This window comes from Stegodyphus dumicola, chromosome 12 (genome assembly GCF_044657685.1).
Source record: "Stegodyphus dumicola isolate Sdum_Otavi_A_Nest chromosome 12, ASM4465768v1".
NCBI classification, from domain to species: Eukaryota; Metazoa; Arthropoda; class Arachnida; order Araneae; family Eresidae; genus Stegodyphus; species Stegodyphus dumicola.
Genome location: NC_140779.1, coordinates 67084791 through 67373148, shown reverse-complemented (window position 1 = coordinate 67373148; position 288358 = coordinate 67084791). Strand labels below are relative to the sequence as shown.

Here is a 288358-nt window from a genome sequence, read left to right as displayed (position 1 = left end):
GCTTCTAGACTAAATTCTACTTTTACATAACATGCAAGTATTTACATACATTTACAAAAGTTTAATACATATGCTTTTTACAATTTACCATAAAATGAATAAGAGAAAATAAATTTTTACTTTACTCATTCTTCGCCAAGCTGGCGGCACTGGAACTAAAATTCTTATTAGTACAAGAATACGAAGTTATTTTTATCTCCGGCCAAATTTTGGCTTTAACATAACAGAATTAGTCTTTCGACCAACAGAAAATGCTTGTTTTTAGCTTTTACACTTAAAGAAAATAATAAAGTTTTATATAAATAAATATGTTTATTTATATATAATATATAAATAAATATGTTTTACTTTATTTAGCTTTTGCCTTAGCTAAATAAAGTAAAACAAAACTAAGTCTCAACCGAGACATATTGACTTTCGTCAAAACATAGAACTTCGTACTTATGCATAACATTTCGGAACAAAAGAGAAAAAAAAATTTATAGAAGGTTTTAACTTATCTTTGAGTTTTTGATGCTTGAAATTCCGTCATCCGTTTTTGACAAAATTGATCCCAAGTTAGAGGTGTCATGGATGTCAATCTTCTCCTTATTGATCTCCGATTGTCGTCCCCGTTGTTCTTTCTTTTGCGTCCTCTACATGCTGGCCTCTTGACGGAGTAATCGTCTGGTTGTTGGCCTTTGCGTTTCTGCCTGGGACGGCTGGTCTTGACGTCCTCCGGTCTGGAGTCCTTCTTGAATTTCTTCTGTTCGTCGTATTTTTGTGCCTCCTGTTGGCGTTTCAGTTTCCGGAACGGCGGCCTTGCTGGCACCTGACTCTGTGGCCGTGTGCGCGTTCTCCTTGATGTGTAATTTCTCCTGCCATCTTTTGTAGGTGGTGTTTTCGTCTTTACCACGGTTTCTTTACCCGGTTCATCTGTATTTTTGTTTTTCTTAAACGCCGGAGTTTGAAAATCCTTTTTTCTTTTTGATACCGACGTCCGGGTTGTAGAAGTGGTAGGTCTCTCTTCAGTTCTCCGTTTCTTGGGTGGTGGAATAGTTGTTGCAGTCTCTGGCCCTTCTATTTCGTTTAGACTTGAGTCCTGCAAGAAACTTTTAAGGATTTCAAAATCATTTGGATTATAGTATTTTTTCACCTGGTCGGGACTTGCTTTACAGATTTCCCCTCTCTCGTTTTTAAGATATAAGACTACTCCTTTGATTTCCTGAATTACATAGGGGCCTTCAAACTCTGGAGCTAGCTTTGCCATAAAATTGTCTGGGGCACTTGATAAAGAAAATTTCTGTTTCAATACTTTATCCCCAACTTTAAAATCTGCTTCACGGCGTTTTCTATCATAATAAATTTTCTGCCTATTTCTTGCCGTATCCGAGGTTTTAAGCGCCTGATCAATTAGCTTTTGCACGTCCTTTTGTCTAAATTCATTTTCTGCCTATTTCTTGCCGTATCCGAGGTTTTAAGCGCCTGATCAATTAGCTTTTGCACGTCCTTTTGTCTAAATTCCTGCTCTCTTTGTTGCACAAAGAATAATTTATCTAAAGGCGTAATTAACTTTCTGCCTAAAAATAATTCTGCTGTAGTTTTTCCCGTAGTATCATGATGTGCCGTTCTTAAAGCATAAGCTAATTCATTTATGTAGCCATCCCAGCGCTTGTGATGTGTGCTAACGTAACTGCGAATTATTTTTACAATGTTTTTATTAACTCTTTCTGCTATGTTAGCCTGTGGTCTATACGGAACCATTTTGATATGGCGTATATCAAGTCCATTGCATATGTTTTCAAATATTTGACTAATGAATTGTTTTCCGTTATCGCTAATGACTTTTATCGGTGCACCGTATTTTAAAATGTATCTGTGTCAGAATGCATCTGCGACTGTTTTGGCTGACGCGCGTTTAAGTGGAACAATTTCTATCCATTTTGAAAAATGATCTACTATTACTAAAAGAAAACGATTTTTATTTAACTCGCTCTGGGGGAAGGGACCAAGGAGATCTATGCCTAAAATTTCATTCGGAAATGTAGCGCGAATGCCATTTAAGTACCCGGCCGGGCTGTAATTAATATCATTTATTAACTGACATTGATTGCAGGACCTGACATACGCCGTTACTATTTTGTATAATTGCGGGAAATATACCGCCTCGCGTACCCTTTTTATAGTCTTTCTGACCCCGAGGTGGCCCGCTGTTTTTTTTTCGTGCAACTCCTTCAAAATGCTTAATCGAAGCGAGGCTGGGATGACAGGCTTATACTCAAGATTTTCGTTTGTTGTTTTCGTATAGAATAATAAAATATCTATTATTTCATAGTTTTTTGCTCTATTTCTTATCGCATCGATATCTGTATGCTCAAAGCCTTCGGGGTCTTTCAAATAAGCATAGATATTTCCAAATTCAGGATCAGCTTTCAGTTCAGTAATAACCGTATCTCTAGAATCTAAAATTTTTGAAGTCAACACAGCGCATTTAAGTTCATTACCTTCATCGTCCAGTTTTATACGAGAAAGTGCGTCAGCTACATTGTTTTCCTTACCCGGTTTATATTTATTGTGATATTATATTCTTGGAGTTTTAAAGCCCATCTTATTAACCTGGGCGTTAGGTTTTTTTCCGAGTAAAGTCTACCAACAGCCGCATGATCCGAAAAGACTGTTACTGGCGATTTGCCGAAATAAACTCGAAATTTGTGTACAGCCATTAATACGGCTAATGTTTCTCTTTCTGTAGCTGTATAATTCCTTTGTGTTTGACTCAATGTTTTACTAAAAAATGCCAGCGGATGGTTATTTTGCATAAGAACCACACCCACCGCATAGTCTGATGCATCTGCCGCAATTTCCAGGTTTTCGCCCCCCTCAGGGAATTTTAAAACAGGGGCATTAATAAGCGCTTCTTTTAATCTTTCAAAAGCTGTGTTAGCTTCAGCTGTCCACGTAAATTTACTCTTTTTTCTTTTGATTACTAAGAGTGGTTCAACAATATTAGCGAAATCTTTTATGAAAGATCGATAGTAAGAACATAGTCCAAGGAAAGACGAAAGTTTCTTGGCGGTGTTGGGCGGTGGGAAATTCTTAATAGCTTTTATTTTTGAATCTTGCGTTTCTATACCCTTTTGCGAAATTTTATAACCGAGATATTTAAGTTCTTTAGTTGCGAACTTGCATTTTGAGGCGTTAATTGTAAGACCGGCCTCTTTTAATAATTTAAAAACTTGTTCGAGGTCATTAATGTGTTGTTCCAACGTACTACTCGTTATAATTATATCATCTAGATAAATTAAAGTTGATTTTCCTAGGACAGGCTTTAGAACAATGTCCATAGCTCTCTGAAATGTTGATGGGGCCCCACACAACCCAAAAGGCATGCGTAAAAACGCATAAGTGCCCGATTTTGTTATAAACGCGGTTTTATGTATATCTTCGGGTCTCATAGCTATTTGATAGTAGCCAGACGTTAAGTCCAAAGTAGACATATATCTCGTCGATTTGATCTGTCTAATGATCTCGTCTATAACCGGCAAAGGGTAAACTGGAAATTTAGTTATGCTATTTAGTTTTCTATAATCGATAGCAAACCTCCAAGCCCTTTTATCCGAAGGAGGAAACTCGTTCTTTTTCCTACATAGTACGACTGGACTCGCGTATTCACTATTTATGGGCGTTATTATTTTATTCTTTAACATCTCCTGAATATGTTCTTCGATGATTACGCCTTTTTGTTTGTCATAGCGGTAAGGTTTAGTCCTACAAGGTTTTTCGGCATTTAATTGAATCTTGTGAGTCACGATCTGACAGTTTCCCGGTTTTTCTGAAAACAAATGAGAAAAATTACTCACCACTTGCTGTATTGCTTTACTTTCCTGGTCATTCAAATGGCTAAGGTCCAATTCAGGTGTCTCCACCGGTTCCACCACCCTCTGGTCCATCTCCAGCACCACGGAACTATCTTGAAAATTTAATTTGGCCCTCGCGGCCCTTAAAAAGTCCATACCTAAAATAAGAGAGTGTTGGAGGTGTTTCACCACAAAAATTAATACTTTGAGATTTTCCTCTTTTACCTGTATGTTTAAGGATACTTTCCCGATGCAGTGACATGTTTTTCCTTGCGCCGCTATAATTTCCGTATTTCTGGTTTTAAAGAGTCGTATCCTATAAAAATTCTTTTTGAAGAACTTTTCACTCATGAAATTTCCTTCTGCTCCTGTATCGATGAGGGCTTCTACTGGTACATCGCCAACCAGGACTTGTATAATTGGTAGCTGTGAGTTTTTTACGATGACTGTATTTAGATTTCTATTTGAGGGTTTTTCTAAAACTTCCGGGGTCTGGACCCTCCCTTTCACAGGCCCCTCTAGTCGTTTAAACTTTCCTTTCAATCTGTGCCTTCTGGGTACGCGGATGCTTATTTTCAAATTTTCTTTTTGGGCCTTGACCTTCGAGTTTCGATGCGTTAGCTTGATATTTCTTTCCCCCATATGAGCGATTTCCATTTCTTGTTTCCTCCTTCCTTCTGGTACTTTGAGAATATGTTTCCCCTCTCGCTCTTTCCGCGATTCTGCGATTTTGAAACTTCACCGCCAATTCGAAAAGTTCCTGCAATGTGGTTGGGTTTCTAATTTCAAAGTAGTCTTGGACAGCGGGTAACAATCTTGGTAATATTATTTCAATAATCTCCGCATCGGGTTTCTTGCCATACAGCATATCCGTTAGCTTGATTTTTCGTAAAATAAAGTCCGTCAATTGTGCTGTATCCCGTTGATAGAAACTATATAGCTCGGCTTCCAGCCGTGCGCGATCTTTCACTATGGGGAAGGCCTTTACTAACGATTTTTTGAAATTTTCAAATGTATACGTCGGGCTTCCAAATTCACCTAGTAGAAATTTTCCTATATTTTTCCACCATAGCGCGGCCTGTCCTCTTAGTGCTGATGTGGCAATAGCAACTTTTTGTCTTTCAGGCACAGGATAGAGCTGAAAGTGGTTTTCTATACCTTCTAAAAATACGGACACCGAATTTTTTTCCGTCGAAATAGACGTTTGGCTTGATTGATGCTCTCAAAGTCTGGACCAGGTATCCAAATCCTTCTAACTGCGTTGTCATCTCTTGTTGTTGTCCAGCGGCTTCCATCCAGTTTTCGGCCATTTCAGTTCGATAAGTGTTCGGGCGCCAATATAACGTTGCGCGCCTCTAACTAGCACGCAACCAAGAGGTGACTGTGAAAACTTGTATAAACCACAGAGTCTTATAAAGGGTTTAAGTCCCTTTTTATTCAACGTACTAAATTACAATTGCGTCCTCTTGACGCTTACAAACTGTGCCAACTAGGCAGTCAAAATAAAAATAATAACCTGAAAAGAAAATAAAGACAAGATTCTAACTACGAGGCTCTCTAAAATAACTAACTCACCGCGTTTTACAATACGGCTGCTAATTCAGCAGACTTGAAGCTCACTGGAACAATTGCAACTACTTCCCGCCAAGCACATAGGCCGCAACGCGGGGTTCTTCAATTCTCGATTTCTACCTCCGCGCTCGCTAAGTAAGAATAACTCTCTCACCGAACTCGTTTCCTTCTATTTAAATCATACTACTTCCGCTGATAATTTGAATGCTTGCGCCTTCTACTCAAATTTACATATTCTGGCATTGGCAGTTCCAGGGGAAAGTAAGGCTTGACAGGAAAGATAGTTTAAATTTAAAATAAATGTTAGTTAAAATAACTATAAACCCTACAGGGTTTTCCCCATCTGACTCAGATTTTTCTCTGTCTTTCAACACGGGATTCAATTTTGGACAATAATGATAAAACGCGTCACTTATGATTCAATGTGATCTTAATAATAGTTTCTTTCTGGCTGCCACTGATTTAAATCTCATTATAGTTTTGAATTGCAAAAAAATAAGTGCAATTTAGGATTTACCAAGCAAGTAGTACAAGAAGCAGTAGAATTCTTTCAAAGGTATCAAATCTTACCATCATCCAAAAAATATGTTAATGGCCACGAATGGCGCTTTATTTAACAGCACAGATTCAGTAGCGGTATACCATTAAGACCTTTCTTTCCGAATACCCATTCGGAAAGAAACATGGTTCGAGGGTTCAACCATTTCCTTTGTGCCTGCACTAAGATTCCTTTACAGCTGACGGAGAGAATTAACTAGTATTAGATGAGGAAAAGAAGAATATGAGGGACAAAATAAAGAATGTTGGAAAAGCCAACCTCATTGTCAAGACTCATGAGAGGTCTTTCTTAAAAACGTAAAAAGCATGCAGGGTGAATAACCCCCGTGCAATGGTTCTTTGGAGGGATTTGCAAGGAAACTAACTATCGCTTATGTAAGCGATGAAAGATTGAAGAAGGTTCTGGAATGTACTCGGAGACTCATAGAAAGCTGAAAAACCGACGAATCAAGAGTTTCTACTTCGAACATTTCAAAAGCAATCATAACTTTGTAGATCCGGACACCGGAACATCGAGTAATTGTGGAGTTGGGCTAAATGGCAGAATAAAAGGCAACGTGAGATAGCGCGACACCTCTTAGATTCTGACATGGCTGAATTCTTGCGGCAGCGTCTTCACAAAGGGGAAAAATTATTTTATGTGTTGCGTGCATTCTAGATTTTATGCAGTCAAAATGATTGGCGACCGTGAGGTGTGGCGGAGTTTTTCTAACTTTTGTGGTCGTACGAATTTTCCGTAAGCACCGTGTTTCTAGCTTGACCCTTCACTATTCGTTTTAATGAATTGTAGCTGAAGATGTTTCGCCTTCTTGTTATTTTGTTGTTTCTAACACATTACTTTATTATGCCTTTCAATGAATTATTTCTCAAGATACATCGACTCCGGATTTCATCATGAATTTCAATGAAATGTTGCTGAAGATTATATGATTTTACTTGATAGGACATGAAGCAAATTATCGCTATGTTTAAAGTAACTACAGGCTATTTAGGCGTTTTTAACTCAACATTTCATTATATTTTTCAATGAATTATTGCTAATTATAAGATATTTTGCTTTCCTGCTGTTTTAGTATTCCTAATTCATCATTTCATCATAACTTTCAATGAAACGTTGCTGAAGATATTTTAGTCAAAACTCAGCATTTCGTTATCTATTTTTAACGAATTGTTTCTAATGATACATCACATTGTCTGCCGTAATGGTGCTTCAACGTCGGTACGTCACTATGCTTTTCAGTGAATTTGCTGCTGAAGATGTTTCGATTTAGGATTTCATCGTACCCTTCAATGAACTGTTGTTAAAGACGTTTCGCTTTAATTGCTGCTTTTTTTCCTAGTTTCCTTCTTTTTCATGTCTTGCACTTTCTGACCTTTTGGTGTTTCCAACTCGTCACTCCACTATGCCTTTGAATGAATTGTTGCTGAATATATTTCGTTTTCCTTACCGCACTTTTTAAAATATCCCTTTCTATTAAATGTTGATTACCACACCACAGATATTCACTAGAGGATTATTTTTCATTCCTCACTTACGTATTCGAAACATATCAAACGTTCACCTCTAAACTTGAATTTGCAGTAATTTATCAATTTTGCCTAAACTGCAAGTGCAAGAACAATGTTACCATTCGACCATAAAGGACGTGTTCGCTAAAATAATCATTTGAACATTCAGACCCTATTAATAACGGTTGCCTTCTTTAAAGCATTTTTATTTACACTTTAATTTACGCAGGCTTTTGGATAGAGCCATGAAGGAGTTGGAGGCATGATAAGACGAACTTAAGTAAAACTTATCTGTTAGGCGATGCGCAGAAAAATTATTCTGTGCATAATCTGTAATAAATGGTGTAAAAAACTTCAAATAAATACAATAAAGTACTAAGATGCAAATGCTTGGGAAAACTACAAGGTAACATTTTGCACAGTCAGAAAGAAAAAGTCATAAAACAAATAATAATCACCGCTAATCCTCAAAGTATTCACCATCGGCATCCTGTGGCCTTTTGCCAACGAGTGGCTAGTTGTGCGATGCCATCGCAGTAAAACTCAGGAGTCTTGGACTGGCCGGATTTTAAAGGATTTCCCACGAAGATGGTTGTCCAGAGAATGGAAAAGGTGGTAGTCTGTTGGCGTGAGTTCTGAGGAGTGTGGTGGATTAACCAATGCTAGATCTTGCAGCAGTTGGAACTTGCTAGTACTTGCAGCAGTTGGAACTTGCTAGTACTTGCAGCAGTTGAAACGTGTGCATCACTGCCTGATGTACACGTTCCAACTGCTGCAAGTACAGGCCTGCCGTGATAGTTGGCCCACTGGCAGGAGCTTATAAAGCACCACTTGGCGAGTAGTCCACTAGATACAGAGCATGATCTTGTGTGAGTGGAGAGAAGGTCTCGCAGTGTGAGGCACAGGGTCTCGTGGTGATAATCAATGTCTGGAACGCCTGGGTGTGTCATACTGGACCCACGTTTCATCGCTGGTGAGTACCCTACCAAATATAGATGCAGTGCGGTGACGAGTAAGCAATGACAAACAGGCAGAGACATGCTGTTGCTTGTTTTAATCGGACAGTGAGGGTGGAGTAGCCACTTGCTCAGCTTGCATGCCTTTTGTATGCGGTGTAAATGGAGTCTGATCATTTCATCAGATACCTGGAAGTATGCATCACATGTTTGGCTACTGTCACTCTCTATGGCTGTTTTCAGGGCCTCATCGTCCAGCGCTCGTGGCCGACCGCTGCATAGTGCATCACGAAGCGACATATCCCCCGACATGAACTTCTGAAACACGGCATCTTCCCAAAGGCCGGACAAATTCGGCGACTTGATTCTGTTCTTGACAGACCCACTTACTTTAAAATCTTACAACAAATAACTCCGAACAAGCGCCTTTGACGCGTCCATTTCAATCAGTCGCTGTGAGAGTTATGTACCGACGCAATGCTCCTTTTATACTCTTTTTCAATGTCCGGACTCCCGTCCTAAATACTTCATCGCCCAGTCTGGCGATTATTTTTATTTTGAAGTTCACTCTTCCAATGTCATATCAGAAACGGCAAGAACTTTTTTGGTTACCTTGTATTAGTTAGATACATTGAAGTTGAGTTATAATTAGAATATTATATAATCTTAAGATATAATTCGATGCATTATATTGTTACAAATTATGTACTTAGACAGATAATTTTAGCAGAATTGTAAGTAAAAAAAAAATTCTTTGGAAGGGGGTTTATGCAGCGCGAGACAAATTTTAAGAGAAAGCTATGTCGGAAAAATAAGAATACAGGGGAACGTGCATTTAGCATTGCGTAAATGTGTATCTTGATAATTTGTATTCATTGAGTAAATGGGTATCGCGGTAATTTATATGTAATTGACCACTATATTAGCTGTAACCGTAATTCCACCCTCGTATTGCTATCTAGTAATTTCGAAAAGCAGAAAGTACTAGAAATTTCTCGCGGGCGTTTGAAAACTATTTAAGGTCGAAGAGAGAGCATCTCTCTCAGTTGCTTAGTTACTGTTGTTGCGAGTTGTTTAGTTCCGCGTGAACTGAAATATCTAAGTTAGCTTTGTCTTTAGAAGCGCTTTGCATTGCGTTGTATTTAAAGAATTTAGGAGTTTGAACTGCGTGATACTGTGAACACTTGTATGAATATCTCTGAGGAAAATTCCAGAGGTCTGATATACTTCTTTTGATAAGAATAAATGTTATTAACTTATTATCCGACTTGTGCATTCAATCTATTACGAGCCCGTACGTACGCAATAATATATTAGATGTTAAGAACTACGAATATCTTGTTTAAATTTTTCAGCTAGTTAACCATAGTTTTCGAAATGAAAATAAATCAAAGATATTATGCGACGCTGAATAGCAAAACCTTGGAGAAATGATAACTTGCGTGGTCACATAGAGGGTAAATTAAATGTTAAACATTTTAGAAAAACGAAACATGCTTGGATGATATATGTCCTGCTAAACCTAATGCAACGAAGACTGAGAATGAAAAGTCTAAATTATAGACTTTTAAAAAAATCAAAACTGGTTAAAATAATAAACAATTAAGTGTAATAATTCTAATTAGATTTTTTATGTGCATATACCATTTCTACATTACATAGTTAAATATGGAAAGAATATATAAGCGCATTAAATAAGTTAGTTGAAAGAGAATGTAACGAGAAGTGAACTATTTCATGCAATAGACGTCTTGCATTCTTTATTCTTCCCTACGTCCGGATGCAAAGAATATTACTTCTGAGATATTTCCATTTACGTTTTTCCAATAAGCAAACCGTTTTGCGGAAGATTATAGTGCTTACGAGAAATTTTATTTCAAGCACTTGCTTCCAGGAAGTGCTGTCTTCGATTTCTTGTGGGCTTGCATTTCTTCTGCTTAATTTCTTCTCTGCGAACTGTTTTCGTTGAGGACAATAATGTCTGGAAGAATTTTTATAAGCATTCTTTGTTTTACGAATTATTATGAGAACTGTTCGTATGGAGAAAGTGTGTTGCGCTATAAATCTAGATGTAAATAGGAAAACAATGATGGCTACATTGTTGATGGCTACAATGATGGCTACATTGATGTTGGATGTAATTATACAAAAGTGGCGAATATCCGAATCTGGCAACATTTTAAATATGAAAGAGGACAAAAAGCTGTTGATATATTTTAGATGGGCATAATTTAGATGATGAAGGAGTTATAACTTTAAGGCTAAAATTTTATTTTCAGGCATTTGGATTAAATACTGAAGGAATCTGACAGTAGATAATTGGCGAACAACATAGTGTCTATAATTACATACTTTTGGTACAGATGAATTTAATTTACTTACCCTACCCGATGAATTTCATTACTAAATTTTTGTTATCGCTATAAGACATACTTTATTACACGAGAAAAGGTAACTAAGCTATAGAATCATTGGTATATCGTTACAAAATCGTTAGTATATATTTCGACTTTCGAAATGAATTTAAAATTAAATTTAATAGCAGTTATACCACCAGTCTCTATGCTTATTATAGAATACCATAACTTTTAAAGAATATACGGAGAGTTTTAACTTGCTAGTAGCGAACATAATTATTTTAAATTTAAAAGAATTTCGCTATTTTTTCAATTCATCCAGATAATACAGAATTATCAATCCCTGATAATCTGAAATATATGAGTAATAAGCATTATGAGCATTTTATGTAGAAGAAGCCTAGTACTAACAAATAATATCAAAGCCTTGGGATCAAAATATTTTGACTAAGTTCAACACTTTTTTATGTAAGTCCACCTTTTTCAAGGATGTGTATAAATTTACATATTGTTATATAAAATGATGTAAAATATAATTACTTTATAAAAGTTCAGAAGTTCTGATGCGATCGAAAAGATTTTTAAAGGCTGAATGATTGATCAAAAGAATTTTTCTGAAATGGTCGAAAACCTTCATCTCATTCAAACGTTTCAAAGTTTACCAAGAAGGTAGAGAGATATTTCTTACGTGAGAACGGAGGGAGGACACGCATTGTACAGTCAAACCTTATGCGGGTCTCTAACTCCACACCCTAAGTGATAATTTCGATTATAATAATGATTCAGTAATAATTTCGAACATGCAGCTTTAGTTTCGGACTAGCAGTCGGTTCACAAGTGGCAGAGTGGTTAAGACCGCCGAATACTGAGAATTTGACCTGTATTGGATTCCAGGCGAGGCTATAACTGGCAGGCTACATAGTTGGATTTTGAGATATTTTTCATGAACGACATGAATATTAGCTAGTTTCCTTTAAAAATTCCACAACGAACTTATCCCTCTCCTTAGGCAAGTAGCCCTTGTGTACTTTGCCATATCCAAATAACCTAATATAACCGGGGGCTTACGCAACATAAAAATTCCATTGTTAAATTTGGTTATAGGAATATTGCCAGAATCACATAGATTCATACGTATGAAAAAGAAGTAAAATTTGTTATTAATGATATCAAAAGCGATATTTTTCATTGTATAAAAGAGCATGGGTAATAGAAACAAAAATTAATATTCTGCATATTTATAATATTCTGCATTGTTTAAGATCGTATTTTATTTGAATTTGCACTGTAAAAAAGCGATATCTAAAAAAATACTTTTTAGCAACAATGATACCCTGTTTATAGAAGCAATTTAAAATTGAAATAAATGTAAACCACTAAGACGTAACTTAGATCGAAACATAGAATAATGCCGCAGAAAGCAATAGGCCATATCTGCAGAGTTATAGCTATTCCGGCATCTTTCGTTGGCGCGTTCTCAATACTTTATGGTGCTAGTTGAAGAGCGCAGAAAGCTGGCGTTATACATAGACCTTTGATATTTTCAGTGACATAAAGAATTGGATAGCGATGTAAAAAACTGGGTAGTGACTTAAATAACTGGGAGTAGAATACGTAAGTTTACACGTGCATGTTTGCGGAGCTGTGAATGTTTAGGGGATATAAGGGCACGAAGGGTTTTCGGTAATTTGTGTGCTCCATACCCTTTCAGAACATTCGCTGTGTTTTAAGTGTGATAATAATTGATAAATTTCATAAGGTATCAGTTAAATGAGTAGTCGCGAATATATGAATGGTGAAATGAGATGGAGAACTGCCTGCAGAATTAGGTGGTGGTGTGGCGTATTTAATTATGGCAAAGCACACTAGGGCTATCTGCCTAAGGGAAGGGATGCCTTCGTGGAGGACTTTCTAAGGGAAACTGGCTCGTATACACGTTACACATGGGGAAAACCACCCATGCAGCCAGCCCGTTCGCGGGATTCGAACCTCGGACCCACGGGGACCCGCGGGATTCGAACCTCGGAACACCCATGCAGCCAGCCCGTTCGCGGGATTCGAACCTCGGACCGAACTACCAGTGTTTAGCGACTTTACCTCTCGGCCGCTGGTGGGCCTTCCTACAGAATTAGATGCAGGTCAATCACAAGCCCACGTGGCTGCAGGGGGAGCTACGTGAGCTTCTGATACACAGTAACACCAGTGTCGTCTGTAATTTGTGAAAACGTTTCAGGACCCTGTATCCGTATCGAGAACACTTGGCCAACTCCAACGAAGATCTGCAACAAAAAATAAGGATCTGGCCCTTTCAACGCGGTGACTTACGACAGTTACAGATTCACGGTTCTCACATGAGCTGTATGTTGAAATTGGAATCTGAGTTTCCCGGTCTACGGTTGCCCAAAATTTCATAAGACAGGGCTACGTTGAAAATCCGCTGTTTGAGTCCCGCTCACAGTAGCGCACAAAACAGCATGTTTAGCATCCATACCTTTCCCGGGATTCGAACTCCGGGCTTTCGGTACTGCAGTAGATTGTCTAACCACTTACTTTCTGGGCGGCTTCAAAATAATTAAAATAATTAATTGGGAGTCTAATATCTCCAGAAAAGGTATTCCTAATACTATTATTAATCAATGAAAAATATTTATAATAACAGCGATGGTTTTGCAAATGACCTTACTTTATTAATTAAAATGCTTGACAGAATTTCACATAATTTCATAAAAAAACTGTTAACTAATTTACACTTGTCGATCTAAAAATTATTTCCTTTACCAAACTGCTGTTTTTCTTGATAGGCTATATCTAAATCATTATGACGCTATAGCTTGGATGTTCTTAACATTGTTGAATTATGCATTCTTGTCAAAATTCTTATAAAATGTTTTAATTCAGATTAGACTGTGTAATAATTATCTATCTCTTTTATCAACAAAATGGTCCTGCTTCAGCTTTCAAGTCTGATGAAAGCCCGCTTCAATGAGTGTTATATGTTGTAACATTTGACAACATTTTTCTTTTTTTGCCTTTATTGTCTTTTAATTTATCTATGTATTATAACTTTTTTACTAAATTCCTCTTTTGTATTTTCTAAGATTACTCATAACTTTGCTCACACTTTACTAGACCCTTCCCTAACTTCATCATAATTATTTACCTTCTTCGAAATTTTAAAATTTTTAATTTAAAATTTTCAATTTTAAAATTTTTAATTTATTTTATTTTGATACTAAACTCTTTAACTTATTTCCGTTCATTGAAATAAACGAACTAATCCTTCACTTAATTTTAGCAACAGCATAATTAGTAACAAGTCGAATACAATTTTTCTTTTTATAACTTTTGTTGCTTTTTGTTTTGTAACTTTTATTTGTTGTTTTCGTAGAGATTTTTAGAACTAACTCCTCTTTCCATTTTTTATTTTTTATTTTCAAATCAAATTTTTATTTATTTATTTATTTTTCTTAGGTTGGATTAATTCTGTTTTGCAAGTCTTTTGGACTAGGTCCGCTTTTAAACTGAAAAATAATATTATTAGATTTTATAGCCTTTTTACTTGTTTATGATTCTGATACTATAATTTTGCTTAAGTGGTGCTTTGCGTGGTTTTGCTTTGTTTTTGCTTTGTGTGGTTTCAAAATTTGCATATGTTTTTATTTTTTCATGCACTGGATTGCTTATATTTACATATTTTTTCTTAAAATAGGTCTTTTTACATAGTACTTACTACCTAGCTTTTTAATTTACAAATAATAAATATATCTGCTCAAAATAATATTCTTATCCTTTTTAAAATTTGCTTATGTTTTTGACACTATAATTTTGCAATTTGTTTCATTCCTTACTCCGGCTTGTAAAGGTTAGACTAATAAACACACAGATTACTTTGTTTTTCAAACGCGATTATTTTAAGTTTTAAACTTTAATTTGTTCGAAAAAAGGCTGATTTACTTATTTCTTTAATCCCCTGATGCTGATGCAGTGATAGACGTAACTTTCCCATTTTAGTTTTGGTTTTAGCATGCTGAGCCTCTTTCTTTTGCCGTTTGCCCCTATGCTTCTGATTTTTGGTTTTTGTATATGATTTATTTCAAATTGAATATGGGATGAATTTTAAACGTATTATTTACTTTAATTTATTTTGCGTTATTACCACCACTTGTTGCTGCATTTAGCGTCCAGGTAGATTAGCTTTTTGTTTTGCATTTTTTTTATTATATATATGTATATATTATTTTAAATATAATACATTTTACTTCACCTTTTCTGAAGAGATTATCTCACTATTGATATATATATATATATATATATATAATAACATTTCAAAATTAATTGTTTTCTTTTTAAGTTTCATTAATTTAATGGTTTTTCTTTTTAAATTTACAATTTTTATTTATTTTTCTCATTTTGCATTTTTATTGGCATTTTTAATCACTGTTTTATATACACATATAGTTGCGTTTTTCTTCTGACACCAGTTGTAGTTGTTACGTTATTTTCTTCCTTCGGTACGTTCGTTACGGGTTCGTGAGGATTTGTAGTGAATTACGACGACACTACTTGATGCAGTATCGAAACACACTTTATTTACCAATATCAATCAGAACAGCCCCAAAACACTTTTACAGTCTGAGGGATACAACAGGCAGTAGTTCATAATGTATGCTGTAATCTGATTCATAAAAAACACACACATACACACACACACACAGACTTATTTGCCTTAAATTAGTTTTGCTTCAGAAACAATGAAAACAAATAAATTCATATGTAGAAATATTCTTAATGCAATAGTAAAATAAATCCTACAGTAAAATGCTCAACGGCACAAATACATACATATATACATATATATTATTGAAATTAAACAGGAATACTCTCGAGACTCTCCACGCTACAACTCGCGATGCACTCGACGACACACAGAGCACAGCTGCGGACTCTTCGGTTCAGTCGTTCCCGGAGCTTAACACACTCTCTCGACGATGCATTAACCGCGATATACTAAGAGATTCTTTCGATGCACTAGACGACCCACTCGGCACTCGCTGGCCGGCTGTCAACTCGATCGTCTCCGCACGGAATAACTAGATGAGACACACTCTAACTGACTGCGGACCAGCAGGGTTTATATAGCTTTCGGCTTGTGTTCGAGAACATTCTGCGCTAAACGGGTAAGAATTTGTTCCAAAAGGTTCTCCATCCGTCCATAGCATATCGCCAGTTTTGCCGCCAAATGTCACCAAATGGACAATTTCTCGCCAAATGTGGCAACCCTGCCTTCCCTTGCCATTTTATGGCAACCCTAAAACTGCTTTGCGGGAAAGCCATCTTACCGCGCCTATATATATATATGTATTAATTATGATATGTTATATATATATATATATATATATATATAATAACATATCATAATTAACAGCATATGATAACGTTACACAATTAATTGGTTTCCTTTCAAGATTCATTCATTAATTATTTTTTTATAGTTTGAAATTTTTATTTACTTTTCGCATTTTGCATTTTTAACATATTTATTGGCATTTCTAATCACTCTTTCATTGGTATTTTAAATCACTATCTGATGTTAAGCTTTCTGTTTTATTAGTACTATTTTTGTTATTGCAACGTGTTCAAAAAATTAACTTCCGAAAAATACTGGCATTGAAAACTTGTCAAATTATTATGTCTGTAATGAGATTGATGGGCCTCTCCTGTTTAATACAAATCACGAGATCTGTTTTCACTTCCTTGACTATCTTAGTAATTCAGAAGAAATTAGATACATAATCTTCCTGTATAGACGAAATACTGTCAGACGACATGTCTGCGAGGGAGACTTATTCGGAGATATGTTTGCTCATATAGATCAACTTTAAGACGATTATATAAAATTCCAGACGATTTTGATCTTCTGAGGAAGTCATCTTAAAGAAATGGACAACTAGTATTACTGTTTATCGATTTATGTTACGGATTTACCCTATTCAAGATTTTTGATATTTTACAGCAAAATACTGAAGCAGAAGTACAGTGTATTGGTTTATTAATTTAATTACATTAATAAAATTAGGAATTAATTGCAAAGATAGGAAAGGAAAGAAGTTTAGGAAAACATTTATCATCTGTTTAATTTTCTGAAATCTATGAGTGAATGATATATAGTGGTTCATATTTGTTTTCGGACGCACGCGGAATTCAGTTTTATTTGCAAACACCAGTTTTTAGCTAAGCGATTTCGTTTTTCTTTCATATATACCATGTAGCACTGATAATCTTACTTAATCCTACTTGTTTCGAAAAATGTTATTGAAAACATTTCTGGTTAAAAAAATATTCAAAATGTTCTTAGAATGAGTTCACATAAGTAAAGTAACGGAGCCCCCAATACTTCCTTTTGGATATCCTTTAGCTAAAATTACACTTTTCATGCGATTTGGAAAAACTTCAACTCAAAATTTGGTGTTATATTCTATTTTGTTTCATGCGTTGGTAAAAATTGCTTTTAGTAGAACGTTCGAAGAATTATCATATTTCCTTACTCTTTTCTCAAAGTCACTGTATACATATTCGACACGATTTAACCCGGAGAATATGGAGAAGTTTTGATAACTTTGGGATAGTTGTATAATAATCAATAAGTCAGCATTTAGTGCTGAATGTTTAAAATCCTTATTCTGGTAAAAAGTGAGTATATTTTGCATTCCAAGTGTTTTTGTAAATGCTTTCAGGTTTTCATTCAGATTACTTATATATTGATACTGACCTATATTATTTCCCATAGAAACTAAATTTCGCATCCCAGACAGAGCGAGACATCCCTAAACGATTTACTCTCCCCCCATGGTTAAAAGTAGACAACAGTATTTTCGAATTCAATCTTTCAATTGGCTTTTGCCACGCAGTAATTTGTCCATCGAACTTTCTTTCTACCGACGGCCAGGCAGCCGATCCACTGGGGCAGTTAGTATAACGGTCAAGTGTCCCCGTTAGCGTAATTAACTTTGTTACAATGTTCTAGGCATATGTTTGGCGGAGGGGCAAGTTAAATGTTATCAGTCCCTTTCAAAAGTCCACAAAACATCTGAGTGTGTTTCTTGCAAGACGAGTGTTTTTACAAGTGCTGAGAGGTGCAGAAAAGAGTGCTGGACGAGTCAGAGGTTCAGGGAGGGAACAGTGGTGCAATGCGGGTAAGGAGAGCAATTTCAGTGTCCACACGTACGAACCTAGAAATGGATAGATAGGACTTAAATATTATTATTCTTCCACAGCATGGCCAATTAATGAATTCTGTAGATAATTACAATACATGTAGAGTTAAGATGTTTGGTATGAAGGTAAGGTAAAAGTAGGAAGTTTTCTTGCAGATGTTTTCATATTTTAATTAAGAACATTGATGTATTTTTACTGATACGCATTATTTTCTGTAAACACTAAATTTCTCATAATAGACCCAACCAAACTTCCTGAAATTATTATGAATCTACCTCCGTACTTTTATTTTGTCAATTCAACTCTTCATTCGACTTTCGCCACACAATAATTTGCCAACGGGACCGAAATATATACAACAATGACCCTTTTGCATACATAGCATTGTTCCAAATGATAAACCATTGTTTACTGTGGATTTTGCAAATGCCAGGTTTATTTTTCCTTTTATTTTTGTAGAAATACTTTAATTAATTAGTCTTGTAGATTGCCCATTGTAACCATCTGCTCTAGTAATGGATTGCCCATTGTATCCATCTCTCTTTTAAGGCACCTTGTAGCCTTAAAATTTAAATTTTAATGCAAACCATTCGTCTACAGATTTCACAGCACTAATATTTTGAGTTTTATTTGATTTTTTTATGAAGTATATCTTTAATTCCTTGGAGTTCGCCTAGAAAGGGATCCAGATTTCCATGCGTTTCAAACAGTTCCACGAAACGTCCATAATTTTATAACATCAAAGTTAGATGAAAGCTTTACATCAAGTTTTTTTTGGATGCTTTGAATACTTTTCCAATTTTTAAAAATATGAATTATTAAATTTCTAACATAGTTTATCATAATTTATAGTGTCTTGTAATGTTTACTTCACGTATGTAATTCTTAACATATATTTTACTATAATTTATAAATATAAACGATAATTCTTTTGGCGTTTTTTCATTTAGAACAAAACATTATGACAAGAAACATCTCATAAGAACATCTCAACAGAAATTTTAATTTCCAAATTATTACGTGAGTTATTGACTAACACTGTAAGGATCTTAAGTTTTACTAACGTTTATTTTATTTTAAATCTTTACTATCACTTCTTATTTTCTACTTCCGGCCAGAATTATAAGCGTGAAGGATTTTATGCAAAGTTGTCTGGCGAACGCCAAGTATTTAAGTGTGGCCTTTTTGCCAAGCAGGAGAGAGGAAGCAGTGAGTTCGAAGCAGGCCGCTTACCTTAGAAGTTACGCAGTTGCTATTTGCCTTCCAGGCCAGAGGTTTTAATCCTCTTGATAAATTAAACGTATTGTAGTGTTCACAGTCTCTGTGCTACATACGCTTCCTGTTATTATAAGGCCAATCTTATTCTAAAGATAAATTAGAGTTTAGTTTTATTTTCATACCTTTTACGTTAGACCCCGAGTGGAGGGTCATTGTATTCCGAAGTACGGAAGTCATTGTATATAAAGAAAAATAAAGGGTCTTGTATACCCTTCGTCTGTATCCTGTCTACTTACTACAATTAGTGAACATAGCTTTAGTAAGCTCTCTGTTCCTAGTCAGGTCATTGTATGTTTCCGAAGAAGGTTAGAAGAAACATTGAACCTGATAGTGGCGCCCGACGAAGAATAACCATGGCCGAATTTCAAGAAGAACCTGTGCTGCCTGCAGAAACGGCTCAGAATCCAGAAATGCCAGCTGCCGCTCTGGAAGGATTTGGGTACATCGTCCAGACCATGCGCGCTTCGATGAAACCAGAAGCAACGTTTAATGGAAACTCACAGGTAACCAGTTTTTTGGAAAAATTGGATGACCACTTCATGCTCTACCCCGTGCACGAGTTTCAAAAAGTTACCTTAGCTACCAGCGCTTTGAGGGGCCAAGCGCTTAACTGGTTCAAATGTATCGGCAGAAGTCTCTTGGGTCAAGCAGGAAGTCCCACCTATACTTACGAAAATTTCAAGACTGCCCTACTAAAAGCCTTCCCTGTTGTAAGGGATCGTGCGAAATTAGAAACAGAACTTTTCAGTATATATCAACAAAGAATGGAAAACCTCTCGAGCTTTATTTTAAGAAAAATTCACGTTTTCAAGCTCTTGTATGGAAACCGTCCGGATCCTGAAATAATTCAAGTGATTTTGCCGAGGTTACTACCCCAAGTGCAAGACTTTATTGAATTACGAAATCCGACTACACTGGAAAAGTTATTTGAGCTAGCAATGCAGTTTGAAAGTAGAAGAACGGCGGACGTCGAAAGAAGACGCCAATATCAACAGCGAAACCAATTTGGTACGCCAAGACTACAGCAAACTCAAGCACATGGCTACGGAGAAAAAGCGAATCAGTGGGCAAGGAAACCCGAGCATTCAAAAACAGCCGGCGAACGTCGACAGTTCAATAGCAACCCAGAAAAAAAGTCTCAAGGCCAGTGGAGAAAGAAGGAAAGCACCGAAAGAAAAAATAATTTAAACTCAAACGGATTTCTGCTGACGAGAGGGTGCGGAAATCCGAAGGCCACGAAAACCCCTCTTCCTACAAGTTAAATACAGTAATGGTGAAAAATTTAACTCTTCCGAAGATTGAAGTCTTGGTAAATAATATCCCGGCCACCGCACTCCTGGATACCGGCGCGCAGTGTTCCTGTGTGGCAGAAGTCTTTTTTAGAAAGTATTTTCGCAAATACCGCATATATAATGCGGATAATACAACAGTATTAGCGGCGCAAGGAGAACAATGTAAGTGCGTAGGTAAAGTACCTTTGTACATCCGTATCAAGGACGAACAAGTAAAGGTGATGTTTTTTATAGTAAAGAATTTGCAAGCAAATTTAATCCTAGGAATAGACTTTCTTTCAGACGCACAAGCTACACTGGATTTTAATGCAGCGTCCCTTAAGCTGACGATGAAACCAGTGCGTGTAGAAAAGGTTGAACCGCCAAGGTTAAATCTTGACCACCTGCCTAATGACGAGCAAGATAGAATCCGACAAGTGGTAAGTGAATTTGCTTCCTTATTTAGTGATATTCCAGGATTTACTCAGGTTACTAACCATAGTATTGACACCGGAGATGCATTGCCGGTTCGTCAAAAACCATACCGGTATGATAAGAATAAGGAAAAAATTATAGAATGGCATATTACCGATATGCTACGTAAAAAGATCATAACGCCTATCTCAAGTAGTTATGCTAGTCCGGTGGTTTTATGTAAGAAAAATAATGATTATCCTTTGGAGCATCCAAAAAGGTGGAGATTCGCTATTGATTACCGTAAATTAAATTCCATAACGAAATATCCGGTATATCCGTTACCGATCATAGAAGAAATTTTAAGGAACATAAAATCAACCAAATTTATGACGACTTTAGACTTAACGAATGGTTATTTTCAAATAGGGGTCAGGCCTGAGGACGTGCCTAAGACTGCTTTTATAACCAAGTCTGGCACTTATGCATTTTTGCGTATGCCGTTTGGCCTTTCAGGCGCCCCAGCAACATTTCAGCGATGCATGGACATTGTGTTAAGACCTGTTCTTGGAAAGTCCACATTTATCTATTTAGACGATATCATTATTACTAGTGATAATCTCGACCAACATATACAGGATTTAAGACAGGTGTTTTCTTTATTAAATGAGGCCGGTCTAAAAGTTAATGTCGAAAAGTGCAAATTTGCAGCCCCTGAATTAAAATATTTAGGTTACAAAATATCGCAAAAAGGGATCGAGACAGATGAATCAAAAATAATCGCTGTACAAAAGTATCCGACTCCAAACACGGCAAAGAAGCTCTCTTCTTTTCTAGGACTTTGTTCATATTATAGGTCCTTTATAAAAGATTTTGCGGCTATCGCTGAGCCATTGTTAAAATTAAAAAGGAAAAAGGCAAGATTCTCGTGGACGGCTGAAGCCAATAGTGCTTTCGAAAAATTAAAACAAGCATTAACGCAAGCCCCTGTGTTGAAATTTCCTGAAAAGGATGAAAATTTAGAAATTTCAGCGGATGCTTCGGATTATGCGGTAGGAGCGGTACTTTCGCAAAATCAGCAGCCCGTGGCATTTTTTAGCCGAACTTTAAATCAAACACAAAGAAACTATTCCGCGACCGAGAGAGAGGCACTTGCAGTTCTGTTAGCAGGGCAAAAGTTCCGAGTCTATTTTGGAAAGGCGCCGATAACAGTATATTCTGATCATGCGGCGGTAACTAGATTGTACTCAGGGAAATATTTATCCCCAAGGTTAATAAGATGGGCACTCAAGCTGCAAGAATATAATCTGGTAATCAAGCATACCCCCGGGAAGGAAAATATCGTAGCAGATGCCCTATCACGAATTAAATTAGACGAACAGGGTAATACCGTAAAAGTTGCAATGCTGACAGCGTGTACAATAAATTCCCGAGAAACTGTAATAACCGAACTGGGTAAGGATCCTGAGTTTGGAAGTATTTATGAGTATTTGAAGGATCCTGAAAATTTTAGCCACCAAGATATTGTGGCGATAAGAAATAGGGCGGCCCATTACGAACTAATAGATGGTCTATTATTCTACACAAAAACTACGAATTCCAACAACGAATTTCGACCTGTTATCCCAGCTAGTCTTAGATTAAATATCCTGCAAGAGCTCCATGACAGCCCTTTAGCTTCTCATGCTGGTATTCGAAAAACTATCCAACGCGTACGCGAGGCAGTGTACTTTCCTGAACTGCAAAAGTTAACAAGGGCGTATGTCCAGTCCTGCCCAACATGTCAAGCCGTTAATTATATTAATTTCCGCCCGGCCGGGTTTCTAAATAGTATTAAATCCGAATTTCCAAATGAAATAATCGGCATCGATTTATTGGGCCCTTTCCCAAAAAGTCAGTGAAACAAAAGTCGCTATCTCCTTGTTATGGTTGATCATTTTAGTAAATGGACCGAAATTGTTCCCTTAAAACGAACCTCTGCGAAATTAGTTACTGATTCTATTTTAAATAAATATATTTTAAAATACGGGGCGCCCCTAAAAGTTATATCGGATAATGGTCCTCAATTTGTAAGTAATATATTTGAAGACATGTGCCAAAAACTGGGCATACGTCATTTAAAAATGGTCCCGTATCGGCCGCAATCAAATATAGCGGAACGGGTCAACAGAAATATAGTGAAAATTATCCGTAGTTATGTTAAAAATTTTCATAAAAGCTGGGATAACTATGTCAATGAATTTGCTTTCGCCCTTAGGACCGCAAAACATGATACAACGGGCAAAACTCCTGCTGAGTTATTTCTAGGCAGAAAGGTTATAACACCGTTAGATAAACTATTTTATGTGCAACAAAGAGCCCCAGAATTTAAAATGAGTGATATAGAAAAACTAATAAAAGAAGCAAAAAAGAATACGGAAGTAGCACAAAGAAAACAGAAGTTATACTATGATCTGAAACGACGGGGAGTAACTTATAAAGTAGGGGATGAAGTTTTAAAAATCAAGCATTCACTTTCTTCAGCACCAGAAGATAAAACTGCCAAATTTTTTCCACGCTTTGAAGGACCATATATTATAGAAAAAATAACTCACGCTGTTGTAGTGTTAAAGGCAAGAAATGGTGAAACCTGTTCCGCAAATATTGATCAAATTAAACCCTACTTCGATCGTAATAAAATGAAAATCTTTTCAGATCTTTTGCAGGATCCGGTACGGCAGACACCGCAGGTACAAGTTCCAGAGGTGGGAAAACGACAAGTACAAGGGCAAGCCAATGAGAGACAGAAGCAAGTGAAAAGAAAATTGCCCCGCGGAAAAACTGAAGGTAAAAAGAAAAAGAAGCCGTTCCACCGTCCAGAAAACAGAGTGCACGAACACCCCCAGAATGAAGAAGGGAGAAGGACGACGTATGTGGAAAGGACCGGGAGAAAGGACGGCAACTATAACCCGGCTGTGAAACGGAAGATTGACTCATCCGACAGAACTCTCCGCAGCAAAAGTCGCCGAACTGCGGAAGGGCCATCAGCGGCGGAGGAAAAAGTACAAGAAAAATTTGAACGGCCAACAACGAGGTCCAAGCAGGATCACGACAGAAGTTTCCCGGTTCCACCAAGACCAGCTGCCTTCAAACGGCCAAGACCACAAGCAGAGCACAAAAGGAAGGTGTTCAAGGGTGGCCGTACTGGTGAAAAACGGAAGCTTCCAGAGGAAAGCACTGAAGGGCGAGCCCGTACAAGAAGGAGGATCAACCAAGCTACTATCAGCTATACCTTTAAAGACTGGGCCCAGAAAAGGATGTCTGAATATTACAAAGATAAGTAAAATTTTATGTTACTTTACAAACTTAAGTTAATCTTTCATTCTTACTGCAAGTGGCAGATTTCAAGAAGTTTTACCTCATGCGAGGTCTACCTTTATCGCCAAAAGGGCGAGAAATGAGTTGTGACCGATTTTCTTATTATGTTTTTCAATTACTAGCGCGTAAAACTAAAGTTGATGTATAATAGCGTTGTGTAAAGACTTAAATATTGTAAAAAGTTATTGTATAAATTTTATTTAAAACATTCTAGCAAGAAAGAAGTTTTAGTCTGAAAGACTTTTTGAAATGTAGTATTATTTCAATGTAGAAAGAATTGGCACTTGCTTTGAAAAGAATAGAAGTTAACAATGTACTACTAATGTATGTTTTCAAATGTGTAAAATTAACGGCATGTTGATATGTTCTTGTATACATGTGAACTGTTATTTTGAATGTTAAGAAATACCGTGATATGGTAAGAGTGAAAGTAATGTTAAAAATTTGTTATTCGTGTGACTGTAAAGATTAAATCATGGTGAATATGTGTTAAAGGTTGAATGATGTAGTTAGGCTCTCTGACGCTACACTTTAGAGTTAGCCACTTTCAGAATAGTACCTCAGGGTTTAGAGTTGAAAGTAGGGTGTGTTAAGAGGTCTCGTATGTTGAATTTTAACACGTTAGTGTTTTGATTGCAGGAGGAAGTGTGGCACACGTAGACAGAAACACATACGTGTTTGGTGTTCTTTTACAACACATGTCAGAGAGCACGGGGAGAGATAATTAAAATAGTCATGAATGAAATAAGAATGTTAAGAGAAGTATATTCTATATGTTAATTGCAATGTCATTCTGTAACATTTCATTAAACTAGTTTTCCTTCCAGATCTCTGGAAGGAACCAGAATTAAATAAAGCTCCTGTTTAGATGCAGTACAGATGAAAAAAAAAAAAAAAAAGATTGTTGTATATCCCGGGAGCTGCTATTGTAACAAATTTCTTTCTTTTAAATTTTCTAGTTTCTAGCTAAGTTATGATTGTAAAAGGTTGGCCTCGCGTTAGTTTTTAGAGCTAAAAGTTTTCAACAAGGTCGTTTTAGACCTCAGTTTCAAACAAATTAACTCTGGCGGGAAGTATGTAAGGATCTTAAGTTTTACTAACGTTTATTTTATTTTAAATCTTTACTATCACTTCTTATTTTCTACTTCCGGCCAGAATTATAAGCGTGAAGGATTTTATGCAAAGTTGTCTGGCGAACGCCAAGTATTTAAGTGTGGCCTTTTTGCCAAGCAGGAGAGAGGAAGCAGTGAGTTCGAAGCAGGCCGCTTACCTTAGAAGTTACGCAGTTGCTATTTGCCTTCCAGGCCAGAGGTTTTAATCCTCTTGATAAATTAAACGTATTGTAGTGTTCACAGTCTCTGTGCTACATACGCTTCCTGTTATTATAAGGCCAATCTTATTCTAAAGATAAATTAGAGTTTAGTTTTATTTATATACCTTTTACGTTAGACCCCGAGTGGAGGGTCATTGTATTCCGAAGTACGGAAGTCATTGTATATAAAGAAAAATAAAGGGTCTTGTATACCCTTCGTCTGTATCCTGTCTACTTACTACAATTAGTGAACATAGCTTTAGTAAGCTCTCTGTTCCTAGTCAGGTCATTGTATGTTTCCGAAGAAGGTTAGAAGAAACATTGAACCTGATAACACTTTTGAACAAATGTTTTATTACAAGGAATATTTTCAACAAGCAAGGCTTGGATTAGAGAAAGTAATAATATATTAAAAAATGGATTCTGTGTTTTAATAATTAGTATAAGGTCTATAAATACGTTTCAATAACAGAAGTGTCTACTGTATTAAAGTATGAAAAATAATTTTTTACGTAAAGGATAAATATTACAATTATTTTTCATTATAAACTTATTTAGTAATTAAAAAACAATTAATGCTTTGTAGAGTTCGACTTTCTGTGGTAGCACAAACTACAAGTATCAAACTCCTAACTGACTTCGAGCGAATTATCACGGTGAAGAGGTAACAGAGTCTTGGAAAGGTTTAAACAACCGTTTTATTAAAATAGAACTTAAACATAAACGCCCTTCGCAAGCTTGAGAGAATCGACCACCACTTGTCGCAATAACAGTCAAATTCAAATTTAAAACTAAGCCTAGAAGTCAAAGACAACAAAATTAATTTTAACCCTAAGTTGGCTCAGAACTTCTCATAGACCTAACAATTAAATGCCGCCAGAAACATTGTTAAGCTGATGAATTATTATCTTATCAGAGGTGGCGAAAACCTAGTAACGTGGTCTTTAGAGGCAGAAAACACGCTCTGTCTTACAATCGAAAACCCTCGACTTAAATACTCTAACTTATTTACATTTCTGGTGAGGATACAGATAGGAGAAATTCCATTAAATGTCCAAATCATAATAACTGGTTAATTAAAATAATAACAACCCTACAGCTATAAGGTATTTCTTCCGCCTTCTTTTCATGCCTTCGTGGTGTGGTGGTCTGCACCCTGGGTGCGTATTCCAGAGGTCCGCGGTTCGATTCCCGGCGAAGGCAGTTGCTCATTTTTCGTCTTTCCTGCATCCAAAAATACCTAATGTCTCTACAGTGGCGCCCGAATTAAAAGGGTGTTGGATGATGATTGTCCACACCCAGGATTTGGCGATTGGGTCCTTTAAAAACCCCAGTTGCCCTTTAAAAGGGGGAGTATATAAGGTATTTCGCCCGTCTCCTTGGCAGGCCTTCGTGATGTGGTGGTCTGCACGCTGAGCGCGTATTCCAGAGGTTCGTGGTTCGATTCCCGGCGAAGGCGTTGCTAATTTTTCATCTTCCTTGCCTGCTTCCAAAAAAAATCCAAATGTCTCTACACAGCTGATTGAAGTATTCACCCAATGAAACTATCCTGCTATTGGGAATGCAACGTGCTAACTTCCTTCGTGTTAAGACTCCAGCAGCATCTTCAGTAAATTTCATTCGTATTACTAATGTTAATGCTTTTACTTTCTATTTTTACAGACATCTTAATTTAAAACTAACATAACGCGTCAGAATCTAAAAATCGTTTTATATGCACTGAACTGGCAAATTAAAAATGCAACTAATTGCAAAACTTCAGAAAGAAAAATGAATTTCTTTTGTGCTGCTCGACCATTGATTTTTTTTTTATATATTACCTGTTGAGCAGACAACAAATAAAAATAATTAATATATACAGTTTTAGAATCAGATGAATAATGAATGCTGTGTAATAATTACCTGATCTAGCTTAAAGGATAAATTAACTCACGCTGAGAAAAAATAGATTGATGATTTAGAAATGATAAACTGTTTTTGCAGAAAACCAAATTCCTGTTACAGTAACAACTGATAGTGAAAATTCTTGCTTCATTTTAGTAAACAGAATATGATTTGATAACAAGATCATATATTTTGATGTTAGCTTTAACACATATTTGATGATGTCTTTCAAATTAGGGCGGGATCAACTTAGGGAATAATTTTGTATTTATCAATACTAATATCTATTTACGTTCCCGGATATATCAATCTCAGTAAATCTCAGTCTCTGTTATCTTAATCAGTCTTTGTTATAGTTCTTTGTTATTGAATAATGAAGAATCTGTATGTATGTGTGTTTTACCTTGGGATTGTGGAAAAATGGTAGCACCTACAGCCGCAAAATTTCGAACACACCTAGCCCTCCACCCGCATGTCTAAAGTCGAATTTTAAAATATTTTTATTTATTTCATATTTTCGCGATTTGATGAGCATTTGATTAACAAACTCAGCAATTAAAAAGAAGTGTGCTGTTACTGCTGGAAATAAAACATTTTAACCTTCCGTGGGGTAGTGTTTTGCCATTCGAGAACGTGTGAGAAGTTTACTTTTAAAATTTAATGAAAAAAATTCGGATGCCTAAACATAAAGTGTTGCAACTTCCAGAAATGAAAACGCTTTTATATTTAACACGGCCAAGTGTTGCCATTCGACAAAGCGTAAGGTATTTAACATCCAAATTTTATCTATCTATTATTAATTAACAGGTTAAGTGATTTGAAAGCAATAAATGAAGTTCTTAATAATAGTTTTAATTTTTCTAATGCCTTATCGTAAGTAATTGATACAGAATTTTTAAATTTTTTTAACTTGTCATATTTAAAAACAAATCCTTTTTCTAGTTGTTAGCTTTCAATCCGAAGACTTCAGACGTAGTTATCTTACGTAGCTGCATTAGTGCTAATAATTCATATGGAAATTCTACAGTAAGCATTATGGTAAATCTGTCTAGTTTATTCTATACCCTGTACTAACACCGCTTTAATGTGCTTAAGCTAATTTTTTGACTTTCTTTTGTCTCAATTAGAAAAAGACTTACAAAGGATTGTTGCATATATAGAAAGAAAATTAACGAATTTTACAACAGAAATAATGTATATGATGATTGTAACAAAACAATCATTGCTTTCCTTATCATAGATTTCTTCAATGAAAACTAAAGCAAAAAGAAAAAAGAAAAAAATAGAAAATGATATGAAAAATCTTAAAGGTTTCAGATTTTATATTACGTCCAAAGGGACGTTTTTCTAACGTTTTGTGTGTTGTCATTATTTATTAAATATCATGTTCTTCGCACTTAAATCATAAAATTAACTTCAGCAATAATATCACAAAATATTTAAAAGAGCATATCTTTAGAATTTCCGATACATAGTCTCGCGCGGCGGAGATAAAATGCTTCTTTTTCCGTACAGTGTTGCCACTTCTGGCTTTGAAATGGTCCAGTTTCTTAATCCAAAACTCATAAATGTTTTACTAAATATGAAAATGCGAGAAACATACATACATTTATGCAGATTCTTCATTATTTAACTGCTTTAAATATAATACAAGGCTCTAATATTTAGTGGCAACAGTTTAAAAAGTAATTCGTCTTTTATAGTGAATGCCAAAACGAAATTAATAGCTCTTCTGGACAAATTTCCCATTTGGACCAATAAATGTTAAATAATGAGATGCTTAATGGAAAATAATGAAGCTTTCATATATTACTTCCAAAAGGACCTCTTTTAGCTACACATCTATGCACATTTCGAGAGCATTTGGGGCTAAAATTATTTAAAAACAGCATAGCTTTAGAATTTCCGATAGACAGTCTCGCGTGCTGAAGATAAAAATATTTTATTTCACACAGTGTGTTGCCACTGGTCTCTTTGAAATTGTTGAGTTTATTAATGAAAAATTCGTCAAAGTTTAAAAAATATTAAAAGACAATGAAACATATTCGAAATTACAAATTCGGCTTAGGGTGGAGAATTACGTTATTCAAAATTCGATGGCTCTAGATATCGTTGATTTTTTACAATGCGAGAAACATATATACATTCACACAGATTCTTCATTATTTAATTTTTTTAGATATAATACAGAGGGATAATTTTTGGTGGCAACAATCTGAAAAGTGATACAACCGTTTATAATGATTCGACGCAAAATGCCGTTTGGAGACTAATAGTCATTCTTGGGCTAATAATCGATGTTGCAAGTAATATCAGTACAGCCATTATGTATTGAAATGTAGAATAGCATACAAATAATACCCTAGCTGTAGTTCAGAAGATATGAAACAAAGCAATAAGTAGATTCACATTCCGTATTTAACTGTTAAAGAATAAGATGCACTTGTGCATTGAAAAACAAATCGCTTAAAGGCACATTTCTCTCTATCTATATCTGGAATGTAATTTATTGCTTCAAGACAAAATATGGTACTTTACGACATATATCTAACTACATTCCAGGCGTTTTCGGAGCAATTGGAAAAAAGAAGTTGTCACATTGAAGAAATGACACGGGTTGAAGTATTCATTTCAGCTCACTGTGTAATCTTTGTTCCATCTAGAAAATCTAGAATCTTTGAACAGAAAAGATTAATTAAATTAGTATAATAAAAAAGATATCATTTCGGTTTATTATTAATATCATTAAATATTTTTATGAAATTATACGAGCAATGAAATTAAATTAACTGTACTTATTAAAATCATTATATGTTTTATAGTAATTATTTTAGACGGTTAGCTGCGCAAAAACTGGAGATTAATTAAAATTGATTTTCTTAAGGAGGAGTTCTTATCAGAATGTTCTCTGTAATTTGATCGGCATGTAAGCAACATAAATAAAGAATGATTTTTTAGTTTTTTTTTAAATTTACAGTTGCATAGTAAATATCTTAAAATTAACTAAATGAAATTTTTAAAGTTATTTTTATTAATGTGTTTTTTATTCATGAAGTTAATTATCGTCGTAGATTTAAGAAAGAAACAAAAAAACTTCGAAGAAACTGCCTTTTTTAGAGAGCATACTTTGTCTGAGATGATATCTCATAATATCGGTTTTTAAACAGGATGTTTGTATTATGCATTACAAAAAATTACGTTATGAGTTATTTTTACAAGTGGAAATTTCAGACAGATTTAATTTTGCTTCATATTTCATTGAAGCCTTTCTCATCTATTGCAAGTTATTTTCTCAAGTTTAATGACATTAATTCCAGCCTAGTTCATTCTAACATTTTTAAAATCTATTATTTTAGATTTTGTGTCCCCCAGAAAAATGGAGCTGCATTCGTTTCTTCTTTATCATGATTACTGCATCTTCCCACCTTTGCAAAAACGTTTTGCTCCTGAAGAAGAGATATCTATGTCTGATAAACTTTGAAACTGACAAAATTTTGTTCAGCAATATGCAACAATCTAAGGTTGCTTTTTGTCTAACTTGACATTTGTTCAAGTGTTTCGTTAACTGACATGGATTTGTCAGTTTATTTCAATAATACAAGAATGACGACACATAAGAAAAAATGTTTTTACAAAATTATCACACTGCTTAAATCAGCACTGATGAAATTTCAGAGATAAAAACTACATACTTAATGCCATTATTTCATAATAAAAAGAAACATTTCGTATGTTTCACATTCTGTTCACACATACGAAATTTGGAACGTCATTCGTTCAAGAAAAAAAATTTAAGTCCTTTAAAATAAAATAACGCAGCCAGTTTTATATGGCAAATAAATAAAAAAAAAGAAAAGAAAAAAAGAAAGAAAGAAAGAAAGAAAACCGAAAACCTCCGAAATTTTTGATTTTATTCTGAAAGCAAGTTTTATTTATTTGTTTTGGATAAGTATAGGCGTCTCAAAAGTATGTGTATGGAGACATCTCGAAAGCAGTAAAGCTAGAAAATGATATGTTTCCTACCGCATATGAGAGAAAAGAATTTTTTTTTATCATTTTGAAGCTGTTGCTATTTCAGTAAGCGTAAAATGTAAGACGCTTAACATGCCAGAATCTAAAGAAGCTGCTTATACAGATGTTTGTACGTAGAATTTGCGTAGAGTACGTTCAACATAGGACTGATTTCGGCTCACATTCAAGTCCAACTTAAGCCAACTGAATGCCCGTTATTCGGTCGGGGTTTGAATCTGGGCTAATGGAGATGATTGAATGTGTGTTTTCATGATGTAGCCCTATGTGTAACGGGAATACGAGAAAGCTTCTCTTAAAAATTTCTCCATGAAGGCATCCTTTCTGTAGGAAAATAGGCTTTGCATGCTGGGACTTATACAATTAACTGAACAATTTTCGCCTGTTGATCTATCGGGATATACTTTACTTGCTTCTGTTTTCTTTGCCGCTAGTAGTGGACATTGACGTTTTATTATGAAAAATATTTTTTAAAACGTAAATATTCACATTTCAGTTAAAAAATCAATTTTATAAAAATTACGAAATCCAAAGTTTTATAATTCCTCCGATACTTATGTTAATAAAAATTTTACACTCGTTATAAAAAAATAAATTATAAAATAGATATTTTTCACATTTTGTAGTCAGTCTAATTTTTTTCACCATTGCACCCATAAAAATATTGTTATAGTCTGAAAGAATGTGATTAGCTATAGAAAGTTTATTGATTTTTCTTTCTGACATAATAATTCGTGCTTTCTTAAATTCGGTTGAAGTTTGTAAAACGGCATTGAGAGAGAATGCTTTAAATTTGTCTTGAATTAAAATTCGAGGCAAGATGTTTAAAAGTGTGAGCAAGGATTGCTATTAATATGATAGAAAATAATTTGGAAATAAAACTTCAAAGAATCCGAGCAATTATGCCCAAATTTTGTGCATGCAAAGTATCAGAAATTATTGCATTGGGGAATTTTTTTATAATTGGTTCTTAGATTTGAAAAAATACGTTAATTTTTGGAAGACAAGTAGAGAGACGTGGGCTAGGAAGCTTTGGCACATATGATGCACACTAATATACTTAGTTGATATTATTCAGTATGAAATACATCTGAATAACTTCTTATATCCAAGTCACCACTGACTTCTAGAGTAAATGTTCTCTGTAAACTCAGAATCACAATTCATAAAACATTGCTAAAATCCTCATTCAGCATAGTCAAAGTCTTGACAAGGTCTCTTTAATAATCAAAGGTCACGAATGCCCATATTCCGAAGTAACTTTATAAATTGCGCTATAAATTTTGATATTTCACAGAGATTTTTGGCTGGGCCTAGCGACAACAGAATGCTCCACCTATTGAGTACAAATGCTGATAATCATATAACAGGCGGTACAGCAACTCAACTGCTGGTAAGTAATTAAGTAACGGATTAATTTTTCAATTCCATTGTAAACGAAATGGAGCTTTTGAAATCCAGCTTCAAGATATTTTAAGCTTCTTCGGCTTGAAAGTTAGTCAAAATTATTTAATTTCATAGACTCCTGTCTAGAAATATTCAGGAGAACAATGAAAAATTCCAAAATGTTAATTAGAGTGAAAAGTATTATTAGAAAATGTGATAAAATCTGGTACGGTACACCTTTGACGAAATTGGGGTTGAGTCATTAATACATGACGCTTAAGGGCAAAGTTGAGTTACCCAAACTTAATTTTCTATGGAAAAGACGTGTTAGGTATAATTCAGACTAAAAAGGTATGCGTAATTAAAACAAACCTAAATATTATTGTAATTTAAAGGAAAAACGTAAGCTGAATGTTAATATAAAGATTTCCATTACTATTTTTACCTGACACACCTTTTTTTTAAAGTTTGTAATTTTCGCTTAGGACAATACATCACATGCTTAACTCTTTAAAAGTATTATGGTAAGGAATGTACAGTTTTTCAATGTCTCTTATAAAATGTTCTCTTCCTTCTTCGTTTGGTTCAAGCTCCATTGCAATATCAGGCAGTTCGTGTTAGTCGTTTCTAACAATTCGTTCAACTTAAAGATAAAGGCAACTTTAAAGTTAAAGAGATTTTAACTTCTTCATTATCACTGTTTTCAATGTCAGTGGGTGTGATAAAACCATCCAGTTTTTCTTTCGTCATTTCTTGATTAATTCTTTGAATTCTACTTCCTCTATATTTGAAATTCCTTCGCTCCCATTGCTTTTGCAATGTGTACAATTTTTTTCTGCCTTCATTTCAGTCAATGAAATCTTTTAAAAAATTTTGATAATTTTTAGCCAGAACTGACACAAACACGCATTCAATATTGATGAACGAGCGCCAACTGCGTATGAATGGAATTTTAGATTTTGCAAATCAAATGTAAAAATAAAGATATAGCATATAAGCGAAATAACTTTCTTCAAATCCTAGCTCTGCAAGGGTTTACCGTATTTACAATATCTAATGCTCCATTAAACAAATATTTCGAAACCTTATATTGATAAAATTGCATTTTAAATTATCGAATCATTTAACAAAAAGCATACTGTCTTTAAATGTGGTGTCTGAAATTTTAAGATATCTGTAGCATTAAATTTTAAGAAATTTTATCTAAATGAAAAGTCTGTAGCGAGAATTTGCGTGAAAAAAAGAATTTAATCTTTGGAATAACGTACGAGACGCATTTATGCGATTCGTAATTAATACTGAAACCTCCGTTGTAGGACTATTAAACAGTGTTTAGTTTTAATTATCAAAACTTATTTATTTATATACACGAAAGATATTACGAGGGCAAGATCAGTCCAAAGTTCCAAGTAAATAACTTCATACAAAATTATACTTTCCCCATGTCACACAGATTATTGGGTACTTCCTTATTATAACGGCCTTTAAAATTTAATCACTAATCAACCGAGATGCAACACGTAGCGAAGTATAAAAACACGCGGCGATATTTCGGTGAGATATCTCTGTTGATCAGCAAATCAATCTTGGGGGTCGCTATAATAAGGAAATATCGATTTTTGCTGCCATCTGTCAAGTAAAGCTGCAAACATCTATAGGTATTTTGATTAAAAGTTCAAATTAATGAAATTAGTGATAACTGCTGTTACTAAAGAAGCGAAATAAATATTACAAGTCTTTGTAAATTTGATTTAAAAAAATAAAATATTTCAAACCTACATTTGCCTGTTGCTACCAATTTGTGCTGGGTGTGGTAGTGTGGTGGTGGTGTATTTAATTATGGCAAAGCACACTAGGGCTATCTGCTTAAGAGGAGGGATGCCTTCGTGGAGGACTTTCTAAGGGAAACTGCCTCGCATACACGTTACACATGGGGAAACCACGAAAACGCCCATGCAGATTCGAACCTCGGACCGAACTACCAGTGTTCAGCGACTTTACCGCTCGGCCGCTGGTGGGCCGTTTGTGCTGGGAAAAATTGTGCAAGGGCAATTGAATTTTTATCAGCAGTAGGGTTTTACAAATTAAGAGAAACACACTACTACTAGAAGCAAGAAAGACTCAGCACTAATTTATTTTATAAGAATTCAGGCTACAAAGCAGACGATAATTGAAACTGTTAGAATTTATATTATCGTTGTCAATTTTGAAGAGACAATCACTTACTTTTTATCTTAAAACCAGTGTAATGATCTTCAACATATGCAACATTACACTGGTGTGCAAAAATTAAAGACGAGACGGTTTTTTCAATATAACTTTGTACAAAAGCTTTCCAAATCAACACATTTAATAGCGTAAGATCCTCAATACGTAAGGACATGAGTAATGTAAGCAACACTTACTAAAAGAGAAATCAGAGGGATAAAAAGAAGCTTTATTGAAAAAGAAGCAGGGAGCGCAATGCGACTGAAGGCAGAAACATCCTTGTGATGGGTGTCCAGCAAGAAACATCCGGTCTTTAATAGGGGATATGATCTCCCCTGACTGCTAGGCAGGTTTCACAGCGTCTGCCCATGCTGAGAATGAGGGTGTCAATGAGTTGTTGAGGCATAGCTGCTTCGTCTTGCAGCGCCAATCGAAGCTCCGGAATCGTTACTGGTGGTAAGGTACGAGCTGCCAAGCGTCTGCCTAGAAAATCCCATACATGCTCGATGGGATTGAGATCCGGAGATCGTGCCGGCCAATCCATACGTTCAATATCCTCGCTCTCTAAGATCTGTTCGGCAGCTACTGTGCGATGACAGGGTGCATTGTCGTCCATGAAAAGGAACTGCGGACCCATAGCGCCTCTAAAAAGACGCACATATGGAAGAAGAATCTCTTTACAATAACGGGTCCCGTTGACTGAACCTGCGTCGAAGATGTGAAGGTCTGTACGACTACCAAGCATGAAGTCTCCACAAACGAGAACACCGCCACCTCCATACCTGTCCCTTTCAATGATGTTCGAAGGATGATTGCGGCTTCCCCGCTCTCTCCAGATGAGTATGCGATGAGAATCGCTACTCAGACTGAATCTGCTCTCATCTGTAAAGAGTACTTGTCCCCATTTATTGTCTCTCCAATTCCGGTGTTCCCGGCACCACAGAGAACGCCTTCTCCGATGGGCAGGCGTTAGAGGTACACACCGTACAGGGCGTCGAGCAAACAGACCACCACCGTGCTGTCTTCTGGCCACGGTAAACCGCGATATCGGTCGTCCAGTCGCCTGTGTCGTGTGTCTAGCGATTTCTCCCGCTGTCTGCCGCCTGTTTCTTCTGGCCTGTAAGGCAATATACCGGTCATCTGCGGGTGTGGTTCCTTGTGGACAACCACTACTAAACCCCCGGATAGCTGTTCCTGTAGTTTGAAATTGTCTCCAAAGTCGTGAAACGATGCTGTCAGCAATTCCGAACTCTGCAGCCACACTTGTCACACTGCGGCCTTCCTCCAACTTCCCAATGATTCGACCTCGGGTAAAAGCATCCAGATGTCGTCTAACAGATTGATTATTCGCCATTTCTCGCTGAGGCAGCAACACGGTGTGATTTTAACTGCTATACGGCGTGCAATCTCTTTGCCAGAAATACTGATCTTACACCGACAACATGCTTTATACTACTCAGACACTCCCCCATTACGTCTACCTGCATATCTGCGCATGTGCATCACCTTACTTAATCTTCTGATTAGTCTTTCTGTCCGCTCTGCCTCTTCGTTCAGCTGATATGCTAATTTTTCGACTTCGTCCTTAATTTTTGCACAGCAGTGTATATTACTTCCTTGTACGAAGTAAAAAGGAAGTATTGTAATCGCGAAAAGTTTCAGGAAGCATATTTCAACGAAAATATCCATTTTGACAGATATCGAATGCAATTTAACGATGTTTTTGCGTGATATCTGTACGTAAGGACAGAATAAAATACTCTTTTCCTTCAAAAAAATTATAAAACTGCTTTAAAATTAATTCTGAAGAGAATTTTTCATGGCGTCTGTACGAACGTATGTACGTACGTACGTACGTATCTCGCATAACTCAAAAACGAGTAGCCCCAGAACGTTGAAATTTTGTAAGCGTATATATTTTGGTTTCAATCGGCCGCACCAAACGTATATAAATATATTTATATATATATCCATTCTGTTACCCGTCTCAGTGATCTCAGTTTCTTTACTCTTATATAGGTGTAAATTGTACATTTTTTGCTTAAAAAATGCTTGAATTATGTTGTTTTTATCTTCCGGTTAAGGGTTTTATGCCTTTAGTAAATCTCTATGCAATATTTTTAGAATTTCCAACAATTTTAAATTTGTTTAAGTGCCGCTAAGCCTAATCCTTTTCTTGATGGCGGCCATTGTTTGTTTACATTTGAAACAGCAGACTAGTGGATTTATTGCCAATCTAGAGAAACGTAGCTTCGCAACAACAAAGATAACGCCTTCATTTATTATTGCCAATTAAATCATGCTTAATTCTTTCTGGAATTTTTTCGAGGAAGTAAGTGTTTAAGATTTACTTCGTAATTTTTAATACAAATATTTTGAGTTTTTATGTATTTTTGCCTTCTTGCGAAGTGAGAACTGAATTAATTGAATGAGAAATACTCAATCGTCTGTGAAAAACTGTTTTTTTTTTTTTTTTTTTGTTTTGTTTGCTTAATTTCTTTTGTACATCGTTCTAGCTTTATTATATTATTCGAATAGAACATGTGGCAACGATTATATAATTCTATTCTTTAAATGATGTAAATTTTGTGCATTATGAGTTATAATATGAACGAAATATATTACTGTTAAGTGAATCTAGCGCCAGAGTGTCGCTATGGTAAACAAATACTAGAGTGAATTTTAAAAAATGCATTTATTCTATTGTGTGGTTTATCCGCTATCGGCGAAGTAGATTTAATTCCATACAATAAGTTTAAATGAAATGCAAGAAAAAATGCATATAATTTAATATTCCGTACAAGGAAGTCATGTGGTGTACACATCAGATTTTTTTTAAATAAGACATCGATTTTTTTAAAGCAAAAATATTAACTTCTGTTGCCACAAAATTCCTCCAAAGAATTATTTTTAGCTTAAACCGGCTGTTAGTCCCGAAATGTGATTTTGTGTGGTCCACTGTAAATGAGCTGTTTCACTTTTCATTCGAGTTTGTTGCAATTAGAAAAAAAGGTTAAGATATTATTCTTTCATACTTGTTCTGCTACTTATAAACAAACTAAAGCAATAAATGCAGTTCTTAAAATTGCTATATTTTAACTTATTAATCTGATTGATTTAAGGGGACTCGGTACCTTTTGAATGATTTTTTTTTTATTTAAGAATTTTCATCTACTTTTTATGAATAAGATTAAGTGGTTTTATGAGACAAAATGGTCTTAAGCTGAAAATAAAATTTTGCAATTAATTTTTGTTTAATTAAAATTTAAGAAAAATTCAACAACTAAAAATTCTTTTTTCTTCCGCAATTTTCAATATTTTTGCTTCAAATTTTTATTGTATTTATAATAGTGTTCTTAATAACTTTACGGATCGATTTTGCAATTAATGAATTAGTTTCTGAGGAAACAAAATAAAAAGCATATTTTTATATAAAAACTTTAAAAAAATATGATTTCAGCGACATTTCAACTGTCAATAATTTTTCTTTTCACTATTTTTCAAAACCCAACCTTAATTCCATTTATTATATAATTTTAAACAAGCAGTAAAATTATTAAATAATTTGGTCCATATCTGAACAAGTTTTAGGACTTTAAGTAAAACGATATATTGAAAAATTGCAAACTGAGAAAACTTAGTTTAAAGAATTTAAACTGTCTGAATGGTCATTAAATCATGTCAAATTGCTCAAAAATTTTATTACTGAATTTTAATACATATGTATATAAAATAAAACTTATTACTCCTTAATTGATTAATATGGACATAAATTACAAGCTTTTGTTTAAAACCATATCTGGCTAGAAAAATTGCAAAAAAAAAAAAAAAAAAAAAAAAAAAAAATCATAAAATGCAAGTAGAATTTTTCTTCATCTGTTTTTGTTTTTTAAAACACGCTCAAAACATTTTAATGCATGAATTAATTATAATATATTTTCTAAAACGCTTATAATCATTATTAATAATATTAATTTGTCATTTTATTCCTTTTTTTTAAAAAGCGAAATTTGAAATTTTAACAGACATAAAATGTTTTATTTAAAACCACTCAACAGCTTATGTGATTTCTTCTCTTATTTTAGCCATATTTTCTCGTATATAAATTGCATTTTAAATTAAGTTAAGTGCATTTTAATTAATGTTTGTTCCAGCACAATTTCAATAATGCTACAATCAGAAACCTGATCATTTTCATTACACCACCTCTTTCTGTTCGTGTCTAATCACAGATAATTTAAATTTTTGAATAAGCATAGCAAAGTTGACTGATAATACACATAAAATTATTTGCTGAGCTCAGTACAAATATATAAACTTGCCAGTTGAAAGGTGAAAAAAAATTTTTTTCCAACTTTAATTTACATTTAAATAAATCAGTATATACACAGAGTTTTTTATAGTTGGAGTCATATTTAATTACACTCCTTTTCATTTACACTGATTTTTAGTAAGTAACTGAAAAACAATTAAGAAATAAAAAAATAAACACTGAGGGGGTGTGGCATTTAAAGGGGTGTGAAAATTTTTAAAAACCTTTCTATAGCATTTATTATCATCCGAGCATTTCAAAATTTCTCTTTAGTGTAGTAAGGGTATTAAGGTACTTTTCAAGAAAAATATTGAAAAATCGGTAATTTCATTGATTTTGGGGTACCGAGTCCCCTTAAATAAAAATGCATTTAATTCATGATATACCTATTTAAAAACATTAATTTTTTTTAATATTTCTTTACTTTTAAATCTGATTGATCTAAATGAAAATGTATTTAATTCACGGTTCATCTAATTAAAAATATTAAATATTTTTATAGAATTACATTACATACTTTTTTACTTTTAAAATATACAGATGATATAGAATGCTTCTGTATTATTCTAAATACATATTCATCTAATATACTACAAAATTTTTCGTTATTTCATCTGCGCCAGATCTATCTCTGTTGATGAACCATATAAAACTATAAAAGAGCCTTTTTGGACGAACGTTATAATCCCTTTTAGATTTTAATTTTCTACTTTTAATTTTTATTATACGTATTATTATTTCTAAACATTTAAATTTTAATACCTGAACATTCCTTCATTCATTGGCAGAAAATTTTAAACATTTTTTATTTCATATTATTATTGTAATTTATTGCACTGGAACCTTTTTAAGTGTAAAATACACATGTCAAATTTTACTAAAACTTTGCTATAGTTTATACGTGCTGTCTTGGAGAGTTTCACTTGGAGCAAGTTTTTGAAAAATTATTCAAAATTAACAAGAAATAGTTTCAGAAGTGTAATTTTCGTAGACAACTTTTTTAATTTTCCTCTCCTTTCTTTTTGTAAGCAAAATGCATTAGGGTTATTTTCTGACGATTTTTTTAACTATTATAAAAATACATCTATTAGGACGGTTTAAAACAGCTCTTTACAGATTATTGTGTTACTTTGTATCAGTTTCCTTCTATGTATTAATCTTCGTTATGCAAATACCTTTACCACATTTGACGCTGCTGTATGACGCAGACGGTATTTTGCGGGAAATTCTGTTTGCAATTAATGAACTTCTGGGATATCCGGCGGATCATCTTTCCATTGGCTGCCCACGTCACTCGAAGTTCATCAACTGCACGACTAGACGTGAGGCCCAATCACGAGGCAGCTGGTTTTCTCCTTGAGTCAACACCCTAGAGAACGCTAGCAGGCGTTTTCCGATAGGGGCGCATGCGGGTCACGTGGGAGAGGAGAAGTGATCGAGATAGACTGATTCTAGGAATTTAGCTGATTTACAGAAAATTATAAAACAATTATTGGATCGACATGGCACAGAATTTAAAATAACTTTGATTTAAGTAAAACACTTTGCACTTTTGTAGTAAGTGCTATCCTTTTCAGTACTCGTAACAAGTGCAACTTGAAAACACTACTAAAACTGGAGACCTACATATGATAATGTTTAGTGTCCTAATTTGTACTGAACATACGTTTTTTGTTTTGGTAAAACTATAATTCACATATACATAATTATGACCATTTTCCAAGCTTCAGCAGTAAATATTAACTGAATAGGATACTTTATTAATATTATTTTGTAAGGGTTAAACGTAATTCACACTTGCATTAAACACTCGTTTAATTTTTGTTTGCTACAGATGAATTATTATCCTCAACGCAGCTTAGTTTGATGTCTGGAGCATTAATGAAAGCACTAGAATGTAATCCATACTAGAAGTTTATTTGCATTAGTGCTTCTAGATACAAACTTTAAATAATAATAATAAAAAAGTAATCGTCACTCTTTTCAGAGTTTGGAAATATAAAACAAATTCACTGCGTTAACAAAGTTTTATGATTAATTTCATTCTAACAAATTTCACGAAGTTTGCCAAAACATAATTCGCGCATTTATGACTAAAACATCTCATAAAATATTTTTTTTTCCAATGGCGGGCACTTACCTACAATGGCACTGGCCCCTCCTAAGTGGCCACTTAGCCTAAGGCTAGACGTGCTGGCCATTTTATTGTGGAGGCACCTAATAGGCGACCTCTGTTACCTCTCCTATGAAGGGACAGACAATTTAACATTCAATGCTTTCTCCGGGATTCGAACCCGGGCCCTTTAGTATCACAGTCAGGCTTCCCTAACCACTATATCATCTGGGCGGCTTCCATAAACTATCGTATGGCTGTGGACAGACAGAATTTTTTGCTTTGATTCCAAAACCATCTGTTGTCATGAATGAGAGAGCTGCATAAAATTTTCTTGTAAATCGCGAAAAATAGCCATGAAGACCTTTGAAATGCTGCATAAAGTATGAGCGGATCAAGCATGAGTACTATTCAGAGATTTCTGTTGGTACGAAGCATTTCATGATGGATGCGAAGATGCTGATGATGAAAGCGAAAATGGTCTCTCTTAGCAATATTAGACGAATGAGAACATCGAAAAAGTTCGAGAACTGTTGCTGAAAAATCGTCTCTTGTCCCTCAGAATTATATCTGCTGATGAAATTAATATAAATAAAGATAATGTTTGGAAATTTATCATGAAATAGCCTGAAAAAAAAATTAAAATGATTCTCATTCGATCCTTAACGTAGTGACTGCAGAAAAGAATGACGATAAAATTTCTGTATGTTCTGATTTGATCCAAATGGTAAAAAATTAATCTTGGTTTTTTTTCAAACGAATTAAAATTAAAGAGAAAAACATGGTCCTTTGCTTTCGATCCTGAAGTAAACAGCAGTCACGTGCTTGGGTCGCAGAACACTGTTACAGAAACTTCAATGAAAAAAAATTAAGTAATGACTATGTGAGTGAAACGTTTCAGGCTGGAGAAAAGGCTATTTCATAATGATTATTGTTCTTAAGTGATAGTCGCAAAAAGTTTCAAAGGTCTAAATGCGTATTTGCAAGATCCATCTATTTGTTACTGATAGATTATAAATATCTACTTTCAGATACTTATACTACTACAGTTTTCAGATAGTACGTAATAATACTTAATGCTCTAATCAAGGAAAACACTTGTTTTGCGTTTATGTTATTTGAGTTAACCTCATAAATGGTGAATGCATTTAAACAGTTTTATTCCTTTGCTGAAAAGCGAAATGAGTGTTTCTGCATTTAAAGCAAGAAACAAAAGCTCATTATTCAATACAGTCAATTCATTTTCATGAATCCCATGACTGGGGCCATTAATTACAGTGTATTTTATCATTCGATGGGCGTTTTACACATTTTTTTTTGTGTTATCTGTTAATTTCTTCCATTCCATTTTATTTTCAGCTACACGTTTCATGATTGTGAAACTCTTGTTAATAAATCAATTACTTTTTTTCATGAGTGCTATTTTTCTCATACATACAATCCTTTTCAGATTTCGTGAAATGTTTAAATAAAATTTGATCGCTATAAATTTGTAAACTAAGCTAACTTATTATTAATTACATCGTTAGCAACATTCAAAATAACTTATCAATAAAGTGACACTGATAAAAATATTTTAATTTTCTTACGGAATCGATTTCAATATTTCACGCTGAAGATCCTTAAACGCTGCACATTTAATAAATAAGTTATAGGGTTGGCAAGAAAGTAATTTCGTTTTTTTAGTGGGAAATAGAACTAAATTTTTTATTTATAAAAAATGAGCTTAAATCAGTCAAATATCATTCATTCTGTTCGATGACCTTTTGCCATCTTTCTGGTAACTACATGATTCCGCGCTCATAGAATTTCTAGGCTTTATGAGAAACTCAACCAAGCGGAATTTGAGGTTATCATTATAACTGAAATTTTTACCATTTAAGAACTTCATAAACTTCGAAATAAATGATAATCCGATGGTACAAGGTAGGGGTTATTTGGAGGATGCAACACCACTTTCGCAACCAAGCTCCAGTAATTTCATACGTATTGCTAAAGATGCGCGAGGCCTTTCATTGTCGTGGTGGAACACGATTCCGTTGCCATTTGCCAATTCTGGTCTTTTCTCTTTGATTGCTTCTTCCAGTTTCATAAATTTCTGCTTTAAAGATATGAGTTGATTTTTAGTTGCTTGGAAGCGGCTCAAAATGCACAACACATTTCTAATCCTATCAAACTGACAGGATAATCTTTTTTTGAAGCAATTTAACTTTCGATATGACTTGTGCTAATTCATTATGCTTGGACCATGATCTTTTTTCCATTAATGTTATTGTAGACGATCCATGTTTCATCAAGAGTGATAATTTGTTTAAAAAAATGTTGAACTGCATTATGTTCGAAATGTGCATGGTAAATATTGATTCGTTGTGGATTTTCTCAATTTATGAGAAACCCAAATATTGAGCTCCTTAACGAATCCAAGACATATGATTTTCAGTTGTTGTGTGTGATATATTTAACCATTTTTTCGCAGTCTCTCGCATAGTCATATGACGATTCGATATTTCAGAAGGTCGGCCAGAACGTTGGTCAAGTGAAAATTCTCCAGAACGAAGATTTTTAAACCACTTCTGACACATGCAATCAACACCATAAACTTGGCATACCTCTTTGTGATCCTGAGCAGCTTTCTTACTTTGTGAAAATAAAAAAAAACAAAATTTCCATAGAAACCTAAACGCGTTAGCTACCAAATCTCATAAGAAAAAAATTAGGATTGACTGAAGAGTAATAAAATGAGCATAACTCTATCTTTCGTGCAAACCGAAATTACTTTCTTGACTTTTATGGAATGATTATAATATGATAGGGTCTAAAAATTAATGCATATTGCTTCTACATGTCACCTAGAAACAACATACATTCATTTTAAGACAGAATGATATGTGTAAAACAGATTTCTTTCAAAAGTTTTTGGTGTTGATCAAGGATGAATAAATAGGAGCTGACAAGAACACGTGAAAACTTATAGAGACCATTAGGTTTTACTGGAGCAGGACACATCAAAAATTAACTGCGTCCTCCCGAGAATACTAATCCAGGATCTTCTAACTGCTAGCTAGACGAACATGCCACTAACACAAAGACGGGATACACTGGAGAATACGGTAGAGTCGAACTGCATTATAACGAACTCTAGAATCTAACGAAAGAATATATTGGCCCATCCAATTCCCTACATTTTAATGCTATTTTATACTGTTATACAGAACCTTAAGAGCATGAAAATCTGATGTAATAAACTGTATGGGTAGCTTCAATTGAATTTTTTTCTTTTTCTTTTTCATGTTTTCTCCAAATTTCTAGAAGATCGCTAACCGTTAAAATCATCCATGTTTAAATATTAGGATCCGTATTCCATCTTCTGCGTTATTTTTATTGTAACTTCACATCCACCTTTCTCTGTGTTCTAAACAAAGGCTATGTGAGACAGGTATAATACCTAACTCTAGGAGTACGAGGATACAATAAGCATATCTTAGGTCGTGATATAGTATATTACCATTGAACCAAAAAAACGTGAACGGGTTCTATGATTTCATTCAAATTGTTTGACTGAGCTGTCTGATAGAACTCTCTACAAGAGTGATGTTGTTATAGGAATTTTGAAAATTTCGCTAATCATAGAAAAAGGAATTAATCTCATGAGCTTGCGGTTTTACAGTTAATTCTATTTTTAGGGAATGAAACGTTTTAATTCTTGTCAACTTGTTTTGTTTGAGAATAAACGCTCTGAAAGTTTTATTCTCCGAACAGGGATTTATCACGGTTTAAGATTTTTACACGACGTTAAGATACTCTTTATAAAAGTTATTGAATCTTTGTGTTGCAGCCATACGTATCTTGAAGATAACGATTGAGTTCTCCCTGGACATTTTATAAGGCATGCAAGTGACGAAATTGTCTTCATTTTTCATACTTATTCAGCAAAGCAAAACTTTCATATATTCTTTGAGCAATGATTTTATTTCTATGTTAAAAATTCATCCACGTGACAAGCTGTAGATGTAAGGATTCTGCATTGAAGATAAGGTGAATATTATTCGTAAAATACAAAATGGATGTAGCAAAATTGATAATTGCCAGAAATACGGTTTATTCAAATCTATAGTTGAAAGCCTAAGAAAGAAATCGACTCTATGACTTCTGCTCATGGGAAAAATTTGTATACAAGGAAAATATTGAGAAATGTCAAACCTAGCGATAATGAAGAAATATAGCTGCAATGGTTTGCCTTTCAAAAAGCCGTAATCTGCCAGTATCTGACAAACGCTTCAGACGAATAAATAAATACCATACAACTTCAGACGAATAAATAAATACCAAAAATTTTCGAGAGAATGGAAAAGAGAGAACAGCAAATTTAATATCTGCCCATGATAATAGTTGCAATTAAATCTTAATAAGAGTTTTCTTAAATTAAATTTCTTATTCACATATGTAAGTAAATCTGACTATTTTAATAAGTTTTTTTCGTTGTTCTGTGTTCAGTTTTTGTATATTTTTGTGAGATAATGCATTTTCCTAATGGAATCGTATATAACGAATGAAACGTTTGGTACATAGAAGTTCGTTGTAGTGGGGATCATCTGTAATTCCTTGATTTCCTTTTCCTAAAAGGTTATTGGAGAAAGACACAAGACCTCTTTGATGAAATCCACAAATTGTCACCCGTCACAATTTTGTTCCTGTAAAATTATTTAAACCATTAGGTTTTTCAAAACCAAGAAACACGAGGAAAGATTTGGGCTTTCGTCAGGATTGGAACCAAGATTTTCTGTTAACATGGTAAGTTAATCACTTACACTATAAAAGCGCGCATGGAGAAGGACGATAATTCATTACACCCAAAGTATAAGTGACTGTGATATAAATAATCCAAGTGGTGACAAGTTGTCATCCAACCAGGTTTAGTTTGGCTGCCACTGTAGAAACTGCTAGTCATTTCGAACTAGAAATCATGAAATGTCCAACCATGAAAGCTATCACTAAAAATCATCATGAGAGCCCATGCCATGATTCGAACCCTGAGCTTTACAAAAGTCAGCTTCACGTTCTAAACTATATACATGCTGAGAAAATACGTGAAGGGATGCGGCAGCTCCTTACAAACTGATCTTGGTTCATAATTTGTAAGTAAGCATTATATGTTGTTTTGAAAGTTAGCTTCGTTCATCTCCAGGCATGCGTTGACATGATGCCTCAAGTTTTTGCAATTAGATGGCAAAACCACGCCATAAAAGTTTCATTCTCATAAATAATATCTATACAAAAGTCTTCGAGTCACCCTTATAGAATGTTATACAAAAGTCCATAAAAATATGGCCCAATTTTCTATAGATCAGGCCAAAGATTATCAACACAATCCTATGAAATTTTAGTTATAGCGTTTATAGGGTTAAGTATAAATATTCTGAAGAGATATATGCATATATTCTAAAGAGATATGGGTAGATATTCCACAGGAATTTCTGGAGCGATTCTATAAAATTTCTGAGTTTCTGAGGATCCCACGTATAAATCTTATATAATATATACAAAACAACTAATAGAACTCTATTGAAAATATCAGATCCAGTTTTACCATAATTCTAAAGAATTCTAAACGCATTTTCTTGCTTTAATTTTCAATAAAATGTCCTGTAGGAACGTTTGAGTAATTAAAAGCATTATAAAATCAACAAAAGTATTTTTATGGTTCAAAAAGAATGAATTAAATCTTCATTTTTGAATTGAATGCTTTTAATTTAAATTTCAAAATTATCTACGGCAAAGAGAGAGGGAATAAGCAGATGGTCATTTTTTAAAAAAAATAAGTATCTAATTGATTTAAAAAAATAAAAATAAATGCATTTTACATTAAGTTACATTTAAGTTTAACTAAAATTCTGAAACCATTTCTTTTACTAAGGGTACATGTACAACAATTAAAAGCATGCATTTCAGAAATTAAAATTTTATACAATTAACAGCATAAATTTAATACTTCAATTAATTTCATGATTTAAATTGATTTTATGCTGTTAAAATATTTTATTTTGTATTATATGAGCAGTACTGTGCAAAGAACTGCACAAAATGTTGTATAAATTAAAAGGATAAAAATATTAGACTTAAAAAAAGGGGGCACAAATTTTTATTAAAAATGATTCAACATTTATGCATAAAAAATGTTTATTTTTGCTCTTCTGTACCTATGTAGTACATAAGAGCCCAAAAAGTGTGCTTTGATTAGAGTTTGAAAACTTTGCTGATTTCTACAGAATACCATCTACAAAAACGTTATAAAATTTATACATAAATTTGCAACGCAACATTTTTAACCAAAATCTGTTCTGTGTAAGCTTTATGAAATTTCTATAGAATTTCAAAAAGAAGTATTCCTATAAAGGATTAGCTATAAACTTCTATAAGAATCTCTGTAGAGTACTATTAGCCTCTATAGAAACGTTTCGTAAGAGATGTTACACTAAAGTTCTACCAATATTTAGAATGGTATTATACGTTATAGAAGTGTAACATGTAGGCATAATTCAGAAGGTTTTTGTAGAAATTTGCAAATTTTTTTATAAAATGCTCTTTAAACATTATATGAGAGTATTATTAACACTGATTTTTGACGTTTAGAACTAGATTTAAAAAGTTTGTTTTGGTTTGCTTGATTACGGCAAAGCACGCGAGAGCTATCTGCCTAAGGGAAGGGACGACTTCGTGGAGGTCTTTCTAAGGGAAACTGGCTATTATTCACGTTAGCTATGGGTAAAGCCTGGAAAACGCTTATGCAGCCAACCCATTCACCGGAATTTAAACCCATGTCAAATTACACCGGTGCTCAACAACTTTAACGCTCTTTACAGAATGCTCTATACACATTTCATGAGAGTGCCGTGAATATCAGTATTTGACGCACTTTTGCACATTATAGAACTGACATGATTAAGAATGTTTTCGTACTCTGTATGAATGTTTCTTATAAAACATTTTTGCGAGTACCATGTTCGTGAAACACTTGCATTGAGCGTTCTCTGAACGCTCCTGCGCACGTTGGGTTCTGTATCTTGTTACGAAAACCTCTTTTCTCAGGGTTACTTGTAAAATAATCTAATTGATTGTTTGGAGCTATAAAACTGTGACTATCATTGATAGACACTATTTGCAGGAAATTTTGCAGTCGTAAGACAAATTTCTTTATTTTCTACGTCGACCTTTAGAAACGGGAAACACATTACTTTGTCTTGTTGGAAGTAATATCGTATCTATTCCTCATCGTCTAGATGCTGCACAATTTTTGTAGAAATCGGTTTCTAATCCTTCGCTAGGTTTAATTGATGGTGATCACATCACTCACATGACTTGAATATAATATGATACGTAATATTTAACATGAGGTTTTGTTCAACATATTGAACACTGGACTGATGAAAAAAATGAACTTAGAGCCGCTTAAAAAGATATACATTGAATTAAACGTATAATGAAAGGGACGAAAGATGTAGCAGTCTCTGGTTTTCCGTAAGTTTTTCTTTCATTGCGATAGTTGCTGGTAATCTGCCAAGTTTCTAACTTTGCGTAAGGAAATAATGGTAAGCGAAAATATATTAAATTAAACTCCTGTCTTATGAATTTACTCGTAATGTTTAGAAAAAAAAACAAAAGGTATGATAAAATTATCTATTTATTATCAGGGAATAAATTATAAAATGAATATGTTCCAAAGCGATTATGTAAGAGAATTAAATAAATGTCATTTATACAAATTTCGGATACCGAAAATAACACATTTATTTCAAACAGGTGTAGCAGATTTGTTTGTGTTAACCTTGTAGAATCATTAGGTTAATTGGAAGCAGAAAAGATGAAAAATATGCAACCGCCTTCGCCGGGAATCAAACCACGGACCTCTGGAATACCGGACCAGCGTGCTACCGTTACACTACGAAGGCACGCTGGAAAGCGGGAGAAATACCTTATATACTCCCTTTTTTAAAGGGCGACTAGGGTTTAGGGGGACCTAGTCGCCAAATCCTGGGTGTGGAGAATCATCATCCACAACCCTTTTAGTTCGGGCGCCACTGTAGAGACATTAGGTATTTTTTTGGAAGCAGAAAAGAGGAAAAATAGCGAACGCCTTCGCCGGGAATCGAACCACGGACCTCTGGAATACCGGCCCAGCGTGCAGAACCACTACACCACGAAGGACGCTAGGAAAGTGGGAGAAATACCTTATGACCCAACTTAAATTAGTGACTTAGTTGCTGATAGAAAGTCGAACTCGCATAGCATTTCAACAGAATTAAAAACACCCAAGGTTTTTAGAATGAAATAACGGTGTTAAATGACCTTATAGGTAAATAACAAAGACTTTTGGAAACTTTTGTCAATTTTTACGAGGTTCAGTTATATTAGATAAATGCTCGTGAAATTGCACAATTTTTGTATGTGATCGACCTTCTTTAATTTAACAATATTAAATTTTTTATTTCCCCCCAAAACAGTCTTTTTTGAAAAACATATTCACATTTAGCTTTGTATTAAAGAAACTGAAGACATCAATGTCATGTTAAATTACTTTACTGAAATTCCAATCAACATATTAAGAAATCTTGTAGAGATAATTAGCTATTGTGTAACAGGAAATATAAAAACACACTGCAAATTCTAACTTTGTAGCCGAACTACTGAACTCTTAGTCGCAGGTTCAACAAAATATTGCTGTGCTGTGACTTATCTCACTTGTTTGACAGTAACATCAGAACAAACCCACGAAATTCATCACGTCAAGGAAAACAAAATTGCGCCTGTCATTGGCAAGCGCAGGAAAAATAGGTTTGAGACCATACGGCTCCTCTCCGTTCCGCCGCAACTTTAATAGGAGTACCCCGGGGAAAGTTTCTGAAGGTCTTTCTCTACCATAGCCTCTCGAGAGGACTTTCTGCATATATTTAGAATGTCCCCATATCGCAAAGACACTATACATTTACAAATATCCATGCCTTCTCGGAGATTCGAACCCTGGCCCTTCACTACCGCAGTAAGCTGCCCTAACTGCTATGCCCTCTGGGTGGCAGTTGAATGAAATGCCCACTTACCACACGAAAGCGCGCGTAGAAATGTGATAATCCTTGTATTCCTCCTCACTTGAAAGATGACTGAGAGAACCACAAACCTAGTCTACTAAATACAGGTGATCAGCAGTTATAATCTACCCCATTTTAGTTCGGGCTTATTGTAGGTTTATTCGAAACAGAAAATATGAAGCATCTATGCTACCGTCAGGGAAATTCAAATAAAATATCTTTCAAAGGACACTTATATAATTTTTTTTCCACACTTTCAGTTATATTTCGATGAATTTTTATATATTTAAAATTTACTTATTTTTAATAGTCTGCCATACTGAAGAGGAAATGTTGACATACCCCAGCTGTACATTAAAGAGCGTGATAGTTCTAGAAGTAATATTCCAAAAATATAAGAAGAACTGAAAGCTGAAATCAAATAAACATGCCAAGAAATCTGCTACCATCGTGAAATGCAATGAACAGAAAAGTTATGAAAATATAAGATCCATATCGAATTAAAGGAAACATATCAAATGCTAAAATGGAATTGGATTGGTAAACGTAAATATTTTGGAATGATTTGAAATTTACGAAATCGTGCACCTTTTTTTATCTGAAAAGAATGATAAAAAGAAATTTTGATACAGATACCAATATCTGATATAACTAAAATGATACTGTTTTGACGAAACGAGAAGGGTGAAAGATGTTTCTAAATATTGGAAGATACATTCACTTAAAAAATCAAATATAAAGCAGAATATCACGTTTCAGTTGTATAGCACATGTTTTTAGAATTCTCAGTAGTGCTTTTGAAAATGACGTTACACTGAAATAATATTTACTCAAAGAAATGATAGACATCAGCATTCAATAGACTTTTATACTTTAGACCTTTAAGGTACATTTTTAGAAGCTTTTAAGGTATATGATGATTGTAATTAGCCCTTTATATAGATGTTGTTTTCATTTTGCCATGAAATTGATCTGCTGAAAGTATAGGATGATGCTACTAGTTCTTAGGAAATTAGATATTTCTATTAACTTCTAAATTATAAGTAGATGGCTTATCAATGAAGAAAAGAAAATGATTTGTAAACATTATTTTAGAACTTTTTAGAAGTAAAACGTTTACGTGTATTGATATTAATTATGCAATTCACAAAAAGAATTTTGTTATATTATTTATAATAATTGCTTAAATGTAATTCATCTTAACTGCAGTGTTGCTCTGAGTTTCCTGCATGTTCACTGTTGCAACATGAAAATTGTATGTTAATAGTAAAATTCTAAACCTATATATAGATCGCAGGAGCCAATATATTTTCCTTTTTCAGCTTTATTTGAAAATGAATTTAATTAGATGATAACAATGGCGCAAAAATTATTTTATAAAGGTGGGATAATTTTATGATAATCTTTTTAGGAAAAAACGAAATGGTGATTAATATTTTTAATATAATTTTCAACAAAACTTTTTTTTATTATAATGCATGGGGCAAATGAAAGCCTTTACGCATTGTAAATGATTAATAATTAGACACGACTTTATTCTTGTTACGAAAATTAGACACGACTTTATTCTTGTTACGAAAATTAGACACGACTTTATTCTTGTTACGAAAATGATATTTTCGTAATAATTTGTGCATCATATTTCAGATAATAATAATTACAAACACCTTTACATAAGTTTGTATCTGAGAAATTTGGTAAATCAAGAAAACGTGTATTCGCATATTAAAGTATCAGTCCTTCTGAAATAAATTAATAAGTTGCTTAACTAGAAATGAATCATACAAAAACTCTAAATATTCGCAAATGAACATTTTTGAAAGTACCAAAGATTCCGCTAAAGTGGAAATCTTTGGTACTTTCAAAAATGTAAGCATATAATGTAAGAAGAAAAAAGCATATTAAAATATGCCCCGAGAAACGATGCCACTTATAAAATAAGATTCAAAGAATTCCGAAGGAAAGTTATCAATTTCGATAGACTACAGAAAACTCTTTTCTGTTATTTATTTAACCATTTATGAGCTGCAATGCCTAAACACTAATATGATATAACGACAAAGATTGTTTATAGGAAAAATATCATAAAACTTTAAAATTTTAAATAATCGTTAGTCAAAATGTTTATTCTGTCAAATTATAAATTCTATTATTTTTTTTCTTTTCAGAATTCCTTGCATTTTCATTTCTGAGCTTGTTGGCGAATATCTGTATTGTTTTGCTCTTTGGATTTCTGATAAATATCGATTTTGTAATAGCAATCAAAAGAATCGATTTTGTGATATAAAATTCAAGGCAGAGAACAACATATAATGGCTGTTTGTTTTTTCAAAGCCGATGTATTTTATTACAATATCCGATAATTCAGGAAACTGTGTACAGAAGATGAATATTAATAACACGCGACATAGAAATAATTATTTTTACCTTATTAATCGGAATGTGATCGAAAGCAGAGTACTGATCGCAGTGTATCATTGGCTTTCAAATGTCTTTTTATGATGATTCCAGTTTATTTGATTTGGCGTAAAACATTGCGATGCTAAAAGAAACTTTACTATTCATCGCGAATTGCTGGATTGAGTAGTGTATAGTAACTGAATGGTCATTTATTTCTAATACTGCTTTTAGTTTTAGACGGCGAGGAAAACTTCTAGGCTCTTGTTGTTGGAAATCATCAAAAAATTTCATTTTGCTTAAATTCTACCAATCGAAATTGAAATAATTAAAATTTTATACTGATAATGGTAGACATGGGTGAAACGTTTCAGTTATGTATGCTATTCTTCTAAGCATTAGTCTAATTGTTTTTCCTGAGATGTTCAAATGTTTTGACTAAAAGGAAGAAAGAAAAACGTAAACGAATTCTTTATAAAGGTAAAATGTCTCCTTATTTTATTTAAAAAATCAGATGATTTGTAAAGTTGGAGATCTGGCATGTATGATGTCTTTTATAGCATCAACATAATTTCTATATTCCCAAAACACTATTCAAATTACAGAATCTGATATGCAGAGAACTGATGACAATTTTTATAAATGAATTTTATTTTGATGTTTAGACTTGTTGAATGTATCATAATAGTTTCTATTCCTTTAAATGTAAGGGGCTCACCAGCGGCCGAGCGGTAAAGACGCTGAACACTGGTAGTTCGGTCTGAGGTTCGAATCCCGCAAACGGGCTGGCTGCATGGGTGTTTTCGTGGTTTTCCCCATGTGTAACGTGTATACGAGCCAGTTTCCCTTAGAAAGTCCTCCACGAAAGGCATTCCTCCCTTTAGGCAGATAGCCCTCGTGTGCTTTGCCATAACTAAATAATCCAATTCAATCATCCTTTAAATGTAACTAATAGGTAACGCAAAATCCACTGTTATCGGTAACGATAAGCACTAGAGAAATAAATTTTGTAGGTAGAAACATTGGACCTTTGGTTATTTGCAGCACGTTTTTCAGGATCGAAATGAAGCAGCTAGGTTTTATCACACAAGATGATATCATGAACGTATTCTGGAAAATTCCAAAAGAAACTTTGCAGAAAATCTTCATACACATTGTTTCTGATTTGCATCAGTTCCTATATCAACAGCCAGGGAATTCCTCAAGTACAAAATATTCCGTATCCTAATCTTTGGACACAGCCTTAACATAGATCCTTTTTCTATATTTGTGTGCTTTATGATCTCAATCGCAAGATCCATCTATTATTTTTGGATGAGTTCCTCTATAACTCATGTGTTTTCGTATCTTGTAATGATGGATGGTCTACCTAACATGGTTAGCCTATGGTATTGAAATCCCCTGAAAAATTCTGAAACCATTAATACTTACTTCCTATTTATTAAACTGCTTTCATCAACTGGCAACAACTTAATATAAATTTCACTATCACTGGATTATCACTGGATTTACAGTGGAATTTCATCATTGCATGTTAGCGTAGTAGGGTCTCACACTGATCATTCAAAGTGGCCTTTTTGCAACAATAAGAAATATTAATAATTAAATATAAATTAGGTGGTAAAGGATTACTGCTTCTACCTACAAAATTACTTATATCTAGTGCTTACCGTGAACAAGCTACAGTGGATTGTTCGTTACCTTTCGACCAATCTAAGATTAATAATCTTTTTGTTTATAACATAATGTATAATTTTTAAAGACTAGCAACCGAAATTTTAGATGATTCTATGCTTGGCATGATGCTTTGGCCAAAAATCCTATCCATTGTCTACAAAATGTTTTTTTTCCTCGTGAAAAGTGAAAAAAAGCAAAGCTACATTTGATGAAGTGTGAATTTGTTTATTAATTCGTGAATAAAAAAAGAATTTGCTTTGAAAATTATAAAGAATAAAATTTTACAAAAGGCCTGGAAAAACAGAGGAAATTTTTCTAAGGAATTTTATGGTAGTGGCAATGTTTAGGTATAAGGATAAACTTAGAGTGCATAAAAATGTAGATTTAGAGATAAAACTAAATTTTGACTGTTATCAGACCAAAGTCTTAGGATTAAATATATCTTCGTGATAATTTTACGAATATATTGCACGTTAATGATAAAAAAAAAGAGCTTCTGCTTCATAGTTATAAGATCTTCAGTAGTACATCATGATTAGTGATCTAATTCTTAAAACAGGTTACAATAGAATGTACCTTTCATATTATTTATTTATTTATTGCAAGTAGAAAAGCGTCAAATAATACTTGATCTTTTGAAGACTTGTAAGAAAAACGTTTTTCTGAGCGACCTAAATTTGGCACTGATAATTATAGCCAAAAATTAGAAGACATTTTATTTGTTTCGCAAATTTAAAAATAACGTTCGTTTAATTTTTTTATGTCTAAAGTGCATTTTTATATCCTAATAATACAATTTATTTATTATGCAAATATCATCACTGAGGGGTTACGTATCATAAGGTTTTTCCTTGAGTTACCTCCAAAATATAATAGATAGAAGAAAATAGAAGCATTTTAAAGTGAAATAACATTTACCTTTTAAAAAATAAAAATGTGTATAATTCTTTCTGTTTAGCTCTACAATATTTCACCAAACTACAACTATTTTAAATGAACTATGTAGAAAAAAATCTATAGAACACTGAAAATGAATAGAGGACAAAATGCATTGCAGCTTCTTACAAATTACTTTAAAGATGAACAGCAAAATTGAAAAAAAAATTTCAGAAAGAGTTAGAAGTTTCCCAAAGAAATATTTAATACTAATATATGCAAATAATGTGCCTAAGCATGAAAGTATGCTTTCTAAATAACTTTGAGAGAAAAAACAATGTTCTCCGAAAATTAAGAGAGAGGTCATTTTTGTCTGGCAAAAAGTATCAAGGCGAAATTAGTTTAATTTAAGTGACAGAATAATTTGGCTCACACTGTTGAATAACAAAGTATATTCTCCAAGTCTTATAAAAGGTCCTGTTTTAAAAGAAAATACATATCGAAAAGCGTATGCATTTTGCCAAATTTTTTAAACCCTAGGACCCTGAAAAATCGAAGAAACAATCCAGAAATATACGCCACAAACGATGAAACAAAAATAAACATATTTGGAATGGACACAAAGGAATTTATTCACTGACCTCAAGGTTAGGAATATAATCCTATATACACAAGAAAAGCTATTGAAAGGGGAGTGGCAGTCTTATATTGTTTGATTGTTTTTCATAATACGGCGTTACCCTAATGTTTCTTATAGTTGATTTCAAGACTAAAGAGGTGTATTTGAGTATCTCGGAAAATACACTGTTACAGTGGGCAGAAGAGAAAATGCTAGTAAAATAAGGCTATGAACAGAATACTGTAACAAAGAATTCAACAAAGCTGGCAAAAATTTGGTTCTAACGAAACGGAATTGATATTCTGCCATGGCCCTATCAATTACGGGATCTAAATCCATTAAAGAACTTGGCATGAAATGTCAAGAATTCATGCCTAGGCATGACATGAAAACTAAACTAAAAAACTAATCCTCCCCCATCGAAATTGAAGAAGATTTTGTAGAATTGTGCAAGATGAATTGAATGGTATTCTATTCCTGTTCAAAAATCTCAAAAAGTATTTGACTCCATGTCAACAGAATAAATGCAGTTCTTAAACACAAAGGTTTGGAAACTAAATATTAATAACGAAGTTAGAAATTCACTAATAAATAAAGATTTTTTTTCTAAATAACTAGGTGGTTGTATTATTTTTTTCAAAGCATTTTTGGAACAGTTCAGTAAAAAATATTGTGATATAAGAACAGTCCAAGAACAGGTGGTGATACTTTCAGAATCAATAAATTACATCATTAATGTTTGAAAAATACACATTAACCATGAATTAAAAATATTAAACGGACTTAATAAATAAAATAAATAAATAAAAATTAGAAAATAAATAAATAAAAGGTGTTTTTATTTTTTTGGGGGGGGCATAGCTGTAAGTACGTCAAATTGGAACTTTCTTGGTAATAGGATATTTTATAAAAATACATTGAACACTGGAAGCGCTTGATAAAAATAAAATTTTTGATTATTCCCCTTAGAGCACAAATGTAGAAAAAAACCTATTCCTTACATTTTAATAAGATGAAACCCAAGAGTTATAATCTCTTTACACGCAACATCACTAGATGATATATATTTTATAAATACCATCAGTGGGCAAGTTACGAGTAACAATACCCGAAATGAAATCATTGATTTTAAAAATGACAAACATTTATTTCGCAGCCCGTTTTCGTTCTCCGGGGTCTTAAATTATGTCACTAATTATCTTTCATAAATATATCAGCAAAGTTTGCATCTAAAAATGTTGTAGAATACTTTATTTCCATTTTCCAAACCAACTCTCCATGTTTTGCAGACGGAATTTATTTTGCACCGTTAATTTTTCTTTCTTCTTACAGATGAAAAGAAATTAAGTCTGAAAGAATGCAACGTGGAAACATTAGAAGTTGTACTGAAACGTCGGAATGATGTTATGGTGAATGGTCTCTGAACTGAATGGAAGAAAGGTTTTGCGTGACAAGTCACTGGAAAAGCAAAGACTGAAGACCCATATTCTAAAAGCGGGATTTCATATCTCGATATACGAATCTTAAGCCTAGTCGTAGGGCTTGTGATTTGATTTAAAGTTCTAAGTTTATAACTTTTGGGATTGGTTTAAATTGTTTATTAGACTATGTGTTTCATTGTTTGTATTTCGCAGCAAAAAAATAATCTAATTTTAGCTACAAATGTCTTTAAAACTTTTATTGGCTCGGGGATTGCTACTATTTTGCAACGATCGGGTCGTTTGAGTGACTTGATCGAGTTAAAAATCAGATTCTGTAATTTCGCACTTATACAAGAACACTGTTGTCTACTTCTAGCTTGTTTGTAAATAGTGATAATGTAAAGTGCATAATTATTGCACTTTCGAAAGATCTCTGGCATAATCTTGTAGACGTCAGATAAACAACAATTTTTACACAGGGCTTTGTAAGACGTCGAACTCCCTCTGAAAATACATATGTATGAGAAATGCATTTTGCAGGAACACATCCCTTCTGAAACAGAATCTGAAAAACGCATACTATTAAATTACCCACTTAGAAGCGCTAGCGCCCACAGTATAATTTCTTCAAGATCGAATTCTCATAGTGGTATTATAGTAGCCCTAGTCATCAAAGCCACTGAATACTGGTATTTCGACTTGAGTTCAAACCCAAACAAATGGTTAGTTGAATGGTTGATTTCCGTGGTTTTCTTTTAGCTTCCTAAGGCAGATAGCTGTTGTGTGCTTTGGTATAATCAAATAACCATTAACTTAAAGATATGCTATATTAGAAATTATCTGAAGCCGGCGCTGACTGATAAGAGTACTTTTAGTGACAATTATTCTTAAATTCACTAATAGTGGATGAGTTAAACTCTATTCTGTCTTTCCTGGTTGTTTAAACAAGCCATTCTGACTAAAAAGTTAAAGCAAATTCAGTGGCATGCGGTATAATGTAATAGTAGGAGGTTAAAAATCTTAAAGCGACTGTGTCTTCTGAATGAGCATGATTTGTTGTATTATAGGTTGTTGTTGTATTATAGAGCATGATTTGTTGTCTTTGTGTATTCTTCTGGAGCATACATTCTTAAACTCTATGTCGAAGACTAAGTAGCGAAGTCTCGCTATGGCTTTAAGAATGAATACCTCAGATGAAATGTTTAAGCAACCTTTTTTTTTTTATTTAAATCCAAATTAAAACAGATGCACGAATTTCGTGCTCACAAATCACCAACACTCGAGGCTACGTAACAGAAAATAAGAATCTAACAATTCAATAGCAAATTAAGATAATCTAATGACTGGCTCCTTAGCTTACCTAAATTGACTGCACACAGCAAAGCCGAGCCGAGAAATATCAATATAAACTGAAAGGTGTCGAACACCGAACCGGAGAACTAATCTTAAACTCGCAGCATAAACATCGGAACTAACTCCGCTACTCCTCTGCCGAATTCTTGAAACGCAGCTTAAATACTGCTTCTTAAGCACATTTAAAATTTACATCAACGTCATATAAAATTTACATTCCGGCAGGAAATTGAAATCTGGAGAAACAGGAAAGTCAAACTAAAATCAACTGGTTAGAATAAAGTAAAACGTCATATTATTTGTGAACGGATAATATTAGTTAGTTAGTATGCCGTAATAAATATTTTATGAATTTCGAGATAGTGCTCCGAAAAGGTGTTAGGTTGATTAGATTTAGGTTAAATAATGTTTAGCTCTAGGTTATTAATCTCGTGGAAAAAATTCAAATTATTGCGTATTCTAGTAACTTGAACCTTGGAGACTGTGGCATCTTGTTATTTTGTATTCACGACAAATCATTTATTTTTGTTTGCGTTATCATTTTAGTTGTAACCGCCAAGAAGTTTATAAATAAATCTTTATTTACTTTCAGTTTGGTTTGTGTTTTATTGGAAGTTAAATAGTTGTTAAGAGCGATAACTCATCATCAAGTTAAGATAACTTTGTGTGCGATTTTAAATTACTTGTGATTTCTTCACAGAAAATGCAATTCGAATGCTCGGAACAAGACGTCTATTATTTAAATACCAGCTGAAATCGAGATATATGTAATATTAACGAATACATTGTCAAAATAAATTTGATTATAGCTTTTATTTCAATCAGGACAAAACTCTTCGCCATCTCTTCGCCATCACATTCTCTATGCACAAAAAACCTAAAGTTACAGACAGTATTAAATATTTCGGAGCAGAGAACACCTGCAGTTGCATGTAAGGGTACTTATGTCTCAACTGGAATTCGAACTACTAATCTTTGTACTGAATGTTAGAAGTGCTAACCACTCTCGACACGAGAATGGTAATGTAATAAATTCTTATATTATGCATCAAATAAAAGGTGACTGGAGATTGCCAAGAGATCAAGTTGACCAAATATATTCGAATCGCAGATTATTAGCTCTTAGATAGACATGATAACCGCCTATATCAAGAGAAAATGCTGAAAGGAAATGTTACAATTCTTTAAAAACATATATCCTTAATGCATTAATTACGCTTTGCTCTAAGAAACAGAGCTGGTACTTGTATTAACGCTTTATTATTGTGGATTATCTCACCTTTGTAGAAGCTAGAACTCACTTCATAAAATGGCTGAATAATTTCTGTCTAGAAGAATACATAAACAATAGTTCAAATGAATGATTAATTTAATTTTAATTAAGATTACAGAAGAAAGGATTACTTAGGTAGAAAACGAATATTTTACAATATAGAGAAGATTTCTCATTTTAATATACTGTCATACTAAACCAAATTTAATGAAACTCTGTCATCTGTTTACCTTACAACTTCTGCTAACACATCTTCCTTTTATCGCTACATCGTCTGTTTTTTTCCCTAAACAGTTCCATCCAATGGTATTCAGCGCCATCTGTTTGTCGTGTTAGATGACAACCCCCGTTATTAATGCTTCAGTTCTTTTAAAAATTCTTTCCTTCAAAAAAGTATTAATTTTTTATAGAAATTTGCATTTTATTTGGTTTTTATAAAAACTGGACATGTTTTATTTGCTTTATCTTCAATGGTTTTAATTTGAGTAACTTTCTGTGACTTCTGTGTCTCTCTCTCGAACTGTTAAATATCTCCCAGTTTAATCGGCTCTTTTACGATTTCATCTCAAAAAGTGGAGAATATTGAGAGGATATTCGAATCACATTTAGTTACCGCAATAGTCTTAGAATCTATATTTTTCTTCAGAAGGTCATTTTACAAGAAATTTTCTAAAGGATATTTTGATGAAATTTCCCAATTTTCCTGAAACGCATTTAATTACCTATTCATCCATTAACATTTATTTTTATCACTGCAATTTAATTGGTCTTTGAAAAAAGACCTAAAAACTCACTATAAATAAATCATCATCTCACGTCGGTTGCAGACAGCCATAAAACTTACCTCCGGGAAGTTGTTTTTTCACTTTTAAATTCTAACTAGTATAGTTACTTATTCAAAAAATGCATATTAAATTCCTGCATCCCTGTTTTGCTTGTTTTAGAAATGGTTTTAAAAGAGCTTAAACAATTCTACTAATTATTTTAAGCGCTTTTATTATTTTTAAAGCAAACTGACTGTAACTATGAAAGTAATATTTGTTTAATTATAAGCCATAACCATGACAAGTAATTTCGTGTGAGGTTCAGTGAAACAAAATCAAAGAAGATTTTTTTTTTACGTTTTATCTACAGAAATGCTTTTAACTCTACTACAATTCATTTTAATTTTATCCTAATTATACTTGTGTTTGGTTTCGAATCCGTGTTAACTGCATTTCTCTGTAAAATGATTGCCTAACTCAAATCAATCAAAATCATCTGAAAGGAAATTTTCAGTGTACCGTCTTAGGGTTTTTTAACCTTTAACTCATATTTAACCCACTATCCAATTAGTTTAGATGTATTGTCGCTTTTGCATTTCGTCAGATCTTAGCAGGATGCAAATTAGATACATGTTTATAAGAATAATGTTCTTGAATGTTATATAGAGAAAGAGTTTTGGTAGTGAGAATAACCATTTTGCTATTTCTTTGTCCAGAGAATTACTTTAGATTCGCGTTAGCTTTCGATCTCAAATTAAATTAAAATACGTCGATGTATGATAGGATTTTACACATGTGAATATCCAGTATTAAATTAATTTCAGTTTTAACTTACAATATGAATGCTTCAAGTGGCGGGGATTACTCCTACTTCGTTCATTTGTTCAGTTCAAAGATTCTAATGAAAAGATTTGTTTAGCCTTCTTGTTAGTTTTTAAATAAATGAATGTTTAAATAAATGAATATAAGAATAATGTTCTTGAATGTTATATAGAGAAAGAGTTTTGGTAGTGAGAATAACCATTTTGCTATTTCTTTGTCCAGAGAATTACTTTAGATTCGCGTTAGCTTTCGATCTCAAATTAAATTAAAATACGTCGATGTATGATAGGATTTTACACATGTGAATATCCAGTATTAAATTAATTTCAGTTTTAACTTACAATATGAATGCTTCAAGTGGCGGGGATTACTCCTACTTCGTTCATTTGTTCAGTTCAAAGATTCTAATGAAAAGATTTGTTTAGCCTTCTTGTTAGTTTTTAAATAAATGCATATTTTACTATTTTTTAGAATCGAAAACACAATTATTGTAACTGTGGTTACAAGCAGCTACTAAGTTCATTAAAACAACTGAAATAACATGAACGTAATATTGAAATGCCAGCTGGAAATACATAGGGTTCCATCGTTTTTAAATCATTCTCTTCTTAAGTATACACACAAATCTAAGTGCTTGAAATATTGCAATACTGTTTGAACACTCTCCAAAATTCTTTAGCCATTATGTCTTAGTGCATTGTCATGGTAAAATACCTAAGTTCATATGAGTTAAAAATAATATAGAATAGGAATTTATGTCTCATTTTGACTGAACTAAAAGATAATTTAAAAAACCAAGTTAATTTTTAATGAACTAAATATCCCACAAATAAGGTTACGTTTCTCTCCGCAACGTTCATCCTAGCAAAAGTAGTAAAATTTACGTTATTAAGAATATGATTATCGTCTTTGTCTTCTAATTTCACCAGCAGAATATAAAATAAAATGATCGTGTAATATTTCATGACATCGTAATGTGTTACAAATTATACGAAATGGAAATATAAATCCATTCATCAATGCAGAGCTTTTAGCCATAGACAACATATATTTAGGAAGTCTTTTTGAAATGAGTTTTTATGAGATGAAGTCGCAAAAAAATTCATTAACATGTTTAAGGTGAAATACTTGTTCATTTACATTGCGTACATTACACCGAGTTCATAACCATATTTTTAAAAGAATAGATTAAATAATAAGTTATCGCGAAAAATGAAACTCAGAATATTTTTTAAAATAATGTCACTTTTTTATTTATCCTAATCTTATTAAAATATATAAACATGAAAATATTGATAGAGAATAGGATCGATTGAAGATTATACAAGCATAGAAAAAAAAAAGGTTAAAATTTCGTAGTAATTGGGAATAAAAGATTTGAAATTATTAGGTGTTTTCTACGTTCTTACCTCATGCCTTTGTTGCATAATTGTAAGCATACTCGACAAGTAATCAAGAGGTCCAGGTTCGAGTCCCTGCGAGGGCAATGCACATTTTTCACATCACCTGGTTCAAAACACCTGAAGACGCTATACGTGGAATCCGAACTAAAAGGCGGTGGATGATAATTAGTTACCACTGGGATATGAAGACTGGGTCCCCTTAAAAGCCGTCTTTTAAAAGGGATAGTAGAGACGGTATTTTCTCCAACCTTTCCACATGCCTTCTTGGTGTTATTGGAAGCATACTTGGCGTGTGTTCGAGAGGTCCAGGATTCAAGTCCTGGCGAGGGATTGCACACTTTTCACGTCTTCTGCTTCAAAATAGCCTAATGACTCTACGAAATTAAAATTTACTACAGGGGTCAAAGATTCTTTAATTTAATAACATTAGTCAAAGCTACATTGTACTTCCCATATTCATAAATAGAAACTAAAATAATATTTATATCAGTCACAATGAATAAGGTAAAATAAGAACTTAACTACAAACTCCCTTACTGAATGACCGCTTACAAAAGAAATATAGAATTTTGATCAACGACAGACTTCATATCTTTTAATGTTAATTAATTTAGAAAATTTGCTAAGGATAATGAATAAATACATAAAGTATTTTACATTTACGTAAGCATAAATTTAATTAGAATGTTAAAATATGAAATATCTATGAACAAAAATTACTTACCTAAAATGGTATTCCTTGCATATATGTTATGTTTATCAGATGCATGTTAATCAGTTTTGCTAATGGAGATCCTCTGCAAGATTTGGCTCAAACAGTATTTTTCAGGCGGAGCTTTGCATGTTTCTAGGTATTTCATGTTATAATATGTAAGAGATACTACAATTTTAAATATATTTTCACTAAAAGTATTTACATATATACAAAATTCATAACAATTTCATTGAGAATGATTGAGTTCAGTGCAGATCTCAATCAGGTTCAATCATATTTGAATCTAGTAATTGTGCAGGTGGGAAAGATGCGTAATGTTATCTTCATGATCTTCAGACCGTAACTGAATGATCTTATTTTGGTGAAAAGAGGAATTTTAACCGTAAGAGATGAAACTATCCATACAGAATAGTACTTACGTTATTTCAATTGATACCTTTACTTAAAATGATTGTATAGTGACTACAATTTATTATTCCTTGAAATTAGTTTATTGGTCTTTTGCAAATCATACGATTGCGCAAAGCAAAACTAAACCACTACAGTGTATTACTATAGGAAGCAGAGAGTTTGGTTCTTAGGTTTGCCAGTATTCTCCATCCATCCATCCGTCTTGAAGTGGGGAATAATATAAAAGCTGTCATCAGAATAAAGTTTGTATTTCAGTCATTTCCCATCCACGTTTTGCACTCCTGGCTCCTTTGTAATCTGCCTCCCTTTTGCAATTATTTGTGAAGATAGAGCAGCTCTTCCATGCACATTCTGCATATGAAAATCCCTTTGTGCTATGTATGTCGAAAATGTTTTCTGTGGATGCATATTATTCTCAGCAGTCACATTGTTTCAGTAACATTTCTTTTTGACATAATAATACTGTTTAATGTTATCCTGTCTCTGTAAGTTTATCACTCTTATAACTATGTTCGCAGACGATTTTGCATATTTAATGCTGTAATAACTTGAGACATGGTACCTATCGATACTCCCAATCCAACAATAAAATGAGGATCATTAGAGTCATTCATTTGTCTTCATTGCGAATTAAAGCTTATAAAGTATAAATGAAAATTTCAAGTTTTTAAACAACCTTGGAAGTACACGTAAAATACGCATACACAAATTAAGGTGGCTGCGTTCACAGTTTACAATGTAATCGATTAGAAGAAAAATTAAATGTTTTAAGCAAAGTGTTTCTATTATTTTAGAAAATTCTGTGTATGTTTATGATGGTAACATTCACAAAATGAACTAAAGATGTAGAGTCATTAGGCTAATTGGAAGCAGAAAAGATGAAAAATATGCAACCGCCTTCGTCGGGAATTGAACCACGGATCTCTAGAATACCGGGACAGCGTGCTACCGTTACACCACGAAGGCACGCTAGGCAAGTGGGAGAAATACCTTATATACTCCACTTCTTAAAGGGAGACTAGGGTTTAGGGGGACCTAGTCGTCAAATCCTGGGTGTGGAGAATCATCATCCACAACCCTTTTAGTTCGGGTGCCACTGTAGAGACATTAGGTATTTTTTTGGAAGCAGAAAAGAGGAAAAACAGCGAACGCCTTCGCCGGGAATCGAACCACGTACCTCTGGAATACCGGCCCAGCGTGCTACCGTTACAACACGAAGGCACGCTACGGTGTGGGAGAAATACCTTATAAAGAGAGCTAAAATGCTAATATAAACTAAGGGATTATTTTGAAAGAATGATGACAAAATGGAATTCGTGTTTCAAGATATGACGCCTTTAATCCAGTTTCTTTGTAATAAACCTAGTTCTTTGATTTTAAGAAGGCATCTTCACTAGGCTTGAGTATTTTTGAAGAATTCCATCCTACATTAATCCATTCAAGAATATATATGAGCAGAGAAGTCATGGCAATTTACCCGACTTTTTATGTTCATTGTTTCACGGTAGTTTACAATGCATTTGAAATCCTGCACTTCAAGAATGTGGTTGGTTCACGAAGCAAGAGATAGTGAATCTCTCATGATAAAATTTGAAGCTACCTATTGTAATATCAAATATTTTTTTCTTGTAGGCTGTTTATTTAGTTATCTTCCGTCTAAGAGTAACTAGCAACAATGATTAGAAGAGAGGGCGTGGAGACTGTAAGAATCAGATAGGTTTATTTAGGTTTAGTTGAGGTAAAATGCCATTTTCTTCCGGAAATAATGTTTTTATCACCGGGTAGACCTGGTTGCATTGCAGTTTAGCATACATCCTAGCAGTTTCTATTCTTCTTAGGGTTGAAACAGAGTTTGAAATGGCTTTCCTAACAATGATAGTTTCATGCGTAGCAGATGATTTGAGACTATACGGATGGCATGCTTCTTAAGCTGTTACACAAAGATAGATGAACTTCTTATCGAAAGGAGTTTTAAAGATAATTCATTTCAACTGACGAAATGATATTCTTTAACATATCCGTCTTTCACATATCCGCCCGAAACAGATGAACTCAGTTTTGTATATTATGTGCTTTCCCACACTCGCCAATAAGTTACAATTTATTATTTAGGTGTTTCAACCTTCTTGAATCGTTTTCGTTAAGCATGTACTTGATACATGATTGAATTATCCTCAAACACAGGGATACTATTAATATCAATGCTTTCACTAACTATTGATTTCAACCATAATAAACCTTTAGCAAAGGCTATAATCTCAGATTCCGCCGAGCATACAGCTATACAATTTTATTTTCTACTGCACCATAATAAAGAATGACCATTTAATATGATAACATAACCAGAATCTGATTTTCTATCATACGAGTTTACCGCCTCTTCCCCTCCAGTCTGAATCTACATGCATATTTAAATGAGAAATCTTACACTTTGAATACAAACTTTCACTTTATCTATTCCTTTAAGATAGCCAAGAATTCGCTTAAGAGCACACTATGCAGATTCAATAACAGTAGGATTTTCATGCAACTGATTTAAACATTTCACTGCATATAAAATATCTGGTCTACTACTTATGTAAGTTAAGTATAATAATGACCTAACTACTTCTTGATACGTTTTTTTATAAGTAGAAACTTTTTTGAAATAAATGGCATAGATAGATTTTTCTATCGGATTAAAACATAGTGCGCTATTCAACATTTTGAACTTTGCCAACAAATACAAGGTGTAGGATTTCTGATATTACTTTCTGATACTTTGTTTGCATTCTTAGAAATTCAAAAACTGTTCTAAATTTGGAGCGCTTGAATTCTTTAGTTGATAACTAAATAATTACATTAAGTTCAAGATTAATTGATATAGCGATTAGTATGTTATCACGTAAAAAGTAACAATTACCTTCGAACCACACGTTTGGCGAGTAAAAATAAAAAGCTCCCGCTTTAGTTGCTTGAAACCTAATTTTAATAAGAGAAACTTTTATACCAATGTGGAGATGCCTATTTCAATCCATATAAACGCTGTTTATAGTTTCACTTTCTATCGCTGTGGTTATCATAACTTTTGGTTGATCCATATTATTAACATCTTTCAAATCATCATTTAAAAATGCAGTTTTCATATATAAGACAAACACATTTCAATTTTGTTCTAAAATAATCATCAGAATGAGCCTTAAAGAGGCTGTAGAGACATTAGGTTATTTCGAAGCAGAAGACATGAAAAATGTGCAATACCCACGCCGGGACCCAAACCACGGACCTCTCAAATACGTGCCGAATGTGCTGGCCATTACACCACATAGGCATGCTAAGAAGGCAAGAGAAATACTTTATATACTCCCCCTATTAAAGAGCGGCTGGGATTAGGGGACCCAATTGCCAAATCTAGTGGTGAAGAATCATTATCCACAAGCGTTTTAGTTCGGGCGTTACTGTAGAGTCATTAGAAGATTTTTGGAAGCAGGAGAGATGAAAAATGGGCAATACCGTTGCCAGGACTCGAACCATGGACCTGTCGAATGTGCTTACCACTACACCATGAACGCATGCTAAGAAAGTGAGAGAACTATCCTATAACGCATACTAAATGTAAGTATGAATAAGTATTATTATAGTCAATACCTTCTTGTTACATGAAGCCAAGAAACACCAGTTGAGCTTCAGACTTGCCGTCTCGTTTTTGTCGTAAATGCCACTTACATGAAACTGATCTTTTCCTGGGTGGTAATTCTTAAAGACCACAAATATAATAAGGGAATAGTCAAAACGAAAATCAGTTGTGGCCTCATGTAGATTAGCGCAGCTCAACTTAGAGCACTCCCGGAGTGCAGCCCTGCAATTTAAAATAGATCTTGATAAAACAACAAACAGTATGTCAAAAGCTCGTATTCAGTAAAAAAAACCCGCAAAAAATGCCATTTTAAACAAAGACACAATTTTAAAGCTCGAAGTACACACTTCGAAGGCCATGACAGTAATCAGAATAGATGGCACACAGCCGTTCCTTCTAATGTCGGTGTATTGTCCACCACAAGATGATCTGGACTCCATACGCTATAACATGCGAAAGATATTAAACAATAACAAAAACCTGCCGGTGATAATCTTTGGGGACTTCAACACAAAACACGTGGTGTGAGGTTCACCCCAAACAGATCCGAGAAGGATCCGGACGGGAAACGTCATTGCAGCGACAAATCTCTCACTAATAAAGGACAACAACAGCCTCCCAAGTTTTGCAGGAGCAAGGATCAGTTCATGGATCGACCTCAAATTAGCAAAAGGATTACACAGCATTTAAATCACAAACCGAGAAGTCGACACAAGAGAAACGTTGAGTGATCACAGGGAAATAAACGTTGAAATTAATGTAGCCTTCGAAATCCCTCACCAGAGATTAAAAATGAGGATCGAGAACACAGAATAGCCTAAATTTCGAAAACATATTGCTAACCTAAATATTCAGAATTATAATCTAAATATCAAGAAGAGATTAACAATGCAAAATAAAATTTCAGAAATATACGGTTCTTGTATAAAAAGCAGTATGTATGTTCTTGTATAAAAAGCTTACAGAAGCTTATAACAGCATGAATTCATGGTGTAGCAACTCTCTCACGCAGGAAGGAAACCAATTAAAACGGCTTTAGAAGAACGTTCAAAATGCTAGAGATCAAGACAGAAAAAATAAAAGACTAATTTACAATAAAACCGCAGAGGCATGTAAAAGGCATAACTTCTATGCTAAATTAATGGCATGGGAAAACTATTGGGACAGCGTTGACAAATAAAATCTCCCTTCAACAGATGTTATGATATAGCAAAACGAAAAGCTTATAAACCATTGTATGTAAAATAAACGAGAATTTTAATTGAACAGATACGGGGGAAGAAACTTTAAAATATATTATGAGCGCTTACTTTCTCCAAGACAACACAGAAGATGACACAGAGGAACATAGTGCAATACGACATATGGCAAACGCACTTCCTAACTCAGAAAATGATCTTCCAATCATAATAGATAATGTTATAAGATATTTCTCCCACCATCTTAGCATGACTTCGTGGTATAGTGGTCAGCACGCTCGGTGCATATTCGAGAGGTCCATGGTTCGACTCCCGGAGAAGAAGTTGCTCATTTTTCACATCTCCTGCTTTGAAATAGCCTAATGACTTACAATGTAACATTAATATTTAAGGCCACGAAAATAGCAAAGAGGTCCCCGGGTTAAGATGAAAGTTCGGTTGATATGGTAGAAAAGCTATTTATAGACAATCCGAACCTAATGTGCAACTCAATAAATGCTTAGAAAATGGATACTTCCTGAGGGTATGGAAGGTAATTTCGTTCTGTTCTACAAAGAAGAGAAAAACAAAGCATCACCAAGCGCATACAGATCCATGTTTTGTCGCCATGGGGGGAAAGTCATGGATAAAGTAATAGCAAAATGGGTTAACTCACTCCTTATTCTCCAGTAAAACTCTCAATCGAAATGCATATCCCAATCTCGTCCCAAATAAAAGTACTATAGAAGTTTCACTAGATGTGGCGTAAGCATTTAATAATCTCTGGTTTCAAGGCCTTTGCTGAGATTTAATCAAATTAATTACCCAAAGAACTTATATAAACTAATCCAAAGTTATGTGAACAACAGAATTAATCAATACAAAAGAGACTTTTCTGAATTATTTTATCCGAAATGCCATCGCAGACCCCTAAATTGTATTAAATTCTCTACGTATTCTAAATAAAGCAACAAGGCATTTATCTTTAACCATAAGGCTGATCTTTGGAGCCCCTGTTAACTGAAAGGCCCTCCCGATTCGTCTTTAGCAGCATGTCTTATTAAGCCCACCAGAGTAATTAGCACCCTTCTCTTCCCGCCGAACACGGAATGAGATAACCGAATATTACGAAATGTGGATTCAGACACCACTTACCGGCAATGAGACCAGTGAAAACAAGTCACAGTTGCTTTAAAGTAACAGGAGTGAACTATACAGCTTGTTGTTTTTTCTCCGTGCAATGAAGACAGAACTTCATCATTTAACACCGACATCAGGAGTGAATAAGCTTTCTTGCCTTTAACTACTTCATAATCTTTCCTTAAAAGTGGCTCTATTCCTGAAAACTGGTCAAGTTTTTTGGCGGTGAAGAATGCTTCAACACGCTGACTCCAAGTAGAATAATTTGTTCCATCAAACAGAGTCACATCATACTGGTTTTTTTCACTTGTCATTGCTCATGCAAACTAACTTTTGGGAAATACAAGTATTTGCGTATCCAACTTAAACAGCTTGCTTATTGGGAGAAGAACCACACTCTGCTTTTGTGAGATAAATAGCTTCAGAGTTTCTGTTGCACCGAAAATAAAGGTTTATTTAGATATCACGGGAACAAATTCAATTAAACGCAAAAACACAAATACAATCTTTGACAGAAATTATAGCTACTAAGCTTATTTGAAACATACTATATAGTTCACGTAGCTACAGTGAATGTAGACACTGGCAGTCTATAAAATATACAAAAGAATAAACTGCACTAAGTGCATCTTAATTTGTACATGCGTAGCTCAATCCACCAATCAATATTAGTTAAAATCACGGCTCTGGAGGTGAGCAAGACATGCTTTACATACAACTTTAAAACTTTGAAATCATAGTATTAACATAAAAACTACTGAGTGTACGATTATATTCCGTAACAAAAATAAAAAAAAGCTGAACACATCCCGCTTGAAACTATGAAATTCCCTCTTTCGTTGGGAATCCCTGGTCTATATAGTTAATGGCATGTACCGTAGTCTAGGAAAGACCATATAATTTTGAGGTTATTGATGATGATATTCTAAACAGGCGAGCATTACCAGATTTTCCACTCTCATAATTTATAAAGTCGGCCATCTTACACAAATCACAAAAACAGCACTATTCCTGTAGCTTAGTTTAGAATTAATTTAGCTATTAATTTAGAAGTCAAACAACAAATTATATTAAAGTTATATTTTCAAATTATAATGCCGACTTTTGTTGCATGACTTCTAAATTAATACTTGTTCAATGTGTTTAATACGTACGAGTAGATAGTGAAATGGACTTGCAGGCATGGCCATTGATTCAACATAGTTTTATTTCGTAATAACGCGAATTGATAAGCATAAACATGTTCACATTGTAGGTATGTTCACATTTATTTTAACTAACATTTATTTTAAGTTTAAACTACCAGAGTATGTAAATTTTAGTAGAACGCGCAAGGATTCAAATTGTCAGCGGAAGTAATCTGAGTTCAATAGAAGGGAAACGAGTTCGAAAGTGTACTTTCTTGCTTCACGAGCGTGGAGGTGGCTAGTTAGAAATTGAAGAACCACGCGTTTCGGCCTGTGTGCTTGCCTCGGCAGATTGTTAATCTTTCAACGCAATATTCAGAAGTTTGCTGAATTATCAGCGGTATCCTAGAACGCGGTGAGGTTAGTTACGTTTAGAGAGCCTCGTAGTTAGTCACTTGTTATTATTCTTTTTTGAGTTTCTTATTTTTATTTTACCGCCGGGTCGGCGTAGTTTGTGAGCGTCAAGAGCACGCATCTGTAATTTCTAATGTTGAATAAAAAGGAATTTAAACCCTTCTCAAGACTTTGGATACTTTCCAGTTCATAGCAGTCACCACTATTGTTGCGTGCAGGTTGGAAGCGCACAACATTACAACATATCATTATTATGGGCATCATATGCACAGGAAAAGTCTGTATAGCTTACATCTCTTTAGGCAAAGGGTGAAACGGAGCAGCAAATTATGCATGGCTAGCAGCAGCAAGGGGAAGCAGAGAAAAGGGGTCAATCAGCAAAGTACAAAATATATAGCAAAACGTTTATTTGATCTTATTTGATGAGAAACTTTCGCAGTGCAACGTGATTACGTAAGACAGCATGAAATGGATTAACTTGGAAAGACTCAGTTCATGAACTTATTATAAACAATTTCTACTTTTAGGGCAGATAGAAAACGTTCCAAATGAAAAGGACTATTGCCAAAGTTATTAGTTTTCTTTCATACTTGCATACATATAAATATTTTTATGATCTATTCATAAAGGACATTTATTGCTCTAACTGTTGACCTTATGACAACATTTGAACTTCACTAACAGTCAAACTTAATTTATACACGGTTCTATCTTCCCTTTGATTCTCGCCACATGTATTCACTCGGACTGGAAATTTATACAAATAAAGAGCACGCGAAATAGAATTTAAAAGATCGATATAGTACAACTTATGACAAGTGCAGAAAAAGCCAAGATATAAAGTTAAAACTATTGTTGTTTTGAAAGACGCATGATTTATCAGATAACGTAGAGAATTTTTTTATGCTGTTCGAAATAACTAAGACTTTATAGTGATTAGCTGGTGGGAAAATTAGGTATCATGGTTGAAGAGTTGGATTCTGGTAATTGAAATATTCGAAGGCAAGAAGCCAAAGTTCTCATGGAAAAGTAATGAACCCTTTTAATTGAATACTTTCAGTTTAGTAGTAACTCACCAAGAGTAAACAAATAAAATTCTGTTGAATTTTAAATCTCTGTTTGTGTGCAAGTTAATGATTGCTAGGATAATAATTCGCCAATAGGAAAGACAGATATCTCTGCGAGAAGATTGCCATAGTTTAAGAATGGTTTAAATAGCAGAACTATACTACTATCTACAATGTACCTCAAGACATAATTAATGCTCAGGTCAAATATTAGATGTCTAAAATATTATCTGTATTTGGAATTGAAATAAAATCCTCCCCAGTGGTTAAACATGTGGTGGAAGAGAAAACTAGTGGAAGAGAAATATTTTAAGCAGTTTAATTTGGTATATAGATTGCTCTTAGATTCTCAGAATTAGAAAGGCTGACTAATGAACGGAAATTCACAAAAGAAATCTATGTTTTCAATTATTTGGTTTTCAATTACTGCAGGAAGCATTCGAGATTCTTTTTAAAGTACTTTGTATCAAGTCTAAAAATAACGAAAAGCTCCAGCGTATGAATAATCGCTAATGATATCGGTTTATTTAAGAAAGCTGAATTGTTCTGAGTATAAATAGAAAGTAGTCAGAACGTTTCAAAGTCGAATTTCGTATCCACTCTGTTAACCAAACGAAGCCCTTGATAGGAGAAGTAGCCAATTAGAGGACACAATTAGAGGAAGATACAGAGTTTCATAAAAGTGATGGAACAATTTAATTTTCAGAAAAGATAAGACGATTTGATTATGGAAACGCATGCTAAAGCCATCTACTTAAAAGGAGAGAGACTTTTATAATGGAGCTTCCATGGAAAGCTAGCTCTTATTGATGTTATACATGAATAAAACCACAAAACGCCCCATGCAACCAGCCCGTTCCTCAGGGCTTGAACCAAGGTCGAATAACAAGTGTTCAGTTGTCTTATATATGCTTGGTGTTTAGTGGGCCTGTTTCAAAAGAAATTTAAAAAATGATAAATTCGTAAAATTGAAATTATAGATTGTGGTTTCCTATATGCTTACTTCTCCTTCTTTAACGGTAAACACGCCCCCAGTTGCAGAGTACTAAAGTTGTTGAACACTGATAGTTTGATATGGGGGGGATTTCAGGAAAACAGAGCGGCTGCTTTGGCTTTGCAATATCCATATAAAGCAAAAAGTAAACACGTTTCTCAAGAAAGAAAAATTAGATAATCAACTGTTTTACATAAATAAGTTTTTTAGTTGGATGCAATACGTAACATCTAAAATATTCATCAGCTTTCCTGAGCTTTTAAATAAAAATTTCTCTGAATTTGTGTTATTTTCGCTTTTGTATTACAATAACTGCTGAAATAAAGCAAACGCAACTGGACTGTCTCAAATCATTTTTAAATTTGTAACAAGAAAAGAAAAATGTACTCGAAAAGTTGTTGAAATTATTAATTTTAAGTAAACATTTTCATATAATAAAATGTTATTCAAAGTATGACGTAATACACAATGAAAGTAAATCTGAATGACCACAAAAGGTGTCCTGCTTAATACAACTGAATATTATAAAAAAATATTACAATAATTGAAGTCCGCGTATTCTCCAGGCTGGCAGTTTAATTCAATTAAACACCTAGATTCAATTAAACACCTGTTATTGAAATAATAATTTAATACATTATTATTAATAAATAACAATTTAAATATTATTAGTTTTAATAAAAAATAAATAATAATTTAATATAGCATTGTTTAATAGTCCAAGGTAGGGTATATAGATCAAGTAACAAAGAGAAAAAACTTGTTAAAGAACATAAAACATCAGTGACAGAACATGCAGTGCCATTCTTGATTGTTGAAATTCTATGAAAAATAAGAGTTTTGAATACCGTAAGAATATAATATTTGGTGAAAACAGTTACTATGACATCTTTAATTAGAACTGACACTTTTTAGCATGCAGAAAATTCAGTAGAACTTCCGCTATCCCAGCTCTGACTATACGAATAGCTTTCAGAATTTCCGAAATTTGCAGAATCAACTGCAGAAGAGAAGGGGAGAAAAGAAAAGAAGCTCAAGAAAAATAAAGGGAAGAGACAAGTGAAGATGAGGATGATGTGTCACTTGAGGCATTAAGAAACATTCTTTTGCAAATTCCTCGATATTCAGAAGTTAATGGTGAGGATACAGCAGAATGGATGGTGTGTGAGTCGTCAGACACTAATTCTAAGTGATGAACTTATTGAAAGTGTGAGAGAAGAAAGTGTCAAGGTAGAAGATGACCTTGATGGTCGAAGTTGAAGCAGACGCGGGACCATCAACTTGTTTGCCGGCCTTGAAACAACCATGTTTTGCCGGCCTTGAAACTGCGCTGAAGTGGATGGAGCGTCAGCCTAAGTGTGACCACATGCAACTTCTCATTGTCAAGCGGACGCGCAATTTGGCTGCCGAAAAACGGATGAAGACAGTCACACAGCTTACTGTAAACGAGATGTTCAACAAGCAATGACGTTCAGTACTTGCACGTACTGTACGGAAAGCTATATAACATGCACGTAAAAGTGTTGCCTTTCCATTTTTATTAATTAAATCTCCTTTTCTTTAAAAATAGTTATTTACTTCCTGTTTCAACATACAGTAAGTACATACAATAATTAATTAAAGTGTACGTAGACCCTTTCTTCGGAAGAAATCCAATTATTCGAATTTCTGATTATCCAGATGTTGTCCGGTCCCAATTGATTCGGATAATTGGAGTTTTACTGTACTAAGCAAAATTTGAAAAATAGATATAGTTTCAACAATAGAATACCAAAAAGGAATTAGGATTTATACAGCAAAATGCAGGCATTCAAACAAAATAACCTTCAAAAATACTGGTATAATATATCAGTACAAATATATACTGTTATATGCATGAATATTTTATGATGAAAGCTAAAATCAATAGTACAAAGACGTAAAGTGCACAGTAATTCCAAATTATACTAAGATAATAGTCCTGAACATTCTGTAATAATAGCTAGTGTTTAAATATCCTTAAGTGCTCAGAGTTGTAAGGATTATGTTAATTTAGCTAACAGTTAAATTTTGAGTTAAATTACTGTCCTATCTCTTCTTAATTTCAAGCTTACAACTTCCGACAAGAACGTATTTTTAGAATCGCGTTTGAATTCAAATGAGGATAAGTATTTAAATGTGAAGTTTTACTGACTTCGTTAGAGAGCCAGTGATTCTCTTTAACGAATGTGTTCTTTTTTACTCTCTCTCTTAAGCTATTACTACGCTCGGCCGTACTTTAGGCCCTTGATAGCTTCGCCGTTAGTTAGCGTTAAGGAGCCAACTCTGTTAGAATCTTGATAGCTTCGGTTATATATTTTTAGTATAGTTAAGTTTTAGTTCTTAGTTTCCTAAGTGCAAGCCCGAGTAGAGGCTTTATTGTGACTCCAAGAAAGGAGTCATCTGTTACTTGTAGAATCATTAGGATTGTTTCGAAGCAAAGAATACAAAAAAATTAGCAATGCTCTTCCTGGGATTCGAACTCTAGACCTTCCATTACTGCACAAATGCCAGCCGGACATACTTCCAATTATATCACGAAGCTCCTCAGTAAGGACAGAAAAAATATCTTACAACCTTTAAGCTCAGTTTTTCATGCTTATTACATTGCGTGATTGTTTAAAATTTATGAAGGTGAGTGCTTTATAATTATAATTATTTTTAACCTTTCTAAAAAATTTTTAAAAACTATGAAAAGTAATGTTTTACATTATTGTTATTATTATTATTATTATTGAACATTCTTCGAGTAAATGCTTTAAAGTTTGGAAATGTTTACATGGCAGTAATTATTATGACATATTTTTAGAATAGTTATTTAAATGTTATGTAAGATATCATATTTTATTCTTACTGTATTTTCTCTCAATATACTTTTGGAAATATCTAGATGTAAGCAGTTTATATTACAGTTGCTACTTGATATTTCTGAATTTCAAAACGATTACTAATAAAATATATCTTCTTTGAATAGCATGATACGATGTCTACTATACAGGACAGAACAGGAAACCACGAAATAAGCAGCTGCGCCTTCATAAAGACTTATCAGCTTAATGTCTACTATACAGAAGTTTTACTTTTGGTTATAAATATCAATATTGTAATAATCCGTATACCTCAAATGTTTTCTTTTAAAAAAATTAATGAAGCCGCGATTGGAGGCCAAGGTAATGAAGCCCATTTTTTTTAAACATATAATAATAAATAAAGAGTAAAATGTTGACTAAAAAGAGTTAGAAAAGTAATTTGAATTATAAAGTATATAATTACAGAACTTTATTAATAATTGTAAAATGAAGAAAGAATCGAGCGCGATGTTAACTGAGGTTTATTATTAAATACAAATTTGTGCATATAACTAGAAAGCAAAATGTAGGAGTAAAGAAACTGAAATTACTATGCGAATTAAACTTTATCATTAAAACATTTCTTTCGCATGGGAACCAATTTTGCATCATTCAGTACCGAAACTAGAAATGCAACTGATTTACCAAAACTGTCACATCGAAAATTCAGATCTTCCAACCACGAGCCACAAATAGTTACTCTAACTTAGTTATTCCCATTTAAGTGTTTCATCAACAAGTTACCGAGTTCATCATTTCCGACTTAATAACATCATCTCCAAAATCCCAAACCTTACGCTCGCTGCAGCAACAACACGTGGGGGATCGGAATATCTTCTCTCCCCCTCTTTCAATTTCCACCCACCCACGACCGAACCGAAGCTCCGGCGAAAATGCTCCAAAAGTTTACTTTCCACAAAGCACTACTACTGCGTTTCCACCCGCGTTACAGTTGACTCTTCCTATCCCTGTGCGACCCTCACGGATCGATAGCTTACACCGTCATTAAAGCGCGTGCTGCGACGGTGCGCATGCGCCGCCTGAATAGTTCTCCAGCACTCTCGGGCTCTACTAGTCTCTCAAAGTTCACGAAACATACAGCTGCCGTTAGAAGAGAGGGATTCACCTCCCCCTTGTTCATAGTCATCATCAGACGATTCCCTGAAGTTTGGGTTTTGCCACATATTAGGTTACGAGGCGGGAAAAAAACCACCAGGCGCTGATGACCAGAGACTTTCGAGGAGAAGATCTTCAGTTCAGTTTCTTTCCTTAAAGTATGATGTTCTACGCCGCTGTTGCCACTTCCTCCTTTTGAAACTCTATCGCTCTTTCTCCCATTGTTCACAGGTAGGTGAAGTATCATAGTTCTTGAAAAGTATCGCGAAGTGCATAATTGCTTTAAGAAAGTTTCTGCACTTGGTTTTTTTTGCATTTCTGAAAATATCTGACATTTTTTAAACGTGTGGGCTAGAAAAGAACTAGTTTTTAGTAATGGAATGCGCGTATATGAAACGGAATAACGTTTTGCAAGTTAGTTAGTTGAACTGTTTAATGTCTAAAATTTTTTACTATGTAAGAAATGCGCAATCAAAGTTGTTATGTAAGTAAATTTTGAAAATTATGGCTTTAATTTTATCACTTAATAATAAACTTCAAAGTTAACTACTATTCTAAAGAAAATTTAGCTTTAAAGAGTTATGTAACAGCTATAAGGTCATTATAACTTAGACAATATGCCTATGATTTTCGTTAGTATCATTCTAAATTTGCAAGTATGTCCAAAAACCGATTTTATATGGCTGATTGGAAATTACGAGTTATAAAATAATGATACATATCTTAAATTCCTATAGAAGAAAAGTTAAAAATTATCTATATAATATAATATCTATTTGAATTTTTTTTCTTAGTTTTGTGGTCGTTCAATATAATCTATAATTCTGTTATCATTTAATATAATATAATATGCAAAATTTCAGTTATGTGTTCTTAATATTTAAAGTAATGCATTAAATTAATATTTGGGTTCCTTTTCTTTTTACTCGTTAATTATTTTATTTTAACACAAAAATTATTGCTTAAACTTTAATATATACGATTTAAATGTTTTTCATTATACTCACAAATGAATATTAATCTTGTAGTTATGACTTGCAAATAACCGGAATTTATGTAGATGAAATTAAATTTTAATTGCAATTTTTTTTTTATTATCATTATTTAAAATGCCAGTTTCATTATATTCAATAGTGTTCGTTAAATTTCTTTAGATTTCTTAACATTTAAGACTTAAATATATGTTTACAAATATTTCACAAGTAAGTTTAAATTAAAAAGATATGAAAGATTTAGGTCTCCGAAGAATAAATATGCAAAAGCTAATATAAAATAAGTATTCTTTTATCGCAAGAGAACACTTACTGTAAAGTTTGTTTCCTGCTCTTTACCATAACTCTGCAGTAAAAGTTACCGATAAAGTGATCATCTTCGCCAATCGCAGCACTAACTTGGCGATCTGGCGCTCGATTGTGCATCTTCTTTTCTGAGCCGTTAGGAAATTTCTGCAATTCACACTCTTTATAATGCCAATGATAAGCAAAGTTACTATGATAAGAAGCTCTTCTTACTGTAGAAAGGATTATAGATCGTTATCATAATACTTGTTTTAAGTTTTTATGGTGTATTGTAAATTAGGAGCTACAACTTCTGGAAGTAAATGCTTTGATGGAGAAAGAATTACAAATAAATACGGCAATATCCCCCCAGCAATAATATTTTAAATTTAAAAAATGTATAAATTATATAGAAATTATAACTTCTTCGTAATGCGAATGTATTAGTATTTCAAGAGTTAAGATACACAACTAACTTAAAGTTAACTTTTTGTATCATTTAGAAAGATTTTACAACTTATATAAATTACCAAAGTTATTTTCCCATTTGGCTGAAATCCAAATTCTGTAGCTTTAGTAATAAGTATAGTGAAATTTTGGCAACTTTAATGGGCTTTAATAAACAATATACGTTTACTTTTAAGTTTCCATAAGCATAATAGTCGTTTCATATTTTGCTGAATAGTCAAAACATAGTTTGATTCCTTTTAGAAAGAATATATTTAAATATTTTGAGACATTTCATCATAAACTTTCTAATTAATAAGTGTAGTAATTAACGTTTCAAGTGAATAATTTAGAGTAAGTATTACAATAGAATAAATATTTGTTTTATCTGATTACTAATCTGCTTGTTTTCAGTTCATGTACAATTAAAAAAACTTTCTTTTTTAAATTCCTACTATATCTTGTTCAAATTTTCAATCTTTAATAAAATAATTTTTATTCATACACTCAAATTCAAATACATTTTTTAAACTTGTAATGGATGATAATTGATGTTAATACGATTTTTCACATATTAAAAATTTTTTTAATTAAAAAACATTTAATTAATTTTTTTTTAATTTCTAAATTTTTTTTATATTTTTAAAATTTAATTGTTGACCTAAGTACATAACTTTTTTATTTAATTAATTATTTTTCAATAATTAATAAAATACTTTTTATTCATCCACTCAAGTTCAAATGCATTTTTTTTAAAACTTGTAGTGGGTGACACTTGATGTTAATACAGTTCTTTCACATAATATAAATTTTTAATGAATTTTTTTTTAATTTTTATTTATTTATTTATTTATTTATTTATTTATTTTTTCATTTTTTAAATTTTTCTTTGTTGACGTAAGTCGGAATTGACTTTTTTTTGTATTACTTGTGATCATAGTAGCTTTAATTTTGTCTTCAGAGAGTACTCCATCTTAAAGTGCACGAAGCTGGTTTGCCTGCAACAAGTGCCTGGTAAATTTAGTGCTGATAAATATGCAAAAATTGTTATTTTGTTTTCCAGTGAGTTCGAATCATGTGATTACGGGAAATTATTAGTTACATATAATCAGTCTAAGAAGATAATAAATTACTTTTAACAGCGCAATTAAATTGACAGTTTTGTTTTGCATAGCTGAATTACGTCTTGAAGACACAACTAATATACGTTTTATGCAAAATTTAATTTAACTTTTTCTAACATTATCTGCCAAAAATTAAGAGTTTTAAATTTTAACCACCTATCTTAATAATGGCAAAGGGTCTGAAGCAGAATTCTGAGACACAGACCAAGTGCATTGAGAGTTCACTTAGCTGGAACACATCCCACTCGCAAAGAAGAAAATATAAGGAAAAAACACAATGTTAAATCAAATTTATTAGAAGCTCGTTTCATAACGGTATGATATACAGTCTAAACATTTCGGAAGAAAACAAATTTTTAGTACAATTTATTAATTTCTTCACATGATATAAAAGGGCCAATTACCACGGATCACTTTGAAGTTACCATGTAACCGGAAAACTAGTTCTTCATAAAGGGGATTCGATGCTTGGAGCTGATTGATTGCTGAAAACGAAAAACTTACAATTTTGGGGAGAAAAAGGAAAACAAAATCATGTGTCTTTCTTTCAATGGTTAAGCAGGTAGAAAAATTATTTGAAACAGTTGTTCGTCCGAAAGATATGATAAGTGGTAGTGAGTTTGGGTAAAACTAGTTATGCTTCAAGATGCCAGTTATTTAGCCATTGTAGTTTTTAAAGAGGCAATTTTAAGGTTATTTGGAATTCTATCTTATTAATTTTTGGTTTTATGGAAACAATTATTATTATGAGAATTAGACCACAAATTATAATATTAACTCCTCGAGTAAAAAAATATAACATGATGGGTATATCTGAATTTAAAATTGCATTTTATCTATAAAGGTGCATCTTGAAATGCATTTAACATACACAAAGTTAATATATGCTTAAAATTACCATTTTAAATATATTTCTAAAATTATATTTTAAACATATTCCGAGATATGAATAAAATATTTTGACTTAATGTAAATGTTTTGGATTTAAGATTGGATTTATTTACTTATAATAACAACATTTATCAATGAAGCAAAAACCTAAAGCTTATCTTTAAAAGCGTTTGTTCTCTCTCCTTTCATTTAGCTGTTTTTTTTCCTGAAAACAACTAAACAGGTATATAAAACTATGTTCATGACTGTGCTTTTTTGTAGTTGTTAATGATATTTTTCTTATGCTGGAGAAAAAAGAATTAATACTAACTTCTTAATGTAATTTTAATTAAATAAAAATATTTCAATAATCTACTCTTTCTGAAATGAAAGATTAACAGAAAACTAATCATTATGCATCAACGTGCACAGAAAAAAAATTAGTTAGAAAATTACAACTTTTTGCTTTGAATCTGAATTTATAATTGCACTCCATATTTTGAATAATTTATTCTCTATTTTATTTATCTTGTTTAGGTATTCATTTTTTTCATAACACAAATTTTAGTACATTACTATTATTTTATTAAGTTGTTGTTAAGTCTTAGGGAAAAAAAAAAAGAAAATCTCATAATTTTTATTCTTCAAATATTAATGATTACTTTTCAAAAATTATTCAGTTGTACAGTATCAAAACACGTAAACATTTTTAAAGATTATAGCAATTTTTTCTAATAAAAGAAAATATTTCATTATAGTGTTTCATTTATTTGAAAAACAATTATTTTATAAAAACAATTATTAACACAGCCATATATAAGAGTTCATTTAACGCCTTCTATAATAATAATATTTTTTGTGTAGCTTTCATAATACAGCAACTTAAACGTTTTAATCATTTCCTGCACTATTAAGTATTTTCTCCCTCCTTTCCGCCTCCTTCGTGCTGTTAACTAGAAGCACATCCAACGCGTAATCGGGAGGTTCAGAGTTCGAATTCCGGCAAGAGCACTGCCGCTTTCTTCAGTTTCCCGACATCAGAAAACTATAAAAAGACCCTACAAGTGACGCCCAAACTAAAAGGATGTGGACAATTCCATCACTACCAGGATTTGATAATTGGGTTCCCTCATTCTCAATCCCCCTTTCAAAGGGAGCTGTATATAAGGTATTTTCTCCCTCTTCCTGCGTGTCTTCGTGGTATAGTTGGGACTACGTCCGATGCGTATTTGAGAGGTTAGAAGCCCGGCGAGAACATTGCATATTTCATAAGTTTCCTGACATCGAAAGATTCTAAAAGGCATACTCGTATTCTAAAAGGCTTGTTTTGGCTTTAACTTCAGAGTTTTTATATTTTTCTGCTTCGGTCCATTTTTTAAACTTTATTCTTATACTTGATTTAATTTTATCTATGAATATCTATGTTATGAAAATCAGATAAATTAAAGGAAATTAATTTTATTTATATAATATTATTAATTTAAAGGTGTACATATATTAATTTAATTTATACATTTATATATAGTTTAATGTTAAATTAAAAGCAAATCTAAATATACTATTCAGGTATAGCAAAATAGAAACAAAAGGAATTAGTATAGAATATTGCAAATAATCACTGCAAAAGTTTTATAAAAATGGAATACTTTTAAAAATCAAATAATTTTATGGAAAAAATAAAACTGAGATCTATGTCGGGCACAAAAAAGCTGAAGAAAATCTAAATTCCATCAAATATTGCAAACAGCTCTTTCAAAAAACTAGAAATTTTTTTTAAAAAAACAAAAGTTTCTTAAAACTTTAAAAATTGGACAAATGAATTTTACAAAAGCTAAGTACTTTTAAGCTAAGTACTTTTCTTCCAGCTTTCGGAAGTGGGTTACTGATATGCAATTTAATCTGTTTTTTTTTTCCCAAATAAAATTTCTATCGTACAGCAGTTAGCTCAGAAACAAGTAAAATTTCTTTTACATTTCTCAGGACACCAACAATGCTTCTGATAAAGATATCGAGGAAAATGTAAAATCAATTTATTTATGTTTTTTGGAAACAAGCGCTTTTGATTTAAACATTTTAAAAAAATATTTAAATAATTTTTCGCTTTTTCTTCAAGTTTAATTTTAGCTAAGCTTTGCTATATATAAGTAGCTTTTGGAAACACTTGTTGGTTTTTATTTCAATTTTGACACAATATTATTCAGTTTTTAAAGATATTTTAGCTTCTATCAAATTTTTGCAGTGATTGTTTGCCTTGTTTTGCACTAATTCCTTTTGCTTCTACTTTAGTATATCTGAATAATGATATTTGAATTTGCTGTTAATTTAAATTTTAAATTATTATCAATCATTAAATTACTTACATTATTATCATTAAATTATTTCAGCATTCAGTGCGTGACTTATCTTCCGGATATAGTTTTAAGAGAGTTTATAATTTTTATTTCATTACATGTATGTATCATAATTTTAGTAATGCTACATTCTATCGATGAAACCAAATGGGTAAATAAAAGAAAATACAAATAAAAAATTTAAATCAAACCAAAAACAAAGAAAAAAACTGAAAGCTTTCAGATTTTACATTACATTCAAAGGGGCGTTTTATCAACCATTTTTTGAGTTACTTTATTTATTAAAGATCATTTTTTTCGCACTTAAACTATAAAGTTCAGTTTAGCAGCAATATAAAAAAATAATTTTAAAATGAGCATATTTTTATAATTTCCGAATACACATTCTCGCGGCCTGGAAATAAAAAATGTTTTTTTTTCGTACAGTGTTGCCATTGGTCGTTTAAAAATCCTTGAGTTTGTTAATCAGAAATTCCTTAAAATTTTACAAAATATGAAATAGATAATAAAATAAATTCCAGATTCAAAATTTGGGCTTCCAGATGCCCATATTCGGGTGGAAACGTTCGTTATTCAAAACTGGATGGCTCTAGGTATCGTCGTTTTATTAAAATGCCAGAAACATACATACATTTATGCAGATTGTTCATTATTAAATTTCTTTAAATATAATACAGGGCTCTAGTATTTGGTGGCAACAGTTGGAAAATTTAATAGTTTATAGTAAATCAATGCAAAATGTCTAAACGAAATTTATAGTCCTTTGGGGCCACTCGGAACTAATAAAACTACCTTTTTGTGTATTTTCTACAAAATTTGCAAAAGAACATGATGTTATTAAGTTGTAAAGGAAGCACAATAATGAGAAATATTTCTCTCTAATACCAGCAGAAAACGATTCAGCTAAAATCGCTGAAGACTAATAAATTATGAGAAATATTTCGTTTAATAATTACAGAGATAATTTTATAACTACATATTTTGTGTTCCACAGCTAAAGATTTTAGAGTCTTTTATTAATCAGAAAATCTTTTTTATATATATTCGACTGATATCAATTAATTCATGACTGCACTAAGAAATGAAAATTACTTTTTAATATGCCCTGATTGAATAAAATATTTTTATCTATTGTTCTTTATTTAAGAGGTACTATAATTAATAAGGATCTGTAAATTTTTATGTTAATGCTTGAACTTAACTATTATGCTTCGTAATTAATTTCATTTGTAATCACTTGATAGGGAATTTATTTTATAGCCCCAGAAAAAAATTATTTGCGGGAAAATCATCTTTGTCGTTGGTAACTAATAAATTTGTTTCATAAATTCATAATTCGTGTTGACATGTTGTCGGTTTTATTTATAGCAAGTAACAAGTTTTTGTTTTGATGTTATTGCATAAAAGATTATTTTAATCCTATGAGGATATTGAAAATGGCGTTTGGTGTAAGAAATGGCGTTAGCTTAGTCTTTCTAAAGTAATTTCGACATTTATTTTTACTACGTTATGCTGCCATCGTTTATCATGTACTTCATTTAGAAAATATTTACACTGTGCGAAAGATAAAAATATTTTATTTTGTTTTCTCGCAGGCTTTTAAGTAGCCAGTTTTAAGAAAAGTAGGTCTTTAATTTATCTTTAATAATTAATAAATCTATAATTTCTCTACAAATTGATTGATTGAAAAGTAATAAATGGACTTTTTAGTAATCAAAATCATAACAACAATATAGATGTGAAAAAAGAGGCCAAGTTCGGCAGAAACGACGTTCGGTGTACTCGGTGTCATCGTCAAAAGAGTTGAACGGATGGCAAGTTCCATAGCAGTTCCTTTAATCATAACTGTAGAAATGCGCAACGTTCTTCATTTCATTCAAAAACAGTTCATTAATCGGATTTCTAACTTAGAAACGTTTAATTGTCAATAAATTACGTTAAAAAATTTGACTTCTCCAATTAGAAATTAACTGGCCAAGTTAGAAATTTCATATCAAAGAACGTAATCAACTGTTTTTTAAATGAATTGAATAAAGTTGTACGTTCCTACAGCTATGATTCAAATGAACTGCTATGGAACTCGCCGTCCGTTACATCTTAACTGTTTTGTCGGTGACACTAACTAAAACGAATGTCGTTTCTCTCGATCTTGGTCCCGTTTTCACATTTATATTTTTGTTATGATATCATTAGTTTTTGAAAAGCTAGATTAAAGGATATGTTCTTATTTAAACGCTTAAAAACCGTCTAAATAAGTTCTGTTTCTTGCGTTTATGCTGCACTGGTTCCTTTTTACGAAAATGAAATAAAAAAATTATAAAATTTTATTAATGAAAAAGCTTTTAAACCAGGGCTTCTTAAACTTTTTCAGACGCGACCCCTTTTTAGAACTGAGATTTTTTTTTCTCTACCCCAGGACCCCACAATATTTACGTAAATTTTGTGGGAATCCATAAGCATTGTGCAAATCTGACACACATGAGTGAAATTGTCAATCAATCTTTTCACTTGTACAGTAATATACTATTGCAGTTTTAGATCATTAACTTTAATTTCTAACTTTAAGATATAGAACAATGTGAAAATTTTAAATAAGTAACAGATGAACTGACATCCCCACTTTCAAAGCAATTAAAATGAACGTTTATATCATAAAAAATGCGTCGAAAAGGTTTTCGTTTTTTTTTTTTCTTTGTCTGTATTGTCTTATCTTTATCTATTTTCACATACACACTATGAGGGGTGGAAAGTCGCTCGGAATGGTTCGTGTAAGTTACTCATGGCCTGTGTCTAGCTGTTTTTTCCCGTCTGTTCCGAGCTTGGCTGACACACTACCGTGTGTCTAAATCTTTTTTTTATTAAAATTTGCAGCATTTTTGAAATTAATAATATATTTTTCTAACGGCACGCCGATGCAGAATCGCATAGAGTTTCATAAATGAATAAATAGCTGTAAAAGTTAAGTTGAATTAAATCAGCAAATGCTTATTTAGACAGCTCTTTAATTATAATCACTATATGCAGAAAAATGAAATTGAAACAAATTATTTTAAACATTATGCTTTCCGTATGAATAATACTGAATTATTCTTTTCCATTTTTATTCTACACAAATTAAGCATATGAATGCCCATTCGTAAAATCAAAAATTATTAAAAGAATCATTTTTTTTAAATTCTCATAAAGAGAAAAATTACTTGAACTATATAAAAGACTCGAAATGTAGAAATATTGAATTAAATTTTACTCATTAATATTGCAGCTTTCTTTCCTAATTCCTTTTGCTTCGCTTTTGTCACCTAAATATTAAATAATTAAAACAAATAGCATAAAACAAAGAGGCTTCTAATAGTGAATAATGTTTATTAATAGTAAATAACTTATTACTGCTCCTTTTCTTTCACCTAAATATTCTGACATATTCTGATAAAAAAAAAACTTCTATGATTTTACTTCTCTGTTACTATGCCACGCTTTAAAATAATGCTATGCAAAACGAGCGAGAAGGAAGCCTTGAAGCACAAAGAAAAAAGACAAATCCACAAGAGGAGCGGTTATATCTTCTGAGTGACTACCGTTACAGTAATCACCTCTCATGAAAACGAATCACGTAAGAGTTTAAGAGAGATCTTGGAGTGGTTTACAAACAGTGCTTCCTTTTGTCAAATAGAGCTAAGGAAATTAGAAACGGAAGAAAGTGCCGCCTCTCCTTCAGATACAAATCTTCATGAAAATAGTAAGATATAAAAAAGTACATATATATGCTAAATAGAATTTAAAAAAGTAGAATAAAAAGGCTTCTTTGAGCTTTTGTACGAACTATAAAACCGTCATTTTTTAATGCTGGCGTGTGCCGAGTAAACCTTTGCTTAAATATTTCCATACATATATGTTACAGACAAAATAATGAATGAGGCATTATACATAATGTAGAGCATTATATGGGTATGTGCAGGTAACCCTTTCAGAATATAACTCTCATGAAATGTAAAAATAATTATGCTTGATGTTCAATCACAGTAATAAATTATAGAATATTCGATGTTCTACTTGACGTTACCGACATAACGCAAAATGCTTTTTTAATTACTTTTTCGTATTCAGATGTAAATATTATATCGCGGTATAAATTTTAGAGATTATTATCTCGAACTTTAGGGAATAATTCTGAAAGCTGATAATATTAAATAAATACACAAATTTCAAATTTTGTCTTTTATTCTTACTTTCACTATGATTGATAAATTACTTCCCGTACTTAAATGTACTATGTTGTAGCCTTTCATTAAGACGACCACCTTTGAAAAACACTAAATATGTAGCTCTTGATACTGATCATGATACTTTTTTACGCGAACCACCTCCAGTGAGGCCCAGAATCAACTGAAAACTTGGCTGGTCATCTTAGAGAGGTTTTGCGATGATGGTCTTTAAGACGCTCCCTCAGGAGACTAAGGTCATCTGGAACAGTGAGGGGTCATCTTAGAAAACGTTCATTATGTAATATTACGCTTATATGGTTATGAGCTTATATGGTTATATGGTTCTATCTTAACAACCACTTCCCTAAGGCGACCATCTCTGAATGTGACCAGTATTTCAAAAACAGCAAGTAAACACCGGTATTAAACAGGGCCTTCCTAAGAAGACTATCCCCGTTCTCCTTTTAAGTCTACTGTCTATATCCGTCTCCAACCTGGGTGGTCTTTCAGACATATTTATACAACCATTGCATGACTAATTAACAAGAAAGAACTAAATAATCGTTTTACAAATTCTAGTGTAAATCCTTGGATGGGAAAAATTTCACATAGAATATGGTACTAAGCAGTGAAATTTTTAAAAAATTATGTGTGTAAATCGTTAAGCGCGAATTTTGTTTTAAATTTAGTGACGTATTTTGCAAGGTTTTTTTCCGTGGAAAAAATTATTACATGATTTAATATGTGTGTGTATGTGTGAAGTGAATAATTAAGGGAATTCAAAAGAAAAATAAAATACTTACAACCATATACTAAAAGCTGCACCGCTTGAGTAAAGAGTAAATAAAGTAAAGAGAGATTCAAATAAAATTATTTTAGGCGATGCAAACTCTAAAAATATCCAGGATAATAAAAAAAAGAATCCTCAAGCTGAAACAAACTAAAAATAAGATAGCCAGCAAAAAATTAACACACAGGATACTTCTTATCAAAAGAGTTAGGAAAGGTGAAAAAAAACAAACATTTTTCTCACTTATTGAATTAGTTATTTTAGGGATGCCATTTTCTTTCTTTCTTTCTTTCTTTTTTTTTTTTTTAATTTTTCCTTTCACATTTAGAGTTTGGTTCTTTACTCATCAATAGGGGCACTGCAAATTAATATTAATTAATTTTTATTTTCACTATATAGCACATATAAAATAATTGCATTAAAAATAATACATTAACATTTTTACCTTTCTGTATCGTTTACATGCATTTTTCTAATAATGGCTCATTTATTTTGTCTTTAAGCATTTACAATCTTTAAAGATTTTATTTATATATGTATGTAAGTAATGTAAAATTTTCATTTTAATTTAGAATAATTTTTAAAAATACTTTTTTTAATTTGATTGTTTTTGCTCGAAACATATTTACAATTAAGTTTTCTGAAGTGTATGATTCGAAAATTAATTATAAAGTATTTTCTCCCTCCTTTTCGCGTAATTGGAAGCATACTCGACGCATATTCGAAAGGTCCAGGGTTCGAGTCCCAGCGAGAGCACAGCACATTTTCCCCCTCCAATGCTTCAGAATGACTGTCTATGATTCTTAAATAATATACGAATTTACGTACTAGCCAACGTGACAGTGAAATAACTTATCCAAGATATTTGTAATGATTTTTAACCAGTAACATTAGAGAGACGTTCCTCAATCGCGACTCAAGTTAATAGGTTAATCACTTTTTAACCTATTATATTAATATAATGTTTTTCCTTTTAACTCTGCTTTCAATATTTAGTCTTGAGTTTCTATTTGTATGCTAACTGTATTATAACAACAACATAAAACTTATATTTGATAAATTTTATATGGGCGCACCTGTTCCGTTGACTAGCAGTAATAAATTATGGAATATCCAATGTTCTACTTGACGTTACCGACATAACGCAAAATACTTTCTTAATTACGTTTTTCGTATTCAAATGTAAATATTATATCGCGGTATAAATTTTAGAGATTATTATCTCGAATTTTAGGGAATAATTCTGAATTACGAGTATGTAATTCATTTTCAGGGAAAAGAGGAGCGGTAAATTTTGATTATCCTCCTAGTGCTCCTTGACGATGATCAATAGCGTAACAAAATTAGTTTTCCTTTTTTCAGTGTTCCTTCTTGCATTTGCTTGGAATTGGAATTTTTGTACTTATTTTTTTGCCAATTAATGATTCATTTACTTGCTTTTCACGAGGTATAAATTGTTAAACAACCTCTTCATAATTATTTCTTAAGTGTATCACAATTAATTAAGAGTATCATGATATCAGAAATAACTTTAAATATTTGCATTGATTTTCAATTAAATTACCATTTTAAAATTTTGTTGCGAGTATATACCAACTTGCAGCTAGCAAATTTAAAGGGATTTTTGTTTAATAACCTTTCTCAGAAATACATAATGAAGTTTGTTTTTGCCGAATCTATTGCAAAAATTACTATCCCAAATAATCAACTTAAAACAAAGCTATAACCGGGGAAATGAGTGGGAATACAGTGATAGCATATGATGCTTGATGGATGAACTTAAAGAAATGTTTAACGGACTTTTTACTCGACTTGCTTATATCTTCTTTAACGCCATTTATAACTTAGTTTCTTCCTTTCTTACTATGTTTATTCATCCATTATTTAAAATATGCCATTTTAATTTGGAATACCTATTTTATTTATATAACCAGATAACTTTTTCACCAGCTTAAACTGCATTCAAATATTTGAAAATTACTAACAATATTTTTCTGTTAATTGCAATATGAATTAATCGTCTTCCTTGCGTTTTTAACGGCTCTTGGACAGGTTACCAGGAATGTTGTTCTCAATATTATCTTGGTCAACCGGGAGGTAAAAGTAGTACTATGAAAACATCAATAACAATTAAAATAAATCCGCAGAAGGAAAGCAGAATACCATTGATTATTAATTATTTGCATTAAATATAGAACACAGCCTGTATCATCAACAGTTGATAACTTAGACTGTAATATATATAATGCATAAAATAATATTTATATAATTCTAATGCAATAGTTTTTCTAAATTTTCTCTTTGCTTTCGTCACCGCAAAAGTTACCAAGCGTATGACAAAAAAATTACTTTTAATAGGAATATTTCCCCTAATGCCAGGAGATAGGAGATACACTGGATTCACAGCGTTTGTTTGGCATAAAAAAATAAGAGACTCAGCATCATCGCTAACACTATGTCCATATTATGTGCACCTGCCCTGTTTGGAAGATAGAAGCCAAATCACACAGGAAAAGTCTATAAGCTTTTCAGATGAGGTATTTAGTATAATCCTTAACGTCTCGTCTTATTCGTTTTTGCTACCAAGAGATTCATGATGACCTCAAACTTGAAATGCTACATGGCTTTATCTTAACGATTGCATAAAACTTCTTTCTGTCAGTGGACAAATCCCAGCGTAAGCGAATGTGTAATGTAAGTAATTATGGCGCTAGCAAAAGCAGCAAAGGCAAAATACCAAGAATACGTTTTCACACTAAAGGCATGACAAATGCCAACACAACGCTCTGACCGGCGTATTAAACGTTAATAACTTTTACAATGTTCCTTTGCAGAAGAACGGAATTATCCCGAGCAAGTAAATGTGTTCTCACCAGCGCAGGAGCTTGTGCATTATTCAGGAATGATGGCGAATTTAAATCAGTAAGCACTTCAAAATTTACTTAAATATATATAACTAAAAAATTTCCTTTTTATTAATTTTGATTTTTTACAGTTAAAAATTTGATATAACTTCAACAACTAGTTTTACAAAAACTGACTTCGTGTTCATGTTATGGCAATAGTGAAAACGAAGCGAAATACATGTATCTGCATTTAGTTCATGATAGTTTACTTTTGCTTTCATTATTGCTTCTTTCATCTACATAATCAGAAGAAAAAAGAACGATAATAAAAAATTCAAATTTTGAAGCTGTTAATCTAAATACAAGCAACCTGGCACAGTGCAACTTTAAAAAACATTCGAAAATTAGAATCGAAAATACTTTTGCTTAGTTTGTTTCGAATGAGATATTTTGTCCGTCTCCATTTTTATTCAAATCAAAGCAACTTTCAAATTTCAGCAATGACGCAGCACAATTTAAGTATAAATAATCTAAAACCTTCCTCGAAGGAGATGAAATAGATACCTCTACTTTAATCAAAATTTCTGAATCAGGAATAGCACACACAGAACATGATACTAGCAAAGAAGTGAAATATTATTTCCTTCTCCCGATGCAAATACTGTGTACTATTTTTTTTTCAATTCTTTTTTAATTTTCTCTTTTGTGAAAATTTTCATTCAAATACTAATTTTAGAAAGGAAGATTCTTATCGCTTTTGATTTCTTCCGGAAAAAACATTATTCCTAGTAGAAGAAACCTTTATTATTTGATGCATAGCTGACTGCAGGAAAGTTCTTAGATTGGAAAATTGACTGGTAAAATGTTAGTTCATCTTCATCGTAGGAAGACTGAAAATATTTCAACACTAGATTTTGAATCGAATACATTTTAACTGTTCCTCAGGAAAGAAATCATTATTTTATTATGATAAATGTATTCATATGTGGCTATTTCTAATTCAAGAAAACTATATACTTCTGAATACATAACATAATATTCGTTTTAAGCAATATTTTCAGTTTGAAGCTGCATTAACAAGCGACTAATTTTAAGCAGACTAACAAAATATTATCTTTAAAAAAATACCAGATTTTTCTGGAAAAATTTTAACTAATTCAAAAGCACTTTATTATCTTGAATTAAGTAGCTTTGTTTATTGCTTACAGCTTTCATTTATTATTCAGATCCTACAAAATCCTCCTCCAAACAGAAGACTTCGAAATATAGTTATTTTAAAACAGGGAACTCCCAGAGGATATAGCATGTTTAAAGAGGGCCCGTTTGCCAAATAGCTTTATAATTCTTACTGACAAATAATACAGGATTTTCTTTAATTTTACTGAAACCTTTGCATGCAGTTTTCTTTAAAAGACAGTAAGTTTTATTGCATTTACATATTTTAATTTACCGCTGAGTACCGTCGTTATCATACGCAATTTCTTCTTCAGCTCCTTATGAATTCCTTCACATTAGTCGGAGATCATGGTCAAAGCAACTAAAATACGAATAACTGCGAAATGTCTAGAGCTTCCGCAGTCATCTCTTTGCCGAAGATAATAAAAACAAATGATACCAGCTTTCTAGTCTCTGGAGAAGTGACCAACATCAACGAAAATGCAAAGCCACAACACACTTTAATGTTTGGAAATGCCGGGAGATGGGCATCATCTTCCTGGATCTAATAGACGAATACATAGGGAACATCGTACGCCCGCTCCCTGTGTTTCCCTCATCTCCAAAAACCATTTTGTCCCGTCCGCGGCGGAAATTATTCACGGCAGTAACGCGGGAGAATTCTCCTCGAGGCGCTGAATAGTTTAGCAAAACTTTTGGACAACAATGTTTCCAGCTGAAAGATATTTTAACCCCCTCTTCTCTCCCAAACACTGTATTATATAAAACCCGAACTCATTCTGGTCGGGGTCCGTTTTAATGCTTTCCACGCAGCCTCCAGGCGGCACTGTCCTAGCCTTCTTGCCCTCCCCCTTCTTCCCCAATTTCACTCAACCAATTGGCAATCGCCAACTGGTACACAATGTTTCTCCTCCCGTCTCTACAACCTGGATGGAAAAAATACACCGCCGTCTCACAAGCCCGTAGCGAAAAAGAAATATACGTAAAAGGGAGAGGGTGGATAAATAATCGATTCAAAGGGATCAACTACATATTTAAAAAAATCACAAAACTCTGGAACACAACTCTTAAGTACACTCTTCTGTTTCTTTTTTAGTATATCACAGACCAATTAAATAGTTCTATTTAATTATCCAAAACCTTTATTTTTTAATGAAGCAAACAACTGAAAAATCTAATGTCGTGTGGAAAAACAACATGATCTTACTTTGATCGGATTTTTATTTTTTTTCCTTAAGGAGGGAAAAAAATACCATTTTCGGATGCTAATGCATTTAATTGCTATGATTCTCATTTGAAGATTTAGTTTTGTTGCGTCAAAGTCTGCTAATATCTTTAACAATAATGATTACTTTTTAAATTTATTTGAAGGAAGCAGACAGATTCGTGTTTTCGTAAACAGCAAATTGCATTATTCAGAACAAAATTTTTAGCTTCGATCTAATCCTTGCTTTCAAATACCTTTAATTTTTATTTTAAGGACTTTTTATAATTTTCAAAGAAGCATATTGAAAGCTGATTTTCATTAAATATTTGCGATATATTCAACTGAAAAACAGTTTTAAATGCATAAAAGTAAGTGCTCGATTTTTTAAACAATACCATGAATTCATGTTCAGCGAAAACTACATTATATCAAAAATGAAAGCTTTATGTAAAATGCTTTATTAACTTTCTACGGCTATACTGCCATCTGACTGTTGTAACTCTGTAATTCATATGAAATAATAATTAATTATAATTTTAACTGTTGATTTTTTAAATTTCTTTGTACTTCTGTAATTCATATGAAATAATAAATAATTATAATTTTAATTGTTGATTTTTTTAATTTCTTTGTTGTTCTGTAATTCATATGAAATATTAATTATAATTTTAACTTATTAATTATTTTTTAATTTCTTGGAGAGTTTCTTCGTGTTTTTTTAATTTGATTTTGGGGTATCTGTTCTTTTTATCTGTTTTATATTTTTAAATTTTTAGTTATAAAATTAAACATTTTTAATTCTATTGAAATTTTTAATACATCATCTATATCATTTCATTCGAAAATGTTTATGAGTCATATTTGGGAGAGCTTTTGATTTATGTTGTAGAGTCAGGAATTTTGGATGCTGAAAACATGAAAATGAGCGCCGACTGTGCTACTGTTACACTACGACGGCTAGAAAGCGGGAGAAATAGCCTTTTCATGTTTTACAGCAATAAACATATTACTGCATTTAAAAGCTAAAAATACCTGAATTCTTATATCGACAAATTTCTGTTTTCGACAAAACTCTGGTCCCTATCCGGCGAATCAACAAGACAGCTGAAATGATTTTTTTTAAATTAATGCCGTACTATTTTTTAATATTGTGATTTAAAAATGGCAAGAATAAATTCACGGGGCTATTTTAATAATCGCTTCAAAAAGGCTTCCTCCGCAACCTGTACTAAGAGGTTGTATTTGATTAAATGAATTCCCCATTAAATTATTAAAGCAAGTTAATTAATAAAATAAGTGCATTAAAATGTCTAAGATTTGCTCTGTATATTTTACGTTTTATATATCTTAAAGTTCAAAATAAGAAATCAAAAAAGCGTTAATGAAGTAAAAACGAAAATTGATAAAATTAAGAAATGATTTTATCAAAAAAATAACTACTTCGTTTGAGAATATTAATTTTGAGAAAGATTATTAATTTTATTGGTGTTACACAACAATACGAAGCGAAAGTCAATATCTATAAATATTCGTCTAAAGCACATTCTATTAGCTTAAAATCATCGAAATTTCAATTTTATATTATTATTAAAGATACTTTTAAGTATTTAAATTAAAATTTATTTTAAAGAAACAGTGTATATATAGTATATACACTTTAATCTTTAATTAATGTAGTGGTAATACCTAAACAAACATGAAATTTTTATTCCTTTGTTTTCTTTCTAAGATATAATATGTATACCAAAATATTATAAGTTCAGGTAAGTCATTAGGTATTTAGAAATGAAACAGTTTAAAATTCTCTTATATTATTCTGATAGGTATCGTAATCCGCCATCATTATCGATATCAGTCTGTCCATGTATCGCCTGCAAAACTTTAGTTCTTCTTTTGAAATGCACTGAGCAAAATTTTAGTCAGAGAATGAATATCATTTTTCATATCATCAACGTTTTAAAATTCTGTTTCAATAAGTACAAAAGATATCTGAACGAATGACAGTCAGAAGGAGTCATTTCAGTAGGGGTACGGTAAATCTTTTCACTTAGCTGCTTATTCTTTTTCATAGATATTGACTCCGTGAGGCTTATTATGATATTACAAGGTATCACATTTGCTGTTGAACAATGCTAATCGTTTTTCAATAATATCTGCTGCATCTTGTCCAGCTATAATCATGCATGGAAATAATTATTTTTCTATATCAAGCGTTTCAAAAATACTAACCGCGGCTTCCTTCATTGAATCATTGTTGCTAGACCTTTACCTTTAATGAAGACCTTTTTTATTTTGGATAGGTATACATATCATAATTTTCATAAAGAGGATTTTTTAAAATGAGAGGGAATTTTTTTGAATCCCTCTTTTTATGCAAACTGTTGTAACCTAAAACATTAAATGATTTAAAGAATCTATAATAGTTCAGCTATGCTAAAGACTGCTTGTTTGTTAGTTTAATAAGTTATGGCAAAGCTCATGAAGCCTACTTATCTTTAGACTAAATGCCCTCATGAAGGACTTTCTAAGAGAAGTTGGCTTGTATTTACATTATAGAGGAAGCCATAAAAACGTCACGCTATTTGTCAGGATCCGAACCCAAATCAGGCTGCCCATATTCAGTTGCCATATCTGGTGGACTTCTGGTGAGCCTAAAAGAAAAGGTTCATAATTCTAACTGTAAGATTGATTAAGATATACTCTGCGAAATAGTCACCGAAAATTTCTTAGCCACCTTGAAGAATGCCATAAATCTTCCAACAATATTTAATGCATGTTTATTAATTTTTATATACCAACTAGCCGCTACTCGACCAGCCTTCGTCTGGCTTTTAAATGTATCGAAAAAATGCCTAAAGGGAACACCAAACATTAAATTTAAAATCTGAACAGAATTTTCTACTCTGCAGAATAACGTTTGTCAAAAGGAAAAAAAATCAATAAAATGCATGAAACATTAAATCAACATTACAATGAAATAATATCCCCTAATACAATATTAATGAAATAAGAAATATCCCCTAATACAAATATTAATTACACTAATAAATAAATTAACCAACTTCAAGTTACCTTCTCTCGACAAACGTTTAATATCCAAGAGAAACATTAAATTTAAAAACTGCACAGAATTATAGCCCTCATTTTTCCGAGTTGCAACAATACTGATATCAGCAACAATGGTAGCAGTGATATATCAGCGACAATGGCTATGTGTCATTTCTGCTGATATAATGAAACAGAATTATCGATTTGATGCGATTTCATCAAAAAACATAAAATATAAACAAATCTCTTTCGAATTTTGAAAAACATCGCTTCGAGGTGTACTGGCTCTTGTCTAGAGGCACCTATGTACCAAATTTCATAGCCCTGGGCCTATTAGCTTACGCGCAGCACGAACTAAAGAAACACATACGCACACGCACACACACACACTTCATTTTATTATATGTAGAGATTACATACTTTATCTAATGAAAGTATGAATCTAGCAGCAACAATTCAGAAGATAAACAGTAGTCGATGTTTTTGAAACTTCCCATATTTGCTGCATTTTAATTATGTCTTCCTTTCAATCTTTTATGGATACAGAGAAAATAAATCATAGCCTCTCTAACAGGAATCCTAAAGGTAGTCCCAAAAGGTAGCATTTTTAGGGTTAAGATTAGTTTTGAGTTTCAATTAGAAGAGATATACCTTTGAATTCATCTCAAAATAGTACACAATATCTATCTTCGATTCCAAATTATATGCGTTTGAAAACTTTTGTAAGTAACCATTTGTAACTCTTATATCTTATATTGGTATTTCTTTATTTGTGGAAAACAACTCTTTCAACAATATTCTATTTTGGATCAAATTTCTAAGCACTTCAAACTTCTGTTGTAATACTACTATTGTTTATCAATAAAGGTGCTTCAAAAAGGTCAAAACCATCTTCGTCTGAATATTTAAACTAGAGCTTAAATTAATACACCTTTAAAGCTTTCTGTTATATGCCACATTATTTGTATTTCTTTATAGCTGCTGTATTTAATATATAAATCGAATCAAGTGGTATATAATATCAAATGTACTCATTTAAAGGCTGAAACCTTAATATTATTTAGGCATAAGTATAATTAAATTTAAGTAAGAAAATAAGTAATTTTTGAACGCACACCCAATCCAATTGGTACAACAATAAAATAAAGTTTTATATATAACACAGCTCAAGCTGAAATTAAAAGACAGTTATTCCTTGTAATCTCATTACTTACTGATATTTATGCTTTATTGTTATGCGAGTTATACATCGTTATAAGTTATTAGAATTTTTCCGTCAATATTTGCGAAGACTTCAGACATCTTTACTCTTACAAATTCAATAAATCTTCCTAAAAAGATTGCTGAATATATTCTTTCATTTTCTTATCCATTAAAAGAAGGTTAGGATGCCGCCAATAATTTCGTTACGTTCTTTAAGTGAATTGAAAGTTAAAAGCGCATTTTTAAGCAGAGTTTTCTTATTCTCTGCGTAAACTTAATCCAGCAAATGCAATATTTTATATCAAGGGAATTTCTAAATCTGGTTGATACAAGAATACGTAAATTTTATTTTCAGCTCATTAAAATGCCTTTAAAATTTTACTGTTTTAAACTCGTTTCGCATCATTTCTAAATAGACAAGACTATTCACTTTAAGCAAATAAAAATAATCTAAAACTGCTGCAGTATAAAATGATATTATTTATTTTTTAAATCTGGGTTTTTAAAAAAAAGCAATTATGCTTTATAAAGTCAGCATTTACTAAATAAATTTATTCCAAATTTATTTTAGATTTGAAAACTTTTACGGAATGATAGAAAAAGCATAGCAAATATAATCACTAAGGAATGTCAGATATATAAAGAAACAAATCAATGAATTGTTAGCAAAAACTATTCTAAGAAAGGAAACGAAATTTTTTGTATTAAATTTATCGACATATTTTATAGAAGTAATAATATTCGAAAATGAATCATTGAAATGAATGCCTGAAGCAAAATTATTGTATATGAATATATAAAAAATTTTAAACCGCCTTTATTGGAATCATTATCCAACTTTTCTAAAACTAAATAGCGAAATCCATTTCTGAACTATTATTTAGCTAATAGAACACAATAATAAGGATAAAATTGTAATAATAATGATAATAATAGCAATCTTATGTTAAGACAAATTTCATTATCATTCTTTTACAACCTTTTTCATGAATGATATTCGGAAAAAACATTTTATAATAAGAAACGCTAACTATTAGATGAGACTACAACTTAATTTAAATTAAATTATTTGACGTCCTGGAACGCTTCTCACTTTTTTAAATGAAATTTTAAATGACACTGAACACGTGTAGCATATATACAGCAAAAGCATGCATTTCAGTTTAAATTCTCATAATTAACAAATTTATACTAATTTGTGAATTTTGGGGCCCACCAGCGGCCGAGCGGTAAAGTCGCTGAACACTGGTAGTTCGGTCCGAGGTTCAAATCCCGCGAACGGGCTGGCTGCATGGCGTTTTCGTGGTTTTCCCCATGTGTAACGTGTATACGAGCCAGTTTCCCTTAGAAAGTCCTCCACGAAGGCATCGCTTCCCTTAGGCAGATAGCCCTCGTGTGCTTTCCCATAATTAAATACACCACCATATTGTGAATTTTGGTTTTCCGTAGGAGAGACCATCTTCTAGAGGTGATCTTCGTTTATGTTCTCCGAAACAGTGGGCACTTTCAGAGAGGATCATCTTGAAAAACGAATTAGTACCACAAAATGATTTATTGTTGTATTACGTGTTAGCGCTGTTTATGGCAGATTTCGTATAGCTTAAAATAGATATTAAAGTATCGGTTACATCTTGCCGTTTTAAAATGAATTCATATATGTCAAAATAGCAAGATTATTTTTGCAAACACTGCAAAGGTTATTCATGAAGATCTACTTTCTTCAAAAACCCAAATAATCTACAACAATATCCACAACAAAATTTAATTTTTGCAAAAACAAGAGATGCTTGAGATAACTCTTTGGAAATGCATAAAGCTTATTTCTAGCTTCAGTCTGAAGTATACTTTTACTCTGTTCAGAGCATACGTCTCCAGCATCTCCGCAAAATTTGCTGCTTAATGAGTACTCATGTATCTAAAAATCAATATTTAATTGCAGACTATAATTATGCCGATAAAAGGTGCTTAAAATAAATAGACAGATAGCCCCTGATTTACAATATTTCGACTTAAAGTTGGCGAAAAAAAGATAGGCATTTGTTGCAAACAATATATCGACATATGAATTTTGATCTTTTTCAATATACATACAATACGATACGTGAAGCATAGCGCATATACGAAGAGGGTATAGTACAGTTATTTTTACTGTAGATAATTTTGTCATACAAAGTAGAAGAAATCAACTGTATAATCGAAACTTGATATCTCCTGGAAGAATATTTCATTCGTTAAAACCTGAGTAAACCTTGATGCCTCGGTGCATTCCTTTTACTAGTTATTCTCAAGTCATAGAGCTGAAAGAAATTGTTTGATATTGTATCTCTTTAACCGTATAATAATTCGGCTATATGGTTTATTGCACACATTTTACGGAGTTTAGCTTCTGTGTCGTTTTTTCTCCTATCAATAACATTCGCAATTTCATACTTAAAAGCTCTATTTCGGATACGAACTCCTGGAGTATATACAGTATTCCTCGTCAATTTAGTTTAATATATATTGGTGAAACTAAGCCAGCTTTGAAATTTTGCACTAAGGAGCATGAGACATATGTTAAGTAAAAATAAATATAAATCCTCTATTGGCCAATATTGTCAATTCTACCACTTCTTTGCCTCCAGCTTTTATAGAAATATTTTACTATTGTTTTTTCTGGCAATAAATGGCGCCAATAAGCTTTGCTTTTCTGTTTATTGTTATCGTATGAGCACAGGCTTCGTACTCGTCCTTTCTATGATTGTAGCGAACGATGAAGATTCTTTTGAAACGTTCGAAACTAGTCCTTCAAATGTATGAATTTTACACTGATTCTTGTTGATTCAGTATCTCTTCTTCCTTCTTCGACACGTTATTTCAGTTAAAATTAGTTAATATTTAATTAAACTCCATTACAAATATCTTATTGTCTTGTATTTTTAGCTGTTTTTACCAGTGGCGTATATTTATATAAAGATAATGATTTTCAGTTTCAGTGTATTTACTGAGTAAATAAAGAGACTATTACAAAACTATTATTTGTATTAAGCAATTGTGCTTAGCTATAGGCTAATTAAAGTCTTTAAGCTTCTTTAAAATCACACACGTATCAAATCATCTAAGATTATGTCACGCAACATTCTACAAATAACGAGGCATATCATGTGTTGCAATATACCATTAGTGACAAATGCAGAAATACTTCGCCAGCAAAGGTCATACGATCATAAGAAATAAAATCTTGGAACAAAAACGTTTTAACAATGGATGGATTTTCCAAAGACCTAATCAATATAATGCGGTACATCCTTTACAAATGTAACTGATAAAAAGGTGAAAGTATATTACGGATTGAGGCAAACAGGGAAGCACGATTCTTTGAGCCAGATGATATTAAACAAGACGAGTTCACTCGAATTTATGACAAATGTCAGCTCTTGTTGAGAAATGGATGTAAAGCAAACAGCGGAAGAGAAGAAACAACACAAAGAGGTACAGACTTATTCTTCAGATTCCAATTTACCGTTTGAAGGTGTTGGGGCTGCAGTGGATGTGAAACTCCTTTGCAAAAATCTTTTGTCACTAAATAGAAGGGAACTAGTTTTTTCCTTCATGTTTCGAGAACTATTACCGTTGTGTTAAGTACACTAACAGGGCATTTAACATCTCTTTGACCTGCCAAGTACTGCCTTTTCAACCAACACCGTGCCATTATTTTAATTTCTGCTTGGCTTGATAAATAGATAGTTCTCAGATTTTGTTGTTCGATGTGGCGTAAGGCCTTTTACATATTTTTCAAATTATAACTTTCGTAAGCTGAGAGATTAAAAACACTAAATGTACTTTCTAACAACTTACATCTTCATAATAATTGTAAAAAATATCTAACCGATAAAATTTACATGAGATAACATATTATTAATAATTATGAATCTTTTCACATTATTGTAGTTATTAAAATGTCTTTTTACTGCCCCGTTACTTATGAAGATACAGAATAGTTGTTTGTTTTTAATAAAAAATCTTTTTATCTAAAAAGAGCGTTAAGGCGATAATAGCTCTTCTTTGGCTGGTTTCGTGTTTGATGTAGATTGTGTATGTGTATAGGATAGCTAGAAAATTATTTTTTAGATGTTGATTTGGAAACATAGGTTATTAATTAATTAGAAAAGTTTTTTCTAGGTGTTGATTTGGAAACTTAGGTTATTAATTTCTCTGATAGCACAACTGCTCTATTACATAATGGCATAAAAATTAATAAAATGTGTTGCCATCATAAACTATGAAAACATTCCAAAGAAAATACATTGAACCAACCGATTTTTTTCATCGGGATAACCAGTGTACCTTAATATAGAAGGAAACACAAAAATAAAAGATCATAGGTAGGGGAATTTCGATTAAATTTTATTTTCGTTTCCCAGGAGTGATATGAGAGGAATGCAGAAAGGGAAATTTTCCTTCTATTAGAAATAGAAGAATAATTCTCTTCTCTTCTATTAGAAATAGAAGTGAATTATTCTTCTATTAATAGTAGAAGTGAATTCTATTTCTACATATTTTATATTTTTCTTGTATGAAAGTCTACTATTCAATTTTCTAAAATTTTCTGTTATATTCTATTAGGAGTTAATAATAAACCATTAAAAGCTATGCATGCAGTTAATGTTATTAGAACATATTTTAACACCAGTATTAATGGCATATATTTTAGTAAATATATTGATATTAAATGTAATTACACTAAATAAAAATGCATTTTAATCGCACTACTTAAAAAGTGTACAGTTACATTTTGAAAGATAGATCAAAGATCGTAAATGACATAACAATCTGAATGAGTATTTAATGAAACAAGACGATGGTCTGAAGGGTAATGCAGTATAAAACGAAATAATAGAAAGATTACAACACACACGCTCTAGAGTCAAAATGGTTTAAATTCAAGAGACATGTCCGATTAAACCAAATTTTAAAAACCTCAAATCAATATTTTTTTTTCAGTACACATGTTTAGAAAAGTGGGCAAATTAAATTTATTTTTAATTTTTATTACTTTGTATGAAAATAGGCCAAAGTCAGTTGTATCCGAAACGGTAGAAGACTATAAGAATATTAATTGTTTCATTTATTTTCATACCAAGTATCTTAACATGCCAATAACATTTCAATTAGTCACATATCTTCGACTTATAACGGTAATCCTGAATTGATTCCATGTTTTTGATAATTCCATAATTGATCCAAAGAAAAAACCTTTCAAAAAGAAGATTTCAGTAACTTTTCAGAAGAAAAAAACATCTTATTTCTTCGATTTCTCTTTTTTAAACTATTATCAGGAAAGAGGGTCTTTTACATATTTAATAATTTCTTAGAAACGTATAAAAAAGTAGCTTTTGTTTATTTTAGTAGGAGATCTTGAAATCTAACTATCGGCGGCGATATGAAGTATAAAAATAGAAATCTAAGTTTTATCACCTTTAAAAAACAAACGATAGAATTTAGATGACAAAGATTAAAGCTTTGCATCTTTAAGTAATTGCGCTGAAATGCAGCAAACATTATTACAGGAAATAATATTAACCTGAATTCAAGGTAAGTGAGGATATTAACAGGATATCAGTGAGGATATTTAAAATGTACGCATGCTAAAACCAAAAATTATTGGATATTCGGATTTAACGATATGAATAAAATGAAATTATATGTAACTTATTTTAATATTTTTTATCAAATATAGGTATTCGCATTTTTTCATAATCGTATAACAAATCAGACTTTAATAAATTAGCCATTATTAACGCTTCAAAGGAAGTGATTTCTCTATCCGAGTTTCGTATTTTGAAGAAAGAAATTACTGCCACTCATCTTCTGGGAAATAGTTGCTGCAAGTCTTGGAAAGTACTCTCGGGGAAAGAGTGTAGAACCAAATCTTAAAAAATAATTCTTTTCTTTATTAAATAAATCAAAAGGTCCCCAGGTAGAGTTAATTTAGAATGGAATAATGCCATAGCATTTTTCTTTTTCTATCGCCGTTATTGTACTGCTGTTTTTAACAGATCGCTTTTAAATATATATGGTTTTATGTAATTCCCGGGAATTAAAACTTAAACTAGTACACCAATTGTAGCTACTTAGCTTGAAACATCCTTGGGTGTTAAACTGGAATTTCAATGCAAAAATCAAATTGCTCTTTCCTTTTCTTTTTCTTTTTTAAGTACCTTAAAGGAAGCCTTGTGAAGTAATTATTATTTTCAGTTTGTGGATTCAGTTCCTGAACGTACTGCCACTTGAAAGAAATATTTGTTGCAAGCCTTGTGCATAATCTATGTAGGGGCATAAATGCGCAGCTACGTCTTGAATAATTAAGTCTTATATTTATGAAATAAGAATTCGAGCTTACGATGAAATAATATCAGAGCAAATTTTTTGCCACCATTCGGCTTTTATGATTTGAGCAAGTCATTTTAAACATAGGAGTTTTTGTACAGCATCTTTAATTTACGGAAAATTAATACTTAAACTAATAGGTGTATCATAAATGCTTTAATTAAAATTGCTTCAGGTATTAAATCTAAATATTCTGCTTCGAGAGCAGATTATAATTTCTTTTTAACATTCTGATTTTTATATTTTCCAGTTTTTTAAATATTTTAAAAACTTTGAAACATTAATGGTAAACGTTTTGAGGTGTTATGCTACGTGGAGACTTGTGCACTAATTCAATAAGGAAAAGAATTAATTTTACAAGACGGTGTTGTGCATTTATCTCATTGCAACGAATCCTGAAATAATAATAATAATAATAATAATCTCAATATTTTCTATTTTGCTAGGACATGAAATCCGGGAGCTGGAAACAATAAACATCAGAAAAAGGCTTCATACGACGAGTTGGGGAGGGGCAGAAACTGGGAAAAAAAGCAAAAATTAGTATTTTAATTTATAACGGCTAAACGTTCACGAGTATGGTTTAAAAACTGTTCGAAAAGTACAGTACATAATTCTTGTTTAAACTATAAAAATAAAGCACCAAAACTGTCGAATTAAAAAAAATTATATAACCTTTGGTGAAAAGAATGACATTGTTCAAAAGAATAAATTGCATTTGTTGATTGGATAAGGTTGCTATTGTAATTGGAATAGTAAATTCTTTTATGCCCTACTAGACAGATAAGGAGTTATCGCTACGTCTTAAACAATTCGAGCAGAAGAAGATTCATATAACTTGTTTTATTTTAGTCTTAAATTAAATTTAAAGACAATTTGTGCTACAGACGAAATCTCACAGCTAGTGGGTACAACAACAGACAATTAATTTCAAACGTTGATAATACAGTCTAAGACTACACATTAAATAGACTAGAAATAACCTAGCTCAGATATTTTACCAGCGCATATCTGAAACAGCGGCTAGCGAGAATGTTAAAGCCGGAATATCAATTTTAAGCGGTGCTGTCGAAAAATACTGTCAGCAAGGTGTGATTGCCAGAAGCTCTCTGAACTAAAGGACCAAAACCCTCAGCTTAAATACACACGAAACTAATTTGCATTCTGGAAAGGAGAAGTTATAGTAAAGACTTCATTCATAATAACTGATTAATTAATTTATTATTATTATTTATTTTTATTACTTAACAATTGTAATGAAAATTTATCACGTTATTATCAATAGCCCATTTTAATAAAGACCTGAAGTTTAGTGTACTGTAACGTAAATATAATGTTTAAGTGCAGCATAATATTATTGTAAACATGAGGAAAAACGAGAGACAGAGAGTGAAAGGGAACTATTTTATGCATCGATTTTAAATTTTTATTTAGATGGTTGTTAATAAGTTTCCTATGCTTAATATTTATAAAACAAAAGTTTAAATACTACTGCTTAAAAATTTGATTGCTTTCAAATACGTCAATATCTGAATGTGTAGCCGAATTTTATATTACTTATGTTTGACTATTATTAGTTAAAACATTTTGTGGTAGATGTTATTATTTTTGACAAGCAATAAGTTCGTGTCCTATCAAAATAGAAAGCTATTAATTGAAACACATAAAAAATATGTTTATATTGCATGTTAATGATTGCCAGTCAATGAAATGTAAAATTTTTAAATGTACTTTAAAAATCTAATACCTTCTTAATAAGCTTGTTTGCAAAAAATTTTAATTGTGATACCCTTTGATAGAGACGGGTTTCTTCACACCTTAGTACGTTGCTAATCAGATCCAAATTTTGCTGTGTTTTGTCATTCTTTGAAACATTAAACAAAGAGGAGAATTTGAAATCCCACTTTTCTTTTTTTCTTTTAGATTAAAATTTCTTTCAAATACAAAATTAGAATACAAATACAAAAATAAGATTGCCATTTTTTTTTAAATTCTATTACATTGTCGAAATGCTGAGATAATTTTTTTTTCTGCAAAACTTGTAGTATAAAAACATTTTATTCATCTGTTATATTATGCATCTATTAAGATGAGAGAATTTTAAAAAGAAATCATTGAAATCTAAAGAATTTCAAGATGGTAATGAATAAATTAATTAATCTTCTAATTAAATTATATCTAGAATTCTTTATTTATTAACTTTATTTTTTTTCTTTGACATGAATACCTGATTGTAATGTTTAAAGGTATCATCAAAGAGTAAATGCAATGCTGTTCGAGAGAACCAACACTATTTTAAATTTTGCACAAAAATAAAGCCGTTGTAATATTTTCAGCAGATGTAAACGAACCATTCAAATAGATCATTCAACCGCCGGTAATTGAATGTAGGAACGATAACATTTTCTATGAAAATAATATATATGGATACATTTTAAAAAGCTGTGAATAAATACTCTAAAATTCTTGCTTAAAAATTGACAAGATTTTTTTCTTAATTAAAATACTTTCAATTATTAAAATCACACGCAAAACAAACGTTCTGATGTTTTGGTTAATTAAAATTCTCGATCAAAAGTTAATCTGCTCTGCTAATAAAATTAAATTTCTGTTCTTCTTTTCAGCAGAGAAATATTCATTTAATACAGAAAATTATTGTCATAGAAAGACGATTTAATTTTTAGAGAGATATTTTTTTCATTAACTGATTGTCAGATTTAATTTAAGAAGCAAAGTCAAAAAAATTTGAGAAATATTAAATATTTTCTGGCATTAGAATTTTTTTATAATTACTGCTAAAATTCAAATATTTAGAAAAAGCATTAGTTGGACGTTTTATAAATTGCATGTATTTGGTATCACATAAATTAAATTAGTTATTAAACGTAATTATAATTATTTATTAGCAAGAGGCTTAGTTCCTTTAAGTCACTTGATGAAATAATTACAGATGATTAAATTTGAAAAATAAGATAAAAATCTTATGCTTTTTCGAATGATAAACACTACAAGAACTGACTATGCAATAAGCATTGATTTAATAATAAGCCTTGAAAAAAATTAATTAAAGATTTATGTTTTGTGAGCGGAAACACTTGCCAAGGCGTGCGGATGATAAATGTATGGTTGCGTAACGTAAAACGAAAGTCAAAAACAGACTTTATTAACGATGTTTCCAATATTAAAATTATAAGCATAAACGGAAATTTTGAAGGTTATTTTATTCTGTGTTAAAAAATTAGACTGTCAAAACTATTTAGAGCTAAAATGAGTCATTTTTGTTTATGACAAAATAAATCGCCTGATTATAATTTATTTGAAAATTAAATGTTATTCAAATTTTTTCTGTTGCAATTAGTTTTTATAACCGGGATGTCATTGCTAAGTTGTTTAAAAAACCACAAGATTCTCTACCAAATACATCATATATGATGCCGAAAGTATCTTTTAAATGTTATTATTATTCATTTATAATTGTTTTATTTCTTTATCACAGATTATTAAAGTAAACGTATATTTTTAAAAATAATAATAATAAAAATTATTAGTAGTATTAAATAATAAAATAACTATATAAATTTGTAAATGTGCTTGTTTATTTTAAAATAATAAGTTTGTTACAAAATTAGATTAGTTAAATTCGAAAACAAATTAAACATTTCTTTTACCGAATAGCAACACTTTGAAAACTGGTTAAACGTGCAGCCGCGAAGTAGATGTTCTAAGCTGGCAAGACTTGCTACGCGAAGGAATAGTATGTTCATGGAAGAGTAGAGTAGTGTAACCTATTGTAACGACCCACAATTTTGAAAAAGCTTCACTAAGAACGTTAGCAGTGACAAAAATTCTAGATTAGATGAACTACGTTAATTAAGATAATATACCGGGCTTCTTATTTATACAAAGGGATTCGACAGTCTTTCAATACTTAATAACAAATCAAAAAAGCAGAAAAATGCTGATGCATGTATTTTTTCAGCTGGTGGCTATAAAACGATAAGAGTAAAAAATATTTGGAGATCACTTCTTCCTGATCGTCGTTTTCTTTGAACAACGCTGATAAACGCGGGTTATGTTCTTCCCCCGCTCATTGCTTTTAGATATAACTCAACTCCGAGGTACTTCAGAAACGACCTTCCGTCCGTGTTTTGCGATCAGCAATATTGAATCGACCCTCATCCATTTCAAAGAATTCATGTTATCTTGCTGTTCTTTAATTTCGTGAGTAACGGCTCCAGTGACAGGGATTGAAGCGCGTTGTTCTCTTTTGTTGTCGTTGATTTCTTTCTATTTATTTGTTTATTAAAACCTCCCTTTACTTAGGAATCTGTCAGATGCACTTACGCATCCCTTTGTGTTTCCCATTTTCGTCTTTCAGGAGGAAAAAAGAAGCGAAAAACTTTACCTTAAATCTCCCTCTTTTTTTTTATAACAGCGTTCGAAATCTATCTGGCACCGATTTTGTTTCCTATGCAGATATCGATTGTTATTTCCCTACCCCTTCTTCTTTTTTTATCATTTCTTTCTTTTCGAGATGTATTAGAGGCAACAGTTCCAAGCGTAATACAAAGGGCATATTTTATTCCCAGCTTTACATCAAATATAAAATCGTCGTCTTTTCGGGTTGCCAAATATTCCAGTTTGTGAAATTCTTTCGCTTCTTTTTAAATGTAAGGGAATGAGAATGGAGAATTTAAGCTCGGCTAAAAATGAGATTCTGTTTACCTGAATCGATGGGCGATGTAGCAGTTGGATAATATTTTTATCGCACTTCTAAAAGCGAAAGTCGGTCATCATGAATCTATAATATAAGTTTGAAAGTTTTTTGTAAACCACGTTCAAAGCTCTTTTTAAACATCTAGACTTCCCACCAAAAGTAAAAGAAGGTAAATTTATTCTCCACATACTGTTTAACAGATAAATGCAAGTAAAATTTTTCTAAACTCTTATTTTCCGAATATATGTATACACAAGCAGGGAAAGGAACAAGTACGCTATTTTTCTTTCTGTTTCATGAACTTGGTCCGGCGGTACACAAACTTGCACATTCCTTGCAAGAAGTACGTTTTTGATTGGTTGCGGAACCATTTATGCGTGGATTCCCGCACTTATTTATTTGTAGGAATTTGAAGAAAAGTAAAGCACCCCTTAGAGGTCCAAAGAGATGATAGTCCGAAGCAAGGTGAGTAGATAAACGAGGTTAGACTCTTCCGAAAGCTCATGTAACTTACTTAAGAAATGGCAGAAAAAAGCCCCGAAGGAAAACATTGCTTTTCAGCAGAATAGAAATCAGTGACGTCGTACAAAAGCAACCCTTGTAGATGACCCGACCCTTACTTTAGTCGAAAGGGTCAACGATCTGTGGTCAACATTACCATACTACAACAACAAAAACACATTTTTAGATAGTTGACCCTTGGCGCTTGATGCAAAGTATTGAAGAACACTCTATTTTGGCTGATCCTACGCCGTTCTTAAGTAGTCCTCCAATTGAAAGGTGACGGAGGACGGGGACGCCTGGTGTCTAACATAGGTAAGAAGGCATGTGTCCCGCGTCCTTCCCTATTTAGAAGCAATAACTCCCTGGTGCCACAGACGGCTGCACCGTGAGTTTATTATGATTTAAAACATAGAGGTAGAGGTTACAGTGTCATACTGGAGCGGTTTCAGCTTTACATAGGTCATAGAATAACACAATGCTGTGATTGTACATAAATGCATATAAATATAAATAAACATAGGAGAGTAACAGAGAGAGAGAGGTGAGGAGAAAAGATGACAGTAATGAAAGTGATGAAGAATGGAGGAGAAAGGAGACGGGAGAAAAAAGCATGTGGACATACACTAGCAAAAGCAATAGCAGTTACGCATACATTAATAGTCAGCATTAACACGATAACGCACATAAACAGCACAAAACATTCTGATTTGGGTGTGGTGTATTTAATTATGGCAAAGCACACTAGGGCTATCTGCCTAAGGGGAGAGATGCCTTCGTGGAGGACTTTCTAAGGAAAACTGGCTCGTACCCATGGGGAAAACCACGAAAACGCCCATGCAGCCAGCCCGTTCGAGGGATTCGAACCTCTCACCGAACTACCAGTGTTCAGCGACTTTACCGCTCGGCATTTGGTGGGCCATTCTGATTTCGGAGATATGCTCTTGATATCTATATATGTGAACAATGTACGTTACAGAGGCAAATAATAGTGCAGAAGAGATTTATACCCACGCGATTTACCAACAGACGTTAATAAAAATGCTAATATATCGAATATGTTAAAAACACAATTGTACAATACACTGATGCGGTGCTTACAATACTTACAAATGCACAAGACTGGAGCAGATACGCGATATTTACAGATACGCTGATGCTAATAACTACAAGTACACAATTCCTACAAAAGCAAATACACAATACAATCGCTAACACACAAGTATGCATGCGCAAATACATGATATTTACAAATATGCTGGCACTAATAATTACAAAAAGAAAAAAAAAAGCAGATTCGCAATACAAAAGCAAGTACGCAATTACACACATACAAATACATTAAAAGCAGATACACAAATGCTGACATATTCATATGCTTACAAAAACGCTGACACTGTTGTGTTTACAGTTACATCGAATATATTATTGTATTAAAAATCTAAAACGGGAGGACAGTAGCTATGCATGTTGATATATAAATTCCTAAGTAGTCCTCCAGTGTGAAAGATTAGAATTCTCATTCCCGTGGAAGATTCCACTCCATACTCTATGTTTTGGATTCTGGATGGCAGCAATGAATCCGTTTTTCATCTGACACTCTTCTGAGTAAAATGTTATTACTGTAGCATTCAAGTAAGCATTCACAGAATTCAATATATTAGAGTTTGTATTCTACGGTAAGCTCTCTTGGCATCCATGTCTCACAGATTTTATGGAAGCCGAGCTCGTAATCGAAGATTTAACAGGCAGTGCTAAAGACCTCATTGATGGTAACTCACCGATTCATCCATCCATCACTCCAATTTGCTAATCGTCTTGCTTGTGATACAGGTTGATGGGCATCTTGCTTCCTTTTTGTGCATTATGCTTCTGCTGTCACACTTCTGCACATTCACATTTATATTTGTCATAAAGTACCGTCCCCGTAATTGTGTAGAAAGCCTCCGCCCACCTTTCGTCCAAAGAAATTGGACCGTTACTCTTTGTTCCTCCATAGCATATACTAGTAGCGAAGCGGTCCTTTTTGCACTGTTACAGTAGCGATGAATGTAACGCGATCAAAATTCAAATTCATCTAACCACAGTAGCAGCATCTAATTACGCTTACGCAAAAGACACAATTAAAAATGCAGTATTATGAATCTGCAGACAATTTTTGATATTCTTTCGTATTTCGTGACAGAAATAAACTAACTCTCAGTTCTGGAAGTCAAGCACATCAGTAACCAAACCAAACTTTAAAAAAAAAAAAAAAAAAAAAAAAAAAAAAAAAATTTAAGATTCTTACATTCCTACAATCCATAAAATGTTGGTGATCTGAAGTTGAGCTTAAGATATTATTAGCGAGATAATAGAATGGTAGAAAACTAATGGTAAATATCGTATAGTATGATAGTATGACCTGAAATATGCATATTACGATTATTATTTAACATAGATCCTCAAAATCCCATTAGAGATAAAATCTTCTTCGAAGTATTAGACAACAAGCTGAACTTTTTAAATAGAAGTGTTTTATAAACGCTTTGAAAAACTGCGTTTAATGGCGAAATTGTAATAAACTTAACAACTATTCTACTTACAAGCATGATATTCTGCGCGCTATATTCATCGCATATTCGTAAATACATATTTTAAACAGAAATAAAATTTTTTACTGCTATGTACTAGAATTTGTAGTTAATGCTACACAAATGCTCACGGGAAATAACTAATTTTATCTAAATTATGGGTTGGCTAATAGAAATTTAGTAATATTACATAATTGAGAAACGGCGTTGTCTTTGTTATTCAATTATCTTATCGTTCGTGATTGTATTTTACCTTGAAATTATATCTAAATTTATCACGGAAACAGAATTGAAACTGTATTTGAAGAAAGAGCGAATTTAAAGGATGCACGTAATCCAAAAGATTTATACCTGTTTAATTTATAATTAAATATAATTTATTTGTATCTTTTCAACTAATTATCGCAAATTGCATGTCTGTCATTAATGCTTGAAATACAATCGCGTGAGGCCTTTATTTATTCGAATTCATTTGCTTTGGTAGTATTGAAACGCTGTGCATAAAAAAAGCTGTTAATGGATTAATTAAATTATGAATTTTCATTTGGCTTCTCAAATATTTTAGAATAATTTTAGACAGACTAGAAATCTTATATAAATTAATCTGGTAAACAGATTTACTTCTGATGCTAAGAACTGTTTAAAATGTTGCATCGAATTGAATTTTAATATCTTCAATTTTATATTATCTTCAATTTATCTTTATTATCTTTTATTATCTTCAATTTGATATTTTTTAATTCAAATAGTCTAGCATATTATTAATTAGCATTAAATGGAATATTTTAATTTACTATTTTATCTAATTGTTAGTCAATTTGTTCTATGATTCTTTCAATCAGAGACAAAACTGGAAATGCAAATTTGAGAAATAATTAGTATAGTAACACATATAGTAGCTTGACTAAACACTTTTCTCCGCCTTTTACATTACATCTTTGCATAAAGTTTGTGGCTCTCTGGATTCATTTTTGTCTAGGTTGCCATTTAAGAAGTTGTGATCTAATCTACCTTTAGTTTGATGATTTACTAATAAGTGAATTTGCAAACGATCTTTAGGACGAGTGAAAATGTGGGAATTAAAAAAATTCACTTTAGTGATACAAAACTTTGGAAACAGCTTTTGTAATTATTGTAAACACAATGAATTAACCCTCTCGTGATGACAATCTCTTCTATACAATTACTCTGTGTGTTTTTGAGACATCTCACTTGTATAACAATAAAATGAAAACAGGTCTGCAAATTTTATCGTAGCGAGGAGCGATAGATTGAGCCTTTTAGTGGCATGGGTCTTGATCACATTAAAAGATGACAGTACGACTTAGTCGGACTATGTCCTTAAGTTTCTAAATGAATCCTCCTGAAGACGAATCTCCCACTCGTCTTCTCCTTCCGTCAAACTTTTCAAGTGGACTTTCGGTTTTCTACTTATTATAAGCACCGCAGTGCGACAAAGACACTATACATTTCCAAACACCAAGCTTTGTTCAAAATTTGAAGCCGGGCTTGACGATACTACAGCCAGCAACACGGACCACTACACCGATCGAAAAGGATTAGTGTTCGGAGAATATAAATAAACCTATGTATAATATCCCCTTTATATCACGATTAATATACAGGTAAAGGGGTAAGCGGGGCAGGACATCAGAATTTTAAAATTGGTAATGCAGGTATAGTCCCGTCGTATTACCTCTTGAGCTGAGGCCTAGTTTTGATGATGAACACCTCGGGAGACGATCCGAGTCTTTCTCTCCTTTGCCCTACCATCAAACCACTGGACACAACTTGCGGCTCGCAATAGTTCTAGTAACAATCTAGTGCAGTCTGTTATTAATGCTGTTGATTCAAAGTTACTAGTAGTACTAGTAACTTTGAATCAGCAGCATAAACACTATACACTCACAAACGTCCCCATACAGCATAAACAATATACATTCATAAATATCCATGTCTTCTGCCAGCTCATCGATACAGTGAAGCATTATACCTATCAGGAAACCTCGACCTATACACAGATGGTCAAAATCATCTAACGCCGTGTATGACAGTCTTAGAAACGTTTCACTGTGTTTATTGGGTGACTATCAATTGTGCAGACTTTAGTTTGTAATTCCTTTGTTTTAGGTAACCATTGTCGTTGATTAATAAACGTTTTAATTATTGTTTATACCCAGTTTATTTATTAGGCAATTGTTTTCTTTTAGTTTAGTTATTAGTTCTGATGAAATGATAACTTAGTGCCTAATTGGTTGACTAGCAGTTATAAAAAGTAGGCTAAACCATACATTCTAATAACTTGCTCTTTAAAACTGATATTTGGGTAATACTGTAGATTATTTTGTTAAACATTTAATTTTTTAACTTTTTATAACTCATTGTTCTCTTTTGATTACATTCGGTAACTCAAGAGATATGTAACTGAAAGCCTAAATAAAAACGAACTAAACAGAGATAGGATCGATCTTAAAACATAGGCAGCAGCTATGCAAATATATGGGGCTTATATTGTATAAAGATTTTCTTATGTTACAGAGTAATGTGGAAAAGTGCTCTGAAAGAGTGCAAAAATGCACCGTACCCCGATTGTTTTAAGTAGCAGAGACGTGACTACTTAGTGAATTTTAATCCGATTATAATCAGCAAACTGATTTCGCATATTGGAGAACTTTTAGAAGTTAAATTGTGGATGCTGCAAATAAACTGCAATCACATAGAAAGTTTTCTTTACCTCTTTTTAAGTTAAAAAATTTGTTTTAGAATAAATCAGTTAGCGTGAACAGTCAAGAAATTCTTCTCGAGCTGTATAATTACTTTGCTGTCCTTAGCATATAAAATTTCAATGCCGGCAATAATTTAGTTAGTTGATAAATAATTTGCGCCGTATGTTATATAAAAGCAAACTGCAAAAATGTTTAGTTATTTTCAATTTAAAATTATAATTACCGTATTTGTTTCAAAATTTGAATAGAATCAGCAGTTGTGTCTGAAGTGGTAAATTGCCAAACACAAGTTATGGTTATATTGAACAGATACCATTATTATTAACAAGGCTCATCATAAGCAACTTTGTTTTTACGAAGACCTAGATTATGCCCTCTTTTGGATGAACGAAAGAGACCTGCAGAAGATTTCCGCTTCTAGGAAAATGAGTGAAAAACGAAAACAAGACTAGCTTTTTTTTTTTTTACTCAATAGTAACAGAGACATATGTAATTTTGAAAGAACAAATGTGCAAAATATTTTGAATGCTGGAAAGGAACAGTATCATGGGGAAATGCTTGAGAACACATAATCAAGCGTGCTTTCTTATTTCATGCTTTAAATAAAAGCCATAGCTGATAATAGCTTCGGCTTTCGACAACGAGGTGTGCAGACGTAAATAAAATGGTAAACTTTAGTTAATCTGCCTGCCTCGAAGGATTCACACTATAATGTTGTGTAAAATATGCACATGGGACCCTCTTCCTACAAAATGGTCTTTTGCATCCTTACTTTTAAAGACTAAATCATTTCTCAAGTTCTACGAGTACCTAATCGTTTTCTTCTGATCTTGGAAAAGGTAACCTCATTGTAAATATTAGTAAAACGCTGGCCGTCTGAACTGTATAATTATTTGAGTGCACTACAGTCTGTTATTTCAAAATAGTCACATAAAGATCTATACGATCCTTACTCATTTGCGATCATAGTTAGTGTCGTCATCACCACACAAAACATATTTCTCCACCTCATTTGAGAACCGAGAACCATAGTACAGATCACTATTCAATCGTGGGCTTTTTCACGAAGGGAAATGCGATAAATGGAAATAAAGTGGAAAGAGAAAAAGGACTAGACTATCTTCCGCAGTTGTCATGGTTACGAAGCAATTTGGGATGCGGAAAATGATCATGCATTTGCTGTTCTAAAGTAATATACTGTTGCTTTCTACGTGTTCGTGGATTTGGAGTAACCGATGATAACACTTGATGAAGAATCAAAACACAATTTATTCGCCAGTACTATACAAGGCAGATCCAGAGACACGTTTACAGTCATCGAAAAACTACGATAAACACGCTGATACAATCAGCAAGATAGCCTTCAGGCAATAATGGTAGAGAGTTTCACTGCAAAGTACTAAAGTACAGTTCCTGAATCGGTCAATCGCTTTCAGGCTAATGTCTGAACTCAAGACACTACTACTCTACTCTCCCCGTACAGGCAGGATATATATAGCTTTAACGTACCTTCAAAAATATTATCGAGAAAACCGCTAAGAATGCATTCTAGAATCTTCTCACTAGTTCTGTGGCATATCGCCAATTTTGGCGCCAAATTTCGCAAAATGGGCGATTTCGCGCCAAATCTGGCAAACTTGTCTTTCTCTGCCACTTTTTGGTAACCCTAATCCGCTTTGCTGGAAAGCTATCTCACAGCAACTGGTCATTTTAAAACAATACCATAGTACCATAGTAGGTATAGCTAATGCGTGGAACTCTAAATGGATGAAGGAAAGAAATTAGAAGAAATATCAGTTATAACTGAAGTGAAAATTAAAGACTGGTTAAATATCGATATGAATGTCTATGGGTGCTAAAATGTAACAATTATTAAATCATATCGTATGTTAAAGTTGTAATAGAAATGGAAGAATAAATATGAAATCGTTGTTACTATTATATTCCAGGCAATCAAATACTTTAATGTTTAGAAGTAACTATAGAATGGTTTCAATGAGAAAATCGATTCATTTTTAATTTCTGTACCTAAAAGAATTCAAAATATGACAGCACAGAGAAGAATACGTTACATGTACTAAAGAAATATCTTCCTAGAAAGAAAAAAAAACTATTTCACTGATAATTAAAAAATCTAAATAAGTTAAACCATCCTATTTATAAAAAATAATATTTCGTCTATTGTGGAATGCTAAAAGTGTCATTATTGTACCAAGACAATTTTGGATTACGCGGTACAAATATGGAATACGTTTCATACTTTCTAAGCAACTATGCGAAATGTTCTTATTCAAAATATATTAGGTTAGATTAACCGGCGTTCTACCGCAAATGAACTATATCTCTCACAAGAAATCATTTGACATGTAAAAACATTTCTGATTATTTAATATTTTAATATATTATTTTAGATTTAGGCATAAGAAATCTGCTTAGTGGAAGTGTTTCTAAAATCTCGATAATTATTATTAATAATAATATTATTTATTAATAATTAATATTATTTATTAATAATTACTCGATTATTTTGCGTTACCCTATCATTAAAAAATATCTACATATTTTTTGGATATATAAAGATACTATACGCTTACCTTTCAAAATTATAAGTACATTATTTTTGAAGCTAATGATACGCGGAATTTCAACTACTTGCCTTGGCAAGTATTATTATTGCGTGAAACATAGAGTCTTTAATTTCCCCGCAACCTCACATATAGTATCACAACTAGCTGAGAATCGCCATGCATTATAAATAAATTAAATCTATCAAATTAAATCAATCTGAAATTGCTTAACAACCTGGAAAATTAAAAAACAATAAAGCAGGTTTCTCAATATTTTTAATTAGATGAGTAAATTGATATAAGTTATAATACCTTATAATATCCAGTTTGCATCTTGTCTTACAATTCGCATCGTTACTGTAATTTAAAAAATCTGATGTAAACACCACACGACTTCCTTGTACGGAATATTTAATTATATGCATTTTTCTTGCATTTCATTTAAAATTTGTTGGATTGAATTAAATCTACTTCGTCGATAGCGCATAAACCACAATATAATAAATACATTCTTTAAAATGCACTATATTTGTTTACCACAGCGACACTCTGGCCCTAGGTTCACTTAACAGCGTTATATTTCTTTCATATTATAACTCAGAATACATATAAATTTATATCATTTGAAGAATTATCTAATCGTTGCCACATATTCTATTCAAATACTATAATAAATATAAAACGATGTATGAAAGAAATTAAGCAAACAAAACAAAAAAAAAGTTTTTCCCAGACGATTCAGTATTTCTCATTCAATTAATTCAGTTCTCACTTCCCGATAAGGCAAAAAATACATAAAAACTCAAAATATCTATATTAAAAATTACGAAATAAATCTTTAAACACTTATTTCCTGGAATAAATTCCAGAATGGATTAAACATAATTTAATTCGCAATAATAAAAGAAGGCGTTATCTTTGGCGAAGCTTAGTTTCTCTAGATTGGCAACAGATTCGCTATTTTGCGTTTGATATGTAAACAAACATGTCCGCCATCGCAAAAGTAATTAGGCTTAGGTGCACTTAAACAACTTTTAAATTGTTGATAAATCCACAAATATTGAATGCAGATTTACTAAAGACATAAAAACCTTAACCGGAAGATAAGAACAACATAATTCAATCATTTTTAAAGCAAAAAATGGACAACTTACAAGCATATAAAAGTACAGAAACTGATATCACTGAGCTGGGTAACAGAATGTGTATATATATATATATATATATATATATATATATATATACGTATGGTGCTGCCAAATGCAACCAAAATACGAAGTGCACATCTATATGTTATAGCTGTCCGATCTACAACATTTCAACGTTCTGAGGCTACTCGTTTTTGAGTTATGTGAGAAGATACATACGTACGTACAGACACCACGAAAAATTCTCTTTATAATTCCTTTTAAATCAGTTTTATAATTTTTCGGGGGGGAAAGAGTCTTTTATTCTGTCCTTACGTACAGATGTCGCACAAAAAATCGTTAAATTGCATTTGATAGCGGTCAAAATGGATATTTTCGTTGACATATGATGCCTGAAACTTTTCGCGATTACAATACTTCCTTTTTACTTCGTACAAGGAAGTAAAAAAAGATATTTCAATCCCTTATATTGCATATATGGTACAAATTGATTCAAGTTTGTTTTATGCATTATATGGTGTGATTACTTCCATAAGATTTTGGGCTTGTCAAGTCGAAAAAACTCTGATGGTAAAAATTTAATTTGCTTTTCTCTTTATACTATTTTGACTTTTGAAAGATTTCAAGAAAAGCCTTCTATTTTTTAAAAGCCTGGAAAACCCGGATATCAACTCTTCAGTGTTACGAAACACACTTATTCGATCTGTAAAAATAAAATTTCGTGTGACGTTTCTCGGATAAAAGAAAGAAAAATCTCTCTTCACTTTTTTTATTGATCTCAGATTCCAATTTAAAGCGAGAAAAGAGAAAAAAAGTATATCAGTACTTTCCCCAGCCGAATTAATAAAGCATTCTTCATAATTCAGCTGCAGAAGGGAGGATATATGTTTTTCCCCGAAGTCAACGATTTCGGAAGCTCATTAGCAGGAAGCATTTGTTGCGCACCGTCTCGTGATGGACAGGCAGAAAAAGTTTCCACGTATGTGGCAACAGCCTCACAGCTGAGGCTCGGATCACGCAGGTGGCATGCTGGGATCGATGCGGAAAAGTTTTCCCGTCTGACGTTAGGTTCTCGGCGAAAGTAATTCTGTTCTAGAAGAATATCGGTCGAAATGCTTTCGAGAGGAATAATCGAATCTTCGGTTAACGATGGTGGCAGAAGGTAGGGTCATATTTTCAATTTTTCCGGAATTACAGTACCATTTCAGTAAATTTTATTTTCGTTTCTCTTTTTTATCGCCTTTTAATTTTGATTTTAGCCAAAATATGCCAGAAGCTACTCTCCGCACGTTTTCCCAGTTATAGTTAGAATTTGATTTTACTTATTTTTATTTTGTATGCCTCAAAAGAATGAATGTTATAAAAAAGACAAAAAGATTTTCTTTCCCTCCTTCCTGCCCTTGTTTATTTCTCTCTCCCTAAATATATATGTCTGCCATTTTTTTCTTACCTGGCCTTTATTTCATCAACCGTCGGTCATACATATACTTTCAATTACAAGTATAATTTAAATGACGCAAAAACTCATATTTTCGCATTTTTAAATTTAAACGAAATTGCATGAAATATGAAATCTAAATTTTTACACATCATTCCTCCAGTTGCTATGCTTTATAACATTTTATACTCGTTATGAAAAATAAAAAAAAAGTTTACTCCCGTATGACAAAAATTGACTAGAATATTTAATTTTAAAATTTGCAATTTTTGATGTCATTTTCAACTTGCCTTCAGAAATCCTATTGCTAAATTACAGCAGGTCTTTCATGTTTTATTTCTTACACATCGCCCCTTCAAACACAAAATGGCTTGGCGACGGAAAAACCCTTTTAGAAAAAAAGCATTAGAACTTTAGCAGAATAAAAAAAAAACATTATTTAAAAAAAAAAATCATAAAATTTTAATTAAATTTTGAATATGCAAATTGCAAACTCTAGACTTCTATTGAAATTTTCAGTTTACTTTTAAACGTATGCAAGTTCATTTTTCTCTGAAAATATTTTAGAGACATTAGGCTATTTCGAAGCAGGAGACATGAAAAAATGTGCAGTGCCTTCGCCGGGACTCTAACCTCGGACCTCTCGAATGCGTGCAGAGTGTGCTAACCATTACACCACGAAGGCATGCTTAGAAGGCGAGGGAAATTCTTTATCATATTATAAAGACCGTCCTAACTTTTTCAAGAAATTATCGTAAAAAGTCACAATTTTTTTAATCCTTGCTTGAATAGCATTAATGCAGCTTATATTATTCAAGAAATTCAGTTCATTTCCTAACACACACTTCAGTCCTGCACAAGTGAAAATATTCGCATAAGAGCCGAAAGAAGCGAAGCAATGTAGAGAACACATACTTTGATTAACTTCAAAGGATTTCGGAACACACCGTTAAATCGCTTTCATTCTTGATGCCGGAAAACCAATTTGATTATTCATTTTATAAACACTATGCATGATTACTTTTTGAAACCTTGATATTTCAAATCATGCACTATTAAAATACTACAGCAGAATGATGTTAGTACGTTTCCCCATCTTACACAGTGCCTTTAATTTATCACACAAGTGACGATTTGGAGACCTGGCTGATATATTTTCCATTGGGAAATAAATTTCCTATTCTGCACTTGAGGGATCCCGTGCCTTGATACGCATAAATAGATGCACATATCATCATTCACGGGTGCGCTATGCACCCCACAATTTGCACACCTTACATTTTCAGAGCTATAGCCAATAGTTAGCAAACGCTACGCGACATGTTGCCAAAGCAAGCAAAATGGGAACAAAAGGCATCACATTAGCAACAGCCGTATTTGTAAACTTGGTTCCTTTGCTTAAATGTTGAGATTACATGAAAAAATATCCGTCCGCAGTGTTGCTCTTAAGTAATGGAAAATTATACAAATTAATTTTCAAATGAGGCATTAGTAGTTTTGATACAAGAAGGGGACGTAGCCAGATGAAAATAAGGAATTAAAGAGGCTATTGCTAAATTAAAGTTAGTACTTTTTCATATTTTATATCTTATTTACATATTTATATTCAAAATAAAGTAATTAAAAGTATTAAACTGTGTTCCTTAGAGTAAATAAAGTAATTAAAAATATTAAAGCATGTTCCTTGGAGATGGTATATGGAAAGATTTATTTTTATAAATTATACATATATCATAAACATAGTAGTAAACTACTCTGATAATGACGCAGCGCAAGATGTAAATTACTTTCTCCCTTTTCATTTTTGGTTTTGGCATTTTTTACGCCTATCATGCAGTTTGCCACTGTGCTTTTGCTTTTTTGTTTTTGTATGTTTTTTTCCGAATTGAAAAATGGGATGGATTTTAAGTTCTTTTTTAAATTTTTTAAATTTATTTAGCACAATTGGATTGGATTTTGAACTACTTTGTATATATTCATTTATATATTATATATATACACATGTATGTATAATAAAAAGTGAAACCCTGTTTAAAAGTCATATTGCATTTCAAACTGCAATGTAAGATTCAAAATTGAACAGAGTCGTGAATGAAGCACTACAGAAAAATGAATAAACAACAAAGAGAAAAAATGAATATAAAAATTGAACAGAGTGGTGAATGAAGCGCTGCGACAAAATAACTAAAAAACAAATAGAAAAATTAAATAATAAAAGAATTAAAAATGTTTTAAACTTAAAGACAAAGATTCAAAATCATAAAATCCTAAAGAGGTTTTTAATATTTGTCGTGACATTTTGGTTCCCGGAAATGTAAAAATCATAACCTTTCTTTTTCTTAGCTAACCCTGATGTCAGAAGAAAATGTGAAACCTCTTTGGTTTTTATGATCCTTTGATTCCTTTAAAACTTTTTTTTCGCTTGTTTATCACTTATTCAGTTTTCTTCAGTGGTTTATACACTACTAAGCTCAAATTTATAACTTTCATTTAGCTCATTCAATGTGTTTGTCGATATGATCAAAAGTTTGTCATCGATTTATAAGCTATTTTCTCATCAAGCATTGAGCTCAAACTTTGCGCAAACACTTTTTGTGAGTAAAAATACAATGTGATGGAACGAGGTTTTAAAATCAAGTGTTAATTTTTTTAATTTAATGCTGAAACGATTTTTTGCAAATTTCTATGATTAACAAGCAAATTAAAATATTAGAACTGTACTATTGCACCATCGGATAGAGCGGAAAATTCTTTAAAATGACTTTTACATGAAACTTTTGACGAAATTTCAAAATATACTGCGAATTCTTTTGATTTGTTTTAGATCTTTTCATACAGAAGAATTGTTGGAAGTAAAAGAATAAATTTTCATTGTTGATAAACGACTTTTTAATTTAAGAATTTCGTTCACAACATGTCATTGTAACTAAAATGGTGACAAAAATTTTTGTAAAGGTTTTCCATAAATTAAACTTTTATACAATATGTATAAAAATTCAAGGAACTAAAAGGAGAAAAATGCTTTAGTTACATAATTGGAACAAGAGATTGAATAATACTCATTAAAAATTCATCCATAATTCTATACCACAAATAATAAAAGCGAGAGGCGCTCTTGATAAATTAAAAAAAAATGATGACTTATATTTTTAACAAAGTAATTCGATTCATAGATTTCGTTATTTGGGCTGACACGATTTTATTATTCGGGATTACATTTTATGGCTTGTTTCCATAAAACTATGTGATCAATTATTTTTCTCCATTTAGTTCATAAACTATTTTGACCTTTAAATAAAGACACATTTTATGAATTTTAAACAAAAGCATTTTTATATAAAAAAAGGCCTTTTTATTTAATTTATTTTTTGTTTGAATGGAAATGATTTTAAAACATTTCACAGTTTCACATATTTTTAATATTTTCAGTAAATTATAGCCAATTTCATTGCGTAATAGAGTCACGATTTTTTAAGAATTTATTGCTTTCATTTTTCTTTATATATATATACATGCAAGATGAAAAATATGCAAATTAAAACTATAACTTAAATTACCAATAGCTCCTTAATTTTTCATTTTAATTTGGGTATTTTCCCTCTTTATTCTAAAAATAGCAGTAACGTTTTCTGGGCTAATTTCTTTAGATAAATGCACTCATTTTTTGAAAAGTGCAGAAAAGTGCCTTATTAATATCTTATTATAATTCTTGTTTTAAAAGATGGTAAAGAGTTTGTTGCATAATCAGTAAAAATTTCAAACTGTAATCGATAAAATTTTATATTAAAATTTAAAATTTTTAAATCATAGACGTCGAATTATCAAGACATAGTGCGGTTTTTTGAAATTCGCCAAAAATTAGACATTAGGTTTAAAACGTCATACAAATTTCATGCCAAGAGAATATTTTTCCATTCTTTCGAATGGCAAAAACAATAAATTTCTGAGAATTTTAGTTTATTCGTTAAAGAAGGTATAAACGAAAAATCGTTCCAACATTCAAAACAACTAAATGAAATTTTGAAACTTCGCTTCGTCATATTGCACTGTAATCCACGATAAGTGCACTAAGCTTATAAAAGAGTGTTCTTTCATCAGCTGTGGTATAATGAGCGTTTAAAACAGATTCAGCATTACAATGCTTCGAAGATCATTATAATCTGAATGTTTACCAAAGTCCTCTCCTTCCGCTTTGCATCTCGGGAATTAGTGTGCTCAAATGAGTGGGCGATATGCTTCTTTCCACTTCACATATCTACATTTTGATTTACGATGTAATAAATATTTAATCTTCGGTAATGTTTTCTTTCAGTCATAAATAGCAGTCTCATTTATGAAACGGGACTGACCCTCGTTTAAAATGCCGCAGGTTTTAAACTTTTCAACGCTTGCTTCTGCTTAAATTTCTACAAATTTGCGTTTAGTTATTTTGGTTGAAAGCATAAATTATTTAAAAAGCGAATTAACATAATTATTCTAATATTTTCATTTAATGCGCTAGTATATCTTAATTTTAATTAATTAATTAATTTTTTGCTAATAAAGCTTTTTCATTACAACGAAATAATTAATTACAATTTATTTATTTATTCATTCATTAGTACATTAATTATTATTCATTAATTAGTACAAATAAAATATTTTGCATAATTATCAAATACAAAATTTCGGATATCTGTTTTTATTATGACTTATAGACAAATAATACTTTTTTTATGAAAATGGCAGCAAACATAAATTTTATGGCATTAGAAATTTAATTTCCAATAATTATGTTGAATAAATTCAGCAACAAATTATAAAGTATTTCAAATATATCACAGAAGATTAATAAAATTTAGTGTAATAATTAGTATGATTTTGAATTATTTCGAGAATGAGGTAAATTTGAAAACAAATGAAATAATTTTAAAAACTAGTATAAAAATCGGATTTTTGAGTATTGACATAAAAAATAACATAAACGTGCGACTAATTTTATTTAGAAGATCATTTTTCGATTCAATAAATTAGTAATTAATAAATTAGTAAATTTGTAATTAATAAATAATAAATTAGTAATTAATAAATAATAAATTAGTAAATTTAATAAATTAGTAAATTTGTAAATAAACAGTATTATTTAAAAAATTATGTGATTACAGGTTTGGTCGCTATGCGAGAATATTTGCGAAAATCCCGTAACAAAAATTTGCCTCAGCATTGAATAGAAAATCATGTGCATAAATTTAAAACAAGGAGTATGAAAACAAATTGTTTTAAAGATGTAATTAAGACAAGTAAATGTACAATAAAAAAATTAACTTAAAAAGATTATTGTAAAAATTCTGAAAACCCTGTCCTTAAACTCAATTACACAGTTAATTAGATTAAGAAATTACACACTAAGAATTAAACTTTTTAAAATCTTCCACTATACGCAGGTTAACTCACATAACGAAGTAAATAAATGAAATTAATGTGTATAAAAAACCTAAAAGGATTTAAATAGGTAACATAAAAAATATGAAAGCAAACTTCTAATTTTAATTGGTAACAGTCCTTTTCATTCTTCATTTTAGTTTGGGTACTTTCTCTTTTATAGTAAATAAAAAATTAAAATAGTAACTATTTATAATATATCATTTAAACTGTATCATTCTAAAGTTAATCCATAATTTCAAAGTCAAGATCTTGCGTAACGCTGCAATGTAGGTACAGTTTGCTCATCACTGAATAAGATTTCTATTGAAAACCGAAACCTTTTGCCTCTCCTCTCCCACATTTCTTTTGATTTCGTCACTTTTCGCTTCTGTTCCGCTCTGCCAACTTACTGCTGTTTACTAAGATATATTTCACAAATTTATTGCGATCGATGTGAAAATTCATTACGAACAGAGTGCTATAATGCGCATTTTATGTGCTGACTTAATAAAAAATGCGTGCCAGCCGTGAATATAAAGGAAATGACTAAATTAGCCCACTTCAGTAAGTTCCCACATCGTTATGCATCTCCTACGCAACCAATTCTCCCAAGTTATTTCAACGTCTTATTCAAGTACTGGATTGAAAGATATCTACATTGCAGCATTATGTAAGATCTTATGTGGATTAATTCTGAAATGGTGCAGGTTAGATTGATATATGATATATTATAAGTAGTTACTATTTTTAGGACAAAAGAAATACTAAAATTAAAATTAAGAATAAAAGGGACTATTGCCAATTAAAATTATAAATTTTCTTTCATATTATCTTACACACATATATATAATGTACATATATCGTATTATGTATAACTTATAAGCATGCAAAGCAATATACGTTATCGTCCGAATAGTAAGCATTTGACAATACGATATTTTTTAGCATTATAAGCTTCCATGTGTTATTTTAAACGTGATGTACCACAAAAGTGATTAGATGTAAAAGTCAGATGAGTGCTGTACGCGTTATAGTCTACACTGACTACCAATAAGTATTTGGACACCTTTGATAGAAAAGAAAAACTATCATTATTCAAAATCTATAGTTGGTAGAGCCTCCACGAGAGGTAATTACAGCGTGGACCCTCCGGCGCATACTTTCCACAAGTCTTAGTATGACAGCTAGTGGTATTTTCTTCCACTCGGCTTGGAGAAGACATAGAAGTTCCTTCACCGATTGTGCACGGGTAGTGCCCCCCTGAATTCGGCGATGCAACGCGTCCCAGAGGTTCTCGATAGGGTTCAGGTCTGGATTCTGGGCAGGCCAGTCCATTCGATGAACTCCATTGGCACCACACCAAGCCTTGATTAACGTCGAAACATAACAACTGGCATTGTCATCCTGAAAGTAACAGGGATCCAACCCGTAAAACTGCCACAACGTAGGAAGCACATTGTCATCCAAAATAGTGCAGTAGGCATCGGAGTTGAGCTTACCATGAATGGGGACCAAGGATCCCAGCCCATACCAGGAGAAACACCCCCAGACCATAATTCCACCTCCGCCGAACTTGATTGTTGGCACAATGCATTCTGGCAAGAAACGTTCTACAGGTAGACGCCAGACCCAGACCCTGCCATCCGAACGGTAAAGGGTGAACCTTGATTCGTCACTCCAAAGAACCCGTTTCCAATGATCTACGGTCCAATTTCGATGTGCTTTGCACCACATTAACCGAGCAGCGCGGTTGTACTTTGTGATCAAAGGCAGCACGACCATGAAAACCAAGCAGATGTGCTTCTTTACGGATGGTATTCATTGAAACAATACTCCCGGATGCCTGTTGAAACTCCTCGCGGATGAGGGCCATCGGTTGGGTGCGGTTCTTCCGAATTTCTCTGGACAGCACTCAACGATCTCTATCTCTCAGTTTCGTTGGTCCGCCGACTCGGGGCACATTCCGACAATCACCGCTCACCTTCCACTTCTTAATCACATAGGCTACTGTCGATTTTGGGTACTTCAGATCGCTAGATATGTCCCTTAAGGATCGACCACATTTATGATACCCGATAATTATACCTTTCCAGAGAGCTCCGAACTGTGAGGCATCTTGCATGCGACTAAAGCCGATGCTGTTTCCTACACGATATATACCGGACGTACCTTATATACGATACACCTTATATAGAATATATCCGTGACGTACCTTAGGACCGCAGATAGCGTCATTTGCATAGGTGTCCAAATACTTATTGGTAGTCAGTGTATTAGAAAAGCGAATCTTTGCAAAAGAGAGAATACGTTTTAAGCGTCCGGGCGTTGCTTTAAAAGCCGTACATAGAAAAAATGAAAGTAAGTTACGCATGTTATATGTATTACAAACGTTATATGTTATCATTCGAAAAGCAAACATTCGACATACCACCAAACACTCGAGATGATTTAGGCTGGCCGTGTATTTTGAGTGCTCCTTGTTGCACAGACACTGTACTCTGGAATGAAACACCCACGCGAATTTTTGACAATTTAACAGCGCAGTCGAGTTTGAACTACTTTCCGTTTTGGCTGCGCTTAAATGAAAAAAAAAATGTGTCTATACAAAAATAAAGTCCAATAGTCCTGTAACAAGAAAGTAAACATATCTTAAAATTATCGTCCAACTGCATAGCGCCCTTTTTGAGCAAGGAAAACACCAAAAACGCTTCGTGTTGTGATAAAGAAGAGGAGAGTACAGATTCAATGCCTACTTCACTCATCAAAGATCTTCTGAAGGAATAGAGAGAGGTTCACAGCCAAACAGTGGCATCACAATCAATCTGATATGAGCTGAGTGGCTGAACTGTTCAGTTACAATGCCATGCACTTATTTTATTTAGGACTGTCCTGAAGATGAAAATGTTTGAATAGGACTGCAGTTTCATTAGGACTGTCCTAATCAAACTGCTTCAGGCAAATTTTTGAAACTTGAATTTGCTAAGAAAAGAAAAACAGAGATAGATATACAAGGCACTAGAATACCATTCAGTCTTTCTCCAATGGGAGTCTGGAATAAGTGAAACCATTGAATCGGCAAACAACCAGATACACATAGTGAATGCAAGTTTATTTTTTGCGCCCCGTAAATTATAAATTCCTAGTATTTATTTCCATCATAGGTAGTGACACAAATACTTCCTGAATTGCTTATGATCAAAATTATCTCCCTTAATAACTCTGGGAATCGGAGTTCTGCATAACGAAGTCACTGTGGAATGGATTACATTCATTATTTTATTGAATTATCCCGCAAATATTTCTTTTCAACTGAACTGAAAAGTCGGAGGTGACGGGGTAATCTACCTACATCAAATTGCTATGAACCATTTTTTCTTCTTTTTATTCTAACTGAAAGTGATAAATAAGAGTATTTTCCTTTATGAGTTCAATTAAATATTTATTAATAGGAATAAAGGAAGGGCTCTTGGCATTTTGCTGCCTAGCGTTCTCTCTCCAGATTCTAAAATCTGTTGCTCAGTATTTCTTTAAATTCTATAAATTTTGCAATATTTAAATTTTGTTGCTCTGTGCTTTGTTAAATTCTAAACATTTGCCATCCAATAAATTCTGTTGCCTAGTCTCTCATTTAAAATTTTAAAATTTTCCTATCCCGAAATTTTGTTGCATGTGCTTCTCTAAATTCTAAACATTGTGCCACCCAATGCGGCCGCACCGTTTGCAACGGCATTAAATTTGGTACTGTAGAAATATTAATGCATTATATGGGTATAGGACAATAAGTGTAAGGGTAGTGTCAACGGCGGTTGCAGAAAGTCTGGTACGGACGATATGCCTTAGAACGTAAGCCTCTTTCTGGAAGATCTGCACAAGTTGACCATGACGTCTTGCAAACTCTGGTGAAACAAAATTCCATCGTAATCATATAGAACTGGCAGAGGCTAAGGAATAGTATATTTTAGATTAAAAAAGAATTTTAATTATGTTAATTTTGAAAAAAGTATACAAAAATGTGTATATATTATGTAATAAGTATATATATTCTATAACGTACATAAAAATATTTAACTTTGAAGTAAAAAAAATCTGCTTTATTTATAAGATAGCCTAACACTTATTTTTCAAAGCTGTAACATTTTGTAATTGACATCTTTCTCTTCGTAATCTTCCCCTGTTAAAGGAGTCTTTTGTCCTAAAGTTGTTTCGTCGTGCAATATTGTAGAGATTTCCTGTGCATTCGCTCAAAAAATAAACGAATATCCTGACATGTCTGGAGATATTGTTTTGATCGAAGATTTGTTTTGCTGCCTGTGTTATTTGCGTTACCGCTTATTAGGAGCATCATTTACTTAAATTTCATTTTCCAGCAACACAATTTTTTTTAAATTCGTTCGTAAAATTTTGGTTTCGATTAAACTTCCTTTTATATAATTATTTCATTTGAAATTACTATGCACTATAAAACACTATAACAAAACTATAAAAATACACTATAAAAATCAATTTAATAAATCAATAAAATAAATCAATAAAAAATCGATTTGAACACTATAAAAAATCAATTGAGTTCTTAATCGCCAAAAGATACCCAAAATGTTTACAAATAATAGAGAAACAACATTTAAATCCAAATTTTGATTTTTTAAGATTCATTCCAAAGGACTTCAGAATAATAATGTAATTTTGTTGTTAAATCCAAATACGCGTTAAATAAACATCCAGATACTGAAGTTAATAAAAAATTTTATAAACTTTATAGCTCAATAAAGTTCACGCGAAAGCAAATAACATTAAAGATTTTCTTTAAATTCTGAGCCCTGAATTCACGCAACGCGCTTACCTTAAAAAGAAAGTGATTCCTGAAATATATTTTGAAGTAGCCAGGACAGTTTCTGTATAAAAACAACTCGACGCTTCAGCATTTTCGAGTCTTTTGGAAAACATCTGAATCTGCAAAATGATTGATATTTTCGTTCAGCTCACCAACTTTGTACTACGTATACCTGTTTGAAGTGCTATTTTACAGAAATAAATTTCGCCGATATAAGCAATCATTTTTAGTTATTTTTTATTGAGTTTACCTTGGCATTTCCTCATCCTTGATGTTTTCTTGAGCAAAGCGAACAAAATCTCATTTCGACGCATAAATAACCCCTTCAAAATAAAAAGAAGTTCGAATTTCCAAACTGCTGCCGCTTCTTTTAACGATTAGTTTAGAACTTGAAGGAGATGCTTCATACTGTAATGCTTAAACGTCGTTTCGTTCCTAGCTTCCATCGCTTGTTGAACATCTATATCGTAAAATGTTTTCTCCTACCGATGAAGGTGATATTTTGTTGTTTCGAAAATATGTTTACTTTAAAGATTTCTTTCCTATATTTTGCAAAGAAAACAGTAATTTTGTTGAACACATTGCTGAGTTATTTAGGTTACGTCAAAACTGTCGGGCTGCACTTCCGATCACATCAGTTAATGATAGTTTTACGACTAAGAAAAGTAATATCGTATCATTCGAAAATCAGTTTGAGAGACCGGTTTGGTTTTCAAAATAAGAAAAATAAGAACTCAAATGGGCCCTCATGCGGATTCGAACCACAGGCCTTTAATTGCTAGAGCACATATGTCCTACCGATGAGCCCGACTTGCCTCATACCCATGGAAACGACAGCTGCATCTGATGGTTCGAATCGCCTAATTTGTTTCTTGCATTTTGTTTTTCGTTTAGATTTTTTTTTTCATGAAACGTGCGTGAATGCAGGCTGACTTGAATTCTCTTTCAAATGAGGTGGGAAAAAAATGCTGTGCGGTGATTACTATACACATTGAGACAGCAAATGGGGATGACAAAGGCCTTGCAGTGCCTGTTTAAAAGAAACGGATTATAACTACTTACGCAGCGACACACACACTACAGAAATGAGATAATTCCTTCAACACACTCTAGGAAAAAATAAATGAAGTCTTTATATTCTGCCTTACTTAAAAGGCGGCTGAGTAAAGACTCAGGACCCAGGCGACTCAGTTTAGATGTTTAAGTCATCTATACTTTTATTTGAACTTCACTGTAGAAACTATTAGATATTTTAGACTAGAAAGTTTGAAAAATCAATGCCAGCCACATTTCTTCTATTTGCTATCTGGACATGCTAATCTCATACACGATAGCTGCATGTTCAAGGGTATGCGATAATTCTCTATAAGGATTTTCTGAATGAAAATATACGCATTAGAATAACAGCTGGATTCCTTTAATTAACTCTCTGAGTAGCACAAGTTTCTGAGTCTGCTTATGGAAAGCTGTATTTAAGCAGAATTTATCAGTTAAATTTGTATAATTACTTATTTTAGTATTTACTTATTATAATCTCACAGGGACTATTCATCCCATTAGACATTATAGTTCATTAAAAAACAAAGAACGTTGGACCTGGAAAGAATTCAAATGCTAGTTTACTCACGTACAGTGGATTACACTTGCTTTAGCAGACTTGTATTTTTGAAATTCATTTGCATAGCTCTCGTGCTAACACACAGAGTTCAAAACATTTTCTAATGTATTATTTTCTCTATTTTAAGCTCTGTTTTTTTGTAAAATAATTACAATCAGAATACTCCTTGCAATAAAATAATTTGTTCAGAAAATGTTCGTAACTCACATAATAATTCAGATACTCATTTGCTGAAATGCTCATTTGCTGAAAGTTGCTTCAAATGTTTGACGGACAATATTTCTTTTCGTAATTTTTTGTTTTAAATAAAAAATACATCTCAAGAATTATCGACTGCATTTGGAAATTATCACTTGTTTAATAAAATATATTATTATTTCTGCATCTAAAAAAACACGGCAAGGCACTACAAATTAAACACAATTCTGTTAGAAATTTAATAGTCCATTTTTTAAAGATGGTAAAAGTAAAATGTCCAAAAAGCCCTTGATGTAGAGCATTCGACTATCTCTAATTTCCCAAAACGATGCAAATTCCGTGGAACACTTGAAAATATTCTAAAGTCTGTACCACATTCCAAGATAATACGAAGGAATTGCAGATTTATTCTATGAAAAATCAGACAAGAGCCGAAAATGAGTACTATAAAATGTTCAGCAGGTTCAGCAGCCCTACCAAAAGTTTGCAATAAACTTTAACTCTTGAAGCTTTTAGAAGTGTCATTTAGGGCACATGGATAGAGTGAGCGATCTGCAAGAATAAAGTTCTTTTTCTAAAACAAGGAAAATACTCCTGGTGTTTGTAAAATCTATAGTAATCAAAATTTTGTTATATTAGAACAATATTATATTTGCAGAAAAGTCAAAATTTAATATATTTGTATCAGTTAGACGAATTAATATAGGGCAACAGAGGTGCAAAGGAATAACGATTTGGGGATATTTCGCTGCTTTTGGAATACGAAATTCATTGTTTATCGAAAACAATTTTGATTAGTATAAATACATAAATAGTCTTAATGAAAACATGAAGGCATTTTCAGTAAAACTTTGAATGCAAATTGCATTCAAGTTCTATCAAGATAATGATTCGAAACGTATATCCCTAAACATTCGCCTGTGATTATTATAAAAAATGCTCTAAAACTGCTAAATATTCTTCGAACTTAAATCCTATCCAAAATGCAAGGAGTGAATTGAAGAAAAGAGCAACGAAATTCTTTGAAAGTTCTGTTTCTTACGTACGAATGGGAAACATAGAACATTCTTTCACGAAACAATTAGTTGAATTCATGTCAAAGTGCATGAAAAGTATAATTTTAGTTTAAGGATATTAATCGAAGTATTAAATGTCCCGTTATTTTCAGGTTTTTATTAAATATAGATTGTGTTTAAAGTTTTCGAATGCATATGGGAGTTCATTTTCGAAATTTGTTAAATAAATATTTTTAAGAAAAACGTTTGGAATAACTTCTTTCAAAACACGCAGGTTTTAAACTAGATGACCAATAGTACATATGACAAAAAATTTTGATAATATTTAGTAACTGATATTTGTAAATAAACCTGGGAAACACAAGTGTCCGAAATAAAATGTAAGCCACTGTAAAAATCTGAAAATAGAGGAAATAAAGGATTCTTCTTAAAATAGAGGAAATTCTCTGTCATAATTAATATCTTTCTGTCTTCACGCTTAAAATAATCTCCCTTCCTCTATGCTTGTTTTCAATTGAAAAGATATTGCAAAAATATCAAGTATTTTAACTTTTCTCAAATAAAATTTGTCAAATTACTTTCATACAATAAATCTTAAGATTCAAGAGTTTTTATTATGTACGTCATTAACCAAATTTCACTTATATCTATTTAATAAATACAGGTGTATATTTTTAAAATGTGTTATTAAACTTATTTTTAATTAAACGCAGATTTCAAAACTTTGCTTAAATTAAAAACTTTTAACATTAAGTAAATGTTTCTTTCTTTCTTTTACTCAAGTAAAATATTCAAATGATTCGAAAGATTCGAGAACATTTTTAAAGATTCGGATACGAGAAAATTTAAGCTTCGTCTCACTTCAAATAACAGTTAAAGCAAGTAATAAAAAATATGTCTGCTTTGATTTTATTCAGTTTCTCCCTGTAAGATAGACTCTGAAATATTTGACATAACGCATTAAAAAGATGTAATTTTGTCAATAAGCGTCATATTCGTTTTATATTAACAGCGAGAAAATGTTTTGTTTTCGTTATCATAATTCTTCTCTTTTATTTATTTATTTATATTCAATTTGGACGCAACTTTCTGGTATCTGAAGCTCTAAAATATATATTCATAAACACACGGACAAAATTGCTTTTGTATTTTCTTCTTTGGCAACATGCCAAAGAGTTTCCTTCTCGTCGCCTATCAAATTGTCGCTAAAATTTGTATATTTTCGTTGTTAATCAAAGCGACGCTAAAGAAACTAATACATTCAATAAAGCCAATTCATGCTAATGGGTTTTCAAGAAAAATTCAAAAAACTCTTTATATCGAAGTGTTTTAAGACATTTAATTGTGAAAAATACTTTTTTTTGCCATTTTAGTACAATCGGAGCAGCAGAAAGCGTAATAAAAATAAGATGCGTTTTCGGAAAGAAATAAGAAATTAATTTAAAAGGATTCAGTATTCATTTTCAAAAATGTTTTATCTGCTCTGCAAATGGGATACTTTGACATTAATATTATTTAGGTTGCAATTTGTTTAACATTTGACGCAAAAAAATTTAGGAATAAAATAAAAATTTGTGAGAGAATACAACATCAAAGAAAATACTAGCGAATTGATATTTTGACATTATTTTACTGCTACTGCTACTTAATTTGGTCTGAAAAGGCGCAGAGACCTACCCTTTGCGAAATCTTACGATGTCATTTCAAAACAGGAAGTTGTTCCCATGTTTTTCAAGGTAATGAATTTTTCAAATTATAACACATTCCTTATCATTGAAGCAAATTGTTTCCTTTATAAATGATACATATATTTGATTCGATACTAATATATGGCAGCTAGGTTTTTTGATTTTTCTATGCTTCCTTGCAGTGATTGATTACACAACGTTCTGCATACGAAATGTTGTAAAAAAATTCCTCTTTAACACATTATTGTTAGGAACACGTAATTTTCGTATGTATAAAAAAGACAGATGCGATCACCTGTGTTCGTGATTAAATGAGAAATAATATTCATTCACCCCCGCCGGTTATCTCACCCAGCCAGTTTATTCGTGTCACAAACTAGCCAAATAGGGCGTATTTCCTTTGCTTTCTAAAATATAGTTGAATTTAATTATCATAATGTTTCATAGTTCGAAACAATTCTTTATTTCACTGACTATATAGAACATAATGTTGCTTTGCTAAATTAATATGATATTCACTAATAGAATGTTTCATTTTTTAAAATGAAATATTTTCTCATAAAATACGAGTTCAAATGTCTTCCGTTTCTTAATTCTTCCCAAAATTTATGAAAAGATTCAGATAGCTCAGATCAAATTATCCATTCGCTTACATCTAATAAAACCAGTTAGATTCATTTAAAGTCTTCTCTTGCGTGATGATTATTTTGTGAATAAAAATGAACATATTTTGACAAACGAGAAAGGTGACGTTAATCAGAAGCTCATAATGATGTTCATGACAGTGGCAAAGAAAGAGTAAAGAAATTGTCTCAATGCATCCTATCCAACTCAGAATATGAATCTTATAAGAAAATAATATCTGGGTATTATTTTTTTTTCATCTGTAACGGCGAATACTCCTACATCAGCTTTAAAGCCAAACGTATTCTGAGAAAGCTTCTTTAAAATACCATTTTTAAAGATACCCGAGAAGATAAGCTCATTTGTGGATACACTTATTTTCATAAACAATTTAGAGTGGCCGATCAAGACACGTTCACGTCCTAGAATTTTTTAGAGTGGTCATTTCAAGATATGCTCATGTCAGACAGTTTCTTACAGTCATAAATTAAGACACGATCATGTCATACAGCTTTCTTAAAGTGGTCGATCAAGACATATTTATGCCATGCAGTTTCTAAAATAACAGCATGCTATCATAAGAACTTGGCAACGCAGTAAGTAGTCCTTCATAGTTGCACTAATAGCGTGGTTGGTCAGAGATGTTTTATCCGTTACACCTTATATATACAAAGACTCAAGAGAATATTGAGATTGAAAAATTGGTAGCTCTCAGTTACTTTTTTTACATATTACTGTAGGATGAAATACTGTTTTACATATATTTTATCCTACATTAGATTCAAAACACAGTAGCGTTTTCATTCCTGACTGTTTATTTTTAAAAAATTTCTTATAATTATATATCAGTATATACTGTAAAACATATATACTGCAAGAATTATATATCAATATATACTGTAAAACTTATGTCTATGATATAGACTTTCCCTGGAGGCCTCGGGCTTTTATTATGTGCACCAAAACCAAATGAGCATTTATTTGCTAAGCAAGTACGATATTATTATTGCACCAATAAAATGTTTTCTAAACATTGATTAGATCATAAAATCTGATTTGCCATCATCGAAAAGTTAAGAAGCAACGCTAGTATGGACAACCATTTATCATTCCATTGAAGCTTATAGGGGCATAAACGTGTTATCACACAATAGAATATTAAATGCTTTTTATCTCTCTGTAAATGCTTTTTCACTCCATTTAACATAATACGTAATTCGCAACCATTTTATGAAATTTCATTGTTTATTTCAAAGACTAGCGGTTTCTGTATGACGTTCTGTCAAGATTCTGTATAACGGAACTATCAACATATTGAACCTTAATCGCAGCCCAGTCACTTTTTTTTTTTTTTTTTTTTTTTTTTTTTTTTTTTTTTTGTCGTCGTTGGAGCCGATTGCGAGTTATCCATTTATTATACAATCTCGAAGAACCTATGTATATTTCTACGTGTATAGTGTCTGTGCCGCATGGGAACACAAACATCAAAGGTCTTTTTGAGTGGTTTGATGGTAGGAAAAGAAGGATGGAAAACTTTCTTATTCTTCCCCTCCCGGGCTGACCTTCATTAAAATTGCCGTGCAGCAGTACAGTTAATGTCGTAGGATTATACCTGCACAACCAGTGGTTAAATTCTAGTGGCCCGCTCAGTTCTTCCTTAAATATTATATTACCATTTTTTACTTTTCTTGAATAGAAATGCATAGCGATGCTACCGCGTAAGGAAACAAAAGAGCAGCGCAATTCTTTCTCACGGAAGGTTTGATTAATTCTGTTATGTATAATGCTCATATGTTCCTTACAAAGGCAGCTTACTCAATTTGCTAGCAAAAATGTAACGAATTATCGCATTCTCCTGTCGCGCCGTAAGGGGTAGTATGCCCCGTTAGTAAATGCAAGATTCAAGGTTCGAATTCCGACGACAAGACTGTTCATTCTTCATGTTTCCTGACCCAAAATATCCAATGATTTCTCAAAAAATGGCAGACTATTTTATACGCCTAGAGTTCTCAATCAAAGTTAAGATGGAAATAATCCAAATTATACTTTCACCACTTTAGCTCCCCAATTTATGACCATCGTTAGATGCGTACCAACTTCTCCCTCAAATTACTGGTTTGAAATCTTACGCTATCATGGAAGAATTTACATATCTGAAGGCATTCAGATTTCAGTTTCATATATTTTGTTAGCCTTTTGCTTAGTCTGTACACCCCTATTATACGCTTCGTTGTTCATGTAAAGAAAGTTACGCTTTACCCCAAAACATATTTCCATATGTACAATATGGCGATTGAAAGGGACAAACGAACAAGAACGTTCAAGTCCCACGGAGATGCTGAGTTCTCAAAGTGGAGCAGAAAGTGCTTAGGTCTTCTCAAAGCACGCTAACAAAACCCCGCCTCAATATTTGCTCTTCGAATCCAAATCGAATCATAAAAGTAGAAAGGAACCCGACATCTACAGGGTGAGCCGGAGAATGTGGATGAAAATCGAATGAGGAGAAGTAGGAGAAGAAGAAGTAAACGCTGACTTTTACAAATCGATACTCTTGTGTAATCACTGCCGTCTCTTTTCGTAATGCAGACGAAAGATGCCTTAGATGAAAAGATCGCCTGTTGGATTTCGCGACGTCGCTCGCTTGTGGGGGGGGGAGAAAGAGTATTAGGGTTTCATATGCCGAATAACGATTGAACTGCTAGGTCCAAGGACGACAGACAGATACTAAGCGAAAAATCTAAAAGCTTCGAATAACTTTTTTGAAATGGTGCAATGGCAAAATATGAAAGATCTGAAATTATTTTTCCTATAATAATATTGTTTACTTCCAATAACATTGTTATTCTTATAATGGTAATAATTTTACAAAAGATACGTTTTTACGAAAGTTTTGAATTGGTACTTTGAGCAGTTTTCGAATGAAATCAAAACAACAATTTCCCTTTTATAGGAGAAAAATTGCATACTGAAAATATTCTTCAGATCAATTATTTTTTTATGCAATGACTGAAGAAAACCTGACTTTGATTGTGAAAATTCGCACAACTATAACATTAAGCCCATGCGTGTGTTTGAGAAATATTAGTATATAAGAGAGGTAACTAATTACCCCAAAATAAATGTTATTAACATTATAAAATGACTTTGCTATAAATGAAAAAGTTATCAGAGGAATCTATTTTTGTACTTCGATTAAATATTGTTAGTAATTTTCTATGAATTACCCCATTCATCTCAATTTCACTACAGATTTCTTTATTTACACTTTTTTGTGGATTCGTCGGGAACATTTTTGGTTGTAACGAAAGTTTTCCGCCAAAAAAAGTAACTTAATAAGTTAGAAAACAAAACATGAAAGTAATACCGTTTAGTGCGTTAGTGCGTACCGTTAGTGCGTTTAGTTTAGTGTGTTGGTAATACCTTTAGTGCGTAGTAGTACTCACCAACCAAATCTATGATTTTCTGCCAATGTTTTGGTAGTTTTTCAAAGCCTTGGAAAAGAAACTTGGTGGCCGCGAATCCAAAAACACACCAACCTCATTTCGGAAGTCCTGTGCAGAATGGAAGATAGCACTAGCAAGATATAGCTGCAGGTGTGAAAAATGGTAGAAATCCGAAGGAGCGATGTCGGAGCTATATGGTGGGTCTGGCGAATAATCCCATTCGAGTCCGTACAGAGTCCATCCGGTGAATGCAGACACGTGTAGTCTTTCATTATCTTGATGGAACATTACATGTGCTGGAACTCAGTTTGACGTTTTTTCTTGACTTCGTTCGACGTTTCATCATGAACACGGACTAGCATGCCACTGTACACCCTCACTGTCGAGGGTTTTACCTTTCTTCAGATACTGTTTATGGATAATACCACGGTAGTCCCACCAGATACAAAGCATGACCTTTCTTGTTAGTCAAATTGCGCTTTGCGACCGACAGGCTCACCGGGCGCAGACCAATCTCCTTTATGGCCTGTGCCGTTGAAGTTAAGTCCACTTTTCAACACAAGTGACGATCCGGTCCAGAATTTTATCCTTGCGTTAATATACGAGCAGATTAGTTCAGGTCCGAATACATCTGTCCCTATTTGCTTGAGTCAGCTAATGCGGTACACAACAGTTAAACTTCTACATCAAGTTTATGCGATGCATAGCGTGACTAATAGATAACTCTTTCGCAAGTTGAGTGGTTGCATACTGATCTTCTTCCACAAGTTCTCGCATACGTGCCCCCATCAACATCAGTAGACTGTCCAGAGCGCTCTGCTTCTTTTAATGTTATACCCATTGTTTTGAACTTTCGGTCCCAAATCTTCGCAGTATCATGTGAAACAACATAAGTATCTAAAGCTGTTCACATAATTTGATGACATTCTGTAGCTGCCTTTTTGCACCAGAACTGGAAGTAAATGATGGTTCTAATTTGGTATCGTGCTAATTCCATGTCAGACTGCTTGTACTTAATGATAACGATATGTTTTTACAAATTTCACAGCACAGTGTTCTAAAGCAAATGCCAAAGATCATTTGAAAACATATGATTAAATACGCCAACGCGAACTATTTGCGAAGACGATATTTGGGATGACAGGAAACTTTCGTTAAAACCCGATACTTAGTTTACTCTGTACAGATTATTTTGAAACATTTTGCGGGGATTAAGCTTATTACACATATAGAATCATTATGCTTTTCGAAACAAAAAACATGAAAAAAATAATAAAATGCCCTCGCAGAGACTCGAACTCTAGACCTCCCGACTACTAATCGAACGTTCTTCCGATTATTCCCCGAAGATACGGAGTAAGAATGGAGCAAATACCTTATATTCCCCTTATTTAAATGCCGTTTGGGGAGTAGGACACTCAAGTGCCAAGTACTTGTAGTCAGGAATTATCCTCTACCACATTTTAGTTCACGCATTCGTTGGAGAGCGATTAGGTATTTATGAGGGGAGGAGATGTGAATAATGAACAATGCTCTCGCCGAGATTCGAACTCCGAATGTGCTTCCAGTTACACCACGAAGGCGTACCGTAATAGGGAGAAAATATTTTGCATATTGTATAATAAAAAATACTGAGCGGGGACTAAAACTGCCTCCTCATCAATGAATTTTCTCTATGAGAAGCAGATAAGAAAGAGATCACTTTTCATTTACAACAGCGGTTTTCTAAATTTTTCAAGTGAGAACCACTATTATAAATTAGAATGTTCTGTGGACCACCTTACACCTCCCTTCGAAAGCAGTTTTTTAGCGTATGTTACGACCAGTATATTTATTTTTATAAAATACAAATAGTTAAAACTCATTTAATTTTATATTGGTGTTACATTAGCACAAGGAAATTTGTTTTTAATAATTCAAGGCTATTATAGTTTGAAATGTTTATCTTATTCGCAAAAAGTAGATAAATACTGTTACTTACATTAATAAGATGGATGGGATTGCCAGTTTTTGCCTAACTGTTCTATGTTGGGACGTATGCTGCTAAGAGTGAACTCAATCATAGGCTTTAAATCTTTCTTTTTCGCTGAGACTAGAGTGATAAGTTCATAGGGAGAATAACTGGCAGTAAATTTCTTAAAATGTCAGTCTTGGTAGAAAATGCGATAGAAGACTACCCTTTGTAATTCCCATATTCCGAGAAATTCAGCTTTGTCTATCTTTGTAGAAAGTTGGAAGTACCATAAGAACGAGCTTTGAGGACCTCTTGCGATCCGCCCATCACTGATTGAGTAACGCTAATTTGTAGCATCTGATAAATGAACTTGAAAATTAATTGATAGCTAGAGGTCATGGATTCTTCGTTGACGTGCGTATTCGAATTTTTTTTCAATAAGGTAATTCTTATTCCAATTCCTATAGCCGTTAGGATGCTTTCATTGCCTACGAAGAGTCCTTGAACGCAAATCTAGCTCAGCTGAAACAACCAAGTATACTTTTAGCTCAGCTTAAGCAACCGTGTATACTGTCTTATTTCAAGTTTTCCTTAAACTTGTATAGACGATGGCAAACTTTAGTATTAAGTAGAAATACACATAGAAACTATATGTGCCATAGACTTATGATTACAAAAGCTAATCTGCTTTGCCATATACCGAGGCTTTCGCAACTCCCAGTTGCTCAGAAAACTCTTCCGCGCTCTCAGGCCATCATCATTATCATAACCTCTAAGATTTTCAGTGCACAGGCTGTCTTTCCAGTTTTGGGAAAACGAAATTACAGGACATGTGTAATTTCCATTTTGAAGGGCTTAACTTTACTTCCGTGAAGTGTAGTAAACATTTAATATCTCAATGAGAGAAGTAATGGAAGACTTCATAGAATTCACAAAAATTGTATGGCACAGAATTTCCATAGTAAGTTATTGAATCTCTGGTATCAAACATTTAAGACGAATTTTTTAATTTGTTTATCTCCGGAAATATTTAAATACAAATTCTGAACGACCATAATCGCTTAAAAAAGCAAACATTTTGCAAAACTGAAAAACGTAGAATCATTTACGGAATATTAAATTTCCCATAAAGAAACAAGGCAAATATGTAAATCTGCGAATTTGCTATGCGTAATAATTTTTCTTAACATAGATAATTTAAATGCTGCAGAATCAACACATAAAACCTAATGAAACATGCCATGACTTGGTTCTCAGCTTAGCCTGGTATTCTTGCATGTAAAGACTCAAAATTGTTACAACCAACATGCTCCGAGATCTCTTACCTCCATTAAAGCAATACAAATTCTGAACGACCATAATCGCTTAAAAAAGCAAACATTTTGCAAAACTGAAAAACGTAGAATCATTTACGGAATATTAAATTTCCCATAAAGAAACAAGGCAAATATGTAAATCTGCGAATTTGCTATGCGTAATAATTTTTCTTAACATAGATAATTTAAATGCTGCAGAATCAACACATAAAACCTAATGAAACATGCCATGACTTGGTTCTCAGCTTAGCCTGGTATTCTTGCATGTAAAGACTCAAAATTGTTACAACCAACATGCTCCGAGATCTCTTACCTCCATTAAAGCATAGTATATTAGACAGATTTCTAATCAGAAAAGTAAGAATCAGACAGTCGTATGAAAGAATCAAAACAAACCGATGAAAGGGTAAGGATATTATGTACATTCTATGATCTTGTGGATCGCAAGGATCTTGTGAACCACTATATTAAGCTGTGACCCATTTCCGACTACTAACGTGTTATTACTGTCTTGGAGAGCACTTCCATCATATTGTTATAGATATGTCTATCTAGTGTCTTGTTTGGAATGTCATGAAACCTGTGAATAATACCCATCTGCTTCGTCACTGGGTATTCCATGATAACTCTGAAGAAGCTTTGTTTCTGGCGAACTACAGAACTTACGAAGAAATGACTTTGATCACTTATTAATCGTACTTAATTATTAACATTTGCTGTTCTGAAAAAAAAAACTAATTTTGCCACTCCTGCCAAGAAGGAAATTAGCTAACGTATTCAATAAATTCGAGGGAGAAGCCTTGTTAGCTAACGCTAACCGGTTACTCTTCGTGAAATACTGAGAGACAAAGCTTAGTAGGCAGGTAATATTTTATGTTTAATAGACAAATTTAACTTGAATACTTTTTAAAATTTCCCACAAGCTGTGTTGATTACGTACTATGATATTTTTAAGTTTTGTGTAACTGTCAGGCTGATGTGTTAATAAACTGGTTTAAACCTTCATCTGGGTTTGTATTTTATTGTGTATTAAAAGTAAGATCGGCCGATAAATTGTAAATATGTCTGCTTTTATTATTCTAAAAGACATGCAGAGTAACGCGAAACCGGACAGACGTTACTAGCTTCCAGATATTTAAGACTTATCAACTTTTACAGTATTTTCAAAGTTTTTTGCTATAGTTTTTAGAGTCCTAATTTTGATAACCTAAAGTTGTAAATTATTCATATACAAAATTTTAACTTAAATACAGGTTTTTATGCTTTTAAGAAAGTTTTTTGTATTTTTAATTGGTATCAAATATTCATTTAAATAACAAAAATACACCCAAAAAAGCATCCAAAGAGTTTCAGTGTAAATAAGTTATAGTCAGAATACCGATTATGAATTAATTTCTTCCTTGTACATTTTACAGCTATATATTGAGGGAAAATTCATTGCGTGTAAGAAAAGTGTCCAAAAAGGAATAAACATCAAATAACAAACACGAAAATCTGTTGCAACTATTACCATATAAGTTACATCTGTTTCATGACAACTCAATCAAATATAAGACTCACCGATGCTTTATTTCCCTCCGTGTTTATTAAGGACTCAATGGTTCAAATTGCTGAATATTGGTAATTCAAGCCCCTATGTGCAAACCCAAGAACGGGCTAGTTGGATGATTGAATTTTGTTGTTTTGCTGATGTGGGACGTGTATATGAGCCAGTTCTACTTTGAAAGTCTTCCAAAAAGGCATTTCTTCCCTTACACAACTAGCCGCCGTGTGCTTTGCAGGAATAAAAAAAGCCTAATATAACCATTACTAAGATTCATTTCAGACAGAAAACTTGAAAATTAGAATAGATAAATAAATGGAAATTAGATGGAAAACATTTCCGAGAAATAAAGAAGCTAAGAGAAAATTTCGCATCCAAACTCGCGGAATCTTTCGTAGTAGCTATATTTGGGAATGAATCTTATTTTTATTATCTTGACAGAAAATAATATTTGTCTTGAGAGAAGTGATATTTATCTAGACAGAAAAAGATTTCATCGCAGAAGTATTCTATTTGCGTATGTCCATTTCGTAGATATATGGAATGTGATCATATTAATAACACGATTTCATAGTAATCTTAGTGTATTAAACAAGAAAGTCAACCAATAACTGAATATCACATTCCTCGCATGCACAAATATTTTAAAGTATTTCTGTGGTGTTCTTTCTTTGTCTGTAACATTACAAGTCACTCCTATTTTGGTATTGATAACTAGCTAATGCAAACTGTCTGGTTTCACTGATACAAAAAAGTTAAAAGCAATGAAACAGCAATATATTATTTTTAATGAAGTAAGGCATCGTACACCTATTTTGTTAAATCATAGAAATATTTTAGCGGCTTTAGAATGTTGTAGATGTTAATATGCGAAGCATTTAGTGCTTCAATAGAACAGCGGAATGCTGTTCGATAGCTATAGAATAATACAGTTATGGAATATTTCTTTAATTTGTAAGGATCCTAAGTTTTACTAACGTTTATTTTATTTTAAATCTTTACTATCATTTCTTATTTTCTACTTCCGGCCAGAATTAAAAGCTTTTACTTATTTATGCAAATTTGTCTTGCTAACCCCAAGTACTTAAGTTGTGGCTTTTTGCCAAGCAAGAGAGAGGAAAGAGTTATTAGAAGCGTGCCGCTGGCCATAGTAGTTTTACTCGTTTGCTGGTTGCCTTCAAGGCCAGAGGTTTAATCCTCTTGATAATTTTAAACGTATCGTAGTTTTAGCAGCTCTCTGTACTACATACGGCTTTTTGTTAATTATCGGCCAATCTTAAAGTAGGCACTTGTATATTAATCCAAAGTTAGTTTAGTTAGAGTTTTAGTTAATATTTTTATATTCTTACGTTCAGACCACAAGTGGTTGGTCTCTGTATACCGAAGTCCGGAAATCTCTGTAAAGATAGAAAAATAAAGGGTTTCGTATACCCTTCCTGTGTGTATTGTCTACTTCACAAATTATTGAACATAGCTTGAGTAAGCTCCCGGTTCCGAGTCAGTACAGTTCATGTTTCCAAAGCAAGTAAAGAGGAAAACCAGTCCTGATAAATTTACTATGGAATAGTTCTTCAAGACAGCAGTGTAATAGTTCTTCAACAGAGCTGTAAATGTTCTTCAACACAAGTATGGAACAGCATAGCTATACAGTAGTTCTTCAACAGAGCTATGGAATAGTTTCTCAACAGAATAGCGGAAGGCTATTCTATTGAAGCTACAAATTCCTCTATCCCACTGAATCTGTGGATTTCACTTAAGCTAAAAACCCCTTTTTTCTACTTGAAGCTTTCTCTTCTGCTATTCCATTGAAGCTATGGAATGGCATTCGGCTACTCTCTATGGTTCAATGGAATAGAAGAGTGCTATTTCATAGCCTGGAATAATAGAGCTATGGAATAATATTTCGTTAGATTTCTAGAACAGTTTGCAAAGTCATTAGATTATTTTGAAGATGTGTAAAATGTGCAATGCCCTCGACGGGACTCGAACCTGGACCTCTCGAATACGCGCTGAGAGTGCTACCGTTACACGACGATGGCATGTGGAAATGAGGGAGAAAGTACCTTTATATACTACCGCTTTTAAAGGGCGATTGGGGATTAAGGGACCCAGCTGCTAAATCCTGGTGGTGACGAATTATTGTAAACCCTTCTTTTAGTTCGGCCTCCAGTTGTAGAATCATTAGGTTATTTTGGAGCTACAGACGTGAAAATGTGTAGTGACCTCACCGCGTCTAGAACCCTGGACCTCTGGAGTATGCTTTTAAATATACACCATGAAGCCATGCTTGAAGGAGAAACTACCTTATATACCCCGCCTCCCTTTAAAGGTCGACTGGTGATTAGATCGTCAAATCCTATTGGTGACGAATTACCGTCCACCACTTTTTAGTTCGGGCACCACTTGTCTTTAGGTTGTTTTTTTTTCGATGCAGAAGATAAGAAGAATGTGCAATATCCTCGCTGGTACACGAAACTGCACATCTCGAATACGCACCGAGTGTGTTACGGTTACACCACGAAAGCATGCAGAACGTAGGGGAAAAATACCTTATAAATTCTTCAAAAGAGTTATGGAAAAATTCTTCAACAGTGTTATGGACGAAAATATTCATGGAGTAGTTCTTCAATAGAGTTATGGAATGGATCTTCAGTAGATCTAAGGGATTGCTTTTCCAAGTTTTTTCTTTATTCTGCTATTCTATTGAAACTGTGGAATAGCATTCGGGTATTCTGTATGATTCAACAGAGCGGAGATCATATGCGAAGCTTTCATTCCTTCAATAAAACAGCGGTATGTAGATTCGAAGTATTCAGTTCAACAACGGAATGTCATTGCAGTCTTTTTAATCAAACAAAGTATCATATACCCATTTTATTAAATTATACGAATATTTTAGTTGCCTTAGTGTGTTGTGGATGGTCGAGTAAATAGCATTTGATTCTCCTCTAATTTGCATCGCCTTTAATCATTATGCATGCTTAAGGGTTTCGTAATTTTCGTTAATGGCGTTCCGAGAGCGTTTAATGAACCCCAAATGCCATATCCGACGTTTTGTAAACGTATTTCATATAATTTGTCCTAAGACATCATCAAAATTATCTTTAGTTAGTGGTTTTAGGTTATGTTATCTTATCTTAGGTTAGTGTTATAACTGCATAGTTTCTTTTTCATATTATATATATATATTATATTTATATACAAATATTGAATACTCATTTTTCATGCCACCACATTCAGAGGTTTTAATTAGCGAGACCAAAATTTCTGTCGTCCGAAATCTAGCTCTCGCGTATAGCAATCTAGTTGTTGACTGTTTACCCTGTCAAAACCTGAGCTAAAATTTCCCCTAATTTTCGATATTTGTAATTATATTTTATTTAATTTTTAATTAGGGAAAAAATATCATTATGCAGCTTTATAAAACCTCACCAAAAAATTTCAATATTCTACTATGACAAAAATCTATAATTTTTCTTCTTTAAACTCATAAAAAGGAATTTAAATTAAAATCGTAAGTAATTATTTTCGAAATATATGGGAGCATAAAAGAAGTTTAAAGCAAAAACATAAAAGACTACTCCAATGAATATTTCCATAATAATGAGAATTTTCTGTCAATTTCATAACATAAATAATCTTAGTTTCCATGGCAACGCCTCATAGTAGCGAAACATTTAGGTAACAACCGTAAATATTTATTTAATTCTACGTATTTAAAGTATACATATATTTAAATATACATGAATAAGTACTTGAAAAAGAAATGAATATTTTATAGGATTTTCTTCCCAAACATTTGATTCTGTTTGCTACTAGAGTAATATTTTTACGAACTTCATTTGCAGATACATCCTATAATAAGATTACTGACAACTGTTACGAGATTAATCCAAAAACACTTTATTTCCATTTTCGAATATGCTTCTAGATTTCAGATATTTGCATTATTTTGTGAACATAAGAAAGTTCGTAAACGATGAACTGCTGAAACTTTTACTTTGTATTTTGCCCGGATTAGGTCTCGGGACCTTGTGATTCCTTCTGACAATTATAAGCACAAGTGCGTATGGAGAAAATGTCTTTATAAACTTATTTTTAAATATCCATTCTCTCTTAAAGCATAATACATAATGCGCAAAAACCAATGTTTGTTTTTAAATTAAAAGAATTAAGCTTCCAAAACGCAATAAAAACTAACGAAAATTTCAAAATCATTTATGTTTTAACTTGCTATACTTAGTTCTTAATTTAAGATTTTTCTTTTTGATGAATGTGAGGTTTGTCCGAGCGATGCGAATACGAGCTTCCCATAAAATGTTCTCCCCAAATGCATACCTAAACAAATAGCCTAAAAAAGCCTAAGGGACCGCAAATGTGCATGTGTTGTCCTCCATGGAATTGCAGGGCACAATACCACAAAATTTCAAAATACAAAATTGCCATTGCCATGTGAATAACATAATAGTATGTAAAGCTATTATGTTATTCACATGGCAGACAAAACACAAAAATTTGTACAAAATGCAAAATCAAAATTTGTACAAAATACAAAAATTTTTACAAAATTTTGTACAAAAATTTGTCAAAAAAGACAAAATACAAATTTGCCATTGCCATGTGAATAACATAATAGTATGTAAAGCTGTAAAATGAAACAAATTTCACTTCAGAATCCACAGATTAAAAAGGCACGCAAAAAATTTGCAAAACTTGTTTTGTAGCGTTTGTAGCACAGAACTTGTAAACTTGTTTGTAGCACAGAAGTTTACTAAAACTCGGAAAACCTGATTCTGAAATATTACGGTTGTTGACAACACCTTTAAGGAGTAATATTGTGTCTTCAGGCCAAGAGACATAGAAAGAAGGTAGACTCTACCTTCTTCTTTTCTTGGTGCCAATCTACAGCTATAACTAATAAAGAACTTCCGCTTTTAACACTTTAATCTGATTTTCTTTACCGATTGAAAGCTCTCTATGCTTGCTATTTCCGTCGATTTATGTTTTGTGGAATAAAAAAAGAGAAAGTAAAATGATCATCAGTCCTTTGTAAAGAAGGAAGAAAAAAATAATATTTAAACAAAGTAGAAAAGGAGATGAACATTTAATATATAAATATATATTTCTTTTAATTTGCCTCTGAAAGGCAAATTAAAATTCTTTTCGCGGGACGGATAGATCCTTTCGGCGGACCGTAATTTGCCCATACCTGAGGTAAAGATAGCACTAAGGGCGAATGATACGCAAAGTGTCTGTCAATTTCTTAGAGCTTAGAACGGTGTAATTTGTATCGATGCAGTCAGCCATAGGTACTTGAGTTTTTGAGAGAAAGAACTGTAGCGCCCATCATAAAACTGCAGCTTACTTTACTATGAGCCTAGTTGGATCGAGTGGATAAAACCACTGGTACATTAAATCTCAACAAACAGGCTGCTGCCTGGGGGTTTCCATAATATTTTACATATATAATATGAATTATGAACTAATTTCATTCAAAAATGTTCTCCGAAAAAAAAGTCTACACATCAGTTACAGGCATTTATTGTAGTCAAAGGGAATAGAGCACCTATCATTAACCAAGGCTTGGGGCATCTTCCAGATTTCATGAGGAATTCGTGCAGTTTCATCGCAGTTTTAATTGAAATAATTCAGAGACGGAGTCGAAGCATTTCGTAGCTTTCTTCCACTGCTACCAACTCCTTTACAGCACTTTTGGCTCAACAGATTTTAAGTGCCCCTCATGCCGTAAAAAAAAATGTACTTTTATATCATTCATACCATCTCCGGAATTCGAAACCGGACCAAGCAATATGGCAAAAGATTTTACTAACCACCAAATCATATGTAAGGCGGACCAAATGCAAGAAGTCTTAAATAATGGGAATCTTTTTTTAAGGTATCTATATTTTAAGGAGCTATTCTTAATTCTAGTTTGTGATCTGTCTATGCAAAAGACTTAGGCACCAAGTTGATTATTTTGATGCCATGATTATAGGATTAACAAACCGTCCCTATTTCAACTAGCACACCATATTTTATTTATTTTATTATAAAATATACAAAACATTAAATGCATCATATAATATTAGTAAAAAAACTCATTAAGCGCCATTTCAATCCAAATAAACGCAACATATATTAGCCTAACAGACCATTTGTAGTATTAGGTTATAGTATACTATGACATGCATTCAGATTCGACTGCATGTATTCTATGGAAAACAAATTCGATATATAATTGAACGGAGTAATGGTTTTAGGTGTCCCGGTGGTTTATAAAACCTTATAGCAGCCAGTAGCCGTCTTCCTCCTTACTAACTTGTCACTTCTCTTCACAAATTAAGGACAAATTACTACATCTATGAATGAATCTTTATATTGCTTCGACGTTGAAGGAATGGGCTGCACAGCTTATCTTTTGTTCCCTTTTAGGAGGGCTAGCTGAACCAGAAAAAATCACTCAAAGATTCACCTCTCATTCCAAATTTCGATTTCGATGCAAGAATGGGTTATCATCCTCTTAGCAGTGAATGCTCACTCATGCTTTCATTAATTTTTCTTGTTCGAGATATAATGCGATTATGGTAAATGTCAAAATTCTCTAAATAACCAAACTGCAGTACAGCAAGCCGAAAATGCATGTGATTACGACATTTGTTATTATTTGAATGAGTCGAACAGCTAAATGCCGTTACTAGGTATTTTTTTTTAATTTCCTAGGTAATTTGTTTTAAGTTGTAATTTCTGTATTCTAGAAGAACAAGGGTCCAATAGAATTTTTTGTCCACATGCACTTTATATATCCAAATGAATACAAAATAATTATGGTCTAAAAAGCAGATATAAATGTAATGTTATATTTCACAAATATATAACACGACAATAGGGAATATTTATGATATCTTAATAAAAACAATTATAGCTACCGTAAACATGAACTTTATTTGTATGGTGGCGCACAATGTGTTACATTTTATATACATCTTTGGATCAAATAAAAAAGGTCTGAGAATTTAAGTTAGTTATAAGGATACCATATTAAAGCATAAACAGAAATACTGAGCAGAAGAAGCACTCATACAGGAATATTGAGTCGAAAATGATTACGTTATAAAAGTTTAATTACTATGTAATATGTTAATTACCGCGTGTTTCCGTAGATGAAACGAACTTCAGATACAACCGGGTATAAATTTTCATCAACGTTTTATAGTTTTAGCATATATCTGTCCTATGAAACGATCTTCAAAATATCAACTGCCTATGAATTTAGCTTAGGTCAGCGACCACCATCCGAAGCAAATTTTATTTTCTTGCGTATGGCAGCTCTACTTGTAGAAGCACGTGCTGAATCACGAACTCACATGTACGTAATAAAAAATTTCATTTTGGGTTGAATCTCGTGTTCAAACGATTTATACTATAAGTGTAATCAGCATGAAATTTTTAAAATGTGCGCCTAATCCAGGAATCAACGAAAAGAAGAAAACATGAAAACATGAAGCAAGTTTCAAGTTAAAGTCATAAAAGGGTTAAAGAACTGAACAATTGGGCTGCAACAAAGACTTTTGATATAGCAACGAAGATGGTAAAAGAATGAAGAAAGAATGAAGATGCTACTAAACAACAAATACCAATGAAATATTATTCTGTGAGTACACAAGAATAGAAGCAGAATTATTATGTTGTTATAAGAAATATTGTTAAGATTTGTGCATCGAATAGGGCACAAATCTTAACAATACAGAACAAGAACAAGGCAAAGAAAAGCTATAATAGGTTTTTTTTTCTGTTCTTGAAATGATTGCAACAATCATTTCAAGAACAGAAAAAAATCTAATAAAACGGCAGAAAAGAAAAACTGTGCAGAAAATACTACAGTATCTTGACCGTAAAATCACGAGTTTATCAAGCTTATTACCTAGCTGGGACTCGAACCTGGACATTTCGAATACTGGCCGAGTGTGATAACCGTTTCACCACGAATGCACGCAGAAATAATACATACATACTCTTCCTTTTAAAGGGCGACGACTGGGGATTAGGGGATTCAATCACCAAATCCTGGTGGTGATGAATCATCATCCGCCACCTTTTTTAGTTTGCGCGCCACTGTAAAGTCATTCGGATTTTGATTGTGAGAGACGTGAAAAATGACCAATGCCCTCGCCGGGACTCGAACCTGGACCTCTCGAATACACATCAAGTGTGCTACCGTTACACCACTAAGCCATACAGAAAGAAAAGAGAAAGTACATGATACAGTATTAAATGAACGCAATCCATAAAGAATTCAAAATTAACTTTAAAAAGTAATAAATCTTCTTTTGTCATAGCATCTGTCTCAAAACTGTACCTAAATATTAAATATCTAAATTTTGTGTATAAGAATATGTGCTATTATGAAGTTCCGGGAAGTAGCCATGGCAGGTATCAGGTTATTCCATGGCAGGTAACTGGTGTAATAATTTGCATGTACATATTATGCGGCATTTTCTGTTAAATATAATTAAATTTCTTTAAATATGCAAAACAGAGAAGTGTCTTCTAAATATAGAGTATGGGGTGTGTATGTGTGCCTTTCTTGTGGTTATGATTCCTGGTTTTGAATTGAAAACTATAGCATTTTGATAGTATTTAACATCGTAGTAAACATTACGAAGAACATTTTAGAAATACATCTTCTAATAACTTCCGGTTTGACATAAAATAAGAGAAACATTATTATATTTTACAAGAAGTATGTTAAATTTGCTATGGTAATATTAAATTACATTTCCTTAATTTTACGTGGTGTGTGTATTAATGAATATGATATATTCTTGTTTCCGGTGTATTTCTTCTTAATTTATGTATTCAGAATAATGTGCGCTAGAACTCTGAGAATTATTTTTTATATTTGAAGAAATAAGTTGTCTCAGTATTTACGTAATAAATCATTCGCAACATTTGCAAGTGGGGAGTTAATTCTCTAATATTTTTGAACTATTTCTAAGCATTCTGTGACAACGGCTCTGTAACTTTAAATTAGTGAAATGAAGAATATCGATGTTATATATATTTCGCATGTAAATGAATATCTGGAACCCTCTCAAAGAAATAATAAAGTATTTATTATATTTATGTTAATATATAAATTCATAAATGTTTAACATACATATTAATAAGGAAATCACAAGTAAATACTATGAATATTATAAAAAGAAACTCCTAAATTGATTACTTTAATATAAACATGTTAATTAAGAATTCCTTAAGTAATTACTTTTCTCGCAATTTATCTTTTATAATCCTCTCTTTATTCGTCGTATTGAAGCAGAGTTTGTCTCCTTCATCAGCTCTCTAAATTCGAAATTAGGAAATTATCTCTCTCTCTCTCAACGTTCGCCACTTTGCAAGAACTAAGTTCTCCTTATGTTGCAAACGGTCGGAGAGAAGTTTTCCATTCTGCTATCTTCCTTCATTAGTTTGACTTTTAAATGCAGTCGAATATCTAGATCTACGGAGATAAAGAGGGAAATTTGTAAAAGCAGGCTGGCATCCGAACGGCGAAGGAGGATCGTTACCATGGCAACCCATCTTCTCAGATTAACGAGATGAAGCGACAAAAGCTTTTATTGAATCACTTCTCTGTAACCGCGCCAAACATTTACACTACGATCGGTAACAATCTTAACCGCCATGTTGCTGCTTGCAGTCTTAACTGGAACTGCTCGCCTCCTGCGCCTATCATTTTGTAGAATTATATGTGATAATGGGAATTTAGCCTTCAGCGGAATTTCATATAATTTTAGCATTGTTCGTTTTGTCGAACGGTGCTAAAATTATATGAAATGTCGCTGTCGAGACGGCTTTTTATGAATGAGGTTTTAAGGAAAGAAGAAATAGGTACTGAAAATTGAAGGAGGAGTCTCACTTTGAATTACTATACGGCAAATATCCAAATTAATGGGTAGCAAAATACTATTCTGAATTAACTAACCAGTGTCTATTAATCAAATGTAACCAAATTTTCATTTGTTTCATATCTTCAGAAGTTATAATGATGCATATCAATTATTTTAGTTCATATGTTACGATTTGATAGATATGGTATTTCAGACACAAATTCACTATTAGAAGTATTCTGCGTGCTCTAGACATGCAAATCTTTTAAGTCTTTTCAAAATATTACGGACTTACAAAACTAGTACTCTTTTCAATTATAATTAATCTATCACATCGAATAAAGAAATTATTTCATAAGACGACTTCTCTGTTTTGTAAGGTATTTCACATGGAATAAAAAAAATCTTATGTGTACACCACATGACTTTCTTGTACGGAATATTAAATTATACGCATTTTTTTCTGTATTTCATTTAAACTTATTTCCTCGAATTTCGTTTTGTTTTGTTAAAACAAAACAAAACGCGCAGCTTACTTCTGCTCAATTAAAATTGCATTACAACACTATTTATTTGCAATTTGAGAAACAAATGTCATAACATTTCATGATGACCCTCAAACATTTTTATTCGCTTTGAAATAGTCGATGGCAGCAAGACGAATGGCTGCAAAATGAACGTCTTCTCATTGGGTTAAAATTGTAAAAAGTTACCTAAGCAAGAAATATATCGAGAAATGGTTTACGAGATGGTCCATTATCATACCCATTCCCATCTGCAATCTAACGTTTGGTTTCTTCTTGACAATGGGGTTTGTCAAAATCAAAACGCACTAATATCCCAGGTGATAAACATTCCAGAACTCAAAATCTCCCACAATGAGACGATTTCAAAATCAGTTTAGATACGCATTTGAGATGGAAACGTCCGTAAAATGCACACCAATGATAAAAATCATTAAATATCTCCCTGATTACTATAATAATATCCAAAATTTATGATTCTATTGCTTTTGTTTTTTACGGAATTACAGAATTACGTAACTGCTTTAGTACAGGATTTCTGAAAGGCAGTGTTCATATTTTTTTTTTCTGGAAGAAGTAAGATAAAAAATTTCTGATTAATAAGGGCCTAGAAAATGTTCTTAGTCCTACTAAGTAATTTTTAAGGTCAATCAGATCACGTTGTCAGTTTTGTCTTATTCTTTTTAAAATAAGTCTCAGAAAAGTCTTATTCTCTAAAAGATCTCTGAATCCAACTACTGGATTCCACTGCTGAGCATTTTAATTATATGGACGACATTTCTGCTTTCGCGGTCTTAGTCAAAATTCAGACTTTTCCTTGTTTACTGACATGATGAAAATATATCTTTAGTCTCGGAAACTCAGCCGTGCTTGAGTGAGTGAGTCTGTTTCTCTTTATGCTCAACCTTGTTATTGATTGTTGATAATGAAAACTAGACAGTTAATAAGGAATAGTTTGGCTGTAATTTACGAAAGTTATTTTTAGTCAGGATTTATGATGTAAGTGAACTATTTTGAACTTTGTTCTTATTATTTAAGAATACGTGTAAGATTTTTAATACTATCAAAGTTAAAATTATAAATGCCCTCACGAAATTCAATAAAAATAAAATTGAAAATAAGTAAATAAATTTAAAAAATGGAAAAATAATATAACTAATTTCACATCATACGATATAGATACGGGCAAAGATCAATTTGAAAGGAAAAGTGAAAAGTAAAAGTAGGAATAAGTTTATTTAATTACTGATTTTAAGCCCTAGAATAAAACATACATTTTCGTAAAAATTATTAGTGCATTTTAAGCGATCTTTCTCGGAGATTTTTCCAAGATTCTAAAGACAAAATAATTTACTTCTGTGCGACTGGCAAATACATACTATGTGACAGAATTTATTTATTTGGTTTTAATTTAATAGTCATGTAGAAGCGTTAATATAGTAGAACTCCATATATCCGGATGTTCAGTTTAACTATTTTTTTCCTATAGGCCAAATTTCAAGTTCCTGTTACGCAAATGAGGAAACTTTAGTTTCTTTTTATAATTCTTTTATTTTAACCAAAACTGTGGGATTAAAAAATTAACAATTTTTCTTCCGAAATTCGAAATACAGAATACATCACTTTCGACAAAATTAAACAGCTAAAATGTGTTTTATTTGTATAAAAAATTAAGTTACATTTTATTTGTCCAATTTTATTTTAATAAAAATAAGCAACAGAATTCTCGTCTTCGTTGACATAGGATCTAAAAGTAAACATATATATTTTCTATTTTTAGTATTCAACAATTAAACGAAGAAATTATTTCTTATTTGCTTAAAACAAAAAAAAAAAAAAAAAAAAAAAAAAAAAAACGCATAGCTTACTTCTGCTGAATTAAAATTACATGATAGCGCTATTTTTTTTTACCTACATGAAGTAATACAGTTAATGTTCTAATACTTATTACATATTACCTACATGAAGTAATACAGTTAATGTTCTAATACTTATTACATATTACCTACATGAAGTAATACAGTTAATGTTCTAATACTTATTACATAAACATAAGTGTTAAATTATAAATTAGAAACATGAAAATAAATTAACAACATTTAATTGTGCTTCACCTAAAAAGATAAACAAGATACAGATAGATGGAGTTTCTAACTATACGAAATTCAGATAACGGAAATTAAGATAATGTGTATGTACTTAATTGAGACTTAATTAGTAAATTAAGAATTAAAAACATGTTAACAAATAAACGATAACTTTATTATACTTCACCTAAAAAAAAGAACAATCTCTCTGCATAACTAAAATTCAAACTGAAAATCTGATAAGGTAGTCGAACTTTTATATATTTGCTATCTTTACTTTTAATGTGGTTCTATCTATTTGCCTTAAATGTGTTTATCGTGCAATCGCTATGGGCGCTATAATTTCCCAAGAATTAAAATTCTGCTTCAGTTAGCCTTTTACATTTTATATGCATGCTGTAAATGCAATATTGAGCTTAAAAATATAATTATATTTAAAAGTATATTTATAAATAAGTTACTTTAAAAATAATTTATTTTTATTTGTGTAAAATAATTTTTGTGAATTTTTTATCACATCAGCTGCCTAATCTGAGTTTTTCCTTATTTTCTTTTAGGCTCAACTTCATATAAATGAGCAAGGTAAGTTTTCATATAATCATATCTGGAGGCCTAGTTAAAACATATTACATACGTAATTCACATTATTACGCCTAAAGAGTAAATACAGGAAATTAAAAGTATTTTTAGTACTTATGCTTTGATACAATAATTAAAATTAATTAAATGAATACAGATATTTCTGTATTATTTTCGATGCTCTGAAAGATACACTAGTTTCAAAAATTGTAGTTTGTTGTTAAAATGTGGTTAAGAATTAGAGTAGACTTGTTGAGCTGATCATATTTTATAGAGCTGGGATGAGTCCTAATTTTTTTGAATTCGAAACCTAAAGGTTCTAGAATCCTTTTAATCAGCTTTCCCTTAATATTAAAGCTCTTAATTAAAGCATATATGCTTATAATAAATAACAAGTTTATATTGTTTTCAAAAAGTACCTCTATTGATCAGAAAGGAAAATGAATTTTACAAAGGAAAATAAATAAAGAAAACGCTTGAATCTTGAGGTTCGATTTCTTACCATAACTTAAGAACTACGGAATGCTTGGATAATTCTTTTCCTTTTTCAAAATCTTTTAAAATAAAAGCTAGTGTTATAGAAGAAAAATTATTTCAATACTTCGCATAGATAAAAAATAAACATACAAAGTTAAATTCTATCATGAAAGTTAAAAGTAGAGTATTAATATATTCGCAACGACACGATAGATAGTGATCGTGTTCAACTGAAGTTGTAAACAATCGCCACATTTTTTAAGGATTACTTCTACATCAATAAAACTAATCTTTGCAAAGTTATGAGTTAAAAAGTTCAACGTGTTCTTAAGTTAATTCAAAAGATTCGAATCAATGCGTGAATATTAGAATTTTCGAATCTCGAAATTTTATTAAGCTAAGGAAAATGTTACGCTTCAAAATGGCCCATTCCTAATATTTATTTCCATAAATTCTTCCCAAGCTTTTAATTAAAATCTTAAAATACACTTCATTTCTACAGTAACTTCTCTATTTAGATTTTTCTTTTTAATATATTTCTTAAATTCGAAACATTATTATGAGCGTAGGTTATGAAACAACTTACAGTAGGACATTTAATGAAAAACAATATATTTTATGCTCTTCCATTCCTCTAGATGGCGAACACTTTTTTACCGATGGCATCTGAAAGGGCATCGATTCTTTCAAAATGAGGCGTCATAGGCACTATAGTGTTAGACAACGTAAAAAAAGACATGCTAACATTATAGCCCATTTATTAAAACTAAAACGTAAAACAATATGTTTTATACTTTAAAATAAACTGTTCATAAAAATTAAAGGATAATGAAAGAAATGAAACGCAACTGATACATAATAAAAACTATTAATAAAAGTTTGTACAAAAGCATTAGTTAACATAAATTACAATGTTTAGCAGCTGATTATTCGAAACATATTGACACCAAAACCAAATTTATGGAAATTGGAAAATGATGGAGAAATTAAACCACCTTTTATGGAAATCTGTTTTCTTTAATATGGTGTACATTCACCTTGAACAGATATATATAACGCATCATGATTTCATTGACCTTTACCAAAGTGTTGATCAAGTCTCGTGGAATTGCATGCCATTCTTCTAAAAGATTTTCAGCTTCTTGGGGATCCGGGAAGGAATTTGGAGCCCTAAGGCATCCCACACATGCTCAATTGGTTTCACGTCGGGTGAGTAAGGTGGGTAATCCATTCGAGGGATATCTTCTGACATCACATATGCTCGATGAGGCTGAGCATTGTCATTCATTAACAAAAGCTCTGGGCCAACAGTACCCTAAACAATCCATCTAACTTGTGGTTCCAATACTTGGTCAACATATCTCCGAGCGGTTGCAGAACCTGTTTGAAAGATATGCAGCTCACTGCGGCCACTTTTCATGACTTCTCCCCAAACCATTAAACGTAAATGGGATGTTTCACTAACAAGGGAAGGCAAAGCTGCATGTTCCTTCCTCTCTCCGGATCATAACATGTCTAGAATCACTGTTAGAACTATATCTCGACTCGTCAGTACACAATACTCTGGCCCAGTCGACTTGGTTTCATAGAACACGAAGACGGGATCAGTTTAAACGTGGTTCTGTGGAAGCTGGAGTGAGTGGGACACAAATCATTGGTTTTCTCGCCTACAGTTCAGCCTTGCTAAGAACGGCTGATTCGAGTTCCTGTGGCAGCCTGAAGATCTAAAACCAAATCTCTTTCTTCTAGCTGGCAACAACAGAAAACAATCTTCCTATGCAGTTGTCGTTCTTGGTCGCCCTAGACCAGCCTTATCCAGTGCTCAAAAAGCGGCTGCAAACTCTTAATATGACATTTTGAGAAACATTTAAATCTTGGCGACCTCCATTTGTGTTTAACCTCCATCGATTCCACTAATTATTCGACACTTTTGACCTTCACTTAAGTGATGCCTTTGAGCCATAACTACTGAATACTGATCACTTTCAAAAACCACATTCACTTTAAACAACACTACAGACCTAAATTCCAGCATACGTCCTTGTAAACCACATTGTCAATCAGCGAATTTGCTTATTTCCGTCGCTAACATATGCGATGAAATGCAGGCTTATGTTAAATTGTATTAAGTTAACATAAATAATTACAGAATTTGAGCATTAGTTGAAACATTGGCTCTGTGAGTACATTTTTTCTCACCGTCCTTTAATTTTGATACCACTGTAACTAAAAGATACATTTTTTTAGAAATTAATATTAAATATTACGCTTTTGATATTTTTAAAGACTTGTTTGGTATGGAGATTAATCGTGCTGCGTACGATGCGTTTTATTTCGACTATTATTCTTATGTAAAATAAGCATTTAGTATAGAATTCTTTGTAGTTTCTACTTATATATGATTTTACTTAATATTTGATTAAATAATAATCTCACCGGATTAAAATATATATGATCATTAGAAAATATTCATGAACAATATTCTCTTTACAACCTTATATTACTTGTAAGTTTCGCTTTAACTTAAGCGATTACATTAAATGTGATATTAAAGGGAAAGTTTTGAGCATCATCACGCTATGTATTCATATTATTGTTATCTGTATTATTAAATAACAGATTTTCCAGCATTTCATTAATTTATGAAACTTTGAGGATATTGATCAAAGCATGAATAGTTTAGAGATTTTTCATGCGTCAATTGGTTTCATCAGTAGCTAGAAAAAAACAGTAGACCATTTTGTATTAGACCAAATACAATTTGACAACTGTCTTCAAGTAAATCTCCTCTGTATTCACTTCAGAGTAGTTTTACTTTTTATTTAAATCCCGAATGCAGTACTTAAATTATTATTGGTATGTTCCCTAGGAATCTTTATATCGAGTTATTTTGTATTTAAATATCTCAAAAAACATACTAATAACGTTCTAAATCCTAATAACGTTCTAAATCCTTGAATTCTTTCAACAAAGAATACTGTAGCGTAGCGGTATCTTAAATTTAAATTAATAAACATTAAAATACATCAATGCGAGTGGACTGTAAACACAACACAGCAAAAAGCAAAGCGTGAAAGTTACAGTTAGCGTTTGCAAGAATGCAAAAACAAATTGCGAGCTGTGCATGCGAACTGTGCGTTGCGAAATAAGATCTCACATACATGCAGACGACTCTGGTGGCCGAAAAATACTCATATTAAATTTCAGCCTTTGCAACTAAAATTCAGTCTAAAAATCTTCTTCTAGTCATCACAGAAAATGAAAATTCATAACTAACATTCTGAGCTGAGGTAACAAGCCTCACAGAAGAGAATTTCAAATTCGCTAAACATCAGAAAAGCCAGAAAAGAAAGTTACAAGTAAAACAAATCTTCATTGATGACTATTTTTAGTATAAAAAAAATTGTCAAGGAGCATTAGCTATCCACAAGGCGAGCAGTCAATAAATGTAGAGTGAAATTTTATTGTGCTTATTTAAGGCTGAGATAAGATGTTTATTTCAAGAAACCTTATCGGTGAAAGAATGGCGGTACTATAGCTTGATACTTCATTACGACAATATACGAAGCCACAGTACTTTGAAGTTGCAACATGATTGGGCAGACATGTAATTAGAAATGATCCTTGTCTCATTCATTCTGTTCGTCTCATTCATTCTGTTCATCAAATGTGGTATCTTGTGATCATTGCTTTAAGTTCTTAATCTGAAATCTAAACTAAAATTTTCTTTCTTGACACAACAAAAGATACAGAAAATAACAGAGGATACTTCACACACTTCAAATAAAACATTCTAGGGAAATTTTCAGTCGTGACTACAAGTGTTGGCAGGCACAATTATTACGCTAGATTTAATTCAGGTTAAATTTTGAAAATTTGTTTGGCCATTCTTTTTAAACAACGTGATATTCATACCAATGGAAAAGTATTTCATTGCACAAAGAACACTTCATTACAGGAAACCCATGAAATGATAATAAATAAAAGGCCATAAAACCCAGAACATTCCACTATAAAAAAAACACATCAGCAAAGCACTTTTGATTACTAGAAACATTAAGAAACGTGAAAACATCATATATAGAGAAAACCCATTTAAAAGGTAAATTTCAGAAAAACTGAAAACATGAAATTATTATAGCTGAAAAAACAGGAATATCAGTTTGTTTATTAATCGATGAATTGAAAAGAGCAAAGTTTTATACTTAACATGCTTAGTCTTGGTCTTTTTCTCCCTTGTAATCCTTTAATAAAACGTATTCAGTAAATGTATACATGCTATTGATTTTACTCCTGTTCACGCTGCTTCAATTCCTTTGCGATTTTACCTTCTGAGAATATCTTCTTATTCGATAGTCATTTTCCCTCCGAGATTTAGTCTTCAGATCGTCTTTTGTTTGCTCGCTTTCTATTTTTCTCTTCTTCGTGTTGCTTCAATCTTTCTACCTTTCGGTATTCCCACATTTTATTGGGGTGCGCGAACTGGGAATTGTTCCAGTTTTCCGTATATTCTTGGAATAAATACCTTTCCTTTTATTTATCTTCTTTCTAACATATGATTAGTAAAACATGTGGTGCAATCATTAAAATCAATCATCTCCTAGGTATCCAGTCTATATGCACTATATGCACATAAAAAGCAAAGCCGCCGCACATCAGCCACCAAGTGGTTTAAAAGCTTTTACCTCACTGGTTGGATTAATGCTACTAGATGGGATGGGATTTCAATAGAAATTTCACAAAACGAAATTTGGAGGACATTACAAATAAGCTATCTGTTATTAGTGGCTTCATAAGTACTTTAAACTCACTTGTGAAATATTTTGGTAGGATAAATGCCAAGTAAAAGTAATATAGATATTTATTTTGGCAGGATAAATGCCACATAAAATGATCTTTAGTAGAGATACGCAAAGCTGAATCATCAATTATGTCAGTAATTTCACTCATGATGTAAGATTTGCTATTATTCTGTGCATCCTCTTGCGTCTTGAGGTGTAAGTGGCAAATGCATCCACTTAACAGCTGGAAGGTTCATGTTTCGAACTCTGGTAAAAGAAAATCTGATTTTTCGAATTTCTTACCTAATAGTCTAAATAGTTTTATATCCAATGTAAGGTTATCCTAGAAGGCAATGCATTTCTAAGGTATCGTGCATCTCACTTTCTTAACACTATGAATATCTTTGTTTTTAGTTCTATTTTCTCCTTCCAAATGAGGTACAAATATGTATATATTAATATATATTAATTATATTAATATATATATTATTATTAAATTTATTTTTCCGTGTTTTCCATATATAATAAATATTATTTTTCCGTGCTTATTTAAGCCTTATGTGACTGACTACAAGTCACTCCTTATTGTTTTCCCTTTCTGGTGCTCTTCAAGAGTATCTTGTATTGTGCATTTTATCGTACATTTAAAATTCTATGATATTTTAGTTTTGTTAATGAATTTGGAAATTTGGGTTTTTATCTACATTTTGCATGCAAATACGCTTTTCTGAGGTCAAATAATACAAGGAAAGTACTCCAAATTCCAGCTCTCTTTTATCGAGAATCCCTTTGTGTTCTTGACAAAGCAGAGCCGGATGTACCGGATCACTTTTGTTCTGATATATGTCATCTTAGTCATTATATCGCTTAATTACTAGGCTGAAGAGCTGGTTGGATGACGTTATTTCTAAAACAGAGGATATATTACGTAAGAATATTATAATTTCCATGATCTGATCTTGCATTTTGATTTCGTTATGAAGATATTATTAAGTAGCCCAAAACCACAACAGACGTAAAACGAATTATCGCTATATCTGAAGTAACTACACAGTCGCTAGAAGGTTTATTTAAATAGAATTTAGAACATAACCCACTCTCTTGCGCAACAATATCAGTCATAGCTTGTGGTAATGCAACTGAATAGAACAGTCAAATTTTAATCAAACCTGGAACAGCAGTCAAAGACTACAGAATTAAATATTAGTATAAGCTGGCTGAGTACCTCTATTCGGAGAGTCAAAACCAAAGTGTCAGCAGCGATAGGTTGCAAAGCAGAATAATTACAACTATCAGAGCTGGCAGGAAACTAATACTAAGCGTGCGCACGAAGCCAGAAACATGCTCTGTCTTAAAATCCAAACACCTTTTAAATGCTGGCTAATTAATTTACACTCTCGTGGAAAACGGAAAGGAGAAGAGATAGTAAAGACCAAAATCGTAATAACTGATTAATTTAAATAATATCCTTACAAAATGAAATTCGTATTTAACAATGACGTTCACAAAATTGCGGATACTCGATTGAAAATTATAAGATTTTTAATTCTTGAAGAAATAAATTGGTTAATTTTCACGTCATACTCCATTTTTCAGCCTCATAAATTTTCATACCAGTATCCAATGCTAAGAGCAACTTAAATGTTTCTTGGAGAAATTAAGCAAACTTGGGAATTAAAAATTTTAACCGACATGTCTGCAAGCAAATATTTTGTTATTTACTTGTCAGTTTAACCGGTAAGTTTTTTTAACTTCAAACTACCAGAAAAATATTAAATTGAGTCACAGATCTGAAGCTAGTTTCATTTTAGTCAAGTGAATGCCAAATTACTTAGTTTTAAGAATTTGTTAATTTACATCCAACAAAATTTGAAATTTTAATTCACGTTAAAATAATCTAAATACGGAGAAAGATTTACTTAGGAGACTGTGGAAAAATTAAGCAACAACATTTCATTTACATTAACTCTTGCGCAACACATTAATATAGAAATTATGCAGCTTAATAATTATTATTTAATGAATAATGATTAGTTGATAGTTGAGGGAAGACAAGAGCACTAACGTTTTTTGAAGTGCAGTACTTCTTTAGCACCAGCGCTTCAGACTATCTATAGGAAGGAGTAAGTTGCTACTTTATAGAATTTATTTTTACATTCTCCGACTCTTCCTAATTTCAGTTTTCCATTATATGTAGAACTGAATTATAATCATAAAGCTTTATTGAAACTTTATTTAGACACTCGAAACCAAGTTTTCAAGTCTTTCTGTCCACTTTCATGATAGTAAATTGCCCCTTTCTGTTGTAGTCATTCAGATATAGCTCTGATTCATCTACAATTCATCTCACACAATGAAATAAATTTTTACTTTTGTTGTTCTCGTGAAGGAATCTATATTTAGCTTTACCCTTTGCTATATTTCTCAGAGGAAGATTATGAACACTGAATTGTTTTCTTTTTTATCTATAAATCTTTATTTATTTTTATTCACAGTAGAAGCACACATTTTAAAGGCTTATGATGATGTTTTCCATTGAATGAAATGGTCTTCTTTTAGGATTATAGATTTAATTTTGGAAATATTTTTGGCGTATGCACTTTTATTGGATAAATATTTGACATTCTGTAAGGATTTTGATTTCGTTATGAAGGTATTGGTTATTGTTCCTTTGAATCACTACTCTAAGATTTCTACATCATTTTCGTATTGAAAATAGTAGAATATTTTTCAACAAAAAGTGCAAAAACTGTAATCTTCTATTAATAATATATTTATATGAGCTTTTATTTTGGCTTATAACAAGTTTGAGGTTTGAATGAAAGTTTGAATGAAACAAAAAAAACTATCTCTCAGTGTAAGCTGTTGCTCATTAATATTTTATACTCCTTTAAAATCAATCATTTGTGCAATCAAAAATGTTTACAAATAAAAAATTTTTACAAACAAAAAGTGTTTGTGCATTCAAAAATGTGTGGAAAGCTTTTGTCATATCAACAGCAAAACTTACAAATTCACTGTGTCGCATTGCATGTAATCTCTTAAAGGTGGTTGTCTAGGCATCATAATTACATTTGCATTTCCAAAATATATGTTAATTACCCACTTTGCTTCTTCTGGATAAGTTTAAATGAGATTATCATTAGGAATCCAACTCCTCTGCTAACTAACATTTCTAATCTTCAGCTATTTTATCTTCAAATTTTCAATCTTGTACATAGCTGTAACAGTTAAAAGAAAATAGAGCATAATAATGCCATCCTTAAATTTTACATTTTAGTACAAAATACTGAAAACAATATTTTCATAATAATTTATTATTGTAATACTTTTAATCTTTCGATGAATTAATAAAATTAAGTTTTAAAATAGCTCATATCTAGATTTGTGCACTATTATCAATTCCTGTATTTTGATCTAACCAACTAATGTTTCATCATCACAGTGTAATATCAAAAGATATCGCCAATCATAACTTTTGCTTTATTCCCAAGAGTTTTAATACTTCTTTACAGGTTGACGACTCACGTCCGAATACGAGATCAAGAGGTCCTCCAGGTAAGCTAACTTTTAAAATATGCAATCTTAAGTATTTTATAAAAGAAATAATTTAAACTTGTATTTCATTCGCTAAAAAACTCAGTGTGTTGTATTGTTTTCTTACAGGTTCATCTCAAGAAACAATTTGGTAAGTCTAATATATGATTTCATCATATAGATATTAATATTTTATACAAAAATTTAAAGCAGTTTAGTAAAAGTAAATATAGGTTTTCTTCCTTTACAATTTAATATGGATTTAGCTCGAATTAAACAATTCGAGATACTTAAAATTTGAATAAAATCAAAATCAAATTCGGTGTCACTTAACTTCACAGTCATTTAAAATGTAAAGATGTCACGGAAAATTGCATGCTAAAATAAAATTTCGGTAATGATTAAGACTTAAAGCATTGAAACCCAGAAAAAGAACTATGTAAAACGTATAAGAATATTATAAATAAAGTACGCATTTTAACTATGCACTTAAGTTAAAAACTAAAGATAACATTATTTTAGATCTTGTATCTTGAAGACTGTGAAATACTTTCTATAGACTCAGAATGAAATTCTTATTTCTCAAAATAAAACCAAAGATATTGAAGAAATATTTGAATAGGCTGCAAGTATGTCTGCCAGACCGACAGGTGCAACAGATCATTAAGAACATTCAAAACAAGATTATTGAATTTTACACATTAAACTTAACTATTAATGAAGATTATTAAATGTAAACAATACAAAATCCCAAAAATGTTCTTGATCACCTTTGGTGCCAAATACTGGGCAAGTATATTTTAAAACCACTAAACACTGGTAGTTCGATTTCCTGCAAAATGTCGCTCACGTGAGTTTTCGCGGTTTTCTCCTCGCGTAACGTAAATAACAGCGGGTTTCCTTACACATTTTTCTAAAGCAGATAATCCTGATGTGCTTTGACTAGTCACTTGCGAATGAACCAACTTGATTAAATTGTATTAAGTTTCAAACTGTTCTTGGAAGCTTGCGATCTGCGGGGATATGGAATTGTGATGCCGTGCTTCTCTTGTCTGAAAGTCCAGAAAAATTACTGAAGATCTCGTAAAACTTCTCTTATCTTATTTTTGTGATAAATGAAGCTTTAATCAGGAGAGTAAGATGAACTGCATATGTGGGTATCTTTAGTTCCTAGATATCCCTTTACTAAGGGTGTCTGAGATAATAACATGTCAAGATTCATGATCTAGCCGGCAGCTGAAGAAACTGTACAGATTTGATTCAGTATTAAATCAGTAATTTATGAAGTGTTTTATATATAGGTTATTACCTCGTTCGTTTATCATTTAAAAAATTCATAACAAATAAACCACGCAACTTGTATTAAATTTTATTGCTCTGAAACAGAGGTAAACTTACTATGTTTTCCTTTCGTGTTTCATTATTGCTCATTGTATCCACTATGTTCACACAGTAGACATCTTCGCATCATTGAGAGGATTTACTTGTATATTCTGGAACGCTGTCTAGTGCCACAGATGAAAGAAAACAATGATGGTTACTTCTTTTAACAAAACAATTATTTGGTTCATTGCCATACATACCATTATCAAGCCAGTCTACGGAAGTATCTTAATCAAAATTTACTACAGAGACAAATGTCATTTATGAAAGTATCTTAATCAAAATTTACCGAGGTGAATACTATGCCCGCATGATGCGTTACTGCTGTGAACCCATTGATCTTCACATTTTCTCTTTTGATGTTTTCTTGACTGCATTTATCAAGGATATTTTCTTAGTATCTCTACTCCCCGTACAGGTTCTTTATAACCTGCCACCGACGTTCTGGCTTTTGTTTATTGGAATATATTGGTATGTATGAGGAACAAAATGTTGATGGATGTCCACCATATAAGCAAAGGTAGGCACATGGAGTCTATGGGAAATATATAAAAATTACCTTGGTGAATGTGCCTGTGTAGGCAAAATTTGGCATTTGTTGCGTCAATTATTTGTCATAAATTTTAGGTATGTCACGGAATTATGAATAACCCTATCTATGTCGCAATCTAGGGATTCAAAACAGCTTATCAGCACTGTAAAAACTGGTATAACGAATTCAGTCGTGGTCGACCGTTCGCTTCAGAACGAATTCCATGAAAGTTGTCCAAAAGTTTTTCCTTTACCTCGGTTACTGTGCTAGAAAATATTGATGCTGTGCGTGAACTGATAAAGCAAGAACGTGCATGTGACATACCGTGAGATTGAACCGTCTTTCGGCATTAGTATGACAATCACCAATAAGATAGTACATGAACATAAACATAAAACTTTAAAATTCCAGGAGATTAAACACGTAAAAGACAAGTTTACCCTCTGGAAAGGTGGTAATGAGTTAAATTAATTTACAACAAAGCAATGAAATCTTTTTGTTTAAGCTTCGCAAGGACTAAATTTCTAAATGCTACGGAAATCCAATAAGAGAATAAGCTCTTAAGAGCATATTTAAATTTCAGCTTATCAGCTTTCACTGCGCCAGTCAACGTATTTTGCAGATGTTCTAAGAAAAATTTTTTTTCCCTAAATAACAGAAAGAGAAGTAATTTTCGGCATAAAAAGAATGTAAATCGATATTTAACTTGGTACGGAATTAGCTTAACTTAAAAATAAAATTTTGTTAGATGAAAGAAAGTTTTTCCTGGTAAATTCCTATATTTAGCCAGAGATAACATTTTACTGAGAAAACGAATCCGATCTTTTCAGTGGAAATGGAACTGCTTTTCTTTTATACGCATTTTTTCGTTTTATTCTATTTTGAAACACTTGTGGCTACATTGTTACATTTTGTTGAAATAAAAAATTTTGATCTTTTTTTATCGCAGATCTGCTTCTCTCTCTTCTTTGCTATTTATAAATTTTATCCATAGACCAATAAAATTTTATTTCAGCTTTCACGGAAACCACTTATGCTTTGTTCAAAAGAATTTACTTCGTCTTAATTAACACTAGAACAGCGGCCAGTTGCGTCAAACAGTTATTATAAAAAAGAAAAAACATAAATGATTTTAATGTGTACAGGTAGTGTAATATGTTGGGTCTAGTTAGTGATTAATAATAATAGAAATTAAAAATGCGGTTGTTGCCTTTAAATCGCACAGTCTGTTGATTAATAACAAAGATTTGAAAGTAAAATTTCAATATCTTATGCTTTGCGGAATGGCAATGCATTGGCACGTGAAAGTATCTTATTTAAGGAAGTGGCAACAAATTTTCGTTAAACTGACGAGTTTCCTGGTTATTGGTTGAAATATAAATATTTTACGCTTTTCTGGAGCGATAACGTACTGCTTTCAGATTTTTGAGTTTGTCAATCAAAATGTAATTAATTGCGCACAAAACATGAAATAAATAATTTAAAAATTCTGAAAACTTTCACATTTTATATTACGCCCAGAGTGACATATTTTTCATTTGCACACATACACGTTTCGAGAGCATTTGGGGTAATGCCCTTTTAGACTAAAAATATTTAAAAACAGCATATCTTTAGAATTTCCGATAGACAATCTCGCGCGTTGGAGATAAAAGTGTTTTTTCCCGTACAATGTTGCCATTGCTCACTTCGAAATCTTTGAGTTATTTAAATCAAAAATTCGTTAAAGATTTACAAAATATAAAATATGCAATAAAGCAAACTCCAGATTCCAAATTCAAGCTTCCAGATGCTCATATTTGAGTAGAAGACTACGTTATTCAAAGTTTCATGGCTCTAGATACTGTTGGTTTTTCCCAATTCCGGAAACATACATACATTTATGCAGATTTTTCTTTAAATATAATGCAGGTCGATAATACTTGGTGGCAACAATTTGAAAAGTGATATAACGCTTTTAATGATTCAACTTAAAATGCCGTTTTTAGACTATAACAGCCGTTTGGGTTAAAAAGTTTGAAATTCAAATTTCGCGCTTTGAGATGCTCATGTTTGGGTGAAGTTATTATTTGTATTGAAAGTTCGGCACCTTTTTTCCAAAATGTGAGGAACATGCATACATAGATTCTTCATTATTTAATAACATCGATACTTTTTAAGCAATGGAACATTTGAAATTTATGCACTTAATGTTGGATTCTGTGCACTTCATTCTTACAAAATAACATAAGAACGGAAAAAATCTGAAATCGCTGAAGAGCATTATAAAATCAAATCAGCCTCATTATTCAGAATACGTTTTTTGAAACACCTTTTATTCTAAAAGAAAATATCTCATCTCCTTCTCGTCTTAGGCAGAACACGTATCGAAGCGTCCCGATAATTCTGCGTTTATCTAATCGATTGGATAGATGAAAAATTACCCCAAAGAAATTATAATTTCGAAATTTGAAATTAGAAAGCACTTTCATTGAACATAAATGATTGAATTCTAATTTGATAATCTGCTATAAGATGACGTGTATCTGTAATCGATTAAAAATATCATAAGATATTTATTTATTAAAGGTGAATTTTATTAAAACTCTTAAACTAAATTTTTGAAAGAAAAACGTCAATCTAAATCGGCACTTTTTATGCTCAATAAAACGGAATTTTTAATTAAAACATCTAAATAAACCTTTAATAAATTCGAAACATATTTAAAGAATGTCAGACAAAAATATTTATCTTAAAACATGCATAATAATTAAAATAATTGAGTAATTTAATGCCTGAAAAACGAAATATTTTTCTTATAAATTAGAAACAATATTATTACTTTTGACTGCGTAATGCGCCAAATGTAAATTCTGAACACCGAATGCGGAAATACATTGGAAAGAATTTGTTTCCTATAAAATTCTCACGGATTTATTTTTGAAAGAATTTCAAGCTGCACTTAAATTGTGATGTACATGACCTATTTTTATTTCTAAAAAAATTCAACTTATTATGCGCATATAATGAATATTAATATGAATGAAACATAAATTCAGTTTTAAGGCAAAAAACGTCCATTATATATACAATTTAAATCATAAGATAAAGTATTAATTTCATACAGTTTAATTGCTGAAAATATAATATATCTTATAAATTCTGATGCATCTGAAGATAAATTCAAGACATATCATTTACGTTCACTGCAATAGAGAACTCGTTGGAGTAGAGCAACTACGAAGGTTGCTTTTTATATTTCTGGCTTGACAACAGTAGTATTGCTGGGCGACCGCAGACGATTCCAATCGAAAGTTTGATATTTTTAACCATAACTTCTTCACAATATTTTACCATTTTGGCGTGATTTGTGTTGTTTACAGTAAACTGAAAAATTCATCCTAGGCAAAAAAATGGAATTGACTTGTGAACATTTCCGCGCGATTATTTTTCGTAACTTTCGACGCAGATTTTCAAGATAACAGTGCTTCGATGAACTTAATTCTTTATACAGTAACAAAGCACCATCCTACAGCACTGTAAAAAACTGGTATAACGAATTCAGTCGTGGTCGACCGTTCGCTTCAGAACGAATTCCATTAAAATTGTCCAAAAGTTTTTGCATTACCTCGGTTGTTGTGCCAGAAAATATTGATGCTGTGCGTGAACTGATGAAGCAAGAACGTACATGTGACATACCGTGAGATTGAGCCATCTTTGGGCATTAGTATGACAAGCACCCATAAGATATTACATGAACATTTGACCGTAATAAAGATTTCTTCGCGGTGGATTTTGCATAATCTGACAAACGCTCAAAAAAAGGCTCTTGACGATTGGTGCAAGTAAATGTTGAAAAAATACGTTCAAGGTGCATCAAAGACTGTGTCTAACAACTGCACAGATGATAAATCATGGATCTATGCATATGAGCCCGAAAGAAAACAGCAGTCGATTGTATGGGTCTTCCAAAACGAGCCAACGACCTGTTTTTTCGGCATTACCAGTTACGTGACGACAGTGGGGTTAGGACAACGCAGAACGGTCAGTTCTGAATGGTATACAAACATTTATTTACCAAACTTCATCGAAGAAGTTCGAAAACAGCAGAAGAGGCGAATCATTCTTCATTATGACAGTGCGAGCTTTCACACATCTGCTCAAACAAAGGAATTTTCGACGGACCAAAACATCGAATTGATGGAACATCCACAGTACAGCTCTGATTTGGCACTCAATGACGTTTTTTTACTCCCGTATATCAAAAATAATTGACGTGGTTAGCAATTGGCGACACCCAAAGAAGCGGTTGATGCATTCAAAACACATGTTTCAGAGTTACCTCAATGGGAGTGAAAAATGTACTGCAAAAATTGGTTCAAAGGCATGCAAAATTGTATTGTTCTTCATGGAGAATATTTGGAAAAGCAATAAAACCAATTTCGATAATAAGCATTTTTTGTTTCATTATTAGTCTAGAAATATAAATAGCAACCGTGGTATAAGAGAAAATCCTTAGGAATTTAAAGCAGGCTTTGTCAAAACTAAATGCATGTTGAACTTATTATCAAAATATTTAATGACTGAAATCAAAACTGACATTTATCTATTTTTACGCATCGTTTTTCTAACTTAACCTCGGACGCGTTTCCTTTTTGATAAGATACAAAAGTAGCCCTATCTGTATTGCAAGATGAGGTTCGGGTTCTTTCCATTTAAGCGTCACTCTGAATATTTTGCGTTACCTTGAAATCAAACCTCTGAGCTCTCAATTTATACGCGCATTTCACTACTATATTAATTAATTGAACTCTCAATTGCGAGTACTTAAGGCACTCTGCTTTTTAGTCAGTAGAATGAACATATGCAGAGATTTGAGGTTGCGATAAAACGGGTAGTACTAATTATCTAATTATTTATTTACTCGTTCCCGTCAATGAAGCAACTGCAAAGTCGTAATCATAAACCTCAACTTCATTTTAGGCAGGAGAAGTGATATGGCGTCTCCAGAAGTCTCTGAGAAGTCTGTCTAGTAGTTTATGATAAGGCGCCTACCTGAGGTTATCTTATTTATCTAGCGAATCTCTGTGTTTTGAGTCGCATCTCAGAACACAGACTGTTAAGAATATGGATCTGAGCTAGTACTTTAAATGACCCCAAAGAAAAGAGGCAGGAAAAGAAAGTTCGACATGCATCTTTTCCTCCTATTTTAAACACTTTTTACTTTGGCCCGAAGCCTTGCTGGCCTTATATTTTGCCCAGGAAGCTGTCCATTTCAAAAGAAAAAACAGTAAAGAGGAAAGATGAACTAACTCTGGTTCGCCGTAATTTCGCCCGGCAGGATTTTATCAGGTATAGAGTTCTTGAGTAGGTATAGAGTGTGCTTTTCCATCAGAGACGTGGTAACAAAAGAGAGCAATAAATGGCCCCAAGAGCATATTAATATGTACTTCCTACACTAATTAAGATTTAGGGAAAATTTTTTATTTAAATTTCAGGCACTTTAATTTTCGCCCTCGAAAATAATAATAAATTTATAATTTTCTGCAAGTTAATGGGCTTTTAAGTGTAGTACATAATTATTTATATCTGAACACAATATAAACTAAAACTCTGAGACATGATAAATAAATCTGACACAACATCTGGCGATTAGAATTACGATGACTTCGTTTACTAGCTATATCAACGTATTTATGATTACCTTTAAATGTAAGGTTTAAATGTTCTTTTTTTTTTATTATTATTATTATTATTATTTTGAAGTCTTTATTAATTAATTTGTATGAAAGTAATACAGTTTTGGGTTAACTTTAGCTAGTGTTTTGGAGTGTAGTCTCAAAATTTAGTGAACCTCAGTAAGCTGATTTTTATGATTCCAAATAATTTGACTTCTGCAAAAGTAGTCTTCTTATTAAATCCATGTGCTGTCCCAATGTTTATTTATGGTTCTCAGATAAACAAGTCACTTTCAGAGGTGGTCGTAATAAGACGGTTTACTATACATGTTATAAAAAAAGAGAAGTATAATTTTTATCTACAAATTAAAATGTACATAAAATGGTTAAAAATGTGTAAGGATTATGTTAAATTTATTAACAGTTAAATTTTGAGTTAAACTTCTTTTCCCATCGATTCTTACTTCACCTTACCACTTCCGGTCAGAACGTAGTTTTAGAATCACGTCTGAATGTTAATGAGGAAGAAGGGTATATAACCACGAAGTTCTACAGTTTTAGTGAGAGAGATACCAGATATTCTGGCTGCACGCGTCGTTTCCACGATGAATCTAAATCCTTCCATTGGATTTGTGGACGTCTGAGGGGCCTGAAAGGTCGGAGGGGTCAATGTAAACTTCCCGGACTGCAACGACATGGTCTGTTGACAACCTTTCGGGCGCCAATTGCAGGATTCTCCGTTGTGTATTTCTAAGTTATAGTTGAAAATGAAGAACCTTAAGTAAGCGAATAATAGCTTGAGTTCATGAGATAGAAAACAACAAGTAAGGACGGGGAAATAACCATTTATTATTCCAACTAAAGTTTAACAAAACTCCATCTTGGAGTTGTACAATAAAGCCGACACTTAAGCTTGAACTTAAGAGACTAATCTTAACGAAAGTGATATAACCGAAGCTATCAAAATTCTAACAGAGTTGGCCCCTTAAAGCTAATTGAGTGCGAAGCTATGAAGGGCCTAAAGTGCGGACGAGCGTAATAATAGCTTACGAGAGAGTAGTCTGAAAAGGCGGGCGCGTGCAGCCAGAATATCTGGTACATCTCTCTCTAAGACTGTAGAACTTCGCGGTTATATACCGCTTCCTCATTAACATTCAGACGTGATTCTAAAACTACGTTCTGACCGGAAGTGGTAAGGTGAAGTAAGAATCGATGGGAAAGGAAGTTTAACTCAAAATTTAACTGTTAATAAAATTAACATAATCCTTACAAATGTAATACTCATTGCTACGATGTGCTTATTAATATCGATCTAGAGCGAAGTGTATAACATATGAATTCAGAACCTTTATTTTAATGACTGCATTAATGTCACAAATGTTTGTAAATATTTGTAATAATATTTATTATACATTGTGTCAAATTTATATATATAGGTATGTGTGTGGGTGTAAGATATAAAATATGAAAGAAAATTAAAATTACTAACTTTACACTAGCAATAGTTCCATAGTTCCTCATTTTAATTTGTATATCTCCCCTTTCTGTTCTAAATGCATTATAACAATTTTTCTGGACTGCGTCTTTCCAAATTAATTCGTTCGTGCTTGTTTATGCAATCCTTCTCCTTTATGACAGCTTGTATCCAACATCAAATCAAGAATTTAAACAATGAAATCAAATTTACAAATATCACTGTTTTTAATGCGCAGCCCTTTTTTTCACTTCGCTTTGCTAGCAGTAAGATATATCACGCTGCTGCTCAGTTTCGTCCTTTGTCTAAAATGTAAGCTGTATAAAATTGTACAATCTATTTAAAAATGCAAAAAAGCTCAGAAATATAACAGTTTTGGATTTTAATTAGAAATTGTCAAAACACGAAGGGTAATATCCTTGGTGTTTTGACAATTTCTAATTAAAAGTTAATATATATATGTATATGAAAATTTCTAATTTAAATCAAATCATATTATATTTCTTAGCTGCTTTCCCATTATGAAAAGAATTTTATTCAAGTATACGAAGACGAAACACGATCACTTCTTAATTATTGTGGATTTTATGGAAAAGACGAATTCACCTTGAAAATTCGGCCTTCTTCCATGGAGGCAGTAATAATTAATTTTTCTTTGTTACATATTTTTTAGTACTTTGAGTTTTTAATATTAATTTCATTACAATTTAAATCTTATACTAAGTATTTTTTCCATAGTTTAATCTCAATCTTCTAAAGAATTAGCTTTTAATAAGCTTCATTTTACAAGAGTCTCATTCTTCATTATAATCGAAAATAAAAGAAATTAATAACTAAATTTAAATTCATAGTTTTAGCAGCGGTAGCGCTAGATTTTTATCTTTGAAGTCCTTTTATGCTATTTTGCATGCTTACTATTATTATTATTAAAAAATAAATTATAGATAAAAATTAAGAATTATTAAGTACGTATATGTTTTAAAGCGCTGTGATTGTTACATTATATACAAATATTTTATAATTAACAAAATATATTTAAGATTTGCCGAAAAACTTGCAAGTCTCATTGTTGGTATCTTGCCAGGAGAGATAAAGATCTCCTGTGATAAGATTTGCGATCTGCTGACCGCTTAAAATTGGAGGATCGGACAATTTAACGTAATATATCTTAATGTGACAAAGAATAGATTATATTATAACTTTTCTGTATATATATATGTTCTTTAATTATATATACATGTGATGTACCAGCTTTTGTCCGGAATAAATAGATTGGTGAAGAACCATAGATGTAGTCGTAGCTTAAATTATCAGACGATAAGTTTAAAAAACAGGATCCATTTATTATTGGTCAGGAGAAATAGCAGTTACAAAATCAGATATCCGGAGTAAATAAAAAAGAATTACTAATAACTTTTTGTATGAAGTTTACTGCATTGTTGCATTAAAGAAATGCCTCCCGATATTCCTTTGAAAGTCCTTTTATAGCCTCTGGAAAGGCGGACCTTCCAAGAAATGACGTCAGCCTCGTCAGCCAATCCAGTTCGCTTTAAATATTTCCAGAACATTGTATAACTGTACGTGTAGAAAAGGCGGGAGAAACAACTTGACTACGGGGCTGTGGATTTAATTCCACGTACTTTCAAATAAGAAACCGTAGCAATTAAAAAATGAAAAGAACATACAGTTAGAATTTTAAGTGTATTCTGACTAATTTTTATTATTTTTTTATTAATTTTTTTATAATTTTTTTATTTATACAATTTTTATTACATACGGAATTTTATTATTACATACATATATATATATATATATATATATGTTATTTCAACTTTCACCGGTATTCTGTTGTACTTCATCGAAACAAATTTGTTTCGTGTAATTAGTTACTAATCAAAATCAAGCAGCTAAGCCATAATAACATCAAACGTATGTAACATAATCAAGACGAGTTTTTCTGTCTTAATTTTATATGATTATTTGCTATTTTTATCTTTGGCTGTGATGAGTAACCCTTTTTGTATACAGAAAAGCTATATTTAAAATGATTACTTAGGCGTCAAAAATTATACCGAAATCATGAAAATCAAGATCTGACAGTAGAAGCATTTATTGTACAATAAAGTGGCAAATTTCGAAGAGATGATAACCATAGAAATATGAAACGAAAATATTTCATTATTTTAAAACAGTATAAATAATAGCTGAATATAATAATAATTCCATTCTCTATCAACAGGAACGAAACAAAAGTTTGAGTAACTCGCGATATTTCAGGATGAAACATTTCCATAACATCTAGAGTATTTTATAGAGATTAATAATTTAATTTTCTTCTAATGTTTGTGAATAATCTAGAATACATAGAACATTTAAAATAAATAATTATGCTAACAAGATGATTCTTCCCTAAAATACTTATTATTTTCAAATGAATTTTAAAATTAGGAAGAAATGTAAAACATAATTAGTTCTTTATATCTGTATTGTATGTTGCAGCTGCCCGACGAGAGGTTGTGATGGGTCTGGTCACGTCAATGGGAAGTTTGCCAAACACCGAACGTGAGTATAATTCCCATTTCATACCACTTCCAACTTTTATAAGCAAGTAGCTTACATTTAATTGATTTTTAAACATAAAGAACTTAAATCTGTGAGAGAAAATCGCAAATATTATAAAACTGAGCTAGTTTTAGATCATTAGGTTTATCGATGCAAGAGACCTGAAAAATGTGCAGTGCCCTCTTTGAAATACGAAATCCGCGGGTACGCGGAAAGGAGGGAGAAAATACCGTATATAGTAAAAACAAGTTTTTTAGATGCATATCATCAAGTCTCTTGTTTTATGCATACAATGGTGCCTATCATATGCATATAATGGTCTCATATGTATTTTATGCATACAATATGCCATTATGAAGTCTTTCATAACGAGCGCCTGAACGAACCAAAACATATGCCGTTAAGTGAAATCCGTATACTACGCTGTAAGCTACACTCAAATTTTGTCAGAAACGCTAATTAAGCAGAAAAGCTAAATATGTTTTACTTTCTGTTTCAATGCTGCTTATACACAAAACTGATCTATGCAAAGATAGTGAGAAGACGAGCGAATGAATAAATACGTTTCTTTATAATATATTTCCGCTATATTTTATAATGTATTTCAAGAACAGGAGGAGGCCGGGAGAAAGTTTTCGTCTAGTGAGCAAGAGGAGAAGAGAAACGGCCCATGCCTCCGTGGCTATCATATACCTTCTGAAGAAATGGAGATTAAATCGATTCCACATTTCTTAGAACAAAATTTATTTAATTAGAAGTGGAAAGTGGTCCATGTTGCAACCAAGCAGTGGTATCTTAACAAACTGAGAACAGACTTGACTGATCAGTTTAGTGGCAAAGTCAGACATTATTCCACACACACACCACACACAAAAAATAGGCAAAGGAACTATTTAAGTACTCATTCTTTGTCCAATGGTCAGATTTCGATTCAGTGTTAATCGATCAGCCTACAGTCGCTCAATTCGCGAATTGTTTTGGTACCCATAATAGATTTTGTCGCAACACAAAATGCATTGAATCTCACTAAAACTGAGCTCTACTTGTAGTTAACTATGAATAATCCAGCTAATATTGATTCAACATCAAAAGCAATAACAATGGAAAACGAGAATTTAAAATGATGAAAATTGTGTCCACAGTTCTGATGACTCTCGCTTTTCGTTTTATCATGTAGATAATCATTTATCTCTGAGAAGATCTTAACTTACTTATTCTTTTTACCTCTTGGTGCTATCAATCAACACTTTTGCCCTGCCATTTTCTGTTTTCGAGTCCATATTAAAGTTATATGTTAACTTCAAGGATTTAAGAATAGCGCATTTGTCTAACATAAAATCAGTTAACAATTCAAACTTATATTATCATTGGTTTATTGAAAACTATAATTGGAGATGGAAAGGAAACAAGAATCAGCGTAATACTTATTAATTCGCAGGACTAGTTTTGAAAGTTCCCCTATATTTAAAACTAAATTAATTCTGCAAATTAATGCATATTACGCTGATTTTTATTGCCTTACCACCTTTAGTTATTGCTATTTAGCGCGTTATTTTAACTCAATTTATTAAAACTCTTAATTTTGGAGGATTCATGAAAAATAAGCCCTAAATCTTCAAGTAGCAAAAGTATTTTCCATTCCTTGGAGGAACGTAGATTGAAATTTTAGCTAATTTTGTTTTTCCCTTCAAAGACTCATCTTGCATTTGAAAGGTTTAACATGCAGGAAATAACGAAAGTTTCAGTATTCAGAAACATTCAACAACAGAATTGCTGCATGAAAGTTTCAGCATGGAGGGAATGATATCAAAAGAGTAAATAACGTTCATTAGTGTTGAGTAAATAACGTTAATTAATTGTTGTGCTTATCATCCAGTTATTAATATCGAGAAATTTTGTGAAAGGGAAGTTTATTATGAAGTTGTTTCTTCTAACACAGGAAAGCCTTAATTTAAATCTGCATAGCTGTTTACCTTTAAAAAATAAATCATGTCAGGGTTTGTATTATTGAACATGCAAAATATCCTTTATTTAAAATAATTATCAAGCAATTATTATCTATTTCAAAATTTTCGAACAACTTATTGGTCAATCGGCTATCGATCAATTGACCTGTTTTCATATTGAACTACAATATCGCTTCGATTATTCGTTCAGACCGAAGATTTAAGGGACTTCTCAGATTTAGAAACCGAAACCAGCCAATACCATGCAGGCGGTTCGCGGGATTTCCTATTTGAATTACATTTTGAAGACACTGAAGACTTGGTTTTGTAACTGATATGCATTATCTTTTGTATACAGTTTTCTTTGCATAATGATAGTGATTATAATATTCTGTGTCTTGACGCTAAGATGAGCCTTTAACTCTTGATCATTGTCAATTTGTCAACTTCCTGTATTTCTTTTTAAAATATTTTACTGTTTCTTGGTCTACATTTGTAAATTCTGACTTGTATTATACCTTCAACTGTGAAGTCACATAATAATAATTCGGACGCCATCTTGTGTATGCAAAATTAAGATGAAAATAAGACATTGATATTGTATTAAAATAAGTTACGGCTTCCATATATGTACGTGACGTAATTTTCTGTTTTGAGGTGTGCAGTATTTAATGATGAAATGTTAAGTGCTGCTGGAGCTGTTAAGTGCAGTGGAGTTGTTATGTGCAGTAAAAACATTTCAAGTTATATTGAGTAATATTATTGCCCCGTATACTAACATCAGACCTTCCCAACACTTTTCGGTGGCTCTATATATAGTCCCATCTCATACGTACATAAAACAAATTTTAATGTTTTAAATTAATAAAAACTATCAGTATCTTATTTCATTTCTATTTCATTCGACAGAGTGGCCGGGTGCCCGTTGGCGGCAAAGAAACGGAAGCTTCTGGACAGCTCGTGTCATGAATTTTCGTTGGCCAAAACCCGGCGGGCGGAACAGAAGCGGTCAACCTCCTCTGACTGTGCCAAAGGCTCTCAGGAAACGGAAAAAAAGCAAAGCTGCGCCAACAACCAGTCGTCAACTGACGCCAAAAGAGGGGACAAAATGACTGGACGCAAATGCACCCAAGAAGCACCTCCGAAGTCCCTTGGAGTTGTCAACGGTGGATTAACTAGCAAATCTGTCACCAAAGAGCTTCTCGAACCAAGGACAGAAAGGAACCACAGGAAAACGGTTGATTACGCAAGTAAAAGTAAGTAAAAATTCGATATTTATGCTTCTTGGTACATATAATTGGGACGCCTGTAAAATTATGCACCATCATAAAGCTAGCGCTGTCCAGATGGTATAATGGTTAGGGGAGCCTGACTGCGATACCGAAGAGCCCGGTTGGAATTCCGAAGAAGCATGGATTTAAATTATCTGTCCCTTCATAGCAGGCAAATGTGGCCCACCTATTAGGTGCCTCCGTAATAAAGAGACCACCACATCTGGCCTTAGGAGTGGCCGATGCCGGCATAGGCAAGCTCCGTTGGGTAAAACTAAAGCTAGCACCATCGGTCTCTGTTCGGTCTTATATTAAATCGGTTTTTGTTCAAGAAGATAGTAATCTTCATAAGGGTGCATAAGCATAACGATAAATTTGCTCTTATGCAGATCAGTTTCTGACTCTAAAAAAGCAACTTGCACAAAGTTGTGAGCATGTTTATATCACGACTTCACTTATACACGTACTTCAGAAGTTCAACTTTCAGCTGCTTTGCTAATTAGAATACCAAATTGAAATCCTATTTGCGTAGTGGTTCTCCACCAAAAAGGTGCTCTTATCACTATTCAGATTGCTTTTTACAGGTAAAAGATTGATCTTTATAATTGTGCTTGCACTTCTTTAGCGGAACATTCTTATGAAGTCCTATTTTTTCTCAGAGTGGCCAATTCATACAAAGATTTTGACACCTTTATGAAGGAGTTTTCTTACGAAGCCGTCCCATACGCTAAAGGAAAATACTCGTGTTTGTATTTTTCCTTATACCTTTATTTATACAGGGATTCAAAACTTTTCCGGCCTCGTCACATTACAAAAAGTTGCTTATCTATAAATTCCTCTTACAGGCGTATACTAGTAGCAATACTAAATGAATAAACTTGAAAGTTTCATTAGGTAAATCGTATACATTATTTTTAATGAATACAGTTTTAATGCATACAATTTAATGTATACGATATATAATAGTATACATTTTCTGTTTATTGAATTCAGTAATGTAGAAACCTGTAACGTAAAATAACGTTCAATCTTTTTGTAACGATTAATTTCACACCTTTTGCAACAATTAGGTTAAAAGCAAAATGTAATTAATACTAATTTATATTTATCATCGAATCTAAGGCCGCAAACGAAGAAAAAAATTCTGTTTAATATAAAGTTTCAAAAAAGATCAAAATTCGAAGAATCGTGTAAAACTATATAATTGCATTTACTAATAAATATATATTCGGTTGTTGCTAAATCACCCTTCGTACTTGTGTATTTGATAAAAAAAAAAAGAAATTTTTATTGTAAAATATTTTGTCTACATAATTATTAATACATTAAATTAAATATTATAAACCAATTAATTTGGAAAACTACACATGAACGTAAAATTACATTGTAATTATGTGATTTTAAAATCCATTTGTTTTTTATGAATGATAACATTTATTTTAAGGTCTGGGAAATTCCATTCTTAAAGAAAATGGAGAAAAGCGCTCAAAGAAAGGTCAAGACGCAACGGCCAAAGAGTCTTCGCGATCGACCCCAGCAGCGAATGCTGGGAAAATTCCCACTTCCATCAAAGAAGAGGACAGATGCCCGCCAAAAATCAAAGAAGGCATTCACAACAAACCGGTAGCATCGCCGCAGGCGAAAGTAAAAGAAACTGACTCTAAGAATTCTGAACGATTTCAAAAGAAATCGAATGTCAGCGTGTTGCAGAATGACAGACGATCTAAAAACGGCGCTGGCGTTTCCAACAATAACAGCAGTCTAACCACCCCTTTGTCGAAGGGAATAAAATATGAAATAGAAGACCCAGAAAGTGATTCGAATGATTGCCCGAAATCTAAGCCTAACGCAACAACATCTTCTAAATGTAGTGAGAACAAATACCGCACAGGTATTTTGGAACACTCTTCGAACAAAATTAATGATGAAATGAGTCATAACGCACAAAAGAAAGCAAAAGTGAAATCCGAGAATGAATTGGAACTGAGAGTTGGCAGCTGTATCAAGGTAGAGCAATTAGAGACTGAAAAATGCCTTAATGATAATAAGAGTGATGTTAAGCTTATTAAAACAATAAAGACCGAACCTATTCAGCCAAGCGTTTCCAAGAAAAAAGAAATTTGTAAGAAGGAAGTGATCAAAACATTTGATAAACAAAACTCTCCTAACACGAGCAATAAGACAAACATATGTACAAATAGTATTAACAAATGTTTAAGTTATCAAAAAAGAACGGACGATCTTCCTAACAATAAAGTCTCTTGTCAACAAGGTAACAAACTTAGTTGTAACATTGAAAGCCAATCAGGTGAAAAACCGAAAATAGAAAAGTACAATAACCTCGCAATAGAAAAACAACATGTTCCTCAATTTAGCCAGCAAGATGTCAATCGGCTTGCAAATGCAGTTGGAAATAGTTCAGAGCCTGGTCATAAAGATCTGTCTGGAAAGCAGTTAGAAAATCGGGTAACTCCCAACGCCCATCATGTAAGTTTTCAAGGCACAATTTCTTGTCACCGAGATCTTCATCAAAACAAACCTCATGTGAACCACATAAGCCGGAAAGAAAATAGTCAGATTAAATCCCAAGAAGAAAGGAAACAATTTATTCATATCAGTGCTGATACTTTCAACCAGTCTTTCAACAGGTTAACAAACGCTAAGCAACCACAACCTAATAAAAAACTAAGTAATCAGAAATTTGATGTATCTAATAAAAACATTACAAACTTAAATACCATGATATGTAATCAACTCGAAAATCATTCAAAAAATAATATGACTTTAACTAAATACACCCATTCAACATCGCATGACCAAATGACCATTTATGCTGATCATAGACTTAACAATCAAATTTGTAATAATAAATTCAAAAATGAGCCAAAAGCACACGAAAGGAGGGATATGGAGGTAGATGAAGATGAAAAACGCGTTCAAGAAGCTCAAGAAGCCCTTAGAAGTTTGACAAGAAATTGTGTTAATGACAAATCCTTTTCAGACAATAAAATTGAAAAACCTTTCTTCGAGAATTTGTTCGAGAAAAAGGCATCAGACATTGCTGTGTCACACAGTTCATGGAAGGACGTGGTAAACGTGAGCTCGACACCTATTAGTACAACTCCTGGAAAGTTAGAAGTTAAAGACATCTATAAGGAAACTGCAACGGAACCGGTTCTGGAGGTTGTTCATTCTCAGAAAGATCCTACCAGAGACTGTGATGTAAAGCCCATCGATGGAAACAAACAAGGCGGTAAGGGTTTAGTTTTTTGTTACTTTACCATTCTCTTTAGATAGCAGTTTAAAGTAACTGCATACAGATAATGCTTTTTTCAAAGTGTCACAACATTGAAACTGATTTAAGATTCTGATAAATGCTTTGCTCTTTTAATATGTCTTGTGGAAGATATAGAAAAAATGTCGGCATCGTAAATTTCATTAATGGAATGTTTATTCTGCAAACGAAAACTCCTTTTCATCTCATTAACGCTAATATGACGATAAATGGCCTGTGATTAGTTATTTACAATAAATAATAGCAATATTTAATATATTATTAGTAATCTACTATTAATTACGTAGTAATAGTATTAAAACTAATATTAATTTTTGCTTGGTCATTGGTTTGTTCAAATTCTAAAATTTAACTTTAAAAGGATTTTTAAACTGCTTTTAAGATGATATTTTTAAAGTGTTTAAACAAACTCTATATTATTCTGAAAAATCAGAGAATATTTTATTCATTGACAATATTACTTTTTGATGGCCAACTATTCCATCCAATGTTGCTTAAAATTTATCTCATTGTCCATGATGTCAGTTGTAAAGATCTTGGATAAAAAGAATAACCCATTACAATTAAATTTAATTATAGAGGGTTTTGCCTCATAAAGTACTTTCCAATATTGAAGCCTCATATGACTTCAAGAATTACGGGGAAAAGGATGTCCTTGATGTAATTAACTATTTTAAGCTATTAATGAAAATGACGGAATCGATGAGAAACTGCTTTAAGAATTGTGGTTAATAACTCATTTGATAATGACAATAATCAATAATTTTGAATTGGTTGATGGCACTTTTCTACAATGCTTCAGAAAATGGTATTAGTGCATTATCTCATAAAGTTTGGCTTGTTTTGGGGGGATAAACTAGTTCCAAACTCTTGACAGTTGTAAAGCAATTAATCGCTGTGTCTGAAGTAACTACAGAGACTTGGAAAGGTTTAAAACAAACTTTTTTTTTAAAACAGAACTTTGAACATAAGTACGCGTCTAGTGCTAACTAAATCCCCCATACACACTTGTGGCAATGTAACTAAAATAACAGTAAAGCTCCTAATTTAAAACGTGGACTATTAGTCAAAAACTATACAAATAAATTTAAATCTACTTTAACTCAGAAAACCCTAACCGGAGTGTCAAATTTAATATCGGTAGGAATTTCGCAGAGCCGAATAATTACAAACACGTTCTCTCTTACAGTCCCGAAACCTCAGCTTAAATACTAACTGATTTACATTCTGGTGAGCAAACGGAAAGGAGAAGTTATAGTAAAGGCTAAAATTATAAATAACTGGTTGATTTCAAATAATAACTTTATAATTTCATAAAGAAAGAGATAAACGATTGTCATGACATTTTCCACGAAAATGGAAATAAACATAATATGACTGATTATTCTAGTATATTCGTATGACAACCTTGTCAATAAACAGGAAGAAAAACTGTTATGTTGATATAACAAATGTCCAACAGTATTTTCTTTACATATCATTTGCATAAGTGCTAATATTTTTGAAATATATCTATATTCGGCCCATAATACTCATATTAGTTAATAATGTTTTTTAAACAATCTAAATGTCTTGAAGTAATCTTTAATCAAGAGTAAAGAAATTCTATCCCGTGGTGTTTTAGAATTATTGCATACTATTTCTGAAGCTCCGGAGTTCTACAAGCACAAAAACAAGTAAATCATCCAACATTCCTAAGCTTTAAAAGAAGCCGAAAACGCAACGTTAGATTTTTAACAAAACTCTATTGATTTCGAGGCAATTAGACAAAGTCTTCTTCAAGAGAAAAAAAAAATGATTCTGAAAAAGGAAATCCAAAAATAAGTAGTTTATGTATTAAAATAAAGTGTTAATTAAACCACAGTAGAGAAGAGAAATGTATTTTCAGAATTCACAAACACATTATCACGTTATTTTATTTTTCTGATATTTATATAAGAACTATTTAATTGTTAAATGAGTGCATTCAGCATAACCATATATTTTAATAACAACCCTACTTACAAATAACAAGATAGAATTTCTGATTGAATATTTGCCCAACAAAAATTAATTCATTCTGTTTTTTATTTCTCAGCTAAACAAGATGATACGAAATCCACGAAAGAATACGACATGGAAAACCTCCTGCAAATCGAAGCAGAATGTGCTAACATACTTGCGGCTTCTTTTGGAACACAGCCGCCTCCTCAGGAAACTATTACCTACAGAAGACCGGTAGAAAGTTCTATATTTTATTCGTGACAAGTTGTATAATTGTAATTTAAGAATGTACAAATAAATCTAAACATATATGAATGCACAAATTCTGTTTTTATTTACGGTATTTAGATATTAATCTTTCGTTGAGCTCAAATCTGTATTTAGATTTCATAAATGTTATGTTTTAAAATTACGACCTTAAGAAAAACTTAAATATTTGGCATAACAGGCGTTGTTTAGAAGAGATTTAATCACGAGTCTCATTTGTCAAAAAGGAATATATCTTAAATTTTCGTTGATACAAAATATTCGATAAATCGAATGTTTTTTGACGAAAAAATACACAGATGTCTTTTATCGTTATAATACAGTTTATCGTACAGTTCAGCAGGTGTTGTTAATAATGTGCTAAACACACTGTCGCTATGATGCCCTGAATATATACTGTACTAAATAAAACTCCAGGTGATGACAAATCATATCCCTGTGCATTTTGTTTCGCCACTTTCCTAATCTCTATAGTTCTACTTTTCGAATGTGAATGCTAGTAGTAGGATCGTAAATCCTGCTTATGGATCACCCGCAAAGTGGCATAAACTAACTTATTTCTAGTCATCCAATTCTCCATATGTTGAACCAGCTTCTTTCAATTTTAAAACAGTTCCTTCAGTCCATCTGATGTTGCAATCCCTCACTCACGTTCTCTTGAATGTTCTCCATAAGGAATTTTGCATTCTTGTTTGGTACTTGAAACAAGAAGCACTCACTGTCATCCTGGCAAATGCAGCCTAAAGTCTATTGTTTTGGCTATACTCTCCTTGCATTATTCTTCTGTTTTATGAAGAGAGATTTATAAGTCTTCAAGATTTTATCAGGTCCTCCTATTTTAATGGCTGGATGTCTTGTTAGGAAACTGTAGACTCTGAATGAATTACTTGTGCATATCGGTAATCGACTGTTTTTCGAGTTAAATTTCGATTTCTCGTCTGGTCCGGTATTACACTAGAAGTACCGGTGACATTTTGGTAACTTTGATTATCACTTTTAAGTGGTTTATGAATGACCGAGTGGATAAGATAGCTAAACATTAGCCGTTCATGCCGGTTAGTATCGCGGCGAATGACCTGGCTGCATGTGAGTTTCGTAGTTTTTCGCGTATATAACGTGAATACGATATAATTTCCTATAAAGCATATTCCACATAAGATAGGTAATTTTAACACGATTTCAAGTCATTCAAATTCAAGTACCATTTTTCTGATATACTTACGGTTCACAAGACTTGTGATTCAAATAGCTTTCTTCTGATACATAAAAAATTTTGAATATTTTTTATTTTGAATTTTTGATGGTTTTCATCCATCAAAATGAATTTCGTCATAAATTTCTGCAATAATTATTGTCTTCAAATAGTTTTATTAAATATATTTTGTTTTACGCCGAATCCTAGGTATTTTTTCCAAATTTATCGTTAATTCAAATTTTCTATTTCTCTAAAACATTATATAATGCTTTCAGTTTATCACAATTTGACTGTATTATGTTACTGAAATATTTCTAACTATTTTAGAACTTGAAAAACAAATCTGGATAAAATTCTAAAAGTTTATTCTGCAGGAAATTTGAGTATCAGGCAAACTGTAAATTTCAAAAACAATATACCTTCAAGTTAAAATCATCTTATACGCTTAATGATAGACAGTTGGCTTTAGACGTCAAGCCTGTCAAGGAAAAAAAAAGTGTCATTCGTAAGAGTAGATGCAGGTCACAAGATCATAAATACAGTGCGGGCATTGAGGTTGAATAAATCTACAAAAGCAACAGTAGTGACAACTTACTTTCATTCTCTTTAAGTCTTACCCTACTTTTTAACCAGTTCCTACTTCGTGCAATAAATTAAAAACTAAAGAAAAACTCTGAAGGCTTTCAGATTCATTTCGACGTTTCGAGAGCATTTGGACTAGAAATATTTAAAAACAGCGTATCATTAGAATTCCCGATAGACAGTCTCTTGCGCTGGAGATACAAATGTTTTATTCCCTATAGTGTTGCCATTGCAAATTTTCAAATTTTTGAGTTTTTTAATCAAAAATTAATTAAAGTTTTACAAAATGTTAAATAGACAATAAAACAAATCTAAATTCCAAATTGGGGCTTCCAGGTGCCATATTTGGGTGCAGGACTGCGTTATCCAAAGTTTGATGACTGTAGGTACCGTTGTTTTTTCACAATGCAAGAAACATACATACATTCATGTAGATTCTTCATTATTTAATTTCTTTTAAATATAATGCAGGGCGATAATGTTTGGTGGCAACAGTTTGAAAAGTGATACTGCCGTTTATAGTGATTCGACACAAAATGCCGTTTCGAGACTAATAGCTCTTCTGGGCTAATAATTTCACAAATTTACAAACAAAAATCTTAAACAAATGTTTTAAAAACAGCATGTGTTTTATCAGTTTACAATCAGATAATATAATATCAACGAAATCTATTTAAAACAAAGATTGGAGATTAAGAGAAAAACCCAGACACAAATGTATTCTTATTGGTCTTCATACTATCTAAACTTCTGATGAGTTAATTTAATCTTATATGAATCTAATTCAAGCTAACATCTTCCAGATCGTTTTTCATTTCAGACCATAGTTAAAATATAATTTTTCATCATTTTTAATCTTTGGGTAGTATCCAAAGAGGCAGCCTTAGTAAAATGCATTCAAGTGCAATAAAAATTTAAATTAATCATATTCGCGCCTTTTCGTAATTTTTTTTATTTGTCTTTCTTTCACATAATATGTTCTAACTGTAAAAAATGCGTAACTAGAGATACAGATCAGATTGAAATGAATAATATTTAAAGCGATGACCTCAAAAGAATGTATTAAGGCGCATTTAACCGCAATGAACTCAGAAATATTTGCGCTTCTTCTTAACATACATTTTTATGTATATGTTCTTTACTGAGAGAAAAGATGCAGTTAGAGATATGAGGGAGATTAAAATGGAAACTAGAAGTCTATTTTCTGAAAAAAAGCAAAACTACCTCTTATAAATATTATAAAAGAATTGAGAAACATTTTAAAGGCTATGAGACTATGCAATTTATGATCGTATAGTCCCAATCAGTTGCATAAAAGGTATACAAAGAAACATTCAAAGAAATGAAGAATTTTTCATTAGCATTATTTTAGCAGCAATAATAAAAGTTTACTATCTTACTCAAAATATCTATGTATATATATGAAAAACATAAAACAGAATGAAATATGATCAATAATATTCAATATTTCATCTCTGTTTATGTAGATATATGTAAGCACTCTTGCATTAATTTTGTATTAAAAATAAATTATAGTAGCATGTTTAATTACTTAAATTGAGAGATTAGATCATATTTATGAAGCTGTATAAATTTATATAGAATTTTCTGTGCTTATAAATAATATATATAAAAATTTTTAAATTAAATTTTTTTGTAAAATTTCATTTTTTTGTCTGATAAAAATGAATTTTATTTACAAATAAATTGCATAGTTAATGAAAAAGTACATTGTTCTATTACATTCTTTAATCCACCCAAAAAAGTAGAAGTACTTAGAATCTGAAAACTTATTTAATCAATCAAATAAATTAGAAGATTAATCATATTTATTTATTTCAAAGAAAGTTTGAAGATATTTTATAAATTATATATATATATCTTCTAATAGCGAAATCTTTGCAATTATTTTTCAAGAAACTGCACATCATTTCAATTACATTCCATTTCAATATAATAAATATAAACCATTTCTTTAATCTCTCTATATGCGCATAATATTTTCAAATTAAATCTCTCTGTCTGAAAAGCTTCTTTATACTGTCCTGTTATATAACAGACATCTCATTTCCTTATTCTATTATAAAGCTGCTGAGTTCAACGTACATTTAACCTTACTTAAATTTGAATGAAAATAAAATGTAATTCTATTATAACTACGAACGGACGATGCTAAGAATGCATTCTCCGTGCCATTTTGAAAATGTATGCTTTGAAGAGGAACATAGTTAAAAAGAATCACTTTTCTCTCTCCTAATAGTGTTCTCCTGAAGACTGCGATAAGTCTAACATTTCGGCAGAGTCCACTCCCTCCCCTGCATCCACTCCCTCCCGATCTGCAGGCTCTCGCACTCCCTCTCCACTCTCCTCTCCGCCATCCTCCCCCCGCCACAACCCAGAAGGAGATGAGGAAGAGGAAGATGCGGAAGAGGATGAGATTCGAACGAAGCGCTTCTGCTCCTCCCCTCCGATGGCTGTGGATGTTGCAGTCGGAGACTCCTGTCCCCAGCAGGAGGACGAAGATGAGCTCTTATTGGCGGAAGGTCACGTGATACGAGAAGTTTCCACAACTTCTACCAACACAGATTTCACGTCATCCGAAAGCACACAGGTGTCAGCGGGAACACCCATGTCTCCTTCAACCGTACCCGGTAAGGGAAAACCTCATTAAAGAGGAAACGCATCCGCCTCCTCTATAAAAAATATAAATTCATCCTTTCTGTAAATGTGATTTTTAAGAACACGTATCTCTCGATTTACCGCTGAGTATCCAATTTGTGTTAGAAAAAAAAGTTTGTTTATTGCGAAACGACAAACTTACCCTCGCAAATCATCAGTGTGAATCAAAACTGTCTACATAAAATGCGAAAAAGACTAACTTTCTTTTGATTTATTTATTGTATTACTTTTTATTACGTCAGTTTAATTTTTAATCACACTTTTTAAAGTTGACGCTATACTTAATATTCGTAAATATTGTTCTTTAACACCCATTCTAACTTATTGTTTTCATTTCTAATGACGTTTATTCTTCTATTATTTATAAAATTCTCTGTCCGTCGTTAATACTAATTTAATTTGCATAACTAACTGCCTGAAAATACGAGTAAATCGCTTATAGTATTTTTCTATGAATTATAATATTCTTCTTTCATACTTTTTTAACTTCATCGGATTGATTGCGATTTTGATTTTACGCCGTCCTAGTTCTCGGTATTATCCCTGTAAATCGAGAGTTGACTCCTCGTGGCAAAATTACCTTAAAGCACAAAGAAAGTTACAAACGGTGTACATATGCCAACCCATATATTACGCAAATGAGTTTTAGCAGAAAAGCTTCCACTTATTAGAATGATTTAAATAACTACGAAGAGAATAAAATTAGTGAATAAGTTAATTATTTAAATGCATTATCTGGTTAGCTTTTCAATCTTATTATTAATTATTTTGAAGTTATAATAAACTTCATCATCAAAATTATTTTAGTTCAGTTGAGTCTCTAACGCTTAATTCTTTATAGCAAATACACAAAGACTATGAAATAACATAGCAAGTAAATGCATACGCCTGCTTTTTTACGAACAACGAAAAAATGCATAATTCATAAAAGACTGTTGTTCTGATTGTTTTCTTAAAATTCGCAAACAGCTTTCGAAGAGAAAAATGGTAAGAGGGAGGGGGAGAAATGAATAAAACCAATTCCTGCCAAATGGAAGTATAACGCAGAAGACAATGAAGTAGCATTAACTATCCAAACTTGGTACATTGGTATTTCATATAATCGGTTAGCAAGAGCAAACACATAGAAAGTAAAAGAAATCAATCCTATTGACCTAAAATTAACATGTATAAGACATTTTTTAAATAGCTATTACATCTGAAATTCTAATGAGGCAGCTAGACACATGCAGCAAAATTTCATTTAAATAAGGGTATTTTAGGCCACCTTGTTCTGTATGGTAGTCAACAGGACCGGTGTCATATCCTTGGCCTCGGATTCGAATCCTGAAGAAATCATGGACGTTTGCAGCTGAATCATTTATAGCTGTTTTTAGCGGAAGTATTATGTGTCTACCCCTTGAGCTGCATCCTGCAGAATATTCTCGGTGATGAGGCAGCTAAACGACCAAATGATTCGACTGTTGCCTACCAGTGCTTAAAGGGAAAATGTCAGGTCATTTGAAAAAAAAAATGCATTCTCCGTGCCATTTTGAATTCTAACTATATTTTAGATCAAGCCCAAGTTTCTTATGGAAATACGTGGTTGAAAAAATATTACTTATATATATAGAATATTACTTAAAATTAGAAAACCGAACTGAAGAGACATAGACGAAGAAGATACTTCAGATTTCTTCTCAGAATAAACAAAAGTAAAATTTTGTTTCAGCTATTTTAATGATGTCAATAAGCTAACTGAAACGTTTTTATAACGGAATCTCATATTTAAAATCAGATGAGTGGTTGTACGAGTCATGGATTTTGTTTCTTTTTAAACTCGAGTCCTTCTACTGAAGTATACTTTTCACGATGTTTTATAAACATTCAGAATCATGAAGCACACTACTTTATGACATGCTGTTTGATACTGCGGACGTCACAATTTTCACTTCCTCATCTGAGGAGAATCTCTCACAGTTAATCACCTTTTCCGTGTTGAGGATGCCAAGAGATCATAGCATCGCTCCAGTCTTATGGGACCGAACTACGTATATCACCTATAGGTGCGAATTCTAGCATAGCTGAAGACAGAAACATTTGCCACATGATGTATATTATAAAATATGAAATGTAGTCAATGAAAAGTACTCATGGTACTATGTTTTATATAAAGTAGTACAGCAGAGCTAGCATATGTACCTCACTTGTATTAAATTACAATTATTTTCCATTGATACTATGTACCTATCTATGTATAAAAATTTTGACTCTATGGGAAATATTCTAGTCTTGATAGATCGACTTTAAACATTAGCAGTGCTAGAGCAGTAAGATGCAGCAGGATATAATCCTGCAACAAAATCACTGCTTGAGCAAATTCGTTATTTTCTTCTTGGCGGTTCCCTTCGAATGATTTCAAGTCGTTTGCACGATAGTTACTGTTTGCTATCTGCCATAGGTGTATAATGTTTGCATGCAAATCGCAATTGATAATCTTCCAGAACTTTCTTAGTCAATCACTCGTGTATTATCGTCTTAAAAGGCATCCATTGTTAAAATACTAATGCATAGCTAAATGTTTCGTATCGTATGGATACTTTAGCATTTAAATTACTTCCTTACTTTTGTTCTTAAGTTAACACAAAATTTACTTGCATCACTGCAATATATACATAGAGGCCACTTAATGAGAGTTTACTATGAAATAAAATAGGTGTTTCCGCCCATTGTGACCAAATATTAAATTCGATGGCTTTGGAACTGTAGGTTATGAGTTTGGATCTGTTCGGTAAAATAAACTTGCGTCAAAACTCCCTACAACGTTACAACGAATTATCACTGAGTCTGAAGATAACGACAAAGTCTTGAGAAGATTAAAACTAACATTTTTATTAAAAAACAGAAAGTAGCAGAAGAGCACGTCTCGTGCTTGACAAAGTCAGCCAGCACTTGCGCGAGATATTTTAAAGTAACAGTCAATTTAAAATTTAAATAAGCTAGTAGTCAAAGACTACGCAATTCAATTTATAGCTAAATCGGCTTAGAGCTGATTTGACTTAGCTATCAAATCTAATCCGCGTAAGTATTCGAATATTCAACAGCAATTAGGCAAAGCCGAGTAACTCAGGCTATCAGAGCAGAGAGAAATTAACGAGCACGCACATCGGCAGAAACAAGCTCTTTCTTACAATCTAACAACTTCAGATTGAATACTCTATCTAATTTGCATTCTGGTGAGGAAACGAAAAGACAAGTGACAGTAAAGATCTAAAGCATAAAATAATTGGCTATGCAAAATCATAATAACCTTATAAAGTTCAAAGGCGTCGACATGTAATTTTCACGAAACCTAGCTGACAGTTGTCACTTTTAATACAATGAATGAGAAAAAGAGTCCATCTTAAATGTTTTCAAATAGCCCATGTGGAAATAAGAAACATATACTGATTTTCAAATAAAATGACATATTGTCTGAAAATCAGTATTAGGATAATTGAAGCAATGATAAAAATAGCCGTTTAAACAACTCAAATGCTAAAGAAAATTAATAGATGCGGTTTGACAGACAAGAAAGTTTATCTCCTCTCAAAAAAGAAGATAATATGGTTTTCTTCTCGAAATAAGGTCAATATTAATTCCGCCAATATTAGTCTAATTTATATTATTAATTTAACTTGTTTCGGAGTTTTAATATAATGCATGTTTTCAAAGTCTTCTTCATATTTACATATGAAAGCACTGAATATTTACAATACCTGTAGTTTTTGTATGGTGTTTTTAAGGTGTTTACGCATGTTATGAGTATAAATAAAAGCATAGTTGAAAAATTTATTGCAAAGTAATGATTTTTGCCTTTATTATAAAAGATAATTTTCCTTTATCGGTTACATTCCTCAATGAATAAAAAATAAAACAATATTTTGAGAAGGTTTAGGTATTAACTTTCAACTATAGATCATGATTTATTTGCACGCAACTAGCTAAAATTTACTATCATTTACTTCAGGTTTTCCTTGGTCATGCATTTTAATAGATAAATAAAATATTCTTTCTCAGATTATTTCATAATATTATTGTGATATTAAAGTACTTTTAATTTCACATTTAAAATGTACAACCTATTACTAAATAAATATACGAGAAGAATGATAACAACAATTTGGAATTGATTTTCTCGATGCATGGTTTTCAATCCTCTAGACAAGAATGCTTCTTTATATCGATTGATTTTATAAATGGAAAGTTATTAAACGGCAAATGATGAAAACTACGTAATCATTTTATAGAAAACATACATAATAAAATATGAAATAAAGCCTATTAAGCTACTCGATTTTAGATAAATGCACTAAAAAGTAAATAATAATTATAATAATAGTAATTCTTTGTAGCTAATACAATATTCTTTATCAAATATATTTGAAAATCATATCGTGAAACTGATAGCAATACGGATTTTAAATCAAAATTGTCAAGTAGAAATTTAAATGATTGAATGTAATTATTTTTATAAATGTCCTTTTCATGTTATTATTTACATCGTTTATCGAAATTTTGCTAATACAATTTATACACTCCCTACAATTTTATAATTAATCATGCATGATCATATCATGACACCTAAAATATTCTTTTGGTACTTACGTATTATCGTAATCACCTTAGCAGGGGTCGTCAAATTTTCAGAATGTGCTAAATACTGGCAAAATGGCCATAATGGTTCTTCAGGTAACCACGTTCATATCATTCCTTCAGTAAAGCAAAGTCACCATTTTTGTATTTGTTCCTTTTTGTTTTATTCCTAGCTGCAATGGTTATTTATAAAAGAATCTTGATATTTTTTGCCTTAATCTCAATTTTGAAATATGCGCTTGGGAAAGCCAGTAATGAAATTGTGATTAAATTTGTGCAGGAATGCAGAATTTTGCTCAAAATTGCGAAAGAGAGTAATCATAAGAAGTTTTTGGTAGCTAGCTGATGCACAATGCTGAGGTTGTGCTCGATGCCGAGTTTATGTAATTCTGTGATGTTTTTAAAATAGATCAACGTAAAGAGAAAAAACAACTCAAAAAATCTTTAAAATGATTCAAAGTTTTATTTTTTAATGCATGATATTATTTTTGTTCAATTTTGTGTTTTAAATTGCTGAAACGTTTTTCTTTTGTGTGTGTGTATGAAAGTGATATGTTGATAATGTTTGCCAACGTACGACTATATATATCGATAATTTAGAATTTTTTTTTTTTTTAAGTATCGAAAATCACCAGATTTCGCCAAGTTGGTTGCGTTAATGCGTACGTTTAGTGCACTTAAGAAAATAATTTAAAAATTTTCATATATATTTTATTATCACCATGAAATTTGCTATCAGTGCAAAAAAATAATAAAGAAAAACACTTATCTTCTCTAACCGTAGGAAAATTATTCATCCTGGTCAGCGTATCTACGAAATATACGCAATATCATCTTTTATTCAAGATCTTCTGTTCTATCAGATTGTATGAGATTACAATCAGTTCAAGAAATCACTAAAATTTTGGTAAAATACTTTAGTAATCCCAAAAGAATTTTATTCGAAAAATTATTTTAAATCTCAGCGATGTCACGAAAATCGAAGTTTCACGATTACTTGGCCGTTAAGCAAAAGATTGTGAGAAAACCTCAATATTAAATTTATAAACTTTTGTATTTTTTAAACATTATTTCTGTTGAATATTGCGCTGTCATCATAAATACGTTATGAATGAAAAATGTAACAAAAAAAATTCGTCTCTGTAAAAGGGGATTAGAAATTAATTTTTTCTGAAACATTTATTATTGGATAAGAACAGAGTGTATCTTCTGTAAGACGATCGCCTATGGTTCCGGATCATTTAGGTCTTCTGTAGAAATGGTCACCTTAGATATTTGATATTCATACCGATGTTTATGTTCTTAGAAAGGATGTTCAATTTCGAGTGGTCGTCGTAGGAATATTTTCTTCTCGAGAGGAATCAGCGTAATATACATTGTTTTTATTACTGTTAACATTCTTTTCCCTTATAGTAAAACACTGATAGAGAATCTGATTAATCAAATTCATAAAAGTGCATAAAGTGTTTGGATTCTTTTTCAAATTAGAGGTGGATAGTAATATATGTTTTCAACTTTAGTTTAGAAATTTATACGACGTCCCATAATCTCTAAAATATAAATAGACTCTGGATTTTCTATTGGCCTTTAAGAATCGATATACTAGATCTTGATTTGGTTCACTAAGAGATACCATACATTTGATAATTCTTGCATTTTCTTTCTTCAGCAAACAGTTCATGTCCTCGACGCTTTGGAATGTTGGAAGGTCGTCCTTTGACTTACGAGGACCACCTTTTACCGCTTCCTGACGATGACAATCCTTTGGTAATAGACGAGGGAGGAGACGATGCTACCAAAGATTCAGAATCACCTCATGGGTATGAATTATCTTTTCTTTATTTAGCAACTTAGCAAAATAAAAAGTATATATCAAAGTAAAACATATAATTATCAAAGCAACAACCTTGTATTTGGCATCGATTTTATTCGACTCTATCGATTTTGAGGGCAAACAAGTATATATCAAAGTAAAACATATAATTATCAAAGCAACAACCTTGTATTTGGCATCGATTTTATTCGACTCTATCGATTTTGAGGGCAAACAAGTACAGGTCCCTCTTCATTAAGAGCAAAGAAATCTGCAGAGAAGGAAAAGCCACGGTTATATTTATATAGAAGGTACAGGCACATGTCGGTAGAAACAGTAACCAAATTTGAAAATTAAGTTAATAGAATTTTAAAAGCTTAAGGAAGATCTGATCCGTGGAAAGCAGCTGACGAAGAATTGCAAACTTTCATAAGATTTCCCGAGAAATAAGTTTGTGTCCATACATGATGTTATGAGGCTTCATTGTATACACAGCTAATTTTTAAAACTACGGCAACAATCTTATAAGCGAGCAGACTTTCGAAGTTATATATCATCATGCTAAGAAATTCGTAATTTTCACATAATAAATATGGTAATTTTAAAATGTTGCTTAATTGTGTTTTTCTGAAATATAAAACCATGTTATGTATTTTAATTTTAAATACTCTGTACAATTTTCAATACGTTACATTTTGTACAAATAACATCACAAATATGAGCAAATATATTCTAAAAATATATATTCAATTATCAATTATCCAGAAAAATCTTTCATCCAGAATCGGCTCTTTCCCTTTGCTTCCGGCTAAAAGGGACTCTGCCGTATAGATAAATCAACAGAAGATTATGCAGTGGATAAAATACAATGTTTGCCCTGAATTCAACACTATACTTCGCTCACGACATTTTAATATTTTCGTGATATTCAAATTGGAATGCTTTCTGTATTTATATTTGCTCCCCTCAGCATTTTTCGTAACTTCTTATTTTAATTTCAGTCAATTTTTTCCAAATTGCAAAATATTAATGCATCTTTTCCTTTACAGACTTAACAGCTCACAAGAAGAGAATACTTGTTCATCTCTAATGATGAATACGGCGTGCCTGGACGCTCTGGCCGACGACATTTCCATGGGCAGCCACTCGGACGGATCTCTAAAAGGTATCATTAAACAATGCACAACGCGATTATAGTTGGCGTACTGACAAAAGGGTATTTTAATAGATTTCATGCAATTTTTCTACGTGTTCCAACAATCAAAATAAAAATTCGAAAGAATATTTAACACCATGTGGAGCTCAGAGACTAGCAGATAACATTTGTAATTGTTAAAGGAAATTAAAGATATTATTATGATGTAAAATTATATCATGAAATTTGGTAGCAATGTGTGGATTCAAACTCTTTTACATTTTAAATAACGTTAATATACCCCATCAAAATCTTAATATGCGCGTTACTAAAATTAATGAAAATAACAATGCATTACTTTTAAAATCAGATATTTCGCCATCATATCTTAAAGAGATTTATATACAAAACTTCGAAAGCTTGAATAACTATTTCACAGAAAATAGTTAAATTGAGGTATAAATGTTAGAAAAGGCAAATTAAAATACAGTCCTCATGTTTGGAAACTAATAAGAGACTATTTCTCAGAGTAAACTGGAATGCATGGATAAAAATTAAATTCAGAATTAGCGTAATTGAGATGACTGATCATTGAAGGAAAGCAAACTATTAATTGATATCTGAATGCATTAAAAATTAACTCCCGGCAAGACGAGCGCATTGGTTGCAAATTCAACTGTAATATTCCGAAAGCCTTTTCTCTCACTTTATTTCAGCGAGAACTCATTTTCAAATAGCATACAAAAGAAGCAAAATAGGCTGAAGCCTAATTTGAAAAACGCTTTTAAAGTGAATAAATCCAGACTTCAATATTTTGTGGGAAAAAAATGCAAATACATCCCAGCCGTTGAACTTATACACAATTAATCTATAAAATTTTGAGTTATGTTCGTACAAAATTGAAAGCTGAATAAAACAAAATTCTTAATTTTCAGCCTTCAGAATATAGTCCTTGTTTATACCATTTTTGGCACGCTCAATTAGATGTTTAGAAAGTTAAGTTTTGGAATACCGTTTAACTCTCTCCCTTGTGGTTCGATGAAAATCTTCTGTACAACTAAAACAAAGACCATTGAGATGGGACTTCCCTTTAGAGAAGAAAATGTAATCTATGTGTGCAAAATCTGGTGAATAAAGTGAATAGTTGAGAAAGAAACTGTTATACGATAATGAAAGTGCATAACTGTATGCATTGTTATATAATCGAAACCAGTTATTCAATTGAGCTTTTTAAGCCTAAGGTACTGGATTCTGTTCATAAGTCCGTTACATCTTTATAAAGTATGAAATTTACCATCTGCACTTCGGGAAAGAATTCTTTGTGAATTATCCTCTTCCAATACAAAAACTACCAATATTGTTTTACGCGAGATTTCTGAAACCTTGTAGAGACATTGGGCTATTTTTCTTTTCTTTTTAAGCAGGAAATGTGAAAAATGAGCAATGCCCTCCCTGACTCAAACCTGGATCTCTCGAATATGCGTCGAGTGTGCTGCCATTACACGACGAAGGAATGCTGGAAGAAGGGAGATAATACCTTATCTACTCCCCCTTTTAAAGGGCGACTGGATATTAGGGAAGCCATTCGCCAAATCCTGGTGGTGACAAATTATTGTCCACCTCCTTTTAGTTCGGACACCACTGTAAAGTTGTTAAGAATATTTTCGATGTCAGGAAAGAAGAAATGTGCAATGCCCTCGCTGGGAGTCGAACCTGGACCTCTCAAATCGCCCCGAGTGTACTTTGAATTAGGTTAGGTTAGGTTAGGTTAGGTTATTTACGGCAAAGCCTCGAGGGCTATCTGCCTAAGGGAAGGGATGCCTTCGTGGAGGACTTTCTAAAGGAAACTGGGTCGTATGCACGTTACACATGGGGAAAACCACGAAAACAGCCATGCAGCCAGCCCGTTCGCGGGATTCGAACCTCGGACCAAACTACCAGTGTTCAGCGACTTTACCGCTCGGCCGCTGTGCTTTGAATTACAAAGACATGTTGGAAAGAGGAAGAGATCTAAATTTTTTATAACCTAAATACTGTGAAAGTGATGAACTTCTTCGAACATAAGCAGATACTTGCTATTGTGTTGTAGGGTTATAAATAAAGCAAGATCATTTCACAGTTTGCTTGAAACAATCAGGATAAATGTCTGCATTTGGATCCATTCAGGGCACTCAAAAACTTGATCTTCTTCTTCTGCAAATAATGCATGAACGATACAGTTAAAACAAATTTTTCCGTTTTCATGATGTTGCCCGACAATTATCTTATATTAATCTAAAGATCACAGGTGACGATTTTTTCCATAAAATTTGCTATACTTTCTCATGTGTTCATTCGTTCGAGACTACACTACTGAATTCATCATCTTCGCATCCATGACAAAATCAACCGTAAAATTGAACATATTAAATCGCATTTATGCTTTAAATTTAAAATGTCTCTGCAGCAGTTTTCCCAATCTACTACAGAACTTCATTGCGATTTTGATCAGCTTTCTTATCCATGACATAAGGTGATCATTGGGTCAAAGCAAACGATTAAATGTATAGAAATTCTGTCCGAAATTAAATTATATTTTAAAAAATGAAAATTGAGGTGTCATAGTAATAAATGCCATCAATTATCATTCGGCTGGTTTTCTAGAATTTTTTAAAAATAATCAGGCTTAAAATATTTTAGACTTTCTGTATTTTAAAAACATATTACAATTTTTCCTCAAAAAATTAATGTAATTTTTATTTCTTAATAATTAATTAATTTTAAGGTTTATACATGTATATATATAAATATATATGTGTGTATTCTAAAAGAACTATATAAATATATTTATAACAACATCCATTAAGAAGCTAAAACGTGCTATTCTTAAAGAAATGGGATTATAAATTTAATAACTGTCCTTTTGATTAATATTTACATTATTTTTAAAGAAAAAATAAAAAGGAAAGTTATGCAACACACTAAGTCAATAAAGTAAAAATGGAAGTTGGGAAAAAATTTGTACGAAGTTAAAAGTACTAAATAAAAATAGAAGTAGAAATTTAACTCTTTAGAAAACGTATGAGAAAATTATTAATCGCTTTAAAGTCAATGAATAAAATAACAGAGTCTCGAAAAAATTGAAAAAAAGAAATAAAAATAAAAAAATTATGAATAAAAAGATGAAACCCCCCCCCAAAAAAAAAAATCGGAAAGGTAGTTGACTAGCATTCATTCCCTTTCCCAAGAGAACAGAAGGAGAAAAACAGACAACAATATCCAATTAAGTCTCATTTTATTAGAATGAAGAAGAAAGCTAGAAAATTTTAATTAATGATGTTGATACAATTCAGAGGGATTAAATTTCGAGCTGTTCATTCCAGAACCTTCTCAGATAGCACAAGACTAAACATTAAATGATTTATCTGAAAACAGAGAGAAAACAAATAAGTTAGCTTCTTTGACTTTAAAAAACATAGGAATTAGTAATTTAAAAGAAAAAAAGGGGAAATGCTATAAGTAATTGCTAATAACTAAACCTAAAAGAATGAAAAAAAATAAATAGACATTACTTACAAAATATTTTTTGCAAGTATTAAACTTCAAAAAGTTTTTCATTTTATATTTATCACGGAAAGTTGCCAAAAGGTCAACCTTGATCAAATAATATGCGGCATTTTAATATAAAAACTCCTAATTAATTTTTATATATTTAGTTATTAAATGTTTAAATCTTTCCTGAATTATTGCTTTTTTTTACGTTATGCAGCTTTGGCAAAAAACGGGAATTAGTGAGTTTCAGCCTTAGCGAGAAACAGACGTTTACCGTTACGCACAAGCAACAAGCAACGGCTTACCAGCGGCAGAGCGGTGAAGTCGCTGAATAGTGGTAGTTCAGTCCGGGGTTCAAAATCGATAAGCGATACGACTGCATGGGAGTTTCTGTGAATTCCCCCGTGTGTAACATGGATGCGAGCCAGTTTCTCTTAGAAAGCCCTCCATGAAGCCATCCTTCCTCTTAAGCAAATAGCCCTCGTGTTCTTTGTCATAATCAAATAAACCATCCAACCGCGTAAGCAGCTTAGTGTCTGCTGTGTGCAGTTTATTTAATATATGCATATAGACTAATTTAATATAAATTTGTATTTATTACTTTATTGAATACAATTTCCTAAATAAGTTATTAAAAAAAGTACATAAGAAGCGTACACGACATTTGTTATAAATAGATACTTTCTAGTGTCTACAATTTAGCAACTGTTGCCAATAATACATCAAACACATGATCACAACCAAACGTTATCCCAACTCTATTTTCAATCAATCTCAAAAATTATAGCAAAAAATAAAAAAAAAAATCGCATGAATAGAATTTGAAATCTTTACAGCAAACAAAAATATTAATATATTGGAACTTACGCTGAGCGCTAAATTTTCACATTTATACATTCTACAGAAAATATTCACTAACTGAAGAAATATAAATTATGTTACCATTTGCGTAGATTGGTACTATTTCCTTCTCGTCAATGCTAAAACGCACTAATTCCCTTTTCTTGCCAAGATAACTACAGCAGAGAAGGGCCATCTATTTCATGATTCATATTTAATTTTTACTTAAGTATATTTAACTGTTGTATACAGCAAAGAATTTTTAGTGAAAAATGTATGATTATTTCTAATTACAAATAATTTCATTTCGGTTTAGATAGTAAATGTCCTACTCCTGGTTGCAATGGAACCGGCCACTCAACCGGACTCTACTCGCACCACAGGAGGTAATAACCACTTCCTTTTTTCGGTTCATTTTCAAGGTCTCCCTAAAATTAATTTCAATATACATTTTTAATTTATTTTTCAGCTTGTCTGGCTGTCCAAGGAAAGACAAAATTACTCCAGAAAGTAAGCATACATTTCTCTTTGGGTAGGTTCTCTGCTTTTGTAAGATAGCACATACTGTAGCAATTAATTTGAACTGGCAATCCTGCTAAAATGTGCATGTGTTTGTGAACCATATCTAGTGCATTCGTGGAGCGATAAGAATTAAGTATAACGCTGGTAGGTTCTATTGGGCGGATTGCGGCAGTTGAAGTCTTATTTTATATTTTGGTGATCTGTAAGTAAGCGTGCAAAATTTATGTCTGATTATAGCTGCTGCGTTAATTAAAGTGTGAATTATTAACAAAGTGAAAAAATTCAACGTCATCTTTCAAAATGCTTGGCTTGAAATACTCAGAATATTTCAAGCCAAGCATTCAGAATATTTCAAGCCAAAAATTCAGAAATGGCTAGAAAGAAAGTAAACAGGCACGACTGAAGCAACATTATTATATGTGAACTGAAGGGCAGAGCAAGATGATTTGATGAAGTACGGTACTTCTTTTAAACTTTCTTAAAACTCTCAAGATAGGGCGATTTTATAGCGATCAGGAATCGATTTGTGACTTGCGCGTTAATTATCATATTCTAAAAGGGAAAGAAATGACATTCATTCTTCTGATTATAATAGTGCTAAGAACTAACAAGTGAAATGAGTTGAAAGTCAAGGCCACGTCAGTCTTCTAAACAACAATACAAAGAAATTCAAAAATTGAAAGAACAAGGTTTTTATTAGTAATTAGAATCTGACAAATATGTCCACCAAATTCAAGACCGGAAGTAGATTGGAAGATTCACTGAAAAAGCACTAACAATTAAAATAAAGCAAAAAATAATAAATTTTCAAAAATGAACTGCCAACTCAAAAAAATTAGTATGGAGGTGTTAACAATCCAAACGTGAGAAAGCACTTATGGATAAATAATAGATAACAATGAATATGAACAAATTAATTTTAAAATAAAAACCTTAATTAACTAAAAATAATTTAATAGAAGCAATGAATATTTAAAAGATGAAAAAAACAATATAGTTTTAAAATTTCATCTAAACTAAGATACACAATTAATACGACTAAGAATTTAATTACAGTCCTTAACTTTACGGAACAAGGAAGACAGTGATGATATCAGAGGTCATGTGAACTTTATGTGATTATGATGTCATCAAAGTCACATGATCTCTGACATCATGTGCTGTTTTTGCGACTTTTCGATTCTCCTCCTGCTACTTTAGTTGAAAATTTTCTGGCAACACTGTTTCTAATAGTATTATAAGAAATGTTAAACACCGAAGCTAATAATCAGCATTTTAGAAAAATGCTTTCTCTTAGTTTTTATAATAACTGAAGTACTTTATTAAACAAAGGTAGTCTTTAAGTAATTCCACGAATTTATTGTGAAAATTTGACTTTTTTATGTAAGTCAATATATAAAAGATTGGTAATTTAAAGACTCACTTTCGATTCCAAGCAAGCGCATAGCTCTTTTATGTACTTTTAAAACTCCCTGTCCCTCTACAATGCATTAAAATAATTGTAAAAACGTCATTATAAACATATTGTGCTTGACAAAAATCTGACTTGGTTTGACTTGAGAATGTTAGAACGCATCTTAATTTTCCTATCAAAAATATCCTATTTATAAAATATAGAGTGAAGAATTTCAAAAGTGTATTGGTTTGGACTTTATGAAGAATTTCCATTTTTATTCAATAAATAGATAATTCAAGTAACCAATTCCTTTGCAACAAAACTCAAACATTGGCCAAAATCAGTATTAACAATTATAACGTAAATCGAAATTAATTTACTACGTAGTACATTTAAAAACAGAAAAGCATATAAATGCATATTAGAAATTCATAGTTCACATAAACAAATTAAAATTCTCACCTTGATTAAACGGTCCTGAATTACTCGTAACTCATGATACAGGAGAGGCAATGTAACTCATATCATGATCTAGAATTTCATAAAATGTCTGAGTGAAACCACGTGATAGCGGGTTGTTTATACTGGGTTAAAGGTCGTTGGAGCGGTTTACCCTCCCCCGCCCATCAGCTGACATAAGGCGGGGGGAACAAAAACAAAATAAAGCAACATAATACGACTGGATTAACGGTATGTGCAACGGATGGCTTTAGAACATTTTTGAAATTGTATTTGAGGGTTGCATAAACAGGTTTTAAAACATAAATATTTAAATCGTATTTCTGAAAGCACACTTGAGTGAAAATATTAAAGTACTTTGAACTAAGTAATTTTAGTATATGTTATGTGTTATTTAATGACGGTAAGCAATATTTCTACCGTATGCATTTTTTTAATTGTATTTCTATTACATTTGCAGAACTTAATGTTTATTTGTTTCATATCATTCTACGAAACTGAATTATAAAAATAGAAATAAATGTCAGTTTTTTGTTAGTTCTTTGTTCCTTATTTATTTTTTTACATTATTTATTTACTTATTTATTTTGTTCCTTTTATTTACAAAATATATAGATATCTATCTGTAATAGTGTATTTTAAAATACTGATTTGTTAAACAATTTAGATATTTCGAAACATTTTAATATAAAAAGCGCATATTTATTAATTTACACTTTTTTTAATTTAGGACACTATTAATGTTTACATTTTAAAATAATGGTTAACATTTAAAATTAAACAAAAGAGCAATTTAAATTTTAAATTTAACTTAACGTGTTTTTCTTCCAGTTTGATAATGTTATCACTTTAAAGATTTGCATCAGGTATAATTAACTAAATACCATTTTTAATATTCAACGAACTTCAGCTTTCATTAATTTGCTTTCTTTTAAGTTCTTATTGATCTTTCAGGATATACTAACTGGTTTTGTTAATACGCGCAATTTTCATTATATATTATTTTGTTAACGATGTATAATATATTTGTATTAAAGAAGACAGACTGGCTTCAACTGACGCTGATTAGAAACGTGCGCTAAAGTGAATTTCATTTCCCATCGTCTAAAAATATTTGATTTGACCATAACAAAATAATCTGAACTATAATTTAGTTTAAGAGAAACCGGACTGCGTTCATATCACACATAAGGAAAACTATGAAAATTCTCATTCAGCCAGCCCGGCACCCACGAATTGAATCCGGTTCGAACTACTAGTGAAAACAGTTTTACCACTCGGCCGATGGTGGTATCGAACGGGATGAAGTGATGTATAAGCGTATTTGCTCTCCATTCTTGCAAATTCGTTCTTTTCGACGAAACGTTTTCGATCTGAAGAAAGAAAACTTCTTTTGAAAGAAACTTCTATGGGAAAGAAAACTTCTTTTCCCAAACCTTGAATTTTGACATCATGATAGTAACTTGCTTGTATGAGGTTAAAAGACTACTAGCTCTTTGGCGGGCAACCATTAACCAATAACGAACTAGCAACAAGAAAAACATTAAAACCAGTAACCCTACAGAAGAGAAGTTACAATGGCAGACATGAAAATTTAACACAGCACACATTTGGCGATATAATAGATCTAATCCTTCTAATATATAAGCACCTAGTTTTATTCACTCAATGACTGTCAGTTGGTTTTCATGTTTTCTGATGAAAGAGAATTAAATTAAAGAATAATAATGTTTTCGACCTATATTTAAGAATTAATAATTTTTTTAATTAAAATGTTAATTTAATTTAAGGATTTTTTATTATTACTAACATAAATTTGAATATATTGAGATATACCGTTAATTATTATTATTAAAATATGAGTGCAACAATCATTTCGTTATAGAACTATGCAAACATATTGGACATTAATGATTTAATTAAGAAATGGTAATTCATTTGCTACATATTTTTACTTCCTTGTAGGAAGTAAAAAGGAAGTATTGTAATCGCGAAAAGTTTCAGGGAGCATATTTCAACGAAAATATCCATTTTGACCGCTTTCGAATGCAATTTAACGATGTTTTTGTGTGATATCTGTACGTAAGGACAGAATAAAAGACTCGTTTCCTTCAAAAAAATTATAAAACTGCTTTAAAATTAATTCTGAAGAGAATTTTTCGTGGCGTCTGTACGAACGTATGTACGTACGTACGTATCTCGCATAACTCAAAAACGAGCAGCCTCAGAACGTTGAAATTTTGTATATAAGACTACTATAACATGTAGATGTGCAAATCGTATTTTGGTTTCAATCGGCCGAGGCAAACGTATATAAATATATTTCTAAATATATCCACTCTGTTACTCGGCTCAATGATCTCAGTTTCTTTATTCTTATATATTTTTAAATTGAACATTTTTTGTTTTAAAAAGGATTGAATTATGCTGTTCTTATCTTCCGGTTAAGGTTATTATGCCTTTAGTTAATTTACATGCAATAATTATGGAATTATCAACAATTTAAAAGTTTTTTTAAGTACGGCTAAGCCTAATTTCTGAATATCATGCCGTCCATGTTTGTTTACATTTAAAACATACCAGAATAGTGGATTTTTTTCCAAGCAAGAGAAACTAAGCTTCCCAACAACAAAGCAACTTCTTCTTTTATAATTGCGAATTAAATTATGCTTAATTCATTATGGAATTAACATTTAAGTTATTAGCTTATTTTTATATACAAATTGTAACTTTAATTGTAAAAATTGTTTTGACTGTATTTGGTGTTTTATGTTTTTCTATAGCTATAAAATTTTAATGAAAATATTTTGAATTTTATGTATTTTTGCCTTGCCGTGAAGTGAAAACTGAATTAGTTAGTAGCGCATGCGTATTAGGTAAACGGTGCTGAATAGTCTGCGAAAACGTTTTTTTTTATTTGTTTAATTTCTTTTATATATCGTTTTAGATTTATAGTATTTGAATAGATGGTAATTCATCTGATGATATAATTTTTGTGCTCTCTGAGTTTTAAAAGGAATGTTAATGCTGTTAAGTGAACGTAGTGCCGAAGTGTCGCTATGGTAAATAAATACAGTGAACTTTAAAGAGTGCATTTATTGTGGTCTAAGCGCTATCGAAGAAGTAGATTTAATTCAAAATTCGTTAACTGTTATTTCAATATGTTTAAATGAAATGCGGGAAAATTGCGTATAATTTAATATTCTATACAAGGAAGTCATGTGGTGTACACATCAGATTTTTTACCATAATTTCAAATAGCTTCTTTTTCCTTTTAATTTGTTTCATATTACCATACATTTTTGTGCCTTTGTTGTTAAGTCTGAAATTTTCTTTAGTAACAGTAAATGTAAACAAGTATCATCTTAAGAGTAAATACGGTTTATTGTTATGCTCATTTTAAATTTAACTCTTTATATTCTAAAAGTTTTTCTTTCGTTCCAGTTCTTGCTATGCATGAAACAATATTGAAGTAAGTAAAGAAAAGTTTTATTTGTGGTCTATTTTAAATTTGTGATTAAGCTTGAATTTTAGAAAAAAAGTCTAAACATTCTTCACTCGTCTTTAATATCACTCTTGTATGTAAATATTTAACAGATAGTAGAACTGAAAAACACCAATAAACGTTATACACTTGCTGCGTATTTCTTACATAGGTTTAAAAATAATTTTTAAAAAAAATACTGGATTAGCTAAAAAAAATGGCAATCTCATTTTCTCTATTCACAACAGAAGACATAACCTGTTGACTGAGAAAATGAAATCAAAGATCAAAAGTCATGCTACACAAACAGTGACGTAGCTATGGAGGACAAGGGAGGACATCTGTTCCCGGACGCAACAGCCAGATGGCACCAAACTATGTTCCCCGTTGCATTATGGCAAAAGGGAGAAAGCGCGAAATCTTCAGTTGCCCCCTAGCGCTTAGAACCCTAACTACGCCTCTGATCAAAATACAACGAAAGCATTTTTTTACTAGTTGCAAGCTATTTATTTCATTTAGAAAACTTTTTGATTAGATTGGGAGTATTACTTCTCAATCTAATCAACAACTTCCTTTGTATACCTGTCACGTCATTTTATATGTTTGAGCAATAATACTGAGTAACAAATTTTTGCTCTCTTTAATATCACACTAATATGTGATTCTTATAGCCTTAAAGTTGCTAAATTCAGATGTGTAACCGAAATTTTCTTATTATCACGCAAGTATACTTTGTGACACATAGTTAAAATTTGCGTGAGTGTATAAAATATTTGCTACCACTCGCTTTACGAAAATTTTCTTTACTCGACTTAATTTGTACGGAAGATATAACAGAAATAACTTTTCTCTGTTTATGAAAGAATTCCAAAGAAGTTTTTTTGTTCTTGTGAGGAAAGGGGAAAATACTATTATTTTATGCAAAGTTTGAATGAAAATATGATTTTAATAGTGAAAGAACATGCATATTCAGGACACTTTTATTTATAAAGTCTGTGATAAAGTCTGTGCTATAAAAAATATATGTCAGTCAATATTGTCAGCTGCCGATAGATTTCGGCTTCTCGATACTGGAAAAGAGAAATTATTGGCTTTAGAGTCTGCGGGACATAACAACGATTCTCTTTCTTTCATAATATCTAATCTTCCGTCTTTCCCTTTAGCGAACTTTTTCAGCTTAGTTTAATTACTGGAATCTGAAAAAATTGGTAAATTACGAAAACAAACTTGGAATCTAAATTTTCGACGAAAAAACACTTCATAGTTTAAAAACATTTTAAATTCTAAAAGAATTTTAATAGGTGTGATAGATCAAGGTTAAAAAAACTAATTTTGTTGCTTGTGTAGTTATAAAGCTGGTATAATTATGTTCTGTATATAAGTAAGCTGGTATATAAGTAAAAATTAAATTACAACTAATTATTTAATAAAATACAATTAATTTAACATAAAGTCAATTTATTAAAGTAAGAAGTGTAACTTCTGTAGTCTCCTAAAGCTGAATAGAAAGCTTAATATTTCATTTTCATGATATTGTATAAATTTAATGAATGGATAAATTTCCAAAATTTGTTTTCTAGGTGCCCAACCCCCGGTTGCAGTGGAAAAGGCCATGTTAATAGCAATAGGAATTCTCACAGGAGGTCAGTATGTGCTTCGATGGGCTATGTCTGTGTAAATGTATTAGTAAATGTCGAAAATAGAAATCTGTCATAAAACATTGCCTGTTGTGATTAGTCAAAAATATTGGAATGGGGATTAGTCTGCAGATTATATATATATTTAAACTATAGTTTGACAATATGTTGATATTTACGTAAATTAGAGTAAATCCAAAGCAATTATTAAACAAGGTAGGGGTGAAAATTAGTGCCCACGTGCTACATTCATTCTTGAATATCAAATAACTTTATGAAACGAAGCATATAACATCGAAGAATTGCTATCTCCTCTTTGAAATTTTGCAGCATCAATTTTCAGTAACATTGATCGTATAAGTCGTTTTAATGAACACATAGCCACCTCGGACCATCGATTAGATTTCTGCGGCCTAAATGAAGAATGCACCAGCTGGATGATACATTCTTTAATTCGGCTATATAAAGCCTTGCTAGTATTTAGGCAGTTACCACTGTGCATATTCACCATTGCTTTGTGGTGTTTAGTAGTAATTTCCTGTTTAGTTTTTAACGGTTTGTTGATCGTTTGCTTTTTGAATGCACATGATACTAACAAAGCAACTTTTTTTTTCTTTTGCCTAGTTCCAGTTCCTTCATTCAGTATGAAAGTTGATCTATACAGTTGTTAGTGTTGTACTTAAACAATTTAGCCGTCTGTCAAATTTCAATCTGTATTTGCATATTCGAAAGACAAAAGTATTACATCAAGTTACTTTTCGAACCGCCTTCGTTGAAGATATCAATCAGACGAAAACTGTTTCCGATGATTGATCCTTTTTTCTAGCTGCTGCAGACCAGTTAACTTAGATGAGTAATGCAAAGCTTCACTTCACAAGTAAAATTATGTCAGGCTGGGCTCATCCTTCATAAAGATAACCGGTGTCTTAAAATGTAGCAATTAATCAATGCCATGTATATTTACGATGCGCTTTGTATTTTGGAAAGAATCGTTGAAGAGGAAAACTATATCAATAATGATACAAAATTTAACCGAGTATTATTCTTTGTGAAGCACTAATTAGTTTATTAGTTTATGAACGTTTTTTATGTTAGGTAGTGATTTTTGATACACGATGCACTACTGAAATATTGAAAACCACCTTTGATAAAATCACGATTCATGCATATGTTCACAGTTGTAAATAATTAGAGTACTGATATTCACAGACCATCCGAAATGTTTTCATTCATGGTATATTTTTAAATTTGAAACGCATCCATGGAAGACTGACTGAGAAGGCAAATTTATAAATACCATGAAAAATAGGATTAACACTGAACTTTTACTTATTTTTTTCTGCTTCTTTAGGTTAGTAAAATATAAAATATGAATTAATCATTGTGAAATAACCAGTTAATAGAATAATTAACAGCAATATCACATAAAATGATGTTGATGTATTGATATAAGTTATGTTTACTAAAACAAAATTAAATGGTCGATACTAGCTCATTTTGAAAGAAATCGGAGGATCAGAAGATAAATAGATAAATTTCCGCCCTAAAACTGCACATCTGTTCGGTATATTAAAAATGAATCAGGAAACAATATGCTCCAGATTATCAGCTTTAGTGCTTGATCGAAACACCATATGGAGATTTAGGTGATAAGGCAAACAGAGTGCAATCGCTTGAAGTCAAAGTTGTCTTACTGAATGACATGAAAGTCTCCTGGCTCCATTACTTTGTCACAATCACTGTTGTCTTTCTCACTGATTAGATTTTTTGTACAAAATTGGAATTATCATGGGAATTTAAAACTAAAGATTTTAAACCAAAGCTGATTTCTATTTTAAAAACTTCCCCATTTATTTAATAAAAGTTTTAGTGATTTTCTTTGCATATTAATCTAATTTTCTCATTTTGTGTTTAATCTGGATATTGTTTTGGTGTTTTATCTTAATTCAAATAAGTTATTTATATATTTTTATGGGAGCTTCTGCAAGTACATAAGGTAGTAAATAATTTATAAAAAAATTCACATGTTTAGGTTCACAAGTTCGTGTTTTTTAGAAAGATTTAGTATTATATCCATATAATGCCACTCTTTTGTGAAGCAGAAGTAACGTTGATTTCAATATAAAAAAATCTCAAATTATCTCAACATGATTCTAGTTTATCAGAAGTAAAATGCATTTAATTTCTTACAGTTAATAATTAAATTGTTAAATACTAGCATTTGCTTCTAGCTCAATCAAGAGCAAAAAACAATTAATTTTTGTTGCTTTATAATTAAGCATTTTAATATGTACGTTATGTGCAATTTTTTTTTTTTTTTTTTTTTTTTTTTTACGGTTTATAATAGGCAGGCCTCTTCACCTGTTCCCACTTTTTCCTCCACCTTTCAAAATGAAACTTACCTTTCCAAGATCCATCCAAACATTTCAAAATGTACTATGTGTGTACCGTGTACTTTCAACATTATGAGGTAACTCTCAGATTTTTGTAAGCAATCTATTGGAGGAAAAGCTTCGACCAGTATTTAACTCACCGTGTTCTTTAAACATCTAAAAACTCTTAACAATTCCCCTTTTTTAGTATTATATATAAGGTTCATTAATGATTTATCCTACCCGCAAATTTCTAAAGACTGAACCAAAAGTTGTTGTTGTTTGGGGATGTTACTCATTATTTTTATCCGAACATAATCAAGACAAAATCCACAAGTTATTCACAGCCAAATGCAAAGGAGTGCTTGTCGTTAGCTAAGGACTCGAGCACTTTATAGAACTACTTAGCCTAACACCAAATTACAAAAAGTACTTTTGACGAAGATACTCTGAGTGGGATAGCATCTTAAAGAATTTAACTGATATTCTCACAATCTTCTTTCCATAAGCTCCAATTTCTTAAGAGAGCTTTCGGTTTTGCTATGCCTCAAGGACATTATACGTTACAAACATTCACGCGTCCTCGGGCTTTAAACCCGAGCACAATGACATGGCAGTCGGTTTCACTAAGTTAAAATAACTGATTAAAACACTATTTTATTTTGGAAAAAAAGCTAATTATTCTTTTTTAATGAAGTGTCTAATGTAAGAAAAATACTAAAACTTGTATTGATCTAATAGAGAAAAAAGAAGTATAACAACCAGCGTTTTAAAATTAGAGAAATTTTAATTCGCTTGTTTTAGTTAGTTGGCATCAGGAGAATTTCCTTTCATTTCGAAATTTGCCTACAAAAATGCTTTACTCCTCATCTTTTACCTATGCATTATCATCTAAGTATTAATAAAATATAATTAAACATTTGGATTTTGTAGATTCTTTATTATTATTATTTCCAACACTTCGTTTGTTGTAGATACATGAAAATACGATTTTTGAATTCAGTCTTTCAGGTTGTCCGATTGCAGCCATGGAAAAGATGGTACATAAGGAGCACAAATTGACTCAAGTCAAAACACCTTCAACAGCAACAATTACTCAGTGTCAAGGTAAATAAGGAGTATTTTGAACACGCTTACAATTCTTGAAGAGTTGTAAATACTTTGCTATGGCAATTTTTCTTAGTGTTTTGCGAATGTTACAAAAACGTCCTGAAGGCTGTATTTGTATTTATGTTTCATATGAATTTATTTAATGCTGTGTGAGGCTAAGAAATACAGTAAGTTATAAATGCAAGTTAAGATTATGTGGTCGTAAAAGACATGCAAAACAAAACTGCATAATAAGCTTATTTGTTCAATTTAGCAGCGAGAATGCAAAAACTCTGAACATTCTTAGTCAGCAAATAACGAATGTGTGTAACGGTTCAAAAACCAATTCCTTTTTCTCATTCTCTGGTAGATTTTTCTATGGAAACTATTTGCAAAAAAATCTTTAATATTATATTAAAAGTTTTATTCATCTCTATTCGATTTGTACTTGCAAAATTTGATTTCTAGAGCTTAAATTTTCAGTCGAAGATGCTTTTTTTACCGCCTCGGAAGAGGATGTATAAATACTTTGTTTCCTAAAATGTAACTCACATTATTATTCATATATGTTAAAAAGTAAACATTATTTCGTATTTTATATTTATTTTTTTTAGATCTGTAGTGGTTAAATTTAAGTATTAATTATTCACATTTTACATGCTGCATATAGTATTTAATAACATGACAATTTTAATAATATTTTTTAATAATGTATGGCTTTCTAGATAGTATCTGACGCTAACAATGACGTATTAAAAATCTAAAATTCTCAACAAGCGACATAGATAGCTAATAATAAAAAATGTACTATATGCAGTTAATTTTTATGCTAAAGATTGTAAATTACTCAATATTGTGTCAATTGTTATCAAAAAGAATTGAATTCACTGCCATCCATGTGTAATAACTTAATACAACTATGTGTAATAACTTAATACAACCATGTGTAATAACTTAATACAACCATGTGTAAACATTTAACACAAAGTTTCTAACATCAGACTATATTATAGCTAATCCGTCGTCAGAGCGAGTATTGCGACCTATGTGTTTCGTCAAACAGCTGGAACTACAAGAATACAAATTTCCGGGATACGTGAGCACGCCTACCCCTCGAACGAATTTAGCGAAGGAATTGGAGAAGTACAGCAAACCCCCACCTGATTTCACATTCGACGTGTACAGACCGATAGCGCCTAAGCCTAAAGCACCAGCCCCTCCACTCACGACGTCAGAGCCGGAAGCTGATGTTGCTCCTCCTCCATCTCTTCCTCATCCCCAGAGGCCCACGCCCATCGTTGTAAAACCCAAGCCCCAGCAGAGAACTACTTTCAAGTGAGTTTTTTATGTCTTAAGAATGGGGATGGTATATGTTTTCAGGAAAACTATCAATGTGTATTTTCAGTTCAAGAATAAGCAACGTAATCATCTTGATGTCACTCTAAACTTCTTTTCTACTTTTTACTAATTTAACGCTTTGTTTGGATGCATTTTGCAGTCTTTTTTCGTATATAATTTTTCATTCCATTGTATTCTTGGTGACTGGGATAGATTTTGCACATCGTAAAATTGTTATACAAAGCAAGTAACAATGTTCATTATAATTTGTATTTTGAAGCTAGAACAAACAATGACAGTTGTGAAGAGTCTATAGAATTCTCTTTTTTACTTATTTTCTTTTTTCTTCGCTTTCGCTGATCATTTGATTGCAAGGTAGTTTGAGATTTGCTTTAAAGGTTAGTATTGCTTACTGCTACTAACATTTACTACAGAAGCAGTTATAAGTTCCACTAAAACATGATAGAATAAATTAGAAATTAAGAAATCCAAAACTCTGTACAGTCAGAATAAAAGTTCAGCTTTGGACGTTGACTTTGGAGGAAGAGAAAAGAGCTCTATATGTTTCAAAAGGTGACCTATGCGAGTCACTCAAGAGAAATATTCTGACGTTATTCTAACTATAACAATTTAAATGCAAAATAAAGGACATAAAGTGCAATCTGTTCAGAAAACTGGGATTGATTAAATCATGGAATAAAGTTTATATATTTTAATGAACGCTAGAGTCTTCGAAAATTTTTGATTCGTCAGTGGAATAAGTTTCAGATAATTTTAAAAAAATTGGAAAACTATGGGAAAGAAGACCAACAATGATTAAACGTAGAAGTTTTTTTTATTATTATTATATTTTTTCCCTTCGGACTTCTTTGAAACGCGTGGAGCATTATTGAAGTTTTCAAAAGCTTAAAATAGGTATATATCCCTAATTAAGTGATGGACTTCTCTTCGACATGAAATGTAATTCACTCCTTGCGAGACAATGGATTCCCGCCTTTTTTTTCCTCCCGATATCATTCTTCCACGAGGGTTTCAGAAAGTTCTCTTCTCTCGATATGTTCATCTGATTTGGCTTCTGCAGCATTACTTGAGGGAGACGTATACATCATGTTTTGCGCGACATTCACAACTATATCTGTATCTCTGTATTCTTTGAGCTTACTTCTTAAATGTTTTAAATCCGTAAGCACTTTAATTGAGTTTGTTACTATTTACTCATATCAGAAGCCAGCTACTGTTAGAAAACAGCAGCAATAATAATGTTCAGCTAATGTTTGAATATTTTCTATAAATTATTTTTTTATTTCTTATCTTATTATTCTATATATTAGAAGCTAAAACAATAAATTAAAATTGTTAACTATTGATATAAATAAAAATAAATACCAATTTTGAATCTTATTGATTCATTGTTCAAACTCACGTTACATTATTACTCATATTACATTTGAATAAAATTTGTTTGAATTTTTTTATATTATAATGCTTTATAAATGTGTTTCTGTAAATAGGCAGTTTTCCCTGGAGCCTACATCAGCTATCAACCTTTCTACTAAAAGCAATGCTGATAATGTTATGGACCTGTCCTCATCCAGTTCTCGTACCATCCATACTCTTGACCTGAGCGCAAACACACGTTGTCCAACAGGAATATGTACCAGGTGAAGAATGTAACTTTATGCTATATATTAATATTTTAAGTAAGCTTACTAAATATTTTCTGTTCCATGTCTAGAATTAATACTCAAAACTCGTAAAAGTAAAATTATATTTCTATTTATTATGATCAGTTAACTTAAAAAACATCTCTGTGGTTACCATCTAGGATCTGTATCTGACCTGTAATTCGAAAGTCAATGCTTTGTATCATTTATACATTATTTTTGTTGAAAACAAAATAAAAGTACATATTTGTAACTGCCTTTTTGCCTTACATTCAAATCAGAATACGAGAGGAACTTAGAAGAAAACGCACAAAGTAAGAAATATTTATTTATGCAATATGACTGAGGATATGAGATCTAGACACATCTACTATGGTCATTCTTCATGACTTATCAAGGTTAACTATCAAACCAGTTAGTTCATCCATTAAGTACATCCAAATCGAAAACAGTCATATACCCTTTGATGCAATTGCTTTGCTGGAACTTCTTCACGCAGCTTGCGTTTTAAATGAGAACCAAGCAATAATTATTTCAGAGCAGAGGAACGATAAAATCAGTGCAGGCGAAATCTGGATGTAGTCCGGGTTCTCTTCCCTCCTGCAAACATTTGTGAACTACATTCTACGTGTTTCTAGCTTTTGCGGCTTAGCATTGTTGTGAAAAAGTGTACTACTCCTCCTCTAGACTTGGTCATTTTCGTTGCATATCCACATGGAATTGTTTTTAGAATCATACAGCATTCATGTTGTGTCTATCCTCTAAGAAGTCCTCGAAAATCAAGCCTAACGAACTCCAATAGTAGATGGCATGACTTTTCATCAGAAGTTTCCTTTTTAAAATTTCTTCTTGTATCTTTCTCCGGGTGAAACACTCTATTCCTGATGGTAATACAATTTTAAAGCTATTTCTGTTTCTAATGACTATGTGATAATTAACTCTGTCTTTTTAAATGTAAGATTAGGACATTTCAAAAAAGTTATCATTCATATGATTTTCTGTGCAACAACTATTTCCCATAACAGCCACGTTAAACCTTGAAATCCCGTAAAACATGTACCGCAAAATATGCTGAATAACGCCATTTCTAAATTAACCTCGGATACAAAATACTGCGAAGTCAAACTTAGATCCTCCTGACTTATTTCATCAACCCTTGGAATGAATGTTATCATCGACGAATTCAGATGTCTATTATATGGATATTATCCATTTTCCTCATCCTACTCACACGTACTGACTGTAACGAGTGGTACCATTTAGCTACGTTATTTTCACCTCCCTCTATCGGCAAAGATTTAAATCAGCTGCCAATATTCTTCAACTGCGTGCGTAGGTTTGACTAACAGAAACATTAATACCTAGACCACGATGGACAAAGAGCTCCTACCAGCTCCACTTCTCAAATGTACATGCACTTTGTGGCATTTATACGAAATCTGTGTTCATTTTATAACAAGTTCAATCTTTCTTCCTGATCGACTTACATATCTTGTACATTTTTGAATGCCTTGTTCAGTAGCTTTCTATTTTGATCTTGAGGTTTGGCGATATTTAGCAACAGCTATTCAAATATCAGCTATTTTCATTCATGTTGAGTAAGTTCTGTGACTGGTATTCTGCACTTTCAGTTAAACTAGCAAATTATTTTGAAAAATCTTTTTACAATACATCTGTCACTTTACTGGTTATATCGATATTTTGTTGGTTTATACTTATCACGAATCAATAAAATCAATCATTGTTTGCTATAAATATGACATTTACCCACTTTTCACGTATTTCGTTTCTGTATTCTTGACTTTTTTTTTTTTTTTTTTTTTTTGTTTTGTTTTGTTTTGTTTTTACATTTACTTCCCAAATACACTCTTTTGCAAAAAAACCGAAGCACCAAGAAGGACATTTGCGATCGTGTCGAAATTTGGTATGCAAAAACATCTTGATCGAACATGAAAATGAAGTTTCAAGGCAAATGAACAGGAATTGCGATCATAGCGCGCATTTCTAGTGCGCAATTCGCAAAGTATAAAACCAGTAACAGAGGCAGAAGATTTATCTTTTTTTGTTGCTGCCATTGTAAATCCGTAAAGAAGCAACTAGAGATGCCGTTACGACGATATTGAAGACCTTACAGATAACTAAACGACTTCGAGCGTGTTCGCATTGTAGGGTTGTTTGAAGCTGGGGGGTCATACCGAGCAATAGACCGCCAACTGCAGCGTACAGACACTGCTGTGCAAAGATGTTGGCAGCAATGGTTGCTACAAGAAACTTGCCGACGAAATGAAGATTCTAGAAGGCCAAGGAGCACAAATGCGAGGCAAGATAGGATGATTGTTTGCCAGACCTGAACCGCCCCAACGGTATCATTGTCGACTATTAACGCACTATAGCCACATCTATACCTCCCGTGGTACCGTCCACCATCTCACGGCGCTTGTCTAAAGTGGGGTTACGCTCACAGAGGCTTTTAAGACGTTTACCTTTGACCCCACAACATCAGCGGAGCCGTCTGGAGTGGGTATCGTATAGCGTTCAGTGATGAATCCCGCTTCACTCTTGAAGCAGATGACCACCGTGTTCGTGTCTGGAGAGGATGGGGTCAGCGGTCCCAATCCGCCTTTCTTTTATAAAGACATACAGCCATAATCCCTGGTGTGGCGTGGGCAGTTATTTCTTATGACAGCAGGTGATCTTTAGTCATCCTCCGTACATCTTTAACAGCTTAACGATATGTTGATACCATCCTGCGGCCGGTTGCATTTCCCTTTGGGCAGGTCATCCTGGAGCCAATTTCCAACAAGATAATGCCAGGTCACATAGCGCTCGCATATCTTTGAGCTGTCTCCTTGGCCATCAAGGTCACCAGACCTTTCACCAATCGAACATGTCTGGGACATGGTAGGCCGCCAGATTCGGGCACCACAAAATATCACAGATCTGGAGCGACAACTGATGAATACCTGGCAGAATGTGTCGCAGGATGACATTAGGAACTTCTACCACTCCTTGCCTCGACGAATTCAAGCATACATTGCCGCCAGGGGCGGTTTGACCAACTACTCATTTGATCACTCAGTGGGTGATTGTGAGCTCTGAACAAGTACTGCAATCTTGATTTTTTAATTATTTTATTATCTGTGTTTGAGCTATACACATGTTCAATTTCATCAAAAACAACCACTTCCTTAATGATGCTTCGATTTTTTTGCGAAAGAATGTATATCACGATTCATATTTTATGTCACATGTTGGATTTGCCATTTGATAAAAGGTTTATCTATGATAGAACAGACTTACCGTATTCTTTTATGCAATTCGCTAGTTTGGGCAAAATTCCTTAATCCTTTTATCCTTCTTTAGAAAAGGTAAAAGATGTATTGCAATGTACACTGAACAAAAAAAAAAAAAAAAAAAAATTAGTTCTGTATCTCTGATTGACGAAATTCAGCTATCGTTTTTCATGTTTCAAAGGCGCGACTTAGGATATGTATTATACTTATATATAGCATTGTTCTAATATAGGTATTCAGTATTTTGACACAAAATCGGACTTTTTTCTGAAATAAAATGCCAATTTTTTCCCATATTTGATTCTACGACTCAAGTTATGCCAAAAAGCAAGTTTTGTAAATATCGCCCGAGTAGTTTTTAAAAAATTAGCTCTCAAAAATTTTAACTGCTCCATGTTAATTGAATTTGGTATACATTTATTAATACCACTTTTTTATTAAAATTATTTGATTCTTCCTTTCACGCTTTGAAATTTAGGTTCATTCCAAATAAAATTCGCCTATTCTTTAGGATTTATTTTTAAAATTTCTATTTTTAAATAATTTTTATTAATTTTTCGAAAAGAGCTCTGAATTATAACCTATAAATGTTTTACCATCCTCTTAAACTAGATGTATTTCTAAGCATACTTGCAAAAAATTAGAATTTTTTCTTTAAAATTTCCTAAGATAAATGTGAATCTTTATACTGGCATGTTTTGAAATTTGGCTTATTTCTTATAAGCCATAATAACGCCGAATGTGGCTTACGCACTTTGTCAAAATTACACTCTTTTGCAAAAAATCGAAGCACCAAGAAGGACGTTTGAGATCGTGACGAAGTTTGGTATGCATAAACATCTTGATCGAACGTGCAAATGAACAGGAACTGCTGTCATAGCGCGCATTTTTAGTGCGCAATTCTCAAAGTATAAAAGCAGTAACAGAGGCGGGAAATTTATCTTTTTTTGTTGCTACCATTGTAATTCCGTAAAGAAGCAACTAAAGATGCTTCGAATGTGGTCGCACTGTAGGGTTGCGTGAAGCTGGGTGGTCATACCGAGCAACCTGCTCGCCTGGCCGCCACCTGCAGCGCACAGACACAGATTTTGGCAGCTATGGTTGCTACAAGGAAATTGCCGACGAAATTAAGACTCTGGAAAGCCAAGGAGCACGAATGCGAGACAAGATAGGATGACTATTCAGCAGGCACGAACTTCCCCAACGGTATCATTGTCGATTAGTCAACGCACTACAGCCACGTCTAAACCTCCCGTGGTATCGTCCACCATCTCAGATGGAGCAACAACTGATGAATTCCTAGCAGAATGTGTCGCAGGATGACATTAGGAACCTCTACCATTCCTTGCCTCAACGAATTCAAGCATGCATTGCCGCCAGGGGCGGTTTGACTAACTACTAATTTGAACACTCAATGGGTGATTGTGACTCATGAACAGGTACTATGACCTTGATTTTTTAATCATTTTATTATCTGTGTATGAGCTATACACATATTCAATTTTATCCAAAACAACCACTTCCTTCATGGTGCTTGAATTCTTTTTCTCTGCAAAAGAGTTTATTTGAAAGTATGTAGGATGACTTTTTTTCCGCTCGTGTTCAATGAAAAAAAGTAAAGGAAAATAGGTTGCTATTAGTTAAGAAGTTCGTCAAGTAAATAATTCCTTGGCGCAAACTGATAAAAATCCGCCAAGATAAATTTTTGAATTTCTCCATAAATTTCGCACCAAATTTTACAAAATTTAATATTTATTCACAATTTGAATCGTAGAATCAAAATATGGGGAAAATTGGCATGTCATTCGAAAAGAATCAGATCTTGTGACAAAATACCTATATTGGAACAATGCTATATATAAATCTAATATATATGCTAAGTCACGCTTTCGAGGTATGAAAAACGCAAGTTGAATTTTGTCAATCGGCCCAGTAGAACGAATGATATAACTCCCCCCCCCTCGCAGTGTGCATATCTTTCTTATAGGTAAAGTGGTATACTAAGCATTTGTTGATTATTTTTCTTTTCTTTTTGAATACAATTGTTGAGGAGAAGAAAAGTCTTTCGAAAATTCCCGACATAATCTTTAAAGATTTTAACATTTATTACCTTAAAATGTATTCATATTTAACTTTCTTTATTCAAAAAGTTTCAAAATAAAAATTATATATTATAGATGTAAAATAGAATGAAACATTTTTGACACTCCCTCAAGCATATGCTTATTGATTACTGCTTTTTTTTCGATTCTTTTTTGTTTGATATGAAATTATAAATTCCTAACCCTCAATTGTGGGTGCATGATACTAATTTAACGAAAGTTTTCTCCACAATTTAGTATAAATGTCACATTTTTTTCTCTGCCAAAACTTGCTGCTGTTTATTTTATCAACTTTTATTTATGTATTGAGTATTTCTTATATTATATTTACTACTTTTTAAATTAACAATAATATAACATCAGCAATTATTTTTTATTTATTCTTACTTTTAATCAATAAACTTTCAATTCCATAAAATTAAAAAACAAAAACGTACCTTTTGAAGTTACCTTGTACACAAATATTTTCAGTTTCTTAGATCCATTATCTTATCTAGTCTTTTTTTTTTTTTTTTCTCTTAATCATCTTTTTCAGTTCGCTGTCCAGTAATTCAAATATTCTTCATCCGACTCCTCAAAGGCCAACTGTTTTAGTCACTCCAAAACCTATATTTGGAACTGCCATTGAACAGACAGAACCTGTTGATTTCTCCACAGGCACAACAACAGCCACCAGAGTTGGAGTGATAGCGGGACCATTGGCTCCAGTTACTGTGCAACCACTATTAGCGCCCAACGACTCTTTACCTCTCTCTCCCCCTCCTGCGATTGTTCCACAGGCTCCTCAGGCTCCTTACCCTTCTCCCATTCGCTCTCCATTCTCCCAAATCCAAAGCCCAATCACGCTGCAGGCCGCGGTGCCTTCTCCCCATCCGACTTCATTACCAGCATCTTTACCTTCTGCCTTATCAGCCTCGTTGCCTCCTAGTTCTTGCCAACCTGTGACTGTGTCTCTTTCAAGCCCTCATCATCCTATCGGCCTGCCAGCTCCTCAACAATGTGCTGGACGCCTAGCGGGATCTACGACAAGCCAAGTGCAGACTGTGCCATCCACCATCCAGGTTAGCTCTTATGTAAGCATTGCTGGAATACAATATATCATTTTACTTTTAATGACTGCTTTTTTATCTGTTTAATTAACTGAAACTAGTAATTTCGTATTAGTTGAGTAGTTTTATAGATGAGAAAAAAGCTGATCATCAGTAAAAGGAAATTTGGATGCAAAACCTATAACTTTATCCGCATTTCACGTGCTGTCTCAATTCTGTTTAAATCAACCATAAAAACTTTACGTGGTGACCTCCTATCGAAAGTGATTAGTTTTGAAAATTACAAGCGTCGATAGTCATATTCTTCTATGGCGACCACTGAAGACCAAAACCATCCGGAATTCTGAGTGCTTGCTTTACTAGTATTAAAACTTATTCTGAGCGCTATTCTGAGTACTGAGAGGTTTACCGTTCATTTCCATAACGGCGATGTTCACGTTTCTATGTTAGATGTGTTTTTGCACTGTATTTTATGTTCTTGTTTCTTATTATCTTGTATGGTAATTCTTCGTTACAGGTGCTGTCTTCCACCCAAACGGCCAGTATACCGCTCTCATCCGTCAATTTCAACCCTTCCTCATCTTCATCTTTTACTATTGCGTCACTGTCCACATCACATGTCCCCTCCATTTTAGCCTCTTTGGCACAGACTCTTGTTGTCACTGCCACTTCCCATCCACAGGCTCAGCAAACACAATCAGCTCCATTAATCAGGTTAGTATCAGCTAAAATATCCGCTCAAATTGCTAGAGAATTTCATAGTATAGTTGATTAAAACATCCCATTTTCTTTTACAAAACTGTTTTGATCAAATAATTCATTTACTAATCATAAATGTCGTCGATTAAGTAGAGTGGTTAAACATCTGTATAACGACCATTCGTATCTATTCCACTGTAACAGCTGGTAAAAAAAACTCTCGTTTGATAAGAATATAGTATATTAAATCCTATTTTCACCATAGGCACCATTCGTTGCAATGACCATTTTCTTTAGAACGCAAGGGATAGTTTTAACGAGAGTCACCTATATTGGTTTTTCTTTCTTAATAACGAATAATATTTGCTGATAAAATAAAGCTCCTTCAAACGTTAAGTTGCTGTTTCTAAAGAGTATTCCTGGGAACCTTCATGCGAGAACTTAATGATTATAACTAACATAGGCATAAATTTGTTGTTAAGCAACTATATTGAGACATTGCAATTCTGGAAACAGTGAATAGGCTAAATCGGCTATGCCTTCGCCGGTATTCAAACGCTGGATTTTTCCAACGGCTAGTCGAACGTGCTACCTCTTACAATACGAATCTTGCACAGAGGGAAAGCGAAAATTCTGTATATTCTCTTCTAATTAAAGGGCGATTGGAGAAAGGAGATTCAGTCGCCAAATCCTGATGGATACGAATTGCTGTCCACCACATTTTAGTGGGGCGCCACTAGAACTATTTGAATTTGAATTGTAGAACTATTTGAATTTTTAAAAATTAGGAAGACGAAACATCAGCTATATCTTCGACATAAATTTAAATTGCAGATCTTCCGTTTGCCAGATAAACGTGCTATCACGTACACCACAATGTCATGCAAGGGGGAAAGGTTCAAATTCGTTACCAATTAGACCTAGTCACGGAAGCTGGTGTACGAATATTAGCTAAACTTAGGGATCGGCAACCTTTTTTTACTATGAGTACTTAATTCAGAAACGCAGGACTTCGGACGGAACCGTAATAGTGAAAAAAAGTCTCTCCACTTTTGCATTTTTTAGCAACCGATACATTTGAATTGCATAATAAGCGTACTTTTTTTATAATAAATTACAAATTCTTTTTTCCACTCAAAATTAAAAGGATGTGTCTCCGCCCTCCTATTTCTTTCTTCCGTAGCGGTACTCTGCTTGTAATTCGAAATAAAAAGTCATAAGATGACAAATTTATATGCGAAAGAGTTTACGGATGTAGTACGCCGTGGGTGGACAGAGGACACGAGGAAATTTGGGCATAAAATAATTCACCGTATGCGGTGTCAGATGTTTCTAGCAGTTGGAAATGGATTCATCTAGTCATGTAACTATCTAGATGTCCCTAAGATTTGGTTTTTGTCAAAGGTTTGACTATACAATTAGCACAGTTTTTTAAATGTAGAATAAAAATTTGAATTTTTACTAAAATTGTTCTTTAGAATTGCAAGTGTTTGTTGACCATATATCTAACTTTTAGAATTTAGATGTATGAACGTTCGGCATCTCACAATTCGCGAATACCTTGAAACCGCCGGGCATTGCGTTGCCGACGGGTATTTTAACTTTTTAATTTTACGCCAAGATTGCCTAAAAGCCGACTATTCATATGGATGCAAGCAAGCTGGAGACCTATGGACACATTCACGCATGTGCAAGTTTACTTTCCCGATTGACTGCTGATTAAGCCAAAGAATATAATGTTTTAATGCATATTCTTTGGCAGTAGTCAGACTGGTTTAAATTACGACTATGGAAACCTTCCTTCTTTAAATACGTGTTCTTAAGCTATGTTCGACAGATGTGAGCGAAAGGAACGATCAACCTTAAGGAATGCAACCCAAAAATCTTCAAAAAAAGATGATTTGGGATTTTTGCATTTTTCAGATTCTCTACCGTTTTAGCTTTCTAAAAATATCATATTTTAATCTCTTTGAAAATTAGAGCTGTAAAAAATCTAGTTTTAATTCATCATCGAATGCTTTGATAAATGTGGATTTTTACATAAAAATGTGTTTTTCTGCAAATGTGATTTATTTATACTCGATGTACCTTTTCTCAGGAACTACTGCTCACAGGTATGTGGGTTTATTATGGCTTATTTATTATGTTTCCAAGTATTTATTAAAATAAGCTTTTTGTAATAAACTAAGAAAACAGTTCACAATTTTTTTATGAGAAAAGAGCTAAATTTTATTATACCCAATATTCTATAAATTACTCTTAAACTCAAAATGTTTCAAAAGCCCATTGCAGTATAATCAGATAGGCGTACTTTAATTACACAAAGAACTCAAACGTGTATGTACAGTATATTTTGAGAAAAGGCGCATCGAAAATGGCCAATTTAACATTGTCAGTATAGGTAGTTCCAACTCCCCTTAACGCCGTATGACTATGACAACCGTGATTTTAAGCCTTCCTGTGAACATACAATCCGATCGAAATGTACTTTTTCTGTACGAAATAGCTTTTATTTCTGTAGAAATCTGGCGTCAGATTTATTCCTTAATTGATAAATAAACTAAATAGATTAAATGGGTTAATATTTATTTCAGGCAAATAGATTTTGCGTGATAAGAGAGTTCCTAAAGTTTTAGTTCATACTGACAGATATAGGACATACTAAGATTGGATTAAGAAGTGGGTTATATGGGCAGGCCGTTTGGGGAGCTAAGTTTAAAGCGGCCCTAAATATATCAGAAAGTTAACATAAATAAGCAGTTTCCATTTGCAGACATTAAATATAAAATGCACCAAAGATGTCTTCTGTCTGGGACGCAAAAAACATCTTCACCTACTCTGAGTGGAAATAATGTTTAGTCTTTAAATATTTCGATATACTTTGTAGGGTTTACTTAACTCAAAATGTATATCCCTTGATGCTTGAGTACTTGAAACTTTCCGTGTCTTGTAGAAGATTTTATTAATTCTTGTAGTAGGATAAAACAGCTTAATTAACTAAGAGTTTAATGAAATAGTCAAGCAAGTTTATATCGCTTATTTGGAGAAAGATTTGGCGAGAAAGATTTGAGTGTATTTGTGCGAACAAATGCATTGCACATTTTGAAATTCTTTTGGTTGTTGATACTATACACCTTTAAAATTCTTGCCGCAACAGTGTGATAACAATGTTTATCATTTGCTTAAATTTAATTTATAATGTAAAACTCAATATCCAGATTAACTCGAATCACAGTTCATCATAATATTCGGAAAAAAATTGAGTTTTCATTTTTCTATAGGCCAAGTACTTATTTATTTTAATGCAAGCGAACGAATTTTATTCTTCCGTTTGTTATATTTTATTTAAACGAATATTCCGTAATAAAAAAATAAAGTAATTTTATTACCTTAAAACAAAACTGAAAATTATCTTTTCGGATCGAATTAAAGAATGGCATTATTTTTATATTCTTCTAAAAAAATTTCTATTTTAATTGAAATTAAATAAGGAAAAATCGCAAATTATTTACATAAACCTTGAAACTAAACCTATTAAATATGTTTTTATATTTGTTAAGTTAAAACTAAAACTTACTTTTTATTTTTATTTATTAACTTTTTTTTTAATTTGTCCGAAACGAAATGCGAAACACAAGCAGTTTAATTCTACGTGAAAAGCAGGTAGTTTAATACTACCTGCTTTTTACGTAGCATAATTCGCTTATTTGTATTTTAATCTATTATTTTATCCGACTACTCTTATAAAATGCACGTGAATTATATTCACCACGAACTCGTATTATGAGACAGATAAGAAACGAATTTCTTCAACGCTGTAAGATTCAGTCCTGAACAGGATTGTTAACATCGTTATTAATATTTGTAAAATTATGAGTGTTGCTCAAAGAACCATATGTTCATGTTTACAAAGTAGGTAGGTAAAATTTATACGAGATACCTAATATTTAACTTATTCTTCTTATTCCCATACTATTTTTATGTCAGAGATAACAAGGAACATGTTTATTCTCACTAAAAAATAAGCAAATGTAGGTTATGGCCCGTTCACATTTGGTTCCCAGCGATGTACAAAACTCAGAACTAGCTCGTTCACACTCGTACGAACGCTCGGCAAGCGTTAGCTTCTGATATCCAATGAGCAAGATAGAAATCGCCAGCTTTCTTTTGTTTACATTTCGTTTCAAATAATATTTTTACATGTACTTTGATATATATTATACAATACAAAAATAATGCTGTTCTACTATGTTATTGTAATATAATATTAATTTATTATACAATATAGCAAGGGTTTACAACATTTAGAACAAAATCATAACAAAAATAAATTTGTTTGATAATCAGTGATTTTAATTTTTTATGTAGCTTATGATCAACTTGAAATGTATATATATTTATTTAAAATTTTATATGTTTAATTTCGTTCAGTATGAGTTAATTTTAAAAGCACGAAACTTTTAAAAGAAGGAAATGTATTATTTCATTCGCTTATTTGTAATTTGCTTAAAATTTACCACCTTTGAGTTTTATAGTAGGTTTTATCATATTTATATGCATAGTTTTATTATATTGTTTAAAAAACTGTACTGAATTTCAGTTAAGGTAGGCGATATCAGTTATACAATTCACTTACCGTTTCGTAATATAAGCACAAAGTTAACTGTCATCGACGAGAGAAAATAAAACCTTACTTATAATTATATATATATATATATATATATATATATATATATATATATATGTATAAAGAGAGAGAGATAATTTTTCAGTTAATTATTTTATGAAATGAGTTATCGTTGGCCGCACGTAAGTTTCAATAATCACGAATATCAGGTTCATGTTGAAACAATGCTGACAGTTGTGCATTCCCGAAAGTACATTAGATATCGCCGAGCCTTGCTGACTGTTGAGCTCCGCCCCAGTTTCGAGGGGGAAATCCTTTGGAGTAGTCCGAAGGTCTTCCCGGCCTCTTTCCCTGCTATGAACCACTCAAGAGGACTACTGGCTCGCCGTGTATTTTGAGTGACCTCCTTGCCGCACAGATATTACACACTTACAAATATCCATGCCTTTTCCAGGATTTGAACTCAAGCCCATTGGTATGACTCATTAATAATATCATATAATTTATTATGGTATCAAAGGTCATTTATAATTGGGTATCTTATTTGGAATTTTCTCTCACTGAGATAAATTTTAAATATTCATCAATTTCTAGATCTCCTGCAAGTACAGCAGCTCCCAACAACATTGCTGCGTCTCCCTGCCTCACTTTGTCCGTTACAACAGTGCTGACGCCCACTTCCAACACACAAAGTCAGTGCGTCACAACTTGTGGAGCTACACGTCAACTTACTTTAGTCACTCCATCTCATGACTATACCTGCGATAAGGACAGGTAAGATGCCAAATACGTTATTCCTCTTTTTTTTTCCCCGTAGTTAGCATTGTTTTGCGGTTAATTCTGTATGAGAGTGAAAATAACACACTTTTATTTACATCAGAAAAATATTTTTAAATTGATCATGACTGTAAATTCTAATCGGATACAAAATTTTAAACGAATTAATGGAGAAATATAGAAGAAGGCTATCATATCAGGATTTTTTAAATATTTTACTTAGTTACCTTAAACCAAAATAATAAATATTCAACATTTAATTAACTTAATTATTATAGTATTATAGTAAATATACATTAACTATATACCAAGAAATTACGTACTTCGTTCAATTTAGTGAAATCCAAGAAAACAACGAAATCGGCGTATAAATCAATTAAAGCATAGACGCTTTCGGACACTTTACTCTATTATTGTATTCTTTGGCTACAACCAAATGAAAGAAGAACGATGAAATTGAAGATCATATAACTGTTAAGAACCATTTCCAAAGATCGAAGTATTCCAGTTACCCACTCATTGATCATGTCAGTCTGAAATCGATTAAATAGATGTTTTGTAAGTCTCACGTGTATACGAATTTTATTTCTCGAAGTCCCAGGTTTTCTGCATAAGCGATCCCAGGCTCAAATTAACTAAGAAATCAGTTCTTTTATGCTTGCTACAGCCAAGACTCAACATATCCCTTTAAAAACTGAGTGTTGTTTTGGTGAAAGAGGCCCAGCATTCTAAGATTGGTTTGTTCTCTAAGGCCATCAAAATTTTTTAATTCTCATAGAAATTCGTAATAGATATTTATTTTCTTCTCGGAATAGACTCGTAGATGTTTTCTACACCATCCACAGTACTCTATCTTCCCACCTATCTCCTTCTCCTTTGTTTTTCCTCGAGCTCCTTTTTTTTCTGCTTCTCAAACCAATTCTAGAGTTGCCGCTCTTTAAATCACGGCACTAACACTGGTAGTAAAAGAAAAAAAAACTATCCAAGGAGTGACGAAGACCTTTCACTATAACACAACGGCGCCCTCTGTAACGAAGGTAAATGGGAAAATAAGAAAGAAGTCTAAAGCATCAAATCCCATCTATAAATTAAAGATGTAATCAGGTATTCAAATAAATCAAGCATTGTTCTTTTGTAGACTAGAGATAATACGGATTAAATCCTTCATTTCGTTCATCCAATGCAGTGTTTCCGTCTTTTTAGTTTCAATCAAAAAGAGCAATTAGTAATTTATTTATCCACCAATTTCATTGTTTTTGAGTTTTACTAGCTTTCCTTTCTAAAGGCTATTTTGCTGAATTTCATAAAAATTCTTTGCGTCGCTTTATGATGTTGAAATCTATTTTTCAAGATCCTTTTAAAAACTGAAGAAATATTAAGTCTTAGCATGCATCTAACGGCTATTTTAATTACTATGGAATCTCATTTTATGAACATAATTAGTTCCCGAACCTTACTTCTAATACGAAACCTTCGTTAAGCGAAAACAACTTTTTCCATAGGAATCGGTATAAAATAGGATAATGTATTCCATTCTCAAAAAAAGAATATTTAAACAAATTCGCAGCTTGCATTTGCCCAAAAAATCGTGAAACGGTCTTTTGTTTTATGACCCGGCGATGCCTTCTCTGCTGCTTCAACATCTTTTCCCAAAAAAAACCGGTCTCATCACAATTAAAAAACCTGCTGCCCCAAATTATCCTCGGAATTCACAAGCTTCTTGAATTCACTTCTGGATTGAAGTTCTTGGCTGCCTTTAGGTGCTAACTTGCTGCTTCCCTGTGCTTTATAATGTTGTAAATGCCGGTTCTTCTGTTAAACATTTCGAGCTTTGAAAGCTTCTACTTTCTCCTTTGATGATTCTGTCGCCTTCTTAATAAGGTCGCCAAAATTTAGTTTTGCTTTCTTACAAAATATGTTTGAGTTAATAGCGCTTCTGTTTGATCCATATGAAAAGTAATCTTTCAACATCGTTGAGAATACGTAGCCACTGCGTAGAAATTCCTGTGGCATCTTTCAAGCATCAATATTCTTAATCTTATCCTTGTTTTTGAGGATAATGCAAATCGTTCATAGGCGATTATATGTGCGTGTTGGTTCAGACAATCTCACACCTCGTCCTCGCTTCTCAACGATTTAGAGTTTGACTTCTACAGTGATTTTTATTCTTTTATCCATGTCTTCTTGTGGCATTTTCTTTGGGTACAAACATGTAAACATGCTTTAACGTTGCTCTAAAAAAACATGCGCACTAATGTGTCTAAATACAATTTTCGCAGGCTACAGTAAGATGCGGGCTGAAGGGAAGCTAAATAAAGACTGACAGCCGAAATGTAGGCAAGATCCTGTATGTGTTGTCACGATGTCTCCGCATCACTCGTTCTGCTTGACATCACTTAATTTTACACTTTGTTTTCCTCGTTATGCAGATTAGTCGTCATTGGAGGTACTCGTTAAGCGAGGCTTGACTGTATAACATCAAAATTATATTCAGATTTGCTGTTTATTTAAAGCTTATTTAAAATTTATTATTTAAAGCTACCTTCCTAATAGCAAGTGCTTTAAAGCCTGTTAATTTTTAATTGGTTAAACTCATTCTCAATTAATAGATATTGCTTACTTAAACTGTAAACTTGATTGAAATCTTAATCTTTAAAATCTACTGGAGAAAAATGCAGTTTGTTTAGATCTAATAGAATATTTTTGTGATTTTTTTTAATATTTCGGTTGGCAATAATCTGCTAAATAGCGCTCTTCCTACTGACTGATGAACTGCATTATCAAAACGAAATACCTTGAATTTCAGGATACCTTCACCTAAACTGCTAAAGAATGCCTTGACAGCAGCGAAAATCCGGGAAAGTCGCGAGCCTGTTCATTGTCCGACACCTGGTTGCGATGGTATGGGACACGTATCCGGCAATTACGCTACTCATAGAAGGTACGTAACTTTAAATCATATTTTATTTCGTGATTACATCCAGCATGGTATGGAATATCTGGCATTCTTCTGCAGTGGTATTACAAGAAGAATTAATGAATTGAAAGAAACAGTTTTGAGGAATGAGTATTTAAAATTCTTAATCGAAAATTTTAAAATATTTAACGAAATTTTTATTCTAAATTTTATTTGCATTCTGTGCAAAACTACGTAACGGCCGTATTTTTCTACTACAGGATGGCACTCGAAATATCATACCCTTGTTTATTACACATTTATTTATCATTGAAGTATTACAAAATTAGTATATACTTAAGTGTCTGAGCATGAAAAGTGAGTTTAGTGGAGAATATGGTTCAATATATCCCCTCTTCTGTTTCAGAACCTCTTTCACAGGAATCTTGTATTTGTCAAAACCCTCTGACACACTGTCTTCTGAAATTACACAGCATAACTGCAGATAAGAGCTTTGAGTTATCTTATATTTGGAAGCTTTCTTGAAAATAACTTACTTTTCAAAAAAATCTCGTAAGAAAATGCCACATGGATTAATATTCGGGCTATACCGAAGGAAAAGCATAATTCTTAAGTGAACGTCGGTATAGCAACCGAAAGAGGGACTTTGAGTACGGACGACTGGCTTCTACTGCTCTTACGACGCTGAATCTTTGAAAGCTATCGTTTCATCGTTTACAATTTGTTTCGGGATATCCAACATGAATTTGTATTTCTTTCAAATTCAACTAGAGAGTAATATCTTCGCAATTTTTCTTGTTTATTGGCTCGACAGCCCAAGGTGAGCCCTTGCCTTCTCCAGGTATCTCTGCTTTTGGCAACTGTTTTCCTAACAATTGCTTACATTTGATCTAATTTTGCATTGGAAATTTTCACAAGAGAGCCACGATGATTTAATTATTTTGTACAGTAAACTGGGCGGCAAAACCTTTTCAAACATCTGGCTTTAAAGGCTAAAGTCACGTGACATAGCGGAAAAATTACTGAATGTCCATTAGTCAATTCTAGAAGCTCCTTCCTTCGTTTGCGATACCGATGTGCACTTACGAATTATGTATACGGGGCCATTGCTTCCCACCTTCGCAATGTTCAGAAGACAGGCGCAATATTACAATCATATTAAACTCTTTATGCAGGAAATAAAGAACAACCATTGCTATTTATGGATGGGCTCCGTCTGGCCTGAACCACGGAGTGTGCAAAAAGAGACCTGCTGCCATTTTTCAAGTGCGCAGGCGCTTGATGTTTGCCATGAATTTTTTCCACGGCCAGTGGCTTCCAATTGCTGACACAATCTGTGTGAAGATTTTACTTGCGAAGATCTCATCTTGTATCAAAATATTCACGAAAACTTTTCGTTTCTCCGAAAAACATTACAGTTTTCGTCTTCTGTTCAACACTCAACCGGCCATTATCCTCCATTTTGCAGATTGACATTTCGTGGCAAATTAGAATATGGTACTGAATTCTCCTGACATTTGCCACATTTTCCATGAGCAAAAGCACCCGAATACACGTTTCTAACATTTAACGAACAATTTTAGAATTTTCATATAGTGATTGAACGGTACGCCATTTTGTCTACTATTCTGTGTATTTAAAAGCCATGAGTAGTAATAAATTTTTGACCTGCTTCTGCTGATAAAAGCAACTACGGGGTCTATAACGGAAAGAATGTCTACTGTAACGTCTTGGAATATCTGCTTAAACTGTTACCTGATTTTATCTTAGAGAGCATACGATCATTTTAAAAGGGAAAACTGCCAATCGAATATTCAAACTTCTCGTTTTTTTATGACTGTCTCTCATGGCGGTCATTCTCGGCTTCATAACTGGCAGTGCGTTTAAGACCTCTGATTACTTGTAGTTCAATCCGTATTGGAATTAGCTAAGCAATCTGCTTCATGAATGCTTTTACTGTTTTTCGCCATGTATAACATGGATACGAGCTAGAACGTCCTCCACTAAGGCATCCCTACCCTTAGGCAGATAGCCTTTCTGAGCTTAGCTATATTCAGATAACCTAAACTAACCATCTCATAGTGACCCCTCAGATCCAGTTTTTCATCGTTCTAATCAGAGTGTTTTTCTGGATTAAAAGAATGAGAGGATTGCCCTTTATCAAACTTTGGATTTTACTTTAAAAGAATACTTAAATTAGATGTTTTTAGTTAAGCTCACCAAGACAAACGTTATTATAAAAAGGAAAGAAACAAGAATCAACGAATTCAATTCTCTCTAAGTACTCATTAACAATTTTAATTTTAAAACCCGCCGTTATTAGCAGCTTTTTAATGTCCTATGATCAATAACATTTGAACAGTTAAAAAAATTATATTTTAATTTATTTAAAAAATGTTTTTAAACAGCTCTCTTTATACCTTTTTTCTAGTAATTAGAGGGAAAATAAGAAAGAACGGAAACCATTGCCTCTGAAGTTATAAAATTATTTCTTCTGATCAATGAAATAAAGAAGTTCGCAGGATGTCATCATTTTCGTTTCGAAATCTCCTTTTTAATCTGACTATATAAAAGTACATTCAATTAGCTCAAAATTTTATTTGATTTAGAAATTCGATCTCATCCTCACTTGAAATCATGAGGCTGCTAATAATGAAAGATTTGATTTTTTTTTATTTAACAATTTATAAGTATTAGCAGCAATAAATTACCTATAAGAGGAAGGGGGGTTGTTTTTGAAAAATCTTTAAATCTCGATAAACTGTCTACTGAAGAGCTTTATTTAAAGATTTATTTTTCAGTCTAATGGTCCAAAGGTCATAATTCTGGGATGATTACTTTGTTCACTAAGTAAAAATATGTGACGAAACTTCAACACTAAATTTTAATTTTAAAAATATATATCTAATTTTGAAAACATTTCTATGTATTGTATATATCGCTATCCGAAATAGTTACATGTGAAAATTTTCATGAAAATTTGTATGATAGAAAAAGAATAAAAATTAAGATTCTTGTCGGATTTACCGGCGACCAGTAGCTTAACTATCAAAGTAGCAGACCTAAATCATGACTAAATGGTAAGAATAATGAAATCGTTTTCTTCATCAGTATTTTTTCCCTTTTCAAATTCAAAATAATGATAATTTTAAATTTAGCATCAACTGAAAATTGAAGCTATTGCATTCTTCCAAAAAAGAGGTATTTTACTCTCCAGCAGAATTTCCAGAAACGGGTATGAAATAAAGTTATGTAACCTCGCGGAATTTCATACGGAGATACACTATAGAAAATTGTTAGGAAAAGAAGGCCTTGGAATCGACAACTGATTCGAGGTTTCAAAATCACAATTCTTAATAGCCGTAATCTACAGTAGCCCACCTGGGGGGGGAAATTTTTTTTTTTTTTTTTTTTTTTTTTTGTTTGTTTTTCTCCTAAGCAGGAATATATACTGTTGGAATTTTTAGTCCAAATGGACTTTGTCCTTGAAGGACTATTGTTTTCGTTTTGCGATTTTGCATGCATTGGTTCACTATAAATGTCCGTTTCACTTTCAAACTTTTGCCACCAAATGTTAGTGTCCTGTATTATACTCGTATTTGAAGAAATTAAATAATGAAAAATCTACATAAATGTATGTATATTTCTCGCATTGTGATAAAACAACGGTACATAGAATTTTGAATGACGTAATCCTACTGCGAATATGGGCATGTAGAAGCCCAAATTTGAAATTTGGAATTAGTTTTATTATCAATTTCATATTTTGTGAAACTTTAACGATTTTTTGATTAACAAACTCAAGGATTTCAAATCGAGCAATGGCAACGTTGTACAAAAAAAGAAAAAAACATTTTTATCGCCAGCGCGCGAGACTCTGTATCGGAAATTCTAAAGATATGCTCAATTTAAAACTATTTTGCGATATTGCTCTTGAACTAAATTTTATGGTTTAAGTGCGAAGAACGTGACATTTAATAAATAAAGGTAACAGACAAAATGTTAAAAAATGCCCCCTTTGGACGTAATTTAAAATCTGAAACTTTTCAGTTCCCCCACCACCACCAAAATTCCGAAATTCCATTGCTGAAAAACCTTTTTGAGGGGTGAGACGCCTTAATTTGGTGACAGTTTTTCTTTGCGCTTTGGTCGCGGGTAAAACCGGAAAGTACCAAATTATTTTTAAAGTCTAAACAAACAAGCAAAGCAAATCGTGTAAAAAGGAAAACCAAGATGAATGAAACCATGTAAAAATTAAACAAACATGGAACTGATAGTTAATATCTGGGAATATTCAAACCATATGTGTGCATTTATTCACGAACTATTACTTTCTTTATCAACATGTTAGTAATAAATGTTAGTAAATTTCAAAACGAATAACAGAATTTCAATTTTGGCTATATAGTTAATGTTAATTTAATATTATATCAAATCAAGTTCTTATTTTCGCTTAAATTAGCTTCAGAATACCATTCATATGCTTTCAAGAAGTCCACGTAACCAAGGCTATGAAATCCTGTTTCACAGAATAGAAAGAAACTAAAATTTTTCGAAAATATACATGAAACATTTTTATTGCATGAATCTTTTATCTTTAAGAAATTTCAAAAATACAAGGAATGGTAGTGGTTGGCGAAAGAAAAGCTGATAAAGCAGCGTATGACTTAATGAATGGCCAAAATAAATTGAATAGCGGCTTGAAATCCATATTGACGAACATAATGAAAGGATTATTTCTTCTTTTTTCAGTTTATCAGGTTGTCCTCATGCTGATCGCTGCAATTTACAGGCCCAGCATCAAGATCTAAAGTGAGTGTTAGCTTCATTAATTTTGTTTAATTCCGGAAACAAATGCATGTCATTTTGAAAATTCCATATTAACTTCTAATTCTAGTTTCATCGTTTAACTAAATTCATTGCCACTTTCAAAGTTTAAGTTTTAAAAATTCTGCTGGGGAAGTGTTACCGTACAGTTTAATTTTATAATAACAAAAAAAAAAAAAAATAGTTATTATAGGCAGTTTTTAATTTTAAGAAAAACAAATTCCGAAATTAATTTCAGAAAAAATTTAGTAATTATATTGTTTTGTATTTGTTTACGGGATGTAAAAAAGAAAAAAAAATTGCAGGTATTATAAACTAAAAAAACAAAGCGTTCTTTAAATATATTTTATGTTAATTAATATTTTAAATATTATTTTTTTCCCATTGAAGCAAACCAGTGTACTTACCCTTATCTGAAACTTTCAAAACCAAATGCTTCAAGATCTCAGTATATACAGAAGTGATTTTACAGTTATATACCTAAAACATTAAACAGACTTTATTTTATTCTACGAAGCATTTTATATAAAAATAGTTAACATGGCATAAAACTATTTTAGTCTTATATTAAATCAATTTGTACTTATTACACCATTGGCATTAACTATAGCCTTCTATTTGATATTGCCATGTGCTTGATAACAGTTATTTTAAGTTTATGCCTCTTTCCTATCGTTCCTGGCTTCAGCTTCCTGAATAGCGCGCGTTTGCCTTTGGGCTACATCTCTCTAAGCTGTTATTATACTCGGCTGTATTACATGCCTTTTGATAGCTTAGGGGCTAATTTAATATTACTGGCCAACTAGTTTAGAATTGTGCTAAATTTCTTTAGCTAATCATTAATTAGTTCTTATTTCTTACATTTTGAGTTTAAGCCCAAGTGGAGGCTTTGCTGTACGCCCTGCGAAAGGGACCGACTGTTAAATCTTTATTTTGAGATAATAAAGAGTAATTAACCCTTCTTGACTTTACATTTTAGTTTTTGGACTTGAGCGATTGCTCACTTAGCATTTCACGAGGTTCCTCGACATTACATTCAATAAGATAAAAAAAAGTAAGGAACTCTACAAAACAGTAGACCAAATCAAGTCATTTTCTGGAAAGAGTTAGTACCCAGTCCTCTCACTGTTGCATCAAAAGAATGAAATCATGTTTCAGTTTCATGTATATACATATACAGACTTTAAATAGCCTACATATTTTATTACCAACTAATAAACAGTTTTTCCAGTTTCGTGAAATCAAAAAAAAATGTTACTCCACTTCTTTAAACCTCCGAAGCGGTTATAAGGTCATGTCTTGGAATCATGCATATTATAGAAAAGGTCTGATATTCTGCAGACTTATGTTTTTCAATAGTAAGTATGACCAGTAACGCTTTGCTTCTGCAAATACTTTTAATCAGTTTTACATCAAATGTAAATTGAACCTAGCTTCCGACCTTCTACAATCATCTGTGATTTATTATTCATTATTTTTACCAATGTTTTAAAGCACAGTAGGCGCATTTTTTAAGACCATATTCGCCTATTTATAAATTTCTACAGGATAGGCTGTAGCAAAAACTGAACTGGCGCGTGCAAAGTTGAAAATTTCACTCAGGTTACAATTGAAGTACCATCTTAATTACGAAAATTAATTGAAGTAACTAAAATAAAATAACAGTATATCTTATGGAAAAATTCCTCCGAGATCGTTTATGGTACTGGCTGAGATCTTTACTCTGAGAGTCTCTGCTCTGTGTGTGTGTGTGATGGGGGTATAATATGCACGAAATAGTTCGTACTTTTCATCCTCTGGGTAGGTAGCGCAATGGGCGTGTCTTTCCAGATGTCGGGTTCACACATCTTTCCCTATACTGAGTTAAGTCCACCTTCCCTAAATTGGGAAAGTTTGGCCCAATATAAAACTCTTCAAGCCGGAACTTTATACTTCCTTCGTGGGGACATTTTTGATCAACTTGCTTCTCCCGCCTTATCCGACGTCGAACTTAAAGGGTTGTCCCCACAGTTGCTTTAATTAGCATAAGTGGGTAAATAGATTAGATTGATTATGAAAGGATTTTAACAGAATAAGAAGCTGCTTTGAAAATCAGTTCACCATAAAATATTCATTGAGGAATAAATATGTAAAGTTACTTCATTTATTGAGACAAAATTAAAAATTATATATTTTCTAGAACAGTTTATTTCATATTTGCAATTATAAGTATACTCATATTATGTATGTAATCGCAAAACATTTCCTAGTGTAACTTTTTTTATGATAATAACTTGCTAATTTCTATTGTAAGAATTTTTTTTTTTTTTTTTTTTTTTTTTTTTTTTGAAGGATAGGATAAACCAAATTTCATATGGTATGCACGTAAAAGTTAAAGGCAAAATATCTAAAACTGTCTATACTTTTAGATGTCCGACACCTGGTTGTGATGGATCAGGCCATATAACAGGCAATTATTCTTCTCATCGTAGCCGATCTGGCTGCCCAAGAGCGAATAAATCAAAAAAGTTCCTTCCGATCGATAAGATGGAAGCTGAGCCTCTGCGGTAAGTAAGAAAATGAGTTAGAAGATAGTGTTTTGTGGATGTTAGTTTCAAATTTATTGAATTATAAGTTAGTGAGTATCAAAATAATCATACTTCACGATTATGCCATCTGGAAATGATGCTTAAGTGTAGAAGAAGAAATCTATACTCTTGCTTTGTATTTAAATGGAAATTAATAATATCCATACTTAGGTACCTATCTAAGCTTTTGATTACTTTTGTTCTTTTAAGAGTTTAAAAAACTTTATGTTAGAATCAAGTGAGGATTAGAAAGACTGGAAGAAATTCTGGGCTGTTAGATGTGATATAAACATTTAAATCCCCAGAAAGCTAAGCAATACTGAAATTGAATTGAAATAAATTTTAAATTGATTGACAACACATTGAAAACAGTTCTTAATAAATTTCCTTTTGCTATAATATCAGAGATAGTAATATTTTAGAGTGCACAGGCTAGACAGAGCTAGTTCTTAATAATTTTTCTTTTGCTGTAATATCAGAGACAGTAATATTTAGAGTATACTATGAATTCAGCCAATCTAACAATATTTCAAGAAGCGTTTGCTAAAACTAAAGTATGCAAAAAATCTCACTTCATCATATGCACCGCCTAGGGAGAACTGTAAGAGTTAAATTAATTTTAATAACAAAGGTAAAACTATAAATTTTCCTTTTAATAATTACTTGTTCTTTGGACTTGTTCTAGCACTGTCTAAACCTACAAATATTTGAAGAATTTTAAAAACAGCAATATCACAATCATCAATTTGTAGATTGTTAAGAAAGCGGAAAGAAAATACTTTTTTTGGATTATACGAAAAAGTAAAAGACCGGTTGTTGCTGTCACTGTAGAGTAAAAGGAACTGCAGCATTAAATTAATCAAAATTTTAAATGTGTTTCACTCCAATTAAATTTCCTTTAGTGATTAAATGCTTTTTTAAATTATTTTATTCGTTGGTAATTTTAGCATTAAGTAATTGTTTCCAAGTAGGTAATTGTTATACATTTCTTTGCATTTGTTACCCAAAGAACAGACAGAATTTTCTCTGTAGATCTTTTCAGTATAATTTTAGATTCAAAGTTTTATTGCATTTTGTTATCAAAATATATAATAAATAAGTTTGTTTATTAATTCTTTTAAATTACAAAATAAAGTGCACCCGAATTTGAATAAATCAATCCTTATTTTACTAAGAGAGCAGATTGTTATAATAATTAAAATTAAAGCAATATTGGTTTCTAGCTGTGAAACAGCGAAATTATAACAAACTTGAAACTGCTAAATCCAATAACAATTTTTTCTTCAAAACTAGGAGTTCCGAATATAGTAACGCAGGAAAGTGGTCTTCATTCATAAAGACCAAGAGATTCATGTCAGAAACCTCTTGCGAACAATTTTCCCAATGTCGATACACTGCTGAGCCATTAGTATATATTGTCATTGCTGACCCAGTGGTACAAGTCAGCTTAAAGAATCTGCAGAGAGCGAGTGAGAATTTTTAAAGTGCTTTACAGTTGATTCAGTAATGAAGCTGTGAAAAGTGAAGAATTAATACACCCAAGCATATGTAGTACGGCTCTTTTAAGGACAAGTAAATGTAACAGTGAGTTTGAGAGTAATCTTTTACTCAGCATATGAATGTTATAGTGTTTTCATGATAACAAACTTCCTCTTGAGGGCAGCTATAGTTATTTATCAGATTAATGGAATAAAGTCCAATAATTCTATTATTGCACCTTGGTTAAAATATCGGTTAACCTAGCTAGTGCAAGAACTTATCCTGATTTGTAGCAATGCAGCAATCTTGCTTTTAAGCAAGAAGAAAGGAGATGAGGACTTTGACGAACGCCGTTTCCTCCAGTCCGTGAGGCTTGGTAAGTTCATATCCTGATTTGTGAAGCCAGATTTAACTCAGAAGAAACTTGCCAGAACTTCAAAGCAAAATCTTAAGCATAATTGTTAATTCTTTCCGGTACATTATAACCTAGCGGAAATTTAAGTACAAGAAATCTTATCGATTTCTTGTACTTAAATTTCCGCATTGTACATCTATTGGGCTCCGCGATCTTTTGGGCTCCACTAAAGGGAAACGTCACTCACTCTTTTTCAATTTTAATATTTGTTCAGCTCATTGCACAAAGAAATAAACAGTCTAGATAATAATAAAATATTTCCTCAGCACAATAAAGCTATTTCATCAAAAATCCATCAAGCCGCGCCATTCTTCTGCTCAAAATTCCGCTAGTGCAAACGGGAGTCTACAGTAAAAAAAATTGAAGCAGTTGACAAATTCGCTCAGACAACCTATGTCATGCCATTTCATCTCAAATTTTCTGCTAATTTCAATCCATTCCAGGCATTGGTAGGAGTAGGATTCAGCTGGTTTGCAACGATTCCTAATATATTTTAAATTGGTGATCTAAAATTAAATTTTTAGGCTATTGGCGGATATTTACTTGCTAATTTCATCACTTTAGAAAGCTAAGCGATTCTTAAAGTTTTTTAATCCCATCACTAACTGCAGAGTATTAGTTAGAAAAAAAAGTTTTTTAATCCCATCACCAACTGCAGAGTATTAGTTAGAAAAGTTCAAGAACTGTGTTTTCAATCAATGTAGAAATTTTGCATTTCAGTAACGTAATGCATTTAATCCTTTGAAAAGGCTGATCTTTAAATCAAAGCTTGAAGTACACAATAAGCGATTTCAGACATCGAAAAACAACTCAACGTTACACGAATGGATAAAGGATTGTTTTGAATTTGGAAATTAAAACATTTCTCCGACAGTAGAAGTTAGGAAAGGCGCCAAATTTTATTTGTGTAAGCATTGTGAAGTTTTTTAGGTAAGAGTTTTTATTGGAATCTTTTTTACAGCTGTTAGTGTTATGAAAAACAGTTCTTGATGCTGCAGCTGTTAGCTAATGTAATACTAAATGCATATTATTAAGGAGGAATTCGTGATGTAAAATTTTCTCTTTCCAAAGAAATGCAAACGAAGATGTTTGAGTTGCTCTTGAAAAATTAGAGTACATTGAACTAGATTAGCTGTTCTCAACCTTTTGACTAACGTGAACCATCTAAACAATAATTGAAAAACTTTAGTACCACCAATACAATGATTATTTTTCAATTTCTCCGTATAAATAAAAAAAAAAAAATTGTCATTTGCACAGCCTGTTGGCTATTTGTATTAAATATGCACACGTAAAAATACTAGATTAAAAGTTGGCTATCATTTTAATTATAAAAATTTAAGTCATAAAATTTGAATTCTAAAATTTATTGTGAAATTTGGTCCTGTTTAAGAGAAATCAATTTCTTTATATCTGGTCGTATTTCACTTAGCTTTAACCATAAATTAGGATCCACTTTTGTTGTTCAACATAACATGGAAGAAAACCTGGAACTACTCTGATATGCGCCCTCAAGTCGCCAAATTTCTCGCCAAACATTTTTGGCAAGAAACTTCACGCTGCCGTATTACTATCTCAATTTTTTGTCTACATTTTGAACTTTAAGCGTAAAATGTCTTCAAAAACACGGTTTTCGCGATTGCAAAAACCACATTTTAGCTCTAGTGTAGAATTGGGTGCCCCTTCGATTAGCGACAATTTTTTGTAAAATTTTGCCGATGAAATCTCATTTCTGGTTACCATGATAGTTTAACTTTGCTTTAGCCTCCTGATTTTTTAAAAATAAAAGTAGATTGATGTGTACATGGTCAAATTTAAAGCAGTGCGCAATGCCTAGTTTATGCTATTCTGGGATTTTTTTTTAAAAGAAAACAGATCGATGTGTACATGGACACAAAGTTTATGCAATTCTTTGACTTCTTATTTTGGTTTTGTATAGCAGCCACCTTGAAATTGTGTCTTCCTGGTGCCGATCTTGGCATCAAAAAAGAATCGCCAAAATACAAGGGGCACCCAATTGTAAACTTTTACCCACATTTTGAACACACAATTTAAACTAAAAATCCGAAACAAAAACAAAAAATTTAGATAGAAAAACCCTAAAGTTTCTAACTAAAATTATTTGACAAGAGTCCATGTAGACAGCGATATATATTTTCCATAATTTAACTTAAATATCTATGAATGGCACAATCTAGGCAACGAATGAATCTACGAACTACGCACACCTCACTTTAATAAATTAACATAACAACAATAAATTTCAAAGAATACCATGTACACAGCATCCTGTTTAAACTTAAAAAAACATCTACGAATTGCACAATTTAGGCAACAAATGAATCTACGAACTACGCACACCTCACTTTAATAAATTAACATAACAACAATAAATTTCAAAGAATACCATGTATACAGCGTTCTGGTTTCAACTTTAAAAAACATCTACGAATTGCACAATTTAGACGGTACGCACTAATCAACAAAATAACTAAAATAAATTTCAAACAATTCAAAAAAACAACAATAATGACTGAAATTCATACTAAAAAAGCAATGAACGTAACATTCTACAAAATAAGAACAAGAATAAAATAAAATGCACTTACCATGAATCAGTGCTTTTTCGAACAGCAGAAATACCAATTTCATACCGCCTTTAACATGCCGCCATGTAATCACTATCGTATTTATATGACAGCCAGACACACTATCCAAATTGTTAATTCTTTCCAGAAAGTCCATACTATGATTCACAAATAAGTAACAAATAATCACAAATCTCTACTTCTATCATGCACAGCCACTAAAAATAATCTCCCGGAACCTCTTTCCACACCTCCAAATACCCACTGCTCCTCAACAGAATGGCCACGACGATATTTCCTTTTGCCGAACTTCAATTCACCAACTTCCACCATTTTAGCTTCTCGGACACAGAGCATGACGCGAACAAACGAAATCCAGCAAAAGATTTTACAACGTTAGCAGGGTTGCCATACAACACGCAATCGCGCCCAAAACCAGCGCGGAACACATATCGCCACATTTGGTGAAATTAGGGCGTATATCAGAGTTGCACACAAATAGGTTGTGCAAAAAGGGAATAAAAATTTAATAGCTTTATTTCAGATGCCCTTAAATTCTCTTTTTCAGTTCAGCCTAAAGTTAACAAATGTGTTACTTTTGAAATCTTCTGTTAGAGTTTAATCACAAAACATTTCCATCAATTGTTCTTTTTTCTTCACGAGATTTTTGAATTTAATAATTAAAAATACTTTGTTTCTTTGTGTGTCACCTATTTTTCGTCTTGCGTACCACCGGTTGAGAACTAGTATAAATTCTTATGTATAAAAATTCCGTAAATTTTATTTAATGCTAGATTTGAAACCGGATATATTCTTTTGGCATTTTCCTTTCAGTTTCATAAATATGATATATTCCATAATTGTAATGATCACTTGAAGAAAATGCATGCATTTTCACAAACCATTATCTACATAAATCAATGTATGAAGAAAAGTCATATTAGAAGCATATTTGTTAGTATGTTAATGTTTTAATCATCATAATTCTTTTTACAGTAATAAGATTTCAGTATCTGCATTTGAATTCATAAAACTTGTTATATGACCCTGTTTATGTTTTGTATCATTATAGTTTTTCTGATATGTGTATAGTATTATTTTTTAGATTGTTTTATTACAATGTTTAGAAATGCTGCTTCATAGCATTTCAGTTTTGTGTTAAAAAAAATGAAAAAAAGGTGTTTAAAAAATTCCTGAAAAGTTCGAAGTCAAAATAAGTTTCAGAATCACACCACACAGCTACGCTTAAGATAACTGATGCAGTTGCAAGTAGCGATACTAATAGCTACCAATTCTACCATTCCCTACTTAGCTGTCCTGTTCCTGGATGTGATGGTAGTGGACATATTACAAGAAAATTTCAGTCACATCGAAGGTATTTCTAATAAACATTGGCTCATGTTGTATCCTGTCTTTCCATCTTATCTTGCATCATACTTTCCATTTTTCTCCTATTTTGCTCGCATGCCTTGTATCACGATGTTCTAAAGATGTTTCAGACACTTCACTGTTTACTTCCTTTTATTCCCTTCCTTTTTACTACAAATCTATTCTTTGGTATCAAGCAGTGGAAGAAAATGTGGGGTTTTTTTGGAGGGGGGAGTATTTTGAAAAATAAATTGGAAAATTCTTCAGGTGATTAAATTTGAGATAAAAAGTAGTGTATAGTGTACATTAGAAATTCCTGGCATCACATCTTTATTTACAGTGGCTCACATTTGTTTTCATTCACTTGTGTCACTCATTCAGACACTTGTGTTTTCCAGTTTTATGTGAAAATATCAGTTACTAAATATTAACATTTTTTTTCCACATATACTATTGATCTTCTGTTTTAAAACCTGCTTGTTTTAAAAAAGTTATTCAAAACCTTTTTGGTAAAAAAGAAAAATAAATTATTTGAAAAGTTCTGGAAAGAAACTTGTATAGTATTTGATCACGTTTAATGAAAGCATCAGCTTATATTTGATAAAAACATCAAAATAACAAGTTGAGTATTTTGCTGGATATCCTTTAGCTAAGTTTACACTTTTCGTGCATTTAGCATGGATTCAATTAAAATTTTTGTTTAAGAATATTTCATTTGTTCCATTCCTACACTTGATTTGCTTTTAGTAGAGCTTTCAGAATAGTGTCGTGTTTCTTTATTCTTCTTCTCCAACCTGCTTCATACACTTCCCTTACTATTTTAAGTATGGAGAGTATAGAGAAGTTTGGTACTCTTCTGTTATCAGGACTGGATTCAGAAATGTATGTATAGATTCATATATGCATGTATGGATTCATATATGCATGTATATATGTATGTGTGTGTATGTACACAGACATATATGCACATGCATACATACATAGGTATTTGATTCCAATCCTGCTGACGGAAGAGTACCAGAAATTTTTATAACTTCAGGATAATTGTATAATAACCGCAAGCAAACATTTAGAGTTGTATGTTTAGAATCACTATTCTGATAGAACTTGAATGTATTTTACATTCCAAGTTTTCTTGCAGATGCTTTTGACTATTAAGATTTATATATTTTTGCTAACCCATATTGTTTTCGATAAACTCTAAATTTCTAATTCTAAAGGCAGCAAAACATCTCCAAACCATTTTCCCTTTATTCCCATGCATAACATTAGCAATTACATTTTTTAATTCAATTCTTAATTTGGATTTTGCCACCTATTAATTCATCTGTAAGACCCAAATATATTAAATTTTGACTGCAAATATCAAATTTTTCCAATATGATAAAACTTGGATTATTATAGATTTTGCAAATGGCAGGAATAATCTTGTTGTTGATTTCCAATTTTATCCATGTCTCCTAAATGATAAGTCTTCTAAAAGCTTCAGGGTTAACTATTTTTGCAAATGGTTTTTTGAAATCTGCTGAACATTTAGCAGTACTAATTTTTCGAGTGTTTTTAATTTTTCATAGACAAAATTTGCTGTTCCTTAATATCCACATGGAATGTATTAAGGACTGCAGTGCATTTTCACTAGTTTCACACAATTCTCCTTGTTTTGTTATATCAAAGAAACGTAAATGCTTTATATCAAGGATATTTTGAAATTTGGAATAATTTTTCCATTTAAAAAATCAATTATTAAATTTCTAACAGAATTGCTTGTTAATTTATATCATCTTTCCACTGTCACTTCAGATATGGAATTCTCGATATATTTTGGTAAGATGTAATTTCTAAATGCAGATGATAATTCTTTTTATGCATTTACATTGTCTACAAAAATATTTCAACAAGAATTGTGTCTGAATTATTATGTGAGTTACTGGTTAACATTATTTTTATGATACTTATTTTATGACACAAAGCTTAAAAGAGAGCAAAAATAATATATAAAAAACTAAATTTGAACTCTGATTTTCAATATTTAGTACAAGATCTAAGCAAATAAATTTCAAAAATACAGGTGTCCGAAAACAAATATGAGCCAATTTGTATGATAGCTAGCAAGTAATTCTAACTAAATATTTTCTTTTTTAAATTCCACTGCATTTCTTTTAAATTAAAGATAATTGTTATATTATGATCTTAAGTTAACAAACTTTCTTGATATGTTTAAAAAAATTATACTGACATTCTTTAATCTTTTGTTCTGAATAATTAATATCCTGTAAGTTTCCTTTCTCCTTTACTTTGTTTTCCTTTCTCTGCCCCCATCCCGGTATGCTGTGAGGTTTTAATTTAACTTACATAGGAGTTATATAAAAAGAAAATTTGGTTGATCTTTAGATTATGGTAACTTGGCAATTTTTTGGCAAAAATTTGGCGACCAACTCTCCTACAGCAACCCTCTATTTTTTTTTTCCCGCCGCCATTTTGTCTTCACGAAGTAAAGACATCTTTCTTTTCTTTTTATCTACTGAACACTTCTTCCAACAATCTACTAGCCGAATTACACTTATGCTAGAAATTTTATCTAACAAAACTGCTTAATCATGACAAATATTCACTGCAAAATTGGGAAAAAGTGCACAATACCATACTCCTTACGCGTTTTTCAAAATAACACATACACATAAACCATGTACACGTTGACTTATTTTTACTTAAAAAAACATCCCAGAATTACACAAAAATGGCATTGCGCACACTCTTCACTATATCCATGTACACTGCTTTTTTCTCATAAATTAGAAAAATTTCACGAAAATACATGACAATTTTCTGAATCTTTAAACCCGGTAAAAAGAACATATATGAAATTACCTGATCGCGAAAAAGTATATACCCTTTCCAAATATGAACATTTCCACATATAAAATAAATAAAATATCCAAAAACTTTTACCTCTAAATCATCTATTATATTATAAACGTCACCAACGAATTCATACCACAAGCATTACAAATACTTAGAGTCAAATATTTAAATTATTTCCATGCATGTTTACTTCAACTAAAACGTATACCAAATTCCTACAAACATAAAATTCACAGAATAACTATCATTTAATTAAAATATCACTAAACCATGTACACGTTGACTTATTTTTACTTAAAAAAAAAAATCCCAGAATTGCACAAAAATGGCATTGCGCACACTCTTCACCATATCCATGTACACTGCTTTTTTCTCATAAATTAGAAAAATTTCACGAAAATGCATGACAATTTTCTGAATCTTTAAACCCGTTAAAAAGAACATAAATGAAATTACATAATAACAAAAAAGTATATACCCTTTCCAAATATGAACATTTCCACGCATAAAATAAATTAAATATCCAAAAACTTTTACCTCTAAATTATCTATTATATTATAAACGTCACCAACGAATTCATACCGCAAACATTACAAATACTTAGTGTCAAATATTTAAATTATTTCCATGCACGTTTACTTCAACTAAAACGCATACCAAATTCCTACAAACATAAAATTCACAAAATAACTATCATTTAATTAAAATATAATTAAATTCAAAAACACTACTTAAAATATAAATAAGCACATACATTAAATTAATAAAAATTAGCTTACAATCCTAATTACTTAAACTAAATCATTGCTAATAACAATTTTCCCAATAATACCAAATTATTTTACTTCCACCTTACATTTAGAACAATGCATAAAAATAATATCCTCAAACAATTAAAAATACTAACTTACCTAATCTTCTTCAGAATCTTGTTTACATGGTGGATACACTTTTATTATGGATTCAATAAAACTATTGAACGATTTTTTTCTGCGAATTTTTCCTCCACACTTGCTCCGCTAAATAAAAAGCAAAATTCTCTTTATCACATCTAGAATTCACTTTAGACAGCGCCATACAATCCCAAAATTATTCAACCCTACTTCACACAACACACAATGAAGCTTAATACAAAATAATATGCAGCCACAGATATTTTTCCAAATTCTCCCCTTTTCTGATTAAAGAATCGTAATTCGTCCATTAATATCACATGACATATCCCATGATCTCTCATTTCCCTCACACAAAATAATGCGTAATCGGAACTGAGTACTGCTCACATTATTACCAAAGTGCCAGGTTATACCTTTATCGCCTCCAAAATGTCGCCAAACTACCAGTTACCATATTCTAAAGATCAGCCGAAAATGGTTAAGTCAAAAAAAGGTGTAGTAATTCACTTCTTAGTTCTGGTTTTCAGTATTTCTTCATTCTGAAGCTGATACATCTTTTGAAGAAGGTTATTTTAGAATTAACTGTAACTGAAATTTTTTATTTTAAAATTTTATTTATTTATTTATTTTTATTAATTGATTGATAGATATGTTTTGGCAGTTTCTGTGCTTTTCTGATTTTTCACACTTAAATAAAACTTAAATAATTTTATAAAGATATCCAAGCAAAATATATTTAATTAATATTAATATTATTAGCAAAGATAAATAAGCTAAGATTTTATTTTTTAAATTAATTAAAATTAATTTTTTAAATTAAATTTTTTTAAGCCGGAAGAATTTTAATAGTTATCTTTTAAGTTATTGCCTTTTTTTAGACATTCACAAAAACATGTATTCTGATTGGATATTGATATGAAATCTGAGATCTAAATTTATTAATATTGAATATATATATTATATTCAAATTTTAAAAACTTGATTTTTTAAGGAATTTAATTAAAACTTCAGTGGAGTTTCTCTACATTAAACTTTCTCAATGGAGTTTTCTAGGTTAACTAAAATAAGGAATGTTTTAAGTTTTATTTTCGAAATTGATATGATGACATACGAAAGAATTTTAAGTAAGAATGATTTCTTCTCCTAAATGAGATGCGTGATGCATTTCACAATTAAATGTTGATGCTCATTTTATTAAAATTTCCACAAAAAAGGAAATTTTATCATTTATTAAGATATTTTAACTATTTTCATTATGTTAATAAAATATATTAATCTGTAAAACTGAATCGTTATTCCAAATGAACAATTATTTTCATGTTTTACTGAAGATCATGGTAACAAATGTTTCTTGAATATCCATGCCGGCACAGTATTTTAGTCAATAGCTATCATCATTTTGCCTATTTTGAAAATTTTACCTGGTTTACACAAATTTTTATGCAGATTGGCTACAAAAACTTATATCATGTTAACTGATTAATCACTAATCAAAACAAGAAAATTATTACAGTCAAAAGTCTTTAATCCGGATGTCCATAATCCGAAATGATCTATTAACCAGACCTCAAAGCTACAAACTTTCTGCGCATATACCTTTATGCATGCGCATAATACCTTTATGCATGCGCGTTTAATGTATAACGGACGGTATAAGCTAAGCTAAAATTATCTAATTATGTATTTCAGTTAATGTTGCAGATTATGTCATTCCTTAATCTTCTAATTGAATCCAGCTTATTATTTTTTGTAGACTGTTAGAGCAATTTTATAAAAGTAAGCTTGAACTTTTGATTATGTCAAAAAGAATTTCTGCTTCTGGAGCTGCCAAAGGATCTACAAAGCGAAAGCATGTTTCAGTGTCCATCAAACAAAAAGTGGAATTGCTGCAAAAAATGGATAAAGGCATATCCTTTGATTCTCTAACTATTCCGAAATATGTTTATCAATTTCACGCTGCTGTGTGTGTGGGGGGGGGGCAAACGATGCGACGTGCTATGAACTGGATGTTGATCTGTCAGCACTATCCTTATCTTCAGGGCATATGTTTTTATTTTATTCGGCTTATAATTCCTTACTAAATGTAGTATTTCATCTACTTCGTCTTTGATATGATTTAAATCAAATTCCTCGTCATTATAAATATCGCGAATACACATCAAATAGTTTTCTGGTGGCAATTTTCTAATTTCGACTATGCGTAATGTATGCTTTATGCATGCGCGCATTGAAAGAAATGTTTAATAAAGTAAACAAATAAATATTAAGCTTTTTTTTGTTAATTTTGATACCACTTTAGATCAAAATTGCTCTTTATTTCATAAATTACAGTTTCATATTTTTAATTTTATAATTTCTGCATGCCATCTTACCAGATTTAAACTGATGACCTATAATCCGAAAAAAACCGATGGTTGATCTTTACATTACGGTAACTTGGCGATTTTTTGGCGACCAACTCCCCTACAGCAACCCTCAATTTTTTTTTCCCCGCCGCCATTTTGTCTTCACGAAGTAAAGACATGTTTCTTTTCTTCTTATCTACTGAACACTTCTTCCAACAATCTACTAGCCGAATTACACTTATGCTAGAAATTTTATCAAACAAAACTGCTTAATCATGACAAATATTCACTGCAAAATTGGGAAAAAGTGCACAATACCATACACCTTACGCGTTTTTCAAAATAACACATACACATAAACCATGTACACGCCGACTTATTTTTACTTAAAAAAACATCCCAGAATTGCACAAAAATGGCATTGCGCACACTCTTCACTATATCCATGTACACTGCTTTTTTCTCATAAATTCGAAAAATTTCACGAAAATACATGACAATTTTCTCAATCTTTAAACCCGGTAAAAAGAACATATATGAAATTACCTGATTGCGAAAAAGTATTTACCCTTTACAAATATGAACATTTCCACATATAAAATAAATAAAATATCCAAAAACTTTTACCTCTAAATCATCTATTACATTATACACATCACCAACGAATTCATACATGAAGCATTACAAATATTTAGTATCAAATATTTAAATTATTTCCATGCACGTTTATTTCAACTTAAACGTAAACTAAATTCCTACAAGCATAAAATTCACAAAATAACTATCATTTCATTAAAATATCACTGAACCATGTACACGTCGACTTATTTTTACTTAAAAAAACATCCCAGAATTGCACAAAAATGGCATTCCGCACACTCTTCACTATATCCATGTACACTGCTTTTATCTCATAAATTAAAAAAATTTCACGAAAATACATGACAATTTTCTCAATCTTTAAACCCGGTAAAAAGAACATATATGAAATTACATGATCGCGAAAAAGTATTTACCCTTTACAAATATGAACATTTCCACATATAAAATAAAGAAAATATCCAAAAACTTTTACCTCTAAATCATCTATTACATTATACACGTCACCAACGAATTCCTACATGAAGCATTACAAATATTTATTATCAAATATTTAAATTATTTCCATGCACATTTATTTCAACTTAAACATACACCAAATTCCTACAAGTATAAAATTCACAAAATAACTATCATTTCATTAAAATATAATTAAATTCAAAAACACCACTTAAAATATACATGAGCACATACATTCAATTAATAAAAATTACCTTACAATCCTAATTACTTTAAACTAAATCATTGCTAATAACAATTTTCCCAATAATACCAAATTCCTTTCCACCTTACATTTCCAACAATGCATAAAAATAATTAAAAATACTAACTTACCTAATCTCCTTCAGAATCTTCATTACGTGGCGGATACACTTTTCTTCATTCTCTTTCAGAATCTTTAAAATCATACTTATCTTTCAAAGCAAGATACCAGGTAAAATAAATAACATAATAAAACATGTTTATTTCTCTCTCACACAACCTTAAAAAACATTTCTTACTATCCTTTTCAATACCACTAAATACCCATTTCGAATTCACTTTACTTACGGCCATGGGATCCAAAAATTCACAAACACTATTTCACACAACACAGAATAAAGCCAAATACAAAATTTCCAGATTTTTTCCCGATTTCCCCCCTTTTCCGATTAAAGAACCGTAATTCGTCCATTAATATCACATGACATATCCCATGATCTCTCATCTCCCCCACACAAAATAATGCGTAATCGGAACTCAGTACTGCTCACATTGTTACCAAAGTCCCAGGTAGTAACCTTTATCACCTCCAAAATGTCGCCAAACTACCAGTTACCGTAATGTAAAGATCAACCAAACCGATAATCCGGAATCGCCAAAGTCCCGACGAGTCCAGATTAAAGACTTTTGACTGTATTTCACTTTATCATGTTGATTATCATGTCACTCATATTAAATTCACATTAGGTGAAATTTTTCTGCATTAAAAAAATAATGTTTGAAATATTCTTTAAATATAGCATATTGTATTAATCTGTAAAAAGAAGCAACCCTACAGTACAAACATGTAAAGAACTGGAGTAGGGAGTAAATGATGTTTCTATATGGAATGGTTAGCAGTTCTGAATAGTTATTCTTGTGCATGTAAAGAATTTTTTATTACTTTAGCCTTGACTTTTTGTAATTTTAATGATGAAGAATCTTTAAAAAATGGCAGGTAGCCAGATATAGCACTACAGATTTCTTTAAACTTTTTTTCTTTGGAGAACTACATTCTACAAGAGCAAATATGTTTCCATTATGCTGAAGTTAAAATTAGCATTATTTTGATTTGAAACATGTATTACAATATTATTTTTTTAAAGAATATTTACTTCATATTTTAATATTTTTTTGAAGTTAGAAAGTTTTTGTGGCAGACATTTCATCAAATATATCAACACATAAAAATGAAGACATTAAACTTTTTTTCCTATATTTTTTTTCCATGACATATTATATTTTAAAGAAAAAAGTACTTAGAAAAACTATATGTATACATATTAGTAAATTTAGGAAAATAATTAATCCTATTCACATGAAAGGTTATATTTATTTAATATGATTATAAGTAATTAGAACTTTTATTAAAAATATTAATTATACTAGAATTTCAATTGAAATTTCTACTAAATAATATATCTACAGATGGAGGACAAAATAATACGAACACCTGTGAAAAAGTATGACTTATTTCACACCTACAGTACAGCCGCGCCACCTGCAACAGAAGTCTGCCACCTAGTGAGCGTGAAGAGAAAGGTATCAGTCTCTCAACTGCAGTCACCTGCGTTGCATGCTTTGATCGAACTGTCTGTGAGAAATTGAAATGTCAGACCTGTCAGAGTTTCAGAGAGGAATGATAGTTGGAGTGCGTTTAAGTGGAGCATACGGAAATAGCAAACCTTGTGGGGTGAGCAAGGAGTATGGTATCAGCCATTGTGAACAGCATACATGAAAGAGGGTAAGATGATGTCTTCAAATCACAACAGTTGCCGAAAGTCAAAGCTGGCTGATAGGGATAAACGGGTCTTGAAGCACATAGTAGCTCGAAAGCACAAGCAAATCATTATCCGAGATAACATCCGAAATGAATGGTCATCTCCATGATCCCGTTTCAACAAAAACTGTCAAAAGGGAACTTCATGCTGTGAACATTTATGTCAGAGTGGCAATTCGTAGACCCTTGGTGACAGCAACTAATGCTTTCAAGCAGTGTCAATGGAGAAGAGATCACAAATGCTGGCCCCCAGAGCAGTGGCAAACGGTAGTATAATCAGATAAATTGTCATTCACCCTATTTCAGACGACCGGACACGTTTGTGTCTGGAGAATGCCCAAAGAAGCATTTCATCCTGACTGCCTCTTGCTGACTATGAAGCATGGGGATGGTGCCATTATGGTATGAAGTGCAATATCTTGGCGTAGTCTTAGGCCACGTATTATTCTGCATGGGAAGATCACATCCAATCACTATCTAAACATTCTAGGGTATCATGTCCAGACTGTATTCCCTGGGAAGCGATCACTTTTTCAATACAACACCCCTATCCGCACTGCTAGGTGTATTAAAAAATGGTTCGAATAGCAAGACGATGCAATTGAACATCTCGCTTAGCCCCCCCCCTCAGTCTCCGGACTTGAATATTATTGAACATTTATGGGCATATTTAGAGTCCAAACTTCGTTCCCGATTTCCACCTCCATCCGGACTTTCGGAATTAGAATTAGATCCGCTCTGAAGAAGGAATGGCTTAATATTCCTTTAAATATTGTCCATGACCTTTATGCATCTATCCCACGTTGCATTCAATCTGTACTTCAGTCAAAAGGGTGGTCCAACCCTCTATTAATAAAGATTTTCCATTATTTCACATGTGTTTATATTATTTTGTCCGCCATCTGTTTCTACTGTATAATCTGCCTTTATGTATATCTGTCTAATATAATATCAACTAGTTGCTTATCATAAGGAAGGTTCATGTCTTAACATATTTCCTTTTTCAAAAAAGTGTTAATTTTTTTAATTTACCAAAAAATGAGGGAGTTGGCATAATACAGGATTGCAGTAAACCCTTGCCAAACACAAGAGTTGCATCGTTAATGGTAAAAGTTGCATTTTGGATGGTTAACTCTCTCTGGAAAATATGTATTAGCTAATGTATAATTTAAACAAACTTAAATATTATTGTAATTAAAAGGAAGAAAAATGAAACATGTTTATTGAAAGGATATTACTGTTTAGTAAAGTGCATGATTCAATGATTTTCAAAAACAAAGCTGGTGATTTTTGCTTAGGACAATCAATGATCGACACAACTCTTTTAAAAAGGTCTTGCAGTTAAAAGTGTTGAGTTTTTTAATGCCCCTCGTAACACGCCATAGTCTTTCCCCATTTGGTTCAATCTCCATTACAAAATCAAACAATTCCTGTGTCTTTTTAGAAATCCATTTAACTTCTTGTTAGTTAAAGTTGTTTTATCTTCTTCACTATGACTGCTTTTACTGTTGTTTGGTTTTATGAAATCATCCAATTCTTCATTTTTTATTTATTGATTAATCCTTTGCTTGTTTTTCTTCAATATCTGAAAGTGCTTCTCTGCCAATTTCTTTTGTAATTTGCACAATTTCTTTAGCTTCATTTTCATTTGATGGAAATCGTGTAAAATTGTTGAAAACTTCTGGTCAGATCTGATGCATCAAGCATTCAGTATTGATGAATGAACGTTGAACTGCATTTAAACAATTAAGGTAGCAGCGCACGTGCATTCTGTGAATACATGCTTGGCAAGTGTTTACTGTATAGTATTTACTCAAGAATATATATATATATACATATTAATATATTAACTTAAAAAAATCTTTTTATATTAAATAAAAATTAAAAAAAATCTTTTTATTTACTGAGTAGTCAGGAAGATGCTATATCTTTCTTCCAAGGAATACAAATTTCACTTCACATTTCGATATCAAAAAATGACTATGAAATTTTATTGTACTTGTTTATTAATGAGGGGCGCCAATTACCACCAAATGTAAATGTTTGGACAAAATCTAACCAGATGACAATTCTAACATTACATAAAGCTTTATGAAAAGGAAAATGTACATAGCGAAAGCAGATCAGGCCGTGTACTCATGTAAACAGTATCTGCTTTCTCTTTAAAAAATGTTGATGTGTGCACCACATGACTTCCTTTTCCAGAATATTAAATTATACCCATTTTTTCTTGCATTTCATTTAAATTTATTGGATTAAATTAAATCTGCTTCGTTGATAGCACATAAACCGCAATAGAATAAATACACTCTTTAAAATTCACTATATTTGTTTACCATAGCGACACTGGCCCTAGGTTTACTTAACAGTGTTATATTTTGTTCATTTTTTAACTCAGAAGGCACAAAATTTATATAATCTAAAGAATTATCTAATCGTTGCCACATGTTCTGTTCAAATACTGTAATAAATCTAAAATGATGTACAAAAGAAATTAAGCAAACAACAACAAAAAAGAAACAGTTTTTCACAGATAATTCAGTATTTCTCATTCAGTTAATTCAGTTCTCACTTCGCGACAAGGCAAAAATACATTAAAACTCAAGATGTATGTATTAAAAATTATGAAGTAAATCTTTAAACACTAATTTCCTCGAATAAATTCCAGAATGGATTAAGCATGATTTAATTCGCAATAATAAAAGAAGGCATTATTGAGTAGCTTACTTTCTCTAGATTGGCAACAAATCTACTATTCTGCTTTTTCAAATGTAAATAAGCAATGACCGCCATGGAAAAAATTATTAGACTTAGCGGCACTTAAACAACTTTTAAATTGTTGATAATTCTAAAAATAATGCATACAGATATACTAAAGGCATAAAAACCTTAACCGGAAGATAAGAATAGCATAATTCAATCATTTTTAAAGCAAAAAATGCACAATTTACAAACATATAAGAATAAAGAAACTGAGATCACTGAGCCGAGTAACAGAGTAGATATATATATACATATATTTATATACTTTTTGGTGTGACCGATTGCAACCAAAATACGAGGTTCACATTTACGTGTTATAGCAGTCCTATATACAAAATTTCAACATTTTTGAGTTATGCAAGATACATATGTACACACAGATGGCACAAAAAATTCTCTTCAGAATTCATTTTAAATTAATTTTAAATTTTTTTGGGGGGGAAAGAGTCCTTTATCCTGTCCTTGCATACGGATGTTAAGCAAAAACATCGTTAAATTGCATTCAATAGCGGTGAAAATAGATATTTGCATTGAAATATGGTGCCTGAAACTTTTCGCGATTACGATACTTCCTTTTTTCTTCGTACAAGGAAGTAAAAATCAGAGAGTTGTACTAAATCGGCATTGTGCATATTAAACATTGTATCTGTTATAATTCCCCAGCTGTTTTTGATGCAAACATTGTATCTGTTATAATTCCACAGCTGTTCTTGATGCAATACAAATAGGTACTTGATGCAATACAAATACGTTTGGCAATTGACACTCCATTAACAGAAAAGTGCCAGTGGAAGATAATCAATGAAAGTATTTGGAGATGCAACATGGAAAGTTATAAGCGAAAGAAAAGTATACATTCTGGCAATTGGTTCACTAGTCCCAGAATGCCATTTGTAACAGTGCAATGATTTATTAGCTGTTGAACAAAAGAATGACATTAAATTGTGTAAGAAGCAACACATTGATTGCAAAATTTCAATTATTTGTTGGAACAGTTTTATGAAATAGACGTATTCTCGCCATTTAATCCATTTTATAAGTGAATAGTTAGCCATGGAAAAGTTATGGAAATAAACAAAATTCTATTCACATATGGGGGAAGGAAAAAAACAAGACTATTACTTTGAACTGGGTATCTGGCAAGTTTTGCTGCAAAAATAAAAGAAATTCTTTCTCATTTGGGTTCATAATAGATTAATGATTTATTCAGCCTTTTGGTGAGCAAATAAAACATACAAATCCGAGAAAGCTGGTGTGAGTTAATTTATTCTGAATCATAAATTGCATTTTAGTAATCCAACAACAGCTACTCATACAAAAGAGGGTGAAAGACTTAAGGCTCCACTAAATGGTAGAATAGCAAACAGCAACATGGCTTGCTGTTATCATAAGCCTTACCTGAGACGTTCATGTGGGAGAAATCCTTCAAATGAGAAAATGCTTTTGAAGCCATATTAAAAGCAAGGTACTTTACGATTATCTACATCCCCACTGAAAAGCTGAAGAAAAGTATTGAAGTTAAAAAAAGTATTCATGTGGCAACTCAAGTATGCACATGATACATGTGGATTTGCACTTTTGAAATTCGAAGGTATTTCTTCTGATTAGTATTTTTTCTTGCATTGAATATATTGGTTTTTATAATGTATCATAATGAAACTGTAGAGTTTACTTTTTTTTTATTTTAATTTTTATTACATTCGAGTTTACATTAAAGTTCCAACTATTTTAGGGCAATCATAGTCATGCCTACGCCTACTGCATAATGCTGTGGTCAAGTTTCTGATGTTTTTTTTTTTAGTGAAAACAGATCACTGTGTACAACGATAGAAGAGCAGACCCCCCCCCTAAAAAAAAATCACAGGATTTCTCAAAAAAGATAAATGTTTTATTTTTTAATGAAAGTAAAAATATGACTGGCATTGGGCACACTGTTGAAATAGATATGCATTAAGACACCCAAATAAACATTACTCCCCAAAATTGCAGTGAGTTTGCAACTCTTTAGTGGTGGTTTCAGATAATCAGAAATAACAAAAGCAATCATAGAAGTAACAAATTATATGTAAGAAGTAAGCATGAACTTAACAGCTATATAACTATAACTTGCTATATAAGAAACTAATAATAAGGAAATACCAAAATTTTAATTTGTACTATGTCCCACTCTGCCTTTACATAACTTCCATTTCCTTAATTTATCTAGACTGCGTAAAAGAATATGAAATCATTTTTAAATATTTAAGATTTTTAAGATGAAATGATTAAGATTATGTATTCACATATTTGCTTGCTATTGCATATAATACATAGTTTTATGTTTTTAGCTTTTATGTTCAGCTTTTTTGCTCATTAGTTAAGTTTCAGATATTTAGGCTGTGAGACATTTTTTTCATTGTTTACTTTCTGAAATCAGTGCTCAATCAATATTTAACTTCTCAAAATTCTGACTTTCCAGACTTTTAGAATCACATTCTTGTAGTTTCATACTTACATGAATTTTTCTTCAGGCTTTCTATGATAGTAAGCAAAAGATATTTACACAATAATCACAAAAGGAAGTTCTAAGACACATAAAAATCATTTAAGAGCATAATTAGAACTTTTTATATAAAATTATTATTAATTAAAAAGACAATTATTAGTATTAGCTTTAAATAGTAATATAATTTATTATGTTGGAAAAAATTAGTGGTCAATGATCCTAATGCTGCTTTATTTCTGAAGAGTATATTTTGAAATGTTTACTTGTGCATTCACACCTACACAAGCATGCACACCATCTATTAATGCATAATTCTTTTTGAAAAATTTTTAAATTAGTTATATTTTTATTATGTGAAGTTAGCATTTCATTCTGAAAAATTTGGAAATCCCTTTCAAAAGCATGAAATATATACAAGTGTCTGAATGTATATATGTTTGTGTGGTATTATGGTTTTAGTATTTAATTTTTAAAATTTTCTTTATTGTATTTCTGTATTTTTTGCATAGCTGTATTAAAAATTCTTTGTTTAGCATTTATTGTGAATATATAGTCTCGGCTAATGAAATAAAATCTCAACAAATAAAATTCAGAAAAAAAAAATTAATAGCTCAATAAAACCATATATATAATAAGTAAATAATTAAATAAAAAATTGTAAGATGTTTCAGAATCCTTTTTTACCACCTTTTTAATTTATAAAATTTTGAGTTTGTCTTCATGTATAACTTGCATTTACTTAAATTTTTGGAAGTCTCAGGGCATTATCTAAATGCTCAAAAATAGCTTTAAACTTTCAAAACCATAAATGCTGTATTCAAAATAAGAAGTAGGATTTTGCAAAATAGATTTTTATTATTTTTGAAACACTGTTTGATGCCAAAGCTGTTTGTGCAACATTTAATGGTTATTCATATATTTCAATATTCCTCCCCCACACGAAAAAAGATTCTGTTTTTTGTGTTAGTGTGCTTAATTATTACAGTTTGCTTGGTTTGTATTTTAATATTTGGTTCTTAACATTTTGGAACAGTATTAAGAAATTTTTAAAGGTAACTTTAATATTTTAGTAATTTATAATGAAATTTTCTTTTTGAACAAAGCTTCTGAAAAATTTATTAGTAGTCTTTTTGTTTAAATATTTCATTATACAGTTAATTGCAAAATATACTTTTTCTGTAGATTATTTTATTTTAAAAAGATAGCTAGTAATAGATATATTTATGTGATTACTTTTTCATTTTGTTACTTTAATCGAGCAGTAATAAATTACTTAAACTTTTGTAGCAGAGAAACAGAATCTTTATTTTTTTGCTTGCTGTATGTATAAATGTGTATGAGCACATGATTGTTGAAATAATTTCCAAGTTTCATAAGACTGTATGTATACATTTGGATTTCATGTATTTCTGCTAATGCCTGAGTAAATGTTATCAAGATTTTTACTCTTTTATCAAATGAATTCTTTATAGCATCAAATGTATGATTTAAAATTTTATACTTAAACTGATAATTTTATCATATTTTCTTTCATTGCAGTTTCTTCCCATATTATGTGTGCTTCTTCCTTTAATATCCTGCATGGTACTGTGTGTTTCTCGTACAACATTTTTTGCTTCTAGATGTTGTCTTCTTTTTTGAAAAACTTTTAGTTACAAATTGTAGCCAGTAATGGCCTGCTGTTTTTCTCTTCAGCTTTTCCTGGAGATAGGAAACTGTATTTAGAACTTACCTGTTTATCAATTAATTTATAAATTTCATTAATTATAAATGAAAGAAGTATCTTAACATCTTGTCCTTTTCTCATCTGTGAAGTTTTTTATATTTGTTTCCAAAATATAAGTCTAATAGTTATAAAATATAACTTAATTGGTAAATATATCACTTCTGCAATTTAGCATTTATTTGTGAAGCAAATAATAGAGAAGGAGATATGAAATCATATCTATCTGAATGATTACTAAAATGTAATATTGTGAACAATTTAGCCTTTGCAACTGTTTTTGGAGCCATATTAAAATTATCCATATTTTATCTTTTGCATAATTTTTATTAATTGGGATCTTTGCATTTTATTAATTAAGAATTAAATTTAAATTGGAAATATAATCTACATTGCAATTCATTTATGTTTCAGTGCGTCAGGTTGCCCTATTGCCAACAAAGGAAAAGTGAGATATGAAGTGATGGCGTTTGATGGAAGACCTATAAAAATCGAGCCAAATGCGTGAGTAGAATTTTTCTGTCTAATAACTTTAGTGGTCATTCAATCACAAATATTTCAAGAAATAAATAATAATATTTATACTTAGTTCTTCATCTTCAAATGATGGAAGCCCAGTTACCAATGGCAGTCATTTGAGCTTTCCGGTGGGATCAAAAGCTACAAAAATTTTTCAGCCTATCAAAAGGCAGAGATTATCAGTGGAAGAACCTGAAAAAAATGGTGAGTCAATAAGTTATATTAATAATCTAATTTTATTAAGAATATCATTAATAGGATATGGATTCAGCAAAATAAATTTTAAGTGATTGATATATGATAAATAGCACTAATTAAGCTTATTACTGATCTGGTCATCTAATTCTGTTATTGATTGCTAGAATTTGAATTTTTTTCTTTTTTCTATTTCGTTCTCCCTTAAAAAAACTAATTAAAATTGCCAGTAGTTTGTATAGATTGATACAAACTATCATAAGAGCAATTTTTTTAAATCCCTTTCAACCAGATTTAAATATCTGTAGGAAAGAGTTTATGAATATTTTTAATTTATTTCCCAACTTCAATTAGTGTGGATTACATTATGACAAACTGAAGGCGAGGGATCTTGTAACATTTTTAAAATTCAGAAGGAATTATGTTTAACAACTATTTCACCCATTGATAATTTTTAAAATCCAGCACTGCATTTTATACTGCACTATTTCATTATGATACATTTTTGCTTCTGGTTTACAACAAACAAAATGTCATACACAAGTCCTAGGAACTCATTCCTCATAGAAATTTGGATTTTTCTATGTCTGGTTTCTGTGCTACATAACAATGAACTCAAATGATATTCCAAAACTAGGTTCTGCATTTATTATATATATTGCTTACATTGACAAAAAATGTTTTAATTAGTTCATATGCATATATGTGAGTAAACATGCATGCATATTTTTTCTGATCTTTTATATTCTTTAACACTTTTTATCCCTTAGGAGATGTGGACAATGATGAAGAAATTCGAGTTCTTGAAGAAGAAATTCTGGAATTGCAGGAATATAATGCTAAAGTGGAATCTGAAATGATAAAACTGCGAACAGACATCTCTCAGATGGAGCAACATATTCGCATGACAGAAAGGGTACGTAAGAGTCAAGGTGGAAGTTTCAGAAATGGTTATTTATTCAAATAAATAAAAAATTCATTGCCGTTTCTTACAGATTTTGCACATTAATTATAACTTATGATTTCAGAACTTCAATAAAATGAAAATGAAATTGTATGATTATTAATTTTTGCTGTTCAGAAGACTTTTAAACATTACAATAATGAAAGTCTTATGCCTTTGAATTAAAGCCTTAGATGCTAGACATGACAGAGGTATTGTGAACTTGAGATGCTGGACATCTTGATATTGCAACGTTAAAAAGTTTATTTATAGTTCCTGCATTTTTGCTATTGGGTAATTTTTTTTTCCAATCAGCTTTTGAATTCTAAATGTAATCTCTCTCCCAATGTCTGTTTTCTTGAAAAAAGCTGCAATACTCTGCCCAGTGGTGTTTTCCTCCTTTTTATGCTAATTCGTCATACATATACTTTATATTTTCTTTTTTTTATATTCTAATGAAATTGATGATGAAATGGTTTCCATATAACTGTTGAAATCTTATACCTAAATTCTTCCTCTTTTCGTGAGGCATAGGCTTTGCAGTTACGTTATGCAAAATTTTTTAATGCCCTGTCTTGTAGTTTCACCACTTTAACTTTTTTATCTTGGATGTATGAGAAATGTTTTTTTCCTTGTTTCTTATAATGTTGTTATATTGTGACCCTCAGAAGTGTTTGATTGTATGGAGGGACCCAGCATTCATTTACCACTTCAAAACACATTCCGTGATTGATGTATTGACAACAGTATTAGACTCCCATAGACTCCCAACTACTACAGATACTCTGTAGTTTCTACGGAAATTCATAAAAAACTACGAGCTACGAAAATTATGGAAAAAACTACTGTTTTTACAGAAACAGAGTAGGAGAACCAGTATGCAAAATGGAACCAACTAATTCATCCGATAATTGGCTGAATACTCGTGTCATCATATATCACGTGTTAAGTGCATTGTTGGTTTTAAAGAATAGCTGATCGTATATCAGTAACACCAATCATTAATGATTTGTCAATAGTTTCCCGGCAACGTTTGTCTACTTTGTCTGTCTCCAAGGTTCGTTGCTGCATGTTTAGCCTGCCTTTGGCTTAGCGAGAGCTTAGCAGTGTGTCTTGTGAACTGTGATTCAGGTGGAGGTTTTTTGTTAATAATGCTACCTTGAACGAAGAAGCCAAAATTATCAAAGCAGAAATTTAGATTCATATTCTTCAGAATTTCCATGCATTAAGGTATCCGAAATTTCTGCGAATCGCACACACTGTAATGCATGCAACAAAGGCTTCTCAGTTGAACATGGCGGAAAAGATGACTGTAAATGGCATGTTTTTCTCAAGAGCACATAGAACATGGAACTGTAAAATCTAAAGAAATAATGAATTTCTTAATAAAAAATGACAAAACAAATCCTATAAAAGCCTAATGCTATTTTGTTCAATTTTTAATTGAACATAATCTACCGCTTTCTGTTTTGGATCATTCCAAAGAGCTTTTCAAAGCAATGTTTCTGGATTCTGCCATAGCAAAAAAAAAAAAATTAGCTGTGGTCCTACCAAAACTGTTGCTATAGTGAAAACGCTTGCACAAAGTACTGTTGTCGCTATTATAAAATCCGTGTGCAATACATCATTTTCTCTTAGTACTGATGGAAGTAATGATAACAAACTGTACCCATTGATTATAACATATTACAGTAAAGGAAAGGGAGTGATAATTACATCATTAATTTCTATTTTAGAATGCACGAATAATACCGGAGAAGGTATTTTTAATTGTATAAATGAAAACCTTAAAAGCATAGGTTTAGAATGGAAAACTTGCTTATTGTTTTCTTCAGATAATGCTAGTAATATGATTCTAAAGTTTAAAGGTGTAGCATCATTTATCAAAATGCATCAACCAAGTATAATCATCCAAGGTTGTCCATGCCACCTCTTGCATATAGCTGCAAAAAAGGCTACTGAAAAATTAATTGGTTCAGAAATCGAAATGAATGGAAATTTTTCCATTCGGAATTCCATTTCAATTGCGGCGTGCAATGAATTGGAAGATGATCTGTCAGTGCTATCCTTATCTTCAGGGCAGATGTTTTTATTTTATTCGCCTTATAATTCATTCATTTATTCGGCTGCAACTTACTAAAAGTAGTATTTCATCTCAATGTACTCCGTCTTTGATATGATTTAAATCAAATTCCTCGTCATTATAATTATCACGAATACACATCAAATAGTTTTCTGGTTGCAATTTTCTAATTTCAGCTATGCATGATGTATGCTTTACGCATGCATGCGTTGAAAGAAATGTTTAATAAAGTAAACAAATAAATATTAAGCTTTTTTTTGTAAATTTTGATACCCTTTAAATCATAATTTCTCTTTATTTCATAAATTACGGTTTCATATTTTTAATTTTATAATTTCTGCATGCCATCTTACCAGATTTAAACTGATGATCTATAATTTGGAAAAAACGATAATCCGGAATCGCCGGAGTCCTGACGAGTCCAGATTAAAAACTTTTGACTGTATTGCCTATTGTAATGCTTGCTGTCTTAATAATACCTCATTTAAATTCAGCTTGCGAAAGAATTTGTTCTATTGTTAAAAAAAATCAGATGGAATATCGACCAAATTTAGGTCCTAAACTATTGAAGCAGTTTTGATTGAAAAAATAAATAGGCGAATGAAGAACTTTGTTATAAAAAAACATTCTCAAAATCAGAACTCAAGCATGCTACATAGAAATCTTTGCATTCGTAAATTATAAGTATTTTTTTAATTATTATTTGTTATTTAAATTTTATTTCCCTGTGGAAATCAAATCCAGAATAAAGATATATGATTTATGGATTCTGATTTTTTCTATGATTAGTAGTGATTTAAAATACTTGCTTTTTTCATATATTAGTAGATTTAGTGATATGGCTTGAGGAGTTAAATGAAAATTTCTAATTAAATGGGCATATAATTTACCAGGCATATTTTTAATTATTCAGTTTTATATGTATATAGATTTTAAATGTAATAAAATTGATTACAATTAATGATTAATTAAAATTAATGAATGGTTAATTACAATCATTACACACCCATTATCAAAGTTGTAAAAATGTCGTTCGTGCATTGACTACTGACAAGTTTTGCTGCAGGTTGGAGTTTATGGACTTCCGATTAACCAGGGTAATATTGTGAGCAACAGCCACAATCAGCCAAAAGTTGTGGTTAATCTGATAGCAGGTTTAAAAAAAAAAAAAAAAAAAAAAAAGAAAGAGGATTAATAAATATTATAATTACCACCAAAATATTTATATTGGTAACAGTTTATCTGTATTTTTGAGCAGTTTTATCTGGATAATAAGTTCAGTTGGCTGTGCAAATTAAATCAGCATTCGAAACAAGAACTTTCTTTAAAATAAAAAAAAAACTATATTTTGTTTTTCTCTCTCTTGTATGCCAGTGAAGAAATAGAAGATTAATGGTTGTACACTCAGGTTTTTTTTTTTTTTTTTTTTTTAAATTCAACATTTTATTTTTAACAGATGATTTAACAATGTTTATGTATTTCAAATTTTGTACCATTAAATTACGCACTGTTACACATAAAAACAATTCATAAATACTTTAGTATCATCTGCTAGCACTGCTGTTATCCCATGCATATTCTGATAGTTTTAGATAATAATTTTCTATTGTTTGGCCATAAACAAACTTGGTATTTTCAGATAACGTCAATTTAATATGCCACCCATTTAATTGATAGTTAATTGTAAATCTTTGCAAAGGTGGTGACCATATTGCATACAAAAATGACCTTGTAAGGTAAGTACAAGGCCATTTTCATCCTTTGAAAGAAAAAAAAAAAAAGAAAAAGGAAGAAAGAAAGAAAATCTGAAAGCTTTTTAGCTTTATGCCCAAACAGACTTTTTTTAAATGTTTTGTGTGTTACTGTTATTGATTAAATATCATGCTCTTTAAACTTAAAACTACTTAAACCATAAAAATCAATTCAACAACAATATCACAAAATAATTTTAAAATGAGCAAATCTTTAGAATTTCCGATACACAGTCTTGCATGCTGGAGATGGAAAAAAAAAAAAAAAAAAAACATACAACAGTGTTCAGTGTTGCCATTGCTCATTTTGAAATCATTGAGTTTGTTAATCAAAAATTCGTTAAAATGTTACAAAATATGAAATCGATAATAAAACAAATTCCAAATTAGGGCTTCCATATGCCCATATTTGATGGAAGATTACATTATTCAAAATTTGATGCTCTAGGTACTGTTGTTTTATCATAATGCAAGAAACGTGCAGATTCTTCATTATTTAATTTCTTTAAATATAACACAGGCTGATAATATATGGTGGCAAAAATTTGAAAAGTGATTCACCGTTTATAGTGAATCGACGCAAAATGCCAAAACGAAATTAATAGCTCTTCTGGGCTAATGCCCTTTGGTTTTAAAAAAAAAACCTAGTATTTCTAAAAGTGGGCACTCTGTGCCATACTGTAATACTGCAACTGTAGAAAGTTTTCTGATGTGATTCACTAAGATTATTATCAGTCCAATATCACTCATGTTGCTTCTGTAGACCACAAAGCAGTTCAAAGTGTACTTCATCTGACATTATTTTTCAAAAAATAAAATGTGTTTCCTCTTTCACTAAGTTCTAAAATTGCTCACAGAAAGCTCTTCGTGCAATTAAATAGCATTCTGACTATTTCTGTATAATCTTGGTTTATATGGATGATAACTTAGGTTAAAATGTTAAATTTGACAGATTGAACTTCTTAATAGGTTAAATAACAATGCATGCTTATGTGCTGGGTGTTTTAGGCTCCAGGTGACTGCATTCCTTACGTACCCAATGTTGCCATGATTGCTGTGATTTCACACTTCTTTCTAGTTTCTTGTCCATTGCGCCAGTTACGTGAAACTTCGTCATTCAATTAGTGATTGTATGGTAATCGAGTATCTTCCACGTCTTCTAAAATTGAACTGCCAACAGTTGTTGCATCATTATCCTTAAGTTTACCATTACCAAATGCACGATATGCAGCTGATCAACGATCCTTGTTTGCTGAAATGCTATCTTTCATTAAATATGTTTGCCTGTATCACATCATCCCTACTGTAAGTCCACATGAGTATTATTTAAATCAAAATGGCTGATGAATGGGAATCCTTCAGTACATTTGGCAAAACAGATTTCTTAGGTGTGTGATAGGCCATTTTGAGTGCATTTAAAAAAAAAAAAATCAAAAAACTTTTTCAACTATCTCTTGAACTTTTATGAGCTTTTTCTGAGGATATGCTGCATGCAAATGTATTTTCAAATTCCACCAACACTACGTTTCTTAAACAGTTTGAGAGCACATTGAATTTTTACAGCCATAGTTTCATTTGGAGCCTTTTATAATCCTTTAAATAACTTTCTTTGTTATAACACTAACTTGTCATCATCTTTGTGGAGTGTCAGCAGCTCCACTGCATTGTGGTGGAACTTAGATTCAAGCTATGAAACTAAATAATTAAATTTCATTTCTGAAACGATATTACTAATTTTGAACTGCGCTTCAACTTAAAAAAGTCATATTTCCGGTTTATCAGTCCAAAAAGAAGATATTTTTACACTCGCCTTATGACGTTTCGGTGACTGCTCCCAGCAGTTTCAGAAGAGGCGTTTGTTGACAATACAAAAGTAAATCAAGGTCACAAAGATGTGGCCTTGGCTACTAACATTCAAACTAAATTATGATTAGGAACAGCAAAAATTATAATATAATTTTTGCTGAATTTTTGTTTATTTGTTTGAATAAACAAATAGCTAAGTGTATTGCTTTTTGTTTTTCAGTTATCAAAATGAGCCCCTGCTTGAATAAACCAAAGTAATCATGAATCATAACTCATTGCCACTCAGCATAAAAGAAATATAAATATAAATATGAACTACTTGTTGCCATTCAGCATAAAAGAAATATGAATATTAACAAAATGTTAAAGTTAATTTTATGAAAAAATTAAACACAGAAAATATAAATACTTGAAATAAAAAAATTATTATTTCTCCTGCAATAACTGGGCCATTACAGGATCATGTAATATTACAGCAGTTTGTCAGGAAGCAAAACATAATTTCATGTGATCAACCACTTTTGTGAATTTATTTCTGGAAGAATTTTAAAAATTTGAATAATATTTTATAACATTTTTAAAGCCAATAATTAGAAATAAAAACTAATCTATTTAAGAAACAAATCTGCACTCAAGCAACTAGAATAAACAATTTCAGCAGGTAATAACATAATCTAGAATGAATAAACAGTATCAGTTATATTAGCCAGAAATTGATCAAGTTTTTTTAATTAATTTTTTATTTATATGGATAAAAATTTCCATGCTGAAATTTCTTAAGATTACTTTCCTTCTGCCATAAACTTGAGCCTTCATAGAAGCCTTTTATAAGAAAAATTAAGTACTATTTAAATGTCTTATGAAGAAGGAAATGCAGGCAGCATCTGTTCCATTGCTTTGAAATAAACTTTTGGCTACTAATTGGTTAAATAATTTTTTATTGTGTATAATTAAGACTATTATACTATGAGTTAGAGAAGCTAATGTATTTTTCATGTTTATTTAAATATCTTCAAATAATATTTTATTCTTTCGGTTTTAGGATAATCAATCTCTTGCCCAGAAGAACCACAATTTAACAGAATATTATGAAACACTGCGGAACAATTTTATATCTTTGTTAGATCATGTAAGACTTCCAAACTTTGATGAGAGACCTACACGAGAAAATTTTGATGCCTATTTAACAAGGCTGCAGACACTTTGTTCAGAAAGTTGCCGGGAAGAAAACAGAGCGATTTTGTCTTCGGTGAAACAAGCTCTTCAAGATTTTAACTTCCCATCGTAAGTGTTCTCATATAGAGTAAAATAGTTGCTTCTCTTTCCTTATTCATATTCAGAATTGCCTAATATTTTTTACAAATATTAGTACAGTCAAAAGTCGTTAATTCGGACACCCATAATCCGGAATGATCTATAATCCGGACCTCAAAGCTACAAACTTTCTGCGCATGCGTCGCGTTCACGCATGCGCACAGGCGTTTACGAGAGCGCGTAAGACCCTTACGGCTGCGAATATGTTTGTGCGCATGCGCGTTTAATGTGTAACGGAGTTATACGCTAAGCTAAAGTTATCTAATTCAGTTAATGTTGCAGATTGCGTTGTTCCTTAATCTTCGAATTGGATCCAGCTTATTATTTTTTGCAGACTGTTAGAGCAATTTTATAAAAGTAAGCTTGAACTTTCGATTATGTCAAATAGAATTTCCGATATATATTTACTACAAAGCGAAAGTATGTTTTGAAATCCGAAATCTGTTTATCAATTTCACGCTGCTCTGCGGCAGAGGGGGGGGGGCAGAAACGTCATTATTAGATTATGATAGATTAGAAAGATTATGTCAAATAAAATTTCCGATATATATTTACTAATTTGTAATTTGTATCTGCAAAGCGAAAGTATGTTTTGAAATCTGAAATCTGTTTATCAATTTCACGCGGTGGATTGGAAGTTAATCTGTCAGCACTATCCTTATCTTCAGGGCAGATGTTTTTATTTTATTTGGTTTATAATTCCGTACTAAGTGTAGTATTTTATCTCGATGTATTCCGTCTTTGATATGATTTAAATCAAGTTCCTCGTCATTATAATTCGCTTCCGATAGTGAAGAAAGGGACCCAGAGGTTATTGAAAACGAAAATATTTCGATTGACAAATTAGTCGGTATTCTCAACACAGCAATTATAGGACTTGAACAGCGGAACTTTGTAACTAAACAAGAAATTATGTCTGTTTAATAGAATTAAAGAGAAAGTATTATCACATGAAACGAAGCAACTTACATTGAACGAAATGTTTAATAAAGTAAACAAATAAATATTAAGCTTTTTCTTTTTGTAAATTTTGATACCCTTTAGATCATAATTGTTCTTTATTTCATAAATTACGGTTTCATATTTTTAATTTTGTAATTTCTGCATGCCATCTTACCAGATTTAAACTGATGATCGATAATCCGGAATCGCCGAAGTCCCGACGAGTCCGGATTAACGACTTTTGACTGTATATACAAAAGCCTTAAAAAGTACATTTTAATTGAAGAAAATATGAGATTACAAAACAAAATTGTGCTTTTAAATACTTACTTGAAAGAAAACATGCTTCATTTTATGAGAAATTTGCCAAACATTTCATTTGAATTGAGAGAGAAAAATGTAAATAAATAGAAATTTGAAAATGTCAAGTTTGTTGTCATTTCCTCTTTGTTTGAAACTTGTACATATTTTATATACATTATTAATAAAATGTTCGACCTCCAACTGTTTGTTTATTTTGTAATTACATTATTTTTGCTATTTTATGTAGCAAAATTATACACAAAATTTAAAAATTCGTTATATATTAAGCTAATTCAATAATATTAGGTAGGTGCAGAACATTTACAGAAACTGCAAAATGTTTATAAAGCTTAATTCAAAATTCTTTATATTATTTATTTTAAAACTTATTTACTTGAAAATTATTCAGGATATGAAAATTGATTTGGCTTGATTAAAATTTTAATTCTGTGTTATAAAACTTTCAGTGTACTTTAAAGTTCTGACCATTAAAAATCTCAAATTTCGTGTCAAGTTTTAAAATCTTCATTCAGTCAGTCAACATTTTATTATATAATATATCTCTCAGTTTAGTGTCATTGCTTTCATATTTATTCTAATGCAGGATATTTTGAAAATTTATTGCATAAATATTCTCAAATTTCATTTTTAAACAAAGTAATCTGTTACTATTTAAGTCCTTTAAATTCCTGAAATAAAACGCTTTATAAAGTATAAGAACAAACTTACATTGATGATAATATGAAAAAAAAGGTCTCCTTCCCCAGGATTAAAAAAGGAGGAATATGTATTTTCATCTTTATACTCGGATTTCAGTTTAACACCTGACACAATTTTTTTTTTTTTGATACTTATCTAATAGCACAGCAAGTAAAGTTGCCGAATTTTCAGAATGCACCAAACTCTCTCAAATATCACATAATAATTTTTTAATTTTAACATGCAATATCGCTGGTTTTGATGTTCATTCATTTTATTGTATTCCAAATTTTAACGGTTTAATTTTGTGTAAGTATGTTTTTGGGATAAATTTTTAATTAAAATGTAAAATATATGTGCAATAATAAGTGTAGAGTAAGTTTTTGCAATTATATCGTCTTTATTATTATTATTATTATTATTTTTTTTTTTTAATTTCCTTTCTGAGTAGTGCTAATATGCAAATACCTTTCTCTTTTTCTAAAAAGGGTAAGAAAAATTTATTTTTAGAATTGATTTCTTCTTATTTTTGACACTTTTTACATTCTGCCACACAAAGAGTTGTGTGGAAATGCAAAAACTTTTGTGAATGTTTTTGCAATGGGAAATGACATTTATTCTCACATATAACTTCTAAATTGTACTTCAATTGTCATATTACTCTAATAGCATAGTGTTTAGGTTTGATTAGCAATTCCTGTCCTGTTTTTGAAAAGATGTCACTGAGAATATTGCCATTTCCCAAATTAATTCATACATCGAAATTCCCACTATATGTCATTTTCCAGTATCATCTAAAAAGTTTCAGTAATGTTATTTGCATTGATTTCTGGCAAGGGATATAAAGATGTCAGCCAAATTTGATTTCAAAATTTTTTCACAATCAACTGCTTTGAATGAACCATGAATATGTACTTTTTCTTCTTTAGCAAGTTACAACTTGTAGATCATGGGTTCCCAAAGTTTATTTTATCACGCCTCCTTGCTGCCAAAAATGAAAATTTCTGTGCCTTCCCCTTCCCAATAATAATATTACCTACCTGTAAGGAAAGTAAAAACAAAAAACATAATTTATAAAGGTTTTATTATAGAAATCTGCTGTTTCAGGCACATGGTAAGGGAAAAAAATTAATAAATGAGATGGATGTGCTTGCTTTCAACAAGATATTCATTTCTTGGTTCAACAGAAGAAAGTGTGCAACGTAAATCATTAGCTATACTGCATTGGCTTCTATACTTTGTTTTTATTACTACAACTGCTGAAAATGCTCTTTCTCCCAAGTAAGTTTTTGAAAACTGAACAGTTGCAGTGAATGCTGGGATAAACTTTGAGATATTTTATCCAAAATAATGGCTTATCCATCTTCTCAAAGTCATATTTGGCTACAGAATCATTTTTAATTTCCAATACTTGCTCTTTATTGTTTCTGGCAGGACATTTAAATTGATGTGAAAATGATCAATTGCCAGTCTATAAATATTATTACCACACAAGTTAGGGATGTAACTTTTGAATTTATGAGTGGTGTGCTGCAAATGATTTGATATTTTATCCTTAGTATCAATATCCTTAAACACCTTCTTAAAGTGCACTTCTTCCAGAATTCCACATAATTTGGGAAAGCAGGAATAATTGCATGTTAAAATTTTACATTCTCAGAGTTGCAACTTGTGCATATGTGCTCTGATGGCATTCCGATAGTAAATTATGTTCAAATATCCACCTTGCAATTTCAAATTTCAATGAGTTTTACGAATTGAAAATATCTGATAGGTAAGCCAATACAACTTGACACTTGGCTTTCAGAATTCAGCATACAGTTCTGTTTGATTCTGAATTTTCAAAAACTGAATCACTTCAGCTTGAAATTCAAATAATCTTGCTAGCATATTTCCCTTTATGAGCTAATGTACTTTGACATGAAATAACAGCGTTTTATGTTGTGTTCCCAAATCTTCACTAAAGACCATGAAAAGTTGAGTATTTTAACAGTTTTGATGCTTAATTTTAAGATATCGTTGAGTTCATTTAGAAATATCTTAGCTGCCAAGGCTTAATGGGGTATAACAACATGAATAGCAGTAACATTGGGATTTTTTTTCTTCTGACCATCTCTACAAATCCTAAGCAAGATCCAGCCAATGATGAATACCGTCTGTGTTAACTCCATAGAAAGCAGCATCTTGTTTGTAGTACCAAATGAGAACTAACAGTTGACAACATATTGCAACATCCAATTGTATTACAAAACAAATTTGATTCTTTTACGTCCTGTCCTAACTGATTTTTTATGTCTTCAACCATATCATCAATGTGATGTGTCACAGTGTTGTCAGAAAGCAGTATTTGTGAAAGTTTTTGTTTACTTTCTAGTCCAAGAGCAATATCAGCTGCTTTTTAACACGCATGGTTTGATGAGTGTTTCTCTGATAATATGATTTTTGTTGGCCTTTGTGATGAGTAGGGATAACTCGTACAAAGCTTTGAACACTTTTTCAAAAGTGTTAGCAAATGTATCCAATATTATCCATGTTCATATGTTTCAAACTTGCACATTTTGCAGCAAAAAACTCCTTTGACTTATCTTTTAATGTGCTATGTTTTATTAACAAGTGTTGCTCCAGATGAGGTCTCATGGCATCATTGCTAGGTACTTCTTAACAAGTAATACATTGTGGCTCGTTGACATCATGTTTTTAGTTGCAGTAAAACCATATTTAATATAATCATTATTATATTAGTGTTTTTTTGCCGAACTCATGTTAAATTTTTTAAAAAAACAAATCGACAATGTATTTTGACATCAAAAATCCACATAATTGCATTGCTTGTGTAATCGATACTTACTTCGATACTGAATTGAGGACCAACCAAACGTACACATATCATATATGTTCTTTGGCCCAACTAAGACACTAGTACAGCACAGCAGGGTGGTGCAGGTAGTGCAGTACTGTTCGCCTCCCCCCAACTTTGAAAATCAGTATTCTATATTATTCATTTATTAATATACCTTATATTTTAAGCCATGATTTTTCCAAAATAAGTAAAAATATTGTGTCTAACCAGCTCAAAAGTGTAAAATTTCATGTATTTTTTTTTTTTTTTTTAATTTGTGGAAAAACAAAATTTCAAGCTATAGTCATCACAGAAATGCTTTTCAAAGCGCTGAAAATTTCACAGATTGCTACTAAATCCTCATTCAGATTTGTGAAATAAAAATAAGTCCATGGTAGTTTGTTTTGTAAACTAAGCAGTGATGATAGGCCTGCTAATGAAAAAAAAAATTAAAGCCCAGAAATTGAAAGTGCAAAGTATGAAACTAGGTATTAAAAATAGCAACGGGAATTCACAACAAAGCAAGAATTGTCTAGTTTATTTTATTATTTCATCATGAGGTCTGCAGTCTTTTCAGCTACAATTCCTATCTCAACCAAATAGCTTTAAGATTTTCAAATAATTTTCTTGAATTGTTTATACACTAGCGAGTATCATTACTTCATTATATTGAAATAAATAGTATAAAACTAAACCGTCTGTTGGTTTTGTTAATAGATTAGGTGATAAATAAGTTTCTGTTAATTTCCGTGACTTACCAAATGTAAGCACAATTGAAGTTTTGTTAGAAAGTAGCTGGAACCTTTTGTTAGTGGAAGCTCTAAGGATATATATATATCTGCTAGTCTTGATATCTGTGCATACAATTTAAGCAATTTGACCATTGATACATTTGGAACTTTTTGCTTTGAAATAATGTTTGGGCAAAGAGAATGCAAGTTTAGTGTATTAGGTGGATACTGTTTTGGTGTAATATGGAGTAGCATGACTACAAGACATTTTTACTTAGAGAGGCCTCCATGAAGACATCACAATCCTTGGATGCTTGTGATGTACTATTTGGTTTGTTAACTACTATATTATATACTAGCAGCTTCGCTGCCAGCCTTCGTCTGGCTTTTAAATGTACTGGAAAAATGGCTGAAGGAAACACCAAATGAAAAATTTAAAAACTGCATAGAATTTTACTGTGCAGAACAACATCATAAAAAAAGTTATTACGTATAACAAAATTACAATGAAATAAGCAATATCCCTTAATACAAATATTAATTATCCTAATAAATAAATTAACCAACTTACCTTTGCAAAATCTTAAGAACTCAAATGGTATAAAGGAGGTTAAGAACTTTGTTTCCTAAAAAAATCACTTAAAACTTTTCAATATCTTAAAAACAGTGAAATGAGCAATAAATAACATAAAAGAATACAAAAAATTCTGAAAAGCAAAGTATAATTAATAATATTTTATCTTATATTTTCAAGAGAAAAAAATTACAATGAAATAAGCTATATCCCTTAATACAAATATTAATTATCTTAATAGAAAATTAACCAACTTTCCGTTGAAGAACAAAAATCATGCAAAACTTTTCAATATCTTACAAACAGGGAAATAAGCAAAAAATAACATGAAAGCAACTCAAAAAACAAAAAATTCCACACAGAATTTTACTCTGCAGAACAACTTTATCAAAAAAAAAAATCAATAAAAATGTATTATATATATATAAAAAATGACAATGAAATATGCCAATCTCTTAAAAACAGTGACATAAGAAATACGATGAAATATTGTTGCCAAACCTATATTTCTAAAAGAATGAAACTATTCAAAATGATGGGATTTCATCAAAAATCTATTAACAACAATAAGACAGGAAAATTGTTGCCAAAATCACATTTTTAAAGATGTGAGATGCGAGAAGTGTACTCGGAAGCTTCATTTAAAAATTTTTTTAAAAATACAAAATATTATCATTTTTTCAAAATTATTTTTTTAAAAACAGTTGCAAGGATGAAAGTTTAACGTGTCCAAAAATCAAAGAAAAATAAATTGTACATTTTTAAAAATAAACGTTTTTAGGAAAAATCCCATTGAAAAGGTGTTAAGCTCACTTTGTTAAATAAATTCGTATTTAACCGATTTATTGAAACACGAAATTTATTTTAAGCTCGTAAAATAGCTAAGTGCCCACGTTTAATGATGATGTGAAAATGGAGTGTGTAGAGTAAAATTTCGCTTTCCTATAGCTCATTATGTCTCAAAATGACGCAATTTCATCACAAACTAATAAAATAAAAAAAATTCTAATTCGAATTTCGAAAAAGTCGCTTTGAGGTGCACTGGCTCTTGTCTAGATGCACCTATGTACCAAATTTTGTAGCCGTGGGTCTATTAGCTTATGCGAAGCGCGAACGAAAGACACACACACACACACAGACAGACTCTTTATTTTATTATATGTAGAGATATGCTTGTGATGTAATTGGTTTGTTAACTACTATAAAATGTATTTGGTTTGTTAACTACTATATTATAGGTTAGAGCCATCACCTAACCTTTAATATAGTAGTTAATAAACCAAATACATCAGATTGAATTAAACAGAAATTATCCGGACTAATATTTTTATGAACACTTTGCTCTGAACTTTTGCTGTTGTGTTACTTGATGAGAAAAGTCATTCAAAAGTAATTCAGCATTTGTTTACTTATTTTCTAATTAAAATGAGTAGACATTAAATATGCATTTATGTCTGCTGTCTAACAAAAAATACAGTTTTCATTTTTCTTTTCTAGAAGTGCTGCTAGTGGCTGGCTAAGATCATGAGTAGTCTTCATGCCAAGATAATTGTGATATATTTATAGTTGTCATAAATTATTTTTATTTGCTTAATGTGATCGTTGAAACAAAATTGTGTTTAATGTTAAAAACTATGAAAGGAATGGAAAGTGCTTATTGTAAAACTTTTCCATACTCGTTTGGTGATGTAAAAATGTCCCCTTAGTATTTTGGAAGAGAAATATAATTTTTGTTGTTTGCACTTCTATTGTATTTTTATTGTAAAAAGGTGTGCATTTTTAAAATGGTAAATGTTACTGAGATGAATGTCATTATTTTAAAATATTTAATATTTTCCTGTTTCAGTAACAAGTCATAGGATATTTCTATGTAATGTTTCAAGCTAATGACCATTTTTATTTTCTTTCATTAAAATTATAAGCAGATTATGGAAATTAATGCTTTGCATTAGTATAGCATTGATATTTATTTAAATATTTTTGTCCTTTAACAATCAAAAGGCAAAGTTATCATTTGCCTTATGTATATTGTATATGTATATATATATGTATGTTCTACAGTCTTGATTATGAAGACTAATTTCATTAAACTAGTCTTATTAAAATGTTAGGTTCTGCTTGAAATGTGAATAAACTTAAATGATCACTTAACAGAATATTATGTAAAACTGATTATCTGTTGTAAATTATACTTAATTATTATTGTCTTATTATACTTAATTATTAAGTGAATGTTTGCATAACTGTTTGTTTTTCTGTTGTTCTGAAAGCTTAGTATATTTTCATATAATCAAAAAGTAATATTTCTAAAGGGCAACTGTGTATAAATTGCTTTTAATAGTAAAAAGAGTAGTAATGATGTTGCTAATTTTAAATGAATAAAAAGTAAATTTATAAATCATAATATAATTAAGAATTAAAAACTGTGAACAGCGGTTTTAGTTTATTTTTTGGTTTTTAAAGTTGTCTTTTAGTGTTAACTTTGCATTGCTTTCTGGGTACATCAGAATTGTATTGCATTCTACTGCACTACAAATATAAATTCAGGCTGTGATTATGCAAAATTTTGGAATCTGACCAAGCATTTATTGATGTAAGTTAAGCAGAATTCTTTAAAATATATATATGTATGATGAGATAATTTAATGCATAGAAGGAATCTGTGTACGTTAACAGCTTGCAGTCGCCATGGCCTGGGGTTAAATGCGTACTGACAAAGATAACAAAACTGGATTTCCACAAATCACCAATCTCTATTTTCAAGCATATCAAATCATTTGCTTTCTTAGTGAATCAAATATTTCTAGATCATTAGACATTATAATGATTTCTTATATACATAGGTTAATGGGGACAATATCGTTTTAGAGGGACAAGCAGAGCAGCGAGGATATGTTATCAGTGGCAAAGCTAGGAAAAAGAGTTACATAATTTAGCTTGCAAGCAGTACTTATACCGAAGTAGATGCAATTGTAAAGACATGCTATGATTGGTTAATTTTAGATGCCATTGTAGGGACACACTATGATTGGTTAATTTTAATTTTAGTTACCTTTTTCAATGTTATATAACATGGAAAGATCTCCAATTTGGGAGAACAGATGAATGTAGGGGGAGAGCATAAAATCTAGAATCACTAATTTCAAGATCGAAAATTATTCTTAAAGCAGCTATCATATTTTGTCACATCTTACATATATATACACACACCTTTTTTTGTTTTATTTTTACTTAAAAATCACATTAGTCTATACTGGTATGAATGACAGCTTAATTATCTTTAATAAATGCCGAAGAACAGATGATAAAACTAAGCTATTTTAATGAAATATTCTTTTTATTTTTACTTTTGTAACTGTCTAAGGTTTAAAAAGTAGTTATACAGATTTAGTTATCTCAAGTTCCTTATTTATGCTGGATTTTTTTCTATCTAATGTGCATGTAATAATTATTAAGCAGTTGGCCTAAAAATTGCATTTTTATTTGAATTTTTGAAGCCCTAAAAAAAACCCAAAGTTATATTGTTTTTTATATTAATACATATACATATATATATATTAACAAACATGTATATACGTAAAAAGCAAATTTAAAGTTAAAATAATTTAAAAATGTGCAAACATATAAAAGATTTAATTTTCGAACTAATCTACAATATCATTTAAATTCAGATAGCATAAGTAAATCAAGTGCAAAACCAAACCATGAAAATAAATTCACCAATTAGCAAATTAAAATTAATCTAAAATTTTTTTTAAAAAAATGCATAAGTGAATGACTGTTGAGCAGGCAGGAGACAGACTTATCAAGGGGAAGTTGCCTCCAAACCATATCTCTACAATTCGTGTTCCTTCATTCATGCAGGCAAGGGTAAAAGTCAAAACCAAAAGTAAATACATAGTGAAGAATGTCCAAAAAGAAATACCAACTAAAATAAAGGTCTAAAAGGAAAATACCAATAATGAAGCATTTTGAGAATTAAGCAATGTAAAGTCTAGTATTAAATTAAATAAAAAACAAATAAATACTTAAAAATAATTACATACCTAGTAAAAACTTAAATACTACATAAAAAATACTTAAAAAATACTTAACAGCAAGTAAATAGTAAGTTTTAATTCTAACTTACCTACCATAAGTATTTTTATGTAGCATTTAAGTTTTTTCTAGGTATGTAATTATTTTTAAGTATTTATTTGTTTTTTATAAATTATGAATTAGTTCTTTTTAGTTTCTTATTTGTTTATATAAATTATGTTCCCTTTTAGTTTCTTTTTGATTGATATGCATATTCGTGTCCGGGAGGTTTCTGTAGACAAGGGTTTCTAAAATGTATTGGTTTCTAAATTTCTGAAAAATGTAATTAAAAATTTTTTTTAATTTAATTTAATACTAGACTTTACATTGCTTAATTCTCAAAATGTTTCATTATTGGTAGTTTCCTTTTAGACCTTTATTTTAGTTGGTATTTCTTTTTGGACATTCTTCACTATGTATTTACTTTTGGTTTTGACTTTTACCCTTGCCTGCATGAATGAAGGAACACGAATTGTAGAGATATGGTTTGGAGGCAACTTCCCCTTGATAAGTCTGTCTCCTGCCTGCTCAACAGTCATTCACTTATGCATTTTTTTAAAAAAATTTTTAGATTAATTTTAATTTGCTAATTGGTAAATTTATTTTCATGGTTTGGTTTTGCACTTGATTTACTTATGCTATCTGAATTTAAATGATATTGTAGATTAGTTCAAAAATTAAATCTTTTATATGTTTGCACATTTTTTAATTATTTTAACTTTAAATTTGCTTTTTACGTATATACATGTTTGTTAAAATTTAAATTTCATTCCTTGCAGCAATGGCGCAAAGAATTAATTAAATTTGTATTTAAATTCAATTTATTCTTTTATACGTATATATATATATATGTTATGGCTTAAAATATTTTTTAGCTTTTTACTAATTAACTTATTTGTCTTTCATCATGCTGTATATTTCATATTTACTGATTATATGCATAAAATTCAAGTAGAAGATCTTACTCTGAAAAGAATATAAAATGTAGTTATGCATTATATTTAAATTTCTTTCATTTGAAATATATGAGATTTTTAGACTCACAGTTTATTAACTTGTAAAATTTTAAAATACCATATAAGAGCATTGAAAGCATTTATGTTTATTCTGTTTGAAGAAAGAACTTTTAGCATTTTTATAATTTATAAATTAACAAAATTGATTTAATGCTAATTCAAGATGTTTAATATTAATAGTTAGTGATTAGTTATATAATGTTTTCCCTTAGTCATTTATCTTACATAATTTCAATTACGTAACAGTTTTCCTACTATTTTAGAAGAAAGAAAATAAAATCAATTTGGGAAATTAACCATTTCTAATTGTTAAGGAAAAAAAAATTGCTTATAAAATTACACATTGGATTCTTCTTATAATAAGCTACCTGTAATATCATTGCTTACATCTTTTTGTAAGAATATAGAATTAATCATTGCTATTGCTTTTATGCAATAGTTTGGATTAATATATATATATATATAGTTTTGCTTAAAAGAAAATGTACATATAACTTATCTGAATAATGTACAACTTATCTGATCATGGAGAAAATGCCTTCAACTAAGCAATACGTCAAGAAATAAACTTGTATTGTTTACTGTATTTTTATGTTTCTAAACTTTTTAATTACTCAAGTCAGTACCAAGTGCTATATGTTCTTTAAGTGTATGGTTATTTGTTTAAGTTTAATATACCTGCATGTACCAAAAAGTTTGATTTCTAAAATTTTAGTAATTATTCAAAATTTTCAATTAAAAAGAAATCTGAGGAACTATGTATATCTTTACCATGAGAAAGGTCATAGTAAAGACTGTTGCTTTTAATATTAAGTGTGCTTCAAAAATTTTGTAATAATTAGTATACTGCATATCTAAAAATCAACAATTTCAACGACAGTAATTTCTTATTGCTTATAATGCTCACTAGACACATTTCTGGACTTCGGGAACTGAGGTGAAGTGCAATGAAGCAAAATAAGAAATGTGTTTTAAAAAAAGTATAATTTGAAAAACATGTAAATAATTAATTTTATATCAAAGCATGCTATCTATGTAAAAAGAATTTGATTGTAAAAATTTCAAATATCTAAATATTCCAAGAGTTTTAATTTCAAGTCCTAGTTTAAAGTATATGGCAGAATTTTATATTGGCATCATATACTCTGACATTTTTTTGATGAAACATGAGAATTTATAATTATGTATATAAATGTATATTTTAATTTGATTGTCATAAACAGAAGTTATTAATACATATTGATTGAAAAACAAAAGACCGAAATATCAATATATAAATTGCTAAACTTATTAAGAATCTTGTAATGAAGCTATGAATTATAAAATGTTATTTGGGAATAAAATATCTTGTAAATCTTTGTATTGTATCATGCATGTAATGTAAATTATTCTGAATTTTTACTGATAAATCATTAAAATATATTATATGTTCTTAACCATAAATTTCCCAGTGTTGTATCTATTGAAGACAAACTTTCATACCTTCTAACTGAAAATTTTTATAAAATATTTCCGTGGAACTTTTGTAATTTGTTTTTTTTAACATGACAACAGTAATTTTAATGTAATTTCATTAATTATGACTTTTTCCCTTTCTGATTTTTATTCTGTAACTAAAATAACATCAGAGCACTTTAATAAAATAATAAATAATATTAACGTGTTACTGATTACCAGATTATTATATCTGGTTTTTATAATACATTAAACTTAATGATTTATTTTACTCATACGAGCTCTTTTGCATGTGATTCATTTTTTATATTTGAAAAAAACAAACAATTGTGCATAATTAATTGATGTAAAAGAATATGAATTATATGATATATTTACTGCCAAGCTTAATTTTGGGTGTGGTCTCCTTAAAGTTGAATGTAAACTTTTTTTTAATGTGCTCTATTGTATTTCATATTTTTATATTTGTGACAAAGGTATAGTAGAAATGCTTAATATACCTTCAGGTGTATATATATGTACACTTTGTTTTACATCCTCATAGAATAAAAATTCAGATATACCAAGAATTCTAATTTTTCATGTGTTTAATAGCATAATTTGAGACCAGAGGTTATGTGGATTTTTGAGTTTTACAAATTTCAAATCATAAAAGAAAAATCAGTGGTTTCAGACCACAAAGAGCATAATACAAATATAAATTGTATATAAAAAACAAAGCATTCATATAAAAAGCTGTTAATTTCTTTCTTTCTTTCTTTTTTTTTTTTTTTTTTTTTTTTTTTTTATACAGCAAAATAGTAAATATATAAGTAGGAAATGAAAATAAAATGCATAGAAAGAGAGACTTAAAAATAGTTTTTTTTTTTTTCCTCCAAACATTTAATTTATAATATTTTATTTTAATGCTTCAGTTGATCTACTTTGAGTTCTGTCCCTCCTTAAATGTTACATAATCATTATTTCCTGAATATATTAAACAGCTTTGCTATGCTAAAAATTTCTCTCTCTCTCTCTTTTTTTTTTTTTTTTTTTTTAACATAGAAGGGCTATTAATTTCGTTTTGGCATTTTGCATTGAAAACTTTAAATGTCTATTTCACTTTTCAAATTGTTGCCATCAAATATTATCGACCTGTGTTATATTTAAAGAAATTAAATAATGAAGAACTTGCATAAATGTATGTATGTTTCTCACATTGTGATAAAACAACGGTACCTAGAGCCATCAAATTTTGAATAACGTAATCCTCCACCAAATATGGGCATTTTAAAGCCCTAATTTGGAATTTGTTTTATTATCAATTTCATATTTTGTAACACTTTAATGAATTTTTTATTAACAAACTCAATGATTTCAAAGCGAGCAATGGGAGCAAACACTGTACGGGGAGGGGGGAAATTTTTTATCTCCAGCAAGCGAGACTGTGTATCAGAAATTCTGAAGATATGCTCATTTTAAAATTATTTTGCAATATTGTTATTGAAGTGAATTTTATGATTTAAGTGCGAAGAACATGGTATTTAATAAAGAAAGGTAGCACGCAAAACATTAAAAAGACACCCCTTTAGGCATAATGTAAAATCTGAAAGCTTTCAATTTTTTTTTTTTTTTTTTTTTTTTTTTTTTTTTTAAACCCCCTGAAACCAAATTTTCATCTATATTGATATAGGTTTAGTGTTCTTTATTGTTATTGTGATTAGAATATTCTTGTGTTGAAGGTCATACCATAAGTGATTTTGTCACCTCTCATTTTTATAATGATCTTTTTTAAGTTTATTAAAATCATAATGCTGTCATCTTAAATTATGTCTTCATCTTTCATCATTTGTTTAGCTTTAGCCTTTATTAGATCCTAAATTCAGAAAACGCATCATTATCATATTTTATTTTTAAAGATGCGATTCTGGCCACAAGATACATCACACATTTATTAAGATAGACTTAAAATTGTTTAGTTTAGAAGCTTAATTGCAAATTAGTTGTGAATTTAGTATTTACATATGAAAAGCTCTACAGTTTTTTGTGCTTGTCCAGTATTACTTAAATAGCACACTTTTTGTTATTCTGGCAGCTTAGTTTGGTAAATTAAAATATCTTTTAATTTTTAGATGACGTCTTTCGCAGATATTATAATGTACACTGAATTCATTTCATCATATTTATTAATTGAAGAATTTCTAGGACCTCACAGAAAGTAGAAAATAATTTTTTTAATCATATATAATATGTTACACTTCATATAAATTAAATAACTTGCTTATATTTGCAAATAATTGCTTTCTGATTTGTTATCAACTAGTTTTATTTTTCTTACTCTCAGAAACATCGAGGGGAAATACTGAAAGAAGTTCCCATTAAGTGTATCACCCTAGTATTTGATCTTTTCATAGGGAATCATTTTCAAATCCAGTCGAATTATATTACTGAAATACTCAAGAGGCTATTTTCCCCTTTTTAATTATTTATACTTTATTATTAGATATAAATAAAATTTATTTGCATATAATGACTATTTTCTATATTTTGAGAACCTGATAGTTGCATGTGTCAGGCATCCTCTAATGTGGATATCCTTCTTCAGCAGATATTCAGTTGGAAATTTTTCTCAATAGAATTTGAATTTGTGTTATTTATTGTAATTATGCATTAGGAGTATTAGTAATGGCTTCAGATGAGCTGCATTATATTTTCTAAAGGATATGGAAAAGGCATTTTTCACAAGATTATAAGCTATTTACCAATTTTTTTTAAGTTGAATGAGATGCATATTTATAAAATAAATGTAAGAAAATTTTTATGTAAAAGTAATAACTTAATTTTTCCGACTTTTAACTGTGTTAAATACAAAATTACAAAATAAACATTTGGCAGACTTAGAGTTTTAGCGTGGTGCTAGTGATATCTCTGTTCATTTTTTCACATTTGAAACATCTTAATCTGAATTTACACAAATATCACCAGCACCAGGTTGAAATCTCGAATAAAGGAAATAACAATTGAACATTATTATGGTCTTGTAAAACTGAATTTCAAATGAAATTTTTATGACAAATTGATAAAGAATGGGCAACTGGACTGCTTTATTACTGTAATTGTACTACCAGCTTGTTCAGTTAAATCATGAGTTTTAAAAACATCAATACATTATTAAAAAAGTACTGCTGCATAAATTTTCTTCAATTCGCTGTTAAATATTTTTGATTCGATGAACTTTGCTGTAAAATGAATTTACCTATCATGGTGAAATTTTAGACATCTGCAATTTAATCATATGGTAAATTTGTAAGGAAATTATTGTACCTAATAAATTTATGAAATTCAAAACTCCATAATATTTAATTGTGTACCATTATGAATTATTGCTTTTAAGCATAATAATGTACATGATAAATTACTTGGTATCAGTGTGCTATCTTTAGGGAGCATAATTTCATTAAGGTTTTATAGCATTCTTTACTCCTTTATGATATAAAGCTGTATTTTTTAATTTTCATCGTTTAATTCCATGTATCTTTCCCATATTCCTCTTATCAAATCACTAAGTTGAATATGAACTTGCAGCATATTTTACTGTAAATTTAAATATTAAATTATTAATTATTATATTATACTTTTTAATCAAATTATGTAATTTAGTTCGTATATTAATCTAATCAATATCAGGTTTTAATCAAGAAGAAATAATCAAGAGAAAATTTATTTTCAGAGAAATATGTTCACAGTTCCTTCACTGTATTGTAAAGCTTGTAGATGCTAAGAACTATGCCTAGTAATTAGTTGAAAGTCCGCCGTAAAAAGCACGATACAATCTGTATAGATTAAAAAGATGAATAAAAGACTAATCACTTAATAATTCTTGAAAAATGAAATTTGTTAATGTTTCTGCTATCTTAATTATTTTTATACAACTTGTCAAATGAGGCATTCTGTTATACTAATATAAGTGGCTATAATAATAAAATAACTTTAACTTTTGAATGGGAAAGATCACATCCAGATTTCTTGAAATGGTGAAAATTGCTATAGACAAGCATCTTTGCATTTTATATCTACAAATAAAAATATTCATATGAAGGTCTAATATTAATAAGAATAATAAAAACTATGAACTTATAATTTGTATTTTAATGTGGCATCTCACACTTTATATCATCCTTGAATTTAATAGTAATATGTTTAAATAAATAACAGAAAAATAGCCTGTTAAGAATTTCATTTGAATCTCTAATGTTAACATGTACTTTATTTTGTTACGCATAAAAAAAAAAAAAAAAAAAAAAAAAAAAGAGTACTTTTTTTTTTTTTTTTTTAATTGATTAATACCAAAGCTTTTATTCCTAAAGTTACTATTTTATAAATAATTCTAATTTTCTATTAACTTTATTATTATTAGATGCTTATTATAATAGTTTCTTTCATATTTATTCTGTATTTAGTTTATAACAATTATTACTAGTATATAATGCTTATTTTAATTTTATAGTAGTAATCTAATCTGCAAATAATATGTAACTTTGCTGCACATAGACTTTTAAAAGTGCCTAATGTGGGAATTAGGAAGTAGCAAATTTTTAAATTTTGAAATATTAATATTTGTGTTTCTTCTAATTATGTTGCATCTTTCAATAACATACATATATATATGTATGTGTATTATGTTTTTTATAGTTTAGTTTAAATGTTAGATTTGAAATTGTGCAAAACTCTGAAAACTAAGGTACTTGGCTATTATTTTCTTATATTATAAGAATTATATAACATAACTTTAGGGACATTATTATCAATTAATTATCATAAAAATATTATATGAATAGATGATATTCATTTTCAGTACATGACAGTGCATTTTAAGAAAATGCCATCAGTATAAATTTATATTGATATTCCATTAGTTGTCTACATATACATTCAGTTTCAATAAATATATATAGAATTTATCTTGTTACGCTTTAGTGTTTTTTTTTTTTTTTTTTTTTTTAAAAGAAGAATATTACAGGTAAGCCCTATTATAAAATGCTGTTGGCTGAACTGTAAAATTCTCATAGAATTGGATTGTAAGCACAAATTGTTAATGTTTCAGATTCAGGGGGTTATTAAATCTATATATTTTCTTTCTTTCTTTTTTCCCTCTCTATTATAAACTTTCGGATGGTATATAATTTTTTCCTTGAATGAATTAAAATTTTTAAATTTTATTTATTTTGTATATAAAACTAATTATGTTTAGCATCTGCTTTGAAAAACTTAACATTTATAAAAATTCTTTATATGACAATGCTTCTAGTACTAGTATTTTAATATATTACTGAAATATGAAGTAGCTCTACATACTGTAAATATATTGTATAAAATGTTCTCTTGATAAAAACTTAGTACAATCATTACTTCCTTTTTTAAACTTATGTATATACTTGTTTGCCAAAGATGATATAAATGCTAAAATTTTTTATGTTTTTTAATTCTTTATCAGTGTGTCATTAAGTGTATATAGCTCATTTTTA

At 31.8% G+C, this 288358-nt stretch overlaps 1 protein-coding gene across 1 annotated transcript; it reads left to right on the top strand.

Annotated features, from left to right (window-relative positions):
• The first annotated feature begins 77840 nt into the window (after positions 1 to 77840).
• Positions 77841 to 279920, top strand: LOC118192129 (uncharacterized). The gene is made up of 30 exons (XM_085806517.1): positions 77841 to 78128; positions 157167 to 157191; positions 165962 to 166004; positions 166113 to 166134; positions 177529 to 177591; positions 180447 to 180793; positions 182253 to 184061; positions 186181 to 186320; positions 190391 to 190781; positions 197093 to 197243; positions 198286 to 198401; positions 203059 to 203128; positions 203212 to 203252; positions 208564 to 208591; positions 210184 to 210246; positions 213616 to 213719; positions 214715 to 215036; positions 216551 to 216700; positions 222634 to 223171; positions 223665 to 223861; positions 229068 to 229247; positions 232057 to 232191; positions 236920 to 236979; positions 239403 to 239540; positions 245356 to 245418; positions 262022 to 262111; positions 262197 to 262330; positions 263092 to 263237; positions 269947 to 270188; positions 277804 to 279920. Exons 2-30 carry the CDS (start codon positions 157183 to 157185, stop codon positions 277832 to 277834), a joined length of 5823 nt encoding a protein of 1940 aa, XP_085662643.1. The 5' UTR covers positions 77841 to 78128; positions 157167 to 157182; the 3' UTR covers positions 277835 to 279920.
• The last annotated feature ends 8438 nt before the right edge of the window (positions 279921 to 288358 follow it).

Bases quoted from the DNA above. Each gene is read 5' to 3' on its own strand.
- LOC118192129 (XM_085806517.1), top strand. The intron at 166,135-177,528 runs GTAAGTCTAATA...TGTATGTTGCAG, and splicing joins TCATCTCAAGAAACAATTTG to CTGCCCGACGAGAGGTTGTG. The intron at 239,541-245,355 runs GTAAGTAAGAAA...TTCCCTACTTAG, and splicing joins ATGGAAGCTGAGCCTCTGCG to CTGTCCTGTTCCTGGATGTG.